This window comes from Barbatula barbatula (genome assembly GCF_947034865.1).
Source record: "Barbatula barbatula genome assembly, chromosome: 2".
NCBI classification, from domain to species: domain Eukaryota; kingdom Metazoa; phylum Chordata; class Actinopteri; order Cypriniformes; family Nemacheilidae; genus Barbatula; species Barbatula barbatula.
In genome coordinates this window covers 20341903-20630260 of record NC_136767.1, presented here as the reverse complement: position 1 = coordinate 20630260, position 288358 = coordinate 20341903, and the positions used below count along the sequence as shown (strand labels likewise).

The 288358-nt window shown below is 38.2% G+C and overlaps 16 protein-coding genes across 25 annotated transcripts; 9 read left to right on the top strand and 7 right to left on the bottom strand.

Annotated features, from left to right (window-relative positions):
* Positions 1 to 9555: 9555 nt before the first annotated feature.
* Positions 9556 to 10518, bottom strand: tcima (transcriptional and immune response regulator a). Its single transcript, XM_079451135.1, has one exon. It carries the CDS (start codon positions 10435 to 10437, stop codon positions 10135 to 10137), a length of 303 nt encoding a protein of 100 aa, XP_079307261.1. The 5' UTR covers positions 10438 to 10518; the 3' UTR covers positions 9556 to 10134.
* A 14557-nt stretch (positions 10519 to 25075) lies between these two features.
* Positions 25076 to 41989, top strand: adam28 (ADAM metallopeptidase domain 28). Of its 2 annotated transcripts, none has more exons than XM_079483687.1 (22): positions 25076 to 25222; positions 26412 to 26500; positions 26631 to 26704; positions 26881 to 26959; positions 27091 to 27167; positions 27707 to 27902; positions 30243 to 30305; positions 30453 to 30524; positions 30639 to 30808; positions 30912 to 30993; positions 31296 to 31426; positions 37361 to 37538; positions 38468 to 38557; positions 38645 to 38840; positions 38925 to 39030; positions 39127 to 39283; positions 39448 to 39528; positions 40407 to 40497; positions 40580 to 40688; positions 40774 to 40861; positions 41214 to 41294; positions 41474 to 41989. In XM_079483687.1, exons 1-22 carry the CDS (start codon positions 25162 to 25164, stop codon positions 41501 to 41503), a joined length of 2301 nt encoding a protein of 766 aa, XP_079339813.1. In that variant the 5' UTR covers positions 25076 to 25161; the 3' UTR covers positions 41504 to 41989. The 2 variants fall into 2 exon arrangements, with proteins under 2 accessions (XP_079339813.1, XP_079339812.1); XM_079483686.1 differs by having other exon boundaries at positions 26628 to 26704.
* Positions 41878 to 77900, bottom strand: ppp3cca (protein phosphatase 3, catalytic subunit, gamma isozyme, a). Of its 2 annotated transcripts, XM_079483706.1 has the most exons (14): positions 77167 to 77900; positions 68303 to 68500; positions 66474 to 66598; positions 62050 to 62161; positions 56116 to 56261; positions 55890 to 56029; positions 54673 to 54750; positions 51581 to 51675; positions 51267 to 51392; positions 50879 to 50956; positions 50270 to 50354; positions 49323 to 49420; positions 46324 to 46350; positions 41998 to 44548 (listed from the first exon to the last, which is right to left on the bottom strand). In XM_079483706.1, the coding sequence occupies exons 1-14, from the start codon at positions 77219 to 77221 to the stop codon at positions 44385 to 44387; spliced, it is 1527 nt and encodes a 508-aa protein (XP_079339832.1). In that variant the 5' UTR covers positions 77222 to 77900; the 3' UTR covers positions 41998 to 44384. The 2 variants fall into 2 exon arrangements, with proteins under 2 accessions (XP_079339833.1, XP_079339832.1); XM_079483707.1 differs by lacking the exon at positions 46324 to 46350 and having other exon boundaries at positions 41878 to 44548; positions 77167 to 77882.
* A 627-nt stretch (positions 77901 to 78527) lies between these two features.
* On the bottom strand, positions 78528 to 90560 carry vps37ba (VPS37B subunit of ESCRT-I a). The gene is made up of 4 exons (XM_079488232.1): positions 90344 to 90560; positions 85406 to 85577; positions 81261 to 81343; positions 78528 to 81106 (listed from the first exon to the last, which is right to left on the bottom strand). Exons 1-4 carry the CDS (start codon positions 90446 to 90448, stop codon positions 80615 to 80617), a joined length of 852 nt encoding a protein of 283 aa, XP_079344358.1. The 5' UTR covers positions 90449 to 90560; the 3' UTR covers positions 78528 to 80614.
* A 395-nt stretch (positions 90561 to 90955) lies between these two features.
* Positions 90956 to 98718, bottom strand: abcb9 (ATP-binding cassette, sub-family B (MDR/TAP), member 9). 3 transcript variants are annotated; one of them, XM_079488205.1, is made up of 12 exons: positions 98522 to 98701; positions 97633 to 98267; positions 96885 to 96999; positions 96439 to 96569; positions 96082 to 96287; positions 94261 to 94458; positions 94004 to 94132; positions 93733 to 93921; positions 93438 to 93611; positions 92856 to 93015; positions 92331 to 92467; positions 90956 to 91798 (listed from the first exon to the last, which is right to left on the bottom strand). In XM_079488205.1, exons 2-12 carry the CDS (start codon positions 98255 to 98257, stop codon positions 91496 to 91498), a joined length of 2367 nt encoding a protein of 788 aa, XP_079344331.1. In that variant the 5' UTR covers positions 98258 to 98267; positions 98522 to 98701; the 3' UTR covers positions 90956 to 91495. The 3 variants fall into 3 exon arrangements, with proteins under 3 accessions (XP_079344331.1, XP_079344330.1, XP_079344329.1); XM_079488204.1 differs by having other exon boundaries at positions 98446 to 98698; XM_079488203.1 differs by having other exon boundaries at positions 97633 to 98718.
* An 888-nt stretch (positions 98719 to 99606) lies between these two features.
* On the bottom strand, positions 99607 to 102838 carry LOC306891260 (gypsy retrotransposon integrase-like protein 1). The gene is made up of 8 exons (XM_079451359.1): positions 102480 to 102838; positions 102168 to 102361; positions 101956 to 102067; positions 101728 to 101869; positions 101586 to 101640; positions 101243 to 101500; positions 101023 to 101139; positions 99607 to 100882 (listed from the first exon to the last, which is right to left on the bottom strand). The coding sequence occupies exons 1-8, from the start codon at positions 102646 to 102648 to the stop codon at positions 100628 to 100630; spliced, it is 1302 nt and encodes a 433-aa protein (XP_079307485.1). The 5' UTR covers positions 102649 to 102838; the 3' UTR covers positions 99607 to 100627.
* Positions 102839 to 103019: 181 nt separating this feature from the next.
* ogfod2 (2-oxoglutarate and iron-dependent oxygenase domain containing 2) lies at positions 103020 to 105306 on the top strand. Of its 2 annotated transcripts, none has more exons than XM_079487837.1 (7): positions 103020 to 103298; positions 103375 to 103431; positions 103530 to 103640; positions 103718 to 103817; positions 103931 to 104055; positions 104183 to 104440; positions 104807 to 105306. In XM_079487837.1, exons 1-7 carry the CDS (start codon positions 103185 to 103187, stop codon positions 105074 to 105076), a joined length of 1035 nt encoding a protein of 344 aa, XP_079343963.1. In that variant the 5' UTR covers positions 103020 to 103184; the 3' UTR covers positions 105077 to 105306. The 2 variants fall into 2 exon arrangements, with proteins under 2 accessions (XP_079343963.1, XP_079343964.1); XM_079487838.1 differs by having other exon boundaries at positions 103037 to 103298; positions 104872 to 105306.
* Positions 104639 to 128737, bottom strand: slc4a5a (solute carrier family 4 member 5a). Of its 2 annotated transcripts, XM_079487821.1 has the most exons (26): positions 128563 to 128737; positions 126590 to 126645; positions 125061 to 125273; positions 123335 to 123467; positions 122267 to 122427; positions 121402 to 121554; positions 121045 to 121140; positions 120158 to 120213; positions 118778 to 118935; positions 118545 to 118632; positions 117692 to 117846; positions 117479 to 117607; positions 115409 to 115583; positions 114186 to 114319; positions 113734 to 114005; positions 112730 to 112764; positions 112215 to 112406; positions 111430 to 111543; positions 111178 to 111339; positions 110686 to 110864; positions 109863 to 109935; positions 109116 to 109184; positions 108331 to 108504; positions 107976 to 108146; positions 107645 to 107700; positions 104640 to 106294 (listed from the first exon to the last, which is right to left on the bottom strand). In XM_079487821.1, exons 2-26 carry the CDS (start codon positions 126642 to 126644, stop codon positions 106105 to 106107), a joined length of 3393 nt encoding a protein of 1130 aa, XP_079343947.1. In that variant the 5' UTR covers position 126645; positions 128563 to 128737; the 3' UTR covers positions 104640 to 106104. The 2 variants fall into 2 exon arrangements, with proteins under 2 accessions (XP_079343948.1, XP_079343947.1); XM_079487822.1 differs by lacking the exon at positions 112730 to 112764 and having other exon boundaries at positions 104639 to 106294; positions 112215 to 112393.
* Positions 128738 to 132914: 4177 nt separating this feature from the next.
* On the bottom strand, positions 132915 to 139892 carry LOC306905090 (tetraspanin-15). Of its 3 annotated transcripts, none has more exons than XM_079475475.1 (8): positions 139809 to 139885; positions 138026 to 138211; positions 137852 to 137926; positions 137680 to 137775; positions 137408 to 137524; positions 135720 to 135770; positions 135129 to 135245; positions 132915 to 134305 (listed from the first exon to the last, which is right to left on the bottom strand). In XM_079475475.1, exons 2-8 carry the CDS (start codon positions 138089 to 138091, stop codon positions 133979 to 133981), a joined length of 849 nt encoding a protein of 282 aa, XP_079331601.1. In that variant the 5' UTR covers positions 138092 to 138211; positions 139809 to 139885; the 3' UTR covers positions 132915 to 133978. The 3 variants fall into 3 exon arrangements, with proteins under 3 accessions (XP_079331601.1, XP_079331599.1, XP_079331600.1); XM_079475473.1 differs by having other exon boundaries at positions 139523 to 139883; XM_079475474.1 differs by lacking the exon at positions 135720 to 135770 and having other exon boundaries at positions 139523 to 139892.
* Positions 139893 to 143891: 3999 nt separating this feature from the next.
* Positions 143892 to 171251, top strand: tacr1a (tachykinin receptor 1a). The gene is made up of 5 exons (XM_079480437.1): positions 143892 to 144441; positions 149339 to 149533; positions 167548 to 167698; positions 170256 to 170452; positions 170762 to 171251. Exons 1-5 carry the CDS (start codon positions 143969 to 143971, stop codon positions 171081 to 171083), a joined length of 1338 nt encoding a protein of 445 aa, XP_079336563.1. The 5' UTR covers positions 143892 to 143968; the 3' UTR covers positions 171084 to 171251.
* A 17732-nt stretch (positions 171252 to 188983) lies between these two features.
* On the top strand, positions 188984 to 194860 carry ncaph (non-SMC condensin I complex, subunit H). Of its 2 annotated transcripts, none has more exons than XM_079477715.1 (18): positions 188984 to 189132; positions 189492 to 189711; positions 189789 to 189879; positions 189950 to 190039; positions 190113 to 190230; positions 190381 to 190532; positions 190682 to 190871; positions 191045 to 191124; positions 191218 to 191420; positions 191717 to 191862; positions 192057 to 192163; positions 192669 to 192788; positions 192918 to 193025; positions 193117 to 193251; positions 193352 to 193462; positions 193699 to 193775; positions 193888 to 193963; positions 194099 to 194860. In XM_079477715.1, the coding sequence occupies exons 2-18, from the start codon at positions 189497 to 189499 to the stop codon at positions 194156 to 194158; spliced, it is 2079 nt and encodes a 692-aa protein (XP_079333841.1). In that variant the 5' UTR covers positions 188984 to 189132; positions 189492 to 189496; the 3' UTR covers positions 194159 to 194860. The 2 variants fall into 2 exon arrangements, with proteins under 2 accessions (XP_079333841.1, XP_079333842.1); XM_079477716.1 differs by having other exon boundaries at positions 189131 to 189238; positions 194099 to 194769.
* Positions 194861 to 194915: 55 nt separating this feature from the next.
* vamp8 (vesicle-associated membrane protein 8 (endobrevin)) lies at positions 194916 to 199436 on the top strand. The gene is made up of 3 exons (XM_079451169.1): positions 194916 to 195173; positions 197220 to 197384; positions 197552 to 199436. Exons 1-3 carry the CDS (start codon positions 195147 to 195149, stop codon positions 197732 to 197734), a joined length of 375 nt encoding a protein of 124 aa, XP_079307295.1. The 5' UTR covers positions 194916 to 195146; the 3' UTR covers positions 197735 to 199436.
* A 2674-nt stretch (positions 199437 to 202110) lies between these two features.
* On the top strand, positions 202111 to 206282 carry vamp5 (vesicle-associated membrane protein 5). The gene is made up of 3 exons (XM_079450052.1): positions 202111 to 202258; positions 204703 to 204843; positions 205393 to 206282. Exons 1-3 carry the CDS (start codon positions 202256 to 202258, stop codon positions 205576 to 205578), a joined length of 330 nt encoding a protein of 109 aa, XP_079306178.1. The 5' UTR covers positions 202111 to 202255; the 3' UTR covers positions 205579 to 206282.
* Positions 206283 to 207182: 900 nt separating this feature from the next.
* Positions 207183 to 235774, top strand: dnah10 (dynein axonemal heavy chain 10; the record flags this gene model as incomplete). Its single annotated transcript, XM_079471435.1, has 79 exons — positions 207183 to 207396; positions 207791 to 207886; positions 207968 to 208092; positions 208248 to 208353; positions 208442 to 208557; positions 208648 to 208867; positions 208989 to 209146; positions 209490 to 209720; positions 209806 to 209996; positions 210598 to 210796; positions 210875 to 211069; positions 211153 to 211323; positions 211439 to 211615; positions 211836 to 212009; positions 212128 to 212294; positions 212749 to 212900; positions 212972 to 213136; positions 213230 to 213437; positions 213546 to 213702; positions 214118 to 214597; positions 214692 to 214850; positions 215144 to 215260; positions 215428 to 215542; positions 215614 to 215792; positions 215876 to 216087; positions 216241 to 216397; positions 216549 to 216782; positions 217419 to 217541; positions 217626 to 217859; positions 217974 to 218197; positions 218353 to 218622; positions 218703 to 218886; positions 218967 to 219101; positions 219172 to 219324; positions 219436 to 219624; positions 220159 to 220305; positions 220402 to 220593; positions 220677 to 220795; positions 221287 to 221445; positions 221573 to 221708; positions 222174 to 222296; positions 222964 to 223095; positions 223173 to 223389; positions 223473 to 223592; positions 223698 to 223843; positions 223931 to 224083; positions 224179 to 224439; positions 224546 to 224718; positions 225206 to 225299; positions 225420 to 225584; positions 225696 to 225884; positions 225973 to 226144; positions 226246 to 226449; positions 226522 to 226602; positions 226728 to 226925; positions 227011 to 227172; positions 227775 to 227949; positions 228545 to 228726; positions 228900 to 229036; positions 229150 to 229367; positions 229479 to 229700; positions 229787 to 229934; positions 230020 to 230299; positions 230534 to 230763; positions 230894 to 231167; positions 231421 to 231525; positions 231630 to 231784; positions 231871 to 232025; positions 232228 to 232411; positions 232704 to 232904; positions 233169 to 233378; positions 233514 to 233609; positions 233712 to 233883; positions 233964 to 234095; positions 234512 to 234723; positions 234833 to 235000; positions 235126 to 235306; positions 235397 to 235542; positions 235628 to 235774. 79 exons carry the CDS (start codon positions 207183 to 207185, stop codon positions 235772 to 235774), a joined length of 13860 nt encoding a protein of 4619 aa, XP_079327561.1.
* A 14869-nt stretch (positions 235775 to 250643) lies between these two features.
* On the top strand, positions 250644 to 251572 carry LOC306890473 (leukotriene B4 receptor 1-like; the record flags this gene model as incomplete). The annotated part of the gene is made up of 1 exon (XM_079450239.1): positions 250644 to 251572. One exon carries the CDS (start codon positions 250644 to 250646, stop codon positions 251526 to 251528), a length of 885 nt encoding a protein of 294 aa, XP_079306365.1. The 3' UTR covers positions 251529 to 251572.
* A 2258-nt stretch (positions 251573 to 253830) lies between these two features.
* Positions 253831 to 282601, top strand: nsmfb (NMDA receptor synaptonuclear signaling and neuronal migration factor b). The gene is made up of 14 exons (XM_079451310.1): positions 253831 to 254051; positions 261812 to 261873; positions 262181 to 262849; positions 262957 to 263029; positions 270454 to 270506; positions 271767 to 271856; positions 272811 to 272938; positions 273061 to 273144; positions 273446 to 273479; positions 273633 to 273703; positions 273815 to 273894; positions 273995 to 274097; positions 276955 to 277030; positions 278042 to 282601. Exons 1-14 carry the CDS (start codon positions 253981 to 253983, stop codon positions 278137 to 278139), a joined length of 1692 nt encoding a protein of 563 aa, XP_079307436.1. The 5' UTR covers positions 253831 to 253980; the 3' UTR covers positions 278140 to 282601.
* Positions 282602 to 288358: the final 5757 nt, after the last annotated feature.

Here is a 288358-nt window from a genome sequence, read left to right as displayed (position 1 = left end):
CAAGTAGACTTCAAAGTAGTCTTACAAGTAGACTTCAAAGTAGTCTTACAAGTAGACTTCGAAGTAGTCTTCCAAGTAGTTTTCCAAGTAGATTCCAAGTTGATTCAGTGTGATGGTGGAAAAGCGCTCTATGTGATACCACAGTTTATTATTCACTAGGGCGTGAAAGAGTTGAAAGCATATGCTTATATCAACAGTTTGGACTGCAGAATATATGCATATATGGCAAAAAGCCATTATGCTAAAAATCACCATCAAAAAGTCATTTTCAATAACTGAGACACTGAAGCAGAATGAGTCAGAACTCACTAAAGACAGCACTACACAGACTGTTATATAGTTTCTCTGCCAAATCAAGTAAATGATTGTTACTAACTGACAGTGAGGTACAGATCCATTTGTCCACTGTAAGTAGGCTTGCAGTATATCCACCTCTCTAACAGATAAAAAACATTGCACACAGCAGATTGTACAGGGCTCAAGGGAACAATTCGCCAACATGTCATGCAGTGAATGTTGTGTACGAGACAAAGGTGATGACTTTGGATGTTTAAAGTCAACTCAATTCTTTCCATCGAGATTTGCTGTCTGGACAATTTGTTTTGTTTCCCCAAGACTGTCTGGAATTGCACCACCAAATAATACAGGAATGACACAAGCAAACAGTTTTTCCCCATAATGATTTTGAGTCAACCTATTGTTTTCCATCCGTGAAACGTTGACTTAAAAGTATTGCAGCTACTTGTCAGAGACATTTTGGAAGTACACAGTGAAATAAAGAAAGGATGCAAAGAGAAGATGTATCACGCCTACAGGATCTTTGAACTGACTTAACATTTAATCAGCCCTGAAAAATCCAATACCTAAATCCTGATCTATGAGATTAAAATCAGATACTATCTGGAATTAGGGTTTGTTGCAAAAACACAATCAAACATTTTCTTATCACAAAGAACAGAAGATTTATTAGACATGACCTCAAAAATAACCTAAGGCAAACTAACAGCATTAACACGGTTTGATCACTTTTATTTAGCCTGAAACAAAATGCCCTTCTACATTGAATCAATTTGAGACTAAATAATTATCCGACATAATATCCATAGCTTTATGTGTGAGGATAGATGTCACATTTTTGTGACTGAATACATGAGGTCAATCACATTTGAGTAGCACACAGCTGACTTGGGATCTGTTATACAAACATGAAGATGGGTCATACGTTTCCTCAGTCCATACCCATATGGTTAGCTGCAATGAGATTTTCACCAGATTTGTGATTATTCAAGGGAAATCTGGGATATATGAATTCAAAAATTCTATTCAATTTTATTTATTTAGCGTTTTTCACAATGTGCATTATTCCAAAGCAGCTTTACAGGAGAAAATTAGAAAAACTTAAAAACACAAAAAGGTAAAACACAGCACAGTGCATGGTGTTTATTGAACAAGCAAGATTGTTCTAGTTAATAATAGGTATAATAAATGCAGTCTCCTGGTGGTTTATTTAGCATATTATGCATTAAGTGAATGCTTGGCTGAAAAGATATGTCTTTAATCTAGATTGGGAGAGTGTGTCTGGCTCTCGAAAAGTATCGGAAAGGCTTTTCCAGAGTTTAGGTGCTACGTATGAGAAAGCTCGACCCCCTTTAGTGGATCAGGTGTTATCAAAAGTCCTGAGTTTTGAGATCTTAGAGAGTGCTGTCCTGGTCCAGGGTAGGATTTACAATTACGTGACGCTGCTGATGGCAACAGGAAGCTGAAGTTAATGGTAGGAGACAGATGGACTGGGGGCTGAAGCGGCTTCATTACTGCAGTGCTGGAAGTGAGCTGAGGTTAACTGAAAGATGGGTAAAGCTCGAATGTCTTGGTGTTAAAGTCTATAAAGCACAAGAACCCCACCATTTTCAGCCATGGACTGAGAAATCAAGAAACACCATGTGAGGTCAAATGAAGACTCTAGGGGACGCCATAACTAAAACATTTTTTCTAATCACAATTTGCGAGAAAATTCAGTTTAGTTTCGAACCTTTAGTTTTGTCATTGCAATGAAGAGCACTTGGTTGAAATTAATTTGGGGTCATTGTGAACAATTATTTTATAAATTTTTATTAATATTATTTTTGATAGGGAAATCGTGGGCTGTATTTTAAAAAAACAAATGTTCTAAAATAATCTGTAGAAACGACTTTCTCGTATAGATGAGAATGCCAGTTTTTATATGAATGCTGATACACAATTGTTAAGTCTTACATATTAACCACTAGATGGTGCCCTTACCCTTTTTGTCAACACAACGAATGAAAACAGCAAACGGCAGGTGTAAAGTTGGTATTTACAGAGCCGTTTTTGAGATTAAAATCATATCATGCTTTTTACTTCATAAACAACAAAGACAAATAAAATTTAAAAAAAGTATTTTCTTCTACTAAAATACTTGACAGAACAATGTTGGCCCATTTAAGAACCCTATTAAAATTGACATTTATAAAATGTAGTGCAATGACATTTATGATTTAAGGTTTATAAAGCAATGAAAAATATTTTCCTAATATAAAAAATATTTGAAATATAGTTGAGTTAAAAAACTAACACCAGCTTAACTCTCATCAAAACTTTACATGGCTTAATAAACATACAAATGATTTAATGACAATTTCATTACGGTTACTTTTAGCTGGGCAGTGCAAGATCAGCAAAGTCTGACACATAAGCTAAATAGCAGACAGACAGTGTACGTGGCTTTAGTTTAAGTAGCAGCAGTCTACACAGTAACAAGTAGCTCTTGTCTTTTTGGCACGTTTAGTCTGTTATAAGCTACACCAAAACAGCTGAGCAGATAATAAATTATCTTAAGGATGCTAACTGTGGCCTTTACCGACTAAGCGCTGCATATTTTTATCTTACAAACATTTTTATACTCTGTCTGAAGAACGAATGCTATTTTTCTTCCAGCCTGATGTTGACTTATGTTTATGTATAACACATCTGCAAAATTGCCCCTTTTAGCAGAAACCTCAATTTACCTCATTCTACCCCAACCTGCAATAATAATAAAGTGTATAAGATTACATGAACATACAACAAAACCCTAAAATTCTTCTTGATCAAGGGACTTATGCCAACCAAGTGAAAGTATCAAAAATCTGTTTAGAACAGCTTGGGGAATGAAGCGGTTTTGACACTCCTGTGTTCAGTCAGCTGAGCTGCTTATTGGCTTTAGACACCAGGAGTCAATGTTAATCCCACATGCTCTCTTACTCTTCCCGGTCTGACCCGGCCATAGTTAAGATGAACAGTTTGAGACCGGTTCTGCCACAGGCCTGACGCACACAGACTGTTTTTCTATCATAGCTCCTGATACCGCTTATTCCACTAGCCCCCGTGGCTACAGAAAAACAAAGCCAGATGTCTTGGATTTTACACATCACTCAATGGTTAGAGCTTCATCTGTTGTTTTGACACTTGATCGCTTTGGTGTGGCTTATTCTGTTAATGTTAGCTGTTATCTGTTATAGGGAGTATAAAGGTAGGGGTTTGTTATGCCGAAGCTCTTGCCAAGGACAAACTAAACAAGGCACTGTGGTCGTGCACATTGTTACACAATCAGTTGTTTTTGTGGATGATAAAATAGTAAAGTACGGTTTATTATCAAAAAACTTTTCAGTTTTAGTTTTAGAAATTATATATCTTTGGCCAAAACATTTTTCGAACAATAGGAAAGAAAATGTGAACGACTTCAAAACTTTTTTTTATTCTAATAGAAATTGTAGTTGCTTATGACATTAGGTATGCAGTTCGGTTTCCAGAAGGTAGACTTTCATCAGAACAGCTGTAACTGTAAATCTAAAATGATTTTAAGAGTCAAATAAAAAATCAGTTCCTCTGATTTGAAATGATTAGCTTTTCTTTTCACCATCCTAATCCACCTCTTCCCCAAGATGCAGTGGTAATACTTTCATTATGTGGCTCTCGTGCCCTTTCCAGATGCCTTACCTTGACATACCACTCCATTCATTGCTCTTATCACTTATGATCTCTTGCTCACTTTCTCTTTGATTTCTCTATAGTCTCTGTAGACAATACACATGAATATGAAACGAGAGAGAGAGATTAATACTAAAATAATCCCTTACCTGCATTTCCCCAAATAAATCACAGCTTTGTAAAAGACTGTGCTCTTAAATAGGACAGAGGCTTTTGGTAACTAAAGTGAGTATGAGTTTATAGTGAGGAGTAACTCAGAAACAACGATAGCATCTTTTCGAGGACACATGGAGGAAGCGGCCACGCACTTCACAAAGGCAAGCTCACAATAGCAGACATAATTAATGAAGCTGTTCCCTGTGATGTTATCAAAATGGCTTCACCTGTGAAAGCCTTAAGTCTACAACAATGTGATTCAGAGTGATAGCATCTTGTAGAGGAAGTTAAGAGCACTTGCAGTCTCACTATGGTGCAAGACTGAACTGGAAAAAGGTGCTGACGCCTTGTCACCATATCCTTTCACTTCCCGCTTTTGGTATCTGTAAATTCTTACAGTATATGGTTTAAACTATACAGAGCATCAGAAACATGAACCCCTCTCATGCTGATGGACAGGAAAATATTATATAGTAAAAAGCTGACAAAGCTGTTAAAACAAGCTAAAATTTTTTGCATTTGCCAACATCATCATATAAAGCAAACCAGGGGTTAGTGTAAAGAATGATTTGCAGAACTAAAAATATGAGGGTAGATATACGTTTTTTGAACATCTTTAAAAAACATTTAATAATTGTGTTGTGCAATGCAATGACATAATTTAAGCTAAATGTGCATTTTGTACAACAATAATCAAGTTTTCTTGTGCATTTCCAGCATAATATATTGCATACACTATATATAAAAATGTTTATAAAATGTATATAACTAGCTACATGGATTTGATCACTGTATATTTGATCAATACCTGTAGAAAGTAACGGATAACAGCAATCTTGGCAAAGTCGATCAAAGGTTAAACCCACGTACATGAGGAAGAAGTACTTAGACAACCATTTCCATGGCCAATGACATGGTCAAGAAAAGTGACCACTGAAATGCAGTGGATGTGTTACAATATTATCTACAGGAGGTAAACAAGCAGCATTTACCAGGTTCCCCAAGCAACACTCTATGAGTCACAGAACACACATACGAAAGGGACAAAAGGGCAGCTCAGATTTGTGTAAAACTAATATGTGGTGGCATATGTCATCTGATTTGCTAGAATCCCAGCTATTGTGTTACTCAGATGGGACCCCGCTGACTAATAGTTCATTTCTTTCTCTTTCCCCCTACCCAAGTCCCTCCAAATCTCATTTAATCCAATCCCATAAATCCAACTCTCCATCTCTCTTTTAAAAAAGAGGAAGTTTAAAAAATATTACTGTACAAAATATAGACAGACCGAGATCAGACCTACTTGGATCTCTCTTATGAGTTTTAAAACGTTTAGATCTACACCAATACAACTGCAAACAATCATTACTAGATATTCTCATTTTTGCATGATAAGTGGGAAGAGACTAGTCAACCAATGAGAGATTGTTCAGGTCTGTCCATGCATAACACACCTACAGGTATACCTCCAATGACTAATATCAGCAGGATTACTAAAGACAACTAAAGACTTCATTTTCATATTTTTCAGTCTAGTATCAAGTTGTGAAACCAACAAGCAATGCCTGTTACCTCATTCAGCCTGACGTACAGTATACACACCTTCATTTGTTTTAATACAGGTTAGAGTCTCAAGCTCACCCAAGATATCTTACATCAGAGGATTCAGATTTCCATGAAGTATATGACTGAATCACAGGCCCACACAAGATATTGCTTAACTGCTAATTTTCAGATTTTCAACTATCATTCAACTTTCAATAAATAAATATAAACTGAAATTGTTTTAAAATGTAAAAGTTCTTAAAAATTTAACTAATTACTCAAATAAAACTAATCAGTAATTAGAATATAATTAACACTAATTAACTAATTAAAACGAATAAAAAAAATTAATATCGAGTGATTGAAGTACCAGGTGAGCTAAAAAAAACATGGGCTTCAGTTTTATCTCTGTACATAAAATCGTTTTGTTTATCAAACGTACTTTAAGTTAAAATATTGGAAACATTTAAATTAAAATAACTAAGAATAAAATAGCCTAATAAAATGGAGGAATAAGCATACATAAAACACTTTACATCATCGCAACAAATGTTAAATAATATATTTTATTGTGTTAAATAAAATGAAACTACTTTACAGTATAGAATCTTTTCAGAGGTCTACCGGAAGTTAAGTTTGGGCCACATAATGTTTGGTTAAGTTGCTGCTGCTGAAACGTCTATAAATGAAACAATTATACAGCATTACCCCATTATTATTATATCAGCTCTCCTCTGCACAATCAGCAATGCTCTAAAATTACCCAGGAGAATAAATAAATAAGCAGAGAAATGGATATATAAATAGGTGGCATGTTCTGCCATTGTGTGCTACGAAAGGGCTTCCTCCTCAACACCTGCAGAGAAAGAGGACATATAGGGAGTAGGGAGAGAAGCGAAAAGGACAAAGGAGAGAAGGGTCTGAACAATGGCAAGGCCGGTCGTTGGAACAGCCGCGAGACAGAGTGTCTGCAGACCGCGACAGCCGCCCTGCCCGGGAGGCAGCCAAAAGAGCCACACAGGAAGAGGCTTCACTCGGTTGTTCACAACAGACACGACAAGCCAAAAACAATAGAGAGGAGATCCCTTCCAGGGACTTGAAGTCTGTTGAATGATCAGGTCTATCCGATGTCCAAGAGCATCATGGTGTTAAAATGTCAAGTAAACTGATAATACAGGACAATAAATGTACAATATTGTGTCCCGGTTCTTATAGGATCATGTATGGAGTTGTCAGATGTGTCTACCTAAAGCGACTTACAGTCATTCAAACATGCATTTCCATGCAATCCTGAAATTGGCATACTGAGTAATATTTTTGTTATATAACTTTTAAGATTTATGTTCACATTGCATTTCATATTTTCCATGAGGCATGTGTATCATTACCTTAAAAACATGAGATTGTACACTTGTTTTCAATCCTCATTCATTTTTTCCAAGCACAATCATTACCTCATCACTTGTGATGGAGCTGTGCCTACAGGAAGAAGAACTGCAGAAATATGGCTGAAATTTTCCAAATATTTTGCCTGGGATGTGAACTTTGTGTCTGTGAGTCAGCGTAGCAGCGCTTGATTGACGCCAGGACTGCAGAGGTCAACTCCATTGCATTGTACTGACGTACCACATATACGCACATGCACATACAAACACATACACAAAGAATTGATTCATCCACTAGTAACAATGAGCTTTTATCACCAATATCTCTCCCTCAATTCCATACAGACCTGTACAATGTTGCAATGACGTCCAAAAAAAATATCTGGCTTTGAAAAACAAAATAATTATGTCCCCATGTGTAGCGGAAAAGAGTCTGAACATATACCACTCAACGCATAATCCCTTCTTTCCTGGAAAAGCGGCCATTTCTCATCCTGCCTCGCCTGATGTGTGTTCTATGGTCGCAGTGTTGTGGAGGTTTCCCTGGCAGATCTGATCTGAAATCAGCCACACTGTACTTTCACAATACTTCAGGATACATTCAGTATAATATCGTCATAATTAAGTATAAATGAACATTTGACAATGGCTTAGTTTGCCATTGCTTGTAACACATTAGTGGTCAGACGGGTTGGTAAAAGAAAATGCAGTATGTTGTATATGGTATAGTATAGAAATAGCTGTTGAACTATCAAAAGCAGTCTGTGCGTGTTAGAACTTAATGCATTTGTCAGCTGGTTTATTTAGGTGTCTGACGATGGCTGACGTCGGAAAGTCTGTCTCACCACAATAAAAATCAGTCTCGTTCTGCTTTAATGGAAATCACATTTCTATAGCTAAGGAAACGAATAACAGTTGATAGGAATAATGTTTGTTTCATATTGCTTAATCCAAGCAAAAAATAGCATTTCAATGTTACATCCAGATACACCAGTTTGAAGAAATAACACAGAAACACCTACTGCTGCAATGATGGGTACAATACTCTCTTGATCTACAACTGAAAAACAATAGATTTGCATGATGTTCTCAATATATTTGCATGATTTAACTCTTTCAAATGTTCTCTGAGTAATTTGCGTGAGTCAGAGAAGTTGTTTCCTCGTTCACCTACATTTTCCTTTTTTCCTGACTAACCCTATAATCCAACACCAGAAATTGTCTTAATTCCTCTATTTTCTTGTCACTCACTGAACCAGTGGGAACTGGAGTGGACAGAGTGCCCATGTAAATTTATCGAATCAGCTTGCGGTCAATTCCACACAGTTCTTTTCTATACACACACATCAAAGTTCACTGTCCTGGACTCAGTGAAAGGACGGAAATGGGTGGGTGAGAGAGAGGACAATCCTAAGAAAAGCATATCATACAACACACAGGACAGACCAGACAATTGGTTTAAATATTTAGCTGCAGCAGAACTAAACAATCATTTAACCGTAAAAGGAAATACAAAATGGGAATGACAGACACATTGAAAAGAGGAGTTTGTTTCAGTGGAAATTTTGATGCTTTCAGTGGATTGTAAATGTTCTCAACATAAAATGTACTGCTATTGTTTTTTACAAAATCGTGTTTCATATCATTATGTTATTAAACTCCCACAGCTACTCTAGATCAAAAGGATTCAATAATAGCTCACACTTTAAACAGACTGTGGCTGTCACATTAAAGCGTGTGTGCGCCTTTCTCCCCCACACACACACGTTCACCTTTTGTCAGGTCAGCATTTACATGGGAAATTCCCTCCCAAAGGCAATAAAGAAGGGAAAGCCAGACCTCACACGACAACCAGGTAATCAGAAGTCAAATGACGCATTCCCAACCCATCCGAACTGGTTAGAGCCAGTACAGAGACCGATCAGAGCATAAAGATTAGCTTCCACTGATCTTCCCCTTTTACTGCCCTAATCCTGAACCCACGCCAAATATCCGATTAAACACCGGCATGCATTTACAAACGCCTTTATCAAAAGATAAAACTGGAAAAATCAAGAGCTCCAACAGACAAACGCAGAAGATGATCGAAAACGACCGCCCTGTCAGCGGAATCTGATAATCCTTCTGAAGAAGACAGCACAGTAATACAATACACCTTACACAAATACGGCTGAATCAACTTACTAGCTTGTTTAGAAACTGGTTCACGCCGGTCTGACTCTGAATAAAAGTAACAGAAATGACCCTAATGCAACACAAGTTTTTATTTTTCATGATATATTCTTGTTCTATATCTTATTGTGTACTTTTATCTTGTTTTGTTTTACTGTTGCTTTGACAGCCTATTGGTCAAAAACCTACGATTTGTGCAAGCTGGACCTCATCTGCTGATCTAATTTTACTGTACTGTACCTTTACCTACTTATTAACCTAATTACAGAGCAAAATAAAGTCAAGAGAAGAGACAACATTTTTTGTAAATAATTTATTATACAAATAGTAAGGCAAAGTAATATTGGAAACAAGTGCATGGTGTTATCAAAACAATGTGACAAATAAATAAGTGTCCATTGAGTGTTAAAACAAGCACAACGACGTCAAACTGCAATAGACGCAAGGCCTTTCAATGTAGCCATTTTTCGTGCAGCAACTTCAGCACCGGTCTCCTAGTTCTTAGTTCTTCTGCACCATTAAACACACCTATAAGGTGTAGTAGCACGTGATAAAGTCCATCTTCAAAATACATGTATAGTTATGAGACCAGTTTTCGCGCGTCTTCGTGATTCACGAGGGATGCGCTTGCACCGGGATTCCCTCACACGAGCGTCATCGCGCCCCTCTCGCGCACACATCACCAGTCCAGTCCTTCGTGTTCTTTATCAAAGTACTCGGCGCTGTGTGCGTTGTTATAGGCTACTGTAAGAGTGCCATTGGTTGGCTTGAGACTTCCCTTCATCCGTTTAGTCCCTTCTCGTCCGTTCTGGACGCTTCGTTCCTCGCATTGTGTCACTGGCGTGTCACTGTCTGAATCAACGACCCTTTCGTCATCGCGTGTAGACAGTCAACGCAGTTTGAGAAAGTGTCGAACCATTCCTACGATCTGTAGAAACTTGTCCTTCTTCCTCTGCTTGAGGGCCATCAAAGCTCTGGCCGTCTCTTCGGGATCCTGCCCGAATGAGAAGATGCTCCTCACCCTCTCCTCGGCTTTCATGTCTCCCGTTTTTTGGAAGAGCCTCATGAGCGCGTCCTGGTTCACGTTCTCGAAGATGTTCGGCGCCGCCCTTTTGCGGTGCGCCGTGTCAAACTTGTTGCCGCGGAGTGAAGGGCAGACCCGGCGAGATTCCGTGTACATGTCGGTCGACATCTTGCGGCTTTTGTTCGGTTTTTTAGCGTTGGGGCTGCCAACTCGAAAAGCTGAGCCGCTTTGATGGCTGTGAGAGCACAAAGGAGTGATGAGTTTAGCTCGATGGCTCCCTCTTATAGTGTCCCGCTTCAGATATGACATCATCGCTGCCACCGGCTGTGCTGCCTCCGGACGGGAACGCCTCCTCGTTCTGTTAAAACTCGATGGAAATGGCAATGATTATGGATGAGAGAGTCAACTCTGTGTCTCTGACACAATATATGAGGATGACGACACAGTGAGCAAGATGTAGACAGATGTAAAGGTCTATCTATGTATATATTGTATAGTGAGGTATGCAAGTAGCCTATAGAGTAGCCTAGTCTATTAGTAGCTTTCGCTATGTAGAAAACTGTGGAAACTGTAACTAAACATCCTATAAAGTAAAAATTATGCAAAGTACATATTTGCTGACATATTTTTGAAAGGTGTTATTGACATTATCATTATCGCATAAAAGCACATTTTACATAAACATTTGTAAATAGTGTAAATAGTTTTAGTGTTATAAAACTAGGCACCATTGAAATATCTTCAGTAGTATAATTAGTATTTGTGATTTATGTTCTTTGCAAATATATGTATTTTTAACATGAAAGAAAATCATTTTTACTGCAGCTGCTAGAATGTGCTGAATGGTTGTTTGATACACAATGTTCCCATTGTGAACTGTACTGTAGTGTCATTACTTTTCAGACAAAAACCATCACTCTCGTCATAGGACTCTTCATAATTAGTGTCAGCACAATGCTATTCTAATAGGTGTCATTAACCTTATTACCCATCCTTTCAACTGTACTGCACACAAACATTAATATGACAACCATCCATGACAAAGTCTTCCACTCTAGCTCAAGAGTTCAAAGTTTGACATCTCTTCTATTGTGAGATTTTAGCAAACAGCACAGGAGATAGGAGCCATTCCATCAATACATTGAGACGATGTTTACAACAGTAAAAATATTTTAGTTCTTTACATGACATGTGTACATACTTTTATTTCAGAACTTTCATAATCAATATAGATGTATCATCTATAGACAGTCGGACAGACACCCAAGGCCCGAAGAAGACTTCGAGTCAGCATTTGTTGATCAGTCAAGGCTAATTTTCCCAAAAGCATGATATGTGAAAGTGACCTGTTTGTCAGTTAAGGTGACCCATTCCCGAAATGTGACCTCTGCATTTAACCCATCCACAGAGTAGTGAACACATGTACACCCGGAGCACTGGGCAGCTATTACTGCCTGGGGAGCAAGTAGGGGTAAGGTGCCTTGCTCAAGGGCACCTCAATCTTTACCCGCCGGCCCTGAGGAACAAACCGGCAACCTTCTGGTCACGAGTCTCTAACCATTAGGCCACGACTGCCCCATATGTAACAAGTAGTTAAGGTCACAAGTTTCGTCGTACCTGTATAGTTCAATGATTTAACCATAGTTTTAACGAAGTTGCTTAGTTGGAACAACAGCCCTTTTCAGGAAACAGAAGTGAGGTAGTTCATTTCTCGATGCATTGTAGTATGGTGGTTAACCAGCGAGTCACTGTATGCAGTTGGCTAGTGCCTAATAATATTAAATAATAACTATTTTTATTTTATATTTAAATAAAAAAGAAAATTTATATTAATTTTGATTGTATAATAATTGTATAAAATAAACAACTTGTTGATTTGATTGTATATACATTTTTTAATAAACAATTTGTTGAATGGGTCGTGTAACTTTGTTGCATTTAAGTAGCAGTTCTTCTACTAATAACTCAAAATAATACTGGCTCAACATATACTTTTGACTTGCAAGCTGATGTAATTCAAGCTAATGTAAATAACTTGCATTTTAGCTTGTTATCAGACATAATCCACAATGGACTCTACCTGAAGTTAAATTTGGCCCACATAAGCGTGCATGCGCTGAAACATTTGTTTATGTTATTCCTTTGACATAACTTTTACATAAGTCTAGAGATGAATTCACACTCTTGTCATAAATTATTACATGTCTGTTTCTACATCTATAACATTTATATCATAAAACAGGCTTATGTATTCTAGAAAATGTTAGTGTATTCTAGAGTCTTTCCATTGATATGTAGTTTGTCATGATTTGATTGGAATGTTATTGTAAAATATTTAAACAAACTTAAGTGTCCCGCTGATGGAACAGCGAGACAAATCTTGTTTAGTTGATGTGATGGTTAGATAAGTTGAGAAACTTTGAAAATAGAAAGACATTCCGGTAAGACTATAAATGTTGACTTTCTTAGCTGGAGGCAAATGTGGTATTACAGGAAATTTACTTTAGTAACTCCTAAATCTGCTGTTTTGCCAGATAACAGATGTAATCACTCATTTTTACTTGCTGTGAGTAACTGCATATAAACAAAACTCACAACTAACATCTCAAGCACACACTTTTTGTTTCTCTTGCATGTTTTGTTTGGAGGTTTTCTTTCTGTCTTTGCTGAACTACAGTCCTGGTGCTGAAAAGTCTGACAAAGGAATTTCATAATACCAAGATCTGTAGTGACATGTTAGTTCCCCCATGGGACCCCCAAAAATGCGCCATTGTTGCAAGCATGTTGTGGAATGCCCGTTCCATGAAATCCATTGTGAGTCTATCTTGGTTTTGTTTCGAGACAGGATACCTGTCTTTCTTAGGCTGGCACAACAGTTATGACTGGAGTCAAGAAGGATGGGGTAATGGGGAGAAACAGACGCTAGGAACATGTCATAAATATAAGCAGTGAGCAAGCTGGGATTTTGATCTCTTGACAGGGAAGAGGAAGCGTCTTGCCCCGCCTTCTCAAACACAAGCTGAGTGTACTCTATTAATCCTAACAATGGGAACACTAAATTTATCCTGGGTCAAAGGTCATGTCAGCTGGTCTTGTCTGAAGGAGAGGGAGTTCCCTCCTCGGCACACGCCTGGAGCCAGTAGCTTTTGTTCAGAATAAAAGGCAGACGCAGGCAGATTTCAACCACTTGACAAGAGACATGGGTTCTGATATTAGCAGAATAATTTTTCTATAAAGAATTAGTTTTATTTAATCTGGATTTATGTGCATGCATGATATAGTACAAGATGTGTTTAGTTTTCCAAATAATAAGTTAAATATTCAATATTTTAAACAGACTCTGTGTTTAAAATCTGTCTGTTGTTGGCACCTGTTTTATAAACTCTAGCAGTTCTCAAGGCCATAAAACTTCAAATAGGACAAGAAGTTAACACTTTGTGCAATAAAGAAGATGAAAACTAAGCAGTTATACACATGAACACATTTAATGGCTGTACTGTCTGCATTGACCTTAATGTGATCTACAGACAAACACAATAAACTTGTATGGAGAATGTTAAAGATAATCACATGTATTGTGGCTAAATTGCAAATTGAGTAATCGTGGTGCATACACACAGAATCATTTAGGTCAATTCAGCGTTGGCTTCAGAAAAGAATGATGTCACACAACAAAACAGTGTCATAATGTTTACTGTATGGAAGCCACATCAGAGTTACTGAAACACCCTCTTATTTTTTCCACAAAAATGAAGGAAGCAGCTGTGAAGATGTTTGAAGCATTTACCTCAGTATGCAGTATGAAGTAAAGAATGTTATTCTTTGTTGTCTTGACTTCCTGCATGCTTTGCTTAACTCAGCACCATGGGGCCCTCAGCTTGTCAGATATGACAACACTTGTACCTGGAGCAGATTTCATAATTCCCTGCAGTGGACCAACACATCACATCAATACAGCGTCATGTAACTTTTAAACTTTGACATCGAATTATTGATAGAGTGGTGTAATGCTTATTTTGGCTTTGACCAAGGTCTGGGACAAAGTTACAGCTTCTATAAAACAAAACATGTTGTTTTTAATTATTTTTATATATACCACTGAGGTAAAAAGACAAATCTTAGGCATTTTTAGAAAATGAGGTGATACATGGAAATAATATTTGGTAAAATCACTTTTGGTTGATATAACGCAGAAATGTTTCCTTTAATTTGATAACAGTGACATTTTGAATATTGATTTATCTAATTAAATAAAACAGACATTCCTTCCAATTAGCAAGTTTTATGCTTTATTTAGCAAACAATGATTCATTTGTTTGGTTTGGCTGAATGGCTGGAGAAATTCCATTTCATTGCCATGTCATTGAAGGCATTTCATTGATAATGATATACAAATGAAACTACAAAATGTGATATGCATGTGTCTTAATGGTTAAAAGTTACCATTTTCATAACTGTTTGCATGAAAAAGGCCCAAAACTGTGTTCAAATAAAAAAAAATTATCGGAAACTGTATGTATTCATGCATTCATAAGCGCAGTTTGATTTAAACCCTATACGGCGACTCATATCCTCACTCCAGCCACTCACTCGCTCTGTTTGATTTCATTACAGTGTGCTCCTTAGCACTGGGAGCTGCTGTCCATAAGGTGCCTCTGCGCACCAGCCATTTCAAACCCATCCTCCAGTATTTGGGACACGCCTCCTAATGTGCATACACTCCTCAATCCTCAAATGCCCAATTCTAAATCCCCAAATCCTCAATCCTAAATGGCTAAATGAATAAATTCCCAATCCTACATACAAAATTCCCAATCCTATATACCAAATGCCCAATCCTATATACCAAATTAATTTTTAACTTGGACTTTTAGTTTCAAATTTAGACTTTTAGTTTTGGTTTAAAACTTTCAGTTTTAGACTTTTAGTTTATATTCTGACTGAAGAATCCCTCCATAGTTATGGCGCCTATTGGAAACCCTTTACAGGAAGATGTAGGTGTTAGAGTAATAATCCTTTATGACAGCCTGATTCCGGGATACAATGCTGTGTTAATAAGATGTTTGGCATCGGACTTCACAGGCTCACAAAAGTCCACTAGGCATATAGTAATTTGTAAATCTTGGCTCAGATACTACACGCATTCCTTTGCCGTCTTTGTCTGGCACAAATTCAGGCCAAGTAAATAAACATCTGAAGTTCTTGTTCCAGTGAAGAAAAGTCACTGGAGGCGACATTCCTCAGATCAAAGAAAACACGATTCATTCGAATTTGATATGCTGAACTAACAATACTAACAAGGCTCCAAGTTTTCAAAGATGCAGAATAACTGGTCAACAAGGGTACTGGCACACTATCAAGACTGACAGCTTGTGTTTCCTCACATTTATATGCACACTGTTTCACAGTCAGTGCCCGGAGATAGGCCTGAGCATTACATGAGTCATCATCACTGCTCGCACACAAACACCCAGCCGGCATTACACACCAAACCAGCCAGAACCGGATAAGGCACTACCCCTCCCCTATCTCACACCATCTCTATCTCTTTCTTTCGCTTCATGAGCATTACACCTGTACGTCAGATGACAGCAAGTGGTGTATTATCACAATTGAAGATCTATGATCGGTGTTAACACCATGAGCCCAGCTAACCAAGGTCACGGCACAGACTGCTCTCTCGCTCTCTCTCGCTCTCTCTCGCTCTCTCTCTCTCTCTCTCTCTCTCGCTCGCGCTCTCTCTCTCTCTCTCTCTCTCTCTCTCTCTCATGGGCAGTCTAGTCTTGTTTCACAAAGCCTCTCAATGACCCCTTCACTTTCTTGATCAACTGTTTGCTCTGTACTGGCTGTTCTAATCTCATAGAGTTTGGGAGGAGGGAGAGTTTAGTGTGAAATAATAAAATAAAAGGTCATAAAATAAAAGGGGTGTGTTCTGGGCTCGAGCCGGTTCCGAGCCCGGAACACTTGCTCTGAGCAGGGTAGCGTGCTCCGGGTTTGGATAGATCCGGCGAGCTCGGACCCCACTCCCTGTACAACACGCCAAATACGCATAACCTGCATTCCCATTCCCAAACATTTAGCACACTGTTCACTTAAATTCAAATTCTGGCTAAATACAATTAAAAGCTGTATCTACACCATCAGTGACATTACTCTCTTTTACCAGGGAAAATAATCTCTTAATCTGATGTTGGAAGTGAAGAGGCTCTGAGTTATTATAAGAATGGAAACTATCAACCTATCTGTCTGCATATCTGCATATCTGAGCTACTGACTGATTACTGATTTTCTGGGTCATAACCACTTTAACCTGGTAAACTACCACATGATGCACACAAAAATACCAGACAGGGACATGACATATCTATCTGCAAATATCTGTTTACGCCCACAACAATTATATTGGTAATGCATAACCAGATGTTCATTCACGAAAAGTAGTGGATGACCTAGTCAGCTTAACAAATGAAATCATATGATCTACTTAATAGTTCATGTATGGTCTAGTTCCTTGCCTCATTGACCTTCCACTGCAAAAAACTAAATGTTTTTACTGCACTGTTTGGGGTTATAGGAATGGAACAGCATTATTCGTGACATTGAACTATTTATCAAAAATCTTTTAAATTGCATTTAACTGGTACTAGTGTACTGTATACCATTGCTTTGGAGATCATTGTTATGTAAACAGTGCTGGTTTTGTATATGGTTACCAGAGATTGTTGTCACATTATCTGACTGTGTATAGACGTGGGAGAACGGAAGTGTCCAGCCACTTTACTACAGTAAACAACGAGTGAGCGAAAGCATGTGCTGGTAATAATTTAGCGTTATTTTTAAATATTGCTTTGAAAGCCGTTTGGCATACATTTCCTAAATTAATTTTAAATCTGGTCTCTCCAAATGGGAAATTCACAAACCTAACACAGTATGTCACTGTGGCAAACATAAACAGTTTAAAGGCAAGTACTGGCTGTTTACCGGATGTAGCGAACCTGACAAATATAACGTCCAAAATCATCATTAGTGATGAGTCAACCATGATTATTCCTCCATATATGACTAACATGAGATTATCACTGACCAATCACTGACGCCCCTAACATTGTCTAAACTGTAAATATTATGCAAGCACATGGGGGGAGTAAATCCCCATTTAAACCATGTAGCTTAGTCTGCTGTACTTGCATGAGGGTGTGATAATACTTGTTACAGTGTCAGTGTTACAAATAAAGCATGTAGTTATAATTCAATACCAGTTTTAACAATAGTGATAAACAACAATGTATTTACAAAGTTCTTATACAGTGAACATGTGTAGTTCCACAATATATTAACACAATATGTACATGTAGATCTTCATGCTTAATAAGTACTTTTGTGTAAATATGCAGTAACATGAACACAGTTATAACAGTGGCCATTTATTGGTGGCTCAAGGGTAATTTCCCATAGCCCGACAATATTCTCTCTCACTTTCTGTCTGTGTGTCTCTTGCATGGTGACCTGACCATGACAGGCAGGATCTCACTGGAGCCTGCATGCCAGCATGTTATTGTTCAGCCCGGTCATGGAACAAGGTCATGGAAGGCTGTGATCGGTTGTCTGCCAAAAGGCTGTGAGCAGTAACCCCTCACACCCCTTCCTCTGCAACAGACTTTTGCCAAGACACTACTTTGGACAAACAGACAACAGGGCTTGTGTATAACCTGATCCACATAATATAATCTGACTATATAGGCAATAGGTCAAAAGCTGTCACATGTGATTTGAATATATCTGATTTATAATATAATATATGTAAAATAATGTAGAAACATGAATTTAGAGACTTCTTAACACATTTGCTTATATGCATTTATTATGTCTTTAGAAAAAAGCTTTCCAATTATAAACCCTTGAACACATATCCCATATGTACCATCTGTGCGCTCCCCAGTTCTGCTGTGGCAAAAGTAAAAAAAAACTAATTGAGTAACGTCTACATCAGCAGAAGTTGTAAAGCAGAAGTACTACCACATACAAGAACATCAAAAAAGCACATTACGTCAATGAAAAATGAGAGACAGATATGAGGGCAGCACTCATTGAGTTCCACTCAACTGAAAAGGGAATAAAGAAATGAATCAAGTGACCTGTCTAGCTCTCAGTCATTTTTCTATGGTGTGCCCTGCTCACATTAGCATAAGAGAATGTGATTTAATTGGGTTTAATGTGGGTGCTCGGAGGGGGCACTGTGCAGTGGGTAGAAAACCAAAGCCTGGTAACCATCTCAGCACATTTAATCCAGATATTAAAAAAAGGAATACATCTTGCAGATGATTCAACTTGCAAGAAGAGTCCTGGATGTACATATGAAGCACAAACATGTCATGGAATTAATATCAGCTGTACGAAGCAAGAAATGCACACATGCACACGATATAGCTGTATTTTTCGATAAAGCTGTAACGAATAACAATTACACTGTTTAAAAAGCATTCCTGTGGCTCAGTGGTATGAGCATGGCGCTAGCAACGCCAATGTCATGGGTTTAATCCCAGGGATTGCACATACTTTATAATTTATGTATAGTATAATGCAATGCAAATGACTTTGTATAAAAGCGTCTGACAAATGCATGATTGTAAAATGTCTTTCTGTCTGGTGTGAATTGTTTTCGTCAGAGTGAGTTTGTGACAAAAGTATAATCTAAAGAAATGCTTTAAAACTTAGATCCTAGTCAATTGTGTCATTGAAGTGCTAGCTTTAGCATGACCAACCGTCACCATTTGGACTTGCATTTTAGTTTAAGGCACTGTTTTCTTGTATGCAAACTTCCTTGTGGCGTGTCATATTTGAATAAAAACTTGTGGCCCCATGTGCAGGCGGAGAACACTGAAGATTGGCCATGTTAAAAACAAAACAAAAAGCCGCAGATGTCATATTAACGAATTTAAGAGAAATGACTTCATTCAAAAGCTGACATCTCCATCAGATAATCGCTTTAAAACTTGAAAGAACAAAGAAAGTTGAATAAATGGCATAAAACTGCTTTATGCGTGTTCTTTATATTCGTTTTATTTGATTAAGGGCTGACAAGAAGACAAGGCAAGAAGACAAAAACAGAACATAACGTAAGATGGCTAAATTAAACATACATTTAATACACTTCCTTTGCTGATATACTTATTTCACATATGGACAAATGTGCTTGCTCAATATTTGAAAATATTAAAATATCAGAATTTAAACTCTATTTAAGAGCACAGTCAATTGCTATCTGCGACATTGGCCTAGGTACATGCTATACATAGCTTTGACCTCAAAAGAGTAGTTATTAATCAGTTTTTGCCAACATAATCAAATGCCCATGTGGTTATGCAGAAAGATGCCAGTAAATTGATCATGAGTCATGAGTGGACAGAACATGCAAGAAATGAAATGTCAGTGAGATGTAAACCCCTAACACTACGTAAAGTGGTCGTGGTATGCCCTCGTGTGGCCGTTGTTATTTGAGTTTCTAAAATTGTATCGACATTTACACATAATCACACAGAAACATTATAAACAATGAAAATCGAGAAGGAAAAAGTAAGAGGTCAGTGATTTAACTTATTTTCAGGGGTGAGCACCAAAATTGCCCATGATGATGAAAATTACTAATATATATATATTATATCAATATAAATAACAACATTAAAATGTTATGCTGTCTTTCCTGAGTATACCTACTTTAATATCAGTTACAATAACTGATGTAATTGATGTAATGTCCAGTAGATGGCGGTCGATAGTTTGCGTTTGTTACATCGTGTCATTTTGAAGGATGTACCCTACAACCAACAGAGAATTTGACTTGAATTCAGTATGCTAAGGTTTCTGTATCATGCCTAAAGACGGAAACTTTAAAGTCCGAGTAAAGTGACATTAAAATATGTGTTCTGAGTTTGTCACACAACAGAAAAAGTGTGTTATTAACCAACCAGCCAAATTTGAATGGAGAAAAAAGCATCCAAGTAAATAAAATAAATTAGCCAGAGCGCTCCTCCGTGGTTTGTCTTTTTGTGGTGGTTCACTCTTGAGCTGAGATTGCTGATAGCAAGGGTTAAAGAACAACAATTCCTGAGCCTGAACATGTTTGCGGGGTTGCGAGAGTAGACACATGCAGGGTTATTTGTCAAACAAAAAAGATCATTATTTGAAAACAATAACCCTTGAAATGAACTAACGTGCAGTTTTTAGCTTCTCAGACAGACGTGTGTACATCTTTGATGCTATGCCATGTGTGTATGAATCACAGAATGACTCGAAAGAAGTGAGGGCATAACCCACAAAACCAGTTTTATGCAATTATGGTATACTGTATATAAACATAGATCAGGCATGTGATCAGCCAAGGACAAAAAAAGAAGGAAGACTGCACGCATCCTCGCCCAACCCCCCAAAATAGTCTTTTTTTATGTTAGTAGCTAATTTCGTCAGAAAATTTTTATTTTTCACTTAGCAACCCAAAAACTATTATATTATATTATTATAATTATATCTTTAGCGTAACAGTTACCTAAATATGTAATAAAGAAGGTTGATGGTTTGTGCAAATATCTTATGCTAATGCTTATGTCAAATAAGATGAAAAAAAGTTAAGAATACTGTGGCCTCAAGAGACACCCACTAGATGGCACATCACGTCATCCATACAGCGTTTGCCGCATTTATCCCCATGTAATAAAGATATTGCAAACATTTAAATTTATGCATTCAGTAGAGACATTAATTCGAGGAAAAAGGCCTATTTTAGTCTCTGTATATACGTATATAATGTTAAGCATATCATGTAGACGTCTCAACTTCCAGACTCTGGATTTTCTGTATACACTACAAAACACTGTTAGTTCCCCACTTAATAAAAAATGACTCCACACACTTTTTGAGAACGCTGCATGGGGCTTGCCCCTCATTGGAACGCCGGACGCTCTGTCTCACAACGTTGTGAGTGCAAGAACAATTATTTGTAGATATTAGAAATATAATAAATGTGTTAAAACACAACCTGCTTTGCAGTGTTGATTCCATACACCACTTCAGGAAGGTGGAGGACCCAATCATTGTGGCTGGCGTTTACATACTTCCTGAGGGTACGTTTGATGTTTTAATTTTGTTATTTTGTCCCCTACATATCGAGGCATTTATAAAGTTGATGAATGACTGCAAGACAACAACAGAATTTACAGACATACAAAGAATTACATGCCTATTGGTCTGTGGATGGTGGTGACAAGATCTCACCTAAAAGCAACACAAAAATGTCTAGGTTGGTGAGGACAATAAACTAAAAATAACATCTGAATCAAGAAGGTACCTTACAACTTGAGGTGGCAAAGTTTCTTAAGTACAGATATTTAAAAAAATAGGAAAAAGTATAAGTTAAAAGTAAAGTACCACCTCAGTATATGACTTTCTTTCACATCGTTGATAATTGTGGACCACAGCAATCCAAATTTTATCCAAAGCAACTTACAAAAGAGGTAAACAATGGAAGCAATTGGCACAACATAAGGACAACAAAAAGCATAAGCGCAGTAAAACTGGTCTCATAAAGCATACCACAGCATACAGAGCTAAGGAGCTAAGAGTAGAAGAGAGACACAAATCAGAACTAATCGGTCAGGTGCGGTTTGAAGAGATGTGTTTTCAGCCGATTCTCAAAGATGGCTTCAGAATCTGCTGATCTTGTAGCAGCGTGCAGATCATTCCACAAATGTGCAAACAGACCCAGAGAAGGTACGTGACAGTGATTTTTTTCCCTTTTTGGCACTTCAAGACGTTGTTTGTTTGAAGAGCACAGGGATCTGGCGGAGTGTATTAGGGAGTGCCGAACCAGTGGTGGTCTTGTAGAAAGTAGAGAGCTTTGAATTTGATTTCATTGAAGAGCATGTTGTATAGGATGTGGTTAAGTGAAAGTGAAAGTGACATATTTGTCAGTTATGGTGAACCATACCTGAAATGTGACCTCTGCATTTAACCCATCCAGTGAGTAGTGAACACACGCACAGCAAGTGGTGAACACACATACACCTGGAGCAGTGGGCAGCTATCACTGCAGCGCCCGGGGAGCAGGTAGGGGTAAGGTGCCTTGCTCAAGGGCACCTCAGTCGTTTCCTGCCGGCCCTGAGGATCGAACTGGCAACTTTCTGGACACGAGTCCAACTCTCTAACCATTAGGCCACGACTGCCCCTGTTTGTTTTTTTTGTTTTTTTTAAAGTTAAAGTATACAAACGTTGCACACAAGTGCACACATGCACCTATTCTACCCAAACGTGCATGATGACAACACAAAAGAGCACAGTCTAACATATTACTTTATAGTTATTTACTCATGACTTCACTTGTTGTTATACATAAACCATGAACTATCACTAGAGATGGTCGAATTTGGTTCGAATCAAACTGATTTGAGTGCTGATGGATGTGCCTCTTTTCGTACCTGAAGACGATGGCCCCTCTGACTGCGGCTTTGCTCCGCCCTCCTCCGTTGGCCTCCCTGCGTTATCTTTGCCGGATATTAATCAACCTTTAATTTCGACAAATAAGAATATCCTAAACTTAAAGTCTGAAAAATTATTTACGTGCACATGGGACTGTAAATCAGTGCCTAGTCTTCAGGGCCAGCAGTGATCTTAACATGATCTATAACTGAACATATGGGCCTAATCAGAATGCATGCAACCAACAAAGAATGTGGCAACATGCTCCAGATAGATCTCAGGCTAGCCTATACACGTCTTCTGAGATGGATAATGGTTAGTCGGTACTTAAACAATAAACTTTGCTGGATGACTCAAAAGGTTGCATAAACAGAGTCCTTAAAAGTAACATTACTTTTTTATTAGTGTTAGGTATTTTGTTGGAAAGTATGAACATCTGATATCTGCAGGTCCAGATATTTATGCATTTGGCAGGTAGTTTTATCCTGAATGAATTGAAGTGCCTTCTAGCAATACATTTTATGGGTATTACTATTCCTTGTATAATATGATTCTGTGTAATTTTCTACCTACCTATTACCTATTCCAGTTCTCTTTAAACATTGACAAATATAAACCATTTAATCAACATATTGTTAATAGTTCTTTAAAATATAATATTATGCCCCCAGCTAGAGTTTCACCAATGCATATAGTCTTTCAAAATACATCAAGATACTGCAATGTCTGTTGAAATCTTTTAAAGGTTTTTTTAAGCCTGTTTGGATCTCCAAAATGATATAATAACAGTGTGACACTGATTCAATGCTTACAAAACCTCTCACGGTATTTACATTGTGTCACAATACATCCTAATTTGTGTTTTACTTTACAAGAAATTACAAGACTCATTTGACAGTCTGCATGTCTCGTGTTTAATTAAAATAATCTCACTTAAAACCGAATTTTATAACACCACCAGGCACATTTCTGCTCCTACAATACAGTATGTATAATATGTCCATTCATGCAGAACTGTAAAAAAATGTTGTAGTACCTAAGTAGATACAATTACAATGCTTATCTACAGGCAGTTTGGGTATTTTAATATAATTTCTGATTTAGAGAACAAGACTAATCTAACAGTTCTCATATTCACATATTTAGATCTATGGCAAAACAAAAGACTGTGAGAAAGAATAAAGGTCACAGAATGACAGTAAGCAGCAGTAGGCAAATGAGGAGAGAAGAGGCTCAGTTTGGGATGCATAAAGCCATAACTGACACTGCCTTTCTCCATTCCAACTGAACAATAGCGCTGTTTGACGATTCAGGAAAAAGGACAACAACTGCATTATTGTTGTTTATACGACCTTGTGTTTTAGAGCGGAGTCAAGAATGTAGTTTAGTGGGTCTGAACCCTGTTCTGGCTCACGTGTCTGGTATCCTATGGCTTGTCAAAATGTGTGAAAATTCTCAGACTGAAGAAAAAGACAGAGAATGATGAGAATTCACTGGATTATACAACAATGTCCACTCCTGGATGCCTTATAGCAAGTATGTCTACATAGGAAGAACATCAGGAATTAAAATATTCTCTTAAAGGTGAGGGCAGATATGTTTGCTTATTCTATGGCATACAAATGGTTTCTAAGCTTTGAAATGCACTTTCTCATTAAGTGTATTTATAAATGCAGAAGTGGACATAATTGTATCTGATTATGTATATCAGTTTCCTAAGAAATGTAGCTGTTCTCTTTTAAAATAAATAGTACTAACCACAGAAATTGTAATCTAGGAAGCATTTAATAAGAAACAATAAACTTTTTTCACACAGTACATTGTGCGATTTCTTTGGCTCCAATACAAAAGTCTTTACACTTCCAAAAATTTCCATTCCATTCACAGCAAGAGGTTTAACTGTGTGATTGGCTTGATTGTTCAAATAAATACAATAAAATAAACAAGTAAAAATAAAATTTCTGCTGGTTGTCAATTAACAATAAAAGTTATTTAAAGTAACTATTTTAAGTGAGTGAAAAAAAATATTTAAAAGACACGCAAAATATGGGAGATAGTTCAGTGGGGGGGAATATTAGATCTATAACTATATAGCCAATCTGCACATGACCACTGCTTTTAATCACTGTTTTTGCACCAGTCAAATAAGTTACTGAAAACTCATTCATGACTCTCTGCATAAGACATACAGCACTAAGCAACTATTATTACGTCACAGGCTGTCTGCATGTTTCCTGTTTCGCTTGACACTCTCAGGGGCGTGTTCTAACAGGTCACAAACACTTTATACCTCTGTCTCATTTCCTGAAAGTCCATGTGTAGAGCTTAGACTGCCCTGCTTAAGGTGTGGCCTAAACAACAGTCCAGGTGATCTACAAAACTTTAACCAACGGCATTCTTTTACAGTTGTTTTGCACAGTGACAATGGCAGGAAAACATCTCATGTTGTGGATCTTCACTCTGAGCGTTTCATTTGATCCCTCAGGTAAGATACTGGATACACCAGTTGCCTCGCCTAACAATGACTGATCAACTAACCTCTGCACTGCCTTTAAAAGTATTACTGCACTGCACTGACAGTCAAAAGTGTTATTTTTTTGTAGTGGAACGTTACTATTTAAAAATGCAACTTAAGTATGGTTGCAGATTGTAAAATGATAAATATAACTTAAATTTTGTTTTAGAATTTGTTTGTTGGACTGAATCAGATTTGAAGATGGTTACATTTATTGAACGCATATTACTGAACACAAGTTGCTGTTACGTATCTAACTTAGTCTCAGATATTTCTTTTAAAATGGCTGGGATAAATAAAAGAGAAACAATACATTGAGAGTATGAATGTGTAAAATGAATTTGTTAAAGCTAATGGTGACATTTGTGAGATTTCAGCATATTTTTTCTCATATCAAAAGGAGGCAACGTTTCCATTTTAACGCTTCTCTTCGTTTTTGATCATAGCAATCTTTCTTTATGTGTAATCATTTTCAATAATCTTTTTAAATAATGGTAAATAAGAAAGAAATGAAGCACTGGTAACACTTAAGAGCCGGGTTGCTTAATCCATGTGGCAGTTGAAAAACAATGAGCACCCCTTTCTTCGAAGTCATTGTGAATGTTCTGAGAGTAAATCTGTGTTATTGTTATACTGATGCATGCTACACACTAACTCATATTGAAAATGCTTGGACCGGTGGAGTTCAGAACATTAATTATTTTCTGAAGTTTTAATTATTGTAAATCATTTCAATTTGTATCTCTTTAATCTTAACTTTCAGATGCAGGAAACTAGGGCATGTTGAGCTATTGTTTGGCTTGGATTAACATTTAACTTTAAAGTTTTAGTTTACAGAACAGCACCCTTTTCAAATCACAGTAAGACAAACAGATCATGTGCTGTTCATGTGTTTTGTTAAACTAAGTGACACAATTTCCACAAAAGCTAAATATCAGTTTATGTTGCGCATACATCTCACAAATACAGAAATTGTATATATGAAAGGTTATAGGACAACTAAATTAATAAATGTGCCTAAAAATATGGAAACATGCATAACAATGATAAGTACATCCGGTGCACTTTCATCAATGTCTCATTGCATTTTTGCACTTTGATAAACTGTGTGAGTCAGTGTCTGTAAATTTCTCTCTGTTCTTTACCTGCTATACTGTAGCTGGTCACATTTCTGAGATCGATGGAAAAAGGGTCTATGATGTAGTTCGACCAGTCAGGTTACATGACCTGCAAAAAAGAGATTTAGCGGTGAGTTCTCTCTTTCTCTTTCTCTCTCTCTCTCTCTCTCTCTCTCTCTCTCTCTCTCTCTCTCTCTCTCTCTCTCTCTACTGTGTATATTATTTTTATTTAAACTGAATTTAATTTATGTTCCCAGCAGTCAAGACCTGACACAGTTCAATATGCTATGACGCTGGGTGGAAGAGACATTGAAATGCATCTTCAGAAAAATTTGTAAGTTTATCTCTCCTTATAGTCATTCTTTCTTTTATAAATTCAGAGCATATGATACTCAGATTTGCTAAGTATGCAAATGCTGCAACCCAAAAACTTCCTTATTGTCACATGCAAGAATACGTGCGTTTCACAAAATCTTTGGCTGTCTGTGACTGATGTGTGTTTATCGACAGTGATATACTGACAGACGATTACAGTGAGACCCACTATACTGAAGATGGGGTTCTTGTCACAACCACACCTGAGGATCTGGTAATATACAGATATATACAATATACAAGGATCTGCTTTTATTATGCCCATTATCTTGACTACAGCTGATAAACATCATTATTCTGATATATTGTGAAAGATGATGGTTTCATTGTCTTTTCCTTTCACAGGATTTGTGTTACTACCATGGGAAAATTGTGAATGATAGCGACTCGACAGTCAGCATGAGCACTTGTGATGGACTCCGGTAAATGATACAAATGTTTTATTACATCACAGCTACATTACATCACAAAACATCACAGTTTATTGTGTCAGTGTTTTATCGGAATTAAATTTCAGGAAGTTACAGTGTAACTTGTTTTACTAGATAGATGAACGTTACAATAAAATGTGGTGCCACAAGGAATTATGCTGATTCCTCTGGTATTCTTATACTTTAACCAAGGAACAGTTCACAGAAAATGATGACCAAAAGATTCTGTCATCTTTTACTCGCCTTTGAATTGTTCCAAATCTGAATAAATATGTTTGTTCTGATGAACACAGAGAAAGATGTTGAATGCTTGTTATCAAACAGTTCCTGGCCATCATTGACTACCATAGTAGGAAAAATTACAATGGTAGTCAACTGTGGCTAAGAACTGGATATATCTAAATATTGTCATCGGAACAAAGAAATTTATACCGATTAAACTCAAGGGTGAGTAAAGACAGACATTACAATTTTTGGGTGAATTGTTTCTTTCAGATCATAGTAAAACCACTGTGGTCTTGTCTTTACAGAGGCTATTTCCAAACAGCAGAGCAGAGGTTTCTGATCGAGCCTTTATCTGAAAACGCTGATGGCGACCACGCTGTCTTCGAATATGCCGACATAAATGATGATAAACCTGCGGTGTGTGGCGTCACCAACACTAGCTGGGATGAGAGTGGGGACGGTGTCCCCCCACACTTAAGCAAATCCCGCTCTCGTTTATCAGTACGTTTGCATTTACATTTTTCATTATCTTATTTTGATAGTTTTTTGCTAAATGCTAACACACAAATGTTTTAAAAGGATTCAGTTTAACATAGCAGGAATAAGGGGAATCCGGGACATTGTTGGCTGCATACTGTAAACTTTGACTTGACAAGTAAGTCAATGATAACATAACCAAGTTATCATCACGACTTAATTTTGCCGGAACAAACCTCATTTGACGTTCATGCTGACCTGTTGTCCATATATTTAAAAAAAGCACGTATAATAATTAAAATGGCTATTTTATTTTGATAATGAACAGGCTGTTGAGTTGCTGGAATATTGTGGTCATATGAGTCAAATACGTCATTAAATACTGCAAAGTTAACTAGCCTAATTTTAGCTAGTCGTGTACACACTTGCATGTAAAATAGAACGTCTCGGTTACGTATGTAACCTCTGTTCCCTGATGGAGGGAACGAGACGTTGTGTCGAACCGACAGATGCGGTTCGCCCCTGAGAACCTATCATCTTCTGACTATTTTGAAAAGGCCAATGAAATTGGCGAAAGAAATTTGCATGCCGGGCTCCGCCCCCGGATATCCGGGTATAAAAGGGGAGCCGGCGTGCTCATTCATTCACCTTTTGTGCTGAGGAGCCTGAGAGCATCTCACGATCGCTGCAGTGGACGGCTAGTGTTGTGGCATGAGGGACGCGGGGAACCACCTCATGACGACATCTCAGACGGAACCACCCTAGTGGGGGGTTACTACGTGTGGGGCACTAGGTCCGGTTAGAGCTATATGTAATAACTCAGCTTGTGGCGTAGTGACGGCGTGTGCGATCCAGCGCAACAACTATCCTCGGAGACAGCACTCCCGTTGCTGACCTCCATAACAGACAAGAGCTGCTCAGGGCCTTGAAGCCCTCCGTGTGGTTCGAGTAGAGGCGCAATGCGCTTACTGGACACCCCACGTACAGGTTGGGTCTTTCTCCCGGTGTGGGAGCGCTTGCAAGTTCACCACCTAGTTCCCAAAGGGGGGCGGCAGAACTTTGGGCACGTAAGTCAGACAGCCAAGCGCTCTCTCGTCAGTTAACACCTCGTGGGAAGGGAACGACTCCACCCCTGGTGGAGACAGCAGGTGGAAAGGCCCCTTCATGTCACACGCCCACCGGGTGTCCTGAACCAGACAGCCAAGCGCTCTCTCGTCAGTTGACACCTCGTGGGAAGTGACGACTCCCCCCCTGCGGGCCGGCTTGGGTGTGGTTTGGGCGGGCACAGGGGGACCTGTTGCCTCCCTGAACACCACCCAGTACCGCTGGGCACTCCCTGGACGAGGCCCCCCCTCGACACGGAGGCCCTAGCGCGCAGCTGGCCGCGGGACAAGCGGAAGTATGCTTCCCCCCAGTGAGCCTCATTGCGCAGGTCCTGTGCAAGGTCTGGGAAGGGAGTATCAAGTGCTGCTAGTTGCGCCTTACGGGCCCAGCTACACTTGGTCCTCGGAGCTAATACTCCTGACGACAACTGACAACTGGCCGCCGTCTGCGAATACCCGCGACTGCATGCTCCACCCAGGGTGCATTGACATAGTCCCTAAATGCCTCCCCGCCCCGAGGGAAGAGAGGGCGATAAAGTCAGCTAGACGGAAGCGCACCGAAGGGGGCGCTCCAGGTCTTACTGAACTCCTTATGCAGCTCGGTAAAATTTGGCACTTGAGCCGGGCACGGCTTGGAGTCACGCCCGGACCCAATGTGCGAAGTACCCAGCCGCGAGCGCCAGGGCTGCAGTGCACCGCAATCTGACACTCACGGCGGTCCGAGCGAGCATGGCTGACATCTTGACGACTGCTCTCACCTGTGCTCGACCTCCCGAGGGAGGGAGCTTCAGGGAATTGCCAGAGTCTGATGCCAGCAGGTCGCGCTCCGATGTTGCAAGAGACACCTCATCTCGACGGCTCGGCAAATGTCATTCGCCAATTTCATTGGCCTTTTCAAAATAGTCAGAAGATGATAGGTTCTCAGGGGCGAACCCCATCTGTCGGTTCGACACAACTTCGAGAGACCGATAGAAAGGGAACTTGTGGTTGTGTTGTTTATAGGAGATGACTGCTTCACAAACTGAACCAAACTCAGCAGATTATTGTCACCGTTTTTTCCCTTTCGTTTTGTTAATCTTAATTGTGAAATATTCCGCGTATATTATTTCGCGTCACATGTTTTTCATTATATATTGAAGGGAACTTGTCTTGATGGACACTTCAGAGAGAGAGAGACTTTTTTTGTCGGACAAATGCTGCAAAATGTACTGAAGGATACTAAAATATTCTGTTTTCTGTCAATTTATTTATTTCTGATTAGGGGCCAAATTTGTTTCAGCAACAAAAATACATTGAGTTGTTCCTTGTGGCTGACAACAGAGAGGTAAGAACTGAAAGCACACACCATTGGAGCCAAACCAATTGCGTCAAACCTTTTTAAAAAATTATGTGACATAATGTCCTGTTTGAGTAAGTGGTGTAATATTTTGAAACCTATGACTAATACATCCTGTGACTGATGTTCCCATAGTATGTGAAAATGGACAGAGACCTCAACAAGCTGAGAAGCAGGATATTTGAAATCATGAATTATATTAACAATGTGAGTCAATGATAACATACTGTACAGTTGAAAGTCCAGCACAACAATATAACTGATCACAAAAACACTTAATTTGTATAAACAAATAAAATTCTCTTTCTATCGGGTGTGCAGGCATATAAGGAAATCCACACATTTGTCGCTCTGACTGGCTTAGAAGTATGGTCGGACAGCGATAAGATAACCGTCTCCTCTGTTTCTGGAACAACCTTGGATGGCTTCAGCAAATGGAGGAACAGTGAACTCATTAAAAGACAACGCCATGACAACGCCCAACTTCTCAGGTCAGTCCCATAATTTTTAACTACATACATATTATTGAATTAGCTATTGCGATCTGTTTGAGAATAATCACACATCATTAACTCGATTTCTTTTGGCCCTCAGTGCAATTGACTTTGATGGAGCAACTGTGGGGCTAGCTTTTATTGCAACTGTATGCGGAGGTCTTTCAACAGGGATTGTGCAGGTGAAAAAAACCTATTGAATAATTCAAAAGTTATAAACATGGAACAAAATCACTTCACAAATCATGTAAATGCAATGTTTGCAAAAGTATTAGTGAACAGAAAATAAAGATTTCACAATAGTGAAGACGTGTAGGAACATTTTACATGTAGCACCACAACAATCCTACACTTCCTTATTCTGTTAATTTTGAATACATTTAAATACTTGATTGCACTATACAGAAAAGAATATTTCTGAAGCCAACACTTTTGGTTAAAACAAAAACTTTTTGTCATTAATTTTTACTTTCCGAACTGACAGGATCACAATTCAAGGGCCATACCAGTGGGAGCCACACTAGCCCATGAGATGGGACACAATCTTGGCATGAATCATGACAGCAACACTTGCAGTTGTTCTCACAGCAGCTGCATTATGACACCGACTCTCAGGTATTTTATATTAAAATTTTTCCAACTTAATCATCTTATTAAAATTATGTATTCAAACACATTAACTACATTATGTATACGCAAATTAAGTCAAATATGTGACAATTCATCAAGGCAATCCCATCTGTCTTCGCTCTTTACTATTTACACATCATTATAATGTATGAAGAGTTCATTTGCAAAAACAGATAAATGACAGAGTAAGTTCTGGCATTAAACTCTAGGTGGCGCAGTCCTAAAGTCTAAACCAATAAAGTAACTACTACACAGTTCTTCCCGTGGGCTCACCACGTGCGAGAGGGACCATAGGGAGTCGGTGCATAGTGGATCGGGCGGCAGTCGGAGAGGAGGGCCTCGACAACCCGATCCTTGGACACGGAAACTAGCTCTAGGGACGTGGAATGTCACCTCGCTAGCGGGGAAGGAGCCTGAGATGGTGCGTGAGGTTGAGAGGTTCCGACTAGAGATAGTCGGGATCACCTCTACGCGTGGCTTGGGCTCTAGAACCACACTCCTCGAGAGAGGATGGACACTTCACCACTCTGGAGTTGCCCATGGTGTGAGGCGGCGGGCTGGTGTGGGTTTGCTTATAGCCCCCCAGCTCTCCCGCCATGTGTTGGAGTTTACCCCGGTGAACGAGAGGGTCGTCTCCCTGCGCCTACGGGTCGGGGATAGGTCTCTCACTGTTGTTTGTGCTTACGGGCCGAAAGGCAGTGCAGAGTACCCGACCTTCTTGGAGTCTCTGGGAGGGGTGCTGGAAAGTGCTCCGACTGGGGACTCCGTCGTTCTACTGGGGGACTTCAACGCCCATGTGGGTAACGACAGTGACACCTGGAGGGGCGTGATTGGGAGGAACGGCCCCCCTGATCTGAACCCGATCCGTGTTTAGTTATTGGACTTTAGTGCTATCACAGTTTGTCTATAACGAACACCATGTTCAAGCATAAGGGTGTCCATCAGTACACGTGGCACCAGGACACCCTAGGCCGCAGGTCGATGATCGACTTTGTGGTCGTTTCATCTGATCTGCGACCGTATGTTTTGGACACTCGGGTTTAGAGAGGGGCGGAGCAGTCAACTGATCACCACCTGGTGGTGAGTTGGATCCGATGGCAAGAGAGGAAGCTGGACAGACTCGGCAGACCCAAACGTACTGTAAGGGTCTGCTGGGAACGTCTGGCCGAGTCTCCTGTCAGAGAGATCTTTAACTCCCACCTCCGGCAGAGCTTCAACCGGATCCCGAGGGAGGCTGGAGATATTGAGTCCGAGTGGACCATGTTCTCCACCTCCATTGTCGAAGCAGCCGTTCAGAGCTGTGGCCGTAAGGTCTCCGGTGGTTGTCGAGGTGGCAATCCCCGAACCCGGTGGTGGACACCGGAAGTAAGGGAAACCATCAAGCTGAAGAAGGAGTCCTATCGGGCCTGGTTGGCTTGTGGGACTCCTGAGGCAGCTGACTTGTACCGGCAGGCCAAGCGGACTGCTGCCCGGGTGGTTGTGGAGGCAAAAACTCGGCCCTGGGAGGAGTTTGGTGAGGCCATGGAGAAGGACTATCGACTGGCCTAGAAGAGATTCTGGCAAACCGTCCGGCGCCTCAGGAGAGGGAAACAGTGCCCTACCAACGCTGTTTACAGTGTAGGTGGGCAGCTGTTGACCTCAACTGGGGATGTCGTCGGATGGTGGAAGGAGTACTTCGAGGATCTCCTTAATCCCTCCGTCATGTCTTCCATTGAGGAAGCAGAGGCTGAGGACTCAGAGGTGGACTCTTCCATCACCCAGGCCGAAGTCACTGAGGTAGTCAAGAAATTCCTCGGTGGCAAGGCACCGGGGGTGGATGAGATTCTCCCTGATTACCTCAAGTCGCTGGATGTTGTGGGGCTGTCTTGGCTGACACGCCTCTGCAGCATCGCGTGGCGGTTGGGGACAGTGCCTCTGGGATGGCAAACCGGGGTGGTGGTCCCTCTTTTTAAGAAGGGAGACCGGAGGGTGTGTTCCAACTACAGGGGGATCACACTTCTCAGCCTCCCCGGGAAAGTCTATGCCAGAGTACTGGAAAGGAGAATACGGCCGATAGTAGAACCTTGGATTCAGGAGGAACAGTGTGGTTTTCGTCCTGGCCGTGGAACGCTGGACCAGCTCTACACCCTCTACAGGGTGCTGGAGGGTTCATGGGAGTTTGCCCAACCAATCCACATGTGTTTTGTGGATTTGGAGAAGGCATTCGACTGTGTCCCTCGCGGCATCCTGTGGAGGGTGCTTCGGGAGTATGGGGTCCGGGGTCCTTTGCTAAGGGCTGTCAGGTCCCTGTACGACCGAAGCAGGAGCTTGATTCGCATTGCCGGCAGTAAATCGGACTTGTTCCCAGTGCATGCCGGACTCCGGCAGGGCTGCCCTTTGTCACCGGTTCTGTTTGTAATTTTTATGGACAGAATTTCTAGGCGCAGCCAGGAGCCGGAGGGTGTCAGGTTTGGGGACCACACGATCTCGTCTCTGCTCTTTGCGGATGATGTTGTCGTGTTGGCCCCTTCAAACCTGGACCTTCAGCATGCACTGGGACGGTTTACAGCCGAGTGAGAAGCGGCTGGAATGAAAATCAGTACCTCCAAATCCGAGGCCATGGTCCTCAGTCGGAAAAGGGTGGCTTGCCCACTTAAGGTTGGTGGAGAGTTCCTGCCTTGTATCTTGGGGTCTTGTTCACGAGTGAGGGAAGGACGGAACGGGAGATTGACAGACGGATCGGTGCAGCTTCTGAAAGAGCTGAGCCGCAAGGCGAAGCTCTCGATTTACCGGGCAATCTACGTTCTTACTCTCACCTATGGTCGTGAGCTTTGGGTCATGACCGAAAGAACAAGATCCCGGATACAGGCGGCCGAAATGAGCTTCCTCCGCAGGGTGGCTGGGCGATCCCTTAGAGATAGGGTAAGAAGCTCGGTCAACTGGGAGGAGCTCGCAGTAGAGCCAGTGCTCCTCCACATCGAGAGGGGTCGGCTGAGGTGGCTTGGGCATCTGTTCCGGATGCCTACTGGACGCCTTCCCCGGAAGGTGTTCCGGGCCCGTCCGACCAGGAGGAGACCCCGGGGAAGACCTAGGACACGCTGGTGGGACTATGTCTCCCGGCTGGCCTGGGAACGCCTCGGTGTCCCCCCGGCAGAGCGGAAGAAAATCAATGAATGAATGAATGAATACACAGTGGAGCTGATTGGTTCCAATCAAGCATTCTTCTCTTTCAAGCATACGTTTTGGTGTCTCACTATGGGGATACGCCCCTTCCCCCTATTTCTCAGAAATGTTATTATATTACGCCGGCCCCTATTGGCTGGCAGACATGACGCTCTTGTCTGAGGAGTGGCTACCTGCGTAGTATAAATAGTGTAACACAGCGTCATTCAAAAACCTTTTCTCGCTTCACACCTGAAGCGTTTTTTCTTCGGGGACCATCTACGCCTGTTGCTGGTTTGATGAGTATACGATCTGCTGGTTACCACACCACTCTTCATCTAAAATCCTCCAATTTGTTCTCCAGCCAATTGCAGGATTTCTAGCACACCACTATGGCTGCAGCAATGCATTCTGCTATGGCTAGCGAGGGGCAACTTTCACGGGAAAAAAGATCTCAGGGAAAGACACACGCCAGGTCTGCTCCTCATGTCTTTGGCTGAAACATGCCCAAAATGCTCCCGGCTCCTGCTATCACTGTGCACACTTTACTCTAAAGAGCCTCCAGGATCCCCTCATCCCCTCGAGCATCCCTTCATGTCCACTTTCCTGCTTCGCCAAGGCGACTCTATCCTGGGGTGAACAGCTCGATGCTTGCGCTCTCCTCCCTAATGTGCCGAGTACAGACGACGAGAAGGAGGAGGATTTTCTCGACTTTGAGGACAAGGGACAATCAGACTTTCTTCTCTCCGACGAAGAGGGGTACAAAGATTCCTTCTTCCTCCCCCCTCCTCAATCTGCGCAACCCCTCGGCGAGGCAGAATCCTCTCCGCTTCTTGGTGTTGATCTGCAGGATGTGTGCAAATACGCTGCGGAGAAGCTTGATGTTTCGTGGCAGACTGTGGTAGTGGAGACTACAAAGTCACTTTTTGTGGGGAAAAGACTGCCGTGAGCGAAACGGGTAGCGAGACAGCTCCTTACAATTTTTCCTTACAAGGGATAAACCCTTCACGGGAAAGGTGCCCATACAGGGGAGATCTGTTCTCTGACCTGAAGGAAATAGAGAAGCAGGGTCATTAGTCATTAGCCATTAGTCGCTGCGCATTTACACCCGAAGCACTCGACAGAGTGCGCCGCCTCCTCGATCAAGCTTCTTGGTGCTGATCTGCAGGATGTGTGCATCTGAAGGATGGTGAGCGATTTAAACTCTTTTCAAGCGCAGAGTGCTCGTGCATGCGCAGTACAGACTACGCGCTCATTCCCGATTCACTCACAAGTGGGCGCCAATACACTGAAAATAGGCTGTCGCCGAGAATGCACATTGTCCCGTTGGGTATTGAGAACAATACAGAACGGCTACAGACTGCAGTTCGCCTCATGCCCCTCGCAGTTCAAGGGAATTACTCATTCTCGTGTACAGGGAGAATTAAAAAGTGTACTACAAGAAAGAAGAGTGAAAAGAGTGGTTCCATCCGAGAAAAGCCACAGTGGCTTTTACTCGAGATACTTCCTAATCCCGAAGAAAGGGACTCACGCTCTCTGCCCAATATTGGATTTACACACACTGAACACATTTCTAAGGAAATACAAGTTCAGAATGCTCACTCACGCTTCACTCCTAAAATTGTTGCGCCCGGGGCGATTGGTTCACGTCCATCGACCTGACGGGCGTGTATTTTCATATAAAGATGAATCCACCCCAGAGGAAATACCTGAGGTTTGCATTCCAGGTGGTGGCATACGAGTATTTAGTTCTCCCTTTCGGGTTGTCCCTCGGTCCGAGGGTGTTTGTCAAATGTACAGAAGCAGCTCTGACATCACTCAGAGAGAGAGGCATCCGTCTCAGTACAGACATAGACGACTGGCTGGTGGTAGCTCAGTCAGAGCTAAAAGTAAGAGAGCATACAGTGATGCTGCTGTAGCACCTACAAAAACTGGGTTTACAACTAAACACTGAGAAGAGTGTTTTAATTCCCACAAAATCAATAACATATCTGGGTCTATCACTGGATTCAGTGGCGTTCAGGGGGCGGCTGTCAGAGGAAAGAGTGGAAAAATGTTCTCAGTGTCTGGCCGTGTTCCAGAAGGGACACATCGTTCCTTTTCACACATGCCACAGACTTTTGGCGCTGATGGCATCTGCATTGATAGTCATTCTACCAGGCATACTGTTTATGAGAGAGTTCCAGCGCTGTGTAGCTTCGCTGAGACTGGACCCCTTAAAACACTCCCGCAGAAGGGTGCAGGTGACATCAGAAACAGTGTTGACGCTGCGTCAGTGGAGACACCCACCCTTTCTGGTTCAAGGGGTACATATGGGTGTCATAACGACGGACGCGTCGTTGTCCATTTGGGGGGCACTCACAAGGGCAGAATAGTGAATGGGACCTCCATTTATCCAGTCTCCACATAAACTATTTAGAGATGCTGGCTGTCTTCCTGACTCTGAAGCATTTTCTTCCTTTTCTAAGAGGGCATCATATTCTCTTGAGACAAACAACACCCCAATCCTTCCGAGAGTTCTCATGAACTTACGTTTTTAAAAAGTAAAAAAAAGAAGAAGCAAATACTGTACAAATTGCCATTATTATATATATTAATATTTGACCTCATGGTTAGGGCACTGATATAGATAGCCCATGTGCTCAAGTTGGTCCTTAGCCGATCCTATCTCGCCCCCCTTTCTCCACCCAAAAGCTTTCCTGTCAGTTCTCTACTGTCCTATCACAACAAAGGCATAAAAAGACTGTTAATATCATTTCATATTTCATCTCTCTACAGCTATAACATCCCTGAGCATTTCAGCAGCTGCAGTACTGGTAGCTACGAGCAGTTCTTAAACACCAAAAACCCAGAATGTCTTCTGAATGTGCCTAAAGCTAAAGATTTGATTCAGCCTGCTGTGTGTGGAAATGGCTTTGTGGAGACGCGAGAAGAATGTGATTGTGGAACAGTTCAGGTAAACTGAGGTTCATAAAATCTGAGTGATATGAACAGCTATGGATTTCTATGGAAATATTTTTTTACTGTTTTACATTATAGAAGTAGACTTTCCTTACTTTGTTAACATTGTTCTATGACCCAAAATGAAAAAATGCTGTTTCAGAATGATATGGAAAACAATGAATACTCTAAACCAGTGGTTCTCAAACTTTTTCATTGCAGGGTCCCCTTTGTGTAGGGTGCACTGTTTTGTGGTCCCCCAAATGAAGACTTATTTAATTAAACTTTGCATTCAATTCATTCAGCATTTAAAAACATATTCAGTTACACAATGCAGGAACATTAATTATTTTGGTTGGTGGTCTTATTTCTCTGATGTTTCATTGCATAAAATTTATGATAAATTTCTATATAGCATAAAATGCCATCAAATCTATGGCCCCCCTTAATCCCTCTTGGGTCCCCCCTTTTTGAGAACCACTGCTCTAATAATTACATGTTTTATTTTGGACATAAAATGGTTAGTTCAGTAAAAGTACAATAGTAACATTCTGGCAGAAAATAATTCTAAAGTACAGGCAAATACTGACAGGAATGTTTACAGCTTACATTCTTTGACGGTAAATTTATTGAGATTTTTATTACCCCATTTATTCAAAAAGCAATATCTGAATTCTGGCAGCTATCTGAATTGGGAAATCCAGCATTTAGAGATGGAATGCATGTAATATTGCTGCAGATGTGTGTATACATGCACATATTTGAAATCAAGGACACAATGCCCGCAGCATGCTTTACTGAGCCCTTGTGTTCTTTTATTCATTGCATGCTTTAACAAGTGAACTACTTTCCTAAAACGTTTGATTTATCATGGGTATGCAATGTGTTGACAAAACTAAACTATTCTTATATTTTTAAGACAACTAATCCAATACTTTGCAATAGGAGTGTACAAATCCATGCTGCAATGCAACCACCTGCAAACTGTCAGAGGGCTCACAATGTGCAGCAGGGGAGTGTTGTGATAAGTGTAAGGTAGGTTTCAAAGAAGTTGAAGTTATTTAAAAGAATCCATGTATTGCATAAAGTTAAACATATACTTTATTTATTTCTTGCCATCAGATCATGTCACCATCACATGTGTGTCGTCCTAAAAACGATGAGTGCGATATGCAGGAGTACTGCACCGGAAAATCAGCTGAATGTCCTGAAGACGTCTTTACAGTCAATGGACTCCTTTGCAAGAATGGAAACGGCTACTGCTACAATGGCCAGTGCCCGTTAAGAGAAGATCAATGCATTAAAATGTGGGGTCCAAGTGAGTATGCCAGTACATCAGTCCTGCACTGAAATATTCTGTTTGTTTTTTGGTTAACGTATTGTGGGTTTTTCTACAATAAAGCTGCCGATTTGGCTCAACAATTCTGCTTTAATCAAAACACAAGAGGACTGTACTATGCCTTCTGCAAGCGTATCGCCGGTGATAAATTTATTGCATGCCAGAAACAGTAAGACTTCATGTACATCTTTCCATTTGTTAATGAAGATATTATTTATGTTCAAACATTCATTAAAAAAATCGATGATCTATAATTCTCCTTCAGAGATGTGATGTGTGGAAAACTATTCTGTGAAAACGGAAATGGAAGTCCCAATTACGGAAGGCTTGTACAATTCAAACAATGTAAAGCCACTTTCTACAGTAATCCTGAAGAAGATTACGGCCAAGTCGACACTGGCACCAAATGCGGGGAGGGGAAGGTAAGATTGATTTTAAGATGCACACTGGATCTATTTCACACAAGATTCTTCACAGTCCTACTGCCGGTGAATTGCAGACCTTGGAATGTATATTTATTTACAATTGAAAGCTTGTAATTCAAGCATCAAGCATATTATTTCTGTCCATGTTTCCCTTATCTCAGGTTTGCAGCCAGAATGAGTGTGTTGATTTAGAGACAGCTTACAAAGCAACCAACTGTTCAGCCAAGTGCAAAGGACATGGGGTAATACTCTAAATATGCTAATTTTAAACATTCACTTAACCTTTTCCCACAAATATTTTGAGAAATAGGCCTAAACTTCTTAAGCTCAGAGGCTTCCCATTCAGAATTCAGATAAATTGCTTTGTGTTAACTTTAAAATGTATACTTTGTGTAGTACAATTAAATTAGCATATTTCTCATTACACTATTTGTAATAAAGTAAATGTGCAAACATAAAAGCAGAGAACTTGGTTTTTCACATTATACTGTATTTAGGCATACTGATACCCAAGTTCTTCCTTTTCAGGTAGTTCACGTGTCATACATTTGTTAAAATATTGTATAAATGTATAAAATAAATTATGTATGTATGTAGTATTCTGAAATACAGCCACAGAAAAAAAAATAGAAACCATTTCAGAGACCATTTTCCATTTTTCGGAATTTACTATTTATAGGTATGTGTTTATGTAAAATGATCATATTTGTCCATCTTTGTTTCTTTCCATGAACAAATATTTTTTATGATAACCAAAATGATATCACAGGTTTCACGTCTTGTCATGCTGTCTGTCTTTCACATTGCTGTTGGATGACTTTATGTCCCTCCTGAGGATTGATTACATCTAAAATTCTACTTAAATTCAAATTTGAAATGGTCTCTTAATTTTTTCTGCAGATGAATGTTGCATATCTGATATTTGTATGAATCAATGAAATGCATCAGAATAAGTTTTTAATTTCAGATTTCCGTTTGAGTTATGGCTATTTAAAGTCTTCTAATATAACGTTCCTTTACAATTTTGTGCTTTTATGTGTTTTCGATATTGTCAATATAAGTACTGGTGTAACTTTCTGTGTTACAAGCATAAGTCTAAGCGTAAGTGAATATGTTTCAGGTGTGTGATCACAAACTGCAGTGCAGATGTGAGCCTGGATGGCTGCCACCAGACTGTGATACACAAACAGAGAGTGGTGGTCTGTCTCAAGGTAAAACTACAGCTACTGCATTCAAATTAGGCCGACATAAGTGCAGATGTTTTACACTGACCTGTATTCTTGACACTCTCAGGTGTAAGTATAGCCATTGCCGTGATTGTCTGCGTCGTTGCTGGGATTCTTTTTATTGGACTAGGCATCTTCCTGTTAAAACGGAGACAGAGAGGATCACAACCACCTGGGTATGAGTACAGTAACACCAACTCCTACACATTGGGAAAAGTCAATCAAAAAAATAACATTAATGTTGTTGTTTTTTTACAATAGACTTCGAAGCCAAGGGAAAACTCATGTAGTTGACATTCCTGACTTCAGGCAACAGAGACCGATCACGCCCCTCCAGAAACCTTCCCCGGTAATGTATAAGCAAGCACATTAAAATGAATTTAAAAACATGCTCAAAACTTTTGTGGATTTTATTTAATGCGTGTTAGCTTTGAAGTCATTCATATTTAGGTGTATTATGAACGTTAAATTCTTTCTACATCATAGGTGAACAAACATTCAAGTCACATGACAATGAAAATACGCTCTAGATGGTCCAAAATGTAATCGTGTTATAGAATCTACATTTTCTAAGAAATGTCCCACCCAAACTTCTGTTTCAGTAGGAAATGCATTGCCACAAAAAGCAAAGGGTCTTTTAAAATAATCTTTAGTCAATGAGAAATTTGACCGTAACAGCATTGTATTTACATCTTTTCTAGGTAATCAAGCCTAAAGCTCCTCCTCCAGCTCCCCCTGTCCAGTCCAAAGCTCTACATAATGACTTCAGAACAGCACGACAGGTAACACATTAAACTCCAATATGTTTTAAATGTGTATGACATTTTGCAGCATCTTGCGGTGAGATTGCAAATTGCAACCAACAGCTCACTCCACCAATCTCGTTCAAAGCACTACGTGGCTGACACAAGATTTTGTATATTTTTCTGGCATTAAAGATTTTACCTTTTTTCATTCTTAGGCTCTCAGACCCCCTCCTCCAATTGTGTGATGTCCAACAACTGTCAACAACTGCACAAGCACTATGGGATGGTCAGTCATTGCAAAACCTGCAGTAAACATTACAAGTGTTTGAAACAGACACACAGAGGTTTAGTGACCTCTTCAGGAAAACAATTGTCTGTATTGTCTGTAAACAATATGTTTTACAGTGTCCTTATTATACTTAATGGTGCGAAGGCAGTTAATGTGTGTTTATGTATGTAAATATGTGCAGTTTTCTGTAAATGAGCCTTCCTTTTAGATGATAATGCATTTTATGATCTGCCAGCAATATAAAAGGTCCTATTACACTTTTCAGAGTTTATTCCTTGTGACATCTCGTGGCCAACTGTAAAGTCAACCTTAAATAAATGTTTTATGTCTATAAAAAGTCAACGTGATTTTATTTTATAGCAATATGAACAAAGCATTCCTTTGTAACGAATACACTTTCATTTCACATCATCATAATAAAATGTTTACAAAGATTAATACGAAAACTGTTGTGATTGTATTATTTATTAAAACTTACAAATGCAATACTATTGTAAATTACACACACACACACACATACACATATGCAGCTTAAATTACATTCAGCTTCTTTTCAAAAGAAAAATATGACCAACTGTGTGGTCTTGAATATTCCGTTCGTTTTTTTTCTAAAATGATACCACATAATATCAAACATCAATGGTAGCTTTGCATTACATGTGTTCAGCAAAAAGACAGCTCAATTAAATCCCAATATTTGATTAAGTATTACATGATTGTGCATGAATTTCTATACATTCTGACAGAGGAACTGAGCCTTGGAGTCTGTCAAGGCCCTAAGACTCTTATTTTAGAAAGAAAACAGAGCAGAACGCAAACAAAAATATGACTAGAACATAAAGGAATTTTGAGATCTGATCCACCTCTAAAAATGTCCATAGACCACACAATCTCTTACACCATTAGAAAAAAACTGTACGATCTCTGATCAGCGAATTAATCTCAGTACACCACATTTTATTTGACTTCCAGTTGGAATACATGCAAATAAATGTAACATCATTTGTGACATCTAGATAACTGGCATTTATAGTGTACATAAATGTCCCCTTTAGAGACATTAGACACTGCATCGATTCGATCTTTCAAAATGCACACAAACTTAGGGAAATGTTGGTAGGCTGCACTGTAGTCACATCTTCACTCTGTTAAAAGCCGTGAGTACAAAAACATCTAAAGATGTGACTGTCAATGAGCATTAACAAATTGGTCACGTTACTGGATTTGAATTTGCCTTTCAAGAAATTAAAAATCACATTTTCAAATCCGTCAAGCAAAAAAACTTGTTCTAAATAACCCACATAAAGTCATTAAAAATCTAAAACTTTTGTGAAAAACTTCTACACCTGACATTTAAAATCACTCTAGAAATCCGGCATGTGGGGATGACCCTGCAAATTGTGTGCTTGCTTGTGTGCATATACCATCAGACATTCAACAACCTGGCAAACATGATCTGCTTTAAAAATCAGACTGTTGTTTGGTCAAATAAATAGACATTGCATGTGATGCTTTATGCTATTCGTTCCTACTTTCCTAAAATACGCAGTTCTTCCATTTAACAGAAGGTGGCGGCATAGCACAACCTTCTGTAAATCGTAAAACCAGCCGCCACCCGACCCCCATACCTCAGTAGTGTTACAACTGAAACCATTTTGTTAAACAGATATAAAGTTCAACATACTTTGTTAATGTCTCAAGCACAATCCAGATACAAAATTATGGTCTGTGTGAACAACCAATGGCAGTTTACCCCGTGCTCTCCATCTCTGTGAAATACGTTAAATGGACAGTTTACATCCCCGTATAAGACGTTCGCAGCGTCTCGTTCGGTGCTGCATTAGACTTTGGCATCTGATCAAGTTGATCAAACAATTTCAAGTTTCCAAAAACGTCCCACATTGGCTGTCATATGCGGTGTTGTGAGCTTAAAGACATGCTAGCAGATAGCCTATTAACAAATGCGACTTTATGATGCATTAAGTAAAGAACTCATTCTTCATCTTTTCACTAAATATAGCAAAAAGGTTGTGTGGCAGAAAATAAGAAATCGTCTCTAGAAATCTGTCAAGAGATTGCTTTAAAAATGCCAAACTTGCAGTGGTTTTCAAAAGTTGAATGCATGATAGGGCTTTCATCAGTCTAGTTTTTCACAAACACAAATTTTATGTCGAAGTGCTGTCATGTCTACTTACATGTGGTCTTTCACCAGGTAAAACCCATGTGCTGTTTTACGAAAACAAATACAAATGCTAGTTTTGACTGTAGAAACAAACACGTTTAACTCAAATCAGCTATTATTGTCATGTCTCAATCTTGAATCGTCATAATTGAAGAGATGAAAAAATAAAATTACAGTGTTTAGTTTTACTTTTGTAGATTTCCCTTCTAAATCCCGTACAGCCTTATTTAATGACACAAATCAGTATATCCGTATATTAAGTCATAAATCCCTTTCCAAATACATGATGACATACAATATTAGAAAAATGGGATTAAATAGATCTAGTCAGCATCTGAAACCCATACGTCTTACCTCAAATTACAAAACGTACTGTCATTGCAGTTTAAAAGTTGACACATTGTGATTCATTTGCACACTTTCGAATGTTCGTCTTTAACATGTTGCTATCAAATACATTTAATACACGTCATGTAATAAATAAAATATCATGTTTGTAGTTGTAAATTAATTGTCTCTCTCTCTTAGTGGAATGATTCTTCTCCACATCCCAGGACCTCATCTGCAGGATCGGGCAGTTGAGTAGACTGTCATGGAGAACGTGGCAGAGAAAGAGAAGATGATACGGAGGAGAGGAAAAGTGCCAAATCTCCCCTTACGCGCTCCCATCCGTGCCGTTTTTCTCGTTGACGGCGTTGACTGCAGTACCGTCGGGTTGCTGGCCGTCCTTCCGAGGAGGCATCCTTTCATTTATTCGGTCCAGACCACGGGCTTCTTCGAAGTTGCGGATCTTCCGTGTAGGAGAGAACCCTTGGATGGCTACCGGGAAGAAAATCGACTCATTTAATTATCGGATTATTAACAAACTTTTAAAAAATGCATGTCTTACGGACATTTCTGGAGACATTAAAGGAACAGTTCACCCAAAAATGAAAATTCTGTCTCCGTTTACTAACCCTCAAGTTATTTCAAATCTATTAATTCTTTGTTCTGATGAACACAGAGAAAGATATTTGGAAGAATGCTTGTAACCAAACCGTTCTTGGCCACCGCTGACTACCATAACAGGAAAAGGTAGTTTATAAATGTCTATGTTCTGTTGAACACAAAAGAATATATTTTGAAGTATGTAGGACAGCAAATAGTTCTGGGGCACTTTCGACTACCTGGTAAGTCAATGGTGGCCAAAAACTGTTTGGTCACAAGCATTTTCCAAATATCTTCATCGGAACAAAGAAATGTATACAGGTTTGGAAGAACTCGAGGGTGAGTAAATGATGACAGATTTTCATTTTTAGGTGAACTGCATATGACAACCTCATGTCATACTGTGTGTCCAGTAAATTAGTACTACTGCCATGGAAAATAAAACAACATTAATAAAAAAGATGACATGACAGTCAAAACAATCAATGGTCTAAAGGAACAGGAAATACAGAGTAAAAAGAGGGCAGCAATGACTGTAATAAGCAAGCAACTTCCAGACAGCTGCCAAACGGTGTGCCGCACCTGCCAAATTTGGCTGCAAGTTAATAAAAAAAGGTATACCTTAAAATATATTCGTAACAAACTAAAGTAAAATAAATAAGTATTTAAAAGTATATAAAAATGGAATGTCTCACACATATATATTTTTTATATCTCCAGGAAAGAGAAAATGCTAAAACTGAAACCCATATTCAAACAAATAACAAGCAAACACACAAAAGCTGATTCTTGCACAACCAGCAGGCTTATTATGTCCACTTGCATTAAAAAAAACACAGAGCCACTGCCAAGGAGAATTCAGTTGATTGAGCAAACACAAGATGCCCATTCACTACCATGTAAAAGAAAAATGGAGATGTAGCATTCTGCTAAACTTGCAGGATTTTATTATATTGTATAACAGGTATAGACTGGTATAAAACTTCGAAATCAGGTCAGTGACTTAACAGCAAGAGTGTCTTGCTCTGGCACACTTAACATTCTATGCCCGAGTGCGTGTGTCTACACAATAGTTCAGAGTCACAATGCATTACAGCAGCGGGTGAGAGGCCTCAGGCAAGAGTGTTACGCGTGAACAGGAACAAACAGTCTTAGGAAAGCACAGTAACAACAAGATTAAAATCTGAAAATACACGGCAGAGTGAGGTCTTGGCCTCTCCACCAATCAGATTGCAGCATGGGAATTAGCGAGCTCTAGCCGGGGCCCGGGACTAACCAGCTAACCCCTCCGGTCAACAGGCGACAGCAAATTAAAAAGACGGAGCAGAGTTGGAAACTGCGCAGGAGCTCATTCCCTTTTTGATGCCTTCGAGTGTCTGGATGCATCCATTATCATTAAAAGTGTTGGCTGCAGGCTATTTTCGAAAAAGATTTTGTTAAGGAAACAAATGGCTTTGAAAAGGGAGGACCCCTTTTGTTATGTTGCTTTCATTACAATAAAAAAAAGATGGTAGTGCAAGAATGCAGATTTTCTGTTACTAGTCTGACACACAAAAAAAGAGATGCTGAAGTGAATGCAAATGAACACAAAAGACACGGGGAAAAGAGTACAGTATGGGGTGGGATGTGACACACAGGGCTGCTTTGCCCACAAAAGGCGCGCATACCTCGACCCTCCTTTGCTTCTATGGCGGCTGTATTAGCAAGAGCAGCAGGAAGTAGCCCAAAATGAATGGAGAGAAAGGTTATATCAGTAAGGTTACACCCAATGCACATTACCCCACACAAACACTATAGTAATGTAGTAATATTAGTAGTTAAAGAATTAAAAGGCAGAATACACATTAAGAGCAGAGATCAGTCACAGAAATTCAAAAGTAGATATATAGATTTATTCAGATATATTAGGAGCCTTGTTCAAGCTTATGAAAAGAAACCAATCAATGTATTTTTATACAACAGTTCTTTCTGGTTCTTGAATCTGATTGGCCATTGAACCAGGCAATATTCCACCAATATCACCACAGGAACCGCTTCTATCACCACAGGAACCGATTCATTGACTGTTTGTATCACTTTGCCACTAAACCATTATAATTTTTATTTAATATACTTTTGATATTTGACTGTTGATCAACTCCCGTGGCATAATGGGATAGAGAAGTGTCCATCCGATCCACACTCATGAATATTGGCGGAAGCAGTAGACAATTTGGGTATTTCTCGCATAATGTTTTTTGCATACTGAGGTTTCGCAAATACTATTCGTGACTCATACTTATTTTTGCCTACTTTATAGTATGGAAGTAGGCGATTTTGGAAGCATGGCATGATAATAGGAACACGCTCTTATGAAATTGAAACTAAACGTTGGCAGTGTCTCTTAACAATTTATTTAAAATCACAGCGCAGGATGAGAGGGTTTCAATCACGCAATTGTCAACTTGCTACAGTAAACAAACGCATGTTTACATTAACAAAAAACTATGGAAATTGCAGCAGTGGGATTTACACATGCACACCCTGTCTCATTATTTCTCACTAATAACTTTACTGAAGCAATACAGCGCAAATTTAAAAGAAATGTAGTTCCCATTTTCTTCAAAAAGCGAGGTTTAAAGACACTCTAATGTTGTTTCCGATTTATCTACACACGTGTACCATCGAACTGTTGTATAAACGCAATATCACTCTCGTAGTCGTAGGATGGGGCTCTAGATCAGGGACTGTGATTTTCTCCGGCCACCACAGCATATGTATATATATATATATATATATATGTATATATTTATATATATAATTTTTTAAATAAAGAATTTTCTGCTATATTTTCTAGAATAATATTTATCTAAATAAGTAACATAACATACACATTTCATTTACACTTTCCCATTTTTTCAAATCGTAAGAAACATGGATATGAGTATATGAGGGGCTTCATAAGAGATATTTCAAAAAGGCTTGGTATTAAAGTCCCCATATGGTAAATCATTTTATCTCTTAAAACAAATCGTTGACAATTAAAATTACATATTTTAACATTTTCCTGTGAAAATCATTTTTCATGCCTTAAAATTGTTAGAATGTAACTCTTCACCTCATCTTATTAAATTACATGCAGCCACATGAATATGAAAATTAGCCCTGCCTCCATCACATGATTTGTCTTAAAGTATATTAAAACGTCACATAAACAAGGTTAAGAAATGGATTTTCACCACAAGGGGTCTTCTGATCAGCCCAGTAGCTTCTCAGATTCTTTAACATTCCTCTCAGTTCTTCAGGTCTGGCTGGCTGGAAGCCAACCCACACCAACAATGAAGCTGGTCTCTTAAAGGTCACTAAGTTTCCTATATGTACTTCAAAAAGTGACATCCACCCACTGCTTCCTTTGATTTTCCTCTCTCTGTCCATCACATCACACCCGCACAAAGTTCTAAACGCAATCGACCTTAATAACCCAACGGTCTCGCCCACTCAGAGAGGAGATGTCAATCTAGAGTCATGATGCTGCTCTAATGCCGGCCTCTGATTGGCTCTCAGATCACTCTGCAGAGCAGGTGGCTAAATCACCTTGCTTGTAATGAGCCTAGAGGGGTGGGGCTTTGTAAAGCCCATAAGTAAATAAACAGTGTAAACATTAAAGAGTTTGTAGGAGGACTGAAGGATGTAATCGGTGTTACAGGGCAAGAATTATAATAAGCGCTGCTAGGTTGATTTCTTTATGAGTGGTTAAATGTTGTTGTATGTTATAACTAAAATAAATAAAAAAAAGCAGAAAATCAAGCCTATTTATGTTGTCATGCCTGATATTTATGCTGATTTAAGAAAATACCGTTTTTTACTGTATTTTTACTGAACATCTCTTTCGATGGACAGGTATTGTTCTGGCTTTTGTTGAAACTAGTAACTTTTTATTGGCAACTATTGTATTTTTGCTCCCGTTAGACATTGCTTTATTGCTCCCTGAACTCGCTTTTGGATGAAAGCGTCTGCTAAATTACTAAATGTAAATGTACTGCAACAAAATATTACAGTAATGAGAATCTAATGAAAAATCCCTAATGTAGAACATGGAAATTACAGATGCATTATGGTAATAAGAATTTAGGTGGGAAATAACTATGCAAAGTCATGGAAATAATGTCACAATGCAAAAAATCCTAATGGATTCTATCTGATGGAAAAAATCCACGCTAATTGTCCTGAAATTAGGCCTCATCTGAATGGAAAATATAATTTATTTTTTGATTTGGAGGTGGACATGTGTTAATGAGATTCCCCCATTTACAGTATATTAGCAGCAAGAATGATCTGACCAGGCCAATTTTCCTGCGATTTTAAAGTGGCTCAAAAGTTAAACAAGTAGCCGTTAAGATCCAGCCCAGAAAGGCCTGCTTGATGATGGCGACACCTCAGCCCTTGCTGATATCTGCTTCTACAAGTACTGATGAGGCTCAGCATGAGGGAGAAAGATAAAGGACATCATCAGCAACTCATTCTATCCTGCCTTGTGTGATGAGCGTAGCGCTGGGCGTCTACATGTGTCACATTATGATGACACAGTACGCTCTAGCATTCAGATACTCAAGGATGCAGCACGACTGAAAACGTGCATCAGCAAATCCTCATGCAACGTACCAAACCACAAACATGCACCACTTACCATGCTGTAAAGTCTGCTTGCCTCCAGATAATACTCCTAGTGGTAGTGTTCCAGTTGGGGTGAGCCCTTTGAGGGTCAGCACGCTCTCGCTCTCTTCCCTGTGATCCACACACAGAAGTGTATAAAACAAATATCACATAAAGCACATGATCAGTTAGTATGGAGTGGGAAAGAAAGTGAAAACATATGGTAATTTGAAACTCTGCTGCATTCCTGACCTAATCTGAATATTACACAGAACACCAGAGACAAAAGACTGTCCTCTGTTCCTCCATTATCTATGGCATTGTTCATCTGAAATAATGTCTAATATAATTAGATTGCTACTCCACACGATGACTCACTGACTGCAGCTCATTAATCCTAATGGAGGAAAGCAAGCTCTGTGTGTGTGGCATTTAAACGAAACTTCCCCGAAGCTTTGCCTGCTTTATACACAAACAAAATGTGAACAAACATCTCTTAAATAAAGTCCTGTTTACCCAATTACATACAAAAAGAACATGAGGTTATTTTAAAGCCTTTAGTGTCTGTACTGCAGGTGGTTGGTGAAGAAGATTCTGGTTTCAGTTTGCACTTGTAATTGTAAGGACCTACGGAAGCCGTAAAGTGCCAAACAAAACAACAAATCACAATTACAAATTCCGTCCAATCAGCAGTAACTACCCCGGTCACACAAAAGACCTACCTTGTCCGGTTTGACCGAATTGTCGTTGTGTTTTCTGACTTGTCGTTGTGTTTTCTGATTTGTTATTTTGTTTCCGGAATTGTTGTTGCGCTTTATGGTTTGTTAATGTGTATTCAGATTTGTAATTGTGATTTGGGATTCGTTTTTTGGCTTTTAGATTTGTTGTTTTGTTCGGCACTTTACAGCTTCCGTAAGGACCAGACATAAAGCAAAATGACACAGAAAGTTTTGTGACAATGAAATGAGTGTGCAGACTGACCTGAGCACGGAGAAAACTCTGGCCATTTTCCCAATGGCACGAATCTTATTTCTAATCACCTCCTTACGGACAGCTGGAACTCCACCTGCAACACAAAGCCAGCATCACTGTCACCCTACCGGACCTTTGACCCACAAACATTTGAGATGCTGAGAATTTGGCCATTGGCACCATTGATATAAACCAATGTGTTAAGCATCTTATGCATCTGACTGCCTTTCAATGACAAATGTAATTGAGTGTGCATGCAAAAATACTAACACCTGTATCTGTGTTTTAAAGTGACACCATAATGATATCTATTTAATGGCATATACAGTTTATGTATTGAGAAATATTCAGTTCAAAACAGGTTGTCTGGAGGAGTATCATGGGGCGGCATGAACAGACATCAGACCTCCAGGGAGAGAATCTCAGACAGCCAGATTGACAGCTGGACACTTCTGATGTCTGTCTACACTGATGTTCACTAGACACACAAACACACACACCAACTGTCAGCCCATTCTACAGCTTTAAATTCATTAAATGTGAACCAACAGGAACCTTGAAAAGCGCAGTCCTAATAAAACATGTAAACCCAACATGAGTGTAAGTGTTCACACTAACCTTCACACAAGTCATCTCCCTCTGACATGAGTTCATCATCAGAGCAGATGTTAAGCACATTTACCAACATCTCTGTCACTGTGAATACAGAACGACCTGCATTAGTAGATCTGATAATCTTCCCATACATGTTCTCACAATTACATGTAAAACTTATGTAGAAAAGAAAAGGTTAATCATTTCATAAAGGTGCCTTTGAACACAAGAGCACGAATCTGTGAGCACGACGCTTCGGGTTTGACTTTTCCTGCATTCTTCTTACCGAGGGAAACAAAGACATGTCAACAAGCCCTTCTTGTTTCCCTCTACATAAGCCGTCAAATACCAGCATCTGTTTTTGGGTACATCACAGTCCATGAAAATCTCCAGGTCTGAGGTTCTCGCTTACCTTTCTCTCCCACGAAGGGCAGAGACCACGTAAACACATCCATAAAGTTGGGTAACCAGTATGGGTGAGGAGAGCAGTTGAACTGTCTAATGTTCATAACGTTGTTTTCATATTTCAATACCGCCGCTGGAGAGAAAAGAAGCAGGGCAGAGAAAGATTAAATTCATGCACAAAAATCATATTTGCATTCATAAAACAAAGCACTCAACCAGTAGAAAGCGTGGTGAGAGAGGAAACTGATAGAACCAAAATAGCCCAGAAGCACTGAATTACCATACTGATGTTTAATATCATGTTCATCGACGCAAACATACCTTTGTTGTTATAGACATCTAGATAATTGGGTGCGGAGAAAATGGTAATTAATGAAGGGAAGCCTGTTGTCTGACTTTTTCTGTACATTCTGTACCTGAAACACAAACAATAGCCTATTCAGCTGTAGATTAAAGGGGTCATGTGGGGCGAATATGTGTTTTTCTGTGTCTTTGGTGTGCTATAAGTGACCCATGCATGTATTAGACATAAAATAAGTGTCAGAACAAAAGATGCATTCTATCTAAAAGTGAATTCTCATCCAGACCTGCCTGAAACGCCTTGTGTAACCACAACCCCACAAATCTACGTCAGTTTGGGTATTATTTGACTAAGACCACTCAATGTATACGCAAGTAAGGTGGGCGTACCTGTCAATACAATTGCTTTTGAACCTGATGTTCCAAATATGGTAAGAGGCGTTACATTTCAGAGATGGTGGGGCAAAGGGGATATATAAACATGCACGGTATGTGTAAAATACAGCATTTCTGAACCTTAGATCGTGTATACACATTGCAGTACATCTAAAACTATGGGATCAGAATTGTTGCAATATTCGGAATAAATAAACTATAATCCGTAAATAAATTTAGAGAGTTTCACAAACATTTTTTAAATCTACATATGCACAAAATGAGAACCATAAATATAAGATTTTAACAATTCCCAAATACATTTTAATGGCTTTTATTTGTAGATCGCTTTCTTCACATTCGTGGATCGTTTTCTGTGCATTTGTGAATCGCTGCACGCATTTGTGGATCAGTGCACACATTTGTGGATGGCTCTCTGTGCATTTGTGGATTTTGAAACATTTCTAACGTCAAGGCGTGCGCATAATCCACAAATAGGTGGCCTCCGCCTTCTGCTTTCTTTGACCAATAAGGCACGTGCTAACTTCAGCCAATCACGTTTTGCTCTGCACTACATTTACATTTACATTTATTCATTTGGCAGACGCTTTTATTTGGCAGACGCTTACAAGTAGTTTTATACAGTGACACATTACTGCAGAGCAATCAGGGGTAAGGTGCCTTGCTCAAGGGCCCTTCAGTCATGACCTCCTGGTACTGAGATTAGAACCGGCAACCTTCTGATCACAATCCCAACGCTCCAACCATTAGGCCACAGCTGACCCCTGGCACTAAGATTCAGGGAGCACACATGGAGGCTAGTGGTGGTCTGAAATGTGTGAATTCCTAAGAAATAAGAATGGCCTCTTCTTTATACTACTCAGTAATGATTGGTTGTGTTTATATGCATTGTCCAATGTTAGTAACAAACAATTGAGAGGTTTATGACTTGCTAAAAGCTTGCACGGACTAGGGTGTACAATCTCAGGTACTAAAATCTATAAAAAAGACAAAATCACTGCAAGAAAAATTCCTTAACCGTGACAGCCTACATTCACGACTACATTACATTACTTTACACGTCACATGTCTTTAGGAGTAGTGTGAACGCACACACAGGTTCCAGAAAATCATTGGCAGTTCGAACCAAAATCAACTGATCCTGTCATCCGAAAAATGTAGACTGTAGCGAGCTGGCCGGGACTAGAGCCGTGAGGGAAAGGCGCGAGGCCGTGTGAGTGTTAACGAGCGTCAGCTGAGCTTGCACCGTTCTCGCAACTCTCATGGAGGAGCATTGGGAGCATAAAAGGACGAGCGACAGGAGTGTATGACGAGGGAGGACCAGGCCTGGAATTTATGTTGTGGTTTGTTATGTTTGTGTGGGCGGCAGTCGACCGTGAGGGAGCTGCCGGCATTTTACTTTCTATCTATTGTTTGTTTATTTAATTAAAAGCTTGTTTTACGTTCACCGGTTCCCGCATCCTTCCTTCCTCTTATTGAATTGTTACAGAGACGTATATCTTGTAACACGCTATACTGAGAGCACTGCCACAGCCTTTATTATTAACTACAGTAAATTGATTAACTGCAGTTGTATACCAATATTTACTATGGTAAGGTTCGAAAACACAAATTTTACATGGCCTACATCATTTACTTTTGGGGTTGCTGTGTGAATTTGAGAATATATTGTGTGCACAAGATCATAGTCAAAGGATTGACATCCTTTGCTGTGGCAAAGAGTTAGAAAATAAACTGTTTAATGGGATAAACCGAGACATTTTAGAAAGCAACTAGCTGCCATGTTTGCTCCCTGAATCTTAGTGCAGAGCAAAACGTGATTGGCTGAAGTTAGAACGTGCCCTATTGGTCAACGAAAGCGGAAGTTGCCCGACTGGCTTGCGTAGATAGTGGGCGGAGTCCACCTATTTGTGGATTGTGCGCACGCCTTGACGTTAGAAATGTTTCAAAATTCACAAATGCATGCACTGATCCACAAATGCGTGCAGCGATTCACAAATACACAGAAAGCGATCCACCAATCTGCAGAAAGTGATCCACAAATGTGCAGAAAGCCATTAAAATAAATTTGTAAATATTTTTTATTTGCAAATCTCATTGAATTTATTTGTGAACTCCATTTCTTTTTGTGGAACGTCTAACATATATTTATGGTTCACTTTTTGTGCATATGTGGATTTAATAATGTTTGTGAAACTCTCTGTATTTATTTCCGGAATATAGTTTATTTATTCAGAATATGGCAACAACTCCGATCCCATATAAAACAAACTATTATATTCATTTTAGCAGTGTCATATGACCCCTTTAATTCACAACATCTATGAGATGCTTTCAAAAGGGCAGATGGGGTGGATCAATACTCAAATGTTTACAATGTCCTAGCTGTTCTCTTCCATACAATGCAAATGGAGGCCCTCAAGCTCCAAGAAGTCCAAAAAGAACTATAAAAAGCCTTTAAATAGCATTCCACCTATAATTCAAGATTGGAATTTTTATTCTTTTATAAAAAATTATGAAATCATTTCTCAGTAAAATCTTTTTGATTGACAGCCATAGTCACCATGTCGATTGTACAGAATAAGCAGCTTGGATATTTTTATATAAATCATTTATTATGCGTTCAACAAAAAAAAGCAAGGAACAACACGAGTAAATAACATGAGTACATTTCAAACTTGTGTGTACTATTCCTTTAAAAAATGAATAATACTTACCCTGCATCTTGTGCTTCATGTGCTCTAATTACTGACAACAAGTTATTGTTTGTCAAAAAGTCACAGACTGCGGCATAACTGTAAAAACAAAAAAACACATTGTGGGTTAAAAAGTCCTTTTAACCTCTAAAACACTAGCTTTAAACAGGCTTTTGTGTCAGCCCCAGACGCATGGGCCAGTGTAATGGAAGTTTCTTAATACAGCTTTCTGTTATACTCAGGCCCACCCTGCCTCAACACACTGAATGTTTAAGCAATTAGACCACCACATGCACTTAGTTAGCAAGTTAGCATTCAGTTGACGTGGTATAAACAAAATGCCAGCTGGACAAGCAAACAGTGAATGAACACACTTATACTGTATATACAGGGGAACGAAAGCAGCTGGGTGACATCGGTCAGGTTATTTCCAAGAGTCAGGATAAATCAGACTGGCTTTCCATAGCAGTTCACAGATGTCTGAAAGACTCGGTTATGCGCTTCTGAATCAGTACAGAGTGTGCTCAAAACAAGCAGCTCTCATAATAGATACGAGCTCATGTGTGAAAAAGGTTTTACAAATACTTTTCAAATTGTATATTTTTATAGAAATGTTACCTACTGTATATGTGTTCTGTGAAATAGTTGGTTAGTGAGTTGTTAGTAATGGCATTACAAATAGTAAAGCCCAGGTTTCTCTCTTGTTTTTATTTATTTCCTATTAGAAATATGTTTAGATGTGACATATCATAGCACTAAAACAGCCAATAGCCTTTGGTTCACAGTTTTGTAACTGCTGGCAAAAGCTTTAATTCAAATGAGCTACAGAGAATTCGAATCACATTTTATTAGTATATATGTGTGTTCCCTGTGGCTCAAACCTATGACCTTTCCAATTCCAACGCAATTTTGAGCTTTAGGAATGTTCACATTTACTGGTTGAAATGAGAGGGTGCAAGATGAGTCATCAATATTTCTGTCTGCTTTTTCAGACAAGAATGAGAATAGTATATTTTAAAGCTGCAATCCGTAATTATTTGAGTTGAGCTTTTGTTTACAATTTCATGAGAAATGTCAACTTGAAGTCAATTTTTGTTTCTACAGATGGCAGCTTTAAAGACCTTAAAGCTAACATACATTTAAACCGAAAGCCACAAAACTCTTATTTTAATGCAAATGTTAATAAACAATAGTAATGTCAGTAAAAGGATGCTGGTAGACGTAGTCCGCTGTGTTACCTGAAGAAATAGGAGCAGCCTCTGACTGAGTTGTGGTTAAAGTGCTCTGCTGTCTTTTCACTGCCGTAGTCTTCCCCAGGGTCAGCCCAGATCAAATCACACATAGGCCCAAACGCTGGGGGCTCCTTAAACCTGTCTAACTGCACAGAGGTAGAAATACAGACATTAACAGGTATGGCTTTCCAATACAATAGCTGGAAAAAAGAGAACGTGAACAGGTACTTACTTTTCTAATGTCATCTAAGCAGTTGATTTCTGGCGAGAGACCTCCGTGCACACAGAGGAACTGCTGGTTCAGGAGAGCTGCAAGGGGCAAGCAGTCAAAGGCCTCCATGCATGCATCATAAACTCTCTCCGAATACTTTATTTTACCTGAGGAGGAGACATGTAATACTGGATTAGAGGGAATACACTGAATAGGCATAGGCGTTATGTCCTCATTGATTTGTGAACAGCTCACTGCAGGGATGTTCCTGTGCTAATGAGTGACGAATTGCTGGAATTTGCTATTTTTAATGTTTTACTGTAAGTACACGATGTTTTCATCAGCACACAGCTCTCGAACACGCACACCAATCCATCGCTATTCCTCAGCACGTTATCTATTCATGTGAAACCACAAAACTCAAGTGTGTCCCCATTCCAGATTTTCATTCATTGGCGGCCAACTGCAAGCAAAGTTATCCATAACAAAAGAGAAAACTTCACAGTGAGCGTGTTAATATTTCATATTGAATATTATGAGAGCTTTAGACAGAAGAGTAAAATATGCTTTTGAAATTTTTGACTTTGAAAATAATAAAATATTGGATTTCCAGATTAATAAAGCAAGTTTATTTCTCAAAATCATAATTTATTAAGTTTGTAATCTAATTAACTTTCACAAACAGGGTCATTCCGAGACATCACGGCCGTGAATGACCCTGTGCACCAACCCAGCTGTCCCAACCGCTTTTCAAAACAAAGTGACGCCATGAGCAAAGGTTTACACAAGAGAGATTTACAATTTGAGCAATCATTAACCCAACCCTTTAAACAAAAAACAACATCATCTCCACCCTCCACTCGAACATGAGTACTATATCACTCTTTCAACAATATTTTTATCAAAGGCTGACCTTGATATTTTGGTAAACAACTGATGAAAGAAAATAAAAGCGCTTATGTTATTATGTTAATAACATCACCTTTCCTAGGACAAGGGGTCTTTGTCATTTGGGCTATCCATCTAAAATCAGCCGTGGCTCTATTAGACATGTGCCGATTTTCGGTAATTCAATAAATCACGATAATGAATATACACAATATTGTTATCGTGGGCACTTCAAAATACCGTAAAAAATAATAGATCCGAATTTTTATTTTTAGAACGTGCATTACAGCTTATTTTCCATCAACCGCTTGAGCAAACACTGCGTATATGCTGCGCAGAACACGTGAGCGCACCCGGATGTAAACAGTGTTCACGTCACACGTAGAATCACACTGCACGCAGTGCGCGCCACGGCCACTGACGCCGCAGTCAAATTCTCACATGAAGAAGAAGCATGGCGGAAGGAGGAACGCTGCCGACAATTTATCCCCCTTCTAAAAGGGTATTTAGTGCCAGTGGACATATCCTCTCACCTCAGCGTTCAAAGCTCAAGCCAGAAAAAGTGAACATGCTCACATTTTTGCACTTTAATCTTGAGAAGTAAAATATGCCAGGAAGCCCAACACAACTTTATAGTTGTGTATCGTTCTGTTTTTGCAAATGTTGTACTTTTGCAGTTTGCACATGATTCATTTTGATATAATTGTTCAGTTTACTTATATATTTTATATTGTTTTACTTATATTTATTTGTTTTTAAATGTTTGAGGTAATTTTAGTTCATTAAAAAGTTATTAAAGTTACTAAAAGGACAAAACTGAAGTTTATTTTTTTATCCTGTTTCTCTTGCAAAGTGAACATGCTCACATTTTTGCACTTTAATCTTGAGGAGTAAATATGCCAGGAAGCCCGACACAACTTTATAGTTGTTTTTTTTTTGTTTTTTTTGCAAATGTTCTTTTGCAGTTTGCACATTATTCATTTTGATATAATTGTTCAGTTTACTTTTATATTTTATATTGTTTTATTTATATTTATTTGTATTTAAATGTTTGAGTTACTTTTAGTTCATTAAAAAGCTATTCAAGTTACTAAAAGGACAAAACTGAAGTTTTTCTTTTTTTAACCTGTTTCTCTTGTAAAATTACAATATCGTGATAATACCGTATACCGTGATAAATGCTCTCTCAATTAATCGCAGCATGAAAAAGTGATACCGGCACATGCCTAGGCTCTATTATGGTTATGCCCGATTTCACAGACAAGGTTTAAGACTAGTCCATGACTAAAATGAAAGTTTGATCTGTCTTAACTGAAAATAAATTGTCCTGCCATATCTATATTGCAATTGTTTTGTCTCAAGATCCACACCAATAATGTCTTTATCCAAGGCATTTTCATAAAAAATCCTAATTAAACCAAGGCATAGTCCTGGCTTAAGCTAAGCTTTGTCTGTGAAACCAGGCCTTAAACTATAGTAACCATGTTTTGGGGGGATTTATTACCATTTGTTTAACTTTAAATGTTTTTTTCGGAAGTATGATTCCTGTAGTGAGACCATGGGAACTTTGTGGTCACTGTGGTTTTACTATGGTTTTACTACAAATACCATCATTAAAATATGGTAACTGTAGTAAAGTATTGTCAAAATTGATGTGGTTGTATATGGTTTTTACCATAATGATAGCTCAGGTGTCAATATTTGGTGGTCTCAATTCCCGTGTAGTTTTTTTTAAAAACATTTATTTAACACATGACTATCCATAGTCAGGTAAATGTCGCTTTCGGAATTGTGAAACTGTAAATATAAAGATACAAAGTATCTCGTCTTTTAGAAATGCTTGTCTTTTTTGTCACATCCACATTTTCGGACCCTTTCGAGAAGAATTTAGGAAAATGTTATTGTATTTTTAGTTTTGACTGCAATCGTCACATCTATAACTCTGTTGTCCATACAGTATATCTATTATATAAACTATTATTTTGGAAAACAAGCACTTCTTGTACTATTCCTGCCTTGTGCAACCTTTAATGTAACACCGAACCTAAAGTGCCAAGTACACGTAAAGTAACAAAACCTGCCAGTAAGCAGACACAAAAGCATAAGGGGAATATTCAATTAAATTCAAATGAATCTAATTAGTGCTATGTGAATACTTAATTCAGCTGCTGATTAAGCTTATTAATACTTCAGTATCTGGACTAAAGTCTCATTAGTCTTGTCTTGGTTTCCACTAAATGCAGCTGGCTTATTCACAGAATTGAATGACACATTCACTCTGTGGTCGAGGTCTCATGGAGAGCCCTTAGGCTTCCGCTGAACAGTCTACATTAAAACCACGTCACCCTTTGTTATGCAGAGCGCAGTAGCCTCGGTTCTACTGTATGGGCTTAAAAGCAAACAGTGTTCATTTGCGACCCAATGGGTTTGTGCCAAAACATGGATTTAATGAGACCTTCATTTAATTTCAATTCGATATTCAACCACAAAGCAAAGACACACAATGTGCAGCCACACTACAGTAGCAGACAACAAAGGTATTACAGCAAACTAGTATATTATAGACAAACTTCAGGTGCACTTCAGGTGTCAACAGCTGAAAATAGTCCAGAAAATAACCTCCTGACAGATGGGTTCCTGGCTCAATCGATGGGTTTACAAGCCCAGGTAAACCACACAGAATTGGACCAGACAAGAAATCCCAGAGTAGAAATAATAAATATTGCTTTGAATAACAAATAAGCGAGAATAAACACTAAACAGCTTCTTGCATTTCTATTCGACATCTTGGCTGATCATACAACATTAAATTAGGCGTTAAATAAATGAATGTTAAAGAATGCTAATGAAAGGCTTCACATTGAAAAGACATCAAGTATGAGAGGTTTGAGTACGGCGGCTCTTTGTGAGATGCCAGATGAGGCCCAGCCACTTCACTGTCCAGCATACTAATATCTTACACCTGGACACATTCTGGCAGCAGACATCCGGCTTTACAAACAAATAGAGCTGTCTGCCCAGCCAGTTCTCTCAGAGGAACATAGTGCCCACGAAGACAAAGTGCTGTTTGCTGAAAACAGAGCGGGTATGGCACCAAACAGAGACAAAACCTTTTATAGGCTGCCTCTCACAGCAGTGGGAATATAAAACCGTTCTGTTCAATAAAGGTTGCTATGTTTGTCAGAGAAGAGGCCATCTGACAGAACTAGACACTGAGGGATAGAAGGCAGATGCTGTGTTGTCCGTTTAGGGCACAGCTAACTTTCATAACCCGCTTTACCTGTTTCTGGAGTTTCAACAGGGTAACACATACTGCTGCAAACAACACTGTTGGATGTACAAAACCGTACAAAATTCTTTAAACTATTGTACTTCTGGGGGTCTGAGGGTTAACAGCAACAAAGTAACGATGAAGATCAACAACAACAAAGCAATATGTTGACCACACAATATGGTAGAAATGTATGTAAAAATTAGGTTGTGTGTGTGTGTGTATGTGCACTGCATTAATACAAACTCTAGTTTTATATTATACAGTACTGTGCACAAGTTTCTGGACAACAAGAAATAGTTTTTTAACAATGGTATAATGACTATAGTTCACTTTACTTACTTTTTAGAATTCAATCAGAAAAAAGGAAATGTCTATGCAGTTTCAAAAAGCGAAAGAATAAAATAAAAAATATAAAAGTGGCAAGTATGTAGTGTGACCTCCCTTTATACTAAATACTGACTTAACACCCCAAAAAACAGAACCTATTTTGTTCAGTTTTTCCTGTATTTTTTTATATAAATGGATGGCCATTAAAGCAACATGATACACAACAATCTCTTTTGACAGTAAAATACTTTTGCACAGTACTTTATATAGATTACATACTGCATACTCATTTTCCGTTTTTCTGAATTTACTATTTATTGGTATGTGTTTAGATTAAATTATTATTTTTTTTGTAACTACTAACAACATTTCTGCCAAATTTCGAATAAAAATATTGTTTGAAATGAAAATGAAATATGATTAAAATGAAAACTGGATAAGCAGGTCAAAATAACAAAGTAAATATTTTTTCAGACCTAAAATTACTCTAAAGAAAACAAGCTCATATTCACTTTTTAGCAACACAACAGTAATAAGTGTACGGTACGCTGATTCTATAGCTGAAGACTTTCAAACTGCTACTGGCATAAAAAAGGACCAAAGCTGTGCAGCGGGAGCCTTATGCAATTGGTTTTCATGGCTAAGCAGCTGCCTGCAAGCCTCACACCGAATACAATGCCAAGCGTTGGATGGAGTAGTGCATAACACTCTGCCACTGGACTCTGGAGCAGTGGAAACATGTTTTATGAAGTGAAAAATCACACTGCTTTGTTTGGCAGTCTGGTGGCCAAGTCTGGGTTTGGATGATGCCAGGATGAACTGTGCAAAGCGCTAAGTCTGATGAAGAAGGGCTTATTGTATGTGGCTGTTTTTCAGGGGTCGGTCCACTTGGTTCCAGTCAAGGGAAAACTCGCTAACCAAGACTTTCTGGACAAAGCTTCGCGTCCAACTATGTAGGAACAGTTTGGGGAAAGCCCTTTTTCAACCTAGGATGACTGTGCTCCAGTGCACAATGAAAGACTTGGTAGGATAGGTTTGTTCTGGAAGAATTTGACAGCCCTGACCTCAACCCCATCGAACACCTTTGGGATGAACTGGAATGGAGATTGGGAGCCAAGCCTTCTCATCCGACATCATTGCCTGACCTCACAAATACTCTATTGGATGAACACTCAAAATTCTTGTGGAAAACCATCTCTAAGGGTTTCATATATTCGACATGAATGTCTTTGTATTTAGAGTACAATCTCATTAAAGTCTGGTTGGTGTTTTGTAGTCTCAATGTGTTTGTGTGTGTGGCTAGCACTTTCAAAGTGAGTGAAGTGGTAGCTTGTTACAGTAGTGGCAAAGTGCAGCTTTTCAGACATCAAAGACAATTTTTTTTGTAGACACAGTGGAAAGGCTGGTGTATAGTTTGAGCTCACATCACTCAGCACTCACTGACAGTTAATTCTCATAGCACTCACATTCCTGCTTGAAGGTGAAGTATTCTGTGAGGTGCCGACACTCATGGTTGCCTCTGAGGAGGAAGAGAGTGTTGGGGTGGTTGATCTTCAGTGTCCACAGGAACAGGACACACTAAAGAGAGAAAGAGATACACATTTGTAATCCTGAGGAGTCTTCACTATTAATATCAGTCAGCAAAGCAATGCGAGGGATATGGAATAGGTGTTAAATTAATACTCTCATTTAGGGACGTACATAAGGTGTCCATGGATTTGTCATCGACATAAATCTATTAGGGACAGTGTATAGCACAATGCAAAAACAGTTTTCGCAATCTTTACCTGACTGGCAAATACTTTTTTCTTGTTTTATGTAAAAATGAATAATTACATTTTGTAATTCTAAAAGCAAGACTCATTTGATAGCATCTTGTTTTTAAAGTAATTTTTAAAACAAAAATTGTAATTTTTAGATACTGTATCTGCTCTCCACGGATCCACTAACACAGATTATTTTAAATGATACTGTGATGACAAATGATTTTAAAATCATTGAATGTATTAAGGGGGTCACGACATCAACATTTCCCAACATGGTTATCGTGGTCATACGATTACACAGTCACAATATACGCAGTGTCCGTCGCAAAATATATATTTTTTAAACAAATGATGCTAATTTTTGCATCTTTCATTTTGTGTCTTTTATAAGGGCAATGAATCACACTCAAAATACAAATTCACGAAGGTTGAGAAAGAGTTTAACCATTGCGTTTATTACGGTTTACGGTATTACGATGTGTGCAATTTCGATGTCGATTTCAAGATTATTGACAATACCGGTATATTGTGACACCCCTGGCCTAGTATTTAATCAGCATCATAAAAACAGGACAAGTCAGCAAACATATTTCTTATCAGCTATCCATTTACATGCAAACTTAATAATGTGTTAAAGAATACAACACAACCAATATTGTTTCACTGTTCAGTGCTCAACAGATGGTCACTGGTTGCATGAGGGACTGTAAAAGTGGGAGTAAATTGGTCTCATGACAATTATTTCCAATGATACATTATTCTTATTTCAGCACTGTTTGGTTATTTAAACATCTAAAACGCACGCTAAACTACAGAATTTATTTGGCAGCAGATGCAAAAGCTGCATATGCAGAGTGTTCGATTGAGACGCTTGATCTTCTGTACAGTACAGAGTGTGCGAGCACACTCACGCTCATTTCAGCCTCATTAAAACCCATTTATCCTAACCCCCCTTTCATTTGCATGCAAAATCACAGACACCACTCGACGTGGGGAGATCGGGACACCAAGGTAACCAAGGACGACAGGTGTGCATTTAAATGGCATGTGAAATAATAGAAACGGAGGAGGGTGCGAGCAGGGGGTGGGATGCGACAGCTCAGAGAGCCGCGACCAGAGCCTACGCAAGAGAAATAATGAACAGAAAATTACAGGTAATAGCGACCATGAGAGGAGCTCCTCAACGGAGGCTGTTACAGCTGAATGGCAGACGGCACAGAGAATGAAAGAATATGAAAAAGAGAATAAGAGCCTGAGAGATAGAATGAGACAATTTGACAGGGGACAAGAGACAGAGAGATAGAATGAGAATATGACAGAGGGATTAAAAGGGAGAACGATAGAATGAGAAAGCTGGAATGAGAATGAGACAAAATAAGCGACAGCTTATGAGAAAACAAAATAGGGATGGTATAAGAGAGAGAAAAAAATATGGGAAATCCAATGAGACAATTCTACCGTGTGCAGTCATGATGGTGGGAGGATGAGGACGCATTAATAAAAAACTCTCTCGGATCAAAGAAAAATAGCCCAACATAATGTAAGAGATGGATGACGACGGGCTAAATGAACAGGATTGCTCATACTTGCCCATTTTTAAATAACCACCTGCATGACTGAACACATCCCGCATTAAAGCAAATCAAACGGCTTTGTATTTATAACAACAAATCAAGAGAATATGAGAGCTATCAGGAAATTATTAGGATATAATGGGCAAAATATTTAGTTGCTCAAAATGTGTATAAACTAAAAGCATGACTAAACCCACAAGTGTCGTGTGAATAGACAACTGCTTTCATAATCCTACACTGTAGAAATTACAGTATTACAGGCAGCAGTTTGCTAGTAATTTACAGTAGATTTACATTTATGTAATTTACTGCCAACAGTTTGCTCAAAGATAAATGAACAATAAACATTAACAAGTCTTTTTCATTACAGAACAAAACTATAAATTAACAGCCTCAAGCAAAGCGTTCTGGGAATCTAAATTAGTAAAAAAAACGAAAAAGTTTATGTGGCTTTCTGGTTCCAAGAATGCTTTGCAAGAGGCTGTTATTTTTTCTTTTTTTCTGTAAAGATAATGACTTGTTAATGTTTAATATTCATTTATCTTTTAACAAACTGTTGCCAATAGATAAATACAAATCTACAGTACGTTACTGGCAACTAGCTGCATAACTACAGCAACAATATTTACAGTGTATCATTAAAAGAAGCACCATAAGAAAACATGACAACACTCATGCAAATACAGTTAAAATACAAATAGCTCAAGTAAATTATAAGGTGACAATTAGTTTTTTTTTCTTTGTGTAAAAAGTAAAGTGTTGGGAAATAGATTTTTTCTATACATTTATAGAAATGATTCCTCTGACTGGTTGGTATATCAATTAAAAAGTTTTTTTCAAATGACACCAAAAGGTTTTTAATGCCTGGTATAGAAGACAAAAATAACATGTTGCGATCAAGTTTAAGACAATGCAAAATAAAGACCTCCAGGCTAATAAACTCCTCACAGGTTCACAGTGCGAGATGTCAGTAATTCAGTGGAGACATACGACAAGCAAAGCGGTCCACGCTTTAATGCTCTATGACTCAGCTGTTATGAAAGGGTACCGCGTCTGACAGCTTATCAAATAGCACCGCTCAGAAAACTCCCCTTGCGACTCTTTCAAATGAGATGCAGAGAAAGGGCATATAACAGTACGGCTTAACAAAGTCTCTTAAACTTTTGCTCTCATATTCACAGTTCATTTCCCTTGCAGTAACAGAACCCCCTGCATTAAAAACTGACCAAAACAAGGACAAACACAGAAGAGGCTTGAGTTTACTGTGAACTGTTTACATATTTCACATGATAGTGCTATTCAAAGGTGGATTTAAAAATCCTTATGAAACATTGTGGTTAAAGTTTAAAATAATAACACAGGAGTTAAAACACCCCCCCCAAAAAAAATGTAGTGTAAAAGTATTTGAGATATGCAGAAGAGATATGTATTTTTTATTGAAAAGTAATTTCAGACAAATGATACACATTAACGGACACAAAAGAAAAAGCTGTCTCAATGTCTAGGTTGACCAGGAGGTAACTGTGGTGTCAGTGTGAATATTTTTCTGAAAAGAGAAGGTGATATATGGGACCCAGGACTCATAATGGTACTAATAACTATAGTTCACACCATGTCTGCCTCGGACTCTACGCCTCTGCCTGTACGCCGTATGCAACAAGCCGGGTTTTGTGGGTCGTTGTACGTGTTGACAGGCAATGACCAATCGGCGTCAGTGTCCACAGCTGTGTTGCTTGTGAAAAAACGATTTAGTTATTGTTATTATAATTATTATTATGTGAAAAGATATTAAAGATGCCGTTAGTAATTTTTTGAATGATTTCTTGACAGAAATGCAATATAACATACATAACTATGTGTTCAGATGTGTATAAAGACCTTACATAATGATCGTTATGTTTTTACTACCTTAGAATGAGCGATTCCTATCTACATACACTGTGGGTCCCCTTGCATGGATTTCACCATGTTGTTGTACAGTAGCCCTAAATGGACAAACTACAGAGCACGTTTCGTAAATACACTATCTTCTTCGGCAAAGAGGCAAAAACGGGCCACGTCTTACTTAAAGGGTATAATTTAAAAAATTATTTTATCATTTACTCACACTCAAGTCAAAACCTGTATGACTTTATTACATCTACATAGCACAAAAGAAGATATTTTGGAGAATGTTGTAACCACTTCCCCATTGCCTTGCAAAACTACGGATACATTTCCAAAACATCTTCTGTTGTGTTCCAAGCAGTCATTTTGAATGAATTCTCATTTTTCAGTGAACTATCGCTTTCATGAACTATAAAAAGACCCAGACTGCACATTTTCCTGTTCTGGTTCAGATGGAAAAACTGAGCTAATGGAGCTAAGGCCACTATGCTTCTATTGGTAACTTAACGCATAATCAAATTAGCCAAAATATGTAATAAACAAACATGCAAGGGGTGGGATAAAGGTAGCACTGTGACTGACAGGTGTTTTGAAACTATGACGCTTTCTGCAGAGCTCTGAATGGGTTTTACTGACGGCTACAGCTGAAGAAGATGCACTCACCTCAATACTGAAGTACCCTCTGTCTACATAATCGCCCAGGAAGAGATAGCGTGTGTTGTCAGGGGAGCCACCGACTTCAAAGAGTTTCATGAGGTCAAAAAACTGCCCGTGGACATCGCCACACACTAGAATGAAAAGCAAAATAAAATCTTAACATGGCATATCTTGGGCAGTGAGAGGTACATGATGCCTGCAACTGAGAAAGGATTTAGGGTTTTAAAATGGCAGTAAATGTATTGTTCTCTGTTTCGGTCAAATTTAAGTCTGAACAAACCCTTAACGTAGGAAAATTTCTGAGATCAGTGGGTAAGCAGAAGCAATGGTTTTCTGTTTCAAAAGGAATGGAGGAAGCATAAACAAGAGACTAAACACTTGAATCCATCCTACCTGCATCATCCAGTAAGCAATGGCCACATGTACCAGACCGTTCTGTCACTTAGCAACACCGTCACTATATTTGAAAATACAGTGACTGGATCCATTTATAAAACGGAATGAATTTAGAGGCAGAGGGGTTTGTGACATCTATTAATTCATGCTCACAGGCATGATATCTATAGAGGACAGATGAGCTCTGTTAACGGATAATCCATCGACATCAAAACATACAGCTGCATGAAGAATGTAATGTCAACAACAATGAAACCTTCAAGCACAACATCTTCATCTTCATTCTCATTAGTGAGTGGGTGGTTTGTCACTCATAGGGTCCTCACAATTTCAGGACTACTTGCAGTGTCTGCATTTCCTCTATATGATTTCCAGTCACTCTCATCTATGTGTCTGACAAACAGAAGAAGCCTAAATGTTTGTTTCAGAATTTCCTATGATGCAGTCTTCTCTCTATCGACCATTAAAGCTTCACTGAATGAATTTATCAACAACTTGATATTCGTTAAACATTTTGGTTATTGACGGATTCAGTGGCAAAAACATATACAAACGCTATGTGGTCCAAACATAACTTCCTCCAGTAGACCTCTGCATAGAATCAATAACTGTTGAGAATGTTTGAACTTAATTCAATAAATAATTAATTCAATATTAAACTAAATTAATATGAATATAAATTTAACATAAAATAAATTGTTAACTTCAGGCCAGGCAGATGTCCGATAAACCGTCTATAAATGTTTTGTTGGTTATTCTGTTCAAACATTTGTGCTGTGAACACAAAGTTATTTTAGAAAAGCACTGGACCAGCGTTGTTAACATTTTCTTAAGTGGTATATATAACATACTAACACAAATCTTTATTAACCTTAATTACATTTAAACAAATAAAAATGTGTTATTTCAGGTAAAGTGAAAAAACTATTATTTGAATTTCTAATAAGCAACATTTAAGTGGACTGAAATCATTTTGACAATAGACTTAAATGTCTCCAAAAAAACAACTCCCTGAGTGGTGCACTTACTACTTAGGAACAAGAGAGTGGATTGAGGCGCAATATATATAAATATATATTATCCAAATGATGTCCACACTCCAGATGTTGCACCTGCAACCACCTCCTCCTCCACCACAATTATTCACATACCCCGCTAAACACAAAAGAGAAAGATCTGCTGTAGTTGACATTTTATTCCGCCACAATGACTGTTTGTAACACAGCAACAATTGACAAAATCTAAAAAACATTGAAAAAAAGACAATATGCAATATGATGCACCTGATTAAACAGATGTTTGAACAGATTAACCAAACCAAATATGTTAGAATTTAGTATTTTATGGTTTATTGGTCCCACTGGAAAAAGGAGCACACACTGATGGCAACGATGCATAACACAAAATTTCAGCCAAAATAGGAGCTCTTGCTTTCTTACCTGTGATTGGTGCCTCCACCTCAAGCATGCACTTCTCCTGTCTCAGAATGTTGGCACCCTCGTTTATGATGCGCATGGCTACATCCTCTTCCACACGACCCTCTTTGATCAAATGGTTTTTCAGGATTTCGGTATTGGGCTTGCCATCCACAAACAGGTCCTTTATTGTCAGACGTTGGTGGGGGGGCAGTGGCACTGCTGTATGTACAAGAAGAGCAAATCATCAGTTGTGAAAGCATTTTTTTTATTAAATCAGAAAGGGTTTGCAAGGCATATGCAGATATTCCCGTTGCTTAACAGGTACAGTACACCATGGTGCTTCAAATGCTGTGGTTGTTGGTTCAGCACGATTCAAATATTGCATACCCTGAAAACCATCAAATGTAATTTGATTTGAATAAAATTGTCTGCTAAATGAATAAATGCAAATGTCATACTAATTATGATAAAAAGAAGATAAAAACAGATTTACATTTACATTTATTCATTTAGCAGACAATTTTACTCAAATCAAATTACAAAGAGTTCGGGAGCAATAAGTGATAAGTCATACAAAGAGCAATAGTACAATAGGTGCTAATACAAGATCAAGCTTATTCTTCACTGAATCATGTCTGAATTTTTAATGTACCAATCCACAAACCGGTATGAGGAGAATTAATCTGATATGACATTATGAGTAAAAAAAGTTTGAAAGAAAGCATAATACACATTTGTCACAGTCATTTAACATTTGCAAATCATTCAGTGATTCTGACTGCCAAAGATGCAAGACAATAGACACTGTATTTTCATATCTGCTCTTTATTAGTTTCTCTCTTGAGCATCATGACATTTGCTGTTGCAGAGGCTAACAATAAAGTTAAGGTATCATGGGGATTCTATTGATTAAGAAGTCTTACCCTTCACGGGCATGAAAGGATCTTGAGACGGCGAGCAATAATCCCTTACCTGCACTGAACTTCCTGGTGATCTAGCTTCACCAAATCCACTAGAAGAAGTGGCTATACAGAGGGCTATGACTCAAAACGTAATCAATAATGAAAAGTAAGCTGTGAGTCAGTCAAAGTTTCTTACATAATCGCCCATGTAAAGTCACCATGTAATCAAAGAGGAAAAGTGTGTTATTGCAGTGATTATTATAAATGATTTATCCGTGCACACCATTATTCTTTTTATTCATTTGAACATTGCAACATTAAAGTGACAACAAGCAACTTTTTAAACTTAAAATAATGTCTCTAAAATTATTTTAGTGGTAGGACAACTTTTAACTGGACGAATTTTACTGCCCTTGCAAACTAAGCAGCCTCCTATCGGCAGAAATTGCACTTGTAACTTTGGTGTTCGGGTCGGTACAAGCCCCGCCCATCCCCTGCTTTACGGCATAAGTCACGTTTTACTCGTAGCCTGGGAGAAGTTAGCCAACAGCAGAGCTAACGGTAAGACGAAACGAACCAAAACATCACCATGGCAGAGCCAGCCAAAAAAAACAGGAAGTCGGAGGAAGCAAAGAATGGAAAGCGAGAGTGATCGGACATGAAGCCAGTCACAAATCAATATAGGACAGGCTTACACTCGGTGGCGAGAGCTGCAAGAGGCTACAGGTTGCAAAACGAATGGAGGCCTAGAGGTCCTGCTCCTGGATTTGTAAGTGTTATTTGTGCATTTTGTACCTGGGTCCATTGTAAACAAACTCACGTGTATTGAGCTGCCAGCGGAAAATATTTGCGACACTGTAAATAGACAATTCTGCTTATCAACCAGCGGGGCAACAGTGAGCAGGAGTTGCTCGTTGTCGCTTTTAGCTCCTCTCCCCCTCTTAACAACAACTCTTCAACACATGACGTAAGCAACAATAAAGAGGTAGGACTATACTGACTGTCCATTGGCCAAGCATTTTTAGCCCTCCAGGCTGAACTTACAACAAACCAATCAAAAGGGAAGGGTAAAATAAAGCCCACCTTACATTTTTTTACACTCAGATATATATCACGATACGGAAAACAATCAATCGCAACTTTCATGGTGACTTTAAAATCCAAACTTGTATATGATCTAAAAGTATTTCACTAAATACAGACTTTAAATCAACTTTGAGGAGTTCATTACTGAATGTAAAGTGATTAGCAAGTCTGTGACCCTGATGTGACTTAGCTTTCCAAACATTAAGAAGAAAACAGGAAGCAGCGCACATTGCCAAGCTCTGTGCTATGGGTTGAAACAGTCTTCCCCAGAGACTGTCACAAAAGCCAGGACCAAGAGTGCCACTTCCATTGTGACCTCATTTGCATGCGTCCGGCATAGCATGTTTTGGCTGCTCAGCCTCCCGCGCAGAGTATCCACTTGATCGATAGCCAGCGCAAGCCCCATATGTTTCAGAACGAGTCACAATTTTACGGAATGTAAGTCCAAACTGAGAGACATGTAACTGAAGACATCTGTAACTAAAGAGTTCAGAGGAAACAACCAGCTGTCTACCGAGAGAACAAATTCTCTTAATCTGTCGGTTCTATTAAACGTGCCTCGAATGGAAAAGAAAATGACGAGTGGTCCCTTAATGGGTACCCTTAAACAGTGTGATATAATTCATAAAGTTGTGTACTTACTAGGGCTGTAAAATTAATCGAAAATCAATCACAATCGGAAATGTTGGCCTTCGTCAATTGCAAAAAACGCATTCCATTTCGCAAGGATCCCCTCTTTTCTTGTAGTATAATTCCACACCGCACCCTTTTCTTTACAGTGGTTCAGCCGCGCGATTTCTTTACATTTATTTTTCAGTTAAATTCAGAGTTTAAAAGCCAAGTTTATTTTATTTTCTAAATTGTTTTAAAGGTTAATGAGTAATCGTGTTAAATAATCGGGATCTCAATATTGGCCAAAATAACCGCGATTATGATTTTTGTCATAATCGAGCAGCCCTAGTCCAGAGAATCTCCTAAAATCTAATAAACATGGGAAAGTCACTGTTTGTTCAAGGATCAAATCGAATAGTTTATAATCTAATTTTTTACAAGATTACAGAAAAAAATCCCAGCCTTTTTGAGCATGCTGGCTGCCAACGTATTACCATTCAGAATTGTTTACATGGCATTCAATTACAATAAGTTTCTATGAAGCCACACCCTAGTCTATATCGATCAACACGGACAGAGAACTTCAGGACAAGATGTCATCTGAAACATACCTTTAAGACAATACAATCAAGTTATTTTTGTCTAAGGTAAAATAAGACAATTCTGTGCAGCTGCTGTTTTTCTTTTAGTGACTAACAATGGAAACAATGCAAGTTGCACAATAGCTATTGGCTGGTTTCTGACACCTGAAATAAAATAGCCACAACAGAAAGCGCAGACATGAAAACTCTAACAACTGAGCCAAAATAAACATGTGTGTCATATTAAAAATTCAGTGCCTTGCAAAAGTATTCATCCCCCTTCATTTTACTCACATTTTGTCATGAAACTGCCTTATTTTAAACTGCTTTAAATAAAAAATATATGAGTCTACACTCCATGCACAATAATTACAAAAAAACAAAAAAAATATTTGTGACAACTTTGCTAATTTATTAAAAACTGGAATAAGTACATTGAATAAGTATTCGTACCCTTTTCTGGGACACTTAAAATTTTGCTCAGAAGCACACGTTTTGAATGTTGCGGGTTTTTACTCTTCAAGTGGAATTAACCTGTGGCAAATTTAATTGAATAAGTACCTTTTCTAAATAAAAGGCGCAAGAGCTAAAAATGCATATCAAAGTAAAAACTAAGACATGAGGTCAAAAGAACTGCCAGTAGAGCTCTGAGACAGGATTGTATCAAGACACAGATCTGCTAAAAAAGAATATGCTGCATTGAAGGTGCACAGAAGCATGTAGCCTCCATTAATCCTTAATGAAAGAGGTTTGGAACCACCAGATCTCCTACTTGAGCTGACCTCCTGTCCAAACTGAACCATCGATGGAAAGGGGTCTTGGTTAGACCGGTGACCAAGAAGCTGATGATAACTCTGGTTGAACTCCATGATCATATATGGAGATGGGAGAAATTTACATATGGACACACATCACTGCAACACCCCACCAATCTGGGCTTAATGGTAGAGTGGCCAGACTCAAGCCTTTGTTCGTTGAAGACACATGGAAACTTGAAATATGCAAAAACGTACCTTTCAACAAATCGCTCATTCATCATGTCTGGAAAAAAACAGGCACTGCTCAACACCTGTATAATACCATCTCAATAGTTAAATTCATGATGTGGGGGTGTTTTTCAGCTGCAGGGACTACGGCATTTCTCAGAGTAGAAGAAAAGTTTCATGAAAACCTAGCCCAGAACATTCAGAACCTCGGACAGGGCAAAAGGTTCATTCTCCAACATGACAATGATCCTAAGCACACAGCTAAAACAATGCAAGAGTGCCTTATGGACAACTCTTTCAGTCCTTCAGTGGCCCAGCTAGTGCTTGGGCTTGAACCCAACTGAACACTCTGTATAAACTGGAAAATGTCTGTCTACTGATGATCGCCATCCAACCTGACAGAGTTTTAGAGGATCTGAGGAGAAAATGTGTGTAAATGTGTAAAGCTTGTCACATCTTGCTCAAAAAGATGCAGTCTGTAAAGGTGCTTTAACCAACCACTGACTTATTTTTAATGCATTTGCAAAGTTCTAAGTCACAAATCTGTTTTTGTTTCGACATTATTGTGCATGGAGTGTAGAAAAGTGGCAGAAACATAACAAAATATGATTAAAATGAGGGGGGATGAATACTTTTGAAAGGCACTGAATGTCATAAATATCTATTACATAATTGGATCCCTCACACATTTAACCAGCATGTTAATTAAAAAAACAGTGCATTTAAGGAATTTATACATTTGTATGGGATTTAAATGTATCTTGGTGTTGTTTTTTTCTATCTTATTGCAATTTTATGGCTATATTGACAACGAGAATCAGTGTATGATTGGTTATGACCATAGTTTCATCCACACTCATGTCTTTGTATAAGAAAACAATACATGTTTTTTTTAGCTTTAATAGAAACAAGAATCTAATAACAATACATAACTTCTAAATTTCATTTACAAGCATCAGGAGTGACCGAGAAATTGTTGGGTTTTTGAACATCAGATTCTTGAAGTCATTTTATATTACAAAAGTAAACAGTGGAGATCTTAGTAGAAGAGAACCAAGGTATATTTAAAAACTCAAAATGCAGAAAGGTTCTTTATGGTCATACTTAACAACCAGGCCTTTAGCTCTTATAAGCAGTATGATAATATTAAGAATCGAAAGAGTGAGAAATTCCACCTCAGTATAAAAGGGGTCAACCTACTAAGCAAAACTCTAATTTGAGCTAAATCTCCACAGCATACTCTGTCGATGAGTATAAATAAACTCTAAGCACCCCCAGGTTCACAGTGTAGGCTGGGAATATGGACTGTAAGCTGGGTACGAGCACTAAGAACAGATTATGCAAAGCCTTTGTTAGCCAGGGACTCCAGGTCCAGCAGTCTGTTTACTTGGGAACTTCTTCCACCGCAATACAAGATCCTGACCTAAAGTTCAGATTGGTGAAATAAATCATCATAACTCTTACAGGCAGCAAACAGGTTCATTTCTTTCATAGCTGTATTGTAAAGATACATACAGAAAAGCACATGCAAGGCCTTCAAAATGCAAGGTGGGTTTGACATGTAGAGCCTCATTTTTTACATTTGCATTTGACACAGTTCCGAACCAAGCGTTTTGCATTGCAATATTAACACTGAAAGGTACGTGCGAACACACATTTGCACTATGCAGATTCACCCGGGGCATTTCCAACCCTGCATACATCTAGGGAGGCTTCAAGTGTCCACTCAAAACATTGACATTTGAAAGGCAAATGGGCTCCTGTGCTGACCTAATAATGTACTATTAGTGTGGTGCGTGCTTCCCCACTCACCAAAATAATATTTTTAAACCTTTGGAAGTGTAATCAGGTTATAAGTAGATGCAGACATCCTACAGCATGTTCCACTACCCTATTTCAGAAAAAACTGCAGAGGTGGATAATGAAAAGCACATTGTGTATTAAAACATGTTCACTGAAAATCACGTTGTTGCTTCTGTGATACTATACAATACAGTTTCACTGAACATTTGAAGATAAAAAAATAGCAAGATCCAACAGTAATCTGACAGTTCTCAGGTCACATCGACTGTATTTTGGCCATGTTTACCTTATTGGGTAAACTTAACACCATAGCCAAAATCGAGTGTTAAAAATACATCTATTTAGAGTATTAAAAGAAGTATACGGGATAGTTTGGGGATAGTTCACCTGAACATGAAAATTCTATCATCATTTACTGATGCCTAGGGCTGGGCGATAAAACGATAACGATATGTATCGCGATAGACATGTAATCAATATCAATAAAAAATGCGCTCGATAAAAGTTCGATAAAGTTATTTTTTTTTTTTTTTTTCTTCGTCGGAAGAAACCCATGAAGAAACCAGAGGTTTCAAAGCAAGTTTGGTTGCATGAACAAAGGCACTCGCTCTCTGGTAGCCTAGCAACGTAGGGAGTGACAAGCTAACAGCCAATCGTGTAACAGTATCAGTTTGGTTGCGCTGTTTCGTTGTCTCGTGCTGGTCTGCTGGATTCCTCTCAGAAACCGGCGACTGATAAGCAGAAAATGAGTGCCGCGGCGAGCGAGGAAATTGTAAATAAAAGAGGAAAAGTCAGCTCGCCAGTATGGCAGTTTTTTGGATATTACAAGTCTGACCGTAGTCAGACCAATGTCGTCTGCAAAGTATGCAAGACCGTTGTCCCCGCCAAGACTGGTAATACCACAAACTTGTTTTACCATCTTAGTCGCGCTCACCCTTTGGAGTACAGCCGTATTCAACCAACAACTTCTGCAGCTGCTGCAACACCGCACAAGCAGCAGACGATCATGGAGAGGTACTCTGCATCAGTGCCTTATGACAAACAATCTAAACGGTACAAAGATATAACGGAGGCAGCTTCAACTTCAAGTATTATTAGAGGAAGAATAACTTGAAGACTCGTTTGTTACTTTTTCATATTTCTGCAGGTTTCTAACAATGTTACTGTACTGTATCAGGTTTGTTATTTATGTTACAGATGTACATCAGTCTACCTCAGTTTTCTTTGTTTACAAAACATTGTACATATTTTAAAAAACTTTATTCACCAGAAGGTGAACAGCTAGTGAACTTCCTAGCACTAAGTTTGCACTAAATTCTCAGGTTTTTCTTTATTTATATTTAACACTTTGCACTATTGTATTACACTTTATTAAGCATTTCTTACATTTTATTTTCATTTTGCACCTTAAATGTTAAGAGATAATTGTTAAGTGTTCATTGTGACTTTAGACTTATGTTTACATTTAAATTATTTGAGTTTTGCATGATTGTGTTGACATTTCTGTCTCAATAACTGAGGGGATTATGATCAGAGGAAGTTTAAGTTTAAAATAAAAATGTTTAAATGTACAATATTTTTCTCCTGGTCCTTATTTTAAATGGGTCATAAAAATATCAATAATTATCGATATCGACCGATATGAAACACTGATATCGTGATACAGTTTTCAGCCATATCGCCCAGCCCTACTGATGCCCCAAAGTTATTCCAGGCCAGTATACATTTCTTTGTTCTGCTAAACACTGAGAAAGATATTTGGTAGAATTCTTACAACCAAACATTTCTGGGGCACCATCGACTACCATAGAGGAAAAAATTACAATGGTTATCAAAAGTGCCTCAGAAAAGTAAAAAGCTATTTTACCTACTATGATAGTCAATGGTGACATGACCAATAACTGTTTGGTTACAAACATTCACTCATATATCCATCTTTGTTCCATTAGCAGAATTGTATACAAATTTTGAACAATTTAAGGGTAAGTGAATGATGCCATTATATTCCTTTTGGATAAACTATTCCTTTAATTTGATCCTTTGTTTTCTATTTTTTGTTTTGACCAACACCACCAATATTTCACTAAAATTCAAACAACATATAATAATAACCATTACAGTGACACAAGAAAAGTATAAAGCATCTGTGGTTTTAGACGTGGACACAGTGAAAACCATGCGTTTCTCATCTCCTCATACACTCAACCTCGTAAACATTCCAAAACTTAGATGTACTTCATACTGGAGACCTTAATGAAAAAAAACAGAAGGCCTTTGTTGGGGATCTTTATTTTGTCTGTTTGACCACTGATTCCCAAAATGTGACGATTCTGACCAAACCTAATGTGTGTGCAGTGCACACAGAAATACAAATATTTGACATCTTGAATCGGGTGTGACTGGAACCTTCAGTCCAATCTAGCTTTATCCAGATGCAAGCTACTGTGAATACAAAAGACTTTAACCAGCAACTTGCCCCATCAGTTGAAAGAAAATCACTTGATGCTGCAGATTGCAGCAGTTTTATTCTAAAGATAAAAAATATTTTAGCAGGCAGGGAGGCACTTGGGAAAATCAACTAGGGAAAATCAACTAATAAAAATGGGACATAAATGTCAAAACTGTGGGGGAAGCTTTTACTTTAAAGTTCATCATTTAATAAAGTGGCTTTGACTGATTTTTTATAAAGGAATAGTAGGTTATGGGAAATGTGTCACGTCTAATTTCTCTTTTTCCCTGATTTGCAATGAAAGAGCTGATATGATGAAAGGATCAACGTTGGAGACCATCCGCCAGCTAATCGTCTGTATAAAAAGACTGTAACTCTGGCAAGCGCGCTGTCTAGACATCCCTCTGTCTACCACCAAAGACAACACATTAACAAACATGAATTTCGTCATTTGAAATAAACTTACTTTTAATGATTCGCTCAGTGGTCGAAAGCTTTTCTTTTGGTTCATTGGTCGACATCTTCTCACAGTTCGGTCAGGATTTATCAGCCAGTAAATGAGGAGTCCAAACAAGGGATCGCGAAGTAGCCAGCTACTCTGAGTGGTCCGAGAAATTCAGCTTTAATTCTTTAACGTGGCTAATTTAGTCAACGCTGAACAACAGTTGGGTACACGGGTCACAGGGCAGCATAATAACACGAAGATCTGCCCATGACCAGCAGACACGAATCTGATTGCTTTCCTCCGCGGAAAGAAATACAATCACCGATCAACAGCTACAATCGAGTCCGTTCTTGGTCTTTTCCAGCTGACATTGACCACTCAGCTATCGGGCTTCCTCTATCAGATATCTTCGTCTCGTACAAACGAGATCCAGAGACACGAGATGATTAGGGTTTGGTGCGTATCTTGGACGATAATCCGATTTCGCACTTTTCAGAGTCAGAATGTCAACTCGTCAGTCCAGCCTTACACTCGCGAGACAGCCGAAAATAATCATAACGTCCATAAGACCTCCGATTAGTCTTAATAAACATATGTCCTGTCGTCTGACAACTAGCGATTGTGAGATTTACCCGCCCACTCGAGCTAACCATATGGCTAGCAGCAACTTCCAATCACGCTCTCGTTCCCAGCGCATCAGATTAAACACTAATCTGTAAACCTCAGACGGATTTCCTGCAATATGGCGGAGCTGTGACGCTCTACGCGATGGCGCAGGCATGACGTAGCCACGTAAAGTTTGACACGTGCGAAACAGATGGTTACGCTCTGCATGTCTTTACTTTGGAGACCTGTAATGCTCCGAATGTGTTGAGTTGCTATTTATTCAGCATTTATACCCTTTCTTTCGTTCTTTCTGTATATTTTCAAAACGTTGCTCAGTTTTGAGCATTAATATAAAACGGTTAAATGGGTTGTGATGTATGCCCTCCGAACTCACTGTTTATATACAATAATAATGTATGTTTTCATTGGTACATCATGTAATTAGTGTTTAGACATTTAAGCGTCATTTCTCGACCCATAGCTGTTAATATAATGTGACCCCTGTCTGTAAAAAATGAATGGTTTCTACATAGTCAATGTGCTATTAAAGATATCAAGGTTATTAAGTAATGTCATGTCAATACTAAAAATCTTAGTGAAATAAATGGTTTGAATCTAAATTTGATGCTCGTTTGATTTGATTTTGAGACGTTATCCTTGTTCTCATAGACGGGGCAAAGCCTAAATATAAACTTTTGGAACTGCATGCACTATTAAAACAAGCACTTCCACTTTCTTCCACTAGGGGGAGTCCACACCATTGTTAGGACCCAGCTAAAATACACACGATCCACAGAAAAGTGCCTAATGGAAATGCATGAAAAGGTTCACTCAGAGAAGAATGGTGGGATACAATTTATTACCTTTAAAATAGAAATGTAAGTTAAGTTTACTATTTAAATCACTTTCAATGAACAATACCTAGTTAATGATAGTCTGCATATTTTACATAAGAATACAAAACACTATTTATATCACCAACAGCATTCAGCAAAGCAACCAGTTACAAATCTAGGCCTTAAATGATTTCTAACACAAAAAAACACATCTTTGAAAAAGGGTAAAAGCTGTTTTACCAGATGGTTGGCAAACCCATTAGTACACAGTGTTTCACAGGTATTAAGTCACCGTTGAGACATTATACAACATACATTACAACCTCATCCAAGGAGTACTCAAATATTTCTACCACTAATCTGGTGCATTTAAACTAAACAGATACCCAAGTTCGACAAACGTGACATTATATTCAAACTGAGCCTGTGTATTGATGTATTGCAAGAGATCTTCTGGCTCAAGTCATTAAATGAATGTTACTGACAGATAAATGTTGCAGCACCAATAATTAAACAGAAGACAACATTTAAACAAAGCTCTTCTCTTCCTGTTTCTACGATGTCAACTTCCTGAATGTGTGAGATTACGAGAACAAAATTATGTATAACATACACAGATCACTGAGGAAAAGGACACTTGTAAAATGTACCTGCAGAAACAGCATATTTTTAAAGACAGAACTTTCTGCATTCTGGAGATTTGGGTGATTTGTTATTGCGTGGGAAGCCAGGCAAGGAAAAAAAACACACTGGTCACCACAGCAACCAAGTCCTCATCTTACCCAACATAGGCACAAACTGGCTATTTCAGTCACATGCACAGACAATGCCAACCATAATATACACATATACAGAAAAGGTGGAGAAAAGATGGACAGACCTGATGACCCAATAAAGTCCAAATAAAACGAAGATTCAAGGGAAATGTTTGAAAATGTTATTGATGTTATCTAAAAATTATTCTCGATGTCAATTTAGATAAAGTGTTTATAGAATGGAAGCCCTTCTTCAATTATCATCTTCACACCAGACGGCAAAAATAAGCACAAGAATGAATAATGTGTTAGATATAAACAATAAATGTTATATTATGCATAGAGCATCAGTTTAAGTATGCAGGATAATAAGACAGTACAAGCACATATACCTCAAAAACTTTCACACACACATGACTCATTTACTAAAAATGACCCATTTACACATTTCCCCCACACGGAAGCAAATTAACTCCTTCCGTCAGAATGAATTTGCTCATATTTAAGATGCGTAAGGCATTACGGTCCTCTCTCTAGCTTCTTTTAAAAAATAAATTTGTATAAATCACACTGTTCTACTGCTATCAGCACAATCACATTGATAAGAACTGAATTCACTCAAAAAGTAACATCTCTGGCTGAAGGCCCGAGATAACCTGGAGAGCAAAAATGCCTTCCGTCCATTTACATCCATCCTCTCCCAAAAATGTGGCACAGTTCAGTCTCGGTCTGTTTGCATAAGATCACCTTTGCAATGTTAAAGCAGCTTTTGCAGGTATGAAATGTCAGACGATATTAAAGTGGATGAACTGACATATTAGTTTGAATAATTTTGCATTTGCATTCAGATTGTAGCTCTTCATATTTAACCAAATAACCAAGATGCCTTACATCACTGAACAGCCCAAGTTCAGGAATTTTAGTATCTTCACTATTTGTAGAAAACCATTGCAGCACATGTAAAACTTAAACTGACTATGCGATTTGCCTTGATCTACCTCTACTGTAGAGAGGACCGAGCAGTTTAAGGGTGACTCTGCATCCAGCAGTGACTGATCAAATACAAAAGTCTAAAGTGCAAACTGAAGGTCCTGTAGTAGATATCCCTCAGATTGCAGAATGGTCATGTTCCTTTATTACACATGACAAAACTACATCTCGGCATCCTGGTGCACAATATTATATAACATGCAGCTTGAAGGACCTACAAACGGCTTGAACGAAAGTCCAGTGTACATATTGTTTCTTCTCCACAGACTGTAATCCCTCCCCTCACTGCATTATGAAGCCTGGCTGGGGTGCCATGCGTGAAGGGGTTCTCTGGGGCAAAGGTGGGGGGTATTGCTGCATGTATATGCTGGGGTATCCCTGATTAAGATTTGATGGTGGATTTCCGACCCTGGGAGGGATAGGGGGGTATGGAGAGGTGGGGGGGAACGGGGAGACAGGGTGGTAGGAGACAGCTGCAGGTTGCTGGATAGTGGGAGATTGGGGAACATTAGAAGGGGGAAGAGGTGGAGCCCGGCGGGGCATCGGCATGGGGGACCCATTGACCTCTCTCTGGAGAGCAGCTGGTGTGGAGGGTAGGTCCTGAGAACGAGAAGGCTGAGGTGCAGCCGGGGCCATCAGGGGTCCTTTCAGCACCATTTCCTGGAGCTTCTCGATCTTCACTCTGCGCAGGTGCGCGAGTTTCCTCTTACTCTGGTACTCATCAATGAATGTGTCCAGGGGGGCTGCACCATCAAGGAAAGAATCGGCCATGATCTGATTTGAAAAGAGGAAAGAAGTAATAGCACAATCAATGTCTGATGAGTACTTGATCAATTGTTGAGTTAGCCAACACTAACAGTCTGCAGTGAGCAACTTCAAAGTGTGTTGAAACATTTGTCATTTTGTGGTACAACTGGAAAATAATTACCTCAGTTTCTTCCTCGATTTTGGCCCCTTCCGCTTGCAGGAGTGCAAGCAATGTGTCCAAAGAAGTGTTTCCAGACATGTGGTCTAATAGAAAAAAAAGACAAAAAAGCTTTAAATTTAATATTGTACAAGTCTCAGATATTATGACAATTCGTTGCCTTGGAGGCTTTAGGTAAAACCTATTTACATTATCCTCCATTTGCTTTTTTAAATGTGAACATTAACATTTAGTACTGCTTAACTTGAACAAAAAGTTATGCGTCGTAAAATATGAAATAAATGTCATAAAAGCATGTAAATGTTACCTCATTTATTGTTTTAACACAAATTATAAGTAAATTATTTGTTTTGCTGTATTGCTTGAATTCATGTTTTGCAGTTAGAACAGTATAGTTCTAAACAGAAAGTGATTTTTCAGACACAGAGAAATTAATTTCATGTACCAAAAACTACCAGCAAAACAACAATCAGACATATAACTTTTGGCTGCTTTACTTTCAAACCTCTTCCCTTCTTATCTGCCTATCTGCTCATCCAGCTCCCGGATTTGCATCTATTTACATTTATTTTCCTGTCCTGTGGTGATCAGAAGAGACGGCAGACGGCCACATCCACGCAAAGCCAGAGCTCATCTTGTTTTTTTTCCTTTTTACAAGGTCGGCTCAAGAAATATCTGCGTACACATGAAACCGCTAAACTGGCTTAAAACGATGTAGTATACCTGCCAAATCAGTATGTGGCGCTGTAATTCAGCCACGGAGATGCACGCAAAACTGATTTGAAGCATGTGCATAAACTTTTCGCGCTGAGGTGATGACATCATTGTTACAGCCAGGTCTACACATGGTAAATGACAAGATCCTGAGATTCTACAACCATCCCTGGTATTGTAATAATGCAATAATTATTTTAAGTGCTGCCACTGGATGTTAAAAGTAACCTTTCCTTCATCTGGCTCTTGCGGTTCAGTGTCAAAAGATAAAAGTGGAAGAGGGTTCTCTTATTGCTTTAATAAGTCGAGCTATAGAATAGGAACAGACTGTGCTGTTGGTTGGGACAAAACAAGTGTGTGAAAAACCACCGCATTGTGAACAAGCCAAAGTTAACCACATAATTCACAACTACATAATATTCAGCAGCCAGACGAGGGGAAGAAAAATGTATGACATGTTGTGCTAGTCAGTTATGTCACCATGTTCTCCAAATTTCATTTACAACTATTTCTTTGTTTACAACAATACTAAATCAGTAATTCTGCAGTCAACATGAATTAAATGCTGTTTAATTTAAAAGGATGGCAAATGTTCATATGAGAATTATAGTATACAGTAGTTGAGTAACATGCTACTTGTAAAATAACTTTATGACTGAAAAGCTGGTTATTGCAGAGCAATTGCTTCTGGGTCTGGTGCCAGTTGATAGTTTCATAAGCTTTTATGAAATAATAAAAACAAACTAACCTTAGATAAGCAAAAGTGTCCAACACTGGATTTCATGCCTGTTACAATCTTTCACATGACCAATTCATATAGTGCATAATGTGCTATAATTGTGAGTTAATATTAAATAAATTCTACAATAAATGCGACAGGGCCAAACACCTTGTCCAATTTTTTCACACTTTTCATTTTTACATTTATGCATTTGGCAGACGCCTTTATCCAAAGCGACTTACATTGCATTATCCTATACATTTAGACATAGGGATGTGCCATCCCCTCGGCTCGAACCCACAACCATACGTTGTTAACACAATACTCTTACCACTGAGCTACAGGAAAGCTTATATCTACTTCAAACCTGAACTGTAAAGTAAATTAAACCTCTAACCCAAAAGAAAAACCGCTTTGAGGGCATCTTTTCTCATTACCTTCTCAGTCAAACTTTAGAACGACTCAAGATGTGTATACTATTTCTCCAGTAGCTATGATGCAAAATATGAAGTATACTTTTACAGTATACATCAAATATCACAATGTTCCTCCACATTTGTTTAAAAGCACACAATGTCGCAAAATGAATTAGCTAGAAACAATGACTGTTTTTGGAAAGTCCCAACACAACTACTATTTCAAAAGGGCACAAATGTTGCATACACAGGGTTCCAGGATGATAATATTGCCTTTGCCAAAATACCATTATATATAAACAATTAAAGAGACCGTAAAAGCTGTTGCTTCAAATGTTTATTGCATGGATGCCGCTTCACACAGAGGTCGAGCTAACCGAATATTCTACGGCATTGAAAGATTTATTTTTACCAGTGACAGAAAAATCTGAAGGCCGTCCGTCATTTTGTCAGATTACAATACGCCTCATCGGTTTGAAAAAAGCATGCGCAGTCAGCGAAGGTTGGCAGTGTGGAGCTATATGAACATTTGCCAGTAATTATTTTTTGTCTCTGACAATAGAAACATTAAATATATAAACAACAACGGCTTTATTGGGAATTAATTTGTATTCACAGAGTAAACATGAGTACGATTGCAATGACGTTATGAACATGCTAATTAGCACATAACGCCACCTTGCACCATTCTGTAGTGATGGGTAATAGATTATGACAGATTTTTCACAAGAATGTACGTCAAAATGACAGACGATGAGAAAGTGTAGCGTAACCTCTGGCTTCATGTACTACTTAAAAGTTTCATTATAAACACTTCACTAATGTCGGGCAGATCATGAGACTGCAGTCTGTCAACATCCAGCCCTGCTTTCTTTGTGCTGAACGCAAGGGTGTGAGAAGGAGGACAAAAAGGGAAAATCCAGCGAGTGTGTGTGAGTCCATGTTTGTTTGTGTGCGTGTATGTGTTCCTGCTCTCCATCCCCAGACACGTTTCAAGACACAAAGCCACACCCTGACAGAGCTGTTCTGTTGTCATGGCTCGGCTTTAGGAATGGAGGTGACTGCGGGTTAATGTACACACAGGAACCTCACCACACAATTTAGCCTGAAGACCGGGCTTATGTTTATCTGGGTCAAGTGAACAGCTGACTGGCCTTGTCGGCAACCCTGTCCAGATGCTCTGCCGCAACACTGCTGCTGAGCCAGTAAATCCTTGAAAAAAGCCTGAAAAAGTGGGTAACCTACATTCTTCCGAAGCGGCTAATATTCTCTTCAACTATATACAGATGACAATTTACAGTTTCCTTCCTTTGTGCTAAAAAACAAGTAAGATAGCTGTGCCTCACTAGACCACAAGTTTGTGCATCACTAGACCACTAAATATGAGTGTGGGGAGGCAGAGACAAAAGAACCTAAGGTGTAAACAACCAACCTTTGTTTTAGTCATAATGAAAACCTGCACTTTAAACTGCACATTATGTAAGGTCTTTATTCACCTTTGAAGATATAGTTATGTATATTATATTGCATTTCTGTCAATAGTTATGTATATTATATTGCATTTCTGTCAATTGATTGGAACTTTAATGCTCTTATACATGCAAGACTTTGGCGATAGTCTCAGTGGTGCTCAGTTGTTTTTTGCCAAGAAAGTAATCACAGATCACAGAGTTAATATCAGACTTCTTGCCGCCCAGCCCTATGCTCCACAAATTAAATACTGTATCCAGCATACAGTGAGGGAGACTACATCATAACTCAAAGACTGTATGGTAAAACTAAACTGTTATGTTGTTTGCCTGTTTCCAGGCAACCGCGGTGTCACAAAGGGCAATCAATGACAGCACTTTATTTATGATACCGACACACAGCACATGGGTGTGGATTGTCACTAAATACTGTTCCCTGTTCTCTTCGAAGTCACAGATCCGTCTCAGGTGTGACACGCTGATGTGTTACACACAACATAGTTTTGCCTACTGCCTCCATGAGGAAGACACATAAACAAGTGAAGCACAAAGATCTAGTTGTACAAGACTTCATGAAAATTGTGCAAACCAGAAAAACAGGCCTTAGATGACTAAGTCAATATGGTCACATGCTACAACAATACCAGTATGTGTTGAAGCCCAGAGGGCAGTTTCACAAATGTACCTTTTCTCCACTGCAGCTTCTCAAAAACAGTCCACAAGGCAAATAAGTACATTACAACACAGTTTTGTAAGTACAGATATGAAAGCATGATGAACATATGCTACATAAGAAGGCAAAAGGGGTTTTCATCCCACGTTTCTTACCCAGAGTGGACTTGCGCAGCTGATACGCCTCAAACTGCTCCTGTAGGCACCGGTAGCGTTTGGTAAGCTCGTTTTTTTGGTGGTCTAGCCTGGGCTGGAGTTCAAGGTTCTTTTCAGCCAGAAGACGGTTAGTAGCCAATGTCATCTCCTTGTTCTGTTGTACACCTTTAATCTGGGAATACAACAAAGACGGTACCCCTCAATACAAATGGACATGATTGTATTTAAAGGAATTGTCCACTTTCAACATATATTTTCATGATAATTTTCTCACCCCTGTTGTCATCAAAGATGTATATGTATTTTTTTTCTTTAGTCAGAGAGAAATTAAGGTTTTTGATCAAAACATTCCAGGATTATTCTCCATATAGTGGATTTCAATGGACTCCAAATGGTTGAAGGTCAAAATTACAGTTTCAGTGCAGCTTCAAAGGGCTTTAAACTATTCCAGACGATTAATAAGGGTCTTATCTAGTGAAACGACAAGTCATTTTCTAATTTTTTTGTTTTAAATGTATATGCTTTATAAAAACAAATGTTCTTCTTGCTCTGTCCTGCGAAGCGCGATCACGCCTTCACGTAATACAAAATTACGTTGAAAAGATCACGCTTGGCGTAGGCAAAAACCAGGATACACACACAGAATTACCATTTTAAATAAAAACTGACACAAAGACAATTCAATAGGTGTCATTGAACATTCAACAACTTTTGATCTTTCCTCCCTCTCCACATTTGTAAACACTGACTTGGTACTGCCTACGTAAATTATCATGAAAATGGATGTTGAAAGTGAACAATTCCTTTCAGGAGGTGCATGTATGCTCTTTCATGTCTTGTGTGGTTTAAAGGTTTGCAACATTGCTGAAGGGTGTTAAAGAGAAATATTTTCACTTTTCCGCAAAGTGCATAACTCTCTCACAGCATCATGTTGCAGATACAGGCAATAGAGTGAACGTCCAGGAAAATAGACAACAGCATACAATAAAATGGCGTTTGGGCAAACAGAGAGCAGTAATGCAAAGGCGTATTGAGATGTAGAAGGAAAGATCAAACAAACATAAAGCATGCGTTAAACCTACAAAGTAACTTATGTCATTTGTTGACAAAGCCGAGATCAAAGAAATGACATTGGGATCATTGACGACATGCCTTACTCTATGCGTAAAAACAGACTCACCATTGAGAATCAGTTAAGAAGCTTAAAATTAGTTATGCACAAATGGAATAGACTTGAATCAGCTAGTTTTTTTCAATCGATGGGCTCAGGGCTCGACATTAACGCTTGTCCGGGACAAGTGAATGTTTTGTATGGGCAAGTGAGGAAGACTTTTTCTTGACGAACCAGACAAGTAACTTGAAAAAATTATAATATTACAGTGCTACAGAAAAATTGGTATGTGCTAAAAATAATAAGAATCAGTGAATCAGACAGAGCTGCGGGGTTTTGTGAATTGTGTTTGTATTGGTTGTGCTTGTTTGTGTGTGACATTTATAAATGACACACCGCTTTGAGTCCATTTAACTACATGCGGACGCAGAATCCTTATATTTAAAGGGGGAAGTTCACCCAAAAAAATAGTTTTCACTAACCCACGTGACCTTAAACATGTTTAGAGAACTTCAGGCATCTTCGGAGCACAAATAAAGATATTTAGGTGACATCCAAGAGACATCATGGTGTTAGTTTTTGCCAAGGTCCAGAAAAGTCCTAAAGACATTGTTAAATTGGTCCATCCATGCATAGTGGCTCAGTTGAATTTTTTGAAGCAACAAGAATGCTTTATGTGCGAAAAACAAACCAAAATACAGACTTAAATCGATATATTCTCCTCTGTCTTGTCAGTGTATGGCGCTCGTTCACGAAAGCACTTCTTCGTCTTCTTCTTGGACGAGAGCACTTTGACGCATGCATATTAGGTCTGTTCACAGAACGCCGCATGGGGGTTGCCCCTATTTGACTCACAACGAGGAAGAAGCACAAGACAAAGAAGAAATGCACTTGTGAATGCGCACTTTGTGCGGATGGACCACTTTAAAGATTACATTACATTACAATTACATTTGGCAGACGCTTTTATCCAAAGCGACTTACATTGCATTATCCTATAAATTCATAGGTATGTGCAATCCCCTGGGATCGAACTCACAACCTTATGTTGTTAATACAATGCTTTTACCACTGAGCTACAGGAAATATATCTTTAGATGTCTTTAGTACTTTTCTGGACATTAGCAAAAACACCATGACCCCATGATGTCTATGAGGAGGCCTGGAAATCTTTTGATGTCACCTAAACATCTTTATTTTTGCTCTGAAGATGCCGAAGTTCTCTTAACATGTTTAACGTCATGTGGGTGAGTAACAAAGTTGATTTTTGGGTGAACTTACCCTTAAAATATGTCATCGGCTTTTCTGCCGATGAGGTGCACAATTTAACACACTACACGAGTGATGGTAGAGGAATTGTCTGCATCTGCACTGTATGAAGATATAAACACATGAACTTCATCTCTGAGAGTTTATTTTTTGAGCATTTTACTGTTTGAGTACAGCTATCATCAAGCAAACACTAAACCTCAAGCATCTTCCCGACTAACTGTCAAAATAAAAGTCTGGTTAACTTGAACACTCAGATGAAAAAGTACTGTATTATTTGCTAAAGGAAATTGTAGAACCCTTGTAGTAAATTGATAAACTGTAGTAAAAACTGTACTACACTATAGTAAGGTTAAAAAAACACTATAGTATCTCGGAGTTTTACTACAGTTTATCATAGTAAATATATGGTATATTACAGTAATTTATTTGGACAAATATACAGTATATTGTAAAGAATGTAATAGACAGAACTTAGAAAACATTTAACAAATTAAGGCAAACTAAAAATTATATGGCCCTAATTTATCCATCTTTATGTAGCATTGTTTTAATTTGTCAGTTACCTGGCTATTCAAGTAATGAACGCAAGAAACACAAGCCTACATCTGTTTGGGCTCTGTAGCACCAGTGCTGTGTGCAAAAAAGTTAACATACAGCACTGACACTAATCATAATTACTACTGGCCTTTAGGTGGCCGCAGTGGACACAAAACGCTTAGAAGCAAACGTTACCAATCAGGATCTGAAACAATTATATTGACACTTCCAATAAAATATCGTTTTTTATCTTCGCACGAGTAATATTTGAACTCGGACAAGTGAATGACAAATGTACTTGTCCTAAGGATTACCACGTGGCAATGCTAAATGTCAAGCCCTGCCCCACCTTAAGCCTCTGATCACAATGAATGCACTGCATCAGAGGCAAAGCTGTACTGCCCAAAAGATATAATTGACTCACTGAGGTCATTACCAAAATATTTTTGTTGTAGCCTATATTTTTTGTCACACATGGCCACATATTAGAAATCTCTTTAGAAATAAAATCATGTGGAAGCAGTTCACAAAAGAACAGGTATTTATTGCCTCTAATGACTCATCCACATGAGATATCCATTAAGAACATTCAACTACATTAACTGGAAGCCTCCTCCAATCCCAATTCTCCTGTTAATAAACCAAGCCCTCGCTTGCGAAATGCCAATCATTTTGTTCTGCGGATAACATAAGCCTACTCCTCTTCAGGTCTGATTTTGGACGACTCCATAATGTTTAAATAGTCCTTCACAGACATGCAGGCCTATTTGTAAGTCTGTAGTAAAATGAATATACCCTTCCGTGTATGTGGTAAGTAACTTTTAGCATACGTTACTATTCTCAGCTTGTGGAACACCCTACCAGCATTAACCATGTTTCTGTCATGTTCTTCAGACACTGATGTGTAAGAGGGGTGTTTATTTAAACAAGGAACGTGGCAAATCTATTTCTGGAATAACTTACTCTTTTATCAGCCCTGGTTAATTCTCAACCCTTAGTTTAGAATTAAGGTCACTAAATATCCTTATGACAATACAGTTAAGTTGCCACTTAAAGTTGCCAAATGAAACATGTTTCCAGGACACAGCAAAATCAAGTTCAACCATAATTTCAAGAATTTGAAGGTTAAATCAACTCAAAGCTGTGAACACATGCACCATACACCATTTAATCGATGATCTGCAAACACAACCGAGCTTTGAACTTACACAGTGAGTGATGATGTGTATTTGAGCAATGTGCTTTTGCTTCAACAGTTATAAACGACATCACTATAAAAATCTTATTATGGCATGAGCCGATCTGTATATCATGGATCCAGAATTAATGTCACGAAAAATCAACAGTGAATTCGGTTGTTTTGTGTGTATCATAAGCAGTGAAGTTGTTATTATCAAATCCACTGTGGAGTTTGTCAGCTTTAACAATGGAAGACATTAAAAGCTGATCGTCAACTTAATATCATTTATAAAACAAACAACAAATAAAAACGAACAATACTAACATGAAATGAAATATCTTATGACGTTATGTAAAATGTTCTTATTCTCAATTCATGAGATATTGCCCCTTAAGACATGGCATGCTAAACTAAGATTAATAAAAACAGACATTACATGTGGAAGACTCGTATGTAACTGTTACATAACTCATAACATTTATGAGTATGTCTGAAATGTACTGTAAAAGACAATGACTGAAAAGCCACTGAGGTTCGTTTGTGAAGCACTGTCTATGTGTGGGTCTGTGACAAGGCCACTTTGCCTAACAGGAAAATACACAGTTTAATGAATGACATTTTAAACACAGTCAACGACGTCGAAAGCAAACTCAACAGAATTCACACGCGATCACATGTAAGTAGTTCTCAGTGAACTCTAATGACACGATGATAGAGAAACAAACGACTTGAAAATAAACACGGCCCGACAAGGAGCCCGTCTGATAAACGGCTTGCAGTTGGATCCAAGTAAACACGTTAACTTTCGCGACGCTGTTTCCAAAGAAAAGAAACTTACCTCCTCCATGTCGCTGATAATTGTATTGAGCTTCTCGTCGTCTTCGACAAGCTCGTTCAACTGAACGATAGAGTAAGAGCTCAACTTGTTCGCAAAGCCTGCCATGTCTGGCACAGCAGCGTCTTTCACACTCGGGACTGGATCGCACTCGGTTGCTCAGCTTCGGTTCCGAGCCGGAAGACAGAGGGAGGAGGTGCGTGACGTCATCTGCTTCTGCACGTCTCTTCATGTATACATTATTACTGAAATAATAATTCTGTTGTGTTCAACAAAATATGTATATCGTATATAATATGTGTAAATTATATGTATAATGCAGGTATGTATTAAATACATAAATGAATGTGAATTGTGCATAAACTGTTAAAAATAGAGCGTATTCAAAACTTGAAGGTGCTTAAAATGTTTCTCTTGACCTTACAAACCCTTTGATCTGAAGGCATATCCTTTATTGTATGCAATTAGTTTTGTAGACAAAATATATAATTATATATTCATTATAAAATCGAAAATTTTATTTTATAAAAATGTATTTGTAATGTATGTATTTGTAAAAAACTAACTCTGCCTTTTCTGTTTGAACCGGTTTTAATGAAGAGAAAACAATTGCTTGGGTTTAATTCACTTAATTGCTTTATTTGCCCTAATGATGGATTCAATTATTTAAGACAGTAAATAATATACAGTGTAGTACATCAAGCATTTTAAGTGCTATTAAGTTTTATTCAAAGCACAGTAGTGCCCTAGTTACAGTACCCGACAGCAAGGTTTTCAAATTGGGCCTAGTGACCCCCAGGGGGGGAACTAAAGAGTGATACATTTCTAAAACTCTATACTGAAGTTTATTCCAGTTGAACTTTTTCAAACAATATGTTGTCTTTACGATATCACACATACTATTTGTATAACAGTTTAAATTCTTCTTTATACCAAAAATATTTATATGTATTTTAGAAAGGGGGTCCCTCGCGCAAGGTTAAACATATTTGGGGGTCCTTGGCATGAAAAGTACGAAAACCCCTGTCCTACAGTACTCTAGTAAACATACTCTTTGACATGCACACTTAAAATATATCTACACGTGCTGTAAAATACCATATAGAGTTAAGGCCTTCACATCAACAATTATATAAAACAGCTATCAACCTTCTCTTAGTATCTTGGTTCATAGTCAGTGTCCTTACAGTCCTCTTCACCCTCCTTATCTCCTTTCTTCAGTACTGGGGCAGGGGATGGGCTGAGATCCTCTGCCTCTAATTCAGTACCCAGAATCTGTCTCTGAACCAGCTTGTAGTAGAGGCCTCCTCTGGCCATGAGTTCAGCGTGAGGACCCTGTTCCACCAAAGAGCCTTTGTCAATCACCAGGATGTTGTCTGCTCTCTCCACTGTGCTCAACCGATGAGCTATCACTAAAACCGTTTGGTGTCGCATTAAGTTATTCAAAGCCTGCTGAAACTGAAACAAAGCAAAGGCAAAATGAAAGATTTAACCGTCAAATGTCCAACACCACAACAAACAGCAGCAAAAGGCAATATATCTTAGTATCAGCTCCACTTAAAGTAAATATTTACGTAAAAAAATACTTCATATAAATAATAATGAAATAAAAGAAAAAGTGATGATTTTTGCTCGGTTTCACATACTAGGCTAGTCCCAGACTAAAATTAATGTTTGAGCTGTTTTAACTGAAAATAGATGCACACCAGTGTTTTTTTTTACAAGGGCATTTTTACAAAAGTAACTTAAATATCCAAATTTAACTCGGGGTTAGTCCTGGCTTAAACTAAGCCTGTCTCTAAAACCGGGCCATGAGATCATAGAAATTTGGATTCATGATATGTGTGTAGAAAAATAAGTTTAGTTGACATGATATTGCTGACTAAAAACAATCATTGTATAGCTACTGTATTCTTAAGAGCTATCCGTCTTCGTTTTAAATAAATCACCAAATGATATTCAATGTTATACTGAATGCAACATCTCTTACTATGTATTCACTTTCTGAATCTAGTGCACTGGTGGCTTCATCCAAAATAAGAACCCGAGGGTTTCTAATGAGCGCCCGAGCAATAGCAACTCTTTGCTTTTGGCCTCCAGACAGCTGAGTGCCCTTCTCCCCAACGCCTGAACAGAAACAAATGCAGGAGGATAAAAGGAGGAAAACCAAAAAAAACATTATCTAACATTATTATAATTATTATAATATATTATATAAAACATAATGGGGCAGTTTTCCAGACAGGGTTTAAGCCTAGTCCCAGACTAAAATGAATGTTTGAGTTGTCTTAACTGAAAATAACTTTCCCTGTCGTAAAACATGTCAGTGCCATTATTTTTCCTCAAAATGCACACCAGTAATGCTCTTTTTGTAAGGCATATTTGTTAAAACTAGGCCTAGTCCTGACGTAATCTGACAAATCTTTCTGGGAAAACACTTCAATGTGTAAAATAAGAATGATAAAGTCTTATAAAAGATGTTATTAAGTTAACATCTGCTGTGAAATGAACTCACCAGATTCATAACCTTTGGAGAGGCCAGTTATAAAGTCATGTGCATTGGCATTAATAGCAGCTCTGATAACGGTCTCCATGGGAACGTCAGTCAAACCATAAGAGATGTTCATCTGAACACTGCGAGCGAACAGGACAGGTTCCTGAGCCACTAGTGCTACCTATAACAAAGAAATCATCTTATTTGATGCAGCTAGGCCAAATCACCTATTTACATTATAACATACGTATGAAGAGTTTGGTTCCAAATTGAGATTTTCTAAAATCTTGTTTTTTATTGTGCATTCCAATTAATATCAATCAGTTTGATTAAGTTTGTTTTGATTTAAGCCATAATAACAAAAATTACAGCTAACTTACACAATAAAATCATGATAACATAATTTAAAAAAATGATTTGGAACCAAACTCTTCATAAAGCCTAGCATGTATATACAGTTTAAAAATACTGCCCTCTTAAGGTAATTTAATTTGCTACAAGTTGTTATAAAAAAGAACATCAACAACAAAAACTGGCAAGTGACAGACTACATGAGAAATAAACAAGCATTAAACTAGCACTAATATGTAAGATTGATCACACCTGAGAATGATAATACTTGTGCTGGTAAGTGTTTACAGGTCGTCCATCCACTAGCAATTGACCTTGCTGAGGGGCATAGAAGTTCTCCAGCAAGCACACACATGAGCTCTTACCACCACCGGAGGGCCCTACAAGAGCAGTTATTTGCCCAGGGCGTAGACTGAAGGACACGTTCTGGGAACAAAATCTAGGTTTACTCTCCTTCTTACATCCAGGAACTTTGACACTGATTCATTCATAATAAGTAATACAAACAAACGTAGTTATATAGCAAGCATTTATCAATACAAAGTACCTTTAATATATCCATATCTGGCCGTGCTGGATAGGCAAATGTCACGTTTTGGAATTCCACCTTCCCTTCAAATGCCTCCGGAGCTTCTTGGCCATCAAGAACATGTTTAGGTTTTCTTTCAATGTATTCAAACACTTTCTCTGCAGCGCCGACACCTTGCATCAGACCCGTATACACCGATGATATATTCTGCAAGATAAAAGACCAGCGCGTGAGAACCAGTGTCTTCAGATTCAACAGCTGTTATGTTCATTAAAATAAAACCTCAAACCTCCAGGGCCTCTCCAAGCTCCAGCTCGTAGATGATAAAGGAAATGAGGGTCCCTCCACTCATCTGATTTGTCACTACCAGGTGACCTCCGTAAAACAGGATTGCTATTTGTAAGGCCAACTCAGAGATCTAAAGACAGATGGAAATTAGAAAAGGGCTAGCGTAAAGATTATTATTCAGATCATTCAGATGAGGAAATCATTTTATTGCGTAACCGAAGATAAAGATTTAAATCTTTGTTAAACTTGGATACCTACATAGCTGGACCACATAAAGCAGGCGTAAGCAACCGCTTGCTTTTTGTTGAGAATGAACATCTCTTCTAGCCTGTTGTAGTACGAATCACACTCTTGTTCCTCATTTGCAAAACTTCGTACTGTTCTCATTGCTGATATTGTCTCTTCTGCCACTTTATTGGCCTGAGCAAGTGCTGTCTGAACGTCTTTGGTTAGTTTCTATTGGATGTCAAGAATGTATCATGTTTATGTATAGCATCTTTTATTTTGATACATTAATACAATTCTGGATTAATTTATATATGATATACAGATATATAACAACAAATTAACAATAAAACATTGAGTATTATTGTTGTATGTATATATATACACTCACCTAAAGGATTATTCGGAACACCATAATAATACTACGTTTGACCCCCTTTCGCCTTCAGAACTGCCTTAATTCTACATGGCATTGATTCAATAAGGTGCTAAAAGCATTCTTTAGAAATGTTGGCCCATATTGATAGGATATCATATTGCAGTTGATTGAGATTTGTGGGATGCACATCCAGGGCACGAAGCTCCCCCGTTTCACCACATCCCAAAGATGCTCTATTGGGTTGAGATCTGGTGACTGTGGGGGCCATTTTAGTAAAATGAACTCATTGTCATGTTCAAGAAACCAATTTGAAATGATTAGAGCTTTGTGACATGTTGGATTATCCTGCTGGAAGTAGCCATCAGAGGATGGGTACGTGGTGGTCATAAAGGGATGGACATGGTCAGAAACAATGCTCAGGTAGGCCGTGGCATTTAAACGATGCCCAATTGGCACTAAGGGGCCTAAAGTGTGCCAAGAAAACATCCCCCACATCATTACACCACCACCAGCCTGCACAGTGGTAATAAGGTATGATGAATCCATGTGCTCATTCTGTTTACGCCAAATTCTGACTCTACCATCTGAATGTCTCAACAGAAATCGAGACTCATCAGACCAGGCAACATTTTTCCAGTGTTCAACTGTCCAATTTTGGTTGAGTTAGTGCAAATTGTAGCCTCTTTTTCCTATTTGTAGTGGAGATGAGTGGTACCCGGTGGGGTCCTCTGCTGTTGTAGCCCATCCACCTCAAGGTTGTGCGTGTTGTGGCTTCACAAATGCTTTGCTGCATACCTCGGTTGTAACGAGTGGATATTTCAGTGAAAGTTGCTCTTCTATCAGCTCACTCTCCTCTGAGCTCTAGCATCAACAAGGCATTTTCGCCCACAGGACTGCCGCATACTGGATGTTTTTCACACCATTCTTTGTAAACCCTAGAAATGTTTGTGCGTGAAAATCCCAGTAACTGAGCAGATTGTGAAATACTCAGACCGGCCCGACTGGCACCAACAACCATGCCACGCTCAAAATTGTGACATTCTGACATTCAGTTTGAAGTTCAGGAGATTGTCTTGACCAGGACCACACCCCTAAATGCATTGAAGCAACTGCCATGTGAATGGTTGATTAGATATTTGCTTTAATGGGAAATTGAATAGGTGTTCTTAATAATCCTTCAGGTGAGTGTATATATACAGTATATGACAATGCTTTTCACTGTAAAAACTGATTTGTTATTTCAACTTCAAATTTAAGTTATCCAGCTACGTTAAAATTTTGAGTTAATTTAAAGAAAAAATGTTAGTTATTGGTTGAATTTGTTAACTAATATTTTTAAGTTAAATTAACTAAAATGTTAAGGCAGGGTAATTACATTTTTAAGTTAAAACAACAAATCATTTTTACAATAATTGTCTGTATTGTTTTGTGGGAATGAACGTTTCCAGTCGGAGCGAATCTAAAGCACAACTTGCCTTGTAATACTCTCCGTAAAGCTTGGAGACGACTCCAATGTATGGGAAACCCATGATGGTGACTAGAGACAACTTCCAGGACATCCCAAACATGAATATGAACATGCCCATACCCTTCACGAAGCTACGCAGGAACAGGTTCACGTTCTGTGAGATCAGATCGCTCACCTGAGTAGTGTCTGATGTAAGTCTAGAGGTGATGTCACCTGTAAAGCAAACCATCGAGACCTGAATCATTTATGTCTACTGCATTTCATGTCTGCCTTTGTCAGGCAGATGGAAGGTAGCATACATATTGGTGGTACAAATGTAAGCAATGATTTAGCCATGTTTGATGTAAACTAGGATTTATTTTACCTGTATGGTTGGCATCAAAGAAACCAATTTCTTGATTCATTAGTGATCTGAAGAGAAGATTTCGCAGCCGAATGTTCAACCTGGCAAATGTTAAAGAAAAGACTCCTCCACGAAACCCACTGGCAACGGAGCTAAAAAAAAACAAGGGATAAATGGCCACTCAGAGAACAAGACAGATCAAACTGTGCCATTTAAGTGTAAAATTACAATATAATGCACTCCCATTTGCAAAGTCACAATGCAGTTTTAGAGCAAAGGTTTTAGATACAGTTTTACAATAGATGTGTTTTCACAATGTAATCTGATTTGGTCATTTATATTGGGTTTATTTTTCTAACTGAAAAATACGTTAACGCCTATGCGTAACAAAAAAGTATGCAACAGGCTTTAAGCAACCACTGTGACATTGCAAAAGGAAGAGTGTGTGAAACACTAGAAAGCCTCACCTGGCCAAAGCCAACACAGTGAGAGTAATTATTGGTTTGGTAAAACTATCCATGCTTTTATGAATAACTATGCCATCTATTGCCTTTCCTGTGTAATATGGTATAAAAGCTTCACCTGTGGGGTAGAAAACATCAAAAGCATTAACAACATTCCAAAAATGACATTAAGACAGTCTCATGAGGCTGTAATAGGGGGTGCAATATACCATTCTGAAATTGTGACAAATCAAGAACAAAGAAAAGAGCAATCACAGGACGGTACTGCACAACACTGCAATGATGTGCAATCTACTTTGACAGTCCTTAGACTGTTGGGTTTTGAAACCTACAAGTTCTCTTGTGAATAAGACTCAACTGTTTGAATAAAGGTCAATCATTATTAAAGACAACAAAGAATAAAGCATAATGAATGTATACACACATTATTTAATTAGTACTAATAGGGTGATGATCGTTTTTTCATTTAATGAAATGTTTAATTAAAAACAAACATTAAAATCTATCAGCATCTGCCACATTACAATTTTTATTTTAGTTCCAGACCCTATTTTAACTTTTCATTTGGTTAATAATGACAACTCGGCCACAGCAGTTTACCCTTAAAATAGATAATTAGGAAATAGATAGGCCTACTCTTAAAATAGGAAATAGCTAAATTATAATTTATTTATAACTGAACATGAATTTATGACATTTGTTAGAATATTCAGGTCACATTATAGAAATGAGCTGTTGGAGTATAACTTACACACAGCAGACAGGAGAAGAAAGAAAAAAGCTATGGTCAGCAATGCAGAGTCCTTCTTACAGTACGATAAAAGACGGCCAATCGTGGCCCCTGAATGTTCATTCTTTGATTTCCTACTCTTCTCACTGGATTCATCCTCCGTCTCAATGCTATCCACCAATATCTCCCTCTCCTCATTATCTTCCCTGTCAGATACAACACTGGAAGCCTGAGCCATCTGATTCCATGAGATCATGGTGCCTATTGCTGACAAACAAGTCCAGGAGAATAAACTCAAGAACCAGGGGTCATACATGAGATCCCCCTCCTCAGAAAGCATCAACAACTTGGCCAGAGCGTAAGTCATATTGGTGAGGCAGATGAGAGCCACCAGCGTGCTCAAGTTGGACACTCTCCATGGGCCATCGTTCCTGTTGAAGAACACACCAATAGAGGCCCCCAAAAGAAGAACGGCCCGTATAAGAACCATTCCCCACAATTCCAGCGTTGAGCGGTGTATATCAAAGTCTTTTAACTCATCTGCAAATATATCAAGGCTTGATCCATGGACATACAAAACTGTGGTGACCACAATATCCACCAGAGTGAACACCAGGTTAAAGCTCATGACTACTACCAGCTTCATCTCCCAACACCTGTTAGAGATTTAAATGTAACAAACCTGGATTCAGATTATTACATTATTAGAAATATAAAAATTTACACATTTAGTTCGTGAATAACTTAAACATTCGATTTTTCTTTTTATTCTACGTGTTGTTAAGTGACCTAAATAAGGTTAACACAATAATGACACAGCAAAGTGAAACCTGCCTGTCAAATCTGGACTACAAGGTCTAGGCAAAAGAATCATGTCAACGTGCTGCGCATTTCAAGTTCATTCGCTGACCTGCGCAACTTCACACCCGGCAAAATAATAGTGTTTTTTTCGTTTAGCTATTTATCTTCCCGACTAAGCTAACGCCTCGATATTTCTAAGACAGACATTTCCATCCCCGGCAGAAAGTAAAAGTCATCTCAGTCTCATAATTCCCAACCGAAATCATCCGCCTCTCCACACTACACCGGTACATTGACAGGAAGGGAAACAAATACAGTAATGAAGCCCCGCCTCCATGAACACTGACCAATCAGAAAGACAGGAAGGATACATCAGAAACGAACTGCTCTGTTGCGTAATCTGAACGACAAATGTTCAAACTTCTACAAATGCGGCGTTTTTCTTCCACATTTCACCTTGTGTTGTTTTAAATCAGAGGCCTGCACTGTTTCATTTAGATAGACTACAGTGTTTACTGACACGTGATTTTCCCAAAAAGTTTTGAATTAACTCAATTTTGAAAGCGAAGTTTCAAAAACCTATACGGCTTCGCTTTATAGACAAATAACGAATTTGAGGCAGGTTGTCCTAATCATGAAACAAGTAATAGGTGAGGTCACACTTATTGTGCAACCTTCTGCAATCATTGACCGCATTCTTTACACCAACTCCTATTCTTTATAAGGTTTACAGGAAGTTGCACATGTTTGGAGTAACACGCTCGAGTTCTTGGTCACAGAGTTGTATGCGTAATTATGTTCAAATCAATTAATTACACATTATAAATGGATATCATATACAACTTGACAGCAACCTAAAGACATCTCGTTGAAACACTGCTCAGCTATACGTGTTTGAAATGTTGCTACGTTTTGTTATTATTAACCATAAAAAAGAGAATGTGTTATATGTTATATAATATAATTGATTGGCCAGTTGGACAAAAACAATAAGAACATACTTAAAAATTTGCTGAAAACATAATTTATGTATCAAAATTCTGTTAAATGAAATCTGTGTTCAGTTCTGTTAAGTCAACATGCATTACTCAGAATGCCTGATCTAAGGTGATACAGATAAAGAGTATTTTGGATAGACATTCAAAAGAAACGTCTTTTTGGTGTGCAGTTCAATAACAGTCAAACAAATGCAATCACTTTGTAAAAAAATACTTTATTCTGGAACGCAAAAGCAAGCAAAACTTGAGACCTTCATTAGTTGAAAGCTTAAATTCGAGAAACATCTGTTTGATCCTGCTACATTTTGTGTTAGAAAGGACATTTTTCCACCATAGGAACCAATTCAAGTTTTATCAGGAATTGATTTTAGTTCATGTAATAGTTCCAAAGTTATGTGGGAAAACACCCAAGGTAACCGCATGTGCATCCACTTGTCATGTGGACATGCAGACAACTGAAGACCCAAAGATATAGACCCCTTTTTTGTTAGTAAACATTGTGACGCATTTTCGTGGGCGGAGCATTGGTGGAGACAAAAAGATTCCCCTGGTCGCTGTACTAACGCTAGGGTACACGTGTTGATAGCTTGTTTTTGACATTGACTGGAGAGAATCCAATTTAATTTGACTATGTGAGGAAAGTCCCGGCCCGGAACTGTGACTGTTGTAATAAAAGTTAACTTTAACGGAATGGAACCAGATTGGCCGTCCTGTACACGCTCACTCAATGGATGGACGAACTGTCAGTATTACGTTACCTCCAGTTAAGTGGTCTGACATCCACACATACAACATAGAGAAAGAAGCCAAGACAACAAACTGAGAGAGAAAAACATTACATCTTTAGATGCCTATATGTACTAACAGTGGTATATTGTAAAATTCTATATGCGCTAAGGTTAACGATACGTGAAAAATAACTTCACTTGTTACATGAGAAGTTTGATGATCTTTGATGATCGTTTCTATGAAGTCCGCTAGTTTTTTTGTGTTTAACTACAACTGTCGTCGTTTTTCTGGCATGGTATGTGTTAAAATGTCAGATTAGAGCCTTCACTCTGTCGATTCTGGCATTCAAAACACAACAAGATTTGTATTGGCCGCCTCCTGTTTTCCTTGTTTTGCCTCCAGCTTAGATTGTGAAGTAATCGTGACATCGGCTCAAAAGGGGTCTATTCATACACACTTTCTGAACCTGAACCAAGTGCTATATAAAATCAGTGCGGGTTAGAGTCTGGTAGAGGATATTCTAAGCCGTTTTTCTTGTCTTCTGCTACATTCTGGACTGTGGTTAGGACTGTCTCGACTGGAAAAGACAGATACAGGGTTTCCTTAAGTTTTTTTGCTGAGGGCGAGTCCTCTGTGCTGAACAATGGGTCAGTAACAGTTAAAGGGATGTGGGGCATATTTCTAGCTTTGCGTTTTGCATTTTTCTTTTCCTGTCTGTAGGTAACATTCATATTTGTAATTACCTGTAGAGACAAAATGAATACTCTTAAAAAACAGACTTACACATCCCATTTATTTCATTATTATTTTTTTAAACTGCTAGTGCAGCATTAGCTTCTAAATAATGTTTACAGAAGATCTCGGCCTTGTGCTCAGACCTTACCATCTGTTTGACATTATTCTGTTGTTCCTGCATTGAGGAAATAAAAGAGTTTGTGTCCTCTTCATTAAGGGTATATCTCTCCTGGTCCTGATTGTTACTTAGAGGATCAAACTTTATCTTAAAAAGATTAGAAATAAAACCAATGAAATTCTGCTACAGCATCATAAACCGAGTCATTCATTCACTGAATTACCATTAGATTCAAAGTTATCAGTCTTACCTCACTGGACCTGCTGGCTTTTCTGTTAAACATTAATAAGTGAGGTGTGAATTTTGTCGTAGGGTTGACTGATGTTCTAAAGATCACCAAAACTGGATCAAGAAAATCGTCCCATTCCACCTGTTTCTCTACCACCATCTGTTTTATGGCGTCCCTCAGTAGATGACTGCTGCGATCAAACAGCGCATTTCGCTGGGGCTGGTCTACTGACAACAACCTTGCAGCTATGTTCCATCTGTCACACAGATGCTTAGAAACCTAAAATAATGAATGAAAATGCTGTTACAACACAATAAAACACTTGTTTTGCGTAAAAGGTTGGCATTAGGACCAAAGCATTTACCTCTTCACAGAAGTCAGTGCTTTGAGAGCAAAATATTGTCTGTGCAGGGCCAAATCTGGAAAAATATTGTATTTCAGTAAATCAGACATGTTGCATTTGACATCTTTTTTGTTAAAGCATAAATAGTGTCTTAATGACTCACCTGTAAATAGATGATGAAATGCATCTTGCAACACAAAGTCCATCTTTCTTTTGTATGGGAAAAGCCTCTACCCATTTACTATAGTAATCTGTAATGATGACAATGTGTGTATTCCCTCCATGTATGGTTCCGGGGAATGGACCTGTTTAAAAATAAAATCAATCGAAGGATTAGGTTTATCGTAAGTGAATGTGTAAACTGTCCAGCCAGCAGATAAGGGTCCGTTACCCATTATTTCAATGGCCAAAATCTCCCACGGACCATCCACCTTGATAGGTCGTATTTTTCTTGCTAAGTTTTTATTTCTCTCTGTGTGCTGACATGTTTCACACACTTTTATCTGCAACAGATAACAAAAGGATATCTAGATGAAGTACCGAATACATAACAGAACAGTTATTCTAGAGATTCAGGAATGGATAGTGACATCCACTGCATACCCAATCCACAACATCTTTGACAATGCCAAGCCAGTAGTATTTACTCTGAATCCTGTGAACGGTCTTCTTCTGTCCCAGGTGATGGCCAATGTCATTAAAATGACACTCCAGGAATATGTGTCTCTTCCGCTCAGCTTCAATAACTACTTCACGCTTTTCTTCTTTCTTCGGCCCAACGTAATACAACCGGCCATCTGTACAATTTATGATACAGAGGTTGAGTCAGACCAAATATCTCCAACCAATCAGTGGTACCTTTTCTGTGTAACGTTAGAAATACTGAAAATAGTAATAAAACGTGCAAGCTCTCACCTTCAATCATAAATTTTTGCGCATATCTTTTTAGATTTTTCTTGCGAATAGGATTAATTGTTTGTGGAAAACAGCCCTCGGCGACAAAAGTGTAAATGTCCCCAAGTCTGTTTGAACCGGACTCCACCACCTCCTCCTCGGCAACTTGCAACGAGTCCACACTCAACATTTTGCCGCACCGTCCCGGGCATTAAATGCATAACAAACCGTACAGCCAAATAATCATCCAACTATTACATTCAAAACTTTAAGTTAAATACACTATCGTGAAGAAATAATAATGCATTTCTTAACGATTCGAGACGTGTCTTGAACTTGCAGCACACTATACCCGCCAGACGGCTTGAATTGAGTGACGTACCAGGAAGTAGTACATCTATTTCTTTTATCTTTCTCTATATCTTTATCTACAGTTCTCATTTTATGAACTCTGGTTCATATGATATAAATCTCAAATATAAAACGTGATATAACATCTTAGAATTATCATTTTGGGTAAAAAGCACGCTTTTATTCAAGCAAACCAGCCTTTGTTTCCTCACGGATGTATTTCTTGTTGGACCACAACAATCGTTCAGGGGGAGTGTCTGTACGGGCGCACCTCCCAGCAGATTTACAGTCAAAATGTTTTTTAAGGTCTAAATATTGACGTACATTTTGAGACGTAATTGGTAATTTTGTCGGGTTGTATTCCTTAGACTCATCATGAATAGATTTTACACGTGCAGCTGCTTTTTCACAGATAATATTTTTCTCGAAGACTACAAACTGCATGTCCGATTTGTCTCAGAGAAACAGTTCAGGGAGGACTATCAAAATGTAAGTGTTCCACAACAATGCTGATATTTAATGCATTGCCATTTATGTTTGAACAACATGCCATTTGCGTAACAAGGCCCTGAGAACCTCAGGATGCGTGTCAGAATCTCAATTCAGTGACGTGCTTAAAAAGGTGAGTAAGGCCTCGAGAGCAAAAAATTACCCTTGCATAAAAAATGGTCTTAAATCTGGCAGCCGGTGGTTATTTATTGTTCTGTTGTGCGACCATAGATTCATGCAGAAATCGGAAGACGGCAGAATCATAAATTGAAGACGGCAGAGAGGACTGCTACCATCAAAGAGATTTATAAACCTCTGCATCAACATGTATATAATCTACAGGTAATTAAAGTACAGCAGTCAGCAGTACAGATTGACTCACAATTATATTACCTAATATATTAATACAATGTCTTCAGGAATCATTTCTGGCCCCAGAGTTCTTAGAGATAGTGAACTACACATCTTCAAGTGATGCAACACTAGATGGACTGATTAAACTCATCCGGACTGAGGCAGGTGGGCTGGGCCTTTGCAAATTTTGCAGTATAAATCTACAAACTATCAGGGGATATTTGAGAAGATCGCATGTCAAGAGATTATGTTGTTGGCAAATTAATGATCTTTTTCAGCGCCAAGAGTCTACAGGTTTCCAGTGTTCACAAGAGAATTCTGCAAGGAATTAATAAATGAGCTTGAGAATTTTGAAATGTCTGATGCACCAAAGGGCAGACCGAACACTATGAACAATTATGGGGTAAAGGTTTTCATGTATACCTCTACCAGTCACATATCGTTTTATGGATGAACAATGAATGTGCTATATACACTTATATGCAGCATATACCATAATATGAATTTCAGATGTTTTTAACTGAATACAGATTCTTCTTAATGAACTGGACTTTGATGAGAGCTTCATCACCCCATTGAGAGAGCTTTATCTGCGTCCGCTCACGGCTCTGCTCTACAGTGACTGTGGTGGAAGCTGTCTGGACAGTCACAAGGCTTTCGTGGTGAAATATTCAATGGGAGAAGACTTGGACCTTAGTTATCATTACGACAATGCTGAAGTCACTCTGAATGTATCGCTGGGGAAAGAGTTTACTGAGGGAAACCTGTACTTTGGAGACATGAGACAGGTGCTGCGAGTTACAGTTTGCAATAGATTATGATGATAATGATTTAGATGATCAAGGCCGTGGTTTGGACAAAAATTTGGTAATTGGTTTGGCCTTTTTTATAGCCTTTTTTGCTTTTTAATAAAGACATTTCCTTGAAAATATATAACTTTATATAACTAAATATCTTTATCTTAGCACATAAACACAAATCTTTTTAGATCAAGTCGAGATTTTATTTCATGATTATACAACACAGTTCACATAGCAAAGACGCTGACACTTCTGGTTAAACAGTGAAAAGATGGCCAGCACAAAAGCATTTAACTTATTATTGCTTGATGAAAAAATTTAAGTTCCCTCAACAAGTCTTTGTGCGTTTTTCAGGTGCCTCTAAGTGAGACTGAGTGTGTGGAAGTGGAGCATCACGTAACTGAGGGTCTGTTTCACAGGGGCCAGCACATGCATGGAGCTTTGCCCATTTCCTCAGGCACACGATGGAACCTTATTATATGGATGCGTGTGTCACGTGAGAGGAATAAGCTCTGCCCCATGTGCAGTAAGAGACCAACACTAGTGAAGAGCGATGGATACAGTGATGGCTTCACCATGGACCATGATGATTCTAGCGGCAACATGTCATGCACTTTAACATGATGTTATGTACTGTAGTAAATATTGTTGGTGCTGTTTTTCTGATAGGTATTTCTAATGTATCATCCATGGTAGAAATGCATTTGTTCCATTGTGCCTTTTATTAAATCAGTACCGAAAGTGTAACGTTAAATGTTCTTGGGAAATAATATATTGTGTAAATCACCAGATTTGAATATTTATTTGATTGTAAATCTTTTTATGTGTGTATTAAAGGTATTTTATTTACGGTACAGTATCTCTTAATTTTGGAGTGTTATATTTGGATAAATGGTTTAATATACAATATACAAACAATATATGATGTACACATAAAACATGACATTTGTACATGGGAAGTTAAATACATGTTCCATAACCTGAATTCAAGTTGTCAGGTAAGAGAATTATTGCATCTCAAAACTGCTTTTTCTCAAATTCTTCCATTAACAACCCTGCAAGTGTCAATGTATTACCACACAACACAAAAAACTGACATTTTACTATTACACTTTACATAATTAAACTGTAAAGAAAAATCAAGGCTTTCATTTGTAATTGCAAAGCTAATATTTTGGTTGTTTCTTTTCCCCAACTTTGAGTTTTGAGTGTCAAAAGCAGGAAAAGAATGGGAAAGGAAGGAAATGCAAATGACTATTTGGAGAAAGACAACACTAATGGACCCACATTTATAAACAATCATTTCAAGATATTGGTATCTTGAATAGTTTTAGACCTACAAAGTGCAAGAAACATTCAATATCTACAGTATATATATATACAAAATTCACATTTGTATTATGAAAATATTCTTCCCTGTCACATTTCTCTCTTGCATGGTTTTATAATAACATCTGTTATGTTTAATTGATGCTTGTAGCATACATCATACATTTCCGCTCAGTCTTTGCCCATTATAGTTCCCACTGATGTATCTTAAAGTGATTTATCCTCATAAATTGAATGAACGTGTTTTTTGGCAACATGGGAGCTTGAATAAAATTGAGACAAGATGCATTCCAGAAGAACTGACAATCTTCATGTTTTTTTTATTATAGTGTTGTTTCACTGCTCATGTCCCTGTGTTCCCTGTGTTTCCTGTGTCTGCCTCTAGGGTTCATATCTTTGTCGTCATAGTCCGACTCCATCTCAACCTTCACCTGGGGCACAGGGCAAGTCATCCCTCTGGCCACTGGCATCGCTGGGGATGATGGACAGGAGATCTTCAAATGTAGAGTGATGCTGTGGAACGGCAACCTCCAGTTACAAGAGTGAGGAAGAATAGTGGACAGAGAAGAGGGATGTGAGCGGGGAGAGGGGGTGAGGAAGGGTTGAGGATTGGGATGATGAAGCAGTATATGTATTTTATAAAATGGATGTTAGAAGGTGGAACTGCATACATGCTCAACAGGAAGAATCTGGGATCAGGACACCCAAATCAGGAAAGAAGATGCTTGTGCTAGACATTACAGCAGCTATATTTCTTAAATGAAAATGTATTTTCTTAAATCTTTGAAAAATCCTAGGGTAAATACTATGCAACAAAATATCCCCCAAACCATGCCCCTGAACAGCAATGCAGACATGAAACCCAACAGATTTAACTTCTTAAAGTGATAAAGGTGGTACACATGAGGAGATGGGTTGTGGGTATATTTTAAGAGACCAGACAGGGAACCCTTCAAAAAGCCAAAAACAACTGGCCACATCACATTTTATTTTAGTACAAGCACTCATAACGAAAGCACAATCACACAGGAGAAAGAAACAACCAAAAGTCCTTGAAAGAACTAATGTATTTACATTACACACAAGCATATGAATAATAACTACTATATGTAATATATATATATATTTTTTTTTTTAACTACAAAAAACAAATACTGTTACTGTATGGTACAAACTGTATATATGTATGTTCAGTTCTGGGGTTATTTGTGAATGTGAAAATGTAAAACATAAAACATGCAAAACTCAAATTTACACAAATTCATATGAGAGGCATGCAGAGTTAAAAACTGGTGGTTGAAAACAAATCTATCTGCATTGCTTCAAAGTGCATGGCAAGGTCACTGATGAAAAAAATCTATAGATGGTAAATTCTCAAAAGTATATATCGTTGCTGTCAGACTGAAAGCTTGATAATACACTACATTTTTTCAATAATCAAACATTGTGTTGTCAAACCAATACCTTTTATTGGTTAATGCAAAACCCACAAACAAACACGAAGAGTGACCAATAGTAATGATTCATGAAAAAATTGAAATCAGGAAAAATGGAGATACAAGGTTTCAGTCTAATAGCGACAATATCACCTTATTAATAAATCGAAAATTTGTACAGGGTTTTAGCTGTTTCGTATCTCTACCATAGCATCTACTTGAATGTTAATGTTAGAGCAGTCTAGTTCTAATAAATGCCGGTTATTTATTTGGTTGAAGTGTCATGCTTTTACATTTTATAATGGGATGACCATATGTTTATCAGTGGTAGTAACTGCCTGGTTGGCATCTTGCCGCCCACTCTGAGCTGGAGTCTGGCGCCTGTAAGAGGTCACGGTAGGGAACGTGTAGTTTGAGCACACAGTACCTGCGATCCATGTCTGAATCACCGGGGGAGCAGTTTGTATAATGGTGATACTTGTCCTGTTAGCCAAAGAGGAGAAAAACCTTATTACACTAACACTTATTATCCCCCTTTCTACCAAAAGGGGGCACCAGTGGAACATAAAGCCATAATGTAGATCACTAGCTCAAAGTCTGTTCAGTGAGACCAGACTGGATTTCAGTCAAGCCTGTTCTTTATTAAACTCAAATAAAAAAAATTATCTGGAATTCCAGCATAGCGAGTCTTTCATTGAGTGAAGTTTTAGTAAATTACATCAGACATTCTTACATACTGTATGCTTGAAAACACTTACATTATCTTCACTGTCATCCCCTCCTTTGGGTTTCTTTTTGTCCTTCTTGTTCTTCTTTTCGTCGTCCTTTTTCTTCTTTTCTTTCTCGGGTAGTATATCGTCCAACCATGCCAGATCGTGCTGAGAGAAAACCATGTCCAACATCTTGCGGACCACCATGAGACCAAGAATCTGAGGGATGGAGAAGCAGAAACTGTTTGTGTGTATCTTCAATGCAATGCCTCTAAAATGGCTGAAGATACAAAGTGGAACTAATGGTCCCTACTAGATCCAGAAAGCTTTATTGAAAATTATGTCATTTTAATAATGGAAATATACGTGGAATTATTTGTGCTATAAAAATGTGCTCTCGTACCATGATAGGGAAGATAATAGCCAGGAATGTGGATTTAAGGGTCCAGAGCACAGCTAAGCACACAATCTGCACCAATGTAAACAGGTGGACCCTCCTCAGCGGTACGTGACGCAGGTAGGCAAAGTCTGGCTGGTGCTTCGCCGGCATCATGATTAGTTTAATCCTGTCCCAGAACTAAGGGAGACAAAATGTGTGATCATAGGCTACTAGTGCTCATTATTTTTTCTTGGACACCTTCTAATTAAATTGCTTTACCTAGCTTATATATCACAATGACAAATCGATGTGCCAAACAGAAAGGAACACCATTTACAAAACACTTCAAAGGAACTCGCTCTTAAGTGTATTTGTATTCATTCTGTACGTTCGAAAGGTCCCAGCTCAAAGCCCATCGCTGCTTTCGTCATCTCATTGTTCTCTAGCTGACATTAAAGTGGATCACTAGAACACAGAAGACCAGTACCTGGACTGTGCTAAGCTACACAAGAAGCTGGGTTCCCAACGCAGGTTGACAGCCTGATCAAAATGCAGCTGAAATTGCTTCGGTAAACCCAGCCAGCATGCAAATATCCCTTCCCAAAACAACAAGCTCTTCCATCCTTTCACTGTCAAAGTGCAGAGAAATCCCTCATTTTCTAATCACTAAACATGCAGACATAGCACGCATGCAAATGATTGAACCACACGTGATGTTTTTCCTGCATAGATGAAAGGGTGATATAAAATACCAAATGTTGCTGAGCAAAGGCAGGTTGGAAAAAGGTTACATCTCTGAAGACACTAACCTGGATGCCGCTGAGAGAGGCAACACCCATGTAGAGGAAGACTCCATACAAGACCGGCATGGGAATGAACTGCAAGCAGAAAACAAAGCATACACTTTAGTCTTCAAAGCAAAAGTAGTTACACTTTACCAATTTTTTTTTTAAATGTTAATTAATTTTAATATTTTATATTTTTCTTAAATATATGCATTTAAGTGTATGTTTTTATAAATACAAACGTAATATGCACAGCACACGGACATATATTGTAAAAAATTCTGGATGCCATTAATCTAATTTTAACACTGTGTCTACACCAGACGCGACAATAGAATGCATTAGAACCCATTATCATTTTTCTCCACACTGGATGTGGCGCGACGCGACAATCCCATTAGAACAAACCGTGTGTCATGTCATGTTAAATAATAACGCATCTTCTGTTGTTGCAAGAATGACCCCTTTACCAAAATATTTTGACTTTTAAAACACATTTCATCACAGTTATATGAAAAGAAACAACAACAATGAATCTCATAGCGGTAAGCGTGATCGCATTTAAATTTATCTTCAGCTTTCTATGACTGTGTTGTAGTACATACTGTATGAAATGTAATGTGAACATTACATTTGTTACCCTTCAACATACGTATTTGAAATAATCAGAGTACACCATAAAGACATCTCGGTATATTATTATTGAAGTAATTACCTCTCTACCGTGAATTATAAATTGCTTTTAATTTTCTGTCATTTTAAGATGCTCACCTGCAGGATGGGGGCAAGGAAGATAGACACTCCTGTTAGCACAAAGACCAGGATTCCTGTCAATCTCTGCTCTCTGTAATTGCAGCAGAAACAGTCAGATTGACGGAAAGGGAACAGAGATAACAGAATCATAATATAAGTACAGATCTGTAAATGTGTATGAAATGGCCACAGTTTTGTTCTGTGTACAGTGAGATCCAAAAGTCCAGTTGCTTCTACTGTGCCAAGTCTGTAGAGCATTTATTTATGCTGTGTTTAAAATGTAATGTTAGTTGTGTTTTCTCATTACAAATTGCTTTAAGGACAGCATGTACTTGAGCTGGAACTCTTCAAGTTTGTGTAAAACCTTTTGTGCATCTTATTTGCTTCAATAGAGGAGAATCTGAACTTTTCCACAAAGCAGCTGACATTGTCAATTACACAAAGTTTATTTGGTTAGCGTCCTAAATATATATATATATATATATACTATACTACATTATTTATGCGCAAAATAAATTAGGAAACCATTTAAAAATTATTTTACAGTTTTTCTACATTTGTAGGCATGTGTTTTGGTAAAATTAGTGGTTTTTAATTCTGTGAACTAGTAACAATATTTCTCTTAAATAAAAAAAATGTTTCTACATTTTTCATGTGTCTCGTCATGCTGTCAGTCTTTCACATTGCTGTTGGATGACTTTCTGTCACTCCTAAGGTTTGATTTTGTTGAAATTCAACAGTTACTGGACTGGAATGATCACAATACATCTAGAAATGCTGATTAAAGTGATAGAAAGTGAATTAAAGAAAGCTATAGATACAGTTGCTCTGTCTGTCTCACCTCACACCCAGAAACTGCGGCTGCTCTCCAGGAGCACTAGATTCACTTTCCATCTTTAGTGAATCGATGTGGGCGATTGAAATGACAGTGGCAGCCACATACCACGGCAGACCCAATAAAGAGCATGTTGCCATCAGAATGCCCACCCATATCAGGTCCAAATGATACCCACAGCCTTTCTTTATCAGACAGACAGAATGAAAAGAAATCAATGATAATGAATAAAACAGATGTGGTGTGGTTACAGCTGAACTCTGGAGCAAAACATTAAATCGCTGGATTCCCAATAACAAACATGGTGTTATGCTTATATTAAAATGTCTTAGACCACATTGAATTGTCATTTTGATTTGAGTGTTGGTCCAGCTGTTGGACCAGCATAACTATCAGTCAAAATGCAGGAACACCAGTAGAAGGATTAGATGAAGATTATATAGGAATAAACTGATCAGATGGGAAATCCATCACAAATCTAACTCTTTGAACAAACACCTTCAGCTTGTTTTCCTTGCGGTTGACGATGACAGCGCTGATCTGCTGATCCATGAAGATGAGGATGGTGACGAGGAGAGCAGGAACAGAGCTTGCCAGATAAACCCACCAGGGATTCTTTCCGAACGGCATCACGAACCAACCCCGTTCAGGACGAGTGGGCTGCAGGAATTAGAAGGAACATAAACATTACACAACTAAGAAAAAGTGAATAAAGACGCACATGTGATATGTGATTTGATCTGCATGTACCTTAAACTCTGTGGGCACAATGAGTTTGGGTGTTTTTAGACCAACAAGCATATCCAAGCCCACAAACGTCATGATGGACATGAAGATGGAGAAGTCACTAATCAACTTTCTCAGCTGAATAGAAAAGAGTATTAAAATGAATGTTAATAAAGTAACAGCAATATGCAAAGTTTAGTTTCACACTGTCACTGGCAATTAAAAATGGTAAAAAATCTCTTAATTACTCTGAAGTCAAAGAGTATTTATCAAAGCTTTTATTTATTAGCTTTTATCTTAAGTGGGAGCTGGTCTTGTGGGTTTTGGCATGAAAGCTAGATGTTTTAAAGGAGCAATGTGGAGATTGTAATTGCAACCACCATTTCATTCCCCCTCCCCTTTCGATGCACTACAGAGGCTGACACAGAACTAAGATGTTGACACGTTTTCACTTCTTTCAGTAGCCGAAGGAACTAACATGTTTGTGAAACGTGTTCTGCAGAGCAGTTACTTTAGAAACAACATGGTGAATTCCATACAAGGGGACTCGTGGTGTATGTAGATAGAAATAGTTAATCCTAATGTAAAAAAACATAACGCTTCATTATGTAAGGTACTTATACACCCCTGAAGAGATTGCGATGTATATTAGTATATTAAATTGCATTTCTGTCAGTAGATCCTCCTTAATATTACACACTGGACCTTTAAGAGAAAGGAACAAATCTAACAAAACAGATCCAAGATAATGTGGAAGACTTCAAGTGTGTAAGAAGAAAAAAATGTCTTTCTTCCTCCATCTGTCTTACCTTTGTGGGAAAGTAGCGGCTAAACTTAAACTTCTTCAGCGTGACTGTCATGGAGTATGTCCCGAAGAACAAAATGAAGGACATGAGAGCGAGATCTGGGACAAATTTGCAGGAATTCCCAACCAGAGAGCCGCCATATTCCACACACTCCTTTTTGCTCAACTGAGTCCAGTCCAGAGCTGTTATATTTAACTGATAGACAGGAGGCATAGAGAAAGAAATCAGGGCCAGAAGGGGAACATGTTGACAAGGGAAAGAACAGAGGGGTTGGATGTGTTGTGGATGAATTGCAAAAAGTGAAAAAAGAAGAGAGAGAAAAGAGAATAAAACAGGACAGGGCCAAACACATAATACGACAATATAGCGAGCAAGGCATTCAATATTTGGTCTATTCGTGATAAAACCATTAATTTTCACTTATGATCAGGGCCATAACAAACTTTAACAGCCAGTTCAGTGATATAAGGTCATGTTAACACGGGTGTGAGTGAGTTGGAGATATAAAAGGCACTTACACCAAAGAGAGCAGAGCTATTATCTGGTACTGGGACTACAACAGCGAACATCATTGGTGCCACTGAGAAAGAAACAGACAGAAGAATGAGGAAAAATACGCAAATCTGAATGATGCTTTGTTGGCAGAATTTTTCCAGGAATAACAACAACTGCATGTGTGACCACAATGTAATTTCCATATGGTTTTTGGAAACCATTTAATAGCCCAGGACGCGAAATCTAACCTAAATATGCCTCAGTGCACAACTTCAAGTCCATCTGACTTAATACATCAAGACACATCATTTGCAGTTAGACAATTTACAGTATATCAAAAAAGTACTCACATCAATAAGCAGCCATGTTTGGGGTTTGCAGCAAAAACAAACACATAACAAATAAGTTACAGTAATCACATAAACTCTTCTCTTCATAGACTTACATTAAAGTGATAGTTCAACCAAAAAAAACTAAATTCTTCTACAGGACTCAAAAGAAGATATTTTGAAGAATGCCGTTAACTGGACCCCATTAACTTGCATTGAGTTTTGAGTCCATACAATAGAACTGAATGGGGTCCAGTGCTGTTCGGTTACCAACTTTCTTCAAAATATCTTCTTTTGTGTTCTGCGGAAGGATGAAAATCTTAAAGGTTAAAATGACATTTCCAAAACTTAGATTTTTGGGTAAACTACTGTATCACTCTAACTTTGTTTAATCAAAAGAATAAATATCATCTCTGTCTTTCTGAAACCTCGTATATCCAAATTGCTGTTTTTCAGGAAATTGAAAAAAGTTGACAAGCAGTCTTTAATACTTTCTATTGGTTAGATATTTGTAAAATCAAACATAACTAATAGCAATGATTTAAAAATCACGAAATATGGAGATAAGAGGTTTTAGAAGGACAACAGCGATGTAATTCATACTGTTACTCCAAATAAATATTTTGTGCACTCATTGTAATTCATTTCACAAGCAGCCCTCCAGCTTTCCAAACTGTATATGCCAAGAACGGACTTACTCGGGTCTGGAGCCACACACTCGCATTTGTAGGCAGTAACGTAATCCGGTTTGAAGTCGGTGTTGATGGGATAATATTTGAAAGATCCTGCCATCTTCTTGATAGCATCGGAGATGAAGATAAAAGAGATGAGGCTAGAGAAACCTTCCTCCGTAAAGCGGGTCATGTATCTTATGATGTAACTTGCATCTGTGGCAACCAGCAGTAAACACTGAACACAAGAGTGCATGCCGATCCACAGCCGAAGCTCCATGTAATCAATCCCATTATTTCTAAAGATATAGAAAATAAACAGGGAGATGAATGCAACATATTAAGCATACTCAAGAAGTCTGTGGTTTGCATCAGTGATCTTTTACAGGTCTGATGAAGTGAGCAATCAAAGGTTTTCTTTATTGACCACAATAATGGAGTTTGAAATTGTGATGGATTGATGCGGATTGCTCTCTCACTTGCTGAATTCATATAGCAGCTTCTCAAAGATGAGGATGGGGCCTGTTGAGCTGAGAATAATGAGAGGCTGACCACTGAACAAACAGAAGACGGTTCCTGCCAAAGCGGTGCCCAAAAAACTCTCCATCACACCCTGAGAGAGACAGAAAGAGAGATAATCAGCGAGCAAGGTAAAACCAAGGGAAAAGACAAAGAAGATAACTTTACTTAGGTTCTATTTGTACTGGAAAATCTTTCACTTGGCAAAAGCAGTTTGAGCATCTACTGCAACATGCCATCAAGTGACGTGTCATAACGTGTATTTAGAGTATTGAGTATTTTATTGAGTATTTTCTTTATTGAGTATTTTCTAATTTACCCACAATGATATATCTTCATTTATGCATGCATTTGAATATTAATCTACATCTACATATCATTTCGTTTCACATTAAGAAGTATTCATAGGAACAATAGAATAGAACATTAGTTATTAGTGATATAATCAGAAACCAGAAACCATATTTAACCACATTTAATTCAACCAGTTTTACTATAAATATGGGCTTGAAAACACTGTAACTTTGGATGCTTTGGGAAGATCTCACTTTGTTTGATTCGAACAAATAAAGTTTACTCTTTGACACCTGGACCTTCTTTGTTTGAGCAATTTTTTGAAACTACAAGACCAATTTTCCACAACAAGAGCTGTTATTAATTATTATTAATATAAGTAAAAGTATTTCTTGAAATATTAGGAGGATATGCATTTCTGATGCAGTATGATAGAACTAGTGACCTTAGCGAGTGTGTTATAGTCCTATTTTTTCTTACGGAAACAAGTTTGTAAACACATTCTGCTATTCCCACTCAATTATCTTGTATGGACACAAAACCAATGCAAGTGAATGGGTGCCGATTAACCATTTTTAAAAAAATCGTATTTTGTCTTCTGCGGTAGAAAGACATAGAGGTTTAAAATGACATGTAAATTATGACAACTTTCCATTTTTGGGTGAACTATCACTTTAATTTTGGATGGTGCATATTCGAAACATTTAGGGACACTTTAAAGGTTAATAAGACCTTTTAGATGTTTGTTCAGAATTTTGCAGTTTTTTTGCAGTGTTATAGATGAAGCTTGTTCAAAAGCCTACTCATAAACTATTCAATAAAACACTACGGCATTCAACTTTAATCAAAGTGTCAAATTTTGAGTCAAGCGGAAAATTGCAGAATGTACTTGGTAGTTGTCCGTGGCATCCCCTAGAAGGCCCCCGAAGGTGATTGCATTGGTTATGCAGCCCAGGTAGATGAAGAGCACTGCAGAGATGGACTGGAGGTGGAAGCCTTCGTAGAAGTCACTCGGGTACCAGGGAAGCTTCCTCTTCATGTCAAGGAAAAGGCCGCCACAGAACCTGCGCCACAAGCACAGATCCATTATTCAACAGTAAGTGGCTCTTTAGTCTATATTAAAAAAAACAGGAAAAGGTGAGCTCTATCTTGATTATTATCACAGAGTACTGGCAGAACACAGCAATTTTCTGATTCTGTCCTCACATACTCGCTAGCAGAACTGCCCTTTATTGAACTTCCCTTTTATTGGCGTATTGATCAAGATTTGAACTCTCCTGAGTGAACCTTTAGTTCTGAAGTATCTTTCAATTATGTGAAAAGACAGATAAGACAAGGCCGCTTTGAGCTCTCATACCCCAATCTATTCAAAGTCAGGGATTTGAAACTTACAACCAAAGCGCCTTCGAGGCATTGCAAGGAGTATTAAAGGGATAGTTCACCGCAGCAAAAAATTGTCTATTTACATTGAGTGCAAATAGCCCGTTATGTTGGCAGAGACTATTTGCACTAGGTCCACCGCCAATATGTGATTGGAATAGAGAAAATGTAATAACAATGCTGTTTCAAGCAGAAACTCCAGTGGTGTCAGGCGAAAAGTCTGTATAGCTTGACACAGGAAACCGGAATTCTAATTCCCCTCTTGCTAAAAACGCTCTTTCACCTTTTCTATTACATTACAGATCATAAAAGCATTAAAGACTTAAAATTCGTTTTTATTCATGAAGTTTAGGTTTAGGGTAAGGTTAGGGGTAGGGCTTTAGTATCTCAATAAGTTGCCGTCATTTTTATTAACATATAGGCATTTTGCAGACGCTTTTATCCAAAGTGACTTACATACCTTCAAATTGTTCAAAACCTGTGTACATTTCTTTGTTTGGTTGACCGCAAAGAAAATTCTTTGGAAGAATGTTAGGAGCTGAGATTTCTGAGACAAAACTGACCATAGAAAAATGAATTACTACATTTTGTTGAACACAAGTCTTTTGAAGAATTTAGGAGAAAAAAAAACATTTCTGTAATCAATTGTGCGCCAAAAATCTCAGTTGCTAACATTCTACCAAATATCTTTCTTTGTGTTAAACAGAAAAAACATTTATACAGATTTGTAACTACTTGGTTGATTAATTCTGTCACAACTCGGGTCTCAGGTGTGGTGGGTTAAGAGATCTACCACTGAGCCACAGAGCAGATAGTGTTGGATCCAAACGAAATACTCAAGGCAATACTCCAGGTAAAGGTAATTTATTTAAAAAAAAAGAAAGGTACTTTGCAAGACCATAAAAAGTCCAACAAAAATTATTCTCAGAAAGAGGCATTACTAACAAAAAAAAAGATATTGCAAAAATCACAGGAGGTAAATAAAATAACTCCAAAAGGGGAGAAAAAGCAAAAGCAAAATCAAATAACTAAGAACAGCTTACTTGGGATAACTTTGCTAACTGTGAAAGACTCAATGGGAGACAGCAGGAGAAGCATAGTCAAGACTCAAAAACCGAGTGAGGAATAAGGGGAAAAAACACAGCTTAAATATTCTAGAGGAAACAAGGCACAGGTGACCTGGATAACGCTTACAAGGACACAAGAGGAAGAACTAAGACCTGGGGCAATACAGGTGACCTCTAGAGGCCTGGAGACAAACAGCAAGAGGCAGGATGCTGACAAATTCATGACAGAATTTAAATGTTTGGGTGAACTATCCCTTTAAAGCTGTAGTCAGTAACTTGACAATATCACTGTCAATGTTTGAAAAATTAAATACTTTAGAGTCTTACTTTTACTTTGGCTGAAGTCAAATTACTTTAAACTGACATTTCCAGTGATATTGTACTTGACACCTTTACATTATACGTTATTATTATAAAGCTTATTATTAGGTAAAGGTAAGGGTCTGAATTTTTATGTTACAGAATGCTGCTTTAAAACTGAAGATCAACATCCTTTTCTCATTTACACACACCTCCCGGTATACGCCAGTTCTTCTCCAAGTTCGTGTGGCACAGGCATCTCCTCATCCTCACCAGCGGGTCCTCCACCGCCTGCAGTTCCATTCATTTGGCCCAACTCATTGAGCGAAAACACAGATTTCCTTTTTCAGTGAAACAAATAGAAACGTTAAAGGTGCAAAGGATATGGCTTTTAGAAAATATTGCTGAAGAAAAGCGAAGTTAACCTTTGGTCAGCCGAGGGAATTTTTTTGGGTGGTTCAATGCGAATTTTGGGATCCCATTCACCAGGTGGAAGTACAATCACCTCATCCAGGAACTCATCAATGCCTGCAATCAGATCTTCCCGGTCCCTGGCTTTATATGCTACATCACTGAAGAGCTGCAGATATAATAGACCTTTCTGTCAGGAAATGTTGGACCAGGTTCACTTGTCCAATTTTAGCCCAAGAATCGGACATTAAAGGGATAGTTCAACCAAAAAATTAAACTTCTGTCGTCATTTACTGTCATTTCAGACCCGTATGGCTTTGTTCTTTCTGCAGAAAACAAAAAGACTATTTTGAAGAATGTTGGTAATCAAACAACAGCGTTACCCATTCAATTATGGACACAAAACCATTTCAAGTCAATGGGTATGTTCGATTACCAAAATTCCAAGAAAAAAAAAGTCATACAAGTTTGAAATGACATAATGGTGAGAAAATATTGACAGAATTTTCATGTTTGGGTAAACTATCCCTTTTAGGATGTTAGGCACATACTAATTGGGTATATGCACATGGGATGACATGCTTCCACTAAAATAAGGTCAGTTCCGCTCTCATTGCACTAAGGGGACTTTTTTTTCACTAAGTGATAACGATGTGTTCAGTAAGAAAATGTTAAAATTTCGAAGAAAATGTGTTTTGTTGTCGACGTATAGCAAAGGGTTTGAATAATTTGACTCACGTGGACCGTAATCCCATGTGCATCCCTTAGCGAAACGTCATTGTTCCCTATGGTGCCAGATGTAACAGCAGTAGTACATTATCGACTCGTTTGCATATACCCCATGAGATAAAATAAATTAATTCTTACATCATCCACCATGAGCGTGGCAATGGCACGTCCAATCTCATTGTAAGACTTGGCTTTACCAGGAGGCCCAAGAAGCACAAACAAGAATCTATTCGAACACATCATAGGGTGAACACTTTAATTTTTATCCGTTCCATCGATAAAAGACAACATGGGGGTGAGCGAGAGAATTATTCCATTTGGGGTGAAATGTTCTGTGGAAAAGTCAATGGATATTTACACAAAATTGTTACCTGGTGGGTACTGGGACTTCGGTCAGTCCTCCAAGAGTTGTGGCTTGAGCCAGGCGAACAAAAGCCACGAAGGGTTTGTCTAAGAAGTCCACTTCTCCCACCAGAACATTAGACGCCTCTGCATCTCTTGGGATTTTCTTCATGAATTTGTTCTTCAACTACAAATAAATGAACAAATAACATGCTGTTTAGTCATATATTTAATGGTTTGATAATACAATCGACCATACAGTAATCGCAGTTTACATGAATTAGCCAATTAATCTGTAACCTTACAGTATTTTACTGTGAATTTTTGTTCTTTTGCCAATTTTGGGACAACAACAACCTGAAAATAATATGTTTAAAAAACAAAAGCCTCAGTCACTGCTACTGGCTTTTCAGATTACTTTATTTATTCAGTCTATTTCTTTGTTTTTTAACCAAATAGTCTGCAGCCTTTATATCTGCATAAACAGATCACCTCTTTTTCTGGATTTATACTTAGACAGCTTCTTCCCTTCAGTCCCGTCTACTCATATTTTGAGCAAATTGTAAACCAAGCATACGTCCCCTTTGTGAAGGGATCACATTGTGCTGGAGAAAAAGCACAAGAATGGAGTTACGAAGCTATATTTCTTTATCTGCCAGACAGAGCTCAGGCCTTTAAACAAATCTTTTTGGGCAGCAGCAACATCTCATATTTTTGCCCAGCTCAATAAACAACCTGAAATGGGTTTGGAAGCAGGGGCATTGAGACATTGTGAAATTCTTTTTCATTTTTATAACAAGACTCTATGAATGGACTTGTATGTATCGTGAATGCTTCAAATAATTTTTTCAAGTAAGATTTTTCTTACTGTATGTAACAAACCATGTCAATGATTTAAATCCAGAATGATTGATAGTAAAATAATGAAAACTTTCCTTACAATATGTCTTTTTGAAAAAAGCAGGACACTGTAAATGATTGATGTAAAGTAATTGGAGCTTTGCCTGTACATTGTGTCCCCGTGAACAAAATGGAGACATTGAAACATTTTCCAGAGGGAGCAGCCTGCAGCTCTCTCTCTGTTATCTCGATGCATGTGAGGGCTTAGCACGAGGACCGCACAGTGACACGGACATGTTTCCCCAATCGCCGATCAATCCTGACCCAGACTACAGGCAACCGCAAACACACGTAAACTCACCTCAGAATAACACAAACCAAATCAAAACCTTAGGAAAAAAGCTTTATTATAAATACCATTGTTAAACCATGTACAGTATATTGTGATGAGACAATAGTAAATTTGTGGTTACTATGATTTTATTACAAAAAAAAACATAGTTACTATAATCAAGACATATTTTTATATTTTTAATGTAAGAGAAAACAAGAGATATCATGAATCTCACCTGGTCTGTGCTTGGGGTGTCTGCAATGTCATTCATACTCCTGCTTTGTGCATGGCCTAAAAATACAGAAGCACAACTAAACATATTTGCAGGATATTTAAGTCGAAGACTTATGTTTTTTTCTGATACAAATATCTAAAAGCTTTTTAATCAAGATACATTTGACAAGGAAAAATGATAAAATATGCAAGTTAAAGTGATAGTTTACCCATGAATAAAATTTCTGTCATCATTTACTCACATTATTGTCATTTCAAACCTGTATGACTTTTTTCCACAGAACACAAAAGAAGATATTTTGAAGAAAGTTGACCGAACAGCAGCAGCACCCATTCACTTCTATTGCATGGAGACAAAACCAATGCAAGCGAATGGGTACGGTTAACAACATCTTTTGTGTTCTGCAGAGGTTTGAAATGAGGGTAAGTAAATGATAACAAAATTTTCCCTTTAAGTAGGTTTATGTTTAAAACAAGCCCATTGGCAGATTTTTTTAGCTTGTACATAACCTTACTTAATTCTTTTTTATACATTTTCTTTGGTCACTTTCGTGGTCCAGTAAATATATCTTGATTAATTGCACCTCAGTGCTTGCTGAGGCAGCTTTATGCAAATGAATGAGTATATAACAACAGACTATTTTTGAAAATTGCTATATTTACTAAATTCAGTGCAAAATTTAGTCTAATTGGGGTGGTTTTGCCATACAGGGTTTAAGACTAGTCTTCATTTTACCAAGGCCTAGTCCTGATTTAAGACTATCGCTGTGTGGGAAACCACACCATGCTGTTTTAAACTCTCAGCAAAACCAAAGTCAATGAATGGAAGTCAGCCTCCAGAAGAACACATATTGAGAAAAGGATTGCAGAACAGGCACACAGACTTACGTAGCCGGCCATAGTTGGCTGCTTGTTTGCTACGCAGATCTTCTGTCGAGCGCATGAAGTTTGCACCAGCAGCTGGTGTTTGTGATGGACTCCGAGCTATGAGAAACAAGCAACCATATATACTTTTTCAATTAACTCTTAAGCAGGCAATCTTCCTCTTATAATCTAATACTAATGAACTGTGGAAAATAGAGTCAGTGAAATAGCTACAGCAACCACTGAAACAGTTTAAAGTAATGATTTTTCTTTTTTTTAATGGAACATCCGAAGAGAACAAATCACTACAAGCAATATCACTACAGTACTGCAGGGAAGATCTTGCTCATTTATACATCAAAAGTGAAGACGGAAACTCACTGCCTCCAGAGCCGGACTTTCCCAAGTCTGCAAGGGAGCGATGCATGGGCTTCTTTGTCTGGTGTCTGTGTTTTCTCAGCAAGACGAAGCTGATTTGATCTCTCAGTTCAGGACCAATTAACCCTTCCTCTATCTGACGTTCAATGATGTCATCTACAGGGGACAAAAGTTTAATGCACTTGTTTCAAAGTGATTCAAAGTATGATGGCTTATCAATTTTAGTGCATGGCAAATACAGTGACCCTGAAGTAAATACAAAATAATAAAATAACATTTTTGAAATAGGTTTTACCCCCAATTTTTCACATTTACTCACTCTCATGTCAGTTTTTAAAAAGGTGCTCTTTTCAGTTTTGAGGTTACAACGGTAGTGAATGGGGTTAAAAATAAAATAATTCATTTGATGAAGTTTTTGATTACTGTGTTTGTATCAATTCATCCAGCTGTCTGTCTGTTGTCATGACATCCAGGATGCTTAAACAAGACAGAGAGAAAGTTTAAAACTGATCAAATCATGTATAATACTTATATTGTTTATTTCTACACCCCACCCAATTGTATATCTCAAGGACACTTAAAATGCACAGCATGAAAACATATTTTTTTGTCTTTTTTAAGCTTGAGATGAGGATCCCCATTACCTCCCATTGTAACCAGACAACCCAATTTTCAATGCGTTGGTTCCAAAGATCAAAGAAAGCCATAGAGGACTGAGCAACACAAGCGTAAATAGTAAATAATGACAACATTTACATTTTCGAGTCAACTATCCCTTTGAGACCATTATGTGTTGAACTTGGATTTTTTTGGTTAAGAGGACGTCAGTAACACTCTGTATAGAATGAAAGTGAATCACACCGCTCACCGACTATTTGTGGTAGTGAGTAACCGTCCAGATCTAGCAGCACAGTTCCTGTTTGTAGGCATGTTCGTAGTTCAAATAGGCTGTGCAGAGAGAGCGTGGAAACGTGGGGTTTGCTCCATCTCTCACCTCCCTCCTCAACCTTCTCTTCAAACTTCACCCACCTACAGATATACACAATCACACAGGCTTGTTTTGCTACATTACATTTATATTTGACATTTATTCATTTGGCAGACGCTTTTATCCAAAGCGACTTACAAGTCGTTTTTTTACAGTTGCACAATATGCAGAGCAATCAGGGGTAAGGTACCTTGCTCAAAGGCACTTCAGTCATGACCTGCTGGCACTGAGATTTGCAACCTTCTGATCACAAGCCCAACGCTCTAACCACTAGCCCACATCTGTCCCCATTTCCATTGCTTTTACGTCAGGCTTTATTATAAAGTATACTGTATGTTTTCTAACTTCTAACTCTCGCACAAACCTCTTGATATTATTCATTTAAAACGTATAAAAAGAAAAAAAGAATACTGAGCACTTCTGAAAGACTATACAGTAGATCTGTGGTTGTCTTTCAACCCTGCTTTGGGTGAAAAAGGGACAAACTCTTCTTAACTGTTGAGTTAAATGAACCCAAAACATGTTTAGATTTGAACTGGTTAAAACAACCCAGCATTTCAAGTTCAAACAACCTCTTCACATCTACATTTGTAACCCATTCTTCATGAAGCACCCTTTAGGTAAGTAGGTCTCAGGACACCAAATTAATATGACACGGGATCATTCAATACGAGTTACACACTTTTGCTTATGTCATAATGACAGTAACAATAACAAACATGTGGATACTGTTGTGCTTATGCAGTTCACACAGAAGGTTAAAATGAAATATAAATGTTTTTTTAACTAAATGTTTGTATACTTTTGTGCACTAAAAAATGTTGGTACTATGTTCATGGCTACCTCAATGTTCAACATATAATCTTTATTGTGATTCAAATAATCCCTTGCAACAGATGATATACAGTATGTGATAACTGTCTGTTTTTACTCTGTGTGTTTTCATACCTAGCCGATTCTCTCCACTCCAGCTCATCTCCCTCATGTTGCAGCGTGTCCATCTCAGTGAAGAGAGTGGGGGTGGGCATGGACTCCTCATCATCACCTAGTATGTAGCGCAATCGCTCTGCTGCTGGGGACACTTTGAAATGAAGAGAAAGAAATTGAAAAACATTTCTTGATGTTCCGCCGTCATGTTCCACAGTCTTAAATTAATTTGCATGCATCACATTTTCTTAAGAGGTGAAGAAATCACACTTTAAATAAAAACTGGCTTTGCCATGGGTTTGTAATGGCTGTCTGCACCCTAACATGTACCGTGTTGTTGTGCATTGTTGACAAAGGAGCCTGAGGCAACTTCTCTTTATGTTGCTTAGCATTTCTTGACTTTACACAGTACAGTACATCTTTATTTTCAATGGCATGACAATCGGATTTATTTTTCATGAAATGCTCCCTAAAAACTCCTAAAGAACTAAAAGCTTCCAGAAGGCCCATACCGCTGATGAAATGTCAGTGCAGTATAAAAAAAGTTTGTGAAAATATGTATATTCAATCCAATTTCAAGGCAGTTCGTGGCATAGACACGAAATTTGGAATCTATTCATTTGTGTCCTTGACACGAATTTCCCAATATTTCCGCGTCAGAAAGGCTACAATTGTGTCCATGACTGTATATTTCCTTGTAATTTACTGCTTCTGTTATTGTAATTTAGTTATATGAAACTCGAGCAATTGATAGAACTGAGCAGTAAATTAAAGTTTAACGGTGCTGTGTATAATTTTTTGGGACAGAAATGCAATATAATATACATACCTATCTATGTCTTCAGAGGTGTATAAAAACCTTACATAATGTAGCGTAATGTTTTTGTTACCTTAGAATGAGCTTTTCTATCTCCAAACACTGATCTGCTCTTTTCAGTTTTTTCAATTTTTTAGTTAGTAAATATGTTTGGTGCTTGCGTTATTTCAATTTACTATCCTAAACTTTAAATCATAACCAGAAGTTTGAGTGGTAGTTACATTTCATATAGAATGAAGTGTTACAAAACACTGAGAATTACTGTAATTACACAGAGCTCTGAGTAAGGCCAGGAAAAGATCAATAACATTGACTTTCATGTCCACAAGAACAGAGGTTATACCCTTTTATATTAGCCCTTGTCAGAAGAATTAGCGGTGAAAATGGGAGATTTTTTTGTATGTATAGATACAGATGGAATTTACGAATCAGAGCCCCTTGACATTAGTCCACTGTTTACGTGATTGATACAAGATTAACATTTCCAATATATATGGAAAATGAAAGTGTCACAACGAAATCGATGTTTGTTCTATAACTCTAAAGAACTGTTATGATCCATGTGTTGTATACTCCCAAGTGTTTGGCTATCATCATTCCATAACTGGCCACATCAATCCATAAAAACATACATATCCATTCAAAGACGTATGATACTTGTTTAAGCTTTTTAAACAAGCGAGAGCATTTTGGATCATTAAAGAGCACATTACCTAAAAATAATAATAGTAATTAGTTCTCTCTGTTATTTCAAGATTGTCTAAACAAGAAAATATATCCTGCAAAAATTGCTTTTTATTTTTGATGCAGTTTAGGTAGATACTGTAAGTAAGACGGACACAATTACTGATTAAGAACATTATTCTTGAAGTGTCATTAAAGACAATGCAAATCACTGCAAGTATTGTTTTGAGCTGATTAGACACTCACTGTTTCTGTTTATGTCTGGTGGCAGGCTGTGTTCTGGTTGATCCAGGCCTCCCGCCTCGAGATCATACCGGTCTCTCTCATCACAATCATAGTGTTCATGACGGAGTCCTCGCTCTACATCTGCATCACGACTTGACAGGGACGAACGTCTCCGTCTGCGTTTGCGACGGTAACCGTGGGGCACCGGCACACCAATGTAGACAGACTGATGATCTGAGAGAAGAGGAAGACAGAATCTTTTGATAAGAAACTCTCCACAATATGTTTGGTCACCTAAAATATCAACAACTTCTGAAATTGTAACAATGGTAAAAAATAGCAATATTGTCATGGACTTTTAAAAAGTGATTTCATGCTTAATAAAAAAGTGCTTTGCTCATTCAAGCAAATTTGATCAAGACCAGTTGATGCAGCAGAACATATTGTTCCTCCTGCTTTTATTGGCACTGTAGGTTCAATATATATATAAAAATGATTAAATATCAGCTATATAATATTAAATCTCAAATAAAACCTTCCAGTGATGCCCAAAGATAAAAACTTTGAAAACTTACTTGAGCTAAACTTTTAAGTGGATTCTCAGCCATTTATTCAACTAAAAAAACATTGACTGTTCGAAGATTCTATTTATCCAGCAATATATGAAGGAATTGAGATATATACTATGTTGCATGTCAATGTTTTTATAATTATGAAAGGGATGAGAAATAATGTTTGAGGGTGTCTCCTAGTGTAAAATTATAAATAATAACATGTAAGAGACAATCTTTCTAGCTTCTGCAAGAATACAACTTTAAGAGATAGTTCAACCAAAAACGAGAATTCTTTCATCATTTACTCACCCTCGTGTTATTCCTAACCTGTATGACTTTCTTACTTCTGTAGAACATTATAAAAAGATATTTTGATGAACGCTGGTAACCAAACAACATTGGTCCCCGTTGTCTGGATACAAAACCACACTACTTTTGTTTTCCAACGAAGAATACAATTTCCAAAGAAGATATACAATTTTGTGGTAAAATAGCTTAAACCGAGGACACTGTACACTTTTTTCGATGTGACTATATGAAAAGGTGCATAACTCTCCAATTGAGCGATATGCAAATGCTGAAAATTATATTGTCTTTAAAACTGTCAATGCGCATTTTTAAATAAGTTAAATAATGTTTACGTCAAAAGGAGGAATGAATTCAATTCAACAAAACTGGCGGTAGGGGAACTAATATGTACTCTATTCGTGGAGCGTGGGAATAGATTATTGTTATTGTTTTTCACTTTATATTTGTCTGTAGTATATTACAATAATAATATTTTCTTCCATCTATCACTTCTCATTGTGTTCACTCTAATGAGATCAGGCATCACTTTTAGTTGGACGATAAACAAATAAATAGAAAACAACGCTTAGAGCAATTTCAAACAAATTACAAAGCCATTTCTGTTACTGTGTAATTACTTCGCTGTGTAAAGTAACACGATATACATATCGTGCATATAAGTGTATTTTTGTGTTTCGTGTTTCCTACCCTCCTCCTCTTCATAACAGTAACGATTGTTGACGACACCTCGATCATGGTCCATCCTAAAAAAATTTAAATAAGAGGGAATGTTAATAGAGACAACAAAGAAAGCATAGCATACTGAAACTACTACTGTCATTTTCTGAAAATAATCACATTTGTTCCCTTTTGGTATGACTTTTGTGATCATGAACAGCAGGAGGTCGGAGCATGGCTGCGGGCAGTGGCACACACTGAGAATTGAGCTGCCTGCTGAATCGCTGCCAGTCACTGATCAATAGTGAAATAATTAACAGAACAAATGGCCGACGGAAAGATGCATAATTAACCAGAGGAAAGCTCATGCGATCTAATAATAAAACCCAGCCTCTTCCTTTCAATATTAAGTCGTCAAAAATTGCAGACTGGATCTCATTTTGCTAACACAATGATAATTTTACACAATAATTTTGTTTCATTACATTATTATTTTACATATATTCTATGTGCATTTTTAGTTTGAATTAATACATGAAAACATAAGATAAATTCGATCTCTCTGGAAATTATACCAAGATTATTATTTGGTTTCTCGAAGTCAAAAATGTTGATAAATTAACCTATTACGTATTAAAATGAACTTATTACTCTAAATGTTCCAGAGTGTAATACAGCTCTGTATTTTTGGCTCAGGTGAGAAATTAAATGTCACCTTTGCAAATGGCACGCTGCTGCATTTGATAAGCTCTGTTGGATATCAAACTGGATAATTAGTTGTCACATTGGTGTCCTTCACACCCAATGGCCAACAGAGAGAGAGTAAACAATAGTGAAAGAGAAAGGCTGTTGGCCATCCTCATTCAGAGATCCAATCGATGGATCCCTTTAGCCATTTGTGCTTAGCCCACTTTTAACACTGGCACAGTGTTGACTCTTCACCCTGGATGGATCCCTCTCATTGTGAATGTCTTTTTATCTCTGGCTCCCTGCTTCAGGTACTCTCATTCACTCGCTTCAGATATACATGTTTCCTTCACGTTGTTCAAACTGCACTTAAGTTTGACACCAGAAAAGAATTTCAAGTAGAATTTGTAGCCTCGCCAAATAATTCAACATGAACATATTAGTCACTATTTATAACAAGAGATGAAGCTATTAAAACAAACAATATTCTAGATCTCACATTGTCAGATAGTGATTAAAAAGCATTATAGGTCTTGCTAACATAACCCTTCAAACCGGATGAAAAATGATGTCCATTGACAAGAAACATGAATATATTAATAAAGGTAAATGAAACTGATACAGTTATGATTCAGTTTTAATCTTATTAGATCGGCAGATTTTCTCATTTATAAATGATGGACAGTAAAATGTCATGAAACAGCTCATAACTAATGACTTTCTTTCTTTCAATTATTTCTATACAAGAATTTTCAACATTCCACTGGACACTTAAATCATAATATACCAAATAATGTCTCATAAAAATGATTTGCCATAACATATACTTTGGATACAGATAATTATCCTTATATTTTCGGTTTTAGTCAATGTACATATTATTGAAACATTTACAATAATACCACAGCAATATCATTATATATTCTATAAATTTCAGAAATTCTTGTATATTGTTCTTCTGTCACATCCTTTTTCTTTAATCCCAGTTTCTTGCTTAATTTCTATTTTCAGTTTTTTCAAAACTCTATAAACTTTTGACCTTGATCCACAACCAGATCCACTGAACCCACGTCATTTTGCTTTGTACACTTTGGAAACACAGAAACAGACTAAAAGCACAAACTATTATTTATGCCTTCCCCCAAAAGCCAAACAGCCAGAACACAGATAAATATTAAGAAAAAAGTCAGTTACAAAGCCCCATACCCATGCTTACCGGACCACCCCATATTCCTTCAGATCAAAGCCACAGTGAATGAATTACCACACTGTTTTTAAATCAGTGTTATTTTCATGTCAAAAAGTAAAAGTCTTACCTGATGTCAGTTGCAATGCACTGATGAAGAGTTGAGCAGTGATTTGCTAATCAAAAGGATTCATCGATACAGGAAATGACAGAGGATCACAGCTCAACTGGGTATAGGACAATAACTGAACATGTTATAGAATCAACATGCTACTCTGCCAATCACTGCCACCCCTCTCTCTCACAAATACATACGAGTCAATTGTGTGATGGTGACAGGGTCAATATGGAAATAGCTGGGCAAATGGACCATTGAGATCAGAGTTATGGGCATCAGTGACTCCCTGTGCCCTCGTACTTGTTTATTTAACCAGATGACTCACTTTGTATTTCAGTAAATCTGAATGTTTTTTTATATTATCGTATAAAAAATATAGTTTGTCCTATATTTCGATATTCAAAACACTGGCATCTCTCACTAACAGATTTTCATATTATACACAAAAATGTCTGAATATTAGCTTTTCTCTCTGTGTGCTTCTAAAACAACCGAAAAGCACTTTGTATTATACAAAGTACACAAATTGTGTTGCCCCAGTTATTTTTTTACAAACACAAATGACGTAATATTGTCAGGATATGTGCTTCGACATTTATTGACTACTGAGAAAAATTCAATTCAAAGCAGCACAGAGAGCGCAGCTTCCTCGCACACTACGAAGCATCAAAAGCACACACAATCAATAACAAATAGAGACCGACTCGAGATAACCTGATTCAGCAACTCATTGGTTTATGATCTCATGCTTTGGGCTTTGCAATTGTCATTAATCTGTGATTCAGGCTGACCTGAACTGATCTTGTGGTATTAAAGAGTAAGAAGACCTGTATTTAGATCATTTGAATTTACACGATACAACAAAAAGGACACAGAATGCAATATCTGGCCTATGGGAAGGTCTCCTATTAACAGCATGATGGAAAACCTAGCATAAATTGGAGACCAAAATCTCATCAAGACAAGATAAAAAATGGCAACAATCACCTACATTTTTCATCATTCACCCAACGGGGTCACCGACACGTTCATTGGAAACCCATTTTACAACTGACAATCAAAAAGACAGCTCTCGATGCTTCACATAAAAAGAATATTTCCTGCAAAAATGACATGTGGATGAAAATAAAAACCCATTTTCATTGTGTGGCACACAGAAGCTTCATGACAGAAGCCATTCCACATTTTGCATTGCATTTGTGTTGGTAATCAGGGACACTCAATGATATTCATTGCTGAGATTGGATTCATTCTGCGGTCCAGGAGCATGGCTGTCCCAGGTCGATATCTTTCGTGATAACACCATATGTTTTTTTTTGGGTCAGGAGATGATGAGAGATGGCTCTGCATATTACCTTAGGGATAAAGGCGAGGTAGAGCGCATACCTATTACACTTCAAATAAACCTAAGAGAAGGCCATGCCAGCAAACCAATGTCTGAAGTATGAGAAGGAAACCCAAGGCAGCACAGGATGTAAAATATATTTAAATATTGCTCAGAAAACTATTTATATTGTTCTGGTAAAAAAATGGTTGAAATCTTTCGACTAGTTGCATTTGGCTTTAAAAATGTGGGGTTTCAATAAAACTGTACAGTTGTACAGATGATGGAAAGAACAGAAATTAAATGAGCTCTAATGTATGGCCACCGGTGCTGGAAAAACCAGCTGTCATTTTAAACTCATTTGCAGCCAGTTGCAGTTCAAATTGTACCCCCATTATTTTATTAGGTTCATTTGTGAGCATTATTTTTAGCTATTTCCCTTTGTTCATACTTAAATGCTACCTTGTAACAATAATTTTACCATTTGCATCCACACCAGAAGACGATAACGTTACGTTAATTCTAAACGTGCACAATGCAGTAGGCTACTAACGTTACTGTCACACAAATGGATGTATGGCTAACCTAAATGTGGTGTTGCTGTTGCTTTACTCCTTCGGAAAGAAACTAAATAAATTCTTCAAAGGCAAGAGGTGTTGGTAAAAGCTGTCAGTCTTTTTAAGATGAATTTTATTCATAGTTCTGTATGAGTGGATTTCTACACACTCTTAAACAGCTGTTAAAAACAACACATTTTGTGTTCGGTAAAGGACAACACATTTACTGAAAACTTGCAAAATTGTCTACATTAGTGTTAACACTAACATACGATAACAACAATGTAATTTTCTTTTTTATTTCACATTATAATTAGATCTTAAAGATGTTTGCTCGACATTTTGGTTCAGATCTAGTTAACCCTTCGCAAGCAGTTTGATTTACAGGCAAACTGACCAATCATTAAGCGGATATTATGTGCCCATGTTAGAAATCTGTTGAAAGTAACACACATTGCGTTAAATAAATAACACAAAATGATGTGATAAAATAAACACATCCATTTAAAGAGTGCAGGTCAAGCCAAACAACATTTAGGATTGCAATCAGTGGAAAAGACCTTCTGGCGGTATTATAGTTCATCTGCTTTTGCAATTGTGACCATTACTCTGTATTTCTTGCATTAGCTTTGGTCTGGTTTCCACTATTCTCTCTTTTTTTAAGATTTTTACAACTTTATCTTATTACCTTATAGGTGTAGACAGTAGTGAAACCAACATGTTTTCAAGTTTTCTATTAGCTCGTCTGTGTACATTAAATGTGACCCTTGACCACAAAACCATTCATAAGGGTAATTTTTGGAAATCAAGATTTATACATGATCAAAAAACAGAGTATTCTGTAAATAAGCCTTCCATTGATGTATGATTTGTTAGGATAGGACAATACTTGGCCGAGATCCAACTAGGCCATTTGAAAATCCACTGTTTCTAACCTCTATCGTATCATCCTGTCAGTGACAGCAATGAGGCGAGCAAATAAACTCATTTATTTAAACTCATTTACCTTAAACTGATTTCCCTGTGGACAGAATCTTCCTTTCAATGTTTGACGTGAAACTTCATCTCATCATCTCTCAAATTTAAGGTGCTTGTTTGGAAAATGCCAGCCTTGGATAAACACTGACATATGATAAAAGCATTTCAACCAAACTTCCAAATACCTCTTGTTGTAATACCACTTAGCTCTTCGGATTGGTTAGATTATTTTTCCCTTCAGAGAGATGAGCTGGGTTCATTACACAGATAAGAAACACAGCTCCCCCAGACACCGCAAACCTCAGGCCTTTTAATACAGAGTTACACACTCTCAGTAGCATCAGACTATCCCAAAAAAATGACAATTAAATGTTTTTCTGTAGAACAGAAGACAATTCAATTTCAGAAATGTTGTGCTCAATAGAGATTTTTTATAATTTTTTGATGAATTCAGATTCTCAACCTCTTCTTAAGAACATGAATGTTTGGATTTCTTTGTTTTAACTCTCCTGACGTCTCAATCCCCATCAGCTTTTCTGGATCCCACACCGCAGAACATCAACTTGAGTACTGATTATTCTCCTGCAGTGCATCACTTTATCTGCTCCTCTCGTCCTCTTCTGCTGTACTCATTCATCTGATGAAGAGAATCGAGAACTCGTCCTTGAGTCCCAAGTCGCCAATTGTTAATTACTGTTATTAACTCTACCATTATTATCATAATTATGCCACTGTGGATGCAATTCGTTCCCGCTCTCGGTGCACAGAGGGTTATTTTCCACCCTGCAGTTCATTTCCTCCCATTGAGGCACCCGCTATAATTATTCCACATGCTGACACTTGATGGTCATCATCGTGAAAGGGAGTGAGCGCTAAGGAAATCATAGGACAGCTCAGCTCAAAGATCATATCGTACAGGAATTAATTTGATTGGATGGATGAGATGATGCACAGAAATCAACATCAAAGGGTTGCTTTAACGTGGTTTCATGCATTCTGACTTCTTTAGAATGTTAAACGTGGTGGGTTCTCATGCTTAACAAGGTCGACTTGTCAAAAAACTAGTTGGATGTATTAGGTAGAGTTTCTCGAACATGAAAAAGTTACGTAACAATTTTTCGAAGTCCCTTATTGGGCCAATCTCCCGGGAAAAAATGCCCACGGCAAGGCGAAAGAAATTGCCCTCCCAAGCGTCAAACTGACGAGCGCTCATTCCCATCAAGATTGACTGCGTTGTGTCAAGATTGGCTGCGCTGTGGCTGCGCAGCTCGTTACTCTTGCGATGTGAGAGAAGTTGAGTTGTGTTTGTTCGTTCACGGTATTTCAGGGATGGATGTTAAATAAACGGTTGATATAACGGATTTGCAGATTTTTTGAAACTGATAGATGGAGTGGTCCCAGCACTTAAAGATGCCACTTTCACAGCTTCAATAATCTTTCAGCTGAAAAGTTTGAGAGGTTTCTGTGTTTTATTACAGGGCTTAAATAACTAAAGAGGCTCATTTAAAGGGTTATTTCAAGCAAAATTTTATTAACAGTCACAATTAAGGTTGCTACAAAATCAGAGCTACAATAACGGGAGCGGAAAAGCACCGCTCGAGGTACCTTATCAATGCAAACATGAGGTATTTCAAAAAGACTACTCAGAAATACAAGACAGCATATCAATGTCAAGTGTGACACCACCACCCTAAACATGACTAACATTTTCCATAAAACAGCAAACACATTAGAACAGCGCTTGACTATTACTAAACATTATTTATGAGCATTAAGCTCAACTTAAATAAATTCAACGTAAAGTGTCAAACACAAGGCCAGAAAGAAATTCTTACCAAAAAAACTACAAATTACCTGCAAATCAACGTGGCTATTCCAGAACAGCCTGAGGTACTGAGGAAAAAGCTTCCGTTGTACTTAAGGCAACATTTGAATAAATAATAATTGAGTTCAGATTTCCAGCCCTCCTGGGACCCTGCAGAGGATAAGCCTTATGAAAGAATTCTTGCATTACACTAACTGACAAAACCTGCACACATTTTCTAAAAGATTTTTTTTTCATAATATTCCTGTATGGGGGATTTTGACTGTTAGTGTAAGAAACAGAATTAAAAACGTGCACGTAAACGTTTTAGAAATGTGATGAAAGCACAGCTTCATCTACCGATCTCAACAATAATCACAACTAAAATTACAACTGTAAATTTCCCTGAATTAAAAAGGCCTCAATTACCCATTAAAGCCATAAATTATTAAAATAAACATAAGTGATTGCCAACAATTCATTAAATTATTTCTATATTCCCTTTCCATTATTAAAAGACAATAAACAATTCAAACTGCCTTAAACTTGTAAAAAGATGCGCTAAAATTATGTATAAAATAATTATTATGTAAACAACAAGTTTGTGTAGTTTTGTAAGGTTTCCCTTTAGGACAACTTGTTTAAACAAATCTATGTAGTGCAACTAAATTTTTTTTTTTAGCACACAGCGTGAACAGGAAAAGCCTTATATACAAATTTAATTAAAAAACGTATGTTGAAATACGACCTCGATATCTGTGGTTCTTAAGCGTGATTGTCTACTTCATCTAGTCCCATACGCAACTCCGCTCCTTGGTTTACCAGCCGAGATTGTGCGAGAAGAATTTCAGAGCGGTCTTGTTCCAAGTCAAAAGGGATGGGTTCCGGAGCCCAGGCGTCAGGTTCTGCTACAGGTAAAGGTAGATAACCACCATCCCGAGGTAGACACATACACCAACCAGCCCCTGTGAGGTCTAGTTTGCCGTAGTTAAAGCCGGCATGTTTCAGGATCTTAAAGTCCACCATGTCTACAGACTCGCTCATTTCCGCCAGAAGGTTCCAGAAGAGACAGCTCAAAATAATTCCCAGAAGCTGAAGAGAGACGAAGTGACGTCAAAATTTTTACATGGTAGAAATGCATTTGTGTATGGTTAACTTCAGTGAAATGCGGACGGGATGGGAGAGAGAGAGTGGAAAATGGGAATACTACATTTAAAACTTAAAGGACAGTTCATGTCATCCCAAACTTGTGTGACTTTCTTCTGCTGTGAAGACAATTCTCAAATAATGGTAAAAAAATTATCGAATACTGTGTTGTAAAAGTTGGCAAGCACTTTTAATACGGTTTTATAATTTTTTTATATTTCCCAGTAAAAGAGTGACAAATAATAATCACTAAATATGCAGATACAATGCTTCAGAAGGACAGCAGCGATCTCCAGAAAATATGACGACTATTTGCACATATGAACCATTGAGGTCATTAGAGGATTACCGAGCGATGCAGCCAAAAAAACACAGTGACTGTGTTATTGCCCATCCCACCCCCAAAGCAGGGGACCATCCGAGTCACAAAGAGAGACATAAGCTGGCCAGTTATTTCAGGCAAAACTTTTTAACCTTTAGAAAGATTGGCCACCAGCTTCTCCAAGGATCACGTATCTCTCTTTGGGCATCTGCATCTGGTCACTGCAGATGCCCATTTTCTATAATTTATTGTTTGGCAGAGGAAGCTCTAATGAGAAAAGAGTCAAACAGAATAGGTAGCTGGCAATCAAAATGGAAATGTGGCACATTGCAGGAGCAAGAAAGTGCAGAGGGGAAAATAGGAGAGGGGGATAAATGAATTTCTGAACAAGAAGAGGCGATAAACAGAATCCAAAAAATACAAGGAAGAGAAAGACAATCACGCAACCTGTGGCAGCCCGACAGCGCAGCAAATTCCAATTGTAGCTCCGATGTTGTCCCCCATCCACAAATTGACAGCATGGATACAGCCACGGACATGGATTATGCCATCCAAAGTTTCACGCTGCAATACCGAGGGAAAATGTTTTAATTAGGTGACTGTAGAGCACTGATTCTATTGAAAAAGCAAGGTTGCAACAACGTAACTAAAGTTCAACTTAATGGCATGATGGAAGGTGTGCTTATAATAGCCCTGATGTGATTCGGCTGGTTTTTATCTAGCGGATAAACAAGTGAATGAAGGCACCATTACCGATTATTGCTCTGGAAATGGCTAATGGTTTTTTTGTATTCGTTTCAAAGCTCCTCTAAGGCTAAAAAATCTCCAAACGTGCACAAAAGAACAAGAGGGAGTATTCTGGCAAATAAAAGAAGCCATTCAAAGTCAGTCAGTGATGAATGGTTACAGGAAATTGCCACCTATGCGAGTTGTCTTTTTGGATGTGTATTTGAAAATGAAACAACAGGGAGCTAATATTTCTCTACGAAAAGGGCAAACCAATTGAGTTTTGAAACGCTTGTCTGAAATTCCTCTTACATGCTGGTTGAGAGTTTTGTAGCCGCAGAGTGTGTTCACAACCTCCCCGACCTGATGAAAAATTACACAGACAATTCATTTGTAAAATTACACGTGTGTTTATTAATACCATTTGAAAAATATCACGTTTTATTTGCGATTTGTGCAGAAGAGTTTTGGATCATGCTAAAACTTGCGTTCTTGTGACCATTTAGCTGACTCCTTTATGACAGAATTATACAGGGAATTTTCCGGCGCACTCTCATAATCATACTAATGCAACCTTTAAACCAGAGGCCCATTTCAGTGATGAAATCTGCAATAGGCCTGATGAGCAGGGAGCTCCACTAATCGGATTACAAACAGACTGTAAACATGCCTTCTCCCATAAGCCCAGTCCAATTCCTCTCATGCATTTATCACTGTGTGATATTTTCTCTGCGTTCTCTATACATATAAACAAAGCATATGTAAAAGCTAGCAAAAGTAATATTATTGATGATGCTACATACAGTGATCTGAAAGCAGTGACCAGTAGAAATCTGGTAGAAAATTTGAAATTTTTAATGACCCAGTGTGTCATTTTGTGGATGATCTATTGACAGAAATGCAATATAATATACATAACTATATGTTCAGTGGCGTTTAAAAACCTTACATAAAGAAACGTTATGTTTTTATTAACATAGAATGAGCTATTTCTATCTGCATACACCGCGGGTCCCCTTACACGGAATTGTTGTTTCTACAGTAGCCCTTAACGGACAACGTGCCCTACAGAGCACATTCCGTAAATATGTTATCTCCTTCAGCAAAGAATCAAATACGAGACAACATCTAAGTTCTGTGTCAGCCACCTTAGTGATTCGAAAGGGAGACTTGCAATTCGCAACCTCACCACTAGATGCACCTAAATGTCATACACCGGACCTTTAAGAGGAATGTGTGTATTCTAACATCGGACACACACAGACTCATTCTCTTATATTAAATTGAAGATATTAATAATTTAGTTTCACATTAGCATCAATCGGGCACCATACAGGATGAGAATGGAAACAATTGGACAGGATGTAAGACGTGTTCATTTTGTTGATAATTATTCATTCTTAGGCATGTGCGCTCTCACAGCATAGTGAGCTGTCATTCCATATAGAGAACGATACATTAGTGCCCAATCAACATTATTAACTCAGAGCGAGAGAGAGCGAGAGAGAGCGAGAGAGAGAGAGAGAGAGAGAGAGAGTGAGAGAGAGAGAGAGAGAGAGAGAGAGAGAGAGAGAGAGAGAGAGAGAGAGAGAGAGAGAGAGAGAGAGAGAGAGAGAGAGAGAGAGAGAGAGAGGGCGAGAGAGAGAGCGAGAGAGAGAGCGAGAGAGAGAGCGAGAGAGAGAGAGAGAGGGGCACTCAGTAAAGTAGACTCTATGGAGCATAGGGCAGGCAAATTAAATCGTGAGAGTCCTGATGTGCTCCTCACCGACTCAAACCACTACTCATGCAGTACAGCATTTCCTACACCCCATCAGGAGAAGCTGCGAAATCAACTCCTGCATTCAGAGACCCGTTGCTTGCTCTATAAATGCATACACTTTGGGGAAAGATTACCGGCTAAAATCATGAAAAACAGCCCTGTCATCACAATCCCGTGTGCTGAGGTGAAATCGGCATTGATGAACATTCAACGACCGGGAGAGACGCGTGAAATAGCTCACCTTGTGACGGACGCAGCAGGTGTAGGGAACGCCGCAGGCCAAAGCACTCGTGCCGTTGCAGAAGTGGTACTGGTTTACTTCCCAGTCCTTGTACTCATCTCCGCCACAACAAGAAAACTGAGAAGACGACAAGAAAGAATGGCTGTAAAGTCTGCTGAAATATTTTTGGAGAAATTACTTTGGTGCCAATATGGTGCTCTTATTTAAATATTCATTATTTGTACAGTGTACATGAAACAATATAAGGTATAAGTAATAATTAAGTAAACAACCTTCTCTTGCACATAGTCCAATATGTTTTTAAAGTCCAGATCATCATAGTAATGCTTGATTCCCTCCCGTATGCTGTTCTGGAACACCTTGATTGTCTATAAACAGAAAAAAACTGAAGTGAAAACAGACCCTCACCGCACAAACATTCTCACGATGTTCCAGACTTCTTACCGTCTTTTCAAAGATGAGGGCGATGATGAGACCCAGAGCCTGGAGAGCCAGGAGAACACAGAGCACGCACAGGAACTGAAGAAAGAAGCTTACTTAACATTGTGCAAAACTACTACTGGCAAAAGAGGCAGAAGAGGATCTATATTAAATAAACAGACATTCTCAATCCCTCACCATGTGCAGCAGGGTCTTGTTGTCCCTGAGGGAGCCCACCATACCCATCACAGACACAGTGAACATGACAAGTCCCAGAAGTATGAGGACCACGGCAGGAGCCAGAAAAACCCCCTCCAGGGTTCGATTCTTCTGCCTCTCCACTTCTGCATACACTCCGACACATAGCACACACAGACCTAGCAACTAAAAGACAAGAGGTGATGGTGTTTAAAAGACACATCATTTTTAGATAATGTAATATGAACTCAAACTTACTTTGCAATATAAAACTAATCAACTAGTGAAATGTAATTATTATAAGACAGACTTCTTCAAAGTGCAATTGGTAAACAAACATTAACCATATCAATGGGATGACGCAGAAGATGAATAAGATGGATGTAGCCAGCCTAACATCCGCTTGTATCTGAATAAAATAATAACGGTACAAGGCACGCTAATTGAAGCCACTTAATTTCTAATTCACGTTCCTCACGTTTCTTTCTGGAAGTTTAATGTAATAAATCTACAAGGCTGATTAAGTTTGTCATCTGCCAATTTCAGTTTCCTGACAACTTCCATTAATTCTCTTTTAATTACAAACCGTGGTACGTCACTCGTGTATTTGTCGGGTAAACCAAGTGTAAGGGCTACGAGCCAAGTTTACAGGGCGAGAGAGGAAAACCGGCGAGAGATGAACAGCATCCTGAGAGGTTTTTCTATTTGTATCGGCATGTTCCTAAAACTCTTTTAATAAAAATACTCATATAAGGCACTGACTTATAGCACTTCCTCTGAGAAAGCTGATCACTTTGACCGTGAGCCAAGTAGAATAATTGCTTTCCTAATTGCAATATATATATATATATATATATATATATACTGCTTGGAATAAATCAAGAGGCCATATTAAATTGATATTAAGGGCTGTATAGATGTATTATTGGTGGTTGTTAAACAGTATTGCCACTTATAAATCAGTTCTAGTAGGACAACAAACAATAGAAATAGGATCTATGCCCGAAATCATGTCTGTATTGTACATATTGGACACAATCGGGACATCAATTATATTATTTGTATCTGTGTGTTCTGTACAAGTCAAACTCAGAACATTAGCACTGCTTGAGCAATGTTCTACCAAATGAGCTATAGGAAAACATAAGATGTAAGATGAACATGATGTGATTTACATGAAGCCCAATAATGTACAGGAACGATAATCAACAAATCAATGTAAATATCCCTTGACAGACAGCAGAATGTGACACGTTTACAGTGATCGTACACTACTACAACAATAACAGCGTCCTGTCGCTTTAAATCTGACATATATTTTCCTCAAAGCTCAACCATTGAAATATTTTGGTTTTGAAAATGTTTTCAAATGACTCGATTTAAGAGTTACCACGACTTGCATTTAATGTTACCGTTTATAAATTCAGCACAAACATATATCAGCATGTGTGTGGGGAAAACAAAGCACGGCTATGATAGTAAGCAAAGCGCACTTACCGAAAACAGCATTGAATAGACATTTAGTGAAAATTTTACGAAATAATAAAAGTGAATGGTCTTTTTCCATTCTTCGTAAGAAGGCATTGTGACAGCATTTAGTGATTTCTATTCCTATCAGCATTCCATGCATTCATATATTAGCCGATGACGCTAAGACTCAACGAGCCTTTGTTTAGAGACAGCAGCATCAGACTGCTTTCAAGACGGGCATGAATGCATAATGGTCACTTCTTTCCTATTTTGGGGTTTGCTTTCGATTTCGTTGATGTGTTTTGAAGAGCACCTTAACAGATGTAATGTAAGCGTTAAACTCTTATCCCAACAACAACTTCCGCACCGCGAAACAACATTGTGCGCTGGACAAACCTCTTAAAGGGCCAGGGTGCACGAATAGATGTATAAATATTTAATTTATTATGCATCTTATTTTTTGACAGGCATCAATTTCATGATATTTAAATGATGTGGATCTGAAACAGAACTGTAATAATTTTGTATTTACATAATTATGTATGTCACGTATTTGATTATGTGTGTTATGTTTATGTTTTGACATTACGTGTGTAAGGGGTCAATTATGTTTGATTTTTGGATATGATAAAACGTGCTGGAGACATTCGAAATGCTTGTTGCATAATGTATAAAATATATTATAGGCTACTTTTTTACAAAATGAGATTTATTTTGTGACCTAGCTATATAAATTATGTCCCTCAAAGACTGGCATTGCCTCGTCAAAAATGTTACATTCATGGAAATACGCTTGGCATGTTATATAAAAAGACACTTTATAATGCAAACATTGTGTGGTGAGGAAGGCGGGACGAGAGCCGTAATGCGGGACCGGTGCGCGCACAGCTGATTGCACTTATCACTCACGCCACCGGCACCACACATTGGTTTAGTGCAAGTCAGCGCTGATCACATACTGTCCACTCCAACACACAAATGAGACTTCCATCAACCACTAGACAGCCTGACACATTCATTGACGTTACAAACCTATTTCAGTCAGTTAAAGGTGCAAGCGTTTGTCTATCCTGAATGACTGTATACGCCCAGGAAACAAAGTATTTTAAATATGTCACCATTGCTGTAATCCCCAGATGTAAATACAATACATCAGGGTTCACAGAATATGTTCTTTCAGTTCACACACCACAAAGCTCTCACATTGTAGAGATTATCCTTCAGGTGTCAAATCACTGCAATTACGTTTTTCAAAGAAAAGTTCCTTCGCAATGCTCTTTAATCTTTTAATCTTTTTGTAGCTAAATATTAGAATTATTTGGAGGCTTGGTCACTGCCATATTATTGACATGTCTACTGATATCCCTGAAAGAATCGTAAAACATCACTCTTATTAAGTGTGTTTTTTCAATGCAATGGACACATTTCTGATAGCACAGGTTTGCAGCTAAGTAGAATCAAGCTATGAAGGTATACTTTACAATGGCTCAGTGCCTGATGCATTGACAGTTGTTTTTACTCTAAACAGATGGTGTATTTTATGCAAACAGAGACAGTTGCCATGTGAAATTATAAATTAAAAAAAGATTTTTTCCTGTGCAATGGTCAGCCAGTGGTCAGCCAAATCTTGATTGTTGAGGATTGCGGCTGGTCTGAGGATATTATGTTGCTGTGATCAAAGGTAGGGTAAGAAAAGATGGGAACATTACAGAGCTTGCCAAGCTGTTTTCTTTTCTAAACAAAATCTGCTCAATCTTTTCTTGAGTGATCCAATTTTCATAGTCATCTCTTGATCGGCTTAATTAAAAGAATCGTATGCCATCCATATTTGTCCATCCATATGAACAATGAAAAAAACTATCAAGGAAATGAAATTGTGCCCATATGTTTGGTTATTAATTGTATGTCAGCAACCCAGATGCTGCCGTCATGATACATATTTAATTAACGTGAATGATGTGCCACCACATTGAATTATATGCTAATCAACAAGTCCCTCAAAGATTATTGGAAGAACCTGGGTCCGGTTTTTCAAAAGTAATCCACTAGGATTTTGGATAACGGATTGGATCAAATCTTGAAAATGTGTTTTTCAAAAGAAAAAACGGATCACATAATCGGATTAGATCACGTAATCCAATCTTGGTTTTGATCTGGATCAAACCTTTAGTTTGGGTTTTTCAGAACTTTTTTGTAGGATTTGGATCACTTTGATCCAAAATTGCTGGATTAAACTGATCCCATCAGAAGGGTGGATTCAGCGTGGATTTCATGCCCAAAATGTAATGAAAACTTTAAAAATGTATCAAATAATACTATATTTGGATCATGCAGTATCTTACAAGATATCCTATTTATTCATAAGGTTTCAATTTTATTTGTTCATCCGTCAGGCTACAGTGATTACGTAGGCTTTAACGTATTCAGCCTTTCAGGCCTACAGCAAAGTAGAAAGAGTTTGGCCTCCAAACAGCTGTCAAAATTGACCAAAAACAATCAATTTTATTCTGTCACTAATTGATACATATATTCATCACAATCGAAAATAGTTTTGTTTGTAGAACATTTATTAGTGATGCATGCAAGGATTACAGAATAACCAAAAAAATGCAAAGAATGGCAATCACTGATTTTTGAAATCCAAAACAAATCCAAATCAGAAATAGTGTCTAACAATTGCGTCCCTTGTTGTACGTCCTTGTTTGCTCGTTCTGGCAGAGGAACAACCGACTCTGACCAAACTGCAGCAAACCAAGGCCAGATTTGAGATCCGCCTCCTAAAGGCTACGCTCAGACAAGCTGGTCTCTCCACATCAGATGAGGAAATCTGAAATTATTGTGGAGTATTTGACATTAAGTCTTTTATTTTAATTCAATATATCTATACTTGATACTTGTTATAAATATCCTCAATGTACAGTGTTTGTGTTGTAGGTCTCAGATGAGCGTGTGTTTTCATTTCAAATAAAAATAAATGTATATTGACCCCACACTGGCTATTCTACTTTTTGCTCTTTACATATCTGTAGTTCTACATTGTGATTTCCTTTCCTGTTTGAGCACTGGTTATCCAGCACTGGTTATCCAGATTTGGTGATCCTGAAAAGTTCCTATCCGGATCAGATTGATCCAATCCGATGTTGCTTTAAAAAACTGGCTCCAAAAGTAAGATGGATTACGTGATCACGGATCGCAAAAAAAGGAATACTAAATCCATCTAGTTGTTCCTTAGAGAGAATAATTTATTAAGTATATAGATCATTAATTAATTAGGAAGCAAAAAATCACTATACCTTTAATGTTGGAAAGAAGATTTTGCCTAAAATATCCTGCTTGGTGTGAGATTCTGGGAAACAAATCACAACAAACTCATTACAGACCAACAGAGGGGGAAAATGAAAGAAACAAGGCGATTGACAATTACCGCTTAGCAAACAACACAGATGATTGCAAAAACATGTCCATAGCAACGTAGTATTGGTTTGAGACGTGATTCCTCAAAATGCTGAAAATGTGCTCATATAAAGGGCTGTTCCCTTGCAGTCATCTAGTAGCTACCAAAGCATCCCTTGTGTGTGTAATGCAAGTACGACACGTTTAATCATTACACCTCTCTCCTTATTTATAAAAAATACATTATATTTGTGTTAACACATCTGTTATCATATAGCCTATACATACAGTGTAATTAAACATTGTAAGCGTATAGGCTTTCACGTGCACCACCAGGGGGGGATCATGAGCTTTTGTTTAATAATTTTTGTCCAACTCCAAACATAAACTTGTCATTAATTGGTGGAGCTCAGTAATTACGTATTCATCACGAGCACGCAGTCAAACTGAAGCTGGATGACGACGTTCCCAGTGCATCATCCACAGTAAGTTCTCCTCAATGTCAAAAGTTTTGAGACTCTTATTAGCATTTAGGCTTAAATTGCCTTTAAGTAAAATGACATTTCCATCGTCTGTGATGCGATATAAATTACAGGCCTATTTTAGATTATCCAAATGTTGTATTTAAAATAACGAATTGCATTTTACAAAGAGAGTTCAGAACTTGCTCACAGCAGACTGCACATGGAGTTCTCAGGTATATAGGCCTACCTTGCTTATAAAATCTAATGAGTTTATTTCCATTACAAAACACAAAATCATTCAGATGTTTACAAGTGAAACCTAGGATTACAAGATTCTTTCATGTGTGGTTATTCCCTAGTAGCCTATTCAATTGGTTCGCATCTGCGCATTCATACAGCCAAACACATTACAATTATGCAATTCCTATTACAATCATAATTTTTTTTCAGCAGGATATGTATATGAATACAATTTCGTATTAAAGAGACCAAACCTTACGTTTCAGTATTTGCGCCCGTGCGCGCGCCACTTCTCTTTTGGCACGCGCTCGAGCACTTGGCAGCGACGCTCACGAGCGAGCGAGGTGTGTAACCAAGAGCTAAAATTGGTTTCGTGATGAGGGAAAGTGAAGGAGCAAGCCGTTGCGATCTGTGCCCTCGTCTTCTTGGAAGGAATGAAGAAATGGACCCGCTTATCACTCCCACCGACTTTCCAAGTAATTCAAGCAGCGACTCTACAACCTTCAACGACACCGATTTTTACAGGAACCAGTTTGTGCAACCAATTTGGAGGATAGTGCTCTGGGCAGTGGCTTACAGCACAATTGTCATCGTTTCCGTGGTCGGCAACATCACAGTGATATGGATCATTTTGGCGCACAAACGCATGAGAACAGTGACTAACTATTTCCTTGTAAACTTGGCTTTCGCTGAAGCGTCTATGTCCGCTTTTAACACCGTTATAAACTTTGTCTACTCGGTGCATAATGAGTGGTATTTCGGCCTCTATTATTGTCAATTCCACAACTTCTTTCCGATAGCCGCAGTCTTCGCTTGTATATGTTCAATGACTGCGATTGCACTCGACAGGTAAGTTCCTTCGCACAGTTCACGTTCCCTTGCAGAGGAAATGCGCATATTTCACCTGCGTGCGCAAAACAAACTTGGGTTTCGAACTTGCAGCCGACACGCGATTGCGACAATTTATTGTGCTTTTGTGTAAATTAATAGGCTTATAGATGTAAATGCTTCGACCCTCAGTCCCAACGAAACTGTGCCTGACGTAAAATAAAATTAATTGTCTTTATGCAGCAATAACCTGGCTGAATAAAAAAACTTTACTGGCGACTTAAGTTTAATATTACATTTGCCACCTATGTAAATTATCTATTTATTTCCTATTTAGTAAAGGATGTTTTACATTATGCGACCTTAAAGTCAAAAGATCCAATTCTAAAATACTATTCATTAATAAATTCCTTACAAAGATGGTTATGGAATAGACAGGAAACATGAGAAGATTTTGTAATTATAAATACTAAAAACAAAGAAATAAATGCAGTGATGCTCATTACAGAACACTTGTAAGTTAGTCATTCCTTTTCCAAATGCATAAATACATTAACCAAATGCATTTTCAAATCTGAAAAGATTCTGAAAGCTTCTTCACTGTTTCAATTAAAAATTGTGGGTGAATTTATGGGTGAAAATTTTTATAAAAAAAGAAGTCTAGTGATGTTCAAAATGGATTCAAATAGATTTCTAATGGTTTGCAATGTAGCACACTTTGCCCTTTATAATGCAAATTAATGTTGCTTTTTTCAGGTCTGTTTATAAAAGGACACTTTAATGTCACATCTCAGTGACATCACACAATATATGATGAGTTATTTATCATCCCAGTCACAGCCTATTCAGAAAATAATAATCTAATCAGTGATGCTGTAATTGTATATGAGTGCCAGTTGGTTTGCCAAGGGTCTGTTTCTGCATTCCTCGAAAACTATCTCCAGTATAATGTATTTTTCACATGAAGGCAAACGTTTCAGTTAATGTCTGACCCCTCACCACTCAGTTCTGATTCTTAGACTTCCTGCCTCCCACCTTCACAGCAAAACTAATATAAAAACTTTTCTGATTTCCATTTATCCACATGCATAAACATGAACGTTTTACAAATTCTATTACCCAAGAGACATGTAGGAGAGATAAGATTTTGACTGGGAAATACTATTCTCTGTGTGTTAGATCCTTATAGAGGAAATACCTTTCAGAGCCCTAATGGATATTATTTATCTTTGAAAGACTATTTTGAGCAACTCTAGCCAACATTACATTCTCTCTAGACTATACACGTTTTGAAATATACACAGAAAATTACTCAAAGGTTTTCCAAACATATAAGTGAGGGCTTGATGTCTTGATTTATACGACTCTATAAAGAGTTTTTACAGAGTATGTGTTGCCATTAAGCAAAATAGGGTTAGATTGCCTTAGTGGAAGTTTTTTTTATCTTCTAACTTGAATGACTTCCATCAGCCAATCTCTATTAATCACTTGTTTAATAAAACTCAACTAATCTGAGACCGTAAAATCGAATGATGTCCAAAGATGTAACATAAGTTATTCACTCAAAATAGTCATACAAATTCCTTAAAGGGACAGTTCACCAAAAAATGAGAATTCTGTCATCTTTTACTCACCTTTCGAGTTGTTCCAAATCTGTATACATTTATTTGTTCTGATGAACACAGAGAAAGATATTTGTATGAATACTTGTAACCAAACAGTTCTTGGCCCCCATTGACAACCATAGCAGGAAAAAAGATAATGGTAGTAAAAAGTGCCCCAGAACTGTGCAGAACTTGCTTCCATTCTTCAAAATATCTTCAAAGATAAACAATTATGGCTATACTTTTTCTTTAAATGCCGTACCTTGCAAGTATTATTCACTAACTAGTCAATTATGCATGATTATAGCAATACAAGCTCTTCTTAGCACCTCGGCTGAGATATCTTGCTTGCCTGGATTTCAGCTCTGTTGCTCTGGCTGAATCTCACACTCACACACAGTAGTAAGGCTGTCACTTGCCTTGACCTGCAGTGTGTAATGTAATTGTGTTACATGCTCTAATAGCAGGGAGAGAAGATCTGTTGTCCAAGTACAACATCACACATTCTCACCTGTTCCACCAACCAGGTATTTTTCACTTCCACATTCAGCCTTTGCTCTCTACGTGTCTCCCCTTCTCTCTTGATGTGATCTGACAGCCTGCTAAATGGCGACTTTGTGCCAGATTTGGAAGAAGAATAAACGGGTAACCTGCCGAGATTGTCAAACTGTCATACTGAACAGGAACTCAGAGAGGAACTGCCTGAATCCTGGAATAATCTCCAGTATCAATCAACATTTACTTTACCTTCTGCAGTCACTACCGGGGCTATTGCATCCTTTCAGCTATGTCATGTCAGTGGTAAATTATCTGGACATTATCGTCCCTGTAAAAATAAATAACTAGCCCCGAAATGACGGATCTTCTCCACAAAGACACGCATAATAAAAAAAAGATTCCTTAATTGGAAAGAAAAGCACTGTAAGCGTGGAATTGTCTAACCACACTATCCGTCTCCGATCCCTCTAGCTTGTTACTCTTATTGGTTTAGCCCTGTTGCCGTTGAGAGCTGACGGCCGATGATCTGTTGCCCTGACCTCAAGTAATGTCAGACAGATGTGCTTTAACGTATGTTGGTGCTGTGTGTGAACTGTTCACCTACTGGAGAGTGTACCATAAACCCACTGTCATTTCTTCATTACTCAACCATCCTCTCTGGCACTGTATGTAATCATGTTGTCTTTCGGCAAATTCACTTTAACCGAGAATGACTGGCGAGACCAAAAATGAATTCATACAAAAGATAATCTGATTGTCTATCACATGTAGGCTTGTGCGCATGTACTGTGGGTGGTTAGATGTAAGCCATGGTCAGTGAAAGCTCATGGAATCAGACAGAACCATGCTAGTTTTTTTCTCTTTATTGTAGTTTGATGCACTGCAAAGTTAAAATGAGATTATACAAAAATAGAAAAATTCTGTCATCAATTATTCACACTGTTGTCATTTCAAACCTGTATGACTTACTTTCTTCTACAGAACACAAAATAATATATTTTTAAGAATGTTGGTAACCACAATGGTAACCATCAACTTAAATTAGTTTTGTGTCAATACAATCAAAGTGAATGGGTACTGCTTTTGTTAGGCTACCAACATTCTTCAAAATATCTTCTTTTGTGTTCTGCAGAAGAAAGTAAATCATACAGGTTTGAAATGACAAAAGGGTTAATAAACGATGGCAGATTTGCCATCAATGGCAGAAAAGTACATAAATCATTAATTCACCTCATGCTTTTCCAAATCCAGACTTACTCTTTTCTATCAAACACAGAGAGTTTACTTCCTAACTTTGATAGAACATGTCTTCTTTCACATTCATTCCACGAAAGAACGGCTTGGCTACTATTTAAAAAGATCCTCAGAAGATGGGTTTGGAATTACATTTGAGCGATCTTTCTGTTTGGGTGAACTTCTCCTTTAATGGTTTCTGACCATCATTGATTTAAAAAGAGTTCACAAAATATTCAAAGTTTGCAGAAGCTGTTTAATTTATGAAAGGACGAATGCTTAACGATTTGTCGCCATCTATAAATAATAAAACAACATTTTCTGCATAAAAACTGCACAGTTAACTGATCATTAGTCAGGTTGTGGACATGAAGGACAGCCATAATTATAAAGAATAAAGGAAGTAAGAGACTTATTAAAACAAAGTTCAATAAAAGAAAGGAAATATAAGTACAAAACAATGTCAAAATGCCTGGATGTCCCAGCTGGTGCATTTATGATTAATTCCTCATAAATCCCTAGCTACAAATAATGAAAGAGGCTCATTATTGCATTCAGAGAGACCAACGGTCACTTTAAAGAAGTCAATTTTCGGCCAAAGAAATGAAGGAGAACCAGTCGTCCGTATCAAGACCTCGGCTTAACACCGGATGGGAGGGTGTCGTAAAAAGACCATTACTCATTAAGAACCGTGTGAAGCCATGTCTGGAGTTTGACACAAAGTGTGTGTCAAATGGGATTTTGAAATAGACTTTGCAGTTAGATGAGGACTTTTGGTTCAGCGTCAAATCAAAGTGGTCAAATCAAACAAAAATGCTCAACAGAGACAAAAGAATAAAAATACATATGTGTTTTACTACACTTAGCTTTAAACACATTTAGTATAGTACACTGAGTGCAGAGTGCACGAGTGAATGAAATAATTCCAGCCACTAGTGTAAGATTCATTGTCCATACCGTAAGAGATGACTGGAACAGATCCTCTCTGTTTTTACAGAGCTAATTCTTTCAAGTACAGCAAAAATTATAAACTTGCTTGTTCTACATTGCAAACCTGAGGCTCACACAAATCCAATATTAATGAAGTTTGATAGATGCCTGTGCGATTCCAATCTCGCCTTTTCTCCTTCCATGTTGTAGTGATAGAGTTTCATATTGGGCACATCCTTTAGATCTCTGTGCACTGGATGGAGACATGTTAGTGCGCATGATAAAACAAAGGTTGCGCTGAAAGTTTAAATGGTCGAGGAGAATATCTCCTGCTTTTAAGCAAAGCCTGGGCTGCCACGTATGAATGATGATCACAGCAAATAATAGTGGCTGTAAATGAAGTGAAATATGTGTATTGAGTCAAACCCTCATGCAGACACTTTATCTTAATTTCTAAGGTTTTCTAAAGCAACGAAACTTTGCTTTTCTTTGCAAAGAGGAGATTAGAAAGAAAGTCAAGCACGCTTAATATTATAAATCCTATTTAATTGGAGCTAAAGTCGTTTGTCAAGGTCATTGTCCAGTTTAATTGATGCATTGCCTTAAACAAACCTTCTTTAAGCATTAAACAGGATTTTGTTGCTCTCCCACAGATACATGGCCATCATCCATCCCCTGAAGCAGAGGATGTCTGCGACTCAGACAAAAGTGATCATTGGGGTGATCTGGGTGTTGGCTCTTCTCCTGGCCTTTCCCCAGTACTACTATTCCACCACAGATCAGCTGCCTGGGAGGGTCGTCTGTTATATCGAATGGCCTGAGTACACACTCCTGGACTTCAAAAAGATGTAAACCCCTCTTTTAACTACTTATCAGCCATGGTTATAGTCTGTGTTGTCATATGCTGATCTGAAAATATACAGATTTAAAGTGTTCAGTACCGTTTTGTTTAAATGGAGATTTATGGATGAGATTCGTTTGAAGATGGAGATCAAAATTCGCCCCAAATCTGTAAAAAAATCAGCTTTTATATTTTGTTTCTGAAAGATTGCTTTTTCATACTGTAGCTCAGGATATATGGAGGTCACAGCTGTGTTTTATTTACTCTAAATATCAACTAAGTTAAGATGTTTCTCATAAACCTGCTTGGAGAAATACAATGAAATAAATGTGATAATTATTAAAACATGAAGAGAATAGAGATTTAATTAATGTATATTTTAATGGTAAATAATCTGGATTTTGGTTGATCTCATGAAAATATTTGAGTTCATATTGAAATCTTTATATTGAAAAGAGAAATGGGATTTCTGGGTCTTTTTCTCGGGAGAAATATCTGAGCACATGTCGTAAAGGTGCAGTGTGTTATTTTTTGGAAGATCAATTGACAGAAATGCAATATTATATTCATAACTATATCTTCAGAGGTGTATAAACCCTAACATTATGAAGCATTTTGTTTTTATTACCTTAGTATGGGTTGAATACAATATCGAAAACCTCCCACAAAAACACATAAAGATCCACATTCACCCACTGTTATTCACAAATGCACAAATGCTAGCAGGAAAACCATACAAGCAAATGCTAGCAGGAAAACCATGCATGCACTATAATTCACAAATGTGTCGCGAGAGATCTACACATACACAGCGATCCACAAATGCGCGCTAGAGTATAGGCTCCACTCCACTTGTTTTTAATGTTATTGGAAGGATGGATGGAAGGAAGGAAGGGAGGGAGGGTAAGGGGTAATTAAGTCTAAATAATTTGGTAATGAAAATAAGAATAAAAGGAGTTAGATATTATTTGTGAATGTAAAGACTAAATTATTTAAGCCATAATGCAGTTATGCATAAGTCCCAAACGAAAATTCAGATGAGTGAATGCATCCTCTTCTACCTCTAAATTACGTTTTAAAGTTAAAATAACCAAATAACCATAATCAATAAAACACACACAGCCACTGTACAGTAAGCAGCAGACTTAGCCCAGCTGTTACATGCATTTAGGCCTTACACCGGTTGGCTTGTTAATACGCGTTCTTTTTATTTATTCAGTTGTCATCAACAGGGTCATTTTCCAACATTTAAAAGACAAAGAAACTAAATGAAGAATATGGTCGAACATGTCATGGTTCTGTCCCATCTTGTCTTGCTTTTCTTGATTTAAGGGCCGAATCATGACCGAACCTCTTGTTTTTATTGTGATCATGACATAACATGCGCTCTCTCCAGTCTCGTCTTTGGCCCCGCCCCTCTCGTTCTCTCGTTAGCTTCCCTTCAGTGATTCATTCCCGACACCTGTCCCTTGTTAATTATCCTTTGTCTCCCTATTTAATGCCCCAGTGTTTACTGTCCTGTGCATGTTTGTTTTGTGATGTCACCTTGTCGATTAGGTTCTCCCTGTCGATTGTGTGTTACCCTGAGTCTTGGAGTACTGTGCCCTGTTGGAGTCCCTTGTCTTCGTTCTATCATTTAGTCTTGTTTTAGTCATTTGATGGTTTGATTTGTTTAATCCTGCTTTTTTCTTTAATTTTTATATTAAGTTGTGTTCCTGTTTTGTCCCCCATTGTGGGTTTTTATTTTATAATAAGGATTTTGCGTGTTTGCTACTGCTGCATGCCTTTGGGTTCTTCCCCCGCCTGCCAACCCTAACAGAACTTCTGTCGTTAAAAGCTTTGTTGCACTGATGTCAACCACGCAGTCCACTACACCACAAGAGCAAAGTCAATGCATTTTACAAACGTGAACGTACACAATGTCTACAAACCATGCCATGTGTGTATATACGATGAACGAAAAGGAGGATTAACGTGTTACAGAAGGAAAGTCAAAACATTAGTCGCAATAACATGAAAAACAGGAATTGGAACCTATTGTCATGACTGTGGGGGGAAAAGAGGATGCGGAGACTCAGTTACCGGTACAATAAGAGATCTTTCTTAAAGAACAGTCCAGTAATCCACCAGCCAACACCGGCCTCGAACACAGGAACCTTGTAAGCCTGGGACTCGACCTGACGGCCCTCGAGGGAGAAGCAGCAGTAGACCTCGTGCGGGAGTTCCTGACCCATGAAGGGAGCACGCATGGCGGGGAGAAGCCTTGGCCTGCCAGCCGACTCTAGACGAGAGGTGACCACGGGTGGAGAGATGCCAGGGTGAATAGAGGAGGTAGGTCCAGGACGCCAACGAGAACTAAGGGGGGGAAATTTACAGAACGGGTCTAGGCACTGGAGATTTAGAACAGGAGGAATTATGCTAGGGAGCTGCTATGGGGAATAAGGTCCGTACTGAGTGAGAAAACAAGAGGGCTAAGGCTTTATCACACGCACTCACACACGTAACGCAACATAAAACAATCTGCTACAGGACAGGCGTGGGCCCGAGGGAGATGAAGTGCCGGACCACCGTCAGTGCTCCCTGGGTCTCCAGTGTCGATTCATGAGTTCGGTGATGAGAGCCTCAGTCTCAAGGAGGTAGACCAGTTTGGCGCATCGGGGTACGATGATGACCCCCTGCGCCTAGGCTGTGCAAGAGCTCGGCCTCGAGTGGGACTCCCCCGACGAGCCTCAAGCTGGACACCTGTTTTTATAGCCAGGCCGCCGCAACTCTGGCCAAAAAAGATGCACAGCCTTTTTTACCGATGATCACGAGGAGGTCGTGAGAACGTAGTCTACGCCCCAGTTGGCGCGCACCCATGCTTCAGGATTCTTTGCCTTGGTAGATGGGCCGGAAGCCTGCGGCTATGCGCACATTCCCTACCATCGAGCACCTCATGTTCTCTGCTGTCCGAGGCTGGGCTGCCGTCCCGTGCCGGATGACCGCTCACATAGCGGAGAAGGCATATCGCCTCTGGAGAGTCCACCTCCACTCTACACAAATTCAGCAGTTTCTCACACAATGAGCAAACCCTTTACTATAGGTTTTGCCTTGTGTATATCAGGGGCGGAGCCAGACGTTTGGGCTTAGCCCAAATCAAAGGGCGTGGTCCCCCAAGGAGAATATTTTTCCCCCTTTATGGCAGCTATAATAATTTTTTTAAATGTAATTGTTCTTTGTATTATCATTTTGAAACCATAACAAAACAAATGTTCACATTGACATTTCCTCTTCTCTTTACAGGCAAAATATGTCAGCTGTAAGCCTGTAACTATGAAGTTACATAAGAAAGGTTGATTAGGAATTAGAAATTAACAGCATAACTAATATAGAAGCCTGTTAAGTAGTTTTCATCTCTGAAACTTACCATTTAACATTTTTATTGTAAACATCTGGCTTTGTTGTGTCTGCCTTCTTACGTCTCACTACAGTCATCTCTGTGCTGTAATTCACGCATGGATTCTGATACGCGCCCGCCTGCCGATTGGCTGAAGTTCGGTCATCTTCATTCTAATTGGCTGACATTGGCCTCTGTAATTTGATTGGCTAGAATTGCCTAAACTCTGTCTTTCTCATTTGATTGGTCAGGTTTTAACATTGACGAGTGCTATCTGCTGCTACCGCTGCTGCACCAAGTAACTATAGGGCACAAAAATCACGAGAAAAGCTAGCAACAAGTCGGTAAAAAATTATAACTGTTATTATTTCTTTGTATCCCAACAGTGGGCCTGCCCACATAGAGCAACATAGACTATTCGCCTAGTATTAACATGAGCCATTAACCGGCCCCCATTGTAATGTTGGCATGCCGTGTAAGCACATGTTGTGATTATTCTTTCACGAGGATGGTGGTAAGAGCCATTCGCTTCTATGTGGGGATCCGGGTTAGATTCCCGTCTCAACCATCACTTCTTATGGTGAAATACACCGTGATGTGTTTTACATGTGCGCTATAACTTATGGTATACAGATATGAAGTGTCTGTAATAACTGTGTATTCCTTTTGGCTAAAGGGTGCAGGCTGTGTCCATCAAGTGGCTTGCTATACTGGCATGGTAGCAAAGCTGCCCATGTGACTGTGTGTGTGCGTGTGCGCTTTTGCACAGACCTCCTATAGCTCCATATTAGTTAGTTACCTATGCGCACTGCTGTATCTCTTGTGTCCCAGCCTCATATTGGACTTCAGGAGACAGTGCTTAGCGGTGTGTGGCCGTGGGGCACACCTATGGAGGTTGAAGGCGCGGTTTGGTGCTGTTCAATTTGTGCTTCGTTATGTGCTCATAAACAGCTGTTCAAATGGTACCCTCACTTGAAATGAGTAAAGTATTGGACCTGGAAATGGTATTCTTAGGTCATGACTTAACTTGCAGATTGCTCCAGATATTGTTGATAATATTATACCTTTCGTTTAACGTAATGAAGAAACAGATCATTCTCCCGCCTAAGGTGTTTATTTGTATAACATCTGACAATCTTTATCATTAATCTTTTTTTAATAAAAACATTTAACACAGGAATGCCATAGCCCTAAGAGAGACTTTTACTCCTCCAAATTGTGGGGATACAGGTTTGAAAATGTGCTTTGTACACAGATCACCATAAATCCGAAGTTCTGACATCTAATCTGAAGTGCTGTAGAACGAGGAACACAAGTCTGAAATTGTTTAGGGTTCAGTCCGGTGATTCCATTAGAAGTGGAGGCCTGGAGTTGATTAATGTAGCTTGTACCTCTCATTTCTTAACAGAGGCCTTAAATAGCTGTTGCGTTGTAGAACTTTTTTGGTTGCACTTGTGTTAAATAAACTTTAGATGATAGGTTGCCTGTGAATTTTCAATCTCAGCCTTTTCCATTTGGTTCAAACACAAATTAAAAACTGGTAAAAAGCCTTTGCCAAATGTAAACAGCTGTTTACATTTGGCAGAGGCTTTTTACCAAAGTAATTTAGTTGCAATATAGCAGCTACTTGTACATCGTACAGTAAAGTACATTTAGGTACTATACATTGACAGAATCAATTTGTTCCATGGGAATTTAACTCAGGACCCACTGATCTTGCACCCTACCATTTGAGCTACAGGAGCACAGATTTCATCTTCTTACTGTCAGCCTCAAATACTCTATTGCTCTCTATCTCTTTTTTGACTTACTTTCCCACTTGATGTCTTTCATTTCAGCTCTTTGTTGGATCATATCCTTACGTTTCAATCACCTGTTTCTTAGGTCTATCTTTATCTCACCCACTTTCTATTTTGTGAAACATTCATATCTACCTGGTGTGCCTGTTATATTTATCCTCTCTCTCTCTCTCTCTCTCTCTCTCTCTCTCTCTCTCTCTCTCTCTCTCTCTCTCTATCTCTATCTCTATCTCTATCTCTATCTCTATCTCTATCTCTATCTCTATCTCTATCTCTATCTCTATCTCTATCTCTATCTCTATCTCTATCTCTCTCTCTCACTAACTTACTGCCTACAAATCATTTCACATTTCCCAAACTTGTCTCTTCCATTACTCTGCCTTTCACACACTGGCGGATCTAGTGTCTCCCAGTCTAGTTGAAATCGTATTGGCCACTGAAGTGCCCCTGTCCTCTCAGATATGCCTTTTGGTTGATTGGATCACAAGTGGACGACGTTAAATAGAGGTGTAAACGGGGTCGAGGTGTGTGACGTTTTGAGCTTGTCGACTTTTTACCACTTCCAGAAGAAGTCGAAAATGCATTTGAACGGATTGTGTTTGTGGTGTAGACGCTCATGTGGTTTAAGCCGTTCGAGCAGCCACAAAAGACTTTCCACACGCTAGCCAGACAGGATTTAAACTTTACCGGCTAAAGAATAAGTCTAAAATACACTACACAAATTTTGCTCAGATTTTCAATCTGGACATGTTGCAGAAAGTCTTTGCCACTTTGCAGATTTGATCAGTAAGTGTGTTTCTATCTAAAACTTTCAAAAAGTCTGCAAGTGTAGAATACAGCATACAGCATACAGCTGCTTAAAAGTGCTTATGTTTATGTTGGTTTCTGTCACTTAACTTCTCTTTGTCTAACATTAGAAAGCTAGTCAGCTCAGGGCTCACGCGAGTGCCCGAAAGCCAGTGTGAAAGACGCTCGAGATGTGACAGATTTGTAACTTGCTCGATCAGGCCGCTCCTCAGACCTCTCTCTTCCTTTCTTTCCGTGTCTTCTTGTGCTTGAAGGGACGAATACTGTACATGCAGAATTATGTCAAAAATACCCCGACTTGACGAGGGTCCTGGAAAACAGTCAGTCATGTCATTTTTGTATGTGACACAGCGAAGAATATGCATTCTGTTATCTGAAAATATTTTTTTGCGTTTTGATTATTGCATTTGATTATATCTGTATCTGAAAACCACTAAGCCAAAAACCTAAAGCAATGTTTAATTTCTTCTGTTTATTTATTTGATGTGCTATAGCTTTCATTTGCTATAGCGTGTCATTTTCTTTGTTCATTTGTTCTTATTTACTGACTGCATGCAGCGTAAAAACAGCTGTGGCGACCACTGATAACGGGAGCAACCCAAAATAGAGAGAGAGTTCTTATTTACTGACTTGTCTTTAGACTTGTCTTGTCTGTATATTTGTTTGGCCAATAGTTTTTACTAACACTGGTAAATTGTACCAGTTCTGTAAAAACAGAAGACAATGTAGAAGCAAAAAAACAAAATGAGTTAAAAACCACATAAATGTTCGCTGTCTTTAATTGCCATTGAATGCAGTCTTGTGAGACAGCTGGATTTGGATTACGTTGTGGATTATTTTCTCAGGAAACCACGAAAGATTCCTCTCAGCTAAGTTAAAACCAACTTTTTATTAAGATAACGTGAAATGCTTTGGTGATTGATATTGCTTAATTTGTAATGCATGGACTGTTAAATGCTCGTCTTCTTAATGCAGAAATGTAAATTATCCAAGGCATAAGTTTATTTCCTGTACTGAGTCGGAGAGTTGTTGAGTACTGCAAATTAGAAATAAACCAAATTGTGTTTTTTTGTGTGCATTTTACACAAAAGACGTATTTCTATTCTGCTGAACTACTTTAATATTGTTTTTCCATGTAAACATGCTCTGAATGCCTGCGTCTCATGCCGTTTGCAGAATCTCTTACATAAGCGCCATGGTTTTAATAAGCTGTGTCAATGTCAGTTCCACAGCAGCTGACCAAAGTGTTGTAAGCTTTCGTTTACAATTGCACCTTGGCATATGGCAATTTCTGTTATCAAAAGAGTGCCAAGAGACCCCTGCGGTTTACACTGCGTTTCTCAAACCATTCCTTAGCGCTGTGTCATGCGTGTTAAGATGCAAAGATGCGTCCTGTGCGAATCACTCTTAAGTCCTGTGTATTTGGGCCTAGGTGCAACACTGTTCACGTAAAATATGTGATGCCAGGGGGGCTTTGAAACGTCCGTGCCCAGAGCACATCAAAATCATAATCCGTCCATGTTAGTGCACCGCAGGGCCAAGTGACCTTTCCCAAATGACCGTTTGGGAACCACATACTGTGAGAGCTGGAGTCGAAAAGCAGAGTAGCCAATGGACGGACCTCCCACGATATTATAAATACTCCCATAGAGTTATTACAGAAACAATTGATTAAAGTATTGTTTTGTCATATAAGTTTGCTTATTAGAATACAAGATAACATAATGGGTCAAAAACAACGGTAACAACAACTATTTTATTTTTTTGTGTAAATTGTCCTTAGCGTTGAGCCCTGCATACACTAGTACATTAACTAGTTTACTTTATTTGTAAAGCAGCTAGATTAAATGTAGGAATCACATATTAGTTATCATTTGCATTGTCCAGGGATGGATAATAGTGTCAGACACTTGTGGTATTTGGTCATAGCAAAAGTGTGTTTATACTGTAAGTATATAAAACTTTTGTGTTGTGTTGGCTTACTTACTGACCTATGTTGTGTACTTACTTACCTATACTCATCTCTGTTTATCATGAATAAACCTGTATCATTCTCTAACTCATCTCCAGTTTTTTGTTCAGAAATCTGGTAGTGCCAGCAGCAATTGAAAAATGATAAAACAATTGTGCACAATACTTGGCCCCCTCTGTAAATTGTGGCCCAAATGTTTCCCCTGCTTTTTAAAATTTCTAGATCCGCCACAACCTTTTTGCTGGTGTTTCTATTAGGGGGTATGGAAGCCAACACATCCATTTTTCATGATCATGATTCTCAGATCCACGCAGGAAATATAAACGGCCATATGGATCCCCAGAGCCGCGTGAGGTTAGATGCATTCAATAGGAGATCACTAAAGCACAGCCATTTGTCTGTTCTCAATACACATATCAAACAAACTCAACAACATTCATCATGCTAGATCATTCTAGTTCTCCATCTGCCTTCGACGGTGTGGCTTATTTCTTCATTTTAGGAGTCATCGCATAAAATATAGTTTAAAATTAAAAAGTGAAAAGTTGTAGTTATACCTTTCTGTGATACCATCCTAATAGATGATTAGATTAGATTAGATTCAACTTTATTGTCATTACACATATACAAGTACAGTGTAACGAAATGTAGTATACATTGTTCTGTTACAAATCTTTTTTTTCGTCCTGTGAAAAACATCAGACACAATGTTATGAACTGAAAGTCCTTTAATTTATATAGGTTGGTAAATATGACCTATTATAAAAAGTCTTATTTTCAGAAACATTTGACAAAATGAAAAGATTTTATCTTTAAAACAAGAACAAATCTGCCAACTGGGTAAGAAAAAAAATATACTTCATTCCAAAGGAAAACGAGATTATTTTATAGCATTTGCATAGACAGTTTTTGTGCTACTAGAAGATACCTAAACTCAAATTCAAATGTTTTTTTGGCAAATACTGAGTGTCATTGTCTTCCACTCAGCTATTGATAGCATGCTTACACAATAACTCCATGTCCGTGCATGAAACACCTATAATTCTTATAATGAAGCCATAATGACTGGGGCAGAGGGGTTAAGTGTGCCAAGCTGAGATGAGACTTGTCTCGTGTTAACATAATAGACGAGTCTAATTAAAACTGACGCCAGGTCAGTCGAAGAGTCCATGAAGTGTAGGGTTTCCAGGGGCGCACGACACATGCTTCAGTTCTTCTCTTTACTGTGGCGGGTGTTATAATAAGACTACAGACACATGCCACAGTATAAACAGTCCAATGTGTTATGATAGTTCACACTGTACTTGACATGAGCTCATATGCTTGTTTAACGGCAGACACACTTCAAATCAGATGTCGTTCACACACTCACCCACTGACATTTATGTATACTTTATCTCTCTCTCTTTAATAAACATGTACCTGACATCCATGCACGCTCCAAAATGACATTCTTCAACAGGTGGGGCAGCATTGTGCATCGTGTCATCTTACCCCTGTTGCCACATCCATTCTTTGGGCTCACAGCCCAGCAACAAAGTGCACAGGCACATACACAGTCAGTTATGTTTTTCACACAGATGTGTGGATATAACAATTTATGTTGTACATTGGACAGCACCTAACTTGGGCAGCAATATGCTATGTCGTCCCCTAAAATAGATAAACAGTAAAGCCCTAAAGTGATGTCTAAATGTTTTTGTTCAAATATATAACTAAAGATGCATTAATATTGGAGTATAAACTGAGGCTCAGCTTCGAGGTTTGGCAAAAATGAGATAATAACATGTGAAGAGCTTATTGAGTCTAGACTTTAAAAAAAGAAAGATACAAATCTTAATAAGTGCTAAAACTGTAGTCAATGTTTGGTTTATTTCCTGTGAGGTTGTTGCTTATCTATGCATTTTTTATATTAGAAAATCCATATGCCCTACACCTCATATTTTGATGGTTTAATCTAACTGAAGGGGCATTAAAAGTAAATGTTGTACAGTTATGCCCTCCGGATATACAGAGAAAATTTAAAGACCACTCTAAAATGATTTAATTAATGTTTTTCTGAATTTACTATGTATAGGTATATATTTACAATGAATGATATTTGTTGTTTCATTCTGTGAACTTGTGACATCATTTGTCTAAAATTGTTACTCTGGACCACAAAACCAGTAATAGGTAGCATGGGTATACACACACCTAAAGAATTATTAGGAACACCTGTTCAATTTCTCATTAATGCAATTATCTAATCAACCAATCACATGGCAGTTGCTTCAAATGCATTTAGGGGTGTGGTCCTGGTTAAGACACTCTCCTGAACTCCAAACTGAATGTCAGAATGGGAAAGAAAGGTGATTTAAGCAATTTTGAGCGTGGCATGGTTGTTGGTGCCAGTCGGGCCGGTCTGAGTATTTCACAATCTGCTCAGTTACTGGGATTTTCAAGCACAACCATTTCTGGGGTTTACAAAGAATGGTGTGAAAAGGGAAAAACATCCAGTAAGCGGCAGTCTTGTGGGTGAAAATGCCTTGTTGATGCTAGAGGTCAGAGGAGAATGGGCTGACTGATTCAAGCTGATAGAAGAGCAACTTTGACTGAAATATCCATTCGTTACAACTGAGGTATGCAGCAAAGAATTTGTGAAGCCACAACACGCACAACCTTGAGGCGGATGGGCTACAACAGCAGAAGACCCCACCGGGTACCACTCATCTCCACTACAAATAGGAAAAAGAGGCTACAATTTGCACGAGCTCACCAAACTAGGACAGTTGAAGACTGGAAAAATGTTGCCTGGTCTGATGAGTCTCGATTTCTGTTGAGATATTCAGATGGTAGAGTCAGAATTTGGCGTAAACAGAATGAGAAGATGGATCCATCATGACTTATTACCACTGTGCAGGCTGGTGGTGGTGTAATGCTGTGGGGGATGTTTTCTTGGCACACTTTAGGCCCCTTAGTGCCAATTGGGCATCGTTTAAATGCCACGGCCTACCTGAGCATTGTTTCTGACCATGTCCATCCCTTTATGACCACCATGTACCCATCCTCTGATGGCTACTTCCAGCAGGATAATGCACCATGTCACAAAGCTCGAATCATTTCAAATTGGTTTCTTGAACTTGAAAATGAGTTCACTGTACTAAAATGGCCCCCACAGTCGCCAGATCTAAACCCAATTGAGGATCTTTGGGATGTGGTGAAACGGGACCTTCGTGCCCTGGATGTACATCCCACAAATCTCCATCAACTGCAAGATGCTATCCTATCAATATGGGCCAACATTTCTAAAGAATGGTTTCAGCACCTTGTTGAATCAATGCCATGTAGAATTAAGACAGTTCTGAAGGCGAAAGGGGGTCAAACACAGTATTAGTATGGTGTTCCTAATAATCCTTTAGGTGAGTGTATTTTTATCAATAGGCAACAATACATTGTATGGGTCAAAATTGTCAAAAATCCATAAGATATTTAGTAAAGATCATGTTCCATGAAGATATTTTGTAAATATATTAAAACTGGATTTTTGTGAGTGGATGCAGCAAAATCGTGAAGAAAAATGGATGCTACTGTCCACTCTTTGTAAATCAAAAATGACTATATTATAAAATAAGTAGGGCTGTGCAAAAATATCGATACAGCAAGCTATCACAATATTTTTCTTCACGATAGTGTATCAATGTCTAGTGTAAAAATGTCAAGAGCTGTGTGATGTTCTCTCATTCAGACCCCCTCATCATACTATCCCTCCTGATATCTTGCTCTGTTTGATAACAGTTCACAGCTAACACATTCTCTGACAACCAACGTTAAGATTGACAGCTCAGTAACAGCATGTGTTCATTTCATTTCAGTAGGCCTAGTCTGGAGCTTGGATAATTTCTGGGTGACCCACAGGATTGCCTCTGGTTTTCTCTCGTTCTCCCGCTCTCTTTGTCCAAACCTGCGGGAAAAACAAGCTTAATCTGAATTCTGACAGGATCCTCTCAGTACGTTCTGCAAACGCCATCAAACTCAATGAGAACTCCCAGTGCTTCAGTCATATAGCTTGAATATCTTTACCAGAGATTATTAGCTGTCAAACATTACTCCACAATATGCCATAATACAACAAATGTTTGCCGGGCGCAGCGAGTTCACATGTGAAGTATATCAGAGACAGTCTCTCTCCCTTTCAGTTTTTTTTCTGATATTTGACTCTAAATCCACAGAGAAAAGCAAATCAAAGTGGCCAAAGAACAATTTCAAAGAATGTTTTTCTCCTTTTAAATTCTGGGCGAGATCTAGGCGAAGCTGGGGGACATGGGGAGGTGAGGATGAGAAAACACAGCCTTTATTTGTTTTGTAATTAGCTTTCCATCTGGTAGTCTAGTTGTATACTTTCACCATTCCTGGGTTGGATTCAAACAAAATTATTGCCAATTTCTACCTCCACCGCAAATGTCTTCCACTGTTAGTTGGGGCCTTGTCTTGTTTGCCTAAAATGGCAAAAGCCACACAGGTTTGTATCTGTTCCAAAAAAGCTGTGGCTTTCTTGGGTATTAAGCGATTCGCTGTACTTCCAAGGTATTCAGAGAGCAAATGTTCTGTCTCTCATTTTTCCTCCTCCGTGAGAATGGAGATGATAACCGCAGATTATTTCGGCTCCGTTTCTCTAAACATGCTGCTGAAACAATAACTCGTAGTTTAAATATCATTAGATACCGCTGTGTGACTGTCCCTCTCAATGGTGTATTCCCACTTCTTTATCAGTCGGCATTGCGTATACCCACTTGTATTGTGAAGGGTATGCACGGATATAAAAAAGCAGCTATAGGCTAATGTTTGCAAATATTTCAAATGCATAACTTCTAAATGAGTTCCTGTTCTTTAATTCTGTTTCTATATTCTATATATGTTACCGGTTTTAAATAAAAAAACAAGTATCTGCAACTTTTGTAATTTGATGTCAATGTAATTACTCAAAAGGTCAAAGGGATAGTTCACTCAAAACTGGACATTCTGTTATCCCTCGTGTACTTTAATATCTTTTCAAACTTTCGTGAAACATAGATTTTATAATATTTGTATAAAAATATTGACCATGAGTTAACTTTTTTTACTGATGCTGATAATCATGATAAGACAGACATGGTTGTACATTACTTATTGTTATCTAATTTGCACTCTAATATACTTAAAATGCCTATATAGACCAAGGAAGTCACATTTCTTTTGCATTCATCCTTTGCTGGGCCACTTTAAAAAATGGGGGCATATATTAACAGAATACCCACTTCTCCAGGCACCATTACACCACTCCTCGCGCTAAAAAAAACAAGCGACGTGTTTGGACTACGAAAGCTGAAGGGTGGCAAGCGACCGGGAAGTGTGATATTGAGTCAGAGCTCGAAACTGGCAGCTTTTTTTTCTCAGTACAGTTTTTTGTCAGGCACTTTGTCATAAGTAGACAGATTTGCCTGTGGTGCTGAAAGGAGTCAGTGTAGCTGGTGTGCTGCTGCATCTAGTCATAAACTGTGACGTGAATTGATCTTTTGTTCTGGCATATGGCGTTCTAATTTACTGAATAACTCGCGACAGCGCTACGCCATTTAACCAAGATAATATTTTATCGGGGAAGTGCTCAATTAATGCTGATGAAATTGCCATATCCACAGAAGAAAAAGCACGTTCTCTCTTAAATGGAGTTTTGCATTACCATACTTAAAGAGTGAATATGTGCAGTTGTTCACTAAAGGACAACGTCGGTTTCTGTCCGACTTAACCCTTAATATACATTTTCTTAGTGTGATCAAATGTATTCAGGTTAATTCAGTCTTATTAAATATGACTTTTGTCTTGTATAACACCAATTAATTTAGATACCCTTACAAAAAGTGCGTACTTTTTATGCAGTTCTCCGAAATTCTTTTTGGTCTTCTCTGAAAAATATATTTAGAGTTACACTCAAGTGTATTTCATTTACACTGACAGAAAGGTCTAATGAGATATTTTGCCTGTGCTTGTAATAAATCTTTTGATGGAAATATTAAAAGATTATACTAAAGTATAATGAAGTGTTGGCTTGAGTAGAATACTTGGCTCGAAGTTGTGTTTATACTTTTGATTGAGTAGTCTAGGTATTAAATACTTTTTCACACACAGTTTTGTAAAGCTTAAGTTGTAAATAACACACGTGGAACTGAACAAGAATAGCTTTATTCCCCCATCGTGGATTTGTATTTTATTGTAAAGTTTTTGTGTGTTTCGTTACTGCTGCCTGCACTTGGGTTCTTCTCCCTCCTGCCGTTCCTGACAAATGTAGTTATTTTGAAACATTACTGTTGTATATTTAATCTATAATGTAAATGTGTGCTGTTGCCTTATGGCTTTATTTTTACCTGAACAAATTATACGAATGCATTATTACTTCTGTTGTCATAACCTCATCAAGAGCCGTTGATTCAGTCATATTAAACCCATTTTGCCGTGTGATCCATGAAGCAGACCAATGCATGTTTCATCCACTCCTAATGAACAGTGTATGAGCAGATGCTTATCTCTTTCTGTCTCACTTTCTGTCTCACCCGCTCATTCACACAGTCTGTTTTTGACTTTGCTGTCTTGGCTGTTTCCTGGTTGCAGTTAATTGTTGGGGAAATGGTGAGAAGGGTCTGTGCTGTAATGCGGTCAGTGTGAGGCGTCTAAACTACCTGCCTCTACCTGCCTCTATGAAGGGTTTCCCTCTCAGTCTTCAAGAACATTAGAAATGGGTTCCACTGTGGAGAAGATAGGACGAGAGGAACGGGCCATGTGACTATATTCAATACTTAGTGTGCTAGCTACGGACTTCTGTATATAAGCAGCTCCCTTCCAACGCATTGCTTTCCTGTAGCTCAGTGGTTCGATACCAGGGGATTGCACATACTTAGAATCAAATGTATAGGACAATGCAATGTAAGTCGCTTTGGATATAAGCGCCTCGTAAATGTAAATGTAAATGATGCATATGGATCTTGATAAATGACTGATTTAGAAACCCTAATGCATACAAATATATAATGCGCATAAACCATGTCAGTTTTTAATTAGATTTAAGTACTGTGTATATATACAGTATAATCACCATTTCTCTCGCGTTGTCATCTTGGATTTATAATCCCATTAAGCATTGCAAAATGCATTATGGAAATGGTCACAAAGGAAAGTGCTGCATTCCAATTTGGGAAAAACGAGTCATAATTATTCTGCTTTCTGTTTTTGGAACAGCCTTCACGAAACTGTCTATAATGTCTTAAAATACTGCCCTAGTGAGGCAGCTGACTAGATTTTGGAAAAGAATGCCAGTCTCCCGTTGACAGCAGTACTACGTCTGTCACCACGGAATATGAAACAATGGAAGTGTAATTAATCACAGACTCATTTTTTGATTCCCCCATGGACGAAATCATCGGAAGCAACATTATTACAGAGACCTCTGTGTTATCTTCACATTGGCAGTTGCCGCTCCTGATATAAGTATCTCTCAATCTACACCTTGGGGCATTTCATGTTGTGTTTACTCTCTTTAGAGTCCACGAGGACTCAGCAGCTTGTTCATTTTAGCAGGTGGATTTAGAGAAACACTATACAGCAAACATACTGTGTTTGAAATTGTGGTTTTAAGATAATACTTCTGATGTCTTCAACATCTGCATTTTTACTTTGCGGTGTTACACTATACGGTGCATTTTAATAGACTGTACATGATAAATACCAGTGTCCAGTAAAATGCGTTTAGGACTAAATCAAAGTAAAATGTTGATGGACATATATCCTTAATATCAGGGCCGCTGCTAGCCATTTTGGTGCCCTAAGCATAATTCCATTATGATGCCCCCCCCCCCCCCCCTCTTAAAGGTGCAAACTTTTCTTCAGTATACAGAATAGCAAAACAAAAAACTATCAATGTTTAACAGTAAAATCTCAATTCAGATTGCAAGCTGCACCGAAATTAAAGTTACTCGCCCCGCGCTTCGAACCAACGTCGGTCCGAATGGGAGACGAGCGCTCTAACGAGGAGGCTAAAGCGTCTATGTTGGTTAGGTAGTGAGGTTTACACACTACATAGCTCTTCACTAGGCCTCCGTAACACAAGTTTGACGCGCATTACGATCAGTAGCAGCACATCATGCACATTTCCCGAATTTAATTTAATTAAACATGGACTTACCTGCAAGTGATGCACGGGCATCATCTCGCAGTTTCTTCTTCTTTTTTTTCTCTGATCCTGACTCCTGCTGTCTTTTCGGGGCCATTTCCAAATAAGTTGCCTAGGCTACCGTCTGTCAAACTGCGTCAGGCGCACGCGCGATCAACAGACACTGCCGGCGGACCGTACATGGGCGGGTGTTGGTGTGGATGGGCGGATATGGGATTGTTCGGCCGTTTTTTTTACATATACATGGCTAAAATATGTCTGCCTAATTATTTTTTTTTTTCATCAGGCTATTTTTGGTGCCCCCTCAGCACTTGGTGCCCTACGCACAGTGCGTGATTCGCGAGGTGGGAGCGGCGGCGCTGCTTAATATGTGCAATTCAGGCATTATGGATGTGACATTATCAGTCAAAACTTGAAATATAAATTCTCAGAATGTGTATTTATTACCAGTATTTTGAAATGATGTTTAATTAACAAAGTTCGGGAGGAGCCGTAGCACATAATCAGCCGGCTGGTCCACAATCAGCAATCACTGCACATACACAATTAGCCATAGCGAGCTCGCTCATAAATAGAGAATCCATCTTACCTGCTCGATCTCCTAAGATTAAGCATCCCTCCTCCACCCCGGCTACTCTCCCAAACTCACTTTTCTTTCTCAAACTCACTTTTCTCAAACCGGTTCCGAGCTCGGCGCACTCACCCTGACCAAGGTGTAGTGTTTCGGGTTCGGATAGATCTGGCGAGCTCGGAGCCCGCTTCCCGGACAGCACGCCAAATACGCATAACCTTCATAACCAAGCTCTTGCTTTATTATCCCTATCAACATCGCTGTTATCTGCGCAGGTGAACTCGTGTATCATCTGTTTCTGTTTTACCAAACCTCTGTTGATAGTGTCCAAACATCAAGAAAACATCAATCTAAACATGAATTGTCTATATTAAAAGAGTTTAAGAGAATTTTAAATGTTTTGTTCTGATGAATTCTTGTTACCAAGCAGGTCTTTGCCTCCATTGACTACGTTACTACTATGGTTGACAAATGTGGCCAAGAAATGTTTGGTAACCACAATTCTTCCAAATATCTTTCTTTTAGTTCATCAGAACAAAGACATTTATACAGATTTGAAACATCTCAAAGGGTGAGTAAATGCAGACTGAATTTTTATGCACTGTTCCTTTAACTGACTATGGAAAACTATGCTTTAAAAACAAATGTTGGTTGACATTTGCGTGGAATATCCCTTATGTGAGGTCCTTATTTTGATGCATGATCTCGGTTCTTTGTCAGAAACAATGCATAAGGAATTAATGACATTTTAGATTTTATGACAGGCAACATGACTCAAGTGGGACAGATTTGATAAATGTTCAAAGAATAGCTAATTGAACTCAATGCAATTGAACATGATTCCCTGAACAATGAAAGAGGAATTTACCAAGAATGAATCTTGCCAGCTCATAGTATTTTTATTATTATTCACTAAAGGAATTATGTAAAGCAGGTAACAAGGCAGAACAAAAACAAGTGTTTCTCAGAGCTGTGCAGAATGCAAACTCTGCCATACTGAGACTGTAGCAAACTGGCACATATCTGCGCATGCCATGCATTATTAAGCAAGCTTGATTCGCAAAGAAAGGATGCGTGCTTGCACCGAAAAGAGACAATCGGTTAAATACGATGCAAGGCTAAATCTGCGATTGGTTAAACTGGATTGTTGACGAGTAGTAAGACTTTCACTTTGGAAAACTTCCTGGTGAATTAAGACTAATACAATATTATACATCTGTAAAAAGTTTACAGTTCATATCTACATATCTAAAAATATTTACTCATCCTATTTTCTTTTCTCTTCTTCCCATCAATCCATCCATCTCTCTCATAAAGGTACTACGTGTGTGTAGCAGTCCTGATTTACTTCCTTCCTCTCTTGGTGATGGGCTGTTCTTACCTGGTGGTGGGTTTTACTCTGTGGGCCAGTGAGATCCCTGGAGATTCATCGGACCGTTATCAGGAGCAGCTGGCTGCCAAACGCAAGGTCTTCATCGTACCATCCTCTCACACCTCCTGTTTTCCTTAATGAACACGACACTTGCATACACACACACGGCGGAGGTCAGATGCTGAACCTTGACATAAGAGATCAGACAGAGTTCACACACAGAGCAGCAGGAGAGGAAGGTCAGCCAAGACTGCATGGAATAATCACTATGAAACTCAGCAGTAGTGAGAAGGTCTGTCTGTATTCTGCGTGTGTGTCCGTCTGCCCTGGTCACTGCATTTACATCAAGATTTACCGTTTACTTTTCATGTTCTTCTTAAAGGGATACTTCACCCAAAAATGTACTCAACCTTAGGTTGTTCTAAACCTGTATGAATTTCTTAGTTTTGCTGAACACACAGGAAGAAATTTGGAACAATGTCATATCTCACCCACCATTTATTGCCATAGTAGGGAAAATACATACTTTGGGAGTCAATGGGGGGTGAGATTTGACAATATTCCAGATATCTTCCTCTGTGTTCAGCAGAAATGTAAACAGGTTTGGAACAAGTAAATGATGACAGAACTTTCCTTTTCGGTTGAAGTATCCCTTTACGTGAAGCATGTCGTTGTTGTGGCTGTGCACTCGTGGTCAAAATAGTCCAAAGTTAAGTCATTTTTATTTGTGCGGTGTTTCACAGTACCTATTGTTTCAGATCAGTTTTAGAAAATCATGCGTTGATGTTTTAAGTTCTTGAAGGGCGAGCCAAAGGCGATTGTGGCAACACACACACACACAGAAAAAACACACACTGTTTTTGGCAGCAAATATATGCTCTTTTGTCATTATGATGAATGTACTGTACTATGTGAGTTACATAGTATGTGTTATATATATTTATTAAATTAATTAAATAATGGAGTTATTTAAAATGTTAGTAACTGTACGGATAAAGATAAGTAGGCTTCGTAGGCTTTGAAGACCAAGCAAAATTTACTGCAGGGATCCACAGGGTGGTCATTGAAGTGTCCTTTGATGTCTGGCTGGAACAGGCTTTAGTTGTCAGTCATGCGACTGTAGTCAAAGTACTCAAAGCCAATTTCATTTTTCCTCAGAAATGGATTGCTGTATATTTGTAGTTTCAAAATGAGTCATAATTAGTGTCATCCTGCGGCATCAAAATGCTTTTCAGAAATAATGATGTTTCAAGATAGTTTTATCATCCGTTCTCCTGTCATCCATTGTTCAGCTAAGTAGATATTTCTAAGTAGAAAATTCATTTTTACTGCCTTTAAGCTCCGCCTACCACTGCAGTAAGGTGTCCATTAAAACCACCAATGCAACAGTGGACTATTTTGTGTTGATTGTTTGGGTTAATTGTGTGTCGGATGTGGTGTGCTTGATAATCAGTATGACCAACAACTGCAGTTTTACTGATGACTGCGATGACATTATACCCACCATAATACAAGCTTCCATTCATATGATATTTAATAACACTTTACAATAAGATTGTGTGTTTACAGTTAGTTAAAGGGATAGTTCACCCAAAATTGAAAATTCTGTCATCATTTACATCTACATTTATCTCTTGTCATTTCAAACCGGTATGATTTTCTTCTGCAGAACACAAAAAAATATATTTTGAAGAATGTTATTTTGAAGCTTTCCTGTAGCTCGGTGGTAAGAGCATTGCGTTAACAACTGTATGTATAGGATAATGCAATGTAAGTCGCTTTGGATAAAAGCGTCTGCCAAATCCCTTAAAATGTTCATGTAATGTGGGTAACCTGTTCAATAATTTCTAGTAGTTGTCTATTTGCATTAAAGGAACAGTTCACCACCAAAAATAAAGATTCTGTCATCATTTACTCAGCAACGAGTTGTTCCAAATCTGTATACATTTATTTTCTTCTAATGAAAACAGAGAAAGATATTTGGAAGAATGCTTGGAACCAAACAGTTCTTGGATACCATTGACTACCAGGGAACATTACTTCTGTTGAACACAAAAGAAGATATTTTGAAGAATGTAGGAAAGCAAACAATACTGGGCAAGTATTGACTACCATCGTCATTTTTCCTATTATGGTTGTCAATGGGGTCTAAGAACTGTTTGGTTACAAGGATTTGTCCAAATATCTTTCTCTGTGTTCAACCACACAAAGAAATTGATACAAGTTTGGAACATCTCTAGAGTGAGTAATTCATGACAGAATTTTCATTTTTGGGTGAACTATCCCTTTAAGCTGGGATAGCAGAAAGGAAAATATACACATCAGCTTGAAGACATTATTTATGTTAACTTACACTTTGTTAAGTCTGGTGTTTGGGAAAGTCGACTCTATGCGCCTGTCTCTATTCATTACAGTTCATTGAGGCTTGAATGTAGTGATATTTGTCATGCTGGATGCTGTGAGGGGCATGGGCCGGTGGACCACCTGAAAGCTGTCGAGCAAATTGTTGGGGGATATTATGTCTGTCAGCTTTCTGACAGTAATGTTGAATGTGAGCAGCATGCAAACTCTAGGAAATCAGCTAGAGAGATAGAACTAGGTGTATTTACAGGCATAAAAATTTGATAATCTCTTTCCTTTGCTCTACCCTCAGGTGGTGAAGATGATGATTGTTGTGGTGTGCACCTTCGCCGTTTGCTGGCTCCCCTACCACGTGTTTTTTCTGATTTCTCAGTTCCACCCGGACCTGTCTGAACATTCCTTCACTCAGCAGGTCTATCTGACTATCATGTGGCTGGCAATGAGCTCCACTATGTACAACCCCATTATCTACTGCTGCCTCAATGACAGGTAATTTCACCTGGAGGGAAAACATGGTAATTGACGCACACACATGGACATCTAGCTCTCTCCGGAGCTGCTGCAACATTTGCAATAATATCATTATTGTTCAAAATGATCCCAAACACGATCCCAAACACGCTGTGATGTAATGTTCTCTAATGTGTCATCATTGAGGTACTAAAGCCACACATCACAAAAACCTTTGAAAGCAAACAAAACTCTAAAATTATTTTCACCTTTCGAGCCATCAGCGTCACCACAGTTTTGACACACGTCAATGTTCCCAGTCATGTCTTTTTTTCTCTTCTCACTCAGGTTTCGCGCCGGGTTCAGGCAAGCGTTCCGCTGTTTCCCGTGCGTCCCTGAGGGATCCTATGAGGGCCTGGAGCTCAAGTCCACCCGGTACCTTCATACCCAGACGAGTCTATACCGGGCCAGTCGAATGGAGACCACTGTGTCCTGTGTGATGCAGCAGTGTGAAGATGGCCAGAAGGTTACCTTTGGGAGCATTAAAGGGGCCGCGGGGAGACAGGCGGGTCACAGCCCTTCCAGGGATCTCACCTCCAATGGTTCATCCTCTCGTAGCATCTCCAAAACCGTGTCTGAGACCTCCAGCTTTTACTCCAATAATAACTAAGCGGAGTGCCATTAGAGGAGAAAAGCCACAGTCTTAACTGGAGATGTAATCTTTTATTGATGCCTCTTATATTCTGTCCCTGTTTTTTTCACGAACAGTGTATGTTGTGCGTGTGCACACACGTGTATTATAACTGGTTAAGTGCATAAAGTGTTACTTGTTTTCTTCATTTTTCATTCTTGACGCACTCTATCTTATAATTCTGATTGGGGAACATTTACATATATTTTCTTGCAGAAAGGCCTTTTTACCAAAGTGATGTGAATGTCGTAAACGTACAGTATTGTGTTGACTTGGGCCTTGATCCTGCATTCGCTGAAGACTTTAAAAGTTTACTTTAATGGACATGTGACAAAGAGGATCAATGATATGCTATAAAGATTACAATTGTCCAGTTATATTGATCTCATCGTGCAAGCAACTTAATAACCTTGTGTGGGTTTACACATGGGGTAGAAAGACTACTTTTGATCCCCACAGTCCACAGACATGGCCAGCCGGGCTCAACCCCTACATGCTTTTGGTTGTTGCATCTTCAAATGTACAGAATATGGTGCACATCACAGCAAGTTTCTCGGAAACACGTTCAGCCTTCCAAAGCTGACTGAAGAATAACACGAGGGGATGGAGATTTCTTATTTTTATTCCTTAGTGTTTTGTAGGCCAAGTTAGAGCAGCAAACCAGTTTGGGTAATGAACATGAACAATGTCAACCGCCAACCTTGACACCTTGTAGCTTCAAATATAGGCAAATATATAAGGATAACAATAAATTAGCCTACTTTTCAAGGTGTGACTGGAAACTGCTTGCTGGTGAAAGCGCCGAATGCCACACTGCATCGCAACTTTATGTATCTCTGAAGGACAGATCAATGTGTGACAAAATTTGTGGCTTTTATATTTATTTAGTCTTTTTTCTACTTTCTTTTCCCTTGCCTGCATTTTTATTTGAATTACAATTATGTTCTTAATTGAGCTTCTTCAAAATAATCTCATGGCAGTTGATAAGTATTTTATGAGGTGACCAATTGTATGATGTCATTTGTACATTTAAATATGATCTGCTTTCACACAAGTGACAGATAGGTTTAGGGGCGGAGTTATCAGTGTCGCCTCATTGTTTGGGTTACTTTATATGAATTCGTACAAATTAGACACCTCCAAAAATAACTTAATCTCGAGGCAAAAACTATTTTACTTATTCGTATGAATTCGTAAGATCTAATTCATAGACTGTTTGTACGATTTGCTTTCGCGCCAGTGACATTAGGGTTAGGGGTGGGGCTTCAGTATTGCTTTTTTCTAGTAACCATACGTTTTTGTACGATTCACACTTACGAATTCATAACAAACTCCTGTCAGATCAGGTTGAAAGAGTTTTGTGTGCGTGATCAAACCTTTCCATTCGTGGTTGTTAAGCTTTACAGAATTGTGCCAACGGAATGCATCATAGATTTTTGGAATGTGCAGGTTTCTTAAAAAGTTGCAGGGACTGTGGTAAAAAAATATTTTTTTAATGGCATTAGTATAGTTCTTTCAAATAAATTACAAGTAAATTAAAAGTGAATTAAAACGTTGAACTAGTATTAGAAACTAAGTGTATCACTTTGGTTTGTAAAGTAAAGGCAGGAAGGATAGAAAAATCCATTTTTATTGTTTTGATGTATTGAAGAAATTCTTCTTCATAAAACACGCCTGCGCACACACGTCATCACCTTGGCGAAAGGCCAGAGTAAAATAAGCTCTTTAGGCACCTCTCAACACGAGTTACCTGTCATAGCAATGACGATACAATACAATATGTTACACAAGATTGTGACTGAAGAGGTGACTGGAGTGAGGGGTTTATAAACGTTACAGGACATATGTGGGATTAGGGGGGAAGAGGTCACCAGCAGAACACCTGCTGTTTGTTTCGACCATAATCGGTGAGTGACAGCGGTGTCCGTTTTCCTAGACTGAGCATGCCGTTCTGACTGAGCGTCTCTCCAGTGTATTTGTGGATCTGTTCTTAGCTCTTTCATTGTTGAGCTCTGAGAGGACGTAACGCTTGGCAGCGTGCTTGTCACGGTGCAGCGTGTTCAGAATAATTTGTACGGTAAATGACTGTGATTTGCGTGTGCCTGATTATTTGGCAGGTGATGACAGCTTATTCCCGGCGCAAATGAACCACACTCTGTTCCTGATCTTTAAAGAGACTCAGAAACCTTTTCATCACATCTGACGAGGCTTTTTTCACAATCACAACCGCTTCCCGCTCTCACGCAACACTGGCATGTCTCAACATCTGATCTATACACTCAAAACCTATTAGCAACTCCTGTTTTGCAAAGGATGTGAAAGGCAAAAAGAGGATGACATCATTGTAAAAAGACACATGAAACTGCATAATATACTAAGACTTGTATTCGGTGAATATAAATGTTTATCTTGTTTCGCAAATTGGTTTTGTCTCGTCTAAGCACAAACCGTGTTTTTCTTTCAATTTACCCAATATTTAAATCAATTTAGTTTGATTTAGTCAGTCAAATTGAATTCAGACTTGTTGCTCGACTAAATTTAAGGATGTTTAAATTGATTCACTTGAAAACAAGACAAAAACAATCATTAAGGTTGTTTTGCACTGCATATTTAAAAAGTAAGACGTGAGTTATCAAGGTGTGTTTTGTCTGCCAGTCTGGGTTTGCTGTGTCTCTATGGGCCGTATTTGTCTATGCGCGTGCGAGCACAGGAGAATTGGATCTCATCATCTCTATCTCTCTATAATCAAAGTAATTACTCAAGAGACAAGAACACGGAGGGCAGGACAACAGCTGTGTATGAAAGCTTTGAAACACATCCACCCGCCAGCATACTTCATATCCTCCCCCCGCCATTCAGCACGGCTGCTTAATTTCACTTCAAATTCTGGTACTCTTCACGTCTGTACGTAAACACGTATAGCGAGTGTGAGCGCTTGTTTAGATGTTCCTCTACATTAGGACAGCCGGTAGAGTTCATCATTTATTCACAAAGAAAGCTGCGCTTTGATTTGCAGCCAGCACAGGAGGCCCACACCAGTGGACCGCTGGGTCCGCTGGCTTGAAATCGTACAGAACACCCAGATAATTTTAGATCTTGTATCAGAATCCTTGGCAGACACTTTCATTAATAACAAGAAAGGGGGTCTTATCGTATTTTTTATTCATTTTCAATTGCAGTGTTGCACCTTATTTCTGACCTTTAGAATGGAATGATTTGCTTTATGATGCTGAGACTTTACATGTACACACCCTCTTTGCTGTTGTGTCTTATATACTTGGACCTAATCTATCAACGGTCTCCTTGCAAAGTCTTTTCTGCTTTGTGAGAAAACGTTTATTGACGTTGAGAATGCAGAACCAATAGTAAAAGTTGGAATGATGTAATTTCCATAGACGGTCACTTTAAGCGGTCTGTTTTAAAATGTTGTTTACATACATTCTTTATTTTTTATTGATCAAGGAACAATTTATTCATCTAACCTTATTGACACCGTAAATAAAAATGTTTACTTAAAAAGCTTGACAGATCATTTGTTTATATCTATTCGAATATGGTAATTAAAAGACGCCATCAAACTTTGGTTCATGAATTTTCATAAACAGTGCTTAACAATTTTATAAGACCACCGGTCACCGGAACATTTCTGTGTTATTCGTGTCAAACATCAACACAATGTGTTCAATAAATGACACAAAACTATGTGTTAAAATTAACACATCCATTTTAAGAGTGAATGTAGCTTTGCAGTTGGGCTATATGAGACCAGTTTTTAGGCACTTTATGCATTTTGTTGGACTTATGTTGTTCCAATTGCTTCTATTGTTTACCTCATTTGTAAGTCGCTTTGGATAAAAGCGCCTGCTAAATGACTAAATGTAAATGTTATTGTTAGTTTAGGGCAGCAGGGGCACAAACCTTACATTGAGTTGTGGTGGTCAAATAAATTTGTTAAGCACTGCATGTTCAGCACATCAACTGATGACTTGCGGTATAAGATGGATTCGGCATAATACAGTATATGGTGGTAATGTTCATGTTCATAAATTCACTCCATTACATTTACGCAGACACTTTTATCCAAAGCGCCTTGCATTGTCCTTACATTGCATTGTCCTATTTGATTCTAAGGATCGAACCCACAACCTTGGCATTGCTAGTGCCATGCTCTAACCACTGAGCTTCAGGAAAGCTAACCAAAATACTTCCCTAAATTACCTAAATTTACCATGCCTGACCTATTATGTAAATATTTATTTTAGTATTACAGCAGTTATTTCCAAAATATGTTTGTAATGAATATTCAAAGACAAATATTTATGTTTTTGCTTTTTGAAACATGTTGACAGAGCAAAGATGCATCAACATCTTTCAGATACACCATGGCTTCACATAATGTTTTAGAACCTATGGGCTTGTGGAATTGTGTTGTAATTACAGTAATGGTCATGCAATTTTTTGCTTTTATTGTTGTGTTGTACTGCCCCATTTATATATGCTTTGTAAAGTATTGTATGCAGTATATAGATATACAGTATGTATGCTTCTGTATGCTTTGACAAATATACCTATGTATTTTCATTGTGGCCAATATGAAGTGTCTGGATGCTTCCATTTGGCATTAAAAATATTAAGGGAAACTGTACTGTAGGACAAATATTATTTGTGATACATAAAAAGAGCCACTTATAAGGATAGTTTACCCAAAAATGACAATTCTTTCATCACTCATCCTTCGTGTCATTCCAAAAAAAAGGACAGATTTTCAACCACAGCATAAACCAAATTGGCCCTTATTGACTTCCACTGTATGGACACAAAACCACTGACACATTTCTCTAATTATCTTCTCTTTCACAAAAGAAAGAGAGAATAAATGATGACAGAATATTTTGAGGGGGTGAACTATTCTTTTAAGTTATTAAGAGATAAAGTACCAGTGTAAGTGGCCCTTGCACACTCCCTCCGATATTTTTGTCCAACAATTCAGAGACACCGTATAAACAAGCCCCAAATACGATAAATGCATACGAAATTGTCGGACTGTATGTGCAAAGACCTTTACAGTGATGGGTAGAGCCATCCAACATCTTGTTGAAATTCCAATCAGTCGGTCCGGTCAGATGTTAAGTAGAGTCTCTGTCTACAGAGGAAGCTTGATCTCTGTTGTTCCCATGAGAGCTGTCATAAAGATTTAATTTGAGCCAATGTGCTTGCTGTCCTCTTTTCTTAAAGAAGTTCTTGTGATGAATCTCAAAGGAATCATTAGTCATTGTGTATTCAACAACATGAGTGACTGTGTGCAGTGCATTCACGGCTTAAATTCATACGGACCTGTTGTTCAAGGTATTACAGACAAATGAAATGGAAAATTAAGGTGTCCTAAAATAGTAAGACTGTTTTAATTTTATGCATTAAGTCATTAGATTAATAGCTGCTTGTGAAAGAGGAAAGAAATTGGTTCATTGTGACAGACTAAAATGTATCAGAGTAATAAAGCAACCAGAAAGGCAGAGAAAAAGACAAAAACAGCCAAATTAATAGCACACTCTTAACAGGCAGGTGTAAGAACAGGCCAAATAAAACAATCAATGGACCCAACCATTAAGTCAATGAGCGAGAAAGTAAAAAAATGAAAGAGCACATCACTCTGGGATTTATAAATGTCTTAGCAACTTGGTTTATTTCTCCCTTAACTCTTCAAATCACATCATTTCTCTGAGGAAAGACAAACTGGGATGTCCTGATAATACTAATTAAGTCTCATAGTGTTTGTGAAGATCTTGAAACAAGTCATAGACTTTATATGTGAATTAATTGAGGCTGCCACCTCAAGGACTGAATATCAACCATGTTTACAGTTTTTGTACAAAGTTCTTGTATTGTAAAAACAATAGGGAAGAGTGTGGTCTTCAAATGGAGCTTTCAGAGCTTGTGACTCTATCTTACTTTTATAGCTTCATAGCCAGCCTCTGTTCTGACCTTGAGCCATGCAATGAGACAAAATATGGATAGTAAAAAGGCCAGCCGTATCATCTTATTCTGACTCAGTTGCCTTTCACAATCGTGCCTATGAGTGGCATTCAGTCATTTCATTGTGATGTTTTAATATTCAATTCAAAAGATGTTACAGTTTATCACTTAATAATCTCTAAATGTGCCATTGTAAAAATGTGTGTAATGGAAAGCAGTCGCTTATGTCCCTTTAAGTTGTTTGATGTCTCTAATAAAAATGCTAATGTAAAGCAAAGCAAAAATTCATTGTTTAAGCTGTACAACGATCGATGTAATGTTTTTATTTTTTATATATTTTTCTTTTGAATACATTCCGCTATTTCAATAGTTTTTTTGAATGGACTCTTTTTTTATGAGAACCAACTTAAAGGAATATCACCCTCATGTTATTCTAAACCCATATGCTGTTTTATAGTTCTGTTTTTATTCTTATTTCATATTTCTAACTTTATTTTTTGTTTTTTCAATGTATGTTCATAGTGACCATGAGCTGTCAAAATCCAACGACAACAAAAAAACGACAGCCTGCATCGCTGATTTGTTGTTGAATAGAAAAGTATTTTTGTATGTTTCACACACAAACAGAAGCGGACATGAGGGTAAGTAAAAGATCTGTTTCTTTCTCCACTCTCGCTCCTTTCTTTTTCAAATATTAAGGCATTCTGAATCAGTCACTGCAGCCACTTGCAGCTCCAGTGATCATGTAAATCTGCATCGGGTTTAAAAAAAGACACAACAAAAAATTTCCATATAAACCATGACATTTTAAAACTCAGTACAGAAGAAACTAACTTAAATGGTGTGTCTCCCCATCATTGACTTTAATAACATTTGCATCATATGCTAGTCATATGCTACATTGCACAGCCATATGCATAATGGCAAAATGGCAGCAGAGCATTTTAAACATTCACTTTCTCCCATTGTAAAGAAAGAGAAAGGTCAAGACACTATCATCTAAATGGATCTAAAACTGGACTTGAGGCATGAATAACTCAAGCACGAAAGACACGGATCAAACTTTATCCAGGGATGCAAGGTTTGTCAGAAATTGGCAAAGGATTTGAGGAGAAAACAACTTGCCTGGATGCCTGGTTGACCCTCCTTTTTCTTTTCCATCAAACTCTCCACATGTGATTAAATAAAAACAGCAATGATGTGTTCAGCCTACAGCAATCACATGGGACACACTACACTGCATCGTTCTGACAGGGCATGTGGATTATAAAAGAGTGTTGTTTCCTGTAAACACAGACAAGATAAGCTTTTTTTGTCTCGGTTGTTTTATTTTCTATCCTTTCTTTTTCTCAGCCTGTACAGTAGCACATTGCTACATCTTCTCTGTCCTTGGTTTTGCACCTTTAATCTTTCACTCTTCGGATTCAGATTGAATTTCTGACTTTAATCTAATTCTAACATCCTGTTGTGGAGAAACTCAAAGGTCATGTAGAACTTCTGTAACAAACCGCATACTGTACTGAGATGAAAGGCCATTATTTTCACCAATTTTTCATCCTTTTTGCAGATATAATTATACTAGAAATCTTGCTTTGCGATCTCATTGTAAAATGGATCTAAATTAGGCCAGGTTGTAGTTTTTAAGATTATGAGATCATCAACGCATTTTCTACATTCATTTTTTTTATATCATTCACAATTACTCTCCAAAGCTGTTCACCCAAAATATAAAAATGATCTTATAATATACACACATGTAAATATTCGGACAAGTTCTTAAATCTAAGATTCAAAGTGAAAGAAACATTGATTATACATATTCTTCAAATTCATAAAATTCCTCAAAGTATAAATAAAAATACTTTATTCTCATCAAATGGACTATAAAAAAAAGATACTTTAAGCGCCCTAGGCTTGGACCATTGTGCCACTGTGCTGATCTCAAAGCCAAGGTGAATACACCTGCTTTAGCCAGTGACAGAGATTTCACCTGCTCATGACTACAGTCGTAATAACTGAAGGTCTCTTCTACCACTCTATTCGGTCTAATGGAAAATAGAAAGGGCAGCCATTCCATCCCCTCTAATGCGCTGTCTGTCCTCCTCTATCTCTCGTCTTTTCAATTTTCTCGGCAGGAGGGGATGTTGACATTCCAGCCAGGGGGAGGATGGAATAACCCCCACCGGGACCATGACCCTCGGAGAGAAGAGCGCGGGCTGCATTAGCCTCTTCCAGCTTCCCCACTTGCTTATAATTCTTCAACCAAGAGAAGTACCATGCCGAAATGTGCAGTACTGCGGAAACTCCCAGTGAGGCTAAACAGTGGATATCCAGAGGTTGGCCAGAGAAAAATAAATTCTGAGAAGACATTTTACGCAAACCTATGCAATTTACATTAGCTCCGGTGTCTCAAAACATTACTTGAAAAACAGCGGGATGTTAAAGTTTTAACCAACACCACTGCAAGTCATGATGGGAGCAGGTGTATTATGGTCTAATTCACAGCTGTAGACATAAATACTATACTGAATGCATGAAGTGCCTTTTATGTATTTAAATAAACTGTAATGGATGGCAGCTAAAAGCTGTAAATACTGCATAGACCCTATCATTAGCATCTTTCACTGCCATTTCAAAACACAATGGATGCCTGGTAATGAATTACTAACATTAGAACATTCACATCTCTGCCATGAGCATACTAAGGAAATAACACAATGGAAGTAAAAACGAAACTGGGATGGACTTGAAAAGTAAATATTCACTTATTCACCTTCTGTGAAACTCAAAAGAAGATATTTTAAGTTGTTTGGTTACCAACAAATTTCAAAACATCTTCATTTGTGTTCTGCAGAAGAAAGAAAGTAATACAGGTTTGCACTGCCATAAGAGTCAGTAAATTATTTTTCATTTGTGGGTGAACTAACAAATGTCTTTATGAAAACACTACTGCAGTGCATTAAGAAGTTGGGTACTGTGTTTAAAGCTTTAGGGCGACTTCCACCTATAAATATTTTTGTGTGTGGACAAAGTCAAAGTAAACTCCTAAGAAAGAGAGGGTCTACAGATGCCTGCAGATAAGAACCACATTTCGCATTTCCTGTATGTCAGTGGTTTGAAAGACAGTTGGATGCCTATTGAATAGGTCGGGGGAGTGCCAGGGGTTGTTAATATAACAGATATGGCACAGTGATGTAGGTGATGGAGGTTCCTTCATTTACTAATGGAATTAAAAGACTGCTGATAGATCTTCCAGCTGGACACAGCATGCAGGAAACATTCATGAAGATATACACACGCATGCACATCCATGCATACGAAAATACACAGCATTCAATTTTCAAGGCTTTTCATTTGTGTTGCTCATTTAGCTGCTTTTACATCTCCCTCTTCAGACCTGTCATTGGTAGATGAAAGGTAACAATGCAATATAGCAATACTGAAAATCTACAGTGCCCTTTAGAAATATTGCCAACCCCATAGAAAACCAAAGGGCATTACAAAACGTATTTGTTATCACTGGTCATTTCATTAAAACAGAAAGACATTCTTCTAGAAAGAATACTTTTAATGTGATTCTCTCAAAAACAAATATGGAACCCATCCAGAGAAGGTACGTGCAAAGACTTTATATCTGGTCTCAGACACCACTTTTGAAAGAAGTGGTCAAGCTTGACTTTCAGTCAAGCACAGTGTTTTACCTCTACATACAGCGATAAGAATGAAAGGAGAAACAAAGCTTACATATCAGATCACAAGTGTATTCTGGAGCTTGTTTTGAGGATGCACCCTAGGAAAATAAAGGATACAAGTAAATACCTTCATCATATCAAAAGATCAGGAAGGCTTACCAGACACCCTGGAACTCAGTGAAGCATGGGTTTACCTGAAAAAGGGAGTTCACAAAGCGTCTTGAGATATTTTGCACAGAGAAATATAGTCTTAATTCATTTGACATGCATTTGCTCAAATTATGTAACAGGCTTAAGACTAATGAGTGCATTGCTACGAATAGTACGGTTCATATTAAAGCTTTTTTCTTCAAACAAATAAAATAAAATAAACATATTTGTTGCTTGTAGTAGAATCCATGTACAGTGGATGAGTATGAGATTTATAGTAGCATTGACCAACTTCGCAAACACGCGCCCAGAAGCACTTCCGGTTTCAGTTTTTATTCATGTATTTTTAATCTTACATATATAATTGAATCTTATAGATATTTGTTTAACATTTTAAATAAACTATAAGTATTTTGTTGGTTGTATTTTGTTCAAACCTTTGTGCGATTTGGAACATGAAGTTCGTTGTTTACATCATCCGAAGAGGTCTAGAGAGTTTCAGCAGCAACAACACAAACAAACTATTGTCTGGTCCAAACATAACTTCCGTCAGACCTCTGCAAAGAATCAATAACTGTTGAGTAGTTTTAATGTAATATTACAATATAATATGAATATAAATTATTATTCATATTAATTAAAAATCAAATAAATTGTAATTTTTATAACTAAACACAGACCAAAAGTTAACTTTGGGCCATGCGTGTGCGTACAATGGAACTGGCTATAACTGAGATGGTCTATCTCTGTGTGCGGGAAAACTGCTTCGAAAAGTTGACAAAGTTTTGAGCTAGGTAATGTTTGCTGTTCTATGGAGCATGTTTGTTACCGTGTAATCTATACATCCTTAACCACCAGCTGTCCTCTCTTCTTTCAAAATAGAGTTTAATGTAGTGGAATAAGATCAACATCTTCCACCCACTGCAACTTAAGTGTGAGCTTGTTTGAAGCTTTGCCAAAGCATTCTAAACTAAATTTAGACCTAAGGCATGATCTCTCAATGGCTCCAACAAACACGCACAAATATGTGAGAAAACTGTTCCTTCTTAAGATCTTAAGATTTTTTTCATTCACACATAGTTTGACAGTTTAACATGTGCTCTCTCATTCTGTGCATGCACACAGTTGAATTCAATTCCGACTTCTTCAATGCAATTTTTCAGACAATGGACAAATGCCAGTGGCAAGCAAGACCGTCTAGAGAGTATAAGAAAGAATGCAAAGCTTAAAAGCCAAATGTTGTCACGATATTAAACTGGGTTATTTAATTTTACTTCTTAAATGTAGAGAGGTTGCAGTGGTAAAGTGAAGTACAGAAAGTCAAGTGCTGTTGGCAGTGAGAACTGACATCAGCAGGAATCAGCGTTGGGGAGTCTAAGGTGAGGAAAGGCATGCTGGGATATGTGCAGTAAGAGTAAGCATGCAGAGCGGTTGGTTGGGGGTAAGGTGGGCTGAATGTGGCATAACATGCCTAGCTAATGAAGATCATACCCTTAGGGGCCATTACCCCAGAGGATGTGGACGATAGTGGAGAAAAAAATATGTATTAGTAATGAGAAAACAAATCTATTTGTTTAGCTCAGGTAATATACTGGAGCAGAGTACCTTAAGCGGAAACATTACAGAACAGCTGTAAGAGAATTTCTGAAATAACATTCACATAAACCAATCATATCATACAACGTAGCCTAACCATGCGAAAAGCAATCAAATGACAAGCAACTGGACATTTTGCTGATGGATTTTATTCCTGCTGCTATTTCTAAACTCAAAGGGCAATGACTGCTTAATTGGACTTTTCTTCCAGAGACAACACAGGATGTTGATCCGGGACCACTTCTTATTTGTGTACATCACATTAAGTTATGTGCCACCACGATCTCTGTCAACATCCTGAACTTTTGAAAACTTTTGTGAACAACACTTTCGCTTTTTCGAAACAGAACAGCCAAAAGATGGAAAACATGGCACATAATCTGCCCAGCTGGTCTGAATTCATTCAGGAGTTTGTAGAATTAACAAACTCATAATTTTCCCTCATGTCCAAACTGTCACAGCCATTGCACACACACAAATGCTCTAATATAAAGACATGTTTAATGGTGGAGAGATTTTGTCATGACTCATAAAGGAGGCAGAGACTCAATACGGGTAATGAGAGATTTATTACTGTCCAAAAGTCAAAACAAAAAACCACAGCCCACAGGCACCACTGGCAGCACGGAAGTCCACAGGGAGAGGACTCGACCGGATGAACTCACAAGATCCACTCCGGGAGAACTGGACCCGAGAGGGGAGAACAAGCTGCGGGGAGAAGCTTCGAGGAGAGAGAGACAACCCACTGGGGGAGAGGTGCCTGGGTGAAAAGACCTGGGAGGTCCGGGACGCCAACAAGCACTGCTGGGCACAGAAGAGAGTTCACAGAAAAGTCTACGGCACTGAAGCTTGAGATCCATCCTTCGGATGAGACGTTAAACCAAGGTCCTGACTCCCTGTGGTCATTTAAAATCCCATAGCACTTCTTGTAAAAGAGTAGGGGTGTAACCCCAGTGTCCTGGTCAGATTCCCTCCAATGGCTCTTGTCAATCATGGCCTCTTTATAATCCTACACCCTCTAAATTGGCTCTGTCTCTCACTCTCCTCTCCACCTATAGCTGTTGTGTGGTGAGCGCACTGGCGTCATTGTACTGTGGCTGCCATCATCCAAGTGTATGGTTCACACTGGTGGTGGTTGAGAGAGACCCCCTCATATGACTGTAAAGCGCTTTGGGTGTACAGCAATACACCATAAAGTGCTATATAAAATGCCATAGTAGGTGTTCCCTGTGCCGCACAGACAGAAAGGTTACTGGAACATCACAAAACATCTCTCTAATGTATTGATTTCCACCCATTTTGTTAGAGATTTTGCTGCATCCACACAAATAAAGTTTTTATATATTTATGGTAAGAAATGTACTAAATATCTTCATGAAACATGATCAGTACTTAATATCCTAATGATATTTGGCATAAAAGAAAAATCTATAATTTTGACCCACAATGTATTGCTATTGCTACAAATATACACGTGCCGCTTATGACTGGTTTTGTGGTGCAGGGTCACATTTGAGGTTCAACTGGGGCAATACAAATAGCTTTCAAATAAAAAAATAATAATTTGCGGATTTTGGAGATGCTTTTATTCAAAGCGAATTACATTGCATTATCCTATACATTTATAGGTATGTGCAATCCCTTGGGATCGAACCCACAACCTTGCAATGCTCTTACCACTGAGCTTAAGAAAAGCAATAAAAGAAACTTTCACTTTTATTGTAATAAAAAAAAATTATTATTGTGAAAATGCTTACTGCTATCTGAGCTGAGCTAAGAAAAAGTAACAAAATATCTAAGTTAACCCATCAACAATATGTCAAAAAATAAAACGCACTCGTGTTTTTTGGCATTACGGTTCTCCAACAAAACGCTAAAATCAGAATCATAATAAAACCCTGAATCACCATTAACATGTCAGTGCATTTGTCACCAGACTAAGCAGCCCTCATTTGCTATAAGCTTCCACAGGACTGGCTGATTATGAGATGAAAAAACACTTTAACAGGCTCCTTCACCTGAATAAGTGGCCCAATCTCATCCAGGTCTGAGCTATAACAAGAAACATGCGTGATGAAGTGCATGTGCATCAGAGAAGACTTAATGAAACAAAGACTTCGATTGATCACATCACCCACACGGCACGTTAACTAAAGCCAGGCAGTCAATAGAATTTTACACATTTGCATTATTGGTAATTACAATATCGGTGCGCATCTAAAAACGTGCGAGCCGCTAATCTTTCAAAGGGGAAGGAAATTTGTATGCTAAGGCTGGTCCTGTTGCCTTGGTGATTCGTAGTAGCTTGCTTTTGGATTTTTGTCAGAGTCTGGCAGATAGGCAGCATGGCTGTTATTTGCAAAAAGCCTTGAGATGTTTCCTTGCAGCATCCCTGCCATACATCAGTATTCATCTGCTCCGGGCTTCCAAAAATCACACTGTCAATGCAGGAGGATAGGGTGAGCCCCACTCCTCTGATATACTGCATCCTGTCAGGTCTAATAATGCATTCGCCTCTTCTCTGTCATTAGATGGCTGGAATGACATAATAATTACTCCCGCCATGACAGGATTAATAATTAAAATCACCCAAAGATCTGAGGGGATGAAGGCATCTGCAACCTGATTAGGGACTCTACAGATGTGTAAACGTATAAGGTAGGTAATCTGAGTATGAAAGCAAATATTTCCTCAATTCAAAAGCAAAGGACATAAATGCCCTTTTGGAGAAGTAGAGAGAAGAGATGTGAGAGAAAGGAGGGCAGTTTCTAGACGCATAACTGCATTCATGAGAAAGTGGCCTAAATGTCTAAAATTTGGCTGCAATATTGTCACATTAATAACCGACAACATTATGAATCCATAACCAGATAAGTGACGCACGGGGGCATTAACCTTCTCGCCATCATTTCACCTTCTGGTTCCACAAGGCCGTCTTGAGACATCATGCCCTTTAAGCAGGCATGAAATAAAACTGACAAATCTTATTTCTGAATGAAATATTGCAGTGTGTATAATAGATGATTTAACCATCTGGGTCTTTTTTTATTCATGTGCCCTCATAATCTTTCAGAATAACCATTAACCTTCCCGAGGGATAGTCCAAACAAAAATGAAAATTCTGTCATCATTACTCCCTGTTGCAGAAAATGGGGGATGAGATCTGTTTGGTTACTGTTATTCTTCCAAATATCTGCCTTATTTTCCTTCCTTGTGTTTTATCAGAACAAATTTATACAGGTTTGGAACAAATTGAGAGTGGGGAATTTATGACATTTTTGGGTGAACTATCCCTTTAACATGACATACGTTTCGATGTGGGGTGGGACTATAAAGACAGTCTAATGGCAAAGCTTAAATCCTGTCCTACTTTTTCCCAGTCTAGAAGTTGTTTCACTCAGATCACAATATGAAAAAGAAACATATGACATGTAACACCTTTACTTATATTTTTATAAGTTATCAAGTGCCATTCGCTACAATGTCATTTACTTGGAAGAAGATTGAAATGAGAGCAAGATGACGTTTGATTAAGCCAAATAGCTAGCCACTTAAAACTCTGCATTGAAAGGGTCGATTCATTTCCTAAAGACAAAATAAAATCCTGTCCTATTTTTTCCCATGAAGTTGTTTCACTCACGTCACAATACAGAAAAAACGATATAACATGTAAAGCCTTCTCTTACAGTTTATTAAATTATCAAGAGCCATTCGTTACAAATGAATGCAATTTACTTAGAATAAGATTGAAACAAGAGCAAGATGACACTTTGCTGGCCACTGAAAACTCAGAAATAAATGTGACTGCATTGAAAGGGTTAGATCAGGAAAAGATGCAAATAAGGTTGCAACTTTTACAGTGTGGGAGATATAACAAGTGGCTTTTGTCTTCCTGAACACTGAAGCAAAGCTCAACAGCATGGCCAATATACTGATCGAGTTGAAAGAGACCAAATTGTCTGTTAGAAATTGAGTAGCAGTGCTGGTTGGTGGGGACAGAGTGAGAATGAAAACCTCAGCTCGCCCTAATTAACTCAGCATCAAAGTCGCCCCCACACCTGGGAAAATATCACTGCCGTGGAACAGTATGAACTTCAAAGAAAATAACATAATATTTCTAAAAGACTGAGAAACTTACAGTATGCCGCTCAAAAAAAATCTAATGTTCCTGAAACAAAGAAATTTCACAATGGAAACAATTATTAACTGACTGTAGCATCCGTAGAATATATTTATTGACTGTTGATTTTTGTCAAAAACATATATATTTAAGAATAAGAGAAATCTGTCAATCTTAAAGGACTTTCGAGATACATTCATGCATATAACCTGCTTTAATACAGTATCCTAAGCTATGTGCATTATGTGAATTACCAATTCAAAACACTTCAGTGTGCTATCATATGAATCTGCAAGCCTGTTCCTCAAGCTATACAAAATAATAACATAAAATGCAGAAAACTTGGCAAAACACTGATGGTCTAGTTTTTGGGGTTGTTGGGATTAACTGTCCCATATTTGAAAGCCGGAAATCACTGTTTAGTTAGCATTACATGTAATTCGATGATGATGATTGAATATATACAAATTTAGGATAATAAAATCTAATTTGATCCTAACAACTAAAACAACTACAATATGAACATATTTCCAGGCTAGTACAGATGGGAATTACAGTATAACGAAGAACTCAGTTTAATTTAAAGGGAAAATTACACTTCTGAGTTATTCACCGGACTCTATATGCTATTCGAATAAATTTTAAAGGAAATGTCTCAGTAATTTTGTGTCCATAGATTGTTAGTCATTGGGGTTCAATGTTGTTTGGCTACCAACATTCTTCAAAATATCTTCTATGGTGTTCTGCAGAAGAAAGTTATACAGGTTGGGAATGACATGAGGGTGAGTAAATGATCACAGAATTTTCATTTTTTAGGTGAACTATCCCTTTAAACATGATATTCACACAGCCACCAGTTTATCTTTGCCTGTGGCACCAGGAGGTTCAAAGTTTTTCAAAACTTACGTCCAACCGAAGACCTTCATCAGGTAGCAAATAATAGGGAACATTGTACCCAGGCTCTATGGTCCTCTATAGTATAGTCTATTCATAGGGCCCAGGAGAGGAGCATGTTATGCTCAGCTGCAGCATAAGCATGAGCAGTCTGCATCCTGCGGGATCTGAAAGTAATTCAATATTTGCAGCGCATGCATTATACAGCATAAATGTGTCAATCACTGACCAGAGGCCAATTCAGAAATGACCGACCTTGAGACACCTTCCCTCCTCAAGCTATTCAGTTTAATAAAATCAATATGTGTCTTCATCTGCAGGACTGCATACGTTTGTCTCTACGGCATGAAAATGGGCCGTCACCAAAGTCAAGTTAAAGCAGGCTCAAACGCTGCCTTGGTACACATCATTTGATTTTATGGTTGAGGTAAGCGGCTTAGGTCACTCACAGAAAATACAGAAGAGATTGTTAAACTCAATGTGAAAAAAAGGAAGTAGAGAGGGGGTAGCACAAGAAAGGCAGAAGATATTGTCATTATCAAGCAAGAAAGGGCCAAATCAGCATTTGCACATGGATTATATATTTTCATCAGTGCACTGCACACAAGCTGTTGTATTGTCAACAGTTACGTCATTCATGTGTAGTCCCAACTAGCTGGCCTTACTGACATTTTACACCGGTTTACTGTCTTCCCTCGCCTTATATATTTGATTGTATTTATTGAATCCTCCAACAATTTAAATATATTTTATATAGTAGTAGCCTATATAAATCCACAAACCATATCCAGCCAGGTTACCATTATTGTAGACAAATTGTGCATAGAAATATTTTTACCTTTATAAGTGACTCCAATAAAAGGTTTTTGATAAAAATAAAGTTTATCTTCCAAACAGTTATCTCTTCAAACACTCGATCAGCCGTACTCACTCCACCAGGCTTACCAGTAAGCATTGATGTCCTTACATGAACGATATGCCAACAAGTTGCAAATGTCTGCGAAGGTTTTACACCTTTTAGTTCATGATTTAAAGAATAAGACTACTGTAACTGAAAAACATTATTGAACTGGGAACTAAAAGAATGCAAACATGAAACATTTTCAGCGACTTTACTGCCATCTAGTGGAACACAAGAAATGCTCTTGCACTTCCGTCAGCACTTGGAAGAAAGCTGTCTATAAATATTTGTATAAATGCCAAATTACGAGAATAATTCCTATATATACTAGTCAAAATGAAAGAAAATGACTTCCTATCATGTTATGATAGTAGAATTCTGACTGTAACAACATTTAACATGTAACCTAATACTTAATATGTAACAATAGTTTGTACACAGTACAATTTATTACAACTAAAATCCCACCTTAACAAAAACACGTTATGAAAAAAGTAGTTATGTGTGGAAAAAATGTTATGAAAAATAAACAACGCAAAAGGGTTTTGCTCAAGACGGGACTTTACGTTTGTACGTATGACATCACCGGCGACGACGTACGTTACCGTTCGGCGCTAATTTTCAAATGGACGTCTAAACATACAGAGAACACATTACCACTCGACTGCGTTATTTTACGGATAAATCCACAGTTCAACTCAGGTAATTTCATTTGAGTTGTTTTTATTTCATCCGAGTCCCCTTAAATACGGTTTTCAACGAGTTTGCTTGTTTGGCTTGTTGCTTTTTCAAACGCGTGCTAACTAACGTTAGTGTATTTTCCGTATTTGTTAAATGTGTTTTCGGGTTTAAACATTTGCTCGAACAGAACATTTATATAGCAGATATGCACACAATTTACTCCTTTGTGTTAAAATAAGCATTATTTAAAGTTGTTTACATTTCGACGCATTGAAATGGGCCTAGCGTGTAATATGTAACGTTATCTGAAAGCACGTCTTGAAAGTCTATGGTTGCTCAACAAAGTAACATTACTCTGTAACATAAATTTCGTTTTGCAGTCACTATGAGTGGATTTAGTACGCCGGTATCGCGTCCACGGCAGTGGTCCTCTCCAGCCATAGGACACAAAACGGCTGCTCTGTCGGCCACCAGCACACCTCTCCTCGACAATATCCAAGGAAACGATGACGAGCAAGAGAGACGCCAGAGACGCAGGTCTAAAGTAATCGATCTTCATGGGGTGAATGATTCATCCATCAACGAGGCCGGTAGCCACAGGTATGTTAGCAAAGTTGGTGCACATATGCTATATTAACGTAATCCATCCTATACATAAACTTTTTCTCTCACTGAAGTTCTACAGCCACCCCTGCTGCAGTACCAAAGCTGTCATCTGCACAGATCTCTGAACATTACTCAACCTGCATCAAGCTTTCCACTGAAAATGTGAGTTAAGTGTATTTAGTCAGTGGAGATCTTGCAAATGTGCAAATAAACAACTGACCTTTTTTTGCAGAAAATCACCACGAAGAATGCATTTGGTCTGCACCTCATCGATTACATGGCAGACATTCTCAAGCAGAAAGACTCCGAGCTTAACTTCAAGGTAAAAGCTCACAATTTTTTACCTTCACAAGTTTGCATGCACTGTAACTAACGGTTCTGTTGCGTTAATTTAGGTGGCAGCAGGCACCCTGGATGCTAGCACGAAAATTTATGCTGTGAGAGTGGATGCAGTACATGCCGATGCATACAGAGTTCTGGGAGGGTTGGGCTCGGAAACCAAACCTAAAGAGAGTGAGTAATTGTCCAAGGCATGTCAAGGTGTCTTGTACTATGGGAAACGTATGGATTTTTCAGAGAGGGTTAGGACCAAAGTTGTGTGTTTGATGCATCACAACCTCCCAGGACTATACAAAGTAGTAATGAAATTGAATGTCATTCCAGATCAGGATGGTGATGAGGACGCTCAGTTAGCGGAGGCTGGGCAGGGAGAACAGGTGGCTGTTAAGCACACGACTAAGAAACGACCTCAGAAAAAGACAGTGGAACAGAACCTCAGTAACATCAATCTTTCTGAATCCGAGATGAAATGTGAGGTAAATAGTGTGATTGAAAAATGTGAACGGTGCAATTACTGTATGTACAGAATAATTCAGCGATATAAGATAAGCTGCATATTTTCTTCTTAGGTATGTTTTTATATTTGAGAATGTAACAAAAAACTGATTTAAAACATCCTCTCCAGGTGGACCCCATGTTCCAGCGTATGGCTGCTTCTTTCGATGAGAACAGTACAGCAGGTGTGTTCCTCTCTGTGTTATTCAGCGAGGACAGCCGCTGTGAGCTGTGCTTTCCGTCACATATGACCTTACTGAAGTCACAGCTATCTCCAGTACAGATGCCTCATCAACTTGTTCCCATATCACCGTTCACAGGTAAGGTCATTGTACATTACGTTCAGTTTTGAGTCACGGGTCAGTCCACCCTTTGCCTCACTGAGCATTGTTCTGCTGTTTTGGTCTAGAGGTTTCTGTGTGTGTTGTGATCATTTTGCTTTAACAACCATACTAAGTGTCGTGAAAATGCATTGATTCATGTCTTTTCACAGCCCATTTGAAGACATTGGAAGATAGACCCATTTGTCCATCCTTACAGGATTTCTCTTTCACTAGATGGACTCCTGAGCAAGTATGATCTTTTTAGCCTTTGACAGAGATGAGATGTTATATAACGCATGTGTTAAATGTGTGATGTTTATCATTCTTGTTTGTCATATTGTAGACAACAAACCTCAATCAGATTCTTGAGAAGATGAAGCAGGGGGAGCATGCATTCGATGTCAATGCTGATATTGAGCCGGAAGAGGATGAGGGTCCAGATTTTGGGGATCATTTTGATGCAGATATGGAAGAGGGGAGACCGGTAGACTCTGAGGAGTATAAAGAACACAGAGAAGCTTGTTCAAAGAGCCCTGAAAAAGGACGGTTAGTACTTGTGAAATGTATTGTACAAATGTATTTGCTCCTTATGTTATCAAGCATCTATAGTTAACTTATAGTGTGCAAATTCCGTCATCATTCGAGTTGTTCCAAATCTGCATACATTTCTTTGGTCTGATGAACACAGAGAAAGATATTTGGAAGAATGCATATAACCAGACAGATTTTGCCCCCCATTGACTTCCCTTTAAGTGATTTAAGTCCCATTTCACGTCAAACACATCATGATGTCTGTCTATGTGTCTGTATGTCATTCACGATTGTGTTTATGTTGTGTTTAGAGGTGTTGTTCCAATCAGGGAGGTAGATATTGCTACCATGTGTATGCAGTTGTCTGATCAACCAAGAGAATACTCGTACTTCAGTCCCAGGACAATGGCCACCTGGGTTGGACCCGGCTACTGGCTTTTCAAACCTGGGCATAAACGTAAGCTATGAATTAGCGTTCCCGTATTTAGCGTTTTTGCAAGTTTCAATTTTACATTTTACTGGTGCTGCTTAAATTTCTATAATGAATAATGTGTATTTTGTCTACTGTAGCAAGAAGCTATGTATAAAGTAGTGTTCTCTATTCCACATCTTTTGAGTGTACAATATCTCATGTTCTTTTATCTTAACTAGAGGATCACAAACCAGACAAAGAACCCCGGAAGCGAGCTCCAAAGAATCCTCTGGTTATCGACTTTAAAGAAGATATCCACTTTCATAATTACTTTAAGACAACTAGAGTAAGTTCCTGTTTCCTTAAGCATTTAAAACAGCCTTAAACAATGTTCTCACTCAAGCTTATGTTTTAAACCTGAATGCTGTCTCTTCTGTGGAATGCAGGAAGATAATTTGAATTAATACTTGTGTAGCATTTACAGTTCATAATGGAAGCAGTCAGTTAAGAAAAACTCCACAAAAATAGTCCATGAAATTTATGTGCTATAATAATAATAATAATACTGTGTGCAAGTTGTATAGACATGGGATAAGGTAAAATGTTTCAAATTAAAGATAAAGATTAAGGATTAGTCAAGTGATAATGAATGTTTTACCATAAAATGCACAATTGCTTAACAACAACATGGGTCTGTAGGGTACCTATTCAAAAGTTCCCATGATAATTTTGAAGAAAATGATACTTTTCAAAACTGTAACATTGTATTTTCTGTGAGTTTGATACTGTGTATTTAATTTAGTCTCTTTAATGAAAGTAACAATTACTGCATCACAATTATATTTTTTCAGACAGCAACCACTATTAGTAAGTCTGCTCTGAATAGCAGCAATAAGAAAACCACACTTCCAGCAGACTTCCAGTATCCTCCCAGTAACCTCTCACAACTTAGCCTCAAACCCTCTAACACAGTAAGTAAATGGATATCTTCCAAATTCGAAAATTGATTTTGTGTGATAATGCATCATGCATTGTCATTCTAATGCTGCAAATGAGATGTCTCACACTATTGCTAATTTTTCTATTTTGCATTCACACAGCTTAGTGCAGAGGGCAAAAAGAGATTATCGGGTGAGTTGAGTGAGGAAATAGGAGAGTATGATTACAATAACGCCAACGACACAGCCAACTTCTGCCCTGGTCTTCAGGTATACCAAACAGTACTGTAACATTATCATAAATGGTTTTAGAGACCATGGATAAAAGTGGATGTTAACAGGTGACACAATGTGTTCATAGGAAGGAGACAGCGAGGATGCTGAAGGATTTGGAGGATCTGATGACTCTCAGACAGATCGACCAAACCCTTTCTCTCTAGACACAGATGACATCTCTACATATGGAGATGACTGTCTTGTTCCTGAGCCTCATAAAGTAAGATGAGTTTTAATTACTTTATCACCCATTTCAGAAATGTGTGGATGAAGGAATTACAACATCTCTTAACTTCATAATTTTTTTATCCTCATACTAGGTAAACATTATCGAGATAAACTACGCTAAGACGGCCAAGAAAATGGACATTAAGAAGCTAAAGACCTCAATGTGGAGTCTTTTAACAGAAAGTCCGGAAAAAACAGCCAAGGTGTGCCATCTTTTGTCCTTGGTGTTATGTTCTTTACGTGTGAGAATGCATTCTGAATCCAACAACTATTGACTGGGGTGTTCTCACGAATACAAGCGGGGATTAAGAACCGCTGCTTTAGATAATTTGAATGACATATTCAATGCATTTTATTTGAAGTTACCCTTTGCATACTGAATTGTTTTCTTTTTAGTATTAACTTAGTTGATGTACCCACTGTTTCTTTCTGTCTATAGGAGGTACAAAATGAGGAGGCAACAGAAGTACCTGGTGAAAAATCATTCAGCCAGTCCATCAGGAATCTTGTACAAAGGTAGTTTTTACGCATTATGTATAAATGTTCTGCTCCCCAAATGAAATATTTTCATGTATGTCGGTAAATATTAATTTAACGATACATAATTACCTACATTATTTCCCTTTAGACTCCCTTCCTCCATGGCCACCAATCTCTCAGTACCCCTCGCCTTTGTGGCCCTTCTGCACCTGGCTAATGAGAAGGTGAATGCTTTTTGAGTTTGTACTATGTTGAATTATTATTTGCATGCTGTTTGTGTTTAGTCTTGGCTACCACTTATTTAGATGCATGAGCTATTAATCGTCTATAAATCTAAAAGTTGTTCTTTCCATCAACAGAACTTGGAGCTGCACAAGATTGATGGCATGACTGATATCATCATTAAACAAGGCCATTAAAATGTATTTTTAAAATACAAAATATCTTATTTGTATCATATATCCCGGATGTTTTTTTTATATGTAAACCCCATGTCAGTCAGAAGCAACTGTCTATAAATTGTTTTTTAGAATCATGTTAAAATGTACAGAAAACTGCCATAGAAATGTTCCGTATAACTTAAAAATGTGATTAGTGTGTTACAGAAAATGCCTGACTGTGTGAAATGACACAGAACAAGATTTTCAGGATTGCCCTGTTTTGATAACTTGTTCTTTATAGACAATTGTTTCTCCGCCCTCATTAAAAGTACAAATGGAACTGTTGTTGTCAAGTTTCAATTTAATCAAGTTTCATTAAAATGTTTATATAAGAAAAATTAAATGTGCATATTCTAAATAATATGAAGTGATAGCTAAATAGTTATTTACAGTTCAACCTTTAGTTTTCATTGTGTTGCTTTTGTTTACAGTATGATGTAATTTGTGAATGCCATGAAGAATACATTTCGTGCCAGAGGCTTTGAAGTGGGGCCAGTTGTCTTGGTGGAAGAAAAGTTGTTTTTTTTATCAGTCGGAGATTGTTTAACCATGTTGATGGAAAATGTACACAGCAATACTAGCCTGACTCGAATTACAGTTGTTGACGATTATAGTTTGCAGTGTGTTAACATGAATAATGTCATCGGGTCAAAGTGACTCAGTGGCGTGTTTTTGTCTGGCGAGAACAATCTTCTCATACCTGAGGAGAAAAGTGTTGATGGGTTGATTCGGAGGCAGGTGTGCGCGCGCGCGCGTCATGTAGTGCCACCTGAGGCTGCTTTTGGTAGTGGCGGTATCGACGAGGGCCACAAATTATGCGCTACTGAAGGAAGAGGAGAAAAGTACAGACCAGGAAGTGTAGCGACTTTGCATTGTCGGTCATTCAAAGAAACCGTAAGAATATTTTAAGTCTAGGAATAACGAGCAATCTTTTATCGAGGACTTAAAAACCACCAGAAACGGAATCATGGGGGTGGTTGATCCGAATAGTACGGTAAGTGACAAAAACATCGATAGTCGGGCAGGTGCATCAAGTATCTTGGCTCGCTTACGTCGAGTAAATTTAAACTAGTTCTTTAGTTAAACTTCTTGATTTTCACCGCTTCGTTTGAAATCCGTGATATTCTTAGTGTTGCTGTGAAAAATAAAGTTTCCCTGAGCAGGTTAGTCTTTGTTTTGAGTGTTACGTTTGTGATTTGGGCTGAAAATCAGAAAAAAGGGCGAAGCTTGTTTTTCAAGTTATGCTTAAAGTTCCTATTGTCCTTTCGTCGAGTACTTATTTTAAGCGCATTTTCTAGCTTTATGTGTTGTTTCATACCTAACCTTCATTTCATTTGCGTAACAACTTTCAGATTTGTTTACACAGTATGATTGAATTTGCGTTAACAAATAACTCTTAACTGGTTTGCCACACTGAAGAAAAAACGACTGTTCAGTTTTACATCTATTAAATAATCAAACTTTTAAGATAGGTTTTTACAATTATTTGTAAACTAACAGTAAGCAAAAGTGCTGATCGCATCACACGTCAATTGACTGTTGAAGTGGAACAGAAGTGTCAGATCCTATGGTTGGGTTGCTTAAAATTAAGTTGATCAACTGTCGCCCAACGTTTGGTTTTGTAATCATTGCAATACACCGTACAGCTACATCCCCTAAGTCTGTGTTGTAACAAAGAACAAGGACATTTTGTTCATTTGCATTCTATTCTTATTGATGCATATGATTGATACAGATGTTTGGAAGTTGTAAGAATAAAAGGTGGCACATGGGTGTTTTATAAGCACTGAACATTTTTATGAAGTCAGGTTTAGATAAGGCAGTTAGCGAAATCATAACTGTCTTTCATATAACTCCGTTGTCATAAATGATATTTCATTTGACCATTTTGCCACAACAGTGCTCTTGGTATGCAGTGTTACCTAATAGCTTTCTGCCATTCTGCAGACCTTGTGACACAAACACACAGACATTGTAGCCATTCACAGGGAGTGACGTACTATTGCTTTTAGTTTCCAGGTAACACCTTTTGTTTATCAAGTATCAGCAGCACAAGAGAACTTAAAGGTGATAAATGAGCTAATTTCTCATATGCTCAATATGTTAAAGAATCTTCTATTGAATTTACTGATGAGTATCCAAATCAGTGTTATTTTACTCATTTATATTGGATGCCTAAACATACTTTACAGTTTTACAACTATTCTAGCTGAGACTGTGTTTGTCACACATTATATCTCACATCTATCTTCAGCGGAAATAATTGATTGCATGTTAGTTGTTTGTTCCAGGGAAGTAAAGCATATGTTCAGTTATGTAGGTTATTTGTAAAATCCTCTATATATGCCTCTAGACTTGACTACTGTAATGCGCTACTTAGTGGTTGTCCTGCATCATCAATAAACAAACTACAGTTAGTTCAGAACGCAGCTGCCAGAGTTCTAACCAGGTCCAGAAAATACCATCACATAACCCCAATTTTATCAACCCTTCACTGGCTACCCATTAAGTATCGTATTGACTTTAAAGTTATTTTAATCACTTATAAAGCCTTAAAGGGTTTAGCCCCTACCTACATAACAGAGCTTCTATCACACTACAACCCATCACGCTCTCTAACATCTCAAAACGCAGGACTTTTGATAATACCTAGAATAACTAAATCCACCAAAGGGGGTCGAGCTTTCTCATACGTAGCACCTAAACTGGAATAGCCTTCCTGATATTATTCGAGGATCAGACACACTTGTCCAATTTAAATCTAGATTAAAAACGCATCTTTTCAGCCAAGCATTCACTTAATGCAAAATATGCAAAATAAACCACCAGGAGATGCTGACATTAGATATTATTTACTAGAATAATTGGATTTATTATATAAAACACCATGTAGTGTGTTTTACCCTTTCTTGGGTTTTTCGTTTTTCCCCTGTAAAGCTGCTTTGGAACAATGCAAATTGTGAAAAGCGCTATATAAATAAAACTGAATTGAATTGAATATGCTCTGTGCCATTTTTTATTATAATTCTTCCGCACGCAGGAAGAGAGAGATGTGGAAGCTGCCCAGGAGGTGGATCGAGTTAAAGCTCTACAGTCTCAAGTGGATGGGGTAAAGGATATTATGACCCAGAATGTCGATCGAATCCTGGCTCGTGGAGAAAGGCTTGATGATCTTATGGGGAAATCTGAGGACCTGCAGGCTGGGGTGTGTCTTTATACAACTATTCTAGCCGCGTATTAAAGTCTGATACATGTTTTTACTACAAATGTGTTCCGTACACGTGTATGTGTGTAGTTACACACATAAATGTTAGCAGATTTGTTTGGCATTATTTATTAAAATGGAAATGTTATTGTTTTTCTGTTTCTTAGGCCCAAAACTTCAAACAAACTTCACAGAAGGTTGCTCGTGCTTATTGGTGGAAGAATGTGAAAATGATTGTGCTTATCATTGTGATCGTCCTCGTCATTATTCTGATTATCATATTCCTTGCTACTGGTGTGATTCCAACCAGTTCATCTGGATCCAAACCTACTGAGAAACCACCATCTTAAGGTTACAGACACACACACCGAAACAATCATGACATCATAAATTTACACATACACAACACTTACATTTGCACATTTTGCTCATACCTTCATATGCAATGGTGTCTCACCACCTTATAATAAAGTAACAGAGCTTCCACAATGATAGATTTAAAACCTTGAAATGGAGAAAATTATATAATCATCCTATCTACTTAAGCTTCTTTTATGGTTCTCTAAAAAAAGATAATGCCACAACCTAATAATATTACATTACATACTTAAGGTAACCTTGAAATAATCATATACACTGGCATTGAATGAAGGTAATGGGCAGAGTTATGTTTATTGAATTCTGAAGTTAGATTAAATTAAATGTTACTAGTAATTATACAATACTTTTAGACCTCCAAAAGTTTGTATTTTGTATATGACAGGTCACTGTCTTTGTACCTTTGTTATTTTCAAAATTATATGTTGTTTGTAAAAGGTCAACCAAGTATATTTTATTAAAACTGTTAAGAGATAGGATTTCATTGTCTTAAGGAAATTTTGTTTAATTAAAGGCACAATACGTAGACCTATGGTCTCAGTTGCAGTAAAAATGTATACACAATACGAAATGAGAAGGGACATTACGCTGGTTAAAATAGCTAATTTCTTCTGATTCAAACATTGTTGGTATAATGTAAGTACTCAAGTGAACAAAACTGGATCTGCAAAAGTCTTAAATATTGTGCCTTTAAGCTAATTTTTTGGAGTATTCTGTTTCTCCAATTATTACTGAACATTGATGGGGGCCCAAGCTCCAAAACAAAGATGCAGTTTCTCCTTCAACAGAATGAATTAATGAAGGAGCCTGTGAACAAGGTCATCTAGTCTTTTTCGGTCCTTTTAATGGTTATTGTTCTCTAGCTGAAAGTGCGTTTTGCCTTACCTCGTCATATCACTGCACTGAATATTACATGCACAGATACTGTAACATGTGCGGTAAATACTGTAATCATATTTGTAGTGCTTTAAACATTTGTCCGCAGTTTGGCCCTGTTATTGTGGAAGCATTTTGAAAACCTAGACACAACTTGTCTTTCTGTATTTTAGTGTACTGTAATGTCCAGTTGCTAACTGCTAACTCTTGACATATCTGTTTTGGCCAATGAAAATGAACCCTGCCTGAATGTACTAAAATCGACACAAATATCATTTCCCACATATCACTTGTAGTTTCACAAACATTCCGGGTCTAATAAGCTGATAACATTTAGATCTCCTGGGTAGCTGTACGCACTTTGCTTTGAGGTCAAGATGTTTTTGTCTGTATATTATAAGAATGAATTTGTTCAAAGGTTTGTAACCTAAATCTCATGATGTATTTCCTCTAGCTTTCCTATATGTATTTTATTTTAACGTATTGGTCTCCCTAACTATTAGTGTTATACATGAGTCATTTAATATTTTTCTATAAATAATTCTACTTAAAATAACTCTTTTAATCACCTCTGTGAACTTTGTACTCCATATAAGGAAACAATCACCAAAACTTTACATCACTCCTTCGTCTGTGCTCATTTGTGTCACAAAAATGAATGTTTGAGCTGGTTTTGTGGTTATTTACTGCAGTTATGAAATGCCTAACTTAATGGAGAAATTGTAAACCCTTGAAGTGCCTTGAAAATAAATTCTTAGATGTCACATAAAACAATAAATATTTAATCTTGCATTGCAACTGTTACGTTTTTCTTGAAGTCTTGTGAACTAATCCCATATTTTTAAATATTGGTGGACACTGTAAACACAATTACAGAATACAGCTACACAGATATTATTTATTCTTTACTCCACAAAGGACCACATGCTGTTTATTGGCACACTTCAGTTGTGTAGATTAAAAAGTAAACGTTTCTATTTAACAAACAGTGCAAATATACAACTTTCAAACATTTCAAACAACAGTTCTGCCCTCTTTAGGTGTCATTTAAAAGGTCTGTTTACATCGCTGCCTTGGACCAAGTCGACCGATAGGTGTATCGAAGTATTGCGAGAGCAGATTTTTGTGGTTCTATGATGTTATACGACGATCGATATTAGGCTTGTTTGAGATGCACCTGAAATGTAGGCGACTGCAGTAAGGGGAGGAGTCAAAAAATACCTTTCAAGTCGGACACTTCCTGAATCTCGCTGTTTTGTCGCCTGCAAACGTGAGCAATGGATACCACTGTTTTTACATGAAGATGGTTACAATAATAATCACTGAATGTAGTGTCAAATAATGTCCAAATTAACAGCTTACACAAAAACATGTGAGACATTTTCAAGGATTGTATTAGCAAAAGGTAAATGAGCACACAGATGATGCACTAAATGGACATTGTTATCTCTAATTAAACAGTTCAGAATTGGAAATGGCTTAGTTAAACTAATGATATTTAGCCTATTTAAGGGATGTAGGTCACCCAAAGATGAAAGTTTTGTCATCATGTGCATCAATTCCTTTGTTCTGCTGAACACAGGAGGAAATTTAGGAGAATGTTTGCAAACAAGCAGGTTTCTGCCACCATTTAAAGTCCATAGTAGTTTTCCATACCATGCAAGTCAAAGCTGTTTTGTAGCAAACATTCTTCAGAATGTCTTCCCTTGTTTTAAGACCCTGAAACTTCTCAGATGAAACCACACAAAGATGAGGCATAATGACTAAACAGTCCATTTAGATATGTGTGTGCATGTATATGTTTAATGGATTGATTTATTAGTTCACACAAACATACAATAGAATAAAGTGAAAATTACAACAAGGGATAATTCTAATGAAGAGAAATATAAAATAAACGCATGTCCTAATTTTTAACTTCACTAGGCGTGTTAAATAAATAAATAGATCTAAAAATCTAATCTAATTCTTAGAATAAAGAGAAAATATATCAGTTGACATTATCAGCCAATGAGCATGTGTCGTCAGTCAGTCGTTTCTCATGCTTTTGAACAGCGCAGTCGGTGGAGAGCAACTGCGCTCGACTGCTCAATCCGACACAGCCGCCTCGCCGTCGCGAGAGTTTTTTGGCACACGTCAGCATGACATCAGAGCAAGGCGGACGTAACTCGGACACTTTTCTAACCGGCATGCATCTCGCGGTGATCACCGGTGATCGGTTCTGCGCAGATTTTGCTCATCTTAAACAAGCCTATGTTCAGCGCCCTATGAAGTCGAACCTGCCAAATAAGTGACATACGGCGGCTGCGCAGTGAGCTGTACCCAGAACAGGCGAGAAGGTCGTGGCTGCAGGTTGCAGTACAGGGCGGTGCTACATATGGGGGCGGAGATCCACGTTGTGTTCCGCTCCCTACGTGACGCGTCTCATTGGCTAATGGGTGGGGTAATATTAAGGGAGGTGTCTCTACACGAACTCTGACCTTGCCCTATTGGTTAACCCAAGTAATGTAAAGTCGATTCCTCAGTATGCATCACTTCCGCTATATCTAGTCTCACGGTGTGTATATGGTCTGTATTTGGCCAGTTTTTCAATAAGGTTTAACCTTATAATGTGTAATTAACTTGTTATTGATGAACAATTAAAGAGTTCAGATGCAAAACCATCTAAATGCCACATCAATAACTTGTGAGGCTTAATTACGGCTTCCCTTTGAAGTTAAGCAATTCAGCAAGTGCAACATTTTAATATTATTGTTGGCAATGGAAAACGGGTTGTGCTGCGATGTTTTTACGTCCGTGTGTGTGTGTGTGTGCGTGCGTGCGTGCGTGCGTGCGCGCGAGCGAGAACAAGGATTCACATAAGAAAATGTAATGGAAGTAGTATATCGTTGTTGGTTTTTTATGTTGGTGACATATGTTGTAGTATATTTTAGGATAGCATTGTGTAAATAAGTTGTAGCCTGTGAACAATAAGTTTTCTGTGAACAATATACATGCATTAACAATAATTAATAATTTGTTATTGAAATAAAGTGAAACAATTTAAATATTTTCTTAGAATTTTTTTTCTTCACTTAGAAAGAAAGATGAACACATTTATATGAAACAGTAATCATTTTCAATAGACTTTTGTCATTTTTCTTTTATCTATGTTACTAGATAAACAATGAGAAACAAACTGTAAACAAAGACTTTTTAAAACACCACAATATATTTTGAAGGGTAACCACGAAATGCTACGGTAAGCAAAACAATGTTTTTAACCTCAGTTCCTGGTTTCAATGTAATTTCCTTGTAACCAATGTGAAGAGTGGTTAGGCCAAATTTATCTATAACCCCGCCTGCGAACCAATGGGATTTGTTAAGGGCGGAGCCCCACGAGTAGCCCCGCCCCGCACCGCAGGCTGCAGCAAGGTTTACTTGGAACTGGCAGCTATAGGGACTGGGAGGGGCTTCATAATGTAGCGTAAATAGTGCAAAAGATTGAAGCTTCGGATATGTTCAGTTGTCAAGATCCCATGAAGTTTATAGGAGTCGATAGCGTTGTTTTCGCTGATCCGTGGCTGGCCTCTAGTGTATTCGGTGCGGTTTCTAGTGTATAAACGACAATCGAAAACATGGTAAGTCTTGTCATTGAAGCTTCGATTGAAACTTTCCTTTTCGTTTCAGTTTACTTCAATACAGGCTGATGAAAAAGGGAGTAGATGTACAAGTAATAAAACAATTTTTTTTTAGAATAAACGTGTATACAAACTTGTTTAAACTTGTTTAAAAACTATTTGTGAAATGCTATCACTCGCTGTTTTGATTCGTTTGCATATTACTCTTGTCTTGAAGGCTTTTATGTGTGTCCTCCAAACATGTTTCGGTTAACGTCAGTTGATAGCTATCAGAAAGTACCATCTGTTAAGCGTGCTTTCACTTTCCGAGAACTTTACTCGTCTGTGCTCATTTATGGCACAAAAACGAAAGTTTGTGCATTTTGTTAATTTACTTTCAACCTTTGTTTGTCTGTGAAACGTGAAAAGTCATTTAAATGTCATTCAATGTCTTTGGCCCTTATTGTTGTTAGAATTCGCGTGGTTTGGAATAACAACACCAGAAGTGTTGATCTGAAACAAACAGGAGAAGGGAATTTTGCCTAGTCTCAAGGAAATTCCATATTAATTGTAATGTCAGAGCTAGAGAGGAAGGAAGGGAAGGAAGGACGTAAAGAAAGGATGTGAAAAGAGATGTGTATCCTGTAGTCTCGTTTATAAGGCCTCATTTACTACCTGCCTGTTCATTAGGTATTCACTAAAGCCTTTGTACATATTTTTGGGCACAAGAAAAGTTTTGAATGAGCAGAATTTAACAACAAATAATATTTTTTTTATCTAATCTAATTGCTTGATAATTTTTTAATGTTAGCCAACTTGGCAACATAAGAAACTAGTTTGTCAATATGTGCTTTGCATTATTTACATTTGGAAACAAGAGGAAAATATTTTATCTTGTGAAGCTAATTCAAAGCACCGTTATCAAGATATTAACATGACACTAACATGAGAAACAACAACAGCCGCATGAATTATACGAACAAACAATTAAAGTGATGGTTCACCCAAAAAAATTTAATTCTGTCATCATTTACTCACCCTCTTGTCATTTCAAACATTTATGACTTTCTTTCATCTGCAGAACACCAGAGAAGATATTTTGATGAACGCTGGTAACCGAACAGCAATGGCCTCCATTCACTTCTATTGAATGGACACAAAATCTATGCAAGTGAATGGGGGCCAGTAACCAACTTTTTCCAAATATCTTATTTTGTGTCCTGCGGAAGAAAGTCATACAGGTTTAAAATGACAAGAGGGTGAGGAAATGACGAAACATAGTTCAACCATTTATTTTATAACTTTAATCAATAGTTGTTTTAGTAAACATAGTTGTGATGTTTCCTATTTTCATGCCGCAAGAATCAGCATGCTGGAAGCTTTGTTCAATGTAGAATTTGCTTGTTTGGCAGGACAACTTTTCTAAGAAAGCTTTACAAAACCGTTATGACTAACATGTTAAGACTTGTTTTCCTTTTTTAGTTTATAAAACATTGAAAATAGAATCCTCAAACCAACTGTTTTTAAATGCCATTGAGACTTTCTGTTTAGATATTGGAAATCAAGTACACTGCAATTAAAAAAATTTGGGGCATAATTAAATTATTTAAATGATTGAAGCTATTTGAAGTAAAACATTAGCTACTCCCTTTAATGTTGTTCTGCGTTGACGTTTTAAGGGAAGTTTAGTCATATTCATTGGTAGACAGTGTTGTTTCCTTCACTCCACAGATCTATTGTGTTCAGACTCTCATGTGAGATGGCATGTATAAGTAGTGTTTCCCTTGTATGATAGACCACTGATCAACTAAACCTCGACCTTAAATTACCCACATTCTTCTGAGCACAAAGAAAGGAATTAACAGTCCGACTCTGCTGATATACAGGATGAAATATGTCTGATCTTGTGGAGATTGTCTAGATGGTCACAAACTTTAAATGCATCCAATTCATGTTACTTAGCAGTTTTTGTCTCTCACAAAGACCTCATTGTGGATTTTCATGCAATGGCTTCCAGAAATTTCTCTGTTTGTCCCCATGTGACTATAGGCCTCTGTGACATAGCAGAGGCACTGTTCCATAATGACATTACCAGAATTTGTTGTAAGATGAAATCTAAAATATAAACAATCATGCGAGGGGTCCAGGACATCTTCATTGCCACTTTTTGCAGTTTCTCATTTCTCATGTGTGGGTGATTAAGGGAAGATGTTGGTTGTTTATGGGCAAAAATCTGCTAAAATTTATTTAGTGACTGTACCTGTATACAAAGGCAGCAATTTTTGACATTTTCATCGTCTCAACAGAACCAGTCATTTTAGATACTTGAATTAAATATGAATATTGCTAAAATGCAATACTTATTTATAGATTAGGAGTTGATCAATAGAACGAACTTCCAATGCAACACATATGACAAACAGGTGCCATTTTTACCAATGAACCATTTTTTCTTTCCTTTGGAGAATGGACACAACCGTATCCGTCAGGCCCAGGAGGATGTGGAGGAAGTCAAGATTGTCATGCTGGACAACTTAAACAAGGCAAATGAACGATCGACAAAACTTGGGGAGCTCGAAAACAGAGCTGTTGAACTACAGCAAAAGGTGACACGTTTGTGTGACTTCTGTTATTCTGTATTTTATAAAAATAAATCACATTATTTCGCGTCAAGTGAAAGTTGTGTGGGTAAGGAAGACGTATGAAGGACACTGAAAACCATAAGGTTTCTGGAATTTCTGGTGTTTCACAGGCAACACAAAGCAAATGTTATGTGGGAGTCTATAAATCAATAGTCTAATGGTCAAGCCCACGTCAAGTCTCTGATTTGTCTGCCAAGCAGTTTATAGAAACAGCCTCAATTTTTCTAAAATACTGTTAACTGTTTATATAACATGAAACAAGAAATAAAAAGTAATTTAAAACATTTAGAAGTTTATGTATGGCTTGTGTTTATATTGTTAATTGTAGAAAGCTATTTATTTTTGTTATGAGATGAACAAATTATTGTGTAATATCAGCATTACAGTCTGTGTACACAGACTAAGACAGGCAATATGGTCAGGCAGTAAGATTGCCTTGTTTCAATATGACAATAGACATATATTTTGAATGTTAAAATTAAATATACATGTTTGTGCTCATTTTGTTTTTAGGGAGAAGTCTTCTCAAAAACCACGACTAAGGTGAAACAGAAGAAACGGTGGGAGAATTATAAGTATAAAGTGATAATAGCAGCAGTAATAAGTGCAGTGGTCATCGCCATAATTGTTGTCATTATAATGACTAGTGTCACAAATACACAAGAAACAAAAACAGAAATTGAATCAGGATCTCCATAAAATTTGGACAGTCTTGATCAAAACGAGATAGTAACAAATCTAAAGTATACAACTGAAATCTGTTATTCTGCTTTATATTAGTATGCTAAGAATAATACGGTGGGTAATATAAAATAATGGTACCATGGTGTCAACTTAATATCTGTTTTTTACAATGGTAACAGTTTACATGCATTCTTGTTGATTATTCACAACAACATCAAGAGTGGGTGTGATAAAAACCTTACACAAAAGTCTTGTGACTTTGGTATGTATAGGAGTGTATGTTCTTAACATAATATTGTACAGTGTATTGTGCCAAATTGTAATTTGCAGTAAAGATTTTGACATGTTAAAGGTGTAGTTCACTTGAAAAACATTAGGTCACTTCAAACTCATATGATCTACTTACCTTGGAAAAAAGACATTGTGAAGAATGTTTTATAATATCAGGGCTTTAACAAATTGTGGGGGTACTTCTCTCCAATATATAAAGGAATATTGGAACAATGAGATTTACAATTCAATTCACACTGAATTCAAAGTTTGTTATATACTTTTTTTCATTTCAAAGGCATTTTAATATTAACGTCTTAAAAGTTGTCATAACTTGAGAGAGATATTATAAAACTGTTGCTGCTAAAAATCAGCTTCATCTCTCCCTCTGTATGTATGTAGCCTATGTAATTGTTTTTTATGTAAATAAAACTCATCTAAATAATCTCATTCTTGCAGATATTTATTTCTAAATAATTTATTTCTATGTCTTGTCTTTTGAAATGTCATGAGTGTGGTAAGAGGACGTCAATGCAGTCAAAGCAGAGAAAAGCCTTTTCAAGAAAGATCACGTTTCATATTCAAGATATTAGAATCATAAAATAATGTGTTTAAAGCTCAATATTTTGTACCTGTACGTTTGACATAAACATTACTTTGCAATGGGGTCATACTTTATTTAGTCTTTATCAACTAGGCGCATTGGTTTAAGTCAGTGGGGTAATACGCCTCCTGCTGGTGGAATGTAGAGATAGCAGATTTGTGGAATTAAACATGGCCACGAGCATTTGGGGAAAAAAACAAATACAGAGGAAAACAAGGTACTGACAAAAAATATAGTAAACTGAACAGTGGGATCACAACGAATTGCCTAATTTTGCCACGTGAACTACAAAGTTTCACAATAAAACGTAATTTTGTTGATTTGATATTCAATTTTTGTAAATTTGATATTACAGAAATCTGTATTTTCAACAATTAGTAAAGGCAATTCAAACGTACTCAATTTACTTTATTTAAATTACTTAGAAATCCCAATAATGTACAGCACACCAAGAAACTGGGCCTACATAAAGCTCCTTAACTTTTTTCCCTAAGTATGACACTTAAGGGGGATTAACCTTGTCCAAAGACAATAGGAGAATAACATTAAGTAAAACTTTAGGTATATTTAAGTGCACGCGTGTTTTATTCTACTGGTCACTGGCAACACAGGAAGCGTTGATGTTGCTATAGTAACGTCAACTGAAACCAGAGCGCGCTTTCTGTTGGCAAGATGGTACATTGGATTTTTCCACAAGACTTTGCCATGAAGTTATATTAGATGTTTTCACCACAACAAAACAAGTATGGCTCTCCACGACCCCCGAATGGAGTGGATCAAAACCGTAGTATGTGTCACATTTGATCTGCCGGATTCGAGCTGCTTTGAGGAGTTGCTCGCCCGCGGCGAGGACGTGCAGACAATCCTGCAGTTTTTAAATGCGATCACAGAAGAGACATCAACGCTTTTTTTCTTTAAGAATTTGACCGAGAAAGAGGTTGAAGTGGAAATCCACGAGGGTAGGTTTTCATAATTTAAGCGAGTCTGTATGATATATATCTATTGAGTATTTAAAACGGTGCGTTTCTAAAGTTGTACGTGCTTAAACGTTGTTCATAAAGCGGTCAGTCCTTCATTCTTATTGGTTAAGCATATCAGACATAACATAACATAACACAACATAACACAACACAACATAACAAACACAACACACAACACAACACACAACATAACACACAACACATAACATAACATATAACATAAATATCACTTTATTTACTTTATTTTATGAAACCTTGCTGATTTAATAACGCCCAGCACACATATGTTAAATTCAAAATTTATTTTTATTCATTACAGAAATTAAATAAAAAAACGCTAATAACGAGTTTGTAATTTCTTACTAACACTAAGATTCACCAGAAATAGAGGAGAATGGCACAGAGAGAAGTCGGTCTGTTGCTTCACAGCTGTCACTCACCTCAAGCAGAGCGAAAACACCTGGGGACAGTAAGTGTGATTTTGAATAGTTAATTTTAGCAGAAATAAATTGTTTAAAGTTTCAAAATTGCTTAAAATGTCCATCTGAAGGAAAAAAAGAAGGTGAAAAAGGAATCAGTCAGGAGTCCTTACAACCCACAGAGAACACTCAGATTCAGCATCTCTCATCTGAGGGCCTGTCAGAGGCAACAAATGGGGATAAACCACCTCGCAACGTAATGCTCCATTATTAACCATGATGATTTTTGTCTGTTTTGGGACAGTATAGAGATCATGACTTTTTCATTACATCTTAAACTCTATAGTACATCCTGTCAGCTGTATTTTTGTGAGAATATTGGTTAGATTTTGACAAATTTGTGTTTGCAAGGTTGAGATTCAGGTTGTTTATCACGTGGAGCTCCATGTGGCTGTGAACAACATCCCAGAAAGGTTTTTGAAGAACAGCGTTGTCTATTTTCTAAGAAACACTAATGGTAAGATGGCAGAATCCATGTTTTCTTTCCTATGTGCATGCGACTATTTGCTATAGAACTGATATGGCTGATGTTTTATGCATTGTAGAAACTATGAGTGAACCTGTGGACTTTAATGAGGCAAATCATTTGATGCCCAAACTTTTTGAGTTTGGCCGGATGAGTGGCCAACCCCTAATGATGCTTAGAGGGCTTCTCAACCATGTGTGTGGCATAACTTCTCATCTTTGTTATAAATATAGATGCAGAAGAACAATATCAATTTTGAATTTTGTGTCTTTCTTGCCCATGCAGATCTATATCCCTCTTCTGTCAATGCACCAGTTGAGGCTCACTGATGGTGGCTATAACGGAGCAGCAAGAATTGAAGGTAATGACACGGTGGGTACGATAAAAGCAGATGAAGACCAGCAGCTACCCGAATCCCGTGGGGCTTTTGAGGTTCGGGATGAACTCCTCAGTGGCACATATAAGTTCTTGGGGGTCATAGATAAAACCCTGCAGCAGCTGGAAGGTATGCCGGTGACTCTCCCAAATGAAAGTAGTTCTTTTTCTAATTATGCATTCATATGTAAAAGTACTGTAATTGTCATATCTGAAAGCAATATTGGGGTATAACTTATTTTCTGTTGCAGGTGAATTTAAACTACACATTCCAGATCTTGATTTGGAGGGTGAGGTGGATGGGATTTTGTCGAATCTAGTGATGGTGGAGAAGCTGGAGCAGTGTGTGATGAACTGGCAGACACAAATCACTATTGTCCTTGAAGAGCAGAAAAGAAAGAAACCACAGGTCTGTGTGAAAATTGGAAGGCATAAGGGCATCAGTAGTTTAAACTACATTACTGAATGCTGAAAATCCATTGATTTCAGTGGGTACTGTATGTTGTGTTGAACATAGCAAGAAAATTGAGGTGATTTATGGTGCTCTGGAAATTCAGTTTGATGTATTTCTGCTTAAATGTACTCATCCTGGCTGATTCCACACCCTCAAAATAGGTTTTGCGCATTCCTAGCGTGCTCTGCTGTGTTGGTGACATAATCTAAATGAAGCATTATCTGTTATCCTTCATCATTTTGTCTTGTTAAATTGTCATTTTCTAATTTATTGGCTTATTGTTTTCTCACCACTGAAGGGAAATGGTCCTTTGGCAGAGATCGACTTTTGGCATGAACGTAGTGCTGTCTTGAGTTGCGTAGGCGAACAGCTCACGCTGCCTGTGGTCAAGAAGATTGTGGATGTGATGATCCGTGCAGATTCCTTCACAGCGCAGGAGCTAGAAAAGACCATAGCTGAACTTTCCAAATATTATGAGGAGTCTGCCAATAATGTACTATTTCTTAGAACATTGGAGAGGCAGTTTAAGGTAAGGAGGATTTCTAAATGAAAATGTACTTGCAGCACCATCAGAGTTAAAACGAATAAATAATTGTATTGATATTGATTTACAGAACCTTGTCACAGGGCTGGACTTCAAAGTGGTCTTGGACACTATTCCTGAGATTATGAATGGATTGCGTCTTATCTGGATATTATCCAGGCATTACAACTCAGATGAGCGAATGGCATCTCTGATGGAATGCATTGCCTGGGAACTGTCAGAACGGGTTGCAAGAGTTGTTAACCTCCATGTTCTTTTTAAGTCAGTAGGCAAAGTTTGCATACTTACCTTAAACCACAAGCCAACTTTGAGAGCTTTGCCACCAACGCGCCGAAACCGTTCTAAACACAGTCTGAAACGATTACAGTTATGTTTCCAAGTGAGCCTGGTTCGACACTGCTCAATTTCAAACTGTTCTCGGCTAGAAATGTTTGTCACGGTTGTCTAACCGTGCTGAATCGTGGTAATGATTGCGCGCAGAGGCATTATAGCTCTGTCTCTTGTGTTACCAAAGAATTGTGTATTCTAAACATAACCGTTATCAGCCCTGCGGTGGAAAATTAAACCATTTATGTACCGGCTGGCATGGATCGGCACGGAGCAACGAGAACGATTTGGCTCGATGGTGGAAAAGCGCTCTTTCACATACAGAAATAAAAACTTTCAAGCCATTCCTGTATGAGTTCAAAATGATCTGTTTTATGTCATCTAGATTTTTTGAGGGTTACACTTATTATTAACATTGAATACGTTTTTACACTTGATTATTTCGAAGTTGCCGAAGACCAAGTTTTCTTTTCCGCTTTTGGTAATAAATAAAATGACACAATATGAATTTGTAATGATCTTTAATATTATGCAGAGACCAGAGGGTAGTGGCCAAAGCCAAGGCTCATGGTGGAAAGCAAATCTTAGATCTGTGGCGGAGCTGTTATTTCGAGGTCCGTGCACAGATTGAGGGATCAGATCTCTGTTCCCGCTGGGAATTTGATCGCAAAACACTGTTCGAAAAGACAGACTATATGGCTTCAATCTGTCAGGATTTGTTTAACGTTTTGCAGGTAAGCTCAATTTTAATTGACATGAAGAAATCTAAAAACATATCCCTTTCAGACAATAACCTTTATTTTCACTTATAGACTCTGGATGAGTTTTACATTATTTTTGGACCCGAGTTAAAAGCGGTGACGGGTGATCCAAAGCGAATAGATGATGTTTTACGCCGAGTAGATTGCCTTGTCACACAATTTGAGGAGCTTACCTTCGACCATTTTGACATCCGCAAGATGGGCAGTTGGAAGATGATCATGCAAGAATTCAAAACTGAAGTACAGGTACAGAATTTGTCAGAATTTGACAGATTCAAATCACAATTTAAATTTTGTATATTAAAAAATTATGTTTTTCTTTATTATAGGCTATTGAAGGAGAAGCTATCAATTTCATTGATCAGTCCTTCAAGTCACTGCGTTCTGCATCTGCGGCCTTTGACCTGCTGCTGAAATTCAAGCACATCCGCTCCAGGGATGCCATTAACAATCAGCTGATGAAGAAGTTTAATGATATTCTCGCTCAGTATGACAAAGAGGTGCCTCTGGACCTGATAACTCCTGTTGAAAAATCTTTAAAATTATATTTTCATTACACAGAGATGAGTTTTTATTGATTGCTGTTGTATTTTCTTTGGTGATTTTCTCATCTAGGTGGACTATATAAGTGACCTATTTGTAAAGCACAACAATAATCCATCTCTGATCAAGAATCAGCCTCCTGTGGCAGGGGCGATCTATTGGGAGCGTTCGCTGATGGACCGCATAACAAGCCCTATCCAACGTTTCATGGAAATGAAAGAGATGATGGAAAGTGAAGAAGGCAAAGCAGTAAGTCTGTAGTCATCACCATTTTGTTCGGTGGACTTAACAGACCTTAGTATATTGCAAAAATAATTCATCAGAAACATTACAAGGAGGGGGGAACCTGTTGAAAGCGAACCGTCACATGAAGTCTTTTTATGTAACATGGTCAGCCAAGTAATTTCATGGCTAAAGTATATGGAGGAAATATGTTCCTAATAGTATATTGACTTTCTTCCTTTTGTAGGTGAAAGCTAAATACGCAGAGGTGGCAAGTCGTATGAGAGAATATGAGATGCAGCGCTATCTCCACTGGAAAGCAGAGACTGAAAAGGCTCTTCCCCTCCTCTTGAAGAAAACTGTGCTACTCATGGTCAACAGCGATAGTGTCGTGTGTGCAGACTTCACAAAGCCAGATACTGTACGTTATTTACAATACATTGAGACATATGGTATAAGACAGCTTTGATAAACAGATAACAGTGAAAAGATTAATACAGGTCATTATTTCTTATCTCTGAAAATGGCTGGGATTACAGGCGGCTCAGGGTACGGTGAGGAATGTGGAGAAAGATGTGCGCTTCGTTGTAAATTTCCCCTTTGAGCTGAAGGAGATCATATCTGAATCTACATACCTGGATCAGATGGGCTTTGCAATATCAGAACTTGCACAAAATGTTGCTCTGCAGGAAGAAAAATTTCTGAGGTAACACCCCCAAGCTTCCCAGATAACTTTTTATTAAATAAAATTCAAAACATTATGTGGCTTCACTGGAAAATGGATCTCTATATAGATTAACTGACTTTATGTCAAGTGTGTGTTGACATTTTGACCCTCTTTCATGTATATTTACATTTAGTATTTAGCAGACGCTTTTATACAAAGCGACTTAAAAATGAAGTAAACAACAGAAGCCATTGGAACAACATAAAGACAACAACAAGCATAAGTGCAGTAAAACTGGACTCATATAGCCTACCACAGTATACAAAGCTAAGCATAGAAAGAGTAGAAAAGAAATAGAAGTCAGTACTATTATCGGTCAGGTGTTGACGGAAAAGGTGTGTTTTCAGCCGATTATAAAAGATGGCCACAGAATCTGCTGATCTTGTAGCAGCGTTCAGATCTTTCCACAAATTGACAATGTTTTCACATGCAGGCACATAAATGGACTGAGGACATTAGTAAACCATTACCATTCTCTGATGGACAGTCTAAATGATGCAGAGTTCTCACTGATGGCTGAACAGGTTCAAGAACTGAGAAAAGTGCTGCACTATGGGTGCAAAAGACTCAACTGGAATTTCCTGAGTAAGTACAGTACCACATTATTTGCAATACGTAAGTTTTAATATAGTTTCTTAAATTCAACTGTTCTAAAGGTATACCAGAATTCATTCAACGTGGAAACCAGGCCATTTCCAAGTTTGAGTCCCTTGTGAACCAAATTCAGAAGAATGAAAAAGACATTGAAGACAAACTTAAATCTATTGAATCAGCAAACCTTTTCAAGTTCCCAGCACCAAACCACACAGGACACCTTCCAGGTTAAGAATGCTATGTGCATTTCTATTGGCTTTAATATGTAATTCTTTTGCGCTCCCGAAATGGGTTACAGTGTTATTTGGGTGTTGTTTTAGGCATAAAGGAGTTCTTTGACTTCATCGAGCTTGAACGGACAAAGGTTGTGAATCTGCTGGCGAATAAGTATGCAGCAATAAGTCCTCTTCTCACCAAGATGGAGAGTTTGATCATGGGGACTAACACTGGCAAAGCTAAGCACATGGTTCTGTTTTACACCTACTGGGAGCACAAGATCTTCGACTCGCTCACCAAGATGGTGCTCAAGTAAGATTTATTTGATGTTCTCTTACACTCACAGTACTTATTTATAAAGATCTATATATTGTGAATAATGTAATTTGATGTTGTATTTTTTATAATTATGTTTTTCAGGAATATTCAAGCTTTTAACACCGCACTGATGGGCACAACACCACTCTTCCAAATTGACACCATCCTTGCAGCTCCTCATATTGCATTGCATCCCAAGAGCAGTGAGGTGTACAAGCTTATTAAACAGTGTGTCAGTGACTGTGTGGAGAGCACCAAGGTACACTCGAGGACTATATTTGTATAACCAGTGATCTATGTTTAATCAGAAAACAAAAAGGCTTTGCTTAGTAAAGTAGCACAAATCTGATGTCTTGGCATATCACTTTTAAAGGAGTACTTCAGTTTAAAATAAGCTCCCATTTACTATTGTCCATAGTAGTTTTTCCACAGTGGGGGCTCATTTTGAAGTGAACTACTCCTTTAAAACAGTGTAGTTGTTTGTAGAATAAACAGCAAAGAGACACAAGGTTTGATAAACCAGATCCAACCCACATCTCTATATGGTTAGAACTGTAATAAAATAAAAATCAGAATTTACCTCTGTTTACAGGAGAAAATAAAACAATTAAACAACCATTTACTTGATATTGGGTCATTCTGCTCACCTTTACCTCTGTTTATGTCTTTTCTAGCGATTTGTTCGCTGGATGCATGGCAGTTGCATCCAGTGTCCTCCACAGCACGTGGATGGTGAAGATAAGCCATTTATCTACACTTATTACAGTGAAGTGTTTCAGGTTCCACAGATAAATGAGCAAGCCACGGCTGTCACCCAGAGTATGCAACGTCTCCTTAACGGAGTAAGCGTCAACCTCAAACACTGGATGAGCTACCGCTCACTCTGGAATCCTGATAAGGCTATCATCCTGGAAAAGTTTGCAGCCAAGAACCCATCGTGCGTGATGTACGACGAGAAGTTTCAGTTCTACATCAAGGTCAGCCAAGAGGTGGCGAGGCAGGCCTCGGTGAAGGATGAACACATCATCAGGCTGAACCTGGAGCCCCTGGCCCGTGCCGTGCAGGAGAACGCCCAGGCATGGGTCAGTTCTCTGGGCAGGCTGCTCAATGACTCGGCACGAGAAGAACTTTTTAACCTCCGAAACGAGCTGGTGGTGAGTTATCTGCAAAGTTTTTTCAATGTTGTCCTTAAACCAAACATGTGCATTGTTTTCTTATGTTTTCTTATAATACTTTTACTGTGGACAGAAATTGTCCGAAAATTTGAAGAGGAGCCCGAATACCTTGGAAGACCTGAAATTTGTTCTGGGGACCATCACGGATATCAGAGATATGTCCCTGTCAGTAGAACTGAGAGTCAGTGACATTCAAGAGAGATACAGAACACTCAGCATGTACAATGTGGAGGTGAGTTGTCCTGACATTGGCAAACTATCATAATTAATTGACTAGTTGACTAGTACTGCGTTAATGTTTAATGTATAATTTCTCTTCTTATGCCAACATGAATTTGTTACAAACAAGCTAATAAAATTAAATCAATGTCAAATCAATATTCTGTCAAATTGTTTACGCTTGTCCTAGCCAATACATGACAATCAAGTCACTGAAATAATAAACATAAATAATAAACACATACTGTACAATGTATTTTAATTGTTAATTGTTGAATTGTTAATTGTTTCCCTTTTTATCTATAGGTAACAGAGGAAGAGTTCCAACTGTCTGCAAACATCGGCAATATATGGAGCGGACTGTTTATAGAGTCCAGACAGGTTGACCGCAGTCTGGGAAAAGTAAAGAGGACTTTTTCTGAGGTAGGCTTTTCCAAAGTACCAGTCATTTACATTATGCACTGTGGACCTATATCTGCACTGATCGATTAATTTTTAATTACTCAATCAATTCTCAAATTCAAAGCTTAATCCTTAGAGAAATGCAACATACCTGGTTTTTGATTTTCCCAATATTCTTTCTCTCTTAGATTACTCTTAAGCAGACCGAGGAGTATAAACAGGAGCTCTCGATATTTGCAGAGAGCTTCAACATGCATGGGCCCGGAGCTGTAGGAGATGATCTAGAGAAAGGCAAGAACTCCAGTGTACCTCTTTAGTTCTCCATAATGTATCTTATCCACCGGTTATTAAAATTAGGATTTTTGCTCTTAAAGGATTGATGATCATGGACACCTACGAGACAGAGCTGGCTAAGGTAGAAGCAAGCCGTCAGGAACTAGCTAAAGCTGAGAAGCTGTTTGACCTGTCCATCACTATGTACCCAGAACTCCTCAATGTGCAGAGAGAGATGAAAGGCCTGAGACAAATCTATGAGATTTATAAGGCCCAGAAGGTTAGTATCGCAATGAATAATAGATTTTTGGTTATTGCGTGCATAATTGAATGTATTGGTGTGACGGTGTCTGTGTTTCTTAGACCGCAAAAAAAGAGTGGTCACAGACCCTATGGGTAAATCTTAACATCGAAGTCCTCCAAGAGGGTATAGAGGGTTTTATCAAGAGCTTACGGAAGTTGCCGAAGGATGTGAGGGCTCTTCCTGTGTCTTTCTTCCTGGAGGGACGCTTGAAGGAATTCAAAGAGTCGCTCCCCCTTCTGTTGGATCTAAAGAATAAAGCTCTTAGAAACAGGTGATTAGTTGCAGGTGTTTTATTTTTATAATATTTCAATATCAAGCATTAGTTTATATCTAAACACAGATGGTAAAGTGAGGTAGGTAGATGTAAGTTTCCTGTGTTAGTTTACCTGAGTGAGACTCACACACGTTCACTTGATTTGTGCAGGCACTGGAAGAACCTCATGGACAGGACAGGCACCAGCTTTGAAATGAATCCAGGCACCTTCACTCTGGAGAACATGTTCTCCATGGAACTGCACAAGTATGGCAACGTCATCAGTGACATTGTCAACTCAGCTGTGAAGGAGCTTGGCATTGAGAAGGTTAGAAATCTTTCTTATTCATATTGTATAAGCAAAAGGTTGAATGCAATGCAAGGTTTTAAGAATGATGACACATTGTGTTTTAAATAAGATGAATAATGCCGCAAGCTACGACATGAGGTTACAAAGAGTATGTTTGTGTACTTTACAGGGAGTGAAAGAAGTGGAGGAAACATGGGAGAATATGAAGTTCAATGTGATGAGGTATATAAAAGGCACACAAGAGCATGGGTTCATCCTTGGAGCCGTGGATGACATCCTCCAGCATCTGGATGAAGATGCCATGAACCTGCAGAGTATGGCAGGCAGCCACTTTGTTGGACCATTCCTGGCCACTGTGCAGCAGTGGGAGAAGAATCTGTCGCTCATCAGTGAAATTATTGAGGTCAGTGGGAAAAATCAGTTAGACCAGAGATTCTCTTATTATAGAGTTGGAACGGCTGTAATACTTTTAATTGGAGAAACCGTAACAGCTAACAAAACCCATGGACATCCATTAAAAAAACTAGCATCTGGACTCTTGTCCTGTGTTCTGCTGAAGCCAGGGCGTTAGCATTACCCGTTACACTTTTTTGGCTAATGGTTATAGGCTTTCCATCTAGTGGCTTTAGTTAGACCTATAAAATAAATTACACTACATTACAAATACATAACATTGGCTTTTAGTGTTAGCCAAACTAAAAGATTTCATGCAACATATTCCAGTTTACTACTAAACATCAACCAAATAAACTTTTAACATAACATGTATTTTGATGCATTTAAATCATCGTCCTTTGGAAAAATTACCAAAATATTCAAGACTCATCTGGCACCCTGAGAAAATAATGTTATTCATAATCTATCCTTCGTAATTATACTGCAACAACAATAGCATGTTGTTTTCTTTGGTTGTGCTAAACTTATAGCTACTGATGCATATAGCTTATATATATATTATATGTTACTAAACCATTTTATGTTATAATGGACACTTGGCTTAGGTCCACATACTAGTTTTTACTGTGTCTGTATTTTGTAGGTTTGGATGTTAGTCCAACAAAAATGGATGTACTTGGAGAGCATCTTTATTGGAGGTGACATTCGCTCTCAACTCCCCGAAGAAGCCAAAAAATTTGACAATATTGACAAAATGTTCAAAAAGGTAAGGCCTTGCACAACCATTACACGTTTTGTGGAAACATTGAAAGGTATTGCAGTGTTTATGTTTACTTTTGGATACCTCCAGATAATGACGGACACAGTGAAGGACCCTAGCATTAAGAGGTGTTGTCTAGTTCCAAATCGCCATACTGACCTCCAGAACCTGAGCGATGGATTAGAGCGTTGCCAGAAGAGCCTGAATGATTACCTTGATTCCAAACGAAACGCTTTTCCACGCTTCTTCTTCATCTCCGATGATGAGCTGCTCAGTATTCTTGGCAGCAGTGAGGCTACTTGTGTGCAGGAGCACATGATCAAGGTACATTTACCATGTATACATCATATATTATTATACACTGTCTCTGCATAAAATCTCTCAAATCATCACTGTCCTTCTGCATTGTCTCACATGTGCTGCTGCTGTCATCTGCAGATGTATGATAATATAGCAGCTCTGCGCTTTGATACGGGGATGAATGGAGAAATGGTGGCAAACGCGCTGGTGTCTGCGGAGGGTGAGGTGATGGAGCTCAAGCAGCCTGTACCTGCCGAGGGGCGCGTGGAAGACTGGATGACCGGAGTCCTGCTAGAGATGAGAAGAACTAACAGACTCATCACCAAAGAGGCTATTTACTTCTACAATCATCAGAAGACAAGGTAAAGCCATTTACTGATCCTCAAAATTGCTTGGGTCATCAAAGTAGTATTTGTCAGAATTTGATCTGAATTAACATATTTGATTGCTTGTGAGATTTTTTGATGTTAGTTTATTTATTAATAGTTGTCCGTTGTCTTCCTGTCTTGTCTGTCAGGGTGGATTGGATGCTGGACTACCAGGGCATGGTGGTGCTGGCAGCCAATCAGGTGTGGTGGACGTGGGAGGTAGAAGATGTCTTCAAAAGGATAAATCATGGAGAAAAACAGGCGTTGAAACTGTATGCAAAGAAAATGCACCAGCAGATCAATGATCTGGTAAGACGCATCACACAACCATTGAAGAAGAATGACAGACGCAAACTCAACACCGTCCTCATCATAGATGTCCATGCTAGGGACATTGTGGACACTTTTGTCAGAGACAGGTAAGATTTCTGTGCATTACTGTCAATTACTGACCGCAAAAGGTAACTGTCCTCCCTAACATGCTTTTTGATGTGAACAGCATCACAGACGCCCGTGAGTTTGAATGGGAGAGTCAATTGAGATTCTACTGGGTTAAGGAGCCAGATGAGCTGTTTGTGCGACAATGCAGTGCTCAGTTCTCTTACGGCTACGAGTATATGGGACTGAATGGACGGTTGGTCATTACTCCACTGACCGACCGTATCTATCTCACACTTACTCAGGTACTAAGTCTACATAGTCTTACAGCCCTTATTGGTCTGAGTTGTGTATGTTTTATTAATATGAGGTTTGATGCTCTCAGGCATTGTCTATGTTCTTGGGTGGAGCACCGGCTGGGCCTGCAGGCACAGGGAAAACAGAAACCACTAAAGATCTGGCCAAGGCTTTGGGGCTTTTGTGTGTGGTCACCAACTGTGGAGAGGGGATGGATTACATGGTAAGAAGTACTGAAAAAAAGCTTTTTTTTTTGGCCAGATTATATATTGATCATTGTTACTGTTCTTCAGGCTGTGGGAAAGATCCTGTCTGGTTTAGCTCAGTGTGGAGCCTGGGGCTGTTTTGATGAGTTTAACCGCATTGATGCCTCCGTGCTGTCAGTCATCTCCTCCCAGATCCAAACCATCCGAAACGCTCTCATGCTGCACCTCAAGAGGTTTCATGTGAGTTTATTACACCCTGTTCCTGTCATACCTGAAATGTGAAATGAATAATAAAATGTGAAATTAAATTCATGTCAGGCTCTGACTTTCTTCTGTTTTTGTGTTGGTTAGTTTGAAGGCCAGGAGATCAGTCTGGACAACCGCATTGGCATTTTCATCACAATGAACCCCGGTTATGCTGGCCGCACAGAGTTGCCCGAGTCAGTGAAAGCTCTGTTCAGACCGGTGGTGGTCATTGTTCCTGACCTGCAGCAGATTTGTGAGATCATGCTCTTTTCTGAGGGCTTCCTTTTGGCTAAGGTAAGGACTTTTTGCATGCAATTGAAAATTTGGAACGTCATTAGATGTCATTGGCTATTTTAGTGTTGGGGTCAACAATTTGTTTAGAAGACCCTTGTGCCATTAAAATCCCAATGTGTATTTTTTTGGAGGATCTATTATTTATATATATATATATATATATATGCAATATTATATACACAACTGTCTTCAGAGGTGTATAAAGACCTTACATAATGAAGTGTTATGTTTTTATTTTTATTTCTATCTACATACAGTGCAGGTCCCCTTACATATAATTTGCCATGTTGTTTCTACAGTAGCCCTAAATGGACAAACTGCACAGAGCGTGTTTCGTAAATACATTATCTCCTTAAACATTTACACAGTGTTCACTTTAAGTATACACTTCAACACTTACGTTTATGCATTTGTCAGATGTAGATGCCATACTTTAACAATCTTGTGCCACCGGTCTGTAGAGATGCCCAGCAAATCAAAGAGCTACTTTTTTGAATAGGCGAACAAAAGACAAATTGCATAAATGATTTGCAGGTTTTGGCAAAGAAGATGACAGTGTTGTACAAACTGGCGCGCGAACAGCTGTCCAAACAGTCCCACTATGACTTTGGTCTCAGAGCACTGAAGTCAGTGTTGGTCATGGCCGGAGAGCTGAAGAGAGGTTCACCTGAGCTCAGTGAGGTACTGGTCTCTTTGCATCCTTTCCAGCCTTTAAACCAATTAAATGCTATGGTTTTCTTTTAATGTTTTTGTCATTTCTTTCCCCCTCTCTGTTAGGATGTTGTTTTGATGAGGGCTCTTAGAGATATGAATCTGCCCAAGTTTGTATTTGAGGACGTTCCTCTGTTCTTGGGGCTTATATCAGATCTGTTTCCTGGGCTCGATTGCCCACGTGTCCGTTACCCCAGCTTAAATGATGCTGTGGAGACCACCCTGCAGGAGAACAAATATATAATGCTGCCCGACCAGGTGATTCTTACTTAAGATTCTAATTTTCAAAAGGTTTATCGAAGATTTAGCAGACTCAGTTATTTTTGTATTTGTGAATGTAGGTGGACAAAGTGGTGCAAATGTATGAGACCATGATGACCAGACACACCACAATGGTGGTTGGGCCAACAGGGGGAGGGAAATCTGTGGTGATCAACACGCTCTGCCAATCCCAGACCAGGTCTCTACCTATATCCAACAATGTATTTTCAGTCAAAACGTCCTTCTGCATGCTCTCTTCTCACAACAAATGTTCTCCCATGCAATGAAGCATAACTGAAAATTCTCTCATAGTTTACTATGTCATACTGAAGTTGTTCTAAATCTGAATAAATTGCTTTGTTCTTATTAACACAGAGAAAGATATTTGAAAGAATGCTTGAAGCCAAATAGTTCTTGGCCACCATTGACAACCATAGTAGAAAAAAATGCTTCATAGAGCAAAATAAGGAATGTAGAACAGCAAACAGTTCTGGGACTACCTTTGTAATATTTCCTACTATGTTAGTCAATGGTGGCCAAGGTCTGTTTTTTTCAAGCATTCTTCTAAATATCTTAGTCTGTGTTGATCAGAACAAAGACATTAATACAGGTTTGGAACAACTCAAGGGTTAGTACACGATGACGTAAGTTTCCTTTTTGGTGAACTGTCCCTTTAAATTGTATCTGTAGGTTGGGCCTGCTGACCAAACTGTACACCCTGAACCCTAAAGCGATGAGTGTGATTGAGATGTATGGGATCCTGGATACGGTCACACGAGATTGGACTGATGGGATATTGTCTAACATATTTCGAGACATCAACAAACCCACAGACAAAAAAGAAAGGAGGTGAAGATCAAGGCTTTGGAAACCATGCCATCGACTATCAGACAGGAGATCAAACTACTGTTTACAGAGACAATGCATTGAATAATATGATATTAAATCTGATTCTAAGAAACTTCTGACTTCACAGGTACATTCTGTTTGATGGAGATGTTGATGCTCTTTGGGTGGAGAATATGAATTCAGTTATGGATGATAATAAGCTTCTGACATTGGCTAATGGAGAGAGAATCCGTCTACAGAGCCACTGTGCACTCCTTTTTGAGGTAGAGTGTAAACCAAGCGGCAACCTTCCGATTTCTCTCATGAAACCAACACGAAAGTAACTTAAACTGCAATGCATCGACTGAGTGGTAGAGACAGGCTCAAAAAAACAACTTTGAGGGGGTGAAATTAAAAAATCTGTTTAAATTATATTAAGCCTTCAAATTATGCATAATTGAGGGCGTGGCCACTTGAGCCAACCACGTCCTGCTTCTGCCCATTTTCGATTATCCAGGACTGACGCGCGCTGATAAGATGGCGAAGGCTGGATTCGCCCACTTTAGGCTTCAAAAAAGCTCCTCAGAAACCTGGGGTGACATCACGGACACAGTGTCCATGTTTTATACAGTCCATGGTGTAAACTCACAGTATTGTAACAAAAAACAAAAAAATTACTGTTGTAAATTGATTAGGAATAATACGTTTTTGCAAAAATTTTATAATTTATAAGGAATTACATGTTTTAGGTTGGAGATCTGCAGTATGCATCCCCAGCTACGGTTTCTCGGTGTGGAATGGTGTTTGTGGACCCCAAGAATCTTCGCTATGCTCCCTTGTGGGGAAAGTGGGTCAACAGCAGACACTCTAAAGTAAGAAATTATTTGTATCTTACTTCATAAACAATCAGTTGGCTACTCAAATAGTTCTTAAATTAAACCAACAACAAAAAAATGCTCAAATAAATGGATAAAAGATGCACAATGAAGACATTTTATATGCTTAACTCTGCTGGACATTGTAATTCAATACATATGCAGTAACCTCTTGAATAAAATGTTGTACATCTTCTTGTCCTGCACAGGCACTTTCAATTCTTTACTCTTTATGTTAAAACCTCACACAGATTACTCATATACAGTATACACCTTCAACTAATGTATTGTATGTTTCTTTGTAAATACTAGATTTTTTGCCACGTTTGCAGTATTTGTTATGCTGTAAATATATACAGTATACATATACTGTATATATATTATTATTATTTATCTTCCCTTGTCTATTATCCTTAACTGTGTTCACTTTTTCCCCCTCTCTCTCTTTATATATTTCTTATTTTTTGACTACTGTATTGCTGTAGATTGCCTGTCCCCTCACAAAAGCATTTCAATGTATACTGTCACTGACATCTGTACATATGACAAATAAACTTAAAACTTGGTGCATAAATTGACCGTTCAGAATGAGCAACCATTAAAAATAACATTTAATTCATTAAATGCTATTTGATATTTTTACATGCTTTTGCTCTTTCAACAGGAGCAGTCCGGTCTCAGCAAACTTTTTGAAAAGTATGTACCAAGTGCCATTGATATGATAGTGGAAGGTATAGCTGATGGTAAACAGACAGAGAAACTGAAGACAGTAATCCCTCAAACCGATTTAAACATGGTAAGTAATTTGATAGATACTTGGAGAACATTCCAGCATGGGCAGTTTCTGGAGTTCAAATCTTGGGCTTTCTGTAGGTAATGCAGTTGACTGTGATGCTGGATTCTCTGCTAGAGAACGCAGACTTGAGTTCTGAAGAGCTGGAGTGTTATTTTCTGGAGGCGCTGTACTGTTCACTCGGGGCAACTCTGCTGGACAAAGGCAGACAGAAGTTTGATGATTTTATTAAAAAGTTGTCTTCGCTGAACAGTGTTCATGATGAGAAGGTGCTTGCTGGCCCTGGAGAGATTCCAGGTGAGATTTTGCTTAAAGAATGATTGAAATCATATCATGTATGTGTCTAAATATTTGAAATCTGTTTCGTTTACCTTTTGCAGTTTACTTGCCAACTCTCTATGATTTCCATTTTGATGGGAGCAAGAAGAAATGGGTTCCCTGGAGCTCCATGGTGTCAAGATATGTTCACAACCCTGACATGAAATTCATCGATGTCCTTGGTAGAACATCTTTCTTTTTTTGTCCTGTCCAATTTTTTCCACAATATTTTTTTTTAAGTGTGCTTCACACTGTTTACATGTACTGTACCTTTTACTTTCTGGCAGTTCCAACAGTGGACACCACTCGTGCTAACTGGTTGTTAGAACAGATGGTGAAGGTGAAAAGACCCGTGGTGCTGGTTGGAGAGTCTGGTTCCTCTAAAACAGCCACCATACAGAATTTCCTCAGCAATCTCAACACAGACACAACAGTACGTTTCTTGCTATGAATATTACATATGCACTTTATAAACTGTGTTATGTAGCAACTATAATACAGTATATTCCTCTTTTTTCAGATAATGATGACTATCAATTTCTCCTCGAGAACAACATCCATAGACCTGCAGAGGACTCTGGAATCAAGTGTTGAGAAAAGAACCAAGGACACATATGGACCGCCAATGGGAAAACGGCTCCTTGTTTTTATGGATGACCTCAACATGCCAAGGGTAGGACTGAATTTACACTGTTCTCATACATACCTTCATAACATTTTTGTGTGTATTTCTGCTTGGAAAAGTTCCACGTATTTGTTTGATTTCAGGTGGATGAATATGGCACCCAGCAGCCTATAGCTCTCTTAAAGCTGTTGTTGGACAGGGGTGGGATGTATGACAGAGGCAAGGAACTTAACTATAAGATCATAAAGGACTTGGGCTTTATTGCGGCCATGGGGAAAGCAGGGGGCGGTAGGAATGAGGTGGACCCTCGATTCATCTCTCTCTTCAGTGTCTTCAACATCCCCTTCCCCAAAGAGGAGTCTCTCCATCTCATCTACTCTTCTATTCTGAAAGGACACACAAAAGTAATTCAGATCACCATCTTGGAAATTTGCTGTAGTAGAGTAATGCAAAAAATCTGTGTATAGTATGAAGGATTTTCATCTGCATTGTTGTTTTTGTTTCATATAGCCCTTTGAGGAGTGCATCCAAAACATCTGCGACAAGTTGACCTTCTGTACGCTTGAGTTGTACAAAACCATCATTAAAGATCTACCACCGACACCCTCAAAGTTTCACTACATCTTTAACCTGAGAGACCTCTCCAGAGTTTACCATGGCTTGACACTGACCAGTCCTGAAAGGTGAAGAATTTTTATAAGAAAACTTTGATTACAAAATTAGATGGGGTTAGTGATAATTTCTTTGCTTTCATGCAGTACATAAAACTAAAACTAAGAAAACATTTATGTCACATTAAGTCAAATAAAATATAGACCGATTGTCATTGCATAAATATATATTATTTGAAAAACATACTTCAATTTATTAGTAAGACAACATTTCTAATCTTTTAGTTTGAGGCACTAAAAGTATTGACTACATATAAATAAAATCTTAACAAACTATGTAGAAATATAAATATATATTATAAAATGGCAAATCACATAGAAATGTGCTAAAATGAGTATTATAAGTTTAATAATTAAATATATGATTAATTAATATATTAAATAATTAAATTTAAAATTAGCATCAAAATAAAAAAAATATATTTCTAAATACTAATAAAACTAAAAACCTAAAATAACTCCTCTTTTATGTTACCTCTGTTTTCACTTTATGTACCAGGTTTTTCACGGTCACCCAGTTTGTCCGTGTGTGGAGAAATGAATGCTTACGAGTCTTCCACGACAGACTTATCAATGAATCTGATAAAGTCCTGGTATGCTGTTTGACCTCCTGTAGTCTATAGTAACATATTTTTGTCATGATTTGTCTATGAATGTCATGACACAAAAGCCAGTGAAACGATACACTTATGCTCCATCTTTACTCTTTACAGGTTCAGGGACACATAAAGAAACTGATTGAAGAGCACTTCACATCAGACCTCGATTCAGCCATGAGAGACCCAATTCTGTTTGGAGATTACAGAACAGCTCTGAAGTCTGAGCCAAGAGTCTACGAGGACGTATTAGACTATGATGCATCCAAAGCTCTGTTTCAGGTGCGGTGATGAAGACAAACTTATTTAAAAAATGAGCAGGCTCAGGTAGTTTGAGGATTTTATTATTGGTCATCACACTTTGGTTTTAAATCTCTCTACTGACTCCTGTAGGAGATCCTGGAGGAATACAATGAAAGCAAGACCAGAATGAACTTGGTTCTGTTTGATGACGCTCTCGAGCACTTGACTGTCATTCATCGGATCATCAGAATGGACCGAGGTCATGCGCTGCTGGTCGGTGTGGGCGGATCAGGGAAACAGTCTCTTACAAAGCTGGCTGCTTTTACAGCAGGTTATGAGGTACATCATCAGCAGATCAGTGCAAATGTCTTACTTTTATTATTTTGGTAATTACATGGTAATGCTTTTTTGTGTAATACTGTTGCAGGTTTTTGAAATTGTGCTTAGTAGAGGATACGCGGAGGCTAACTTCCGTGAAGATCTGAAAACTCTTTACCTTAAATTGGGTATAGAGAATAAGAAAATGGTCTTTCTGTTCACTGATGCCCATGTGGCTGAGGAAGGATTTCTAGAGCTTATCAACAATATGCTTACCTCAGGTGAAGCTTACTCTCAGAAATTGTTTTATGTAAATTTTATATAACACATTGTAAATTAATCTATGAAACTGATCTGTAACTTTTTACTCATTTATGTTTAGGGATGGTTCCAGCACTGTTCCCAGATGATGAGAAGGAATCGGTCCTGAATCAGCTGCGCGATGAGGCCATGAAGACGGGTTCTGGGCCATCTAAAGAGAGCGTGTGGCAATACTTTGTAAACAAGAGCGCTAACAACTTGCACATAGTACTGGCCATGTCTCCTGTAGGAGACACTCTAAGAACACGCTGCAGGAATTTCCCAGGTGCTGGTGCTATACATAAAAATGCATTTGTTCGCATTGACTTGCAAAGTTTTAAATGTTCTTGGTTTTCAGGGTTGGTTAATAATACTGGCATCGACTGGTTCTCACCATGGCCGCTTCAGGCTTTACATGCAGTTGCCAAGTCCTTCCTAGGTATTTCTTCATATAATCTCTATATAATCAGCAAGTCTATATAAGTCTGTGTAAATAAATTTTATAATGCAGGATAGTCATGATTAACAGTATGATTCATTTTTTATTATCCTGGCCTATAATAGGTGAGAGTCCCATGATCCCAGAATGCAATGCAGAAGCGGTGATCGATCACGTCTGCATGGTGCACAGCTCTGTTGGCGAGTACAGTAAGCTGTTCCAGCAAACACTTCGCCGCAGCAATTACGTGACCCCTAAAAACTTCTTGGACTTCATTAGCACCTACTCCAGCCTACTGGAGGATAAAGATAAATACATCCTGGGTAAGAGTGCATCTCTTTTGCTGTTTAGAGATGTTTGTGTCTGTGCTCTTGAATGAATATATGTACATGTGTGCACACACTTCAGCACAATGCAAACGTCTGGAGGGTGGTTTGGATAAGTTAAAGGAGGCGAGTGAACAGTTAGCGGAGCTCAACATTAAACTGGCTGATCAGAAAGTAGTTCTGGCAGAAAAGACTTCAGCCTGCGAGATCCTTCTACAGGAGATCTGCTCGAATACTGCTGTCGGTGAGGACAAAATCACATCTTATACAAATGTTTCTAATAGAACCCTGAAATCAACACAGGTTTCATATTTATTGAGCATTTTATTTGTTGTAAAGTAGCTGAAAATGTACAGTATTGTGGTGAAGACTTTCATTAGAGGAACAGTTCACCCCAAAACAAAAATTTCTGTCTTTAATTACTTACCCTTGAGTTGTTCCAAATCTGTATACATTTCTTTGTTCTGATGAACACAGAGAGATTTTTGGAAGAATGCTTATAACCAAACAGTTCTTGGCCACCATTGACTACCATAGTAGGAAAATTACAATGGTAGTCAAAAGGGCCCAAGAACTGTTTGCCTACATTCTTCAAAATATCTTCTTTTGTTTTCAACGGATGAAAAATATATATGACATAATTTTTCCTACTATGGTAGTCAATGGTGGCCAAGAACTGTTTGGTTACAAGCATTCTTCCAAATATATTTATCTGTGTTCATCGGAACAAATTTGGAACAACTCGAAGGGTGAATAAATGATGACAGAATTACAATTTTTGTGTGAACTGATGTGCATAAAGCTTTTCCGCAGTATTATCTAGTAAATTTAGTCTTTCTCTGTCAGCGGAGGAGAAGAAAGCCCTGGCAGAGGACAAAGCTAAAGAGATAGAGGAACAAAATAAGGTGATAGTGGTGGAAAAAAAAGATGCTGAGAGCTCTCTGGCTGAAGCTCTTCCTGCTTTGGAGGCAGCACGCATCGCCCTGCAAAACTTGGACAAATCTGATGTCACAGAGATCAGGTACAAACTGTTCTTTTTTCTGTATGCCACAGATGTAGTATCAAATCATTTACTGATGTGCTCTGAAACAGATCATCCATTGCTAAATAATAATATAATTAAATGAAAGGAATTATTAATCAAATGTTTTTATAAACATTTTTATAATGCAAATGTTAATACATGGCAATAATCATCCCCACTCAGGTAAGACCAAACCAATGAAGATAATATACAGTAAACCTACTGGTTTCATTGCAATGCACAGCACAGCTTTGGACAGATTTGTGTGCAATATGTTTTATGTTTTTATCTGTTGAAAATGGGTTTAAGGCAGAGGGTATAAATCTAACAAGGTCGTTTCTTTAATGTTACACAAAGTATAAAAAAGTAGTATTACAACCATGATGTTCCAGTTCTCTCTGTGCTTCTTTCAGTTACTCTTTGTTCTTTTTTGGTTATTTTTCTGAAGAAAATGAACACTGAAGATCCTTTCATGTGTGTTCCTGCGTCATTACAGGCTATTGTGAGACTTTGGCACATCTGATATATGGTTGTCATCTGTCATGCTGTTATGCTTTGTCTCACCTTTGTCTCATTCTTCATGGTGTTACAGATCCTTTGCAAAGCCACCCAAACAAGTGCAGGTTGTGTGTGAGTGTATCCTTGTAATACGTGGCTATAAAGAGATCAACTGGAAGACGGCCAAGGGCATGATGACAGAGGCCATCTTCCTGCGTTCGCTTATGGAGATGGACTGTGACTTGATCAATTTAGGTCAAATCAAAACAGTCAAAGGTAAATCAGCATTAACAACAAAAAACAGGATGATTTCAAATCTTGATCTCAAATATTTGGTTTATAAACCTTTTGCGTCCTTCCTGGAAGTGTTTGACCTCTCACTGTCCAAGTCTCGGCATCATGCCATCCTGTCCAACAGACTGTTTTATTACCTCCTATCATATTCTTAGCTTACCTAAGGAACCTAAACACCAGCTTTGAGGAGATGCAGGCCATCAGTAAAGCTGGTTCTGGCATGCTAAAGTTCGTGGTGGCGGTTATGGGCTACTGCGACGTGGCCAGAGATATCAAACCTAAGAGGGAGAAGGTCTGATATACCTTTTTTAATTTTCTGATACTATCTATGTGTGATTCATACCAACTGTGTTTAGATTTTATTTCTGAAACAAGGAATATTATACATTACTGTCACATTTAAAGGTGGCCCGCTTGGAGAGGAATTTCTTTCAGAGTAAGCGCGAGCTAGAGCGAATCCAAAGTGAGCTCGGTGCCATCCAGAAGGAACTTGGAGCTCTTGGAGACAAATATGAAGCTGCTATGACAGAAAAGCAGCTTTTGCAGGAGGAGGCCGAGGTTATGGAGAGAAGACTCATTGCTGCAGACAAACTCATCACTGGCCTGGGATCAGAAAATGATCGGTCAGTTTACTTGCCATAGTGCTACATAAATTCACACTTTACTTTACAGAACATATCTTACATCTATGAGAAACCTCCCTGTGTGGCTTCGTATTTCTGTATTGTTTGTAGTTGGACAAAGGATCTGGACGAGCTGAAGCAGAGGCGAGTGCGTCTTCTGGGAGATTGTCTCATCTGCTCTGCCTTCCTCAGTTATGAGGGAGCATTCAGCTGGGACTTCCGCAATGAGATGGTGTATGAGGTTTGGCAGAAGGATGTGCTGGAGAGTGGCATTCCTCTGAGCCAACCCTTCCGAATAGAAAACCTGCTTACAGATGAGGTGGAGATCAGCAGGTGAGATACTGGCTTATAACATATTTCTGCATGGGTGAAGAATGAATATTGTGTGTGGGGGTAACATAATCTGTGCATTTTCTTAGGTGGGGCTCTGAAGGTCTTCCTCCAGATGAACTTTCGGTACAGAATGGCATCCTGACCACCAGAGCCAGTCGCTTCCCTTTGTGCATCGATCCACAGCAGCAAGCTCTCAACTGGATCAAAAAGAAAGAGGAGAAAAACAATTTGAAGGTTTTATGCACCCTTGTCTGATGTTTATCTGTAATAAATCTTAAAAGATGTAGAACTGTTTTCCTTCTTTTCTCACTCATTTTAGATCTCCTCATTCAATGACCCAGACTTCTTGAAGGGGCTTGAGTTGGCCATCAAATATGGCTTCCCATTCCTATTCCAAGATGTGGATGAATACATTGACCCAGTTATTGACAATGTCCTGGAGAAGAATGTTAAGGGAGCAGAGGGGCGTCAGGTTGTGGTTTTGGGTGATAAAGAAGTTGACTATGATCCCAACTTCAAACTCTACCTCAATACCAAACTGTCAAACCCTAAGTTCTCTCCAGCAGTGTTTGGGAAGGCCATGGTTATCAATTACACCGGTGAGAGCAAACTTTATGCGATAATTACCTCTTTTGCACAAGAAACCTTAATTCAGAATCTAATCTCATTTCCAGTATCTAATTTAAAAAGATTTGTTCATTTAATGTTTGGTGCTTTTTTGCTCTGAATGTGAGCTGAAATTGAGATGTATTTTGATGTGAATCGGTCTGAAATCTGATCTTGCATAATAATATGAAGAATTGTTAAACGCTTTTCTGAAAAATGTCCATAAGTGACACTGAAGGGACTGGAAGACCAGTTGCTGAGTGTCATTGTGGGATTCGAGCGAAAGGAGCTTGAGGAGCAGCGAGAGCGTCTCATTCAGGAGACCAGTGAGAACAAGCGTTTGCTGAAAGACCTGGAAGACTCACTGCTGAGAGAACTGGCCACATCTACTGGAAACATGCTGGATAATGTAGAGCTGATCCTCACCCTGGAGGAAACCAAATCCAAGGCTGGCGAGGTCAGTTCATTGCACACACATGCATAATGCTTAGGACCTTCTAATTATTACATACACAGATACTGTAGTTAAATGTTAAGACCTTTTCAATGAGTGAAAATTAAGAAAACAGTATTTATTATTCTAACAGGTCTTTGAGAAACTAAAGCTGGCAGAAAAAACAGCCGTTGATATTGACACGCTGAGAGACGGCTACCGTCCGGCTGCCAAGCGTGGGGCTGTCCTGTTCTTCGTCCTGGCTGAGATGGCCCTGGTCAACAGCATGTATCAATATTCGCTTGCGTCCTTCCTGGAAGTGTTTGACCTCTCGCTGTCCAAGTCTCGGCATCATGCCATCCTGTCCAACAGACTGAAAAACATCATGGACACACTCATGCAGAACGTGTATAACTATGGCTGTACCGGTGAGGACAAATACTAAACCATTATGCTTTCCTGTAGCTCAGTTGATAGTGCATGGCGCTGGTAACAGCAAGGTCACAGGTTTAATTTCCAAGGAAATGTATAAGCTATAAAATGTATAGCTTATATGAACTATATATTGCTTTGGATAAAAGTGTCTGAAATGTCCTATTGTAAAATATGTTCTAGTCCATCATGTTGTCAACGTCTTGTGGAATTGCAAAGAGATGCAAACTAAAACTACACATTTTGCAGGTTTGTTTGAGAGGCACAAACTTCTCTTCTCCTTTAACATGACTATTAAGATCGAGCAGGCTGAGGGTCGGGCTCCTCAGGATGAACTAGAATTCTTCCTCAAAGGTAAAACTTCATTATGACTTTCTTGCTAGACATAGTACGATCTCCACCTCCCTCTCTTTCTTTACCTCTAGAAATACAACTACTGATTTTCTTCCTCTCTACAGGTAACCTGTCCCTAGAGAAAAGTCAGCGTAAGAAGCCATGTACCTGGCTGCCTGATCAGGGTTGGGAGGATATAGTGCGTCTTATGGAACTCTTTCCTAATGAGTTTGGGACTTTGGCTGATGATATAGAGAAAAATCCTGAAGAATGGAAGACAGTGAGTGGAAAAGCATTCAGAATTCATGCCCACAGTGAGATATCTAACACAGTGCCACACACACTGTCTTTCTGTCTATGTCCCAGTGGTACGATTTGGATGGTCCCGAGCAAGCTGCCTTTCCCATGAAGTTCAAAGACAACCTCACTCCCTTCCAGAAGCTTCTGCTGATCCGCTGTTTCAGGCTGGACCGAGTCTACCGAGCCGTCAGCGATTATGTCACGCTAACTATGGGAGAGAAGTAAGAGTCATGCATATTCGCATATTAGCTACATTAGAAGCTTATTAAATTAGGTTTTACTATTTCAGATGTTCAATATCAGATTGATGCATTCTGTAGCTTAGTATCCGCGTTTGTTAATGACAAAATTCAGTGTTGAATTTGTGTCGAAAGTATGTCTTTGGAAGAAGAAATGTTTACTCTGACTTGCTCTGTCACTCAGATTTGTGCAGCCCCCAGTGATCAGTTTTGAAGCCATCTTTGAGCAGAGCTCCCCAAACTCTCCCATTGTGTTTATTCTGAGTCCAGGCTCAGAACCGGCCAGTGATCTGATGAAGCTGGCTAAACGCACAGACTTTGGGACCAATAGACTCAAATTTCTTGCTATGGGCCAGGGACAAGAGAAGGTATAGAAGAGAAGAAACTTTGGTTCTCCAAAACTGCCACTTTACAGAAAATATTTAATTAAACATTATGTTGTGAAAGTTTTATTAGTTAAATATTTGCAAAACACACATACAAACATGAACATTGTAAGCAATAGTAGTAATCTTTTTTTAAATAATGAAAACAGAGATATCTTTCAAACCAACAATGCTTGACAAGAGTACAATACGCTTCAGTGGAGCATTGAATGTTGACCGTCACTAAGATAACATATTTACATTTGAATTTTAAGATATGAGATTTGGATTTCAGGTTGCACTGCAGCTGTTGGATACGGCAGTGGCCCGAGGCCAGTGGCTGATGCTGCAGAACTGTCATCTGTTGGTGAAATGGCTAAAGGATCTGGAGAAAGCACTGGAAAGAATTACTAAACCCCACCCAGATTTCCGCCTGTGGCTCACGACAGAGCCCATTAAAGACTTCCCCATCGGCATCCTGCAGAAGTCTCTCAAGGTCACCATGCATTTTACCACCTGAGAAGAAATGAGTGGGGTTTAACTAGAATCAAGGGAGAAATCAAAGATAACAATAGCTGTGTCATGTGTTCTTGTAGTACTGGTAGAAAATGTTGCTTACAATGCTAATAAAGTCACCGGTTCCAGTAATTTTTTACTAATTGTTAAAATGTATATTCTAAATGAACTGTTGTTTCCTGTAATTTTTTTTTTAATTTCCATATTATCTAGTGCTCTTATCAAGCCTATTTTTTGCCTTCAGGTTGTTACAGAACCTCCAAATGGGTTGAAGCTGAACATGAGGGCAACGTATTTCAAGATTCCTCACGACAAGCTGATGGGCTGTGCTCACCCAGCTTTCCGTAGTCTGGTGTATGTGCTGGCCTTTTTCCATGCTGTGGTACAAGAGAGACGAAAGTACGGAAAGATTGGCTGGAATGTGCCTTATGACTTCAATGAGTCGGACTTCCTGGTAAGTTCTGAACATTTTTGTAGGTGGTCTAATCCAAATGTGTTTGAAATGTAGTGATCATACTCTAGCTTTCAAATGGATTGTTGATGGATTTTGATGCAATTTTCATGAAATATTTATTATATTCTCACTCAGGTGTGTATGGAAATCTTGGACACCTACCTGACCAAAGCCCAAACCCAAGAAGATGCCATGACACCATGGGGAAGTCTCAAATATCTAATTGGAGAGGTCAAATTAATTTAGTAGAGTAGAGACCATACAGTATATTTATCTTTCACACCATTTAAATGTGTCTTGCATGTTTAGTAAAACATTTAGAATTTGTCTCAGGTGATGTATGGCGGCAGGGCTATTGACAGCTTTGATCGTAGGATCCTCACAGTTTATATGGATGAGTATCTGGGAGACTTCATCTTTGACACATTTCAGCCCTTTCACTTCTTTCACAATAAAGATCTTGACTACAAGATCCCACCAGATGGACCCAAGCGGGTTTATGTCGGTATGTCACTGGATATAGTCTAGCATTAGAAAGAATATGACTGGAGTGTCACTCAAACTCTGTCATGTCATGTTTTACAGATGAGATTGAGTCCCTGCCCCTTGCTAACACAGCAGAAGTGTTTGGTTTGCATCCTAATGCTGAGATTGGATACTACACACAGGCCGCCCGAGACATGTGGACGCATCTAATAGAGCTCCAACCACAGACAGGTACAGATCTGTTACTTAAAGTGATAGTTCACCCACAAATGAATATTCTGAACACAAAGGAAGATATTTGGAAGAATGTCGGTAACCTAACAGATCTCATCCCCCATTTACTGCCATAGTATATGGAAAATAAATAGCCAGATGATACTGTGCATGATGACCAGATGATACAGAGTTTAATACGTTAACACACACACACACACACACACACTCACACACACACACTCACACATAACTTGACCTGATAGATCAGGATCGATGCTTCACTACACATTAGAGGACTTTGTCAGAAGTGATTAGTCGACCTGTCATAAGTAAATACTGATCTGGCCTCAGTAAATACTGTGATTATCAACTATATTACGTCAAAGTGCTTGCTGTGTTTAATTACATATACTGTCACATATAATCTAAAGGTGACTCCAGCGGTGGCATCGGTCGGGACGAGTACATCAGCCAGGTGGCGCGGGATATTCAAAGTAAACTGCCCGAAGTGTTTGACCTGGACGTGATCCGCAAGAAGTTTGGGCTTGAGATCTCCCCCACATCTGTAGTGCTTCTACAAGAGCTGAAGCGCTTCAACAAACTTACCGTCAGGATGTGCCGGTCACTGGCTGAGCTACAACGGGTGAGTGATATTTGTTGTATTGAGATGCATGCATGCATTGTTTTGTTTATAATATATACATTTATGAAGTATATATATATACTATAGGTGTGTGTTTGTGTGTTTACAGGCCCTGGCCGGAGAGGTTGGAATGAGCAGTGAATTGGATGAGGTGGCGAGAGCTCTGTTTAACGGACAGATTCCTGTAATCTGGAGGAAACTTGCTCCAGACACTCTCAAATCTCTTGGAAACTGGATGATCCACTTTAAGAGACGCTATGAACAGTACAGCTTATGGGTGAGAATTTACATTCATAAACCCAGACAGACAGTTATTTTTTCACAATTATAACAAGATAAACTACATTTATTCATTTATTTCTGTCAAGTGGATGAAAGTGATCATATTGTCTCTCACTATAGGTGGAGGAGGGAGAACCCAACGTGATGTGGTTGTCAGGGTTACACATCCCAGAATCATACCTGACAGCACTGGTCCAGGCCACCTGCAGGAAGAACGGCTGGCCACTGGACCACTCCACCCTGTACACTGAGGTCACACAATACAGGAGTGAGGAAGAGATCAACGTAAAACCGGGACAGGGTGAGAACACAAACACACAGGGACATGCATACCCTGCATATACAATACATTATTTGTCATTGAGTTCATTTGTGTTGTCTTTTCTATCAGGTTGTTTTGTTTCAGGTTTATGTCTGGAGGGTGCAGACTGGGACGTTGAAAACGGCTGTCTGGTCCGCAGCAAACCCAGAGTTCTAGTGGCCCCGCTGCCCATTCTGACGATCATACCGATTGAAGCACATCGCCTTAAACTCCAGGCAAGACACTCTTTTTTTATCTTTAAATTGTTTGATTTAAAAGCTGTAATCTAGAAAGTGTTTTTCTGGATTATTTCGAATCTAGAATACTCTGAGGACTCCGGTCTACACCACCTCCATGAGGAGGAACGCTATGGGTGTTGGACTCGTATTTGAGGCTGATCTCCACACCACTAAACATATTTCTCACTGGGTGCTGCAGGGAGTATGTCTGTGTCTTAATGCTGATTGATAATCTGTCATTGACAGATAATAACTGTTATCTTGATTTTTTTCCTTGCATAATTTAATTTATATTACATAATAATAAAATTATTGTTCCTAAAAATTACCTGATTTCATTACCATTTCAAACACCTGCAAGTTTTGTGACCACATGGTGGCAGCATACAGAGCATTATTTATAAAAACTGTTGCATTCATTTTTTATACTGCTTTAGTACTTTTTTATTCATTTTCCTTTTTAGTTTCTAATTTGTAAAAAAGAAACCACAAAAGCAATTAAAAGGCTTACATATTCTATGAGTCTATTTGCCTCAGCGTCTTGTGTTTTACCTACCCTGAAAGTTCACACAAAAATGAAGTCCATTGTATGGACACAAAATCACAAATACATTTCTCAAAATATTTTTCCAGAGTTCCTGAGAACAATGATTCATATGCATGTTTTAATTGAGAATTTTAATTTTCGTTTGAGGTAAATTGTCCTCGAATGCTCTCCCATTCGTGTAACATTACTTCAACACAGGGGGGTGCACTGTCCACATTCACTACACCAACATTGGTGCCAATTTAAAAAGGACTGTACAATTAGTACCGAATGGTTTAGTTTTTTCTGGAAAGAAATGCAATTGAGTTCCTGGTTTGGATCTATTAAGGGGATACTTCATCCCAAAATTCTGTCATTTACTCACCCCTCGAGTTGTTCCAAATCTGATGAACACAGAGAAAGATATTTGGAAGAATGCTTATAACCATACAGAGTTTGCCCCCCATTGACTCCCATAGTAGGCAAAAATACAATGGTAGTCAGAAGTGCCCCAGAACTGTCCTACATTCTTCAAGATGTCTCCTTTTGTGTTAAACAGAACAAAAAAAAGATAAAGTATTTTTTCCTACTATGGGAGTCCATGGGGGGATCTATTTTTGAATAATCAATCTATATTCTCTATTTATGTTCATCCAACAAACAATATTTTGTTCTGAGGTAAATTTGTGTTTACTAGACATTGCTGTGACTACAAATGACTTAAACATCATTTTTTAAGTTGGGTGACCTTTAGTCTCTTTTTACAGTGTTACTTCCCCTTTATCTTAAGTGATTCCAGCAACATCTCTGTGATGAATAGCCTACATAAATAAAGCCAGTAAAAACAGGCTGAACCTAATGGAAGTTCGTCTTTGAAGGAACACACCTGATTCAGAGATCATGTCTGTTACCAATAGATTTGGTCCATATTTTAGTCACCATATCCATCTAATACCATTGAGACCAAGGGCTATTGCTATAGAAGCTATCATTGAGAATCTGATCAAAGTTATATTCAACTCTGTGTGAGAGCTTCAAGCACTAAAATCTATAAATAGACACCTAGCGTCATCACTGGCAATTTTGGGATGTTCCGAGACCAAAAAAGGGTTTTGTGTCTGTTAGGATAAAGATCACAGACTTGAGAGATTCAGATCTTTACTGAGCTTCTCCAGCATTTGTTGCACTAGCTTCACTCACAGACTGGGGTTAAAAAGCTTCATACTGTCATAGTATAAACTAAACCTTTCATAATGACCAATGCTTAATGTATGTCTCTTTATTTTGCCGGTGCTGGGAGATGCTGTAATAATAACACCACATTATTTTTCAGTTATTCTTTAATGATGCCTACTCAGAGGTAGCTATTATTCTGTATTCATCACAATAAGTTCACTGACTTTGTTTACTGTGAATGAAGGCTATGAAATGAAGCTTGCCAGAAATTAAGCAAAAATGGGTGCCTTTAGGTTGCATACAGTACATTCAGTGCTTCATTCACCACAGAGCTTCTGCCGTTGATATAAAGGGACATCAAACACAGCTTTCTTCAGGTAGAATAGACCATCTTATATGAGAACATTCATTTCCAAATTGAGCTGATTTTTCAGAGTACATGAGCTCTTTGTCTCTCCCCAACTATTTGTTCACTTTTGTTTTGTTTTTATAGAGCTCAGCACGGTCCCTAATGAAAACCTGATAATAAAATTACAAAAATATTCCCTTGTTCCCTAGATGCTAACCTACTCTGATGGATACAAAAGAACCCATTAAATATAATTTAATGTATTTAATGGTTCTAATGGGACAACTGAACACTAATGGTGATGTCTACTGCATGTTAATGTGCTGGTTTCTGGTAAAATGTAGATCATTTATCGCATTAAAGGTGCAATGTGTGATACTAAGGATGATCTATTGATAGAAATGCAGTATTATATACATAACTCTGTCCTTTATATATTAGAATTATATAAAGACCTTATATAAGGAAAACTTATGATTTTATTACCTTAGAATGAGCTATTTCTATCTACATAAACCGTGTGTCCCCTTGCATGGAATTCACCATGTTGTTTCTACACTATAGCCCTAAACGGACGAACCATTCTTCAGAGCACGTTTTGTAAATAAGTTATCTTATTCGGCAAAGAAGTGAAAACGTGACAACATCTTAGTTCTGTGTCAGCCACCATGGTGCTTTGAAAGGGAGGGGGAGCGGTGGAGTGAGCCGCCGGTTGCAGTTCGCAACCTTATCGCTAGATGGCGCTACATTTAACAAAATGCACCTTTAAATCTTACTGGTCCAAACACATTGCAATAACGAATAACATTTTTGTGCAATGGTTTTAATGGTAAAAAGCTGAGGTCCAATATTTTACAAATGTATAAATAATGTGATTTCAGCACTTTAGCAATTCATTGTTTTTTATTTATTTATTGACATGTGAAATCTGTGAATGCTATGAAAATCTGATTATGAAATTTCACTGTTAATTTCACTATGAATTTAACATGACTGTCCTTAATCAATAATAAAGATATCAAGGTTTATGTCAATATTTATGTAGAAAAATTATCTTAGCTGGGTTTTCACAGACTGGGTCATATACTGTATGATTCCTTCCACAAATCCCATTGTCCTACTTTACTTTACATCCAGCTGGTAGTGTTCACCTCAGACATCTGGGGCCTCATTTATAAAACTTGCGTACGCACGCATTTGACAGTAAACCATGCGTACGCAAAAATTCACGACAACTTTAATATTTATAAAAACGGTCATTGACATTGAAAGTGCTTAGCGCCACGTCAGGGTCTGAGCAGACGTACGCACTTTTGTTTGTCCAAGTGCTACCCGTTTTTGGAAATATAAGTCATTCTTGCCGCTTGTATAGGATTTGGACGTTGACAGGGGCTCTTCCATATATCAATTACATTATTTAGACATCATTAAAAGGTGGAAATCGGAAAGTGTTCAGCTACCCGCGATTACATGATCATTTTTGCGATTTATAGACTTTACATCTAACAGAGAGGTGTACACGCGTTTTCTGTGCATATACGTTCAGTCTATGAATCACACATACGCACTTCGTAAAATCAAATTTAGGATGATTTCTAGGCAACATTTGATTAATGAGGCCCCTGGAGGTCAAGATTACACTGATCTAGGGTTTTCACGGTACCATCCTACGATAATACGGCTTATGAAATATCGCGATAGAAAAGCAGTAGCCTATTGAAATGCTGTGTCATGTTCATTAAAATCTACAAAATAGACCAAAATTATTTCATACAAAGATCTAAACATGTTGTATTTAGTGAACTGTATTTTAGCCTACTGCACACTAGAATATTTGTAGTATTAAGTGTAGTAATTGGATACCTTTTAGCAATAGGCTTACTACTTTTTGTATAGGCTACTTTACTGTGGTAAAATTTAAAAACACTAGTGTCTAGTAAATTTAGAAACATTTACTGTAGTTACTTCTATTTTTTTCTAACATGGAACTAATGTATTCAATGTGTGACAAATTGCATTTATAGCAATGCTTATAAAGGAAATGTTATGCTTACTTTAAATGTGACTAAAACGGCCAGTAAATGGCGGCCATTTTTGTGTCAGTGTATTCAACCAACTCGTTCAAAACAGCTTATTCGTTCAAAAACGAAGCAACGAATCTCACTAAATCATTATCTCGACCGAGTCGTTCAAAACATGGATTCATTTTGGAAATTAATTCAATTCATGGTAAAAAGACAAGGCACGATACTACCGAAATAACAGAGCGGCATCCCAGGAATTTTGAAACTTTAGCATCGCGATGCTACCGTACCGGTACCTTACACTGATATTATCCACAGTCAAGGCTCTTCAACTAGGCAGTGGCTGCTATGGAAACACTTCAACCCGCTGACAGAGAGAGTGAAGGTTAGAAAAATTGTGATGACTGAATATGAGATTAATAATGCAACGTTATCCTTACGTTCAGACTGCCTCAAACTGGAAACTGCATAATTCAGCATTTACCTGTGAGACGTTTTGCTTGTGTAAATATAGAAAAAGTGTATGTACATTATTTGATAATTGTTAAAATCTACTGTATGTTCAGATCAAAACAGCACTTTTTTAAATAGGTAGTTTCTGTAAGCGTGAAAGTTAGATTTTTGATGTCTGCGTAATGGCCGCTTAGCTAACAGCGTAGAAAATGCTATTAATTGAGATTGGCTACTTGAGACCCCAACCCTACTGTGTACCACCCCAAATATTGCAATAATAGGATCTGGATCAATATTCTTTTTACAAATGTAGGTGAAAGTATTAAATATCTTAGACCATAATCTGCCTATGCTTGGGCATGACCAGAACATATGAGCCAGAGAGGCAGGGGCTTGATGACAGCGCGTACAATTGGGATCCACAGTAGGATACATTTTTGCCAATTTGGTCCTAGAGAGGTGCAGGCGATTAAATACTTTGAATTGTATCAACCTGTGCCTAACACAGATAGACGATGTGTATAATCTATGTATAGCTTTTTGCCAAATTTCATGTGTCAATTCAATGTTTAAATCCTCCTCCCATTGTACCTGAAGAGGCAGAAGAGATGGGCATTTCATGGCCTGAATAGCAGTATACAGCTGGGAGACACCACCCGAGAGATGAGGCTTGACCGTCAGACAATGATCAATGATTTCTAGCCCAGGTGAGGAAGGCCGTATCTATCAGTGATGGCTTGAAAAGAAAGTTTGAGGACAGAGGCATAGACACCAAGGCTTGTACATGACCAAAATGCTTGCGAAATTGGGTCCATATGCGTAAACTGCCTCTTACAAAAGGATTATCCGTATGTGCACCCACTGCCACTAGCATTGAGGCCAGAGAGACGGATGAGCATGAGTGTTGTTCCATTAGACATCAACTCGGGCCATCCCCACCAATAGAATCTCCATACCATATTACTAATTTGTGAATGTTTGCAGCCCAATAATAATTATATTTCAGGGAATGTGGGTTTTATTCTGATATACAAAAATGCGTAAAAGAAACTAAATACTCACATGAATTAAGCATATTGGTCAAAATTGTATCTGTGATCAAGCTCTAGTTGATTTAGTTGATCCTCTTGTGTAGTAATATATTGTAGTAAATACACATATTAAATATATAAGATATTTTAACTTTTTCTCTGTAAAATAATTTTATCAACAACGAGATGTCAGTTTTCCACTATTGTATTTTGTGAATTTAAATCTTCACACATGATTGGTATTCCACTACTGCTAAATTAACTTTATAAGGGACTTACAATTAATTATAGCAACCTAAACTTTTCAGCTTTCTTTAGAGCCCATGGCAATGACCTCATTCTCTTATTATTTTTCACCCAGGTGGTGACATGTCCCAATGCTTTGACTAATCTGACCAAAATAGTGTCTAGATTTAGAACCAGTACTGCAGGTTGTCGAGGTTGGTGACGAATGAGCGCCGCATTTAGCTTGCACCTACATTTATTTTTATCCTTCGCTTCTTTTATAAAATATGCTATTCCAATGTTGTTGTCTGAAGGCATCTTTATAGTGAAAGACTGACGCACTGAGACAGTCATCAGTGGTTAAAAAAGCATCTTTTCTCATTAATTGTCAATGAGAAAGCGATCAAGTTTCATACTATGCTTCAGTGTTAATAATGTAATTTTTGACAAAACCAAAGCAAAATATACAATTTATATAAATGTTAATGACATCCCTGGTGCTTGTGTGCTGCTCATGATGCTGGGGTTTTTCCACACATGAGTAACATGCATCTGTAGCGCAGCTACTGTAACAGCAAAAAATTTAATTAGTCTCAATGCCAGGTTTTTTTTGCTACATGGAAATTTCTCATACTTGATCTAGATTCGAAGATTGAGGTTGTACCTCCACACCAGACTTGATAAAGCTTTGTACAAGTTACCTTGGAATCCAACCCATGACCTTTGCGATGTGACCTTAACATACTAGTACATACAGGTATATGAGACAATATTTATCAATTTACTCCAATGTGGGTAGGGCACTCTTTTAAATTAGGGTAAAAAAGGCAAAATATGCTTGGGGTAAAGAACAGGGGGGTGAAATACCTGGAACTGAAATGTTTGCCTGATGATCACGATAAATCGATAAATAAAAACAGGCCTCAGTGCGAACACAGTGTGTGCTGTCAAATGTTTGTTGATTTTGTGTGTTGTTGATGTAATTGGGGAATACATTAAAACTTATTCCTTCAATATCTTGAATGGCTACATTTCTTTCTGTGCACATGTAACACATTGCAAGTTGTTTTGACAGCTTAAATAATCAGGTTTAAGAAATGACTGAATGTAAACATTTATATTTATGCATTTGCTAGATGCTTTTATCCAATGCAACTTAAAGTACATTTAATCTATATGTCTTCAATCAGTATGTGTGTTCCCTGACGATCAAAGTCATTGTATCACTTACATAATGTGCTTCCAATTGAACAACAGAAGCAATTACTGTATGTTTTAGGGCATGTGTGGGTGTACACCAGACAACATGTGGAGAACTTCTGTATGTGTTAAAAATTTTATCAAGATTGAAAAATCCCCAGACTCTAAATTTTCCCTACAAACGTAAATAAAACAGGAAAGCTTGTTCTCCATATGCACATAACCTATGTTATTAGCTTTGTTTATTGACTCATAATGATTAAGGAGTTTGAGATGCTGTGTAAAGTTTTTCAATGCATGTGTATCAAGAAATGAAAGGATTGTCTATATGGAATCAGATCTAGACAGATGTTTCCAGTGACTGAGTTTTGCCACCTGACTTAAGTTGTGATACATTTTTGAGCTGATTAGTATCGAGGTGTCTCTCCTTAAATTGTCCTTTTCATCTCTAGCCAACTTCAGGATTAACAACCTGCTGGCAACATATTCAAAGTCACAGCCCAGTTCTCCACTTAAAGACATAATGTAATCATATAAAAGACACTGGCCAGCCCTCAAAACCTCTATATTAAGCAGTTATATTGAAAAGAGGTGAGAAGATATGGGGCTAGTTGCTATAATGGGACCATTTAAAAAATGCCACTGAAGAAATAATTTAGTGTTGTTCGGGGAGAGGGTTTATGGCCCTTTTAAAACATTGTACAGTGGAATGATAAAACTAGAGACAAGAGATTTACAACCATTGAGAAAAAAGCATTAACACAATAACAAATAAATGCAAATTAATGTGTTGCTCATAAAACCTCAAAATATTTTTTTTGTGTAAGCATAGTGAATGACAGTGTTTTGTAAGAGAGTGGTCTGGTCCAAATTACTACATGTATCATTTGAGGATATATGAGCCTTTTAAATCCATATATCTCTCTCTTCTTGTCTATCTGTTTGTACGTCTCATCCAAAGATACCTTCCAGTTTTGTTGTCAAGGACTGCTTTATCTTCTGAGAGGAAATCAAGAATCCTGGCATGAAGCTGCTTGATGTCTGTCAATCCAAAAGAAACCCACAGAGGCACTAAGAAGAAACAGCCAGAGAAAGAAACCAAAAAATGGTAAAGTTAGTTAGTTATTCTTTGAATCCGTTTGGATTATTTAGCATTTGGATATTTTTACATTGTTAATGTACATTAATTTAGGCTTATTTACTGCCCTGAAGTATATATTTGGCAAAGATCCAATGAAAGAGAGTCTAATCCTCATGTCTGGCTATCAATAGAGTTTGGCGTGCCTCTGATCCTTCGCCTTGATTCAGTCAATCCTTGATTAAACAGGTACTTGAGGAAATCAGGTCAAGTAGGAATACAGATAAATTCATTCCAAAAGCGTCACAAGGACCAAATCCATGATGTGAGGATTGACCTACTGTACATCTGTAGGAAATTCTTAAGCACCAGGAAATGTGGCAAAAAGGAGTATGAATTTGGGTATAAAGGATAAATAGGACACAAAAGCTGCCAGAGGGGTTACTGGCACAGAGCCGAGGCCATTTCATGGTGCCTCTGCAATATCCGATCGTATTAGATTATTCCTATCCCAAACGTATTCCTCATCCGTTGGGTTGCTGGTTTTGAAAGCAATAAAAGCACAAGCAGATAATTGGGTCAGTGCCCGAAAGCTGGATCCCCTCCATCCTCAACTCAATGCCATTCACTTGCATCAGGGTCAAACTGCCTCCTGAGTGGACTTTTCACCATCTTTAAAGTCTTTAAGGTGCTGTCTCCACATATGTATAAAGAAATCCATTCTTTTATGTTTCTTTGTATGTCTAATTTACAGACAGTTTTTTAGTTCTTCACCTCTTATCATGTCAACATCTTTAAGCTGTGTTGGCCATGCAGTTCATCAGGGTCCTGCCATTCCCCAAACCATGGGAATGTGACAAGATTTTTCATTTAGTTGGATATGCTCCCGGTGTGTGACCTCAGCAGACTAGAGAGGAGGGGATGGGTAATTAAAGTGGACCACAGAGAGATCACAGCGGACTAGCTTGAGTAAATGACAGCTGGGTCTGACGTGTTTGGCCACCACTGGGCCCCCTTCTGACGTACAGGTGGCACAGAGAGCAGATAAAAGTGAAAATGAGCAGATAAATTGAGTTTTCTATATAGATCGTATCTCCCCCCTCTCTCCCGTTCTTCCCGTTGGGGGAACTGGGGCTGGTTCTCCAACTGAAAACTGAAACGAAGCCAAATATGCCTGACCTGATTGGTTGTGTCTGGAATTGACTCACACAATTTAGTCTACATAAACTCTCAGAAACGAGCTCAATACATGGATAGCGTGTAGCTAAATTAAATTTGCAAGAAGACGTTGAAGGTCAGGGTATTATTTAATAAAGTAATTTTAACGGAGAAGTATTGATTAAACCTTACTGGACAGGCCTCCGAACATAGACAAGGGCTTGAAATATACATTTTCAAAGCAGCGTTGAGTGTTGGACCTTTTAGGTCAAATGTGTTTTTATATTATACTGTAAATACTTGGAATGAACTGGTCACTCTTCTTTAAATCTTGTTCTACTTAGTTTAAGTGTTGTGTATTTATATTGTATATAGTTTTAAACCATTGCACAGGTTGCAGGTAAACAAAACATTTTACCGTTACACTCTTAACAATAAAGTCGCTTCAAAAGGTTCTTTGATACCATATAAGAACGTTTTTTTTTATCTAAATGGTTACATAAAGAAACTTTAACATCTGAAGAACCTTTCTTTCTGTCGCAAAATGTTATTTGTGGCAAATCAGATTCTTCAAATTAAAAAAAGGTAAGAAAGAGATGGTTCTTTAAAGTACCTTTGACTAAAGGGTTTGTTGTGTAAACAATAATGGTTCTTCTATGGCATCTCTGTGTAGAACCTTTTAAAAGTCCAGTCAGTAATATCTAGCGACTTTAAATGAAGAAATAAATAAGGTCACACACAAAAAATAAATGTGGTGAGAAATGATTTGAACATAATCCAGCTGATGTTATTTTGGGTGAAGACTCCAAGGAGGTAGAACTAGAGAGTGAATCATAGTATATCGTGGATCAATACTTTTCTTTGAATATCTTTCACTAACTTTCAAATCTAAGGGTTGGTGCATTAGACCTACACATCTTTACAGTACAACAGAGACAGAATGTCACTTTATTCAACTTCATATTAGGACAGATAACCTTTTGTCATTGTTCTTTGTTATTTTTTGATTTACTTAAACACTATTATTAATTCGGTTATATATATCAAAACATATATCATTACATTTAATAGCCATACACTTTCAAAAAAATGTGCCATAAAAAAGCGATGCCATAGAAGAACCATTTTTGTTTTTTTTCAGTCTAAACTACCTAAATGAACAAGGATCCTTCCCAGAATAGTCTTATAAAATTCAGACATTTGTCATGATTCATATGTCACCTCAAAAGAACAGTACAATTAAACTGACTGTTTACGTCAAATATCTCATCTGACCTGAGCAGTGACGCGTGCAATTAAAAAGAGCAGTGTGACCTCTCGCAGCCCTCCCATTGCTTCTCAGGAGGAGACAGCCGGATCAATCCGCACGTTGAGCTCTGGGATGAGATTGCGGGTAATAATAGCACCGAGACGAGCCTGCTATTTATATGCACTGATGTTTTGGTAAGAAGGTGGCAGGCTGAGATAAATCCTCACGATTTGCGTCACCAGTTACCTCAATTCCTAAAAACAGCTCTGAAAACACGTGAAAGCCCACGCAGCACACACACACATAAAGCGAAACCATATGGTGATGCCTGTACTATTAGCGCTGTTATTATCAGTAATAAAATGGTAGCTTTCTCTCAGTGAGTCAAAGCTGCAGGTATGCTTTGAGGTTTACCAACTAGAACACAAAACTCTGCTTGCTTTTTCTATGTTAAACATGAAGACAAATGTAGATTCTATTCAGGTTCCTTCGATGAATAAGGATAACAGAAAATAAGGGTGTGTTCAGAACTGCTGAAGTCCCTTGTATCATTAACACGCAGCTCCCACGTTGGGAATTGAAAAATCACACAATGCTCTCCTCACAGAGCCATGACCAGACCTGCCTCACAAGTTGAGACGCGGCCCATTTCTGATGACCCTAAGATAAGTGGGAGATGAAACACCTCTCGGCATCTTGGCCGTTTCTTTTCAACATTTCTGAGAAGTGTGATCTATAACAACAGGTCTGTTTGTGAACCGTGTTGAATACTATGGCTGGGAAGTTCACAAAGTTCTTCAATCTTTCTCAATGTATGATTTGGTAAACCGATGTAGTAATAGAAAAGCAATAAGGTGTTAAAATTCTTTATAATATGTCATGATTGTCATCATATCCTCGTCATGTCTTTCTTTATCTTGAGGCAGAATCATAGCAGGGCCTCATGTTTTGTTTGGAGAGAAACACATTATTGTTGGTCATGACATGATGTGCTTTCTTTCTGGTTTCATTCCCCACACCTGCCTATTGTAAATTATTCCTCCTCCATTACAAGTGAAGTACCTTGTCTAGTTTCTTGTTTTGTTAATTTGTTGCTCTGTTTTGGCCCCTCTCGGGTCTTTATAAGTCTTTATTTTGCACCTTGTCTTTATTGCAGTTTTCCCCATTGTGGTTCTTTGTTTAATTTAAAGTGTTTTGTGTACAGTACCGCTGCCTGCGATTGGGTTCTTCCCTCCCTCAACCTTGACAAAATCCAACAACCAGAACTGAACCCAGCAGGCAGCACCATGGACAGACTCTCAACCTGCTGGTGGCCGCGTACCACAAATCTGGTATGGTGGGAGGCCTTAGCCTCCCAGTCACACGCAGTCACACTTCCCGTCCTCTGTGGGACCAAAACTCAGGAGGTCGAGGACAGCAAGGCTTCCCTCCCCAAGGTGTTGGACACCATCTTTTCTGGAGCGGGAGGAGTTGGTCTATCAGTCATTCCCACACCTGGTGGAACTACTGCAGCTTCGAGAGGAGATGGCTCAAGGTCTGTTTTATTATGTTTGTCTGGCCAGTCCCTCACATGTGGTTCTCACTGTCCAATCAAGAAAGAGTGATCATTACGGTCATAAAAATGACCAGATCACCCTTCCAATGGCTACTGACATGCATATCAATCATTTTGTTTGCTCAATAAGAAAATCGTTTAGGATGACAAAGGTATATTGCATCTGAAAGTCTCCTGCCATGGACAAGCTTGGCCCTTATACAAGGTCATGGTAAAAGTCATACTAAACTCAAGCTAAACTAAAGTTTGCATTGCAATCTGATTTAAAAACGGGTCGCTCATTATAACCAATTTATCCTCAGTTTTTGGATTTCAGCGCATTTCATCCTTTTCAGACCATTTTATTTGGCTTGTTTACTGTGCTTTTTGTGAGTGTGTATAGTTTTACCTACATTGTGAGGATGACAGTTCCCTATTTGTGTTGTATGGATGTTTAAGGCCACGCCCCCTACATTATGACTGTCATGATCAGGTTTTCACTACACTATTATCATGGTGAAAAAAAATCACAATAACAATATTCACATTTCTTTTGAATATTTTAAAGAAATAAACAATACTATAGGTCAAAATGATTTTCGATTTGCTTTATTTGTCTTTTCAAATTTAAAGCTCTTATTTAATTTCAAATTAAAACATTGCTGCAAAAATGTAATCAAACTTTTATTTTGAAGGCAAATTCACCTTAGATTCACCAAATAATGCTGCTGGCGCAGGCCAGATATTATGGCCTGTTGCCAACCCCTGATGTACAACATAATACAAGAATGCCGAAAGTATAAGTCAGTATTTCAAACAGTAGTGCAATTGAACTATTTTTTTGCTAGTGGAAGCTATGCAGTAAATCAGATTACAGCATCTTCCCTCTAGATGGTTCTATTTACACGATGACATGATGTAGACTCGGCATGTGCACAGTGCACAGAATGCAAGACACAATACAGTAAGGATGGTTCTGCAACAAATAAAATATGTGTAAGGTCAAAACTGTAGACCAACAGAGGTACAGTATAAAGTTTAAATTTACCACCCTGTTTGTTTTAATTCAGCGTTTCCAAACTATACTGCAGTGCATGAACCTTTGAATATATTATGGGATGAAAGAACTGATAAATTCAGTCACTTCAACAGTCCAGATCAACAGTTTCATCCACGTCTAGGCTAGTCACAAGAACTCACTGAACAAATCACAAAATGAACCATTCTAGTCTAGATGTCTAGTCTAGGGTTTAGATGTCTAGTCTAGTCTAGGGTTAAGATGTCTAATCTAGTCTAATCTTAGGTTTAGTTGTCTAGTCTAGTCTAGTCTAGTCTAGTCTAGTCTAAGGTTTGGGTTTAGTTGTCTAGTCTAGTCTAAGGTTTAGGTGTAGTTGTCTAGTCTAAGGTTACGTTTAGTTGTCTAGTCTAAGGTTTAGGTTTAGTTGTCTAGTCTAATCTAACGGTTAGGGGAATGCACAAATTGTTTTTAAAAAAAAATCATTTTGTAGTATTATTTCAAACACTGGGACATGCTCTATTCTTTATATATGTATAAATGGGTCACAAAGATAGAGGGGGAGGGGCGGCGCCAGAGGATTCTCCACACCAAAGGGCCCAGGAAGGCCTGCCCACCTCGCTTTCGATACTGATGGTAAAGCCCCGCCCGGGATCCCATGGCACCTCCCCCACTACCTCCCCCCTCAATCCCAACATCTAGCTCACCGTGTATTGATGTCCCCATCAAGGTTCGAACTCCAGTCTCCCGTTCCCAAAGTCACAGTCTAGTCTAAGGTTTAGGTATCTAGTCTAGTCTAGTCTAAGGTTTAGGTTTAGGTTTAGTTTAAGTTGTGGGCTGGTTGGTATTGGTTCTGTCCCAGGAGAATCGCTGTCTATATGAGAGTTAATTTGTTTTTGTTCTGCAGAGGCCCCCCTCTTCCCGACGGCAGTGTCCCCGTAGGACCATCCTGCGGGTGCTCTTCCAATTGTTGTAACGGGACCACAGGGAGTTCTAATAAATCAGAAGTAGGCATTAGTAAGGTGTCATCGTGTTCACATATCACCCTATCCTGTTCTCCTATATTGGTTAATGAACGTTTGTCTAGGGCTTCTTGGATGTTGATCCTGGCTTTCTGAATTATGTCCTCTTTTAAATTTTGTCTAAATCTTGTCCTGGCCCATTTACATGCCATTTCCCATTCTTGTCCATTCAGGGCATGGATGCAGGTAAGCAGGTCCTCCATTACCACCTCATAGTGGTTCTGGTGGATCCGCATATTTATAGACATCCAGTTTTGGGTATTTTCCTTAACCCTCTGTGTCGTTTGTCCGAAAGGACATGCTGGTTTAATGAACTGAGTGAGTTTGTCAACCTGCCTCATCATGCCCCGTGGAAAAGTTTCATTAGCCAATGCCATTTGGATTATTTCATAATAGTGAGTTACTTGTATGTATTTAAAAAGACACTTAGTTAAAATTGTATCCGTTTTAAAAGTCGTATCCACATGTGCATTTACATTTGTTATTTCAGGTCCTGCCATGACCTCACTCTCTGGTACATCCAGAGCAGAAAACCTGTTCCTTAAAAAACTCATAATTCTAACTCCAACAAGCAAGGTAAAAGGAAAAAGATGGTTGCCCCAAAGGGCCTTACCCCACTACAGTCCAAGATAAAGTCCAAAGTCAAGATGCAGCTCCAGAGTCAGCTCCTCTAGGGTGGTAGTAATCCAATGGAAAAGTTAAAAGTAATCCCACGATGGCCTCCAGCCCTGAGAATACTCCAAGCAAGTCTTGTTAAAAAGTCTTTAAGGGGTGGTGATGGTTTAGGTTTAGGTCTAGGTCTAGGTCTAAGGTTTAGGTTTAGTTCTTAGGTTTATTAGGGTTAGTTGTCTAGTCTAGTCTAGGGATTAGGTTTAGTTTAGTTCTTTAGTTCTGTCCATGTTCACCACCGTCATGACCGTCACCGTTTTGCATGCACTTTTGTCTAGATTCAGAATGATCTGTCACAAGAGTGGTTTACTTCCTGTGACTGCTTCCTCAGCCTTTCTCTCTCAACACACATCAAGCTTCACTTTCACATCAGCAACTGCGAGATGACAATGGAGTACCTGAATGTTTCCAGCAGTTCTGTTTATACTTCAGTAGGTGTGCTAACCACCAGCACTGTTCTGGGAGTCTGCTTTGCGCTGGGTGTACCAGGTAATGTGGCAGTTCTGGTAATGCTCGTCCAACATTTAAAGGAGGGAAGCTTCACTCCAAAATTGATGATGAGTCTAGCTGTCTCTGATCTGCTGAGTCTAATCTTTATGCCTGTGTGGATCTATGCTCTCCTGAATGGCTGGAGTTTTGGCCAAGGTCTGTGCAAGTTTTTCTCCTACATTGTGTACTGGAGTCTGTACAGCAGCGTGTTTTGCGTGACCCTGATGAGTGTTCAGAGGTACCTACAGGTTCTGTATATGCAGCAGTGGGCTAAACTTGGAAGACGTGGTGAAAATGGACTCATTTGTGGGATTTGGACATTAGGTGGCATTTTGGGCTCTTATTCTCTCATTTATCGAACGACTGGTAAGATTGAAAATGAAATGCACTGTTATCCAATCTATAAAAATCATCAAGAAAAAAATACTATCATACTTATGGAGACTGTTGTGCTGTTTTTTGTACCTTTTATTTGCCTTTTCTGCTTCTACCTTCGACTCCATAAACGGATAAGTCAGTCGTCTTCTTTCAACAGTCGCAGGTTGACAAAACTGGCAGTGAGAATTGTTGTGACTTTTTTTATATTCAGCACTCCCTGTATGATTAACAACCTAGTCCAAATAGCAGTGTCAAATAATTTAAATGTAAGCAACAATGTAACTGGGGCTCTTTTCTTTATCAACAGTTGTGTGAACCCCTTTCTTTATGCCTTCTCAGCCCGAACGCTACGATGCAGAGCAAGAGCGCATTCAAACCAGCCACACGATGTTAATCCGAATGAGTAAATGTCTTCTCATAGCAGAAGATACTTCTGGATAATGTGTTCTGTACATGTCTTAACAGATATTATACATGTAATATCTGATTTAACTTGCTAAATTCTCTTTAAAACTGGGGAGTATTCTTATTATGATACATGAAAAATAGTGATAGGATTCAAATAAAAAAACATTTTCACTCATTTTGTCCCCCCCCCACTTTTCAAACCAAAGTTACACCCTTGCTTACGGTATTAAAGGGATACTCCACCCAAAAATGAAAATTCTGTCTTGAATTACCCCACCCCTAAGCTGTTTCAGTCCTGTAAAAATGTCTTTGTTCTGTTGGTAAATTGTTAGGAACTGGCATTTCTGGTACATCATTGGAACGGTTTCCTTTTCTAAATTCTTCATAATATCTCATGTTGTGTTCAATAGAACAAAACAAAACAAAAAATACGATAATTCTTCCTACTATGGTAGTCATTGCTGTCTCAGAAATGTCGGTTTCTTACATTTTTCCAGGAAGCCTATCTTTGTTTTTGAATTTAGTTGAATAATGATTACAACACTGTAATCGTACATCTGTATCTCTCTTTTATAAACTTGATCAAACTAAATACTATATGACATATGCAATAGAACTGTATAGGCACTCATGATTTTTCTTTTCATTTGTCTGTCAAGTATTCACAGAAGAGGTGTGTTTTAAGTAGTTTTTTGAAGGTTGTGAGAGATGTGGTTGACCGGACCGCGTTAGGAAGAATGTTCCTCCAGGAAGGCGTTGTAAAGGAGAATGAGCGGGAAAGCGATTTAATGCCCTTATGAGAAGGCATTACAAGGTGCCGCTCGCTTGTTGAACGCAGGGTTCCTGATGGGGTGTAGGAGGATGTGAAAGTATGCCGGTGCAGATCCAGTGATAGTCCTGTAAACCTATATTGTAAGACCATTTTAATTATGTTAGATTTATATCTTATTTTTGTAAAGAAGCCTATATCTATTCACAATCTTTTCTCGATCGCTAACACACAATTCATGAAACAATTCACAATTTACAAAACACATTCTCAGAACAAAACATCTTGTAGAAACCCCACACAAAAACTGCCTCATTTTGCAAAGGTTTAACCATGTTCTCATTCAGAAAACAGAAACACATAATAAAATTAATTGAAGTGTCAAGATGTAAGCTCAAATAGCACACTTTTATCCATCAGTAAACATTCAGTAGCAAAACTGATGACACTGAGTTGCAGATCTCAGAGAGGACTAATTACGTGCAGAGGATGTCATATTTTTTACATGGCCTCTCCTATTGACAAATCGCTTCACTGTATTATTTCCTTTATCTTCTCTGTAGGTCGCTTTTGTGTGCTGTGTTTTAGGAAACTGAAAACTGGCTCAAAGGTTGACATTTAGTGTACGGTTTTGCCGATTTGGTTTGTGGTTCTGGTGTTTGAGTGTCAGGTTTCAGAAATCATGTGACAAGTTAACATATGTGTAAGCAGTTGAAAAAAACTGTAAAAGCATGTGCTAAATGCCCAAATGTAAATGTTATTGGCAGTTGCATACTGTATGTGTGTTGCATGACCAGTTCATATTGTTCTTTGGTTTTTTAACTTTCCTCATCTTGTAAGATCATCTGCTCCATCTACGTTACTGTAGTGTACTGTTTTATTTTTTCCCTAAAGGCTAAAATAGAGTCTGGACTTGTTGCAGAAAGTCAGTGCCAGTCTGCAGATTTTTATTTCTATCTGAAACTTTCAGAAAATCTGCAAGTGTATGATGTCTAGTTTAAATAAATCTGTTCAGATTTGAAAAGTGTTTTAGTCTATTCCAGCCATAAAGCTCAGTGTTGCATGTTGCTCTATCTGCAATCTTTTATGTTGTATATTCCAATAAACACTAAACTGTCCAATTATTCTTGAACCCTAATAAGAGGTAAGTAAAAGTTTTTTTAATTGATCTCACCAGGGTATGTGTGTCATGGGAAAACGGTTTTTCAATAAATGAAGAGAGCTTCATTTATTTTGTTATATTTTTCAAGCCTGCTGTGGCAACACATTTTTTCCTTTTATGTCACCAGTTTCCGTATTATGTCGAATTAATCAATAATATATCAACGATAGGTATGTGTGTGTGTGCGAGACAGATAGAGAGAGAGCGCGCGCGCGAGAGAGAGAGAGAGCGCGAGATAGGGGGGGTCATACTAACACGGGCACACACTGGCAGCGCGCTCTCTCAAACTCAGCTCACGACAGACCGCACACTTTGCGTAGTAATATTATGCTGGACATCTCATTCCTAAACACGAGGAGCACACGGAGCATCTAACATAGAGCCGAGGAGCAGTTTGAATCAAGAGGAAGTCAGTTGGTCATTCTGCGGTCGATTCGTTAGCGTTGTGCATTTCTCTCCTCCCTTATAGATGTGGCGAGTGGAATGAGCTGTTTTACACCTCGGTCGTTTCCATTACAGCATGGGAACTGCCGTGTCCAAGAAGAAGAATTTAAGGAATGATGCCATTTCTTCTGTTGCCGCAAAAGTTAGGTGAGTCTCGGCAGCACGTAAAGACTGACCTGCGTATCATACAGCATGCTGCTACAATGTAGATTGTGTGATTCTGCAGTCCAAACTAAGCAGAACTAAATATCTCACTGTTCGTTTAACCTTTAGTTGAATATAAATGTCTGATTAAAAACACAACCTTTCAGAGATGCGACTATGTAATTACGACACGATCTGTATTCAACTTATGCATGCAAAATATTTTATTTAACTAACGTTTTGATTAAAAAATCTACTTCAAAAATCGGATTTGCCCTGTTTGTCCCCACTGTGTAGAAATCTTAATTCTTCTCTCAAGAGGATATTGACAAGATATGTGTATTATTATAATTTAACCTATATTTATTTTGTGACTCGCAACAGTTGATTTACGCATATGCATTTTCAGCCTAAAATATACAATTCATAATTAATACTTTTTAATATCATTTTGGGTTTTTCTTTTTGTATCTGTTGAGTTTTTGTTAACCTTCCATTTTTATAGTTTACCCTTGTGTGTGCAGCTACGATTTTCACAGGCGCTGACGATTTGTTTGGATGTTTACAGTCTCCTCTCGCGATATTTCTCGCGTAGCTAATCTACCCTTAATTATTGTGTTTTACCAATTGGCTTCGGAATTGGACATAGCATTTACACCCCTTCTTCCAATCTCCTAATACTGTTTTAAAGGTGAACATAAATGACAAATCTTTAACACATTTAGTGCATGCAGAACAAGTTAAAAGGGAATATTCAAGTCTCTGCCTGCTTGTGTACTTTTGCAATTGGTAGGTTGGCTCCCTCACTAATTCATTTAGATCACAACTAGCATGCAGTCCCTTTTCAACTACAATATTCTCATTATTCAAATATATCAGCCATCACTGGCTCATCAGCTCATTTGTTAAGTCGATCAGTGTCATTTACACACTCAGATCACTGATTCAGTCCACCCACACCACATGCAATGACATTTAACAAGTTAAACACATGATAACAATCTATATTTCACAAACACATCATAATTTAGACCAATCTGCACAACAGTGACAATTTGTGGACAAATGTGACTTGTTACAGTATTCATCAAACCTTTACAATTTATCTGTTTATGCTTGACGATTCAGAGTTAATTAATTTTCAGTTGAACTGACAGTGAAACAAACACTGGACATGAAAAAATGCTGTTAGTGTCCTCTCCATCTGCTGCTGATGTAACCTAGTTGTAATAATTCTCTCAGGTGGGTCATGGTTGTGTAAGATACATTTACGGACTTAGATATAGTCCAGACTGTACTACATAGGTCTCAGGGGAGCTTGAAATGGCTTGAGCTGATTTCAAGTTGATGTACCCTGCGCTGTCTTTTAAATTCACAGAACAAAATTTTACAAAATTCCCTCCTCGGGCCTAACGTTCTATAGGAAGTTAGTGGTTCTAGATGCATTTCACTATTCCAATCTTGTAATGTAAGATTGGAGGGATGATAAAATGAAATTTAATGGATTTTAAATCATGGTTCAGTGCAATCTGGAATATATTCTGCATAAAATGTTTTCATCAACATATAGAAAGTCTTATTTATACCTTCGTCTGATCAGAGAAGCAAAATCTACTCATGATTTTTGACTCAGAATCACAACTCTTCCAAATTGCAATGTTTATCGGCTACACATATAGTGTTCTTCTGCAGGCACGCTTTATTTATCATGGCACCTGAACTTTTGAACTAGCAATGAATCTGGAGATGCGATTCATCTCCCTATCCTTAAAAATCAGGTAGCGAGAGATAAACTTCACATTTTCACATGCAAAAGAAATAGGTTATAGTGCTAGTTATTATGAAAAAATACACAAGACTAATTTTAAAATGTATCAACAGGACAGAAAACAACAGAACGTTCCAGAAACAGAATATTAGAACTGTATGACCATAAAAGGCATTTTAAAATCTTAAAGGCCCAGTGTGTATTTTTTGGGATGATCTATTGATAGAAATGTGATATAATATACGTAGCTATGCCTTAGAGCTTACACAATGAAGCTATTTCTATATCTACATACACCGCGTGTCACCTTGCATGTAATTCGCCATGTTCTGTCAGCCGTCGTAGTGTTTCGAGGGGGAGGAGTGGAGTGAGCGGATGCTGCTAGATTTCACTGACTGGACCTTTAATTGTTATTTAGCATATACATAATTTTTTATTACAGCAAAAACTATTCAGTTTTTTTTTCAATTTTACAATATCAATAACATACTCAAGATCATAGTATTATCATGTTTAAGTAGATAAGCTTAGGTATAACAAAGTCATAATAAAGACATAGTATTGAGATAAAAGCGAGTAGAACAGTGACCTGTTCCTCTGCACTTTCATCCTTAAAGTTTCCCCTCATTTAAGGACAAGAAGAGAAAGTGAGAACCAGGCTGAGATGACAGACCAAGCCAATTAAAATTGTGCAGTAAGTTATACTGTGTAGGTCTATGAGCAGCCTCACTGTTTCACAGTCTGATCTGTAACTGGTCTAATTGGAAGATGAGACCACCTGCAGTTGTACTGGAGAGAGGCCCAGATTATGTGAAACCATGTATGTGTTGGCTCAGTGAAATGACATGACATGATGTGATGTTTGTCTGTCTGTGCTTTTTTGTGACTATACCGCTAAGATACAAAGGTCATTATTATCTATATACAAATGTCATTATTTTCTATTCAATCACAGTCACAATACTTAAAGGGATTGTTCATCCAAAAATACATATTACATTAACTTGCCTTCATGTAGTTCCAAATTTGTATAATTTGTTTTGTTCTGATGAACACATAGAGAGATATTTAGAATAATGCTTGTAAACCAGACAGTTCTTGGACCACATTGACTACCATAGTAGGAATTTAAAAGTTTGAAAGTTTAAAATTTGAAAGTTTTTGTTCTGTTGAGCAAAAAATAAGGTTTTTTGATGAATGTAGGACAGTAAACAGTTCTTTGGCACTTTTGACTAACAATATAATTTTTCCTATGATAGTCAATGGGGTTCTCTTTGGTTATAAGCATTCGTACAAGTATCTTTCTCCGCGTTCAACCCAACAAATACATTTTACAAAGCTCATAGGTTTGTGTTTGATAGGGATGCACCGAATGTTCAGCAACTGAACATTTTACGGTCGAAAATGGCAAAAAAGGCATGTTCGCCTGAATATGTGAAATGGCCAAATCAAATGACTTGTGTGATACGATCAAGCAGCGCAGAGACAGAGAGAGAGAGAGAGAGAGAGGCGCGCATGCTCTTTATTAATGCTGCAAACCTTTTGGCAATGTGTGTGGAGCATTTTAAAGTGTCAGAGAAAGACGCAGCACAGGACTTGCCGAGCAGGAGTAAATTTCCGAAGGAAAGGGTCTTTACCGGTCGGTAACTTTACTTCAGACAGAAGTAGGCTATCTAACAGTAGCCCCGCAGCTCGCAATATCCTTTTGACACCATACGGTGGTATTAGGCCTTCGGCCACATGTTTAATTATTATTCGGCTTCGATCAAGAATTTTGTTTTCAGTGCATCCCTACTGTTTGACGATAGTCCTAGTCCAGCTTCTTGCAATATAAAACCCTGCTTTACAAATTCACAAAACATTCCGTTCTGAAATGTGCATCACAAACTGTGAAGGTCGGAGTGTTGTGAAACCTTATTAAATACAAAGGCAGAGATGTCAGCCCACACCTGGGAACAGCACAACATTTGGCAAACATCTCCCACATTAGTTATAGACCATCTGGAATAATGTACCATATCCTACTGGTGGTAATGAATAGTAATAGTATCTCTCCTGCTTCTCTATTTATAGCACTCTAAACAGGCCAAGTTGCTGAACGCTAAAAATTTAGGGAGTGTGTTTTCAGTTCTGAAAGTTACCAAAAATGGATCAGATTTCGATTCCTTAAAGATTTTGGTTTGATATCTTTTGAAGCGTTTGCTATAGTGCAGTGTGTTTAGAGAAGTGTTAATAAATGAATGATGAGGAGATTTTAATAGCTGAATGCCAACAGCAGATGTTGAGAATTTTCAACGATGACTGTGACTCAGAGTTTAGTTCACACTGTAAGCCTGGATAAATCCAACCATAGCTGTCAATGACAAAAATTCTCAGCTGGCCGCAGGAACTGTGCGAGATGAAAGATTGAAGAGTATAAACTAAAATCAAATCGGCAAAGAGACGCAAAGTGTTCAAGTTCAGCTTGAGATTGTGAGGAGGAGGATGAGAAAAAGAATGCTGGAGGAAGGGTCACGTCTCGCATAAAGTGGTCGGTTTAATACACGCTGAGCCATCGTGGAACAAATTGTGATTGCTTTTTACTAAATTAGCGTGAGTCTGCTGAAGTCAGAGTCACCCAAGGCAAAAGCACAGGCCCTGCTTTTGAATGTGTGTAGACAGACAGGAAAACAGCAGTGTATAAAAAATAGCTGTAGGGTGGAAACATCATGTGCACATCTCCTGTCTCTTACTCATTGGGCATAGTCGGTTTTCAATCTGTGTGTATTTGTGACCAAGTTTGTTTTATATTTAATGTGGTATTATCCAAAACGACTTTACATCCTATCAGCATGGAAATTCTCTGAGAACCAAACCAATGACCTTGTTGTTGCGAGCTCTATGCACCTGCACTACTTGTTGAGCTACAGGAAAGCGTTTTATGTTGATTGTTTTGCATCTGTGTCTCTATGTTAAACTGTTCTTTTGAGTCACTCTGTCCGCCTCTCATCCAGCAGTCCACAGCTTGGTTAAAGCATCTGCTTGAAGTAATACTGTATGTTTAATATGCCTTTCTCCATTCACACTCTCTGTTCAGTTCATTCCCTTATCTGTGTCACTCTTGCCTCGTCCTGCTCTTCTGCGTTTCTTCAATCTTTCTTACCCTTCCCCCTTCTATTTTGTCACATGGCTGAAAACATATAAGATGCTCCCTGATGCATACGTGTATCCTCAAACTGACAGATGATAGTGTGTCTGTAGATTTATTTTGATCTTTCTACTGCATACCACGTAATAGCATCAGCATCGTAAAATCAGTGTCTTGTTTTTAGGAGTATTTCAAACGAATCGCGATTTTTCGCATCCAGAATAAAAGTTTGTGTATACATACAGTAATATACAGTAAGTCTGTGTACTGTGCATATTATATTTATGAAAACATACATGCAGATGTTTAAGAAAATGTATATATATTTATGTCTTTTTTAAATTCTTGGTTAATATAAATACATACGTGTAAATATTTCCTAGATATGTATGGTCTGTATGTGAACGTGTTTATAAATACAAAATGAACATGCACAGTTCACAGACACATATTATGTAAACACAAACTTTTATTCTGATTAATCAAGATTAATTGTTTGACAGCCCTAATATTTTATATTTTTCTTGGTTTCCCTTTCATGCATGTAAATGTGAATGTGTACAAAACTTTGTCAATTGATACAAAAATAAAAAAATGTATAAAGTCAGAGAGAGAGAGAGATTTGGGGCTCTGATACCCTACAGAGGCTCTCATTATGTATTATTCATGTTGTAATTTGCTCTGACAGTGCAGCTTTTGGTTGTTTTTAATATGAGTCCGCGATTTCTTGTTAAAGAAAAGAACAGTAAGCCATCCCCAGGTTAATACGGGCTAAATTCTTGCGCCTGCATGTCGAAGCTATTCTTGCAGAACTGACTATCAAGGAGTCAAAAGGAACAAAGCATTCTCCTAGGGTTTGAGGTTCACTGGTTCACCTTAAAGGTCAGATGTGAGGTGACGTATCACTTTCCCTCCTCACATCCTTTACCTATTACAGGCCTATGCATTCGCATTTCATTATGATTCCCCTTATGATTTTGATTGACCCGTCACTTTAAAACACTGCTGCTTCACTTGGGCACTGCAGAGAGAGAGAGAGAGAGAGAGAGAGAGAGAATGATGCCTCCAGTCTGGGATCATTCCAGTCTGCATCACGCTTCCCATCTGTTGTAAGAGTTTGTTAAGTGAGGAGAGAGAGTGAAACGCACGTGCTGTCTAGTATTGAATTATTCAGTGTGTCGTTGGAGAAAGCATGGCTACTCCAACATCACATTAATCCCATTTCCCAGCATCCTGTGAGATATGTGGAGACCGCACAGTTTCCCCACAACATGCTGATTATGGGTCCGTGTTTCTCAGGGGGGTTGGTGAGGGTGCTTGCTTATTAGTTCATCCGGGGGTTTTTGAGTAGCACGCAAGTTTTTAGACAGGTTGGAGGCGAGCCTTAAAGAGAACTCACTGTATATTTACATACTTGTTTTTACAGTTTTATTGTACAATTTTTGCGTTTGCATGTGTGTCTTGTATGTGAGGCAGAGAGAGGATTTGCGCATGCTACTGGAAGAACTTGTGTGGGAAGGCTTTATTATCATTTGCTGGGTCTAAATTAAATACATTTACATTACATTTAGCAGACGCTTTTATCCAAAGCGACTAACAGATGAGGAAACATTGGAAGCAATTATAGCAACAAAATGCATAAGTGCATCAAAACTAGTCCATTAAAGCCAGCACAGTATACAAAGCTAAGAATAGAGAGGTTAGTACAATTTTTTTTTTAATATAAGAAGACAGAAAAGAATTAGAGTGAGCAAAACACTGGTGTAGGTTGGTTAAAATATTTGTCAGTTGTTCATACTAGTTTGTGTACTCTCCCAGTGGATGCAGGTAATTACAGTGCTTTAGGAGTATTCTTGGTGGGCCATACAGGACTTTGTTAATCTTTTCCACTTTTCCATCTTTTCTTATGTAGAGTCATAATGGAATTTGACAGCTCTTTATGTAAATTTTTTTCTATAAATCATTCATGCCGATTGTAAAGACTATTGGGAATGACAATGAATCTGTTATTATTTTCAAAGACCGTTTAAAAATGTTTTTTTTTGTTAGACGAGAGAAAGGTAATCTAGGACACTGCGCTCTCTGAATTTCGCTTGTTAATATTGACCACATCATCATGCCTATTTTCCATTTTTCCTTCTCTATGACCTATTCTCAGAACTCATCTATCCGACTGTTCACCATCATCCTCCCGTCTGTTCACTCAGAGCTATAACGCCCTCCCTTTCTACAATAGGGAGTCTTATGGGGGTTGTGTTCTCATAACACAGCTGTACACCCTCTGAATTTCCCGCACTGAAAGCTTCCAGTACACATAGATTAAATTCTTTGTTTTACTACATATTGCAATACCTTTCCGGGCCTACAGGGTTCAGGCATTTCACCTCATTACCCAATAGAAGTCATAGGATGTTTGACTTGTTTTTCCTGATAGCATTAGAGAGAGGGCATGGTGACCCCATTTAAATTGCAGCCCCTATCTTATGACATAGACACAAATGTATTGTCATTTTCGCTTGCGAGGTTGTGAGGTAGTGAGAATATTGTTAAAGGTTAAAAAAACTCACATACTGTGCAGTACATAGTGTTCAGGTGAAAAATGTGGTTCAATTATAAAGCATTATAGTACTTGTATATATGAAGGCATGAATCACCCAAGTTGTCTAGCATTTGTTAGATAAATGGTCTGTAAATGACCGCTCCACATTTACATTTACATGAAAACGACCACTCTATTTGCAAGATAATCATTATAGAAACGTTTGTAAGAGCAAAGCATTTACCCGAAAGTTTCGTGAATATATACACTATATACACATACAGTATATATATATGCTTTGATTTTATTTTCTGTTTGTCTCTCTGCAGAGCAGCCCGTGCATTTGGAGAATACCTTTCTCACACGCACCCAGAGAACCGCAACGGATCAGGTTAGGTCCATTTCACCTCCATTTAACTTATTTTCTTCTTCCCAGTAGATCGCTGTCCAAAAAGTCACCATTTAACATTAATTCCACCTTGGACCACTCACTCCTCTGTTTGACTTTGTAATCAGCCATTTTAGTGTTGTCATCCACCCCAGTCATTCACAGGTTGGCTTTATTTAATTGGTCATTAGATAGGAGCTTAGTTGGCAGCTTACTCCCTGTCCTTCTGTTGCCAAACCACAATGAAAACACTTTACGAAGATTTTTTTTTTCCTTGTTGCTTTCTGTCTCTCTCACTCTTCTTCTCCAGACCATTTGCTATCTGACACATTCATTGGTCAAGACACGGACTCTCCAGACATCAGCCGACTTAACAACAACAACAGCCTCCAGCCGTACTCCCATCACTCTCTCATAGTCAAGCCCAGTCAAGAAGAGCCTCAACCAGGCAGCCAGTCTGCCCCTCTTCCAACAACGTCCAAACGGCGTCTTTCTCTAGAACGCAATCTCCCTTCTGAGGACCATCACAGGTGCATAGAGAACTCTTTGAAACCAGCCCGTGTCTACACTATTACAAGAGAGCGAGATATGCTCGGCGGTCAGGGAAGCGAGGAGAGCTTGGAACTGGAGGTGCTAAAAAGGACCACAGAACCACAGCGAGCCAACGCTCCACGTGGCAGTCATCATCGAGGAAGCCATCACAGTGGAAACAGTAGCCACACCCACCAGCATCACTGCGGCCACGTTCCTGCAACGCAACCATTGCAGAGCTCAGGGAGTGCACATAACATCCGGGATTGGGGATCTAGGAGGAGCAGGTCAAGGGAGGACTGCACCCCGGATTGCGTGGCCTACATTCGGCCACATTGCCAGAGCCAGCGTTCCCTGGACCTGGAGACCTCACCTCATGATGGTGGCAAACATCATAAGAAGCTTGAGAGGATGTACAGTGAGGACAGAGTTTCTTCTGAGGATAGAGGTGAGGAGAATTACACCTTTATTTTGTGTGAATGGTTGTTTGTTTGGTTTACTCATCGTGGAATTCACACAATGCTTCATATAATTTTCAACTCTTTTTGTTTGCAGATGATCACTCCAACAGTTGGTTCCCTAAAGAGAACATGTTCAGCTTTCAGACTGCGACCACCACAATGCAAGCGTGAGTACACACGGGAATTTATGACATGATTGTCATCTTCAGTTTCTTCTGGTTTATTAAGCAGACATGTAATTTAGGTTCTTTAGATTCATGCATGTGGGCAGGAGGTGTTCTTTTAAATCTTCCTTTTTTCTATTTCTATCTCTCCCTCTATGTTTGTTTCTCTTCTCTTTATCATTTTCTGTGATTGATCATTTGATATCTTTATTATTCTGTTTCACCTTTCTATGTCTTTCTCTTTTTCTCCTCTTCTTTCCTCATACATTTTTTTCTATCTTTGTATTTTTATCTATTTCTTTTGATATTTCTTTCTCTCCTTTTTCTATTTTTCTGTCGCTTTTTCCTTCTCTATCATTCTCTTTCTCTCCATAAGCTGTTCAGTCAGGCAGATTTGAGCTTCATTGTTCTCTGTGTCTACGTTCTAGTTCACTCTGACTTCTTAATTATCACCTGTCTGACAGAAGTCTTAATCACAGAGCCCACCAGTTGAGCCCCCCCACTGGGGTTCAGTCCACCTCCCTCCTGCCGACATGCATGTTTCCTCCTCAACGTTGTGATGCCCTCCCACCTTATCATCTGGCATCACTTTTTCTGCCATTTCCCCTCTTTGATCCAGCTGTCTCCCTTTATAAGTATCCATTTCTATCTCCTGAGCTACTTAATTCACTTTTACTCCTGATTTGCAAATTGCTGCTCTTTACTGACTTCTAATTGACACTTTCACGGTGTAACCTTTTTTCAATTTGTGTGAAATGTCAGTGTTTTTGCTGTCCTTCATAGTTGGCTGTATAACTGTCATTCCTAGTGATAATTGACTGTAATGGGGAGTGATGAAGCACTTGGTGATCTTTTTATGGCAGCTGAGTGAAGATGGTTTGGCTTTCTTGAGCAGCTTTTTCTTTTTGTACCATGTTGTGACGTCTAAAGTACTTGTTTTGTCTCTCAATTTTTTTCTTATGTGCTTTTCCGGTTCTAAAGAATATCGTAAGTATCTTTTACACTAGCCTAAGAGTCAACACTTCACCTCATCCCCACCCTCTGCTCCTCTTTGTTGCTGCATTTTTCCTGTCTTGTGTAAACCTCTCATTACACCAGCATTGGACAGAGTGTTTGAAGTTATGAAGGAACTCTGTCTCAAACAACACTCACAAGCTGTGTTCCAAAAGTTGCTCTCTTCCCAGAATCCTATTTAGTGAAGTCATCCCACTTGGTGGCCATATTTGCAACACCTCTGAGCAGCTAGTTTAGTCATACGAGACCAAAGTTAATAAATAAGGAAGCATGATATCTCTAAAATCGCTTCCTAAGTTCACAATACAAAACAACACATTTCAAACCAAATATTAAACCTGACATCAAGTTTACAGTACATTTTGTTTTTAAGCTCAAAGTGTGCTAAAGAATACGCAAGGTTGCTTCAGCTCCTGTGCATACACAAAGGTTCACTACACTCTGTACAGCTTCCCGCCCCCAGAGAACTGTACCATCTTGTTAATATCTGTAATCTTTGTATCTTACTGCATAAATAGAAACGGCCCTCTAAAGTATCATTCCAACTAAAAAAGAAACTTTAAAAACTTGCATACAAATAACGGTTGAGATTAATGGTCAAACGGTTATTTAGTTAAATTTATTATATTTAGTATTAACATTTGTCTTAACAGTACACTAGTTGTCAGTTGCTTAAATGCTCTATGGACGGTTTCAATGGTAACTGGCCCGAAGTGAACGAGTGTTTGTTTATAACAATTTATTTTATATTAAGCTTAAGAAACAAAAGCTTTTGTACAGTTAATGTGAGGTCTAATTGTTAATCATAAACATGTTATTTAATTGGGATTTTAGTTTTAGACTTAAGAGAAATATGTCTTCCCCATTCAAGAACATAGGCTTGATTGTAATAGCTGCCTGGTGGCATTGCAAACACGACTTGTGATGGCTGTCACTAAATCCTTGGTGTTTTGAGTCTGATGTCATCACTTTGCAGTGTTTTTTGCCAAGTTTAAGCAAAGGTAGCCTAGATGGTTAGATTAGGTTTGGGTGTGGGTTAAGATAAGGGTTTCGTAAGACTTGACACAGCAAGTGTTTAGTCAAAACAACAAGCTACACCCATGGATCTCGAAACACCAAGTCATACAGTGTTTCCTGTTTGCTAAAGCTAAACAAATTTTCAACAGTTTTGTAACAACAGTTTGTTTGCGTTAGCATTGCTGTGACCTGACATCTGAAACTTCTTTCAAATGCAATATTGTAACATAAATAATGCTTACATCCTAAAAATCTAGATGTTTTACACATGAGCGAAAAATGGGAATGTGTTCAGAAGGATTTAAGTAACTGTTACCACCACTGTGTTTAATATTATATGCGAAGTATATAAATATAGCTTGGGTGTACCCCTGAAAATACACTCATCTCGCACACAGTGTTTCAAGACTGTCACCAATCTGTCAGGTTTCCTTACAGTCACACAAAGACAGACAAACACTGTCGGAATTTAGCCTCTGGTCTTATATTACCCTATATTATCTGTTGAGGACAAGAGTTTGATTTAACAGCTGTCAATAATGACGGTTATATCTTCTGTCACCCTGTCAAAAACAGTAGGCCTAGATACACGCTAGATATGATAGCCATGCAGGGTTAAACACACACACACACACAGACACACAGAGAATGTAATAGGTTTTTAGTTTGTATAGGCATACTTATCTTCTGTGCTAGTTGGTGAATGAGTGTCTGTTACACTTGACCTCCCTGTGGTTGTAGTGTTTAGTGTGTATTTGTGAGTGTAGTTGTGTCTACTTGGGTGTGGATGGTGATCTGAACCTTTTGGCTTGAACCAACTCTAGATTTTCCCTCGATCTTTTCCCTGTGTGCACACACAGTATACATACACACATACACCCACAGCCTATAACGTTGTGACCGGTCCCAGCAGGGCATTTCGTGGAATTGCGGAAAGAAAGAGGAGGAAAAGAGAACAAGAAGCCACCGCACTGATGGAGAGGTACTGTCTATTGCCCCCATTGCCCTCTGTCCCGGCTAAACACATTTCGTAGTATCTAGTGCCCAACAAAGGGGCAAGGACTTGCCATGGCCAATCGGCGCATATTTGATACGGAATATTTCAAATTTTCTTGATCTAGTATGATCAGTCTGGTTGACAGAAAGAAATGGTGACTTGTAACTTTTGGGTCATAGTGTGGCTAACCTCTCAGTAGACCTGTGAAGTTAGCTTTATTGATCTGAACTATCAAAACACACCAAGCACCTGAGTGCGTGTCTGTCCGACTGTTCAGATCAATAGGTCAATCAAGATATTGAACTCGGGGGGTGCCATTCCTGAAGTGTGTCAGTCGATAGGGCTGACAAATGAACACCTATTGAGTTTTCTTTTTCAGTGTCACGCGGCACGCTGACGCCATACGCGTGATGAATAGCTCAACAGCAAATGTAATTCTGCCTGGCTGAGCTGGCTTCCATATTTAAACACACGTTCTAATTGACTCGCTGGCAGCTCTATCATCAAAATGTCAACAAAATTCTCAATTGCTAGAGAGAGAACGAGTGCACAGTGCACGAAAGGTAAACTTGAGAGGACAGAAATTCTATTTTACTTCTGCAGATGGGATAGCTGGCAGATTGTTATATGACAATACTGAAAAACATTAAGTTATGCCTGTTTGCCCAATTTTATTGCTCAGAGGTTGCTTTAATATCTCATGGGATTTGGTTGTTTTTCGTTTAAGTCTCAGATTTTGCTTAATAAGACAAATAAAAATGGAAAATAAGACAATTGTCAAAACACACTGAGAGGATGGAACTGTAAAATTAATGTAGAGTGGAACAGTAAAATACTCAGGATTTGGGTTCATTTGTTGATAAATGTTTAAGGACATGTATGCAAGATTCCTGTCTTTTCCATTTCATCTCATTGATGTCTTTCAGAAATAGATCTTATCTGTGATTTTTCTTTCTTATTGGTTCATCCATTGAATGTGAGACGGATGTTTTATGAAGTGGCTAATTCATATGTTTTAGTTTGATTTGTAGTGACATTAGGTTTAGGTTTAGGGTTGGGGGTTTCAGTATTGCCTTTTCTGTTAATTGTACGTTTTTATGCGATTCACATCATATGAATAAATATATGAATACATTTCTCTATCTATATTCCTGGATTTTTCCAGGTCTAATATGCTTTACATTGCTACATATTAAACATCAAATGATGACCCAATACAACAATATCATTTAAACATTGAAATGTATCAGTAATAATAATACTAATCTTGGCAGCCAAAGGGGCACATTTGCATGTGTTGTTGTCTAGATATAGTACCATTTTCTTTCTTTGTTCAGTTTTGTTTTCAAGTTTAATTGGTAATGCAAATGATCCTTGTTGGCATCCAACAATCTTGCATCCTTGTACCAAGTAGGGCTATGAATCGATTCCAAAAAGAATCGACTGCACGATTCCAAGGCGTTTACAGAATATGTAAAGTATTCTTACATATTATTAATACAATTTACTGATTATCAATTTCTCTATCTATATTCCTCAAGTACTTTTGTGTACACTGCTGAATAACTTTAAAGATATTTAATCATGTAATTTGACCTGTGCATTATTTTGAAACCAGCTAGTAAATTAGATTATGAATGATATTATTAATGATACATTGGAATTGCAGGACAAGATCGACATATTTGGTTAAGGTTTTTGTATAAACTATTAATAAGTGTAAAAATTGACAGCTTAGAAAATTGTATTGCATTAAAAAATTTGATTTTTTTTATAATTAATAAAGATCTGTAGTAAAATTGAATTATCATGATCCTGTCCTTCTTGTCAGGAGTTTTCTAGTTCTGTGGACATGGTCGTGATCATGTTGTAATAAGATCGATAAAAGGAAGGAGGCAGGAACCGGCAAACATAAAACAACTTTTAATTAATAAATATAAACGTAAATAGACAGCCGACAGCCCCCTCACGGGCGACTGCCAGCAACACACACAAACCATAACATAAAGTCCAGGCCTGGTCCTCTCTCGTGATAGATACATCTTTGCCAAACTACCATAGAGTTTTTTCTCCTAAAAGTTTCTAGTTAAATACTTTTTATGCCTATTACCAAGAATATTTTTCATTGCCATATTTCTGTGACATTCTCAGATCTGACCCATGACCGACCAGTTGAGAACAACTGCAATAAATCATCTTGATCTGATTAGCTGTTTGTCAGAATGAGCTATTTCCATTCTGCCATGCTTTGCATAAAAACCCAAGGGTCAGGAGAATATGAGACTGCTGATGAATGTATTTATATATACATTATCGTGAGGATCAACATGTCACACACTCCGACGATCTGACTTATCTTTTTATTTTAAGCACGCTCATGATCATTAGAGCGTTTCATTAAAAAGTGTTGAAAAAGCGCTGAAAAGAGGTTGTTCTCTTTGTATGCTTTTCTATTTTTGAAACTTGATGTGGATCTGCACTCCTTCCTTGTCACTCTGCCTAATGAGTTTGACAGCAGTTTAGAGAGATGTCAGCAAGACGGATATATGCAGAAAAGCTATTCTGACAACAGATGCAGATGCATTGTCACAGCGCTCTTTGTAACCGTCTCAAATTTGAGAAAGGTATTAAAAATGCCTGTGTGCCTTGTGAAATGTTCACGTTGGTGGATTTGATTAGAAGCTCATAGCTGCGCAGCTATGTATAAAAGCCGCCGCTTAAAAAAATGTGCAGCCTGCCAAGTGCTGGAGATGACACCCTGGCTATACGTTTCAATTTAGTTTTATGCCTTTTTTTCCAACTGCTTTCCATACCTCCCAGTCCAGCTCTGTGTTGAGTAAGTAACTCTGAAAAAATAATGAATTACTAGTTACTTATTACATATTCAGTAGTGTAACTAGATTACTGTAAAAATCACTCTCTTCAAAAAGTATTTAATTAATAATTACTTTCTCTATCCTACATCAATCCTTGATTGTAATTGATTAAAAGGGCTTATTTAATGAATTCAAATAAATATTAAATTTATTAAATAAATAAATAAAACTACATAAACACATTCTTACTATCAGACCAAAGTATACAAATGTGAGAAGGATACATTAAAGCATACATATAAAGTTAGACTCATCATTTTGAAGCTGTTTCCATTGTTGAATATGTTACAAAATATTTAGTTGGATTACATCAGAAGTAATTATAGAAAAAATTAGAGTAATCCCTTACTTTTCTTTTTCAAGGGAAAAGTACTTAAATTACAGTAACTTATCACTTTTATTAACTAGTTACACCGAACACTTATCCAGCTGTCATTTATTATAAGGTTTTGACTGAATGAGCTGCTGTGTTATTAGTCGGTAAATGAGACTTTCCATACGCCTACTTTAATAAAGCACACTACGGTGTCACCATGGAGACGTGATGCACAGTAAACAAGTGTGAAGTGCTAACAAGAGGAGAGAGAGTGTATGATAGAGGGTTAGCTGAACTTGCTCTGGTTTTCTGATAGTTAGTATTAGTGTGATCCCTTTTGTGTGAGCCTATGTGAGATTTTGGTTTCAGTGCGCGGAAAACAGCAAATTGATGAAGATGTGAAGCTCATTTAAAGGCTTTGATCACTGTGACAACAAGTTTATTTCTATATTGTTGCTGTCCTTCCGAAACGTTGGATGTTCAAATTCGCTGTTGTCAGGAAATGTACTATATTTAAATAATGAAATACTGTGTTGTCAAAGTTGACACTTTTTAATGCTTTACATTGGTTAGATATTTGAAAAATCCAGTGACAAACATAAAGGGTGATTAAAGTAATATTAATTATTTATGTCAAATCATTGGTTTCCAATGAAATGGTCAAAATACTCTATTTACAGGCATATTTGTTCACCATGATTAATTTATTACAGTACTACAATAAATAATCCAGAATTTGAACGATTCAACAGAATTCATGTGATTTCAACATGGCAGCACCCATGAGTGTGTGATGTGCATTATGAAGAATAACACATTGTGAATAACAATTTTCGGTACATTATTTAAATCATATTAAAATTATATTTGAAAGTACTAGTACTTTAAATTATTGTTAGTTTAACATAATATTTCAGATGATGTGCTTTGGGAATAGAGAAATGAAAATATCTTAAATACAGACGCCTGAAGCAATGTTGAAATGGGGGCCAGCTGTTTATTTCAGCTAATTTATTACTGAGAATTTGTGAGAAATTAGTTTTGTCTGAAGTGCACTAAGGTTGTCGTATAACTTCAAACACTCATCACTATTCAAGCATGGCTTGTATTTAACATCTCAATTTTTGTCCCATCTCCCTATTTTTTTCTCTCGTTCTCTTATACCTCTTTACAATCCACTGTACCTTTGCAATCCTTTCTAACCTAGAAACTTCAGGAAGCACCTGAGGATGGTGGGCAGCAGACGGGTGAAGGTCCAAAGTGAGTGTTTGCAGTTGTCAGTGTGTGTGGGGGTGCTTTTTTGCGTTTTAGAGTTTTTGGTATATGTTTGTGTGTGTGTTTATGTCTTAGAGTGTGTTATGTGTTTTGTCTGATTATCATCTGTATGTTTGTGTTATGCTTTGTAAATCTTATATGGAAATATAAACATGTCATTGCTTGACAATAATTCATGATGTCATTTGAATTATTTTCAGGGGTTAGAGATGCTCCAGACATCTGCTGAAAGTAATGAAAAAAAACCGTTCAGTGCTCTTGTCTGATAAACTGGTGATATGGTTGTGACATCATGTTTACAACTGGAGACGCATTTTTCTGCCAGGTGCAAACGCTGATGCATCTCGCTTCTTATGCGTGAAGGGACCACCCAAGTGAGATCTTAAAGATAAGATCGGGTAACTATTTCATGCATTCTGACTACTTAACACTGGTAAACGTGCTGGCTACTCGTGCTTAACATGGTCAACTTGTTAAAAACGAGTTGGACGTATGATGAAGTATTTCAGTCAGAGATCTTATTCCTTTTTTTGGGTCTCCCGGAAAAGCAGGTCCAAGGCAAGGCGAAATAAATAGCCTACCTACGCACCAACCAATGAGCGATAGGAAGACCCCCTAATCAAGATTGGCTGCGCTGTGGGACTGCAGTTGCAGGTCGTTACTCTTTTGATCGTGAGAGAAGAGTGATGGATGTTATATAAACGGTGTATATAATGCTGGATTTGGAGATCGTTTGAAACTGATACATTTCGTTGCACTGTACTTGTATGTGTGTAATGACAATAAATTGAATCAAATCAAATCAAATCAATGGCTTGGCCCCAGTGCTAAAAGATTCCGGAGTGTATGTGCATAATGTAAAAAACACCAAGGGATTTTTGCGATGATGTATTGTGTGCTCGTGTTGGAGCTCGTGTTTTTTCGGAAATAATCGTACAGCTGTCTCTCTTTTATAAATTTGATCAAACGAAATACTCTTCGAAGATATTAATTTGAGATTGGTAGAAACTGCGTGTGTTACCCGATCTTTAAGATCTTAAGGTGTAAACAGGGTCAGACTCATCTCCCTCTCATCAGTAATGAATATGATTTTTTTAAGTTAAGTCAGTTGAAAACACAGAAAACCTTAAACACGTCACGTCACACCAGTCCAGACTCAGATAAGAGCCCAGAATGTGTTTGTGTGTGTGTGTGTGTGTTGAAGAGCAGCGTGTGTGATGCTTTCCTCCTCCGCTTCGTTATTAGCATTTACTGATCGCAAAGCGAAGAGTTTCAGCCGCTCTTGGAGTGACCCCACCCCCGTCAAGCCTGACTCTCTCCATGACTCCAGAGACAGTGAGTCCACACACACATTGTCTTTTTTCTGATTTGATCACTTGCACATTATTGTTCACTGGCACAAAACACACATACACAGGTGGACCTCACAAACCCAGTCGAGAAATATCCAGGTGTTATTTTCTCCCTCCCCAAAATGTGAACTGTATGTATACTGTATAGGCCTACGGCCAAAAAACACTTCAAAAATGTTGACTATTTATTGACTATTTATAGATATGTGTAAAATGATTAGATTTGTTTCATTCTTCAAACTACTGACAGCATTTCTTTAAATTTCCAACATACATGTGTTTTTGTATCTATTTTAGGATCAGTTCAAAATGAATATTTGATTGACACCGTTTATTAATGACAGCTTTCAAATCTTTGCATTCTCTCAATCTTTCATATTACTGTTGGGTGACTTTGTCACTCCTGACGTTTGATTTTTATAAAAATTTTACAGGTACTGGGTGTGAATTGCCACAATGTAGAACTGCTATTTAGAAGCAATTTTTTAGGACCTATTTTAGGACATTTGGGATTTTTGCATTGTGTCACAGTAATAAGAAATCTGTGCTTAGTTATTGATAATAATGCCTACAATACCCTACTGGTCCTCACAAAAATATTCAATATTCAAAATATATTACAGTCTTGACAGGTTTGTGATATACACATACAAACTGTACACTGTTTTCATTTTTTTGTTCTCAGCATCTGTGTGTGTGTAAATCTGTGTCTGTATGCGTGTGTTTAAACATAGCATTACTTGTTTTAAGGTTTTCTTTTGCTTTGCCGTCTTTAAACCTCTTTCTCAAAAACAGCGAGCAGAAAGGGTCACGTTAGAACCCTTACTTTTTAAGACATGAATTATAAAATGCATCTCATCTCAGACCAGTCATTGGTTGCTTTCATGCCATCATGCATGTGTTCTCGTCCCCATCATGCATGTGCTCTCGGCCCCAGGTGGAGACCTTCAGGCATCATCTGGCAACCTGGATGAAGAAGAGTGTGATGACGTGGACTGGGAGGAAGAGAGGGAGATGGAAAAAACAGCGTGCGAGGGCGATGATTTCATCCCACCCAAAATCATGGTAAGTGAATCCTGCCATGACACGGGGCAGACGACCTCCTCACGACCTGCTTGTTACAAAGAGCTGTTTGATCACAGGCTCATTAATAAGCATGTGTTCTATTCATCTTTGTTTTTGAACAGCTAATTTCATCCAAAGTACCAAAGGCAGAGTATGTTCCAAACATCATCCGTCAGGACGACCCATCCATAATCCCTATTCTCTATGTGAGTAGTTCATTGACGCAGTCGCACGCGAGATCAAAGGCTACCTAAGTTTTATAATCTAGTACAAAGGCCCTCGTGTTAAGCGGCGGTAATGCTCTTTTCCAGTCAGCTCTCTCATGTAAGTTTTAGTAATGCAAATCATTATTTGAGATTACCCTGCGACTGCTTTGTAATGCAGAGGACTTAGTGCTGACATTATGCTTAAATTGTGATAAACTATAAATAAAAGTTGATAAATATATATATATATATATATATACTCTTTTGCGTCATTCACGCATGCTGTGTTTTTTCTCCACAGGATCACGAACATGCCACCTTCGATGATATACTAGGTACGTGTTTCTGCGTGCATGCCTGCTGCCGTTTGTTTACTATGAAAATGCCGGATTGTAATTTCATTCCCTTGTTGCTGCTCACTCTCACTCATCTTTTTCTCTCTCTCCCCACTTCTGTTCTTTCTATCTTCTCTCATCTCCGCTCTTCAGAGGAGATTGAAAAGAAGCTCACCGCCTACAGAAAAGGCTGCAAGATCTGGAACATGCTTATCTTCTGTCAGGTTGGAAAAATATGTGTTATAATTTGCATATCTGGCTTGTTTAGAAGTGTGCATGTGGTGTTTTTATGTGCAGTGGTGCAGTGTGTAAATTGGCTCTTTTGTATTCTCCAGGGAGGTCCCGGTCATCTTTACCTATTGAAGAATAAGGTGGCCACATTTGCAAAGGTGGAGAAGGAGGAGGACATGATACAGTGAGTGGTCTTCTTTCCAAAGTTAAAACAAATGATAGACTATAATATCTATGGAATGTCATATTTTCTTTCTGTGATCGTCTGGAACGTTCATGTGCAGGTTCTGGAAAAGGCTTGGCAGATTGATGAGTTTATTAAATCCAAAGCCCAACCTCATCCACATAATGGGCTGCTATGTGCTGGGAAATGCAAATGGTGAAAAGGTAGATAATGTATACGCACTCATTTCAAAATTGCAGTTTAAAAAGATGAAAGGAACATTTTGTCTGTCAGTGTGTTTACATAAGAACTAAATTCATTCTACAGTACTTGTACTTTAAATTATACAGTATATATATATATATTATTTAGGACTCTTGGTATAAGACATCTAGGAGTGCATTTAGGGTAAAGCTGGGATTTGATGACAAGAGATGGAGAGTGCCCGATTGATAGCCAACTGTTCTGTGACTGACGGATAGACAGTCTGTCACCCTCCAGCCTCCGCATTTCTCTGGCTGGCACACTCGAACAAATGCATACACAAACGCACACCCCTGGCCCCTGCAGCTCAGGACATGTAATTGGTTGTGTCAGGCTGGATGTACACTGTTGTACAGTGATGGTATCAGACAGTACTACCATTGGATTTTAAATGTATACCATGGTTGTATGGTATCCATTCTTCAAAAAATCGTTTTAATATCTCTATGATATATTAACCAAAAAGCTCCATTATGGACAACAATCTATTTAAGAATTACACTTTCGGAGATTATAAAATAACATAAATATGTGAATCATCGCAAGATACATTTTTGTTAATCCAGCTTTATTAGCGAAGTATTTCTACAAATAACTTTGTATCATTACTAAACACATTTTATAATGGAACATCATTACCGTGAAAAGGTTAAGAATGCTGTGTGTGTATGCTGTATCATTTGGTGGTCTTCTGAAAAAGGAACTAAAGTCCTATCTTTTCATCTTAGTTTTGTAGTTCCAGTTCCTTTCATGTCTATAGGGTTTCTGTGTTAAAGTTGCGGATGTAAACTATCCAGCTAAACTATCCTTGTATGATACAACCTGTTGTATTAAGTGGCCATAGTTTTCAGCCTTAATTGCATGTAGACAGGGCGGACACGAACCTGTCATGTTTTTCCACTCTCACACAGACGTGTACCTTGCTAGAATATCTGCCTCTTGAGCGATTCAGCCAACTGGTTTCCGCAGGCAGGTCCACGGAGAGCAGAATAACAACATGGAGGCTTTTTTGCTGCATTTAGCAATTTTCACCCACTGTCCTCTTTGCAGTGGCATATTACTTCAGGAGGTGGTGTTTCTTTTTATAGCTTCTTACCAGGTGCTGCAAATATCCTCAGTGTCAAGTTCTCTTTGATTTAACACTTCTGCTTTTGTTCTTTGTCTTTGGTGTTACTATAATAGGTTGTTTCAGTGATTTGTTACTGTTAGGTGTGCCAAGGCAGAAGCAGGCGGCCATATGTCTTCTGTGTTCTATACCAGAAAGATGATAAGTCATTTACAACTGCCAGTAGACACACTGGGCCTCATTTATCAATCTTACGTAGAAACTAGCGCAGAAATCATCTTACGAAAGGGTTCACGTGTGATTCATCAAACATTTAAATCTCGGCAATCTTATCATGCAATAAATGCGGCGGCTGAAATCGATCCTAATTTACATATCACGCCTCTATAAATTCATGGTGTATAGATGCTTCGCCCCTAGATTTTGCGACATGGAGAAACATAATTCGGCCAAAAGGAGGAACTATTCCCTAATTTGATGAAGAAACTTTTTATTGGTTTTATACATTTTTCGAGACTTATCCAGTTTTAATGACCAGCTAGACCAATCAAAGGCCAGCTAAAACAACAAATTCAAGCTTATGTTCTTTTATGCTATTTTGTCTTGCCAGTAGGTTTTACTTTTAATGTTAACACTTTCTCATGCGTCTTTCCTATTTCGCTCGTGCTGATAAAACAGGGTTCTTAATGGGAGCCCTTTGTTTGGTAATGGTTTGCAAATGGCCTGGCCTAAAGGGCTGACACTTACCTTCACTACAGAAAAAATTAAATTGCACTAGGGAAGCTTTGGCTTTCATGATTGATGAAAGAGGTGGAGAGGAGCTTCTAGTACAGATTAATTGTGAAAACACCAGATGAGGGATAATGCTGACAGCCACCACAAAAACAGAAATCAATGGATTGAGAGGGAAATGGCAGGAGGCAGTTAATGCAATCTGAAAGCTTTGTCCTGATATGAAGGATTTTCATTGACATTACCAGACCCCGTCCAGTGGAGATCGAACACAGCATGGCAGAACAAGTTTAACTCTTAACCATTGGCTTCTGTTCACTTCCCACTGGTGTGTAAAGCACATGCACAATATGGCTCCCATTAGGCTATGAAATTAAAATAACATCACAGTCAACCAGAGCTGTAGTGCCAGAATCATTTTTATTCGTTGTATTTTGATGTTATATTGTGGCATTTGTAAACCAGAGCTGTGGGGCCAGAATAATTTTTATTAGTTGTAATTTGATGTTAAATTGTTGACATTTTTAAATTGACTGTTCTTCCATCGTTTACTCAACCTTATGCCATTCCACAGCTGCCTTACTTTATTCTGTATTACACAAAAGAAGATATTTTGACCCCTATTGAACAACTAAGACATGCCTCAACAACTAAGACATGTCTCAAAATATCTCCTTTTGGTTTCCATAGAAGAAAGTGTCATATACAGGTTTTGAACAATATGAGGTTGAATAAATGGTGACAGATCCAAGTAGAATGGAATTTCTGAGCACAGCTATATCCAACAGTATTGATACACAATTTTGTAAACAAAAATACCAAGGACTTGGCTCATGATTAATTAACCCTACATTGACATCGCAGCTTCATAGTCCCCATGTCACTGAACCAGAAGTGCATTGAGTAATAAAAGTTTTTTATATGCTAACTTCTTGAACTCTCTGTTTCTTAGTCTGTCTTTGTTTTTAATAACTGTGAAAATTGTAATGAAGTCACGAAACGTTTTCCCTCTTCCTCAGCTTTTTCATAACCTCAAGCGACTCATGAAACCACGAGTCATTGAATTTAAGTCTCCTCTGGAACTATCAGCACAGGGTGAGTGTACTGCACATACACATGCATTGTTGACCATCTCAGAAAGAAACAGACGATTATACCATACAGTGCATCGACATACCGTGCTAAACTACACTATACTATATATCTAAGGTTCTCTATATACTACAGTTTTTGTTCTTTGCTGCACTGGAGAAAATACGTTTTAGTGATAGTATACCGTTTTTTAACATTTCTGGAGGCGAGCTTTAGATTGAGGTTGGTCATTTTTTACAAAAATGCTTTTGTAAAACTTTTAAAAAAAAACTAGAAACAAAGACATATTGCAAATTCAGAAGCATGTAGCTTACCTCATCGCCTCATCTTCACTCTTTCGTTTCATGCTTTTCATAGTTCTTGAGAGAATCCTTGGTTGCAAAAATCAACCGTTGTTGATAACGCCTTTCTCCCTATAAAGTAATTGGTATGGACCAATGGTAGATCGAAGGTGTTTACCGGGCAGACCAAACATTTCTGGAAAATTCCCTTTGGTAAACTAGAGTTATCTTTTTTAGCAAAAATTTTTCCATATTACATCACACTTTCGTTCTTCAATTTCACCTGACATGTATTGACACCTTAATTCATCAGGCTGTACTAGGTATGCTTATAAACCCTTAAATGTCAGAGTACGTGTGCCGAAACCTTTGTGCCAGGTGAACTCTGACCCCAATATCATTTTCCCATTGATTTAATCTTCAATTAAAACCTCATTATCACTCCCGCTGTTTCTGTCTCTTCATAGGACTCAGGAGGCCATCTCTCTCCTCTCTCTCCTTTCCCATTCTCCGTTGTCCCCTATGGACACTGCGCAGTTTGATTCTCACTGTTGAGGATAATTACCACTGTTTTAAATAGAGAACTGTATTTAAAACACCCACAAACGCCTAGAAATGCTTCCTAAAGTAGTTGTATTTTACACAGCGGATGGTGCAGTAGACGTGATACACTTCCTGTGATTTTATCATCTGATATATTTAGAGGAGCTAAACATGCTCTCTATGTTCTCAGGTAAGGAGATGATCGAGATGTACTTTGACTTCCGGCTGTACCGTCTGTGGAAGAGCCGCCAGCACTCCAAACTTCTCGACTATGATGACCTTTTGTGACATTGTGGCATCGATATAAGAAGCCCAAGAGGCAGGTAGCTTACTTTAGGGCCAACGCGCCAACGTTCCCTCCCGAAAGAGCCTAGGTAACATCCTGAGGTGGAGGATGGAGATGAGCTTGAGGATGGTGGATGACGTTCGTAAGATGTATCCAACTTCGGTTGTAAGGAGAGGGGAAGCAGCCGTTACTGTTAGGTGCTGTATGTTCACCCCGTGTGAGTACAGGAGGAACATTCGCTAGATAACCTGATCTTATCTTTTAGCCTTTGTAAAGGTATGGACGATGTTCTTGGGATTCTGTGCGAAAAGCAAAGAGGATGGAAAAATTTGATGTTTTTAGGAAATATTTGTGAGTAGTCGTGTTTGCGGTAAACTAACAGGGACAGTAGTGAAGACTAGATTTTACGCATCAGTAAAATAAGTACAGAAAACTGTGGAACTACATATCGATTGTTTTTACTTATCCACTCTATAGAATAACTATTGTCATTTACATTTCAGAGTAATAATATTGCACAGTAACATTTTTTAAATTAGTATGGTGTTTTGCTGGGATTCTTGAGAGGGAGAAAAACTCAGGTTTCATTTTATTTCTGACTTCCCTCAAGAGACAGTTGTTCAGTCAGAATGATTGAGTTTCCCGAGTTGGGATGAAATAACTCTCATGACTGATTGAGTAAGTTTGCTTCTTTTAGATTTCTATCGATCTTGTTTGCAGATGTCAACATTTCCACATATTATTTGTTATTCATGTGTAATGTTAAGGCATGTGTAGAGCTCATGATACATACATCTTGTCTTGAGGTGTCATTTTCTCATTTACCGTCAGTGAACATATTTCAAGTTTTGTTGTATCTTAAACAAACATTGAGTTAGATTTTTTAAATAATTTAGTTAAAGTATGTCAAAAGTGGACAGTGAATTTCTCGCAGATTGCGTCATGTTTGTTTTTTATTCCTCTGGTTGGGTTTTGTCACATTCATTTATGTATTTGTCACAAGCTGTTCTTAGGTCTTCAATATCGCAGGCATCCCTGTTTTATGGTGTTTTCTCGTAAGCTGGAGGAAAAGTTATCTTATTTACATGCCATTTTTACAAGCGCAATTTTATCTGCAATATTTCTTTTTGCATAGTAGTAGTACTAAATGTGATCACATTTTAGATATAAAGGTTAGCATTTTACACTTGCTGTTTACTTTCAAAATAGTATACATGATATATTGTTAAGACTCTAAAGTGGTTCTCCAGGGAGGAAAATGTTCTCTTAACTCTTGTGTTGGTGCGTGGGTGTTTTTTGGATGCACCAGAGAGATAACAAGATAGACTGGTGGAAAGTTCTTTGTTAATGGTCACTAGCAGCTGGTAACAAAATGGTGCAAGGCATTAGAATGCTGCATGATATATAATCTGCAGTGTGGTTAATCCATTGCAAAAACTACTGGCATAGGTCTTCAGTAGTGTTTTAGAACAACAAACTGGCCAAATATGGCCTTGAGTTGGTGATGTGCAGAATTACATGTACAGTATGTGTGTGCTTGTATCTGTGTTTGTGGCTTTTCAAGTTTAGAGATGTGGAAAAGGGCACTGAGATGTGATTTCATGCATCTATGTTTGCCTTGTGTTGAGTTCTAACACTTTTTTAATCTCGTGCAGCCACACAGAAAATCAAATAAAGCACTAAAGCATATCTATGTACTTGTAGGTAAATCAGAGTAGCGGATTGTGTTCTCTTGAGATAAAATCAAAACAATCCAACCACTCCTTTACTGTGGAAATCAAAATAGAGTTGTTTCAGTCAAGTGCTTGTCTTCATATGTAATGCAATTTTTTTCATTGTATCAAATTGCATATGTAATGCAAAAGCTTATTTAGATTTATGGAATCTTCTCTATGCTATTTCTACCAAAAAATAGCCATCATACAAATATGCCATTATTATGTAAAAAAGAGAAATATGCTGCCGCAGGAAATGAAGAGAACATTTTAAATGTATTTTCAGTTTTTTAGAATATACTGTTTATTTATAGTAAATATATGTATAAATACATATATGTAAAACTGTCATTTTTGTTTCATTCTGTGAACTACTAACTATATTTCTCCCAAATTTGAAATTAAAATGATTGTTTCTATTTGCATTTATTTGCAGAAAAATCACAATAACTGCAATCAAAGTTCACTTTTAAGCAATACAACAGTCATATTTGTACGTATTTGGGAAACTTTACGAAATGCTTTTTTTATATGATAACTTCAATTTTATCAGAGTTTTCATGTCTTTTGTCATGCTGTCAGTCTTTCACATTTCTGTTGAATGACTTTATATCGCTCATGATGTTTGACACTAGACTGAAATGACATCTAGAAAAACACATTTAGAAATGTTCTCTCCCTTAATTCTCTTATTTTTTTGCGGCTGTATATATTTATATGTAATATAATACTGTGGGAGTAATATAACATATAATTAGATTTATAAGGTTTCTTATTGTGTGGTGTCTCAGATAAGTGCAGTCGATAAGAAATATGTTCCATACTCAGCTTGAGGTTCTGTGAAAGATCTATGAACCCCACCACCACCACTACTCTCGCAATAAGACATTTAGTGTGGCCTTTGGCTTTGTGTTGTTTATCATGTAGGCATGGCTAAAACCTTTGGGAGTCACGTTGCATATTCAATTTAGCATATGTGTATGGGGGTCTGAAAGTAATGAAATCACAATATAATGGAAAGCTCAGCTCAGCACTTTACTCTAGGGTTACTCCATTTAAAATCGCATGTGTGTTTCGTTCATGATACATCCATCTTGAACAATTTTGTAGCAATAGACGTTGCAACCTTTACTGTATTGTTTCTAGGGAAGACTATAGTGCCCGTACTGTTGTCTGAATTTTTGGATGCGGACCATGTTTTCAACAGCCTCCATTTTATTTTAACAACAAATACTGGCTTTGCGGCATAATGATGGAGGATGTCAGTAGGCTTTGGTTAATGACTATGTTTACATACACCCTTATAATGCCACTATAATAGGATTTTGGCAATATTGCGATACACTTTACCTCATTGAATCATTCGATCAAATGAATGCAACTAAGATCATAATTAGCAGTAAGCATAATCGAAGTAATATGCATGTAGACACCTTAATCGGACAGTGCACACAAAAGCTGCGGAGGCATTTGATGCAAATATTTACATTTAGGCATTTGGCAAGTGCTTTTATCCGAAGCGACGTACATAGCATTATCCTATACATTTTACATAGGTATCTGCAATCCCCTGGGATCTAACCCACAACCTTGCGTTGTTAACTCAATTCTCTTACCACTGAGCTACAGGAAAGCTCAGTGTATATATATTATATATTAAAACAATGGCCAGTAACACACCTAATGTACCCGTGAGCATTGTTTGCGCTGTGTAGCAATCAGACTAATAAAAAAGCAAAGAGGAATTCAAATTTCATGTAAACATGTCCTTGCTCTGATTATTGGAAATAATCGCATAATTGGAACGCATGTAAACGTAGTCATTGTTATCCGAAAGCTTCAGGCAGTTTGTCTCACTTTAATGTTGACAGTACAAATTATTGATTTCAATATTAAACAATACAATCATTTGTACAATGAGTTGTGATGTTAGTGTATTACAGTAATATGGATATGATTAATTTCTGAACTTTAATATTGATATAGTATTGACAGACATGAAACATATATACCCAAAACTTGAAGGGTTTGTTGATGTGTTGAAATGTAAGGGATGTCTGCAAATGGTTCTCGCTGGTTTAATGTGAGAAGAGGAACATTTGTTAATGGCTGGACCATGTTAGACTACTTGGAAATCTGAAATCTTTTGTTTCAGCATTTCAAAGCAGAACATTTATGTTACGTTTTCCTTCTCCTGCTGCTCTAAGGTGACATCCTGCTGTTTTATGTGATATTATTGATTAGAATAAGTGTGGAATGATTGACAGCATCATGATTGCACAGTTGGACACTTTGGCTCATGTTTTTAGTAGAAATGTTTTCAAAGGACGTATTATGTCTCTCTTATATTCTCTACAAATCCTAGTGTGAGTCTAATCACTCTTCTAAGCATTTTCAGTAGCAAAGATAATAGTCTCTACCTAGAAAGATACATTATCTGTGAAGTGTTGAAAATTGATGACTGTAACATGTTCTTTTAGTCTGGCTAAATTGCCAAATATTTCAGTGTCTAGCTCAACGGTCATTTCTAGAGGAACCTAGCTAGCTCATCTTGTCATTTTTGCTACTTTTAGACTGGATATACAAGTTTCTGACTCTTTATTAGCAGAGTATTTACATAAGTTGTATTCAGGAAGAAGTTTACTGTAAAACTGTACTTTATGAAAAAGGTTGTTTTTCCTTATGCAACCTCTTTACAGCAATGGAAATGTTTCCTAATCTGTTTTACAGTAAAACGTGCCCAGTTTTAAGTGGAATTTTGTGCCGAGTCTTCTTTTCTCATCTTGACTGTGATTTTAAAAAAAGAAAAAAGTGATCAGTGAACAAAACCCATTTTTATAACAAAATAAAAAATCGGAATTATTTGAAACCAAATAGCCAGCCATATACGCAAAAGAAAAGGAGATTTAAAGAGATATAAATATGGGTAAATATGAGTGGGAGTTATCCGAGTGCTTCACTTCTATCCAAGAAAATCTCCCGATGTTGTTTATACAGAGCACAAATGCGCACTTAAGGGATGAAGCCTGCACTGACACTGAGGAGTCCAGAGGGATTTGAATCCTTTTGCCATGGGTGAAATAGTCTAGTGTGAATGTGGCAGTGTTGATATAGATTCTCACCAGAAAGAAGCTTCATTATTCTTTCAAAAGACACAAAACCAACCTGAAGAGCATGAACTAATCTTGGACAACCTCTCTCTCTCTCAATAAAGCTTTCAATAAAGCCTTATTAGCATGTGTGCTAATGTCAACAATTACCAAAACACACTGTAAACAATGAAAAACTAAATTAAGAGTTAGTTCTTATTAGTGATAGTTCACCCCAAAATGAAAATCCTGTCATCAGTAACTCACCATCATGTTTCAAACCTTTATGACTTTCTATCTTCCGCAGAACCCAAATGAAGATATTTTGAAGAATGTTTATAACCAAACAATGGTGGTACCCATTCACTTCTATTGTATGTACACAAAATGGTGGCCAGTTAACATCATTCTTCAAAATATCTTCTTTTGTGTTCTGCGGAAGAAATTAAGTCATACTTTAAAAGAAAATACAGGTAGAAACCGAGTCTAGGTCTATATGACGTACCCCATGAACATGTCACATATTAAAGAGTTATATGTTCATCACTGCAGATGTCACTGTGGATGTAAAGTTAATATTCAAATCTCTGTCTTTTTCTCTCTTGTCCTTTTGCTTTTCTACTCACGTTTTCAATTATGACCTGAAATGTGACAAAGGTCACGCCACCACATCTCTTCATATGATCACAGTTTGCTCTGGTTAATTGGTGCTGCAGCAGCGTTGGTTTGTGAAAGCCATGGTACCAGGGGAATTGTGCTTCATTAAAAATCATGAGTCAGAAACAGCCCCATCAGCACCACAATGGACCTTTCCATGGTTCTATCTGGAATTATAAACATTAAATATTATTACAGCGTATCATCATCTGTATATTCACAGTGAGCTGCGTTTATACAGGGAGAAATGTTTGCCATATGTTTCTGGGAGCATGGAGGATAAACAGAAGTGATCAATCTCCCACAACCACATATACAGGCTGTCAGAGAGAACCAGTGTGTGCTCTGGGACTCATTGGCATTTGGCCCAAATACACCAGGGTCACAAAACCACTTACACAAAAATGCACTTCAGTGTAAAACACAATTATCCATCAGGATCTGAAATCTGTAATACACCGAATCTGCTGAAACATACTGTATTCCACGGCCTGCTGCTCTCAGGCACCGGTAGTCTTTTAGACTGCAAAAATTTCTGATCCTGTCGTTTCCTTTTGTATCCAGATACAATACAAGTGAAAGGATCTCTGCAATAGTTTGAATAAAGGTATTTAAATCTTGTGCTATTTACAGAGCAGTTTGAACCCAGTTTAATGTCACTCAGCACGACTTTCAATACACAGACTGTGTGTGTGTGTATATACATATATATATTTATAACCTGATATCAACAGAAGTCATACAAATTTTAGGATGTGGCCAACCAACTCATTACTTCACCTAAGGCCCTAAAATCACAGCCGCAAAGGCAAATTTGACTAAAAACCCAAGTTTCACGAGGTGGCAAAACAATGATAAATGGCTCCCCTAAGCCTAAAGTCACAGGTGAAAATCATAACACAATCATAACAAAACACACCAATGAGATCGTAGGAAATAGGAATTCACACGAATGAGCCACCGTGTAAAATAGGTTTGAATTCCCTTCTGATTTTGTTGATATATATTTATACGTATGAAAGATACCGCTTATTAAAATACATTAGATTGAAAGTCGTGCTGGATGACATGAAAAAAGTCAAGTCAGCTTTATTTATATAGCGCTTTTTACAATTTTCATTGTAACAAAGCCGCTGTACAAGAAAACATTGACTATAAGCAAAAAATATATGGTTATGCAAGTCAAACACAGGTCAAATATCAGACAGACTATAAATTCCTATATGCAGTGTTAATTAAATAAAACTATAAAATTCTAGCAGCACCCCCGGCCAGGCAAACCGTGCAAAACAGGATGCAAACGGTGGCGAGGAACCCAAAACTCCATTGGAGAAGAAAAAAAAACAGGCCTAACCAGGGGATTCCATTTCCCCTCTGGCAAAAGCTGCAGCCTCTGCACAAGCTCGACAGTCCTTGCACAACAAGGCAAATTAAAAAATAATTAGATTTAAGATTATAATTAATAACTTTGTAGAGACGCAACGTTCTTTTTCTAGCTCTATCATCACAGCATTTGTGAAATTATGGGAAAAAGGGGGAAATTGGTGTCAGAAAACATGCATTAATAGATTACAGTTCCTGACAATGTGACAAATTCCGGTGAGACTGTGTCGGCAGTTTACATTTGTCTGATTCAAAATAACGTTTGATAACCACTTGTGTCTATGTCTCTCTTGAAGTTGCCAAGGTGAACTAAATAATGCAAATAATGACTTTAATTTTCTGTGTTCTCAAAGCTATGAAATGACTACAGAAGACTTAGAATATAACATGAGTCATGTGATACCCATACCCTGATTCAAAGATCTGTCTGACTGACGTTCACAGAGAAGAGAGAAGCTGCTCTTCACCATCTATTTCTAGTTTGGTTATTAGGCGTGACTTGCTGGAGCTGAAGTGATTAAGCGTATGTGTTCTGATGGGAGAAAGGAGTTATTGGGTGCATTGCCCAAGTGCATCCATCATGATTATGTGGAACCGGGGAACGCTCCACCCCGCTCTGCTTCATTAAGTCCTATTGCCCTTATGCCACATGGTGATTGTGGAGGTTGGTTTACTGTATACAGAGAAGCTCTACTGAGACTTTTTAGATATTACTGTTATGTAATGTAATTTCAAATTGTGTTACATGACTCCATGTAAACTGTACCAGGTCTGTTATTAGGACTGATCAGTGTTGGGCAAGTTAACTATTACATATTCAATAGTGTAATTGGATTACTTTACGGATTACTCTCCCCAAAAAGTATTTAATTAATTTACTAATTACTTTCTACGTCCTATACATCAACCTTGATTAGTTAAAGGGGTGATTCGCCAGAAATATGTATGAGATACAAACATGCCCGGTATGTGGAAAATACAGCGTTTTTAAACCTTAAATTGTGTTTACAGATTGTACTTTGCATTGTCTTTACAACGTGCACAAAGAATGAACGGGTAGATTTTATGATTCTACGGTGATTCTGTACACACACTCCTGACACATGGATATGTTAAAAGATCATTTAAAAGTGCATTTTCTGGATTGGGAGCTTTAAATCGGCCCCCTAAGGTTTGGGCATATATCTGTGATGCACTTCTTCAGCACCATCTGATGCTATCACGCTACTGATTGGCCTAATTTCCTTAATCAGATCGCTGTAATGGGTCTCTTGATGGGTCTCTAAGTCTGTCTTCTCATTTATCTGTGGATACAGCCCCAAAAAATCAAAGAGTGCACTTCAGGCATTCGCTGAGTTTTGGGGTTTTTAGTGTGGAGCTCTGCACGACCTTTAGTATGTTAAGCCGTTTCTTTAACAAGTGAGCGCTGACCAGGTTGCAGTTCTTCAGAAAGTCGTCTGCGAAAGCAAAATCAGAGCAAATTGTATTGTGCTTTTAAGTGCACTTTGTCTCACTGTACTGTGTTCTGCATTAATACAAAAGCAACAATACTTTGTTATTCTGACATTCACTTAAATGCTCACTAACCAAAAATGGCCTTTCAGTGCTGCGCACCAGATGCTGATGGCGACTACAAGATGAGTCATTAATGCACGGCTCAGCTGAACAGCAGAACATAGGCACCCCAGTGCCATTGGCAGTGTGTTACATAACTGGTATTTGCACTAAACATCACTGTTTGTACTGCTTGTGTTCCTGCAGCGTATGTACTTTTTCCTGAATCTGCTCATCCAAGACAACAAACACTTTTCTGGAAGTGAGGCACGTGTTTCGCTTTGTTCAGGCACACATTGTGCTGTCAGGCCACGCTGGCCAGCAAAGACTTCATGTCCTGTTCATCATCACGACTGGAGCGCAGCATTCAGGGTTTATTTTCATTTACTCTGTCCTACACGCTTTTCTCAACGGGAGCGCAGTCTCATCGGTCTGTGGCAAATGTGAGCCATTCTGACAGGGAGGAGCTGGCAATCGCTGTTCTTGACTGTCAAGAAATGAAATTTCACCGAAACAACTATCATTTAATTGAAAGATTTTGGCATCCATTGAATGTGGACTTATGTCAAGAAACTTCAGACACCTAGACATGTTCAGCTGAAATATTTCTGAACACTGAAAAAACATGAAACAATGTCCCCATGAACCGGATGTGGTTATCGTTTTTACATTTGTATTTTGACACATTTCCGAGTGAAACTGAATTGCTAATGAGAAAAATAGTGGGCTAACATCTAACATATGTAATTCGGTCATTACAGGAAGGTAGTGCATTTTCATATTTTAACTAGAGATGCACCAATACCACTTTTTCCTATGCCGATCCGATTTCGATACCTGAATTCTGAGTATAAGCCGATTCTGATCCAATACTAGCACTGTTTTTCTTGATCAACGTAGAATTGCATATATTTGTATCTTTTATACCAAGAGGTGGATAGTCCTTAAGCATTTTTTATTTAACGTACAAGTTTTTACTTTGGACAAAAAATACTTCCCTACATTATAAAGCACATCATACTTTTTACTCCACTACATTTCATAAATAGTGTTGTTTTTAAGCTTTTAATCTTAGAGTACATTAATATCTACCACTTTCTTTTACGTACGTATTTTTACTTTTAAAATTAGAAAAGTAGGATTTTTTAAATAAGTACTGTATTAAAGGTAAAAACATATAAAATGTATTTATAAATTGTACTGGAATATGATATAATGCTTTACAATGTAGTCTCAAAGTACAGATACTTGAGTAAAAAAATTGACTTGAGTAAAATCTCTGTTTATTGCACAAAACTATTACCGTATGAAAGTATCCCATGCTGAGTGGAACAGACTTGCTCATGCTCATCCTGGACACAATGATGTGCTTAATGCATTCGCTTCTACGTTATTTACAGTCATGCACATTGCGGACGCAGAATGATGCGCTTAATGCACACGCTTTACTCACGAGCATGATCTGATGATGATCCTTCAGATGTTGCGGTGATCCTTGCTACCCAAGTTCAAACAGTTATAACACAAAGAGAAGGGATTTATTATGTGTTCAACACACAGTGCGTTTCATCCATCCCACAGATAAAAAAATAGTTTGTGTGTATGAATGACGCACAACATTCAGACCGCTTCGAGTGCTTTAATCTGAGGGCGTGTTCATACTTGAAGTTCAGTTTGTCTGGTACTTTTGGTCCGGACCAAAAAGAAATTAATAATAATATTCCTGGTTCGCTTAGCGTTCACACTGGCATTTTAACAGCCAACCAAATATTACCGAGCCTAAAAGCACAGGGGTAAGGCCATAACCTGATTGGTCTGAACAT

Bases quoted from the DNA above. Each gene is read 5' to 3' on its own strand.
- ogfod2 (XM_079487837.1), top strand. From the start codon at position 103,185: ATGAATAGATTTTACACGTGCAGCTGCTTTTTCACAGATAATATTTTT. The intron at 103,641-103,717 runs GTAATTAAAGTA...CAATGTCTTCAG, and splicing joins AACATGTATATAATCTACAG to GAATCATTTCTGGCCCCAGA. The intron at 103,818-103,930 runs GTGGGCTGGGCC...GATCTTTTTCAG, and splicing joins ACTCATCCGGACTGAGGCAG to CGCCAAGAGTCTACAGGTTT.
- slc4a5a (XM_079487821.1), bottom strand. From the start codon at position 126,644: ATGGACCATGATCGAGGTGTCGTCAACAATCGTTACTGTTATGAAGAG. The intron at 117,608-117,691 runs GTTAACTTCGCT...TCACTGAAAAAG, and splicing joins ATTCCCTCGGCTGACCAAAG to GAAATCTGTGTTTTCGCTCA. The intron at 109,185-109,862 runs GTGAGCATCTTA...TTCTGCTTGCAG, and splicing joins TCCTTGCCCCCATCCTGCAG to TTCATTCCCATGCCGGTCTT.
- vps37ba (XM_079488232.1), bottom strand. From the start codon at position 90,448: ATGGCAGGCTTTGCGAACAAGTTGAGCTCTTACTCTATCGTTCAGTTG. The intron at 85,578-90,343 runs GTAAGTTTCTTT...TTGTATTCCCAG, and splicing joins TTATCAGCGACATGGAGGAG to ATTAAAGGTGTACAACAGAA. The intron at 81,107-81,260 runs GTAATTATTTTC...TTTTCAAATCAG, and splicing joins AAATCGAGGAAGAAACTGAG to ATCATGGCCGATTCTTTCCT.
- tacr1a (XM_079480437.1), top strand. From the start codon at position 143,969: ATGAGGGAAAGTGAAGGAGCAAGCCGTTGCGATCTGTGCCCTCGTCTT. The intron at 149,534-167,547 runs GTAAACCCCTCT...TCTCTCATAAAG, and splicing joins CTCCTGGACTTCAAAAAGAT to GTACTACGTGTGTGTAGCAG. The intron at 167,699-170,255 runs GTCTTCATCGTA...CTCTACCCTCAG, and splicing joins AGCTGGCTGCCAAACGCAAG to GTGGTGAAGATGATGATTGT.
- ppp3cca (XM_079483706.1), bottom strand. From the start codon at position 77,221: ATGTCGACCAATGAACCAAAAGAAAAGCTTTCGACCACTGAGCGAATC. The intron at 56,262-62,049 runs GTGAGTGCTATG...TCTCCTCCTCAG, and splicing joins CTTCACCTTCAAGCAGGAAT to GTAAAATAAAGTATTCGGAG. The intron at 50,355-50,878 runs GTTAGTGTGAAC...TTTGTGTTGCAG, and splicing joins GGGAGATGACTTGTGTGAAG to GTGGAGTTCCAGCTGTCCGT.
- tcima (XM_079451135.1), bottom strand. From the start codon at position 10,437: ATGTCGACCGACATGTACACGGAATCTCGCCGGGTCTGCCCTTCACTC.
- nsmfb (XM_079451310.1), top strand. From the start codon at position 253,981: ATGGGAACTGCCGTGTCCAAGAAGAAGAATTTAAGGAATGATGCCATT. The intron at 254,052-261,811 runs GTGAGTCTCGGC...GTCTCTCTGCAG, and splicing joins TCTGTTGCCGCAAAAGTTAG to AGCAGCCCGTGCATTTGGAG. The intron at 277,031-278,041 runs GTGAGTGTACTG...CTATGTTCTCAG, and splicing joins TCTGGAACTATCAGCACAGG to GTAAGGAGATGATCGAGATG.
- adam28 (XM_079483686.1), top strand. From the start codon at position 25,162: ATGGCAGGAAAACATCTCATGTTGTGGATCTTCACTCTGAGCGTTTCA. The intron at 25,223-26,411 runs GTAAGATACTGG...GCTATACTGTAG, and splicing joins CGTTTCATTTGATCCCTCAG to CTGGTCACATTTCTGAGATC. The intron at 26,705-26,880 runs GTAAGTTTATCT...GTTTATCGACAG, and splicing joins ATGCATCTTCAGAAAAATTT to TGATATACTGACAGACGATT.
- vamp5 (XM_079450052.1), top strand. The intron at 204,844-205,392 runs GTGACACGTTTG...TTTTGTTTTTAG, and splicing joins CTGTTGAACTACAGCAAAAG to GGAGAAGTCTTCTCAAAAAC.
- vamp8 (XM_079451169.1), top strand. From the start codon at position 195,147: ATGGGGGTGGTTGATCCGAATAGTACG. The intron at 195,174-197,219 runs GTAAGTGACAAA...TTCCGCACGCAG, and splicing joins TGGTTGATCCGAATAGTACG to GAAGAGAGAGATGTGGAAGC. The intron at 197,385-197,551 runs GTGTGTCTTTAT...TCTGTTTCTTAG, and splicing joins CTGAGGACCTGCAGGCTGGG to GCCCAAAACTTCAAACAAAC.
- LOC306891260 (XM_079451359.1), bottom strand. From the start codon at position 102,648: ATGTTGAGTGTGGACTCGTTGCAAGTTGCCGAGGAGGAGGTGGTGGAG. The intron at 101,870-101,955 runs GTAACGGACCCT...ATTTTTAAACAG, and splicing joins TTTGGCCATTGAAATAATGG to GTCCATTCCCCGGAACCATA. The intron at 100,883-101,022 runs GTAAGGTCTGAG...TTGTCTCTACAG, and splicing joins AGAATAATGTCAAACAGATG to GTAATTACAAATATGAATGT.
- LOC306905090 (XM_079475473.1), bottom strand. From the start codon at position 139,609: ATGCCTTCTTACGAAGAATGGAAAAAGACCATTCACTTTTATTATTTC. The intron at 138,212-139,522 runs GTAAGTGCGCTT...CTTGTCTTTTAG, and splicing joins TCTATTCAATGCTGTTTTCG to TTGCTAGGTCTGTGTGTGCT. The intron at 135,771-137,407 runs GTGAGCTATTTC...ATTTTTCATCAG, and splicing joins CCTGCTGCGTCCGTCACAAG to GTCGGGGAGGTTGTGAACAC.
- ncaph (XM_079477715.1), top strand. From the start codon at position 189,497: ATGAGTGGATTTAGTACGCCGGTATCGCGTCCACGGCAGTGGTCCTCT. The intron at 192,789-192,917 runs GTAAGTAAATGG...GCATTCACACAG, and splicing joins GCCTCAAACCCTCTAACACA to CTTAGTGCAGAGGGCAAAAA. The intron at 193,026-193,116 runs GTATACCAAACA...ATGTGTTCATAG, and splicing joins ACTTCTGCCCTGGTCTTCAG to GAAGGAGACAGCGAGGATGC.
- abcb9 (XM_079488203.1), bottom strand. From the start codon at position 98,257: ATGAAGCTGGTAGTAGTCATGAGCTTTAACCTGGTGTTCACTCTGGTG. The intron at 96,570-96,884 runs GTGAGGCTTTCT...GTTTTTTTTTAG, and splicing joins ACTGTGTTGGCTTTGGCCAG to CTCCGTTGCCAGTGGGTTTC. The intron at 91,799-92,330 runs GTAAGAGATGTT...GCTTTGTTTCAG, and splicing joins ATTCAGAAAGTGAATACATA to TTTCAGCAGGCTTTGAATAA.